This window comes from Diadema antillarum, unplaced genomic scaffold (genome assembly GCF_040938485.1).
Source record: "Diadema antillarum isolate AM-2024a unplaced genomic scaffold, OU_Dant_1.0 seq00000124_RagTag, whole genome shotgun sequence".
Classification (NCBI taxonomy): domain Eukaryota; kingdom Metazoa; phylum Echinodermata; class Echinoidea; order Diadematoida; family Diadematidae; genus Diadema; species Diadema antillarum.
In genome coordinates this window covers 2,639,210-2,927,567 of record NW_027271204.1, presented here as the reverse complement: position 1 = coordinate 2,927,567, position 288,358 = coordinate 2,639,210, and the positions used below count along the sequence as shown (strand labels likewise).

At 38.7% G+C, this 288,358-nt stretch overlaps 4 protein-coding genes and 1 pseudogene across 5 annotated transcripts; 2 read left to right on the top strand and 3 right to left on the bottom strand.

The window, feature by feature from the left end:
* The first annotated feature begins 76,352 nt into the window (after window positions 1-76,352).
* LOC139727299 (flavin-containing monooxygenase 5-like) lies at window positions 76,353-90,680 on the top strand. Its single transcript, XM_071638253.1, has 8 exons — window positions 76,353-76,467; window positions 80,683-80,946; window positions 81,574-81,774; window positions 84,130-84,185; window positions 84,934-85,164; window positions 86,549-86,714; window positions 87,763-88,007; window positions 90,357-90,680. The coding sequence occupies exons 1-8, from the start codon at window positions 76,353-76,355 to the stop codon at window positions 90,678-90,680; spliced, it is 1,602 nt and encodes a 533-aa protein (XP_071494354.1).
* A 5,170-nt stretch (window positions 90,681-95,850) lies between these two features.
* Window positions 95,851-96,471, bottom strand: LOC139727298 (uncharacterized). The gene has a single exon (XM_071638252.1). It carries the CDS (start codon window positions 96,469-96,471, stop codon window positions 95,851-95,853), a length of 621 nt encoding a protein of 206 aa, XP_071494353.1.
* Window positions 96,472-112,912: 16,441 nt separating this feature from the next.
* On the bottom strand, window positions 112,913-118,228 carry LOC139727261 (nephrocystin-4-like). Its single transcript, XM_071638218.1, is given in 8 exon segments — window positions 112,913-112,987; window positions 112,989-113,006; window positions 113,707-113,825; window positions 114,619-114,727; window positions 116,070-116,241; window positions 116,822-116,907; window positions 117,450-117,520; window positions 118,098-118,228. Coding segments are annotated over 8 exon segments (654 nt in total). The 5' UTR covers window positions 118,102-118,228.
* A 2,973-nt stretch (window positions 118,229-121,201) lies between these two features.
* LOC139727262 (nephrocystin-4-like) lies at window positions 121,202-200,184 on the bottom strand (annotated as a pseudogene).
* Window positions 200,185-201,303: 1,119 nt separating this feature from the next.
* Window positions 201,304-240,376, top strand: LOC139727260 (protein LZIC-like). Of its 2 annotated transcripts, none has more exons than XM_071638216.1 (7): window positions 201,304-201,703; window positions 214,679-214,864; window positions 217,304-217,439; window positions 221,404-221,502; window positions 227,754-227,849; window positions 229,392-229,473; window positions 240,142-240,376. In XM_071638216.1, exons 2-7 carry the CDS (start codon window positions 214,764-214,766, stop codon window positions 240,195-240,197), a joined length of 570 nt encoding a protein of 189 aa, XP_071494317.1. In that variant the 5' UTR covers window positions 201,304-201,703; window positions 214,679-214,763; the 3' UTR covers window positions 240,198-240,376. The 2 variants fall into 2 exon arrangements, with proteins under 2 accessions (XP_071494317.1, XP_071494318.1); XM_071638217.1 differs by lacking the exon at window positions 201,304-201,703 and adding an exon at window positions 213,006-213,042.
* Window positions 240,377-288,358: the final 47,982 nt, after the last annotated feature.

The following is a 288,358-nucleotide window of genomic DNA, read 5'->3' as shown; positions in this document are numbered from 1 at the left end:
AAAAGCACAAAGACAAAGAATAGCAAGTGCAGTGAAATAAATCGATAATAGTCCACAAATAGTTGAGCAGTTTACATACACAGAAAAATAAAATAAAATATACAGTATTTTTCAGTAAATAACAGAGATAATTGAATACAGGAGACCGCCATCGTAAGCGATTAAGCTTGAAAAGGATGGGGGCCTCATTTTCATACATAATACCATAAAGAGATATACTGTGTTGACGAAACTGTAGATGCACAATTTGTAAGACAAACATTCATCTATAGATAAAGAGCAGCAGTCTTTGGATTAAGTTCATGAAGTCGAGTAATGATATTTTGACATCAATCACACTCTCTCACGATCGTTCCCTGTAAGTGTAAACCTATGTGAGCAATACTGAAAACACTGATGTTTTCCCAGAATTTAGGGAATCTCCAAGGGAACTACACTGCATATAACTTGTTTCTATAAAGATAGTTTTGTATAGAACTAGAATTAGATGTAATATCTCATTACTGTCTCCTGGTAGAATAACGACATTTATTGGCATCCATTAAGTAATAAGATGTTTGTCTCTTATTTTTCATCACAGTCCTTCACACTAATAAAGACAGAAAACAAAATCATGCTGACATTAAATTGACTGATGATTACGTATCTCTTATGAAGTAGATGGAGAGTGAAGGAAAATCTGTGATACAGGGGCGGATCCAAGAATTCCGTAAATGGGAGGCGCCTTCACAAAATTAAAAAGGGGGGGGGGGGCGCACGTACCCCATTTTTCTCTTTATTTCTTTTGTTTTAACAAAATAAAGAGGGGCACCTCCTTTTGGATCCACCACTGTTTTGGATGTAATCAAACATTCTCTTTTATTATCTTTTTTTATTATAGTTTCTAAGTCAAGGACCGAAGTTTCCCAATGTCGTATTGATATTCATTTATTTATTTTTCTAATTTATTCATTCATGAATCTAATATCTATATATATGAATATGTTTGGATGTGCATATGCATGTAGATATTCATTCATTCTTTTCATTAATTTCATATTCTTTCAAACCCATGGCTTCATACTAACCAAACTTTGAATTATTTTGAAACCAATGTATACACACATAAGATATATAATTATGAGATGTCCTTATTGGTGCTGTCGAAAATTGTTTAAGATTGCGTAATTTCTATCACTGTGAAAGCTAGTGTAGAACCAGTTACACCGAAACTTTCGATAATTCGCGACTGTGAAAAACAAACAAACAAACCAAAAAAAACAAACAAAAAAAACCCGATGATAATACTACCTGGTCGTAAAAACAGGGATTTGCAACACATTGCTAGTCGATATAAATCACACACACACGCACACACACACACACACACACACACAACTTATTATGCGCATAAACACAAATTGCAAATTTTGTTAAGTCTTGTACCCAACAGACAGACAGAGACAGGCATACGGAACCAAATACATAGCTTCCTCCTATGGCAGTCGATTTCATGTGCTAATGGGTTTAAATAAATAGATATGATGTTGTCTTTTCAATTCTCTATGCTTGAACTATAAGATCATTAACCACATGTACCAAGTTAGAATTCATACTAAAACTCTGGATGGATAATTTTGGTTTTGTTTTGTTTGTCTATTTTCACATTATATTTGTAGCAAAAAAAAAAAGCTGCTGAAAACTGCTTTAATCCAGTAGAGACGAGCCAATGGAGTAAAATGGAGTCAAAAGGGGCCTCAGCTTTCGATCCTAGCAGAATCTTCGTCAAAAGCAAATGACCAAAGATGTCAATTTGCCTCTGACGAAGACTCTGCTAGGATCGAAATCTCAGGCAGCTTTTGACTCCATTAGTATATTTGTATGTGAAATGTTTGTTTTTGGTTACCCTGAAGTTACCTCAGCCATGGACCAAAGTTAGCCATTGTTCTATAAACGTCTTCTATTTCTAATTATTGATGTCGGTCCCCCAAATATCCGAAAAGGATATAACAGCATAAATTCAGATGAAACTTTCATAATTATGTTCTTTTATTTGGTGCCACTGCATTTTATTTCGGACCACAAAAATGTCAAATTATAACATTCAGGTGGTCTTCGAACGGGCCATCAGAGGAAAAAAAGTGTCGAGCACTGATGTAGGTGTCTATGTGCGTGTGTATGTACATGTCCATTCATTCATTCATTCATTCATTCATTCGTTCATTCATTCATTCATTCATTCATTCATTCATTCATTCATTGAATAATTCATTTATTCATTCATGTCATAATCTATTCGTTCACTTATCGATTTCTCTTTGCTGATTTTATTTGCATCTTTATCATTATCATTATTGCCATTAACATAATTTAACAACGCTCTACAGGATTCATTCTTTGACACCAGATGATAAAGTAGTTTGGTAGTTTGAATATTTCAGCTTCTTCCCATTGAGGCCCGGTTCCTGGGTCTAAAACCCAAATCATAGGTTTATTTCAAAGATAGATGGCTGTGGGTAGTGGTTTGTCCTAGGGATCAAATTCTTAATCAATGAAATCAGACAAAGGTCATATTTGACATATATTGAAATAAATTGAATTTATGTGGTTTATTAATTGAAAACAGCAGCCCATTGACTGAAATACATTCAGTTTTAAAAAACACGACACAATTACAATATCAAACAATTAATTAGCTGTTTACAATTCTCAAACTGTACATGAAATTATGCATACAAGTGAAAGTAACAATCAGTACATTTATTTACAAATCTCTTTTTTTTTATACAACACTGGATTATGGTTAGGACCAGTGCACACTTAGATATGAGCACACAGGAAGAGTTTGCACAGGGGAAAAAAGAGATGATATCCATAAAGAATACAAAGCAATTTCTTTCTTAAATTATCCAGTCAATGTATCAAAAATCTCAGAGGTATTCAGTGAAACTTTTGAGAACCATGAACACACGCAAGTATAAGATATTCCATCAAATTTTAAATTTTCCAGCTTCTGGGTCGTTATTTCACCTTTAAAAAGAAGAGCACACAGCACAATATGCACAATGCACGGATCAGCTGGAAAACACAACACTTTCTTAATCCTTTATCTCTAGCATTAAGCTAATTTTCTCCTGTATCAACTGCAAATGGAGCACTGTTCGAATGAAAGCACATTGTGTTTACACCGGTGTTTACCAGTACGAATACAACTGAAAAAGAAAAGAATAATACGAATGTTGGTTGAAGCCTTTTTTTTCTCGTCCACGAAAGTTCGAATAATATTGATTCTAGATCATCATAATAAAATTACATCATTCAAAATAAAACTGATATCTTTTGATATCAACCAAGAATGCATGTAAAAAAAGCACCATGCTTGTTTCAGATGGTGACGAAGACACTATCACACACAAAAAAAAAAATCAAAAATTTTCTCTTATCTGATCTTTATACTCTATGATATTCTTAACACTGAAAGTGGATGTTGCATTTGTGCTTCATTACATACGAAATATTACAAAATGTACTTTACAGAAAACTTAAGATATACAAATTTTAAATATAATACACTCAAAATTGCACTAATATGCGGACAAACATGTCAATACACTTCATAAATCATAAAGATTAGAAATAATTAAGGTTTAAAAGAATCAGTCAGAACAGAGAATGTAAGTAGTAGGGAGAAAGAAAGCGTAAGACGGCACGTAGACGAATAAGGGAAATACAAGAGAACCACACACACAAACACATACACACGCAAAGTACGGCAAGCTATGAGATGATGTATATAAAATTGAAATTTCAAGATCATAAAGATTTTTCTGTAAAACGGGAACTGCATGCTCTGGACGGACATATTTTATAAAGGCTCAAATCATCCACGTATTTCCAGTGATAACTGATGTTACATGCAGCGTTATTGACCAGCGTTGAGGACAGAACTGTAGCTCAACCGCACCACCTTGGTTCCTTGCGGCGCACCTCAGGTCAAAGTTTCCACGTCCGAGGTATCAGAGTCAGTTCTTACCGCCTGGGTGCGATTAGTCAGGGCACTATGAATAATAGGGAGAAGAGTTTCGTCCACACCATACTCAATAGGCTTGCTATATGTACGATGTGGTGGAAAAGCCATTGATTGCTTAAGAAAGTAATAAATCTCCTCATTCATAAGCAATTTGATGAAGATGAATGGATGATTACACAGCCTAGTCAAGAACTGAAAGAGGCAGATGCTTCTTGGTTCCGATTACATAAGAACTAGTCAATGTATATTGAAATAAACTGAAGTCCCTATTTTTCTTCAAGTGTAACTCGCATTTGACATTTTTTCTCAATCATTCATACAATATGAAAATAGTGAAATCTATCAAGTTGATTTCATGAGCGACTCTTTCAAATATTCAGGAACGTTGCACCTCTATCAACCTGAAAGTTGCCTCGAAACTTTGGCGAAATAAAGGTTCACATGTCAAGTCTCTCATACAGCAGTGGATTGCAGACAAACCTATTGGGAGTTTTATGTTTCCTTTTACATGCGTCTCTCAAACCTGAACATGGCAACTTATGATACTATGACTTTCAAAATGTCTCCCTACTTGACTTAGTAATGAGATTTTTATAGTTGTTCACTCAATCAGCCAAAAACTTTTTCGTCAAACGAGCGGCTTACTCAAATAATATGAACGATGAGAATAGTAATGACGTAGTGTCATGCCCTTGTAAACAAAGGTATCCTCTTCATTGGTAACTCTTCTCTCACAAGGGATCAGAGTATCATTAGCCTCACCCCACCACTGGTGAAGTGAAGATAATTCCTGAATCTTATTTCTGGTTTGAAGGTGAGTTGGGTCAGTCGGTAGCGCGTCTGCCTCACGATCCTAAGGACCCGGGTTCGAACCCGAGTTTGGACTGGGCAATGGTGTGTGTAAACATACCGTCCCCTCTAGCAAGAGGCAAAACACTCTGTCCCTCGGATAGGACATACAGTAGAATGGCGGTCCCGTGTATGAGAGAGTCACAGCTTATGCACGTGAAAGATCCTGCCAAATCATTCATCGCAAAGAGCAGGGTGTTTAACCCGGTGAAGTGGTCCCACCTCACATCCAACTGGACCCTATGGAAGACCAGCTCAGCATAGCTGAATATGGGTTATCCAGCCATCTTCTCCGATGGAAATGAACAAACAAACAAAGAAACAAACAAGCAGGTAATTCCTGAACGACTCTAAGGCCCTTATGTCACGGATACCACAGTGAGGTAGCTTGTGAAGTGAGATGTCATGATTGATTGTGTTCAACAAGGTCTTGGAGAACTCCAGGAAAATGAAGACAAAATGACAGTGATTATTAGAAAGCGTGTGCAACTTCATCAACGAATTTTAAAAGAACGCGTATTAAGCTGTGTTTCTGTGGAAGGCCAAATTGTGAATTAGTGAAGAAATTACTAAAATCAAAGAAATGAATTGTTCTTGTTAATATCAATTTTCATAGACTTTTGATAAGTATGAAATCACAGAAACTGGCCTGTAATTACATATATAAAACATATTGCATTTTTCAAACACGGAAAGTATCATAGCAATTTTCAGCTGATCAGGAAAAACACCACTCAACGTATAGAGCTATTCTATGTTGTGAAAAGATGATCAGCAATGGAAAAAATTATATCATTTAATATTAGTTCATTAATTAGGTGAAACTTCAGCTAACTTATTACACATTAAAGCGAAATTAATGCAGAATATATCTAGATGGCAACCTCCTCCCTCCCCCCCCCCCGTCCAAGGGTAGGGATTTCTTAGAATTTTCTGTTGCTTAAGGGTTATTAGTTGAGAGTGAACACAACTCTAACCCCGTCTTGTATTTTATCCACAGTGGCATAAGGACTTAAGCAGTTTATCATATTATTTGTAAGGCTTTTGAGTAATGGGAGGAGTTATTAGGCCTAGATTCTTTAGTACATTTCAATCGCTTTATGAATAATACAAACACAGACAGTATCAAGATAAAGAGAGGACATGATATTGATGGTACAATCCAAGTGTTCTTTGTTAAGGCTTCATGTGGTGTGGTGGTTGCACTGCTGCTTTCTTCTCTGAGTTTTAGGGAAACGTTTGTTTCATCAGTTGTTTCTGGTGCAGCTGCCATTGTTGCCGTGTGGCTGCTATAAGAGTTTGTAGAATCTTCTAAATTGGTAATGTCTGTTGGAGGGTAATACACAAATTGATAACAAGATTCAGATGTTATTGGAAATGCTGCTTCGTATGAACAGCAATTGATGGGCAGAAGGGCATCCATCCAGAAGATCAATGTCACATGATCATTTAGACGTACTGGTGGCCCTTTGTAGGGAATCTTTCTTGCATTTTGGAAGCAGTAGAGAGAACCTCCGCCATCGCTGCCAAGCAAAGATGTGCAGTTAATCTCCTTCAATGCAAGTGAATACTCAGTGCGATTTATGATGCACTGTGCAGGACTTGGTGGACGCAGAACTTCAATGTACGCGGCATGACTGAAAAAGTGGCTTTTCCCATTTTTGTCTTCCCTCATAGCGAATAGGTAAAACTGGCTGTCCTCGGCATTGATATTTTGTATACTGAGAACCACAGTTAAGTAAGTTGGTGTTCTCTCACCTCTGGCAGAGAAACGACTACTTTGCTGAGGTGTGAGGCAGCCAGGAACCATAATTCCATTTCTGCAGAAAAAGCATGAAGCGTCAATCAGGTGGACCTCATATTCAAATGTAGAATCATTGGCCAGAGGTTGGTAAAACTCCAGCGACGCGTTTCTCCCTTCGTAGAACTTGTAAACTTCCACTGCTAGACTGTTGCTACATAGGCACATCATCAGTAGTGCCCTCAGTGGTAGTACGAAATGTCTTATGGTGATTCCCATGTTGTGAATCAGATGCTTCAATATTCTGTTGGGAGACAGGAGAGATGAGCCCTGTTATCAGATATTCATTACTGTCATAAAAAAGTCTGTTAATGAGACACGTCACCAGTGCTGTCACCAGTTGAAGGAGAGTATGTCTTTAGCCAGACACTGTCCGGTTGGAAATAGGAGATGAACGTTATCACAATGAGTACTCTGAAATTCACACCAACTCTCCTCTAATCGGTACATGAATATACAAAGACGCATTGTGCTTAAGCTTAGGCTACCAATTTTGTTTGTCCGAGTGAATCTGTTGTCGTAAAAGTGTTTAATGCAGAGTCCTCATTATACCTGTCATTGTACTATATCGTTGGGTAAAAAACAAAACAAAACAAACAAAACAAAAACGTTGCCATGACACCCACGAGATTTAGTGGGTCTAAAAACATTCTTAAAAAAAAGTGGGTCTAAAAAAAAAATCATTTTTCCCAAATTCCGACCTAAAAAACTCTCCTCTAATCGGTACATGAATATACAAAGACGCATTGTGCTTAAGCTTAGGCTACCAATTCTGTTTGTCCGAGTGAATCTGTTGTCGTAAAAGTGTTTAATGCAGAGTCCTCATTATACCTGTCGTTGTACTATATCGTTGGATAAAAAACAAAACAAAACAAACAAAACAAAAAAGTTGCCATGACACCCACGAGATTTAGTGGGTCTAAAAACATTCTAAAAAAAAAGTGGGTCTAAAAAAAAAATCATTTTTCCCAAATTCCGACCTAAAAAACTCTCCTCTAATCGGTACATGAATATACAAAGACGCATTGTGCTTAAGCTTAGGCTACCAATTTTGTTTGTCCGAGTGAATCTGTTGTCGTAAAAGTGTTTAATGCAGAGTCCTCATTATACCTGTCATTGTACTATATCGTTGGGTAAAAAAACAAAACAAAACAAACAAAACAAAAACGTTGCCATGACACCCACGAGATTTAGTGGGTCTAAAAACATTCTAAAAAAAAAGTGGGTCTAAAAAAAAAAATCATTCTTCCCAAATTCCGACCTAAAAAAAAAAACTAAAAAACTGAGAGTAGCTCGATCCTCAATTGTATAATTTGTTTAAAAAGAGACTGTTGCTGTGACAATTCTTTGCTCACATCTTACATTGATCACACGTGCCGAATTTCAATTGAATTACTTTAAATCTGAGACAGTGGTACAGTACACAGTAGTTCGTATGATTTTATGAAAATTTGCCGTTACCATGGTAACGCATTACTCGATACTGAATAAAATGGCGTCTTCCACATCTACTTTTGATAGCGGCCATATATGCCAAAGCTTAGGTCGCTAAATATAACACCAACAACAAAACCCACAAACAAACAAACAAAAAGATGAGGGATCAGTAGTTCGACTCACTAAATTATGCAACGCTTTGACAGACTGACCGATCAACCGACAGATTATCTCGTGAAGCATCTATAATGGTATACCGGTGGAGAATGCATGGTACCCATTTGAACAAACTGAGATCCTATCGTCCTAATAGGGCTGGGTTAACCCTAACCGTAACCCAAGCGCCAAACTGATGTGAAAACTGTACTACAGTCTCAGTGCGCCTAAAAGCAAACTGTACCTGATCGCGGTTGCTATGGGCCTTTTTATAATCGATTATTGATAAGTGATAAATCAGGCTTCACAGCAGTAATCCATTGATATTTCGCGTTATCCCCACGATAGGGAATTGTATGCAGCTTATTACATTGTTACCTTTTTAGGGAATAACCTTGGTAGGGAACGATCGATCATCACGAAATGTTCTTTACAGTCCATGGGCCAGGCCAGATGTTGGTACCACCTGAGGTGGCAAAACCTTTTGGGTGTCATTTTGTTTGTCGGGCATAGATACGCTTATCAAGCTATGATAGCATTTCCAAATGAGCAGCTTAGTCATAATAAATGAATTTTGAACCAATGTGGTCTCGTTGTTATATCCCTATACTTCTGAATCGAAACTAACCGCTATACAAAGAAGAGCACTGTCTTCTATGTTCACAGGTGTTCTGTTGTAAACGCGGTGCACTTAGTCTTTATTCAAGGCAGCGAAGGGAATATCCAAAGGTTATGATGTCCACAGCGCTTAGTCTAATATTCAAGACGGCGAAGGGAATATCCAAAGCTTATAATACAGTGTATATCCCTTTCTCTAAAAACAACAACAACAACAAAAGCAATTCCTAGTGTATTTTACCGTATTTTTCAATTATTTGTCATTTTCCGGTGCAAATGCGACGGTGAAAACGCTAATACCACGCCAATGTCGCTTTATTTCCATAAAACAATGAAAGATAATGAAAAAAAAAACAAATTACCGGTACGTTACAATGCATTATATCAAACAATGTGTAAATGGAGAGAGGGATGTTTGTTTAAAACTGATGTATTTGTTGAGAGGGTAGTATAAAAACAGTATAGATAATCCCTTTTATCAGGAACTTTAGATATGATAACGGTACACTGTTCTGGATAAAGACTAAGCGCACCGCGTGACAGCTGTGGACATCATAACTCTTTGGATATTCCCTTCGCTGCCTTGAATAAAGACTAAGCGCACCGCGTTTACAACAGAACACCTGTGGACATACAGAAGACAGTGCTCTTCTTTGTATAGCGGTTAATTTCGATTCAGAAGTATAGGGATATAAAAACGAGACCAAATTGGTTAAAAATTCATTTATTATGACTAAGCTACTCATTTTGAAATGCTATCATAGCTTGATAAGCATATCTATGCCCGACAAACAAAATGACTCCAAAAAGGTTTTGCCACCTCAGGTGGTACCAATAACCCATTTTTTCGGGTCTTGGTCCATGGACTATTATCCTATTACTATGGAATCGAAGGATGCTTAGTTTTGAATAAAAGTCGCATACATTCGCCTACTGGCGAAATAAACTCAAACAATTCATTATCTTGACAAATCGCGTCAGCTCGAGTTGCATTGAGTGGTCTTTCATGCACTTACCTTTCCTGGGAGCACAGAATATTCGGTGATGATGAGTGAATGTTCCGAAATTACTATGAACTACATAGAGACATAATAATGGCAAAGAATCAGGAAACAGCAGTGAATGTATGCCAGCAGAAACGGTCACATTAAGCTCTCGATGGACACAATATGAATTCTGCGATAACCAGTTGGGTATGATTTCAGAGAAAATTTCGTTCGCAACAACTACACGCTTAATTAGCACACGCTTAATAAGCACACGCTGTATAATTATGAACCATAAATACGTTCATAGCGTCCTTAGCAACCTAAGAAACATGCATGCAGTGCGGCGTAGATGGCACAGTTGAAATAACAATGATATAGAGCGCCCTCATTTGAAACTGGTTGGGAGCATTTTTGCTACTTGTAGACGTGTTTTCAACTTTGTGCATGCGGCAATGTACACTATGATTTATCAATTGTATGTCGCGATGGTCCTTACCAAAAGTCTTCGCAGCTGGAGAAAATCACAAAAAGGGAAAAAATCATTATAAAAAAAATCACAAAATTTGGAAATTGTCGTGTTACTACTCATAAAGACTGATTTTTGTAATTATATCTCTCATTTTTAAAACTTAATTCATTGCCTATAGGTTTTAGTGGTCATTAAAAAAACTAAAGGATAACAAACACTCAGATTAGACATCATAAGACTGCGGTATTGGACAGTCCATGGAGGTAGCAAAGACTTTGCACCTCCATGGACAATCTATCTAGATTTTACCAGTAGGTACTTACTAGAAATGCCATTATGGACATCACTGCCCGTTGGCGATTGCTTATCGTTTGATATCGTAATCCTTCCCATCCTTTTCTGTTGATACGTGAGTGCAGCATATTGTGGATGGTCTTTGGCCAACTATGTCAGTCATTGCAGACAGGAAAGTGAGACGTAGTCGGCCGCATCTGCTCTTTAGCCACTGCAGTCAGGGCTAGATGCTGGCGTCTATACTTTTCCCCATGACGAGTTCCAAACACAGCACCTGTCTCTTCCATGATGGTCAAGAGCAGCCTGCTCACGTACCACTTCCAGCATGATATTGCCGTCATTCTTTGATGCTCATAATTAAATTCAAGATATCCTACTTATCATAGCTTTGCCAACCGTCCATGTCTCTATTCCATACGTCATACTGTAGTTGACCAGACGTACATCTGCCGATTCCTTGTGGCAATGATAGGGCCTGTACTTGCGATCCATACTCTGAAACGATGTCTCAGGAGTACCTTAATTGCGTCAGAGAAGCCGCTGATAATACTAATAGGCTACCAAGGTAGTTGAATGATAACACCTGCTGATTGTCCTTATCCATTACCGAATATAACGGTGGCTGTTATGAGCAAATTTGCTCGAAACTATACGGTTTCCGACTTAACGATGTTCATCGACAGCCCCTTGGCCCCGCTTGCTTTATGTAGGGCCGATATCAAACTCAATCACATGGAGCTTCCTCTCACTGGCAGCCAGGATCAAGTACGGTGTCAGCGACGTATCTTACGTTTCCCAGCAGGCTGCGCCAATTTTAAAGCCAGCCACTTCGTCCATCTGTCGCATTTAAGTCGTCTCGAGTCCCTGCACACATCGACTCTGCACAATTTTACTCATTTATGGCAAAAAAAAAAAAATTGACAACGTTCCGCAGCCTCTATAGTTGCATTATTTGTGAGTGCGTGACAAACCAAAGTCCCACACCTAACGCCACCAAATCATAGCAAACATGTGGTACAGTATTTGTTGCGCCCTTCACAATGTTTTACGCAAGAGAGGAGCAGACTTTGAAGGGGGGGGGGGGGGGAAGGGGGACTTAGATACATTTAATAGCTTGCCCCGTACCAGGTACAATGTCGGTCTCACACTCGTTGACAAATCATTTCCCTCATGTAACGGAGATCAATATTGATAATGCAGTTGATTATCCATTACTATTATGATGATTATCTATGCTACATTTTGTACTTTGTGCAACAGGTATAGAGGCCGCAAACAAGATTTTCACATATCGTTGACCTTTGATACCACATGGATATTTGAAGATTCTGTGTTCGTTTGTTATCATAGTTTTTTGTATGTATTGCTGATGGTAAACTATATTTGCTGCTCACTACATTGCCTTTGATTTCTTGTTCAACGACTTGGAAAGTCAGATCATCGCGCTACAGCTGATAGTCTGATCTTAAGTTGTAGAATTACGATTTGATAGTAATGCTGTTATGAGAATTGATGAATATTTAAAAGAACATAATTATTGATTTAGTTATGCGAAGAATAATTTGATCCCTGACAGGTTAAGATGTCACGCTGTTTGAAAGTTTTGGAACAGTCACCAAATTTGCTCATATATCATTCTCAGCAAAATAGATTGTCGCTTGTCTACTGTTGTTCATTCATTCATTCATTCATTCATTCATTCATTCATTCATTCATTCATTCATTCATTCATTTTATTTCCACACGGTCACTTGTTTCAGCCACACGTTGTTCTTCCACAATTACAAATCCGTCCGTGTTAGTATTTGAAAGTTGGTTCAGGACCTGCCATGATTTTGTGCAGAATAAGATAATTGACCTGGTATATTATGTTAACTTTTTTATTGTTTTATGTTATCAATAAAGGCATGATTACAACAACTCATATAAAAGCCTCAACCACTGTGTTGATATAGCACACTAGCAGCCGAAGAGCGCTAAGAGCGCCGAAGGAGTAACTCGAGTAAAAGTTCAAAGGCTAAAGTACTCGCATTCGCGCTATCAAAGTCCCCCACAAAGAAATTGCACTCCATTATAAAAGTACACGAGGCTGAACGCCAACATGACTACAATAGAATAAGTACCGACAAATTCTGAATCAGCCCCAGAGACCATTCATATTCAATGATAACGCATACCGAATTGAATGTAACTGCCTGTGATGGCAAATTCAGAATGTTTCAGTTCTTGCTATAGTGGAAAAAGAATTTCTGTCCCATGTGTTATGTCAAATAGTTATACGCATAAACCTTACCAAATGGAAAAAAAAAAGATGAGAGATACTTCTTGTTGACACAAAATTTATAATCGACATCAACTATTAGAGGTTAAGATATCACTGAACTTGCCCTTAAATTCCCTTCAAAAAACTGTTTAATAACTCTCTTCATACTTTCTTGCTTTGTCAAGAAGAATCAATATTCATACTTCCTTAATTTTTGTGTTTAAATTCACAAAAGTATGTAGGTGATTTATAATTATGCAAAAGCTGCACGAAATGGATTATACTTTTGTTTAAATGACTTAAATTGAAATTACGTATAAGAGTTTCATTTTTGAGAGAGAGAATGACTTTTTTTTATATCTACTTTCAACTACAATTGCCAAATCTCAAATTAAGGTATTGCGTTCGTTTCGTTTCATAAATTATTCGGTGTCCATTTGCCATTTTCTTCAGTGTTAGATGTTAACAAAAACTTGGGAAGAATCTTATTCAGGAATCTTAGGAAGAGGTGCGTCGTTAAAGGGGAATGAAACCCAAATAATTATATTACAGCTCGATTTTTGGGCAAATGCAGCATGAACTCGAAGACCAACACAATTTTATACAGTAAAATTTTGAGGGAAGAAGATGCGACAATCTGTTGAAAAGTAATGAATTCTTAATGTTTCGGTGCAGCCATAGCTGTAGTTGAGTGAGAAAACCACAACAAGTTGTGTCGTCACGTATGGAAAACCATGAAAACAAAATGTTTATAAGGATAATTCTACAACACTTCATTTTTTTTTCATGACAAGTACTATACGTATTCCATCGACTCGTAACAATGATATAGGCCTGTGTTAAGAAATAGTACATTTACTGAGTAGTATCATTTTCCCCCTTCTTTGTGAAAGAGGCAATTCAAGTGCTCTTTATTGTACTACAAAAGTAGTAAAATCTTGAATTGTCTTTATATTTGAATATTTATATAGTTTGCCTACATCGTATTTCATACGTGAAGTTACGAAGAGAAATGTATTATGTGTATATACAATGTGTAACAGTCTTTTCAGCGATGGAAGGGTCGAAACTTTATAATTTTGCAGAGGATTTTCCAATACTTCTCAAACTTTCTCTGACGTGTTCTACGTATTGTTGCATTTACTCAATCCACATAAATTTAGGTTCGTTTTCCTTTCAATGGCACAGGAAGCTCTAATGGAGTCAGCGGTGTTGTCCAATGGTCAAAACTGTAATGTGTTAAGCTTTGTCTTTCCTAGAGGTACAAGCAATACAGTCAAATCATATGAGATGTTAAGAAGTAACGAAAATGGCCGTTTATACAGAGGATGAGGTCAACAAATTTGTCAGCAAGTTTCAGGCTTTGGTACAGGATAAAATACTATCAGGTTGTCCTAGGAATTATTTCTTTAATCCATGAACAACAATTACCTCAGAGTATTTGCACGTATCTGTTGTACGTGTCATCGAAAGTAAGTGAAATTAAATCCTTAAGTCATACTGTTGTTATGCTGAAGCAATCTGGAGATCAGTAACTCCATTACTACATGATTGTACCATAACCCTTAACGAGTAAAGAAGTAAAGACCTAGACAACGATCAAGGATAGGCCCACAGTAGTAGGGCAGATAGGCCCTATGTAACAAAAATTGGTCGAGATGCTCACATCCGGCGGAAAGCATGACATTTTCCGTATAAGGGTATTTTGGGGCGCTGATTTCAAAAATTGCCGGATCCAAGAGATCTGACCACGGGGTCGGCCGCCATTTTGAATTCCAATATGGCCGCCATCACAGAACAAATCTAAAGATCCCTATCTTCAGTTATGAATGACGTGTGGTACCAACACTTGGTACACAAGAGCGTTTTGACATATTGAATTTGATGGCAGATTAATTTGAAATGTCTGACAAACATCGAATAGCCGCCATTTTGAATTCCACTATGGCCGCCTCGATGAAATGTTCAAAATCATTATCTCGAGTTCTAAGTGGTGAGTGGTGCTGAAATTAGGTGCAAACAAGTATATCAACATACTGGGTTTAAGAATTGACTAATGTGATGTGTCTGACAAACGCAATGCCCGCTATTTTGAATTCCAATATGGTTGCGAAGACAAACATCACGACTAACATTCACGGGCATGCCAAAAAGTGCAGCAAAAATGAAGCATAATGCACCTTTCGCTGACGTCACAATGTAAATACAGCAGCGCGCACTCAATCAGTTACAAACGCGCGCTCAATCAGGTAGCCTAATTACAAACCCAAGATAGAGATTTTCAGCATTCCAACATGGTAACTATGTAGGAAAATTCAAATTAGCTGCCGTGCAGATTGTCAGGCATGTCAAATAAGTCTCTTATTGAAGTTACCATATCACCATGCGTTTACGTATCAAATTCCAATGGCTTATGTCATTCAGAACTGAAGATAGGGATCTTTGACGGCGGCCATATTGGAATTCAAAATGGCGGCCGACCCCGAGGCCAGATCTCTTGGATCCGGCAATTTTTGAAATCAGCACCACAAAATACCCCTATGTGCAAAATTTCATACTCTCCGCCGGATGTGAGCATTTTTGTCACATATCTGCCCCACTACAGTAATCATACAGAATGCGGCATTACAAAAAATCAGTGTGAGATGTGCAATTCCGCAAGTCAGCAAAGCAATATACATGTACAAACATTTAAGAGGCGTGATATTCTATACTTGTAAGCACGATTGACATGAACAACATTTCCAGGGCTGCTAACACTGGAAACTAGTTGAGAGTGAGACTCCCATAGGCCAATGCTATAATTTAGGAGTCAAAATGAGTGAGATCAACAGAAATGCATGCAAATGAAATAAAGTTTTTGAGTGAGAAAGGACCAAAATGCGTGAGTCTCACGCTCAATGCGTGAGAGCTGGCAGCCCTGCGGATTTCAGAAAGATGGATCGTGCATGAAATGAATAGACTTGCCCAGATAAGTTTGTTTCATATTCCATCAAGGTTTAATCATTTCATGGTCATATGGTTTTTTACACACAGAGATCCTTATACTCTTGTTAACACAGTGAATAAAGAACTTAAATCTGTGCAATATTGGATATACGCCAACAAATTGTCACTTAATATTGATAAAACTCATTGTATGCTTTTTAGCAATAGTCTTAAAACCCTTCCTTTTCATATTAAGTTTAATGAAACTGAATTAAATCAAGTCAGTTGTATAAAATTTTTAGGGCTTTTTATTGATAGTGATTTATCTTGGAAATCCCACGTTAGTTATTTAAGTAATATTCTTTCTAAAAATACGGGTGTTATTAATAAACTTAAGAGTGTTTTTCCAAGTCAAATTCTGCTTAATCTTTATTCTACTTTGATTACTCCGTACCTTAATTATGGTATTCTTGTGTGGGGGAATGCAACTAGAAATTTTCTTGATATACTGTTCCGTATTCAAAAACGTGCCATCAGAAATATCAACCATGTCGGATATTTGTCCCACACGAATGATTTATTTTTGAAAAATAAAATACTGAAAATATCAGATCTGTTCAGTTACAACGTCGGCATATTTATGTACAAATTTTCTGCCAACGAGTTACCGGATGTTTTTACTAGCATGTTCAGAAAAAACTATTTGATTCATAATTATCCTACCCGCCAAAGTGACGCATTTCACCTTCCACGTACTCGAACAATTTTCGCTAAAAAAACGATAATGTATACGGGCCCTAGATACTGGAATGACCTCTCCCCCGAAATAACAAGCTGCTCGTCTTTATATTCCTTTAAACGTAAATTAAAAGAGTTTTTATTGAGTGCATATTTTGCAGACACTGAACAGTCGTAATGTCTTATGTAATACTGTGATATGTTATTGTCCAGTCAAACATTTTGTCAACACGTTGCAGATTCCATTTAGGGTCTTGCCATCGGGCTCTCTGAATTCATCATTAGCAATTCCACATTCTACTTCGTTTCCCTCTCTTCCTCTTTCCCTCTGCCCCTCTCTAACCTTCTATGCAGAGCTTGACGGCAGGCACCAAATGGCTTAATAGTTGTACATGTTACTTTTTGTGTCTTACTGATCATATCCTGGTGAAAGTTTTAATGCAACAATAGTTTATAGTATACATGTATATACCAATTTAGGCTGTATAATAATGATGGCTCGGTCACAGTAAGTTCATATTAATGTATAGTTTGTTTGTTTTTCTTCTTCTTCTTCTTCTTCTTCTTCTTCTTTTTTATTACATAAAATTTGGCAACCTTACATCATCATTCTGGTCTTATCTTCTATCCGTTCTCCGTTTCTTTTTCACAAACACTGATTACTGGGGGCTTACAGCCAAACAAGCTAGCTTTCATGTAGGTCCCGTCATACTTCTCTTTGATCAACCCCATTTCGATTTCGATTTTGACCAGTTATCATTACATGTAATTACTGTGTTATCACCATGTATATTGTTTGTTTTCTGCACATTGTTCACAAGGTAAAAGAACTTGTCTGGTTTCTGTTGTAATGTTCATAAATGAGAAGTATGAAAATAAAATGAATTGAATTGAATTGATATAACATAACATAACATTATACGGAATCTGATTTTTTTTTTCATACAAACAAAAAATATTTACAAAACAACGTAAAATACACACATGAATGACGTAAATTCTTTCTTGTGCGAACACGTGATTAAGGCAATATGAATGCAATAAAGAAATATTTATGTCCCAGTATCTTTTAACCAGTTGCTTTCAAAAAGAAAAATAAAGGAAGCACTTTGGCTCAGAAGGGTCAATCCAGCTCTCAAGAGAGACTCGGGCTGTACCCTTTCACCAATCTATAGCCCAGTGATTAACAAAGACAGGCAACGGCAGCAAGACAACACTCCACTGCATAAGGCTTGAGAAAGTTCTCAGGAGCAGGACGAAAGCTTGCCCTCTACAATTCAAGGTTGGTTGAAGCGCAGTCATTTAATTTACCAGTTGTTGTTAAGTGAGCAAGCCTCGGGCTAACTTTACACAGCCGAGTGACTTTGGAAGGGGTTTTCTCAAGCGACTGGGCTGTGTATAGTTAGCCTCAGGCAAGATTTGTAATTGTTAAGGATAACTATTGTGAACAAAGCATGCATAAAATCTGAAATGCATTGCAGAATCCGTCAATGATTTGCATCGCACACAAAATTGATGCAAAACTTTCAGACAGACGCATGAACACATTCACAAAATTGCGTCTTCTGTTTAAAACGAAACACGTGGAGACTCAAGTCATTCATAAACGTAATGTACGGCACCAGCCTTCAGTCTGTCCAACTACATTGTACATTATGGCCCGAATTCACGAAGGTGGTTCACTTATTGAAACCATGGTTTAAACCATGGACAAAGATCGTAGTTTTTTTTTTTATTATGGGGCGCCAAGTGTCGTGTGGCCTATTTTGTTACGAAATAGGTCATGGGACACTTGGCGCCCCATAAAAACAAGGATAAAACAAAACTACGGTTTTTGCCCATGGTTTAAACCATGGTTTCAATAAGTGCACCACCTTCGTGAATCCGGGCCAAAGCATCTCTCTTAGCAGTATCAGCAAAATAGTTGCATTGATTTGTTTTGTCAACAGGCGCATAGGTTCCTGCTGTATCAATACCCGATTGTTTATACATGATATGTGTGCAACAATACATGCACAGGGCACTCAGAGGGAGTGGAAATAATATCACTAGTGCAATCAGAGTGTTCTTGGCAAAGACTTTATGTGGTGTGATGGTCGCACTGTTGCTTTCTTCACTTAATTTTTGGTGAAAGTTCATTCGTTCACTTTTTGTCGGTTCAGCAGTTACTGTTTTCATGAGACTGGCTGTAGGATTTGTAGAATTTTCAGATTCACCAATGTCTGTTGGAAGGTAATACACAAACTGGGAACAAGACTCAGATGTTATTGGAAATGTTGATTCGTATGAACAGCAATTGATGGACAGACGGGCGTTCATCCAAAAAATACAGATAACGTGATCATTTAAAATCATAGGCGATCCCTTGAATGAAGCCTTCTCTTTGTCTTGAAAGCAGAAAAGAGAACCTTCTCCATCGCTAGCAAGCACAGACGTGCAGTTTACCTCATTCCAAGCAGCTGAATACTCCGATAGTTTCACAGTACATTCTACTGGTCCTGGTGGGCGATTGACATCAATAAAGACATCTTTACTGTAAAAGTAGCTTTCCCCGTTTCTGTCTTCTCTTAGGGCAAATAGGTAAAACTGACTGTCCTCGGAATTGATAGTGTCAATGCCGAGAGTCATCGTTAAATAAGTTGTTGATCTCTCGCTGCGAACAGAGAAACGTCTGAACTGCTGAGGTGTGAGGCAGCCGGGAACCATGGTTCCATTCCTGCAGAAGTAGCAACTACTATCAATGGAGTGAATCTCATACTCGAAGGCTGAGCCACTGAACAGAGGTTGATGGAACTCCAGCGACACATTTCTCCCTTCGTAGAAATTGTAAACTTCCAAAGTCAGACTGCTGCTGAGGCACATCATCAGCAATACTGTCATTGGTGAAATACACTTTCTGCTGTAATCCATCACGTATATAACCAATATCCCATCCTGTAAGATAGAGAGAGGAAACTATCAGCATGCATTTTTTTTTTGTCAGTGTCTTTCGGAAGAACAAGCTTAGTCTATTTACAGAAAATGCCTTTTTTTGTTAAGTACAAATTCAGAAAGGCATCACAACTATCCCATCTTGCTTTGAAGTGACTGTTTCATTGGTTGTATGCAAGGGAAGAAATATGCTCTGCCAAATGCGATAGTAGTATCTGAGTGATGACAAAAATAAACAAATGCTCATCGATCATATGGCGCTATGTGCCTTAATGTGGTGAGAGAAATTGTTCCACACGTGAGTACACAAGTCACGACTGCACAAAGAGGATAAAATTCCAATTTCTCAGTGTCTCGATCATTGTAAGACACACTCTCAGGAGAGTACCTCGTTAACCGGTGATCACTAAGGCCGCAGCGCAAGATAAGTCACATCCAGACTTTGATGACGACAAAAAAAATAAAAAATCTGAAGTTTTTTTGTTCTGATAAAAATTTCATTTCCTCTCTAGACCTATAGATATTACTGACAAATTCCGTTATTCTCCATCTTTCCAGGAGTTTGCTAACAACAATTTATGTTTGCTTTAGAAGTAAAGTTTTTGAATGCTATTTCTGTATGTAAGGACTCTATTAAATGTGAAGAATGACTGAGCATGTGTACACTCTATTCAATAGCCTAGTAATGGTGTGTCTTCATTCACACACACACTGTACTATTCAATAGCTGAATATTGGATGAGATATATTGTGTGTTGTGTGCAGGATTACATTTGCCGTAATGGCTATGCACACCAACTTCCAATCACGCCTTGCTGTCTTTTTTACACTTTTGTTGAATTGGTACCAGCGACAGTGATAAGTAGGTGATGAAAAAAATCACTTTACTGGAGAACATACCATTGTCTGTAAGATTGATTGATTCAGTGGTTGATATCGTGTTTGTTATTGGCAGATTGCATAGTCACATACACGATTATGTGTGTTGGTTGGGCAGGTGATTCTCTTAACTTGGAAGACAAGTTTGCCTGTGCTGGCATATATGCCTCACCCCGACTTTGCTGTTTTATTTTTGTGAAAAAATCGTGCAACCTTATCGCCGGAGCATACGTCAGTAACAGTTTTTAAACAAATGACTGAAGAAAAAAAATCCTACTTTTAAGGTGGCGGACCCGTAGGTCCTACCTCTTTTATAGATGTAAAGCTGCTAACACGTGTCTCTGTGAAATCATGACATAATCTGTAGTTGAATATTCGATGACAAAATTCAGCTCGGCTTTGACAAAGGCGATCATCAGTTACTTACCGGTAAACAGGAGCTCACTTGTTGACGATGAAATCGATTTGTAAAGAAATAGAGACCAAAGAAGGTAGGTTTCCTGCATAACAATGCTGAATATTACGATGGTCTTTCAGCATGTACGTGTATGCCATGGGCATCCTGTTCGCTTAGACTAAAGATCTTAGGATCTTTGCTTGCACTGAACTTGAAGCCACGTGGGTACCAAAGAGCGTCGAAGCGCACGTACACGTGGTGGGTATATAACCTAGCCGCTGAATTCTTATGGGGTCAAAAGTACAAACGGAAGTACCAAAGTATGGACTATGCACACACACACACACACACACACACACACACACACACACACGCACACACACACACGCACAAACGTACTTAACCCGTTCGATACTTAATTTTTTAATCCCTATTGACTTGATACACAGGCAACCAGGTTCCCGAAGGGAACCGGTTAAAAAGTTTAAACGTAGTTCCCAGAAATTTAATCCTCCACCATTTGGAATTTGCTAATACTATGCATCAAAGGGTCTATACGAAGAAACTTATCTGGCTGACACTATTTGCCTGGATAAATGAGTTGTTTCGAAATATTTTGAGAAAAGGAGTGTGAAATAATTTCGATCGCGTGCATATGACTCTAATTCCTGAAGCGCCGCATCCTCTCATTCAGTATTTATTGAGTATAAGTATTTTTTTTTGTTTCAAATAACATTTCATTTCGATTCCATCATCCATCCTTGATTACAATTGAACATTCAATCATTATTTGGTAGCTGCGTGGCATTTCAAACATATTCCAAAGTATTGCAAAATAATTCTTGGAACAGTCATTGTGTCGAATTCCTACAGTTATTATACACTAAAATAATAGGCCTACAGAGTGATTGCATTCATATACTCATCCCCGTAATGATCATTAAATGATAGAATCAATTCTTGATATTGTGGGTCAAAAAAACCCAAATATAATTATGTACACTATACAGTACAAAAGTATAATACCTATTAACTGCGTTCATATACTCCTCGAAGCGGTGATTAAACAATGGAATGGTGTGGAACACACACACATACATACACACACACACACACACACACAAGTACAGAGCCTCTTTGTCAAACGATACACCACGCAACAATCACACACACACACACACACACAAGCACAGAGCCTCTTCATCAAACAATAAACCACACAATAATCATACACACAAAGGATGAAATGAAACGAAGACGTAACGAAAGGATTGTGATATGGTTTACCTTTAGATTACACAGTCACTCATGATAATAAATGAAAATCTTTACAAATGTAAGTTCGAATAATTTGAGTGAATTGAGTCAGTCCTAGTATCTTTTGAAACTTCTGGTCCTTTTTTCCTGTTGGGTATAAGCCAGTATCATACGAATCTCACTAAAGGGATATATTGTGATCGTTTCATGTCCATCGTCGGTCGTGCATTGCTTGTAATGTAATGCGTTGCTCATTATCAGTCGCCCATCTCTCATTTTTGCTTTTTCAAAGGTGCATTTTGAGCTAAACTTTTACCCAAACAATCATAACCAGCAGCAGTAGATACATCGTTAAACGGTAGTTCCAACGGGGGTCAACGGTGTTGCCCAACAGTTGATGGCTATTCTTTTTAACACCCCCACGTACTTTGGTGATACAATATATTCATCTCACATGAGGTTTGGCATATTGACAATGACGTTGCACTTTACTATACCATCATGACGGTGATGGCTTACTCACCACAGTATTGATGAATCAGTGGTACAGTATTATCTTAACTAAAATTTGCCAGCATGAAGATTATTTCACACTGTGGTGTGTTTTTCACAGGGTAATCACATAGTATCGTTCGTTTGCACACTGTGATTTGATGACTCACAATGTGTTCACACTGTTAAAACGCTCGAATTTTATAATGTGAAGAGATTTCACACAGTTTCACAATGTTTACACTCTGTATTTAACTTTAAGTTACACATTGTTGGATACTGTGTTCTTTTTACCAGAGATGCTTAGTAGGCCTACGCTACACTGAACTCTTTTAGTTCATAAAATTATTATAATGTGTAAAACATTTCAAAATATCAACAATTTTAATGTTGTATTAAATTTGGATTTACAATGATTCTAGGGTATTCGAGATGCTAATAGAATGATTGACACATTGGATATGCACGAACTGTTTTATTTTGCAGTGAAAACTTCATCAAAATTGTAGGAAGACGAATGTGCACTTTTCCATAACCCTGCATTCTGAAATGCATGTACATCATTAACTTTCATTATTTTCAATTGATATAAAAAAAGGTCGGGAGCATATATATTTCCAGCCAAATTTGACCCAATATCAACCTAATACGTGTTTTAAAGGCAATCAATTCCATAGGAATAATAGATAATCTTCCTGTTTAGAATTATTTTGTCATTTCCTAGTTTCTTTCCATCATTCTTTTTAAATATGTCACTTGTGACATTTCGAGCAAACTTAATGTTAATTTTTTGTGGATTTGAAATTTAGAAGAAAAAATAATATTTCTTTTTTTTTTTAAATTTAGGTTGCAAGAACGTCAAAGTATTTCGGTAAACTAAGTATTTATGTTTAGTTTCTTTAGCGCGACAAGACGCATGTCTATAAAATAAATAATTTTTACGACTAACAGATCTTCATATTGATTTGGTGATGCGAGGACTTCTTGGTATTTTGTTTTATTAGTTGGATTTGGCCGGAGAAGAAAGTAGGTAATTAACATTGTGTAAACACAATACAATTTCATCAAATACAATGAAAGCTATACCAACATCATTCGTATAATCAACAACTGACCAGTTTGTATGATCAAGACTTTAAATTCGCTTTCGTTGTTTTGATATTACACAAAATCCATTTTTTATTACATGTTTGTAAAAATCATTTTCAAGATATTAGGCAACGTCTCAAATATGAGGAAGTGATCACTAAAATCAGATGTACGCCCGTGTGACAACAGTCTTTGTGCTGGAAAATATCTGCCCGTGTATCGAGGGGTTTTTGCAATGTATTTAAAAAGCCTTGGATCGTGAACAGGAGAGGTCTCTATCACTGCTGTAGATTTCCGTAATCATACATGTATGTGTGTAACAACACAAGCACAAGGCAGTCAGAAAGATTGGAAACAATATCAGTAGTGCAATCAAATTTTTCTTGGCGAAATCTTCATGTGATGTGGTGGATGCCCTGTTGCTTTCTTGTCCTATATTTTGGAAGTTGATTTGTTTGTTTGTTTCTTCTTCTACAGGTATTGTTGACATATTGCTCCTGGAAGGCTTTGCAGAATTTTCTGATTCACTAATGTCTGTCGGAAGATAATAGACAAATTGGGAGCAAGACTCAGATGTTATAGGAAATGTTGCTTCGTATGAACAGCAATTGATGGACAGACGGGCATTCATCCAGAAAATGGAGGTCACGTGATCGTTTAAAATCATTTGCGATCCCTTGAATGGAGCTTTCTCTTTGTCTTGAAAGCAGAAGAGAGAACCCTCTCCGTCGCCGCCAAGCGAAGACGTGCACCATACTTCCTTCCATGCAGGTGAATACTCAGAAGGTTTCATAGTGCATTCTGCTGGGCCTGGTGGACGAATGACTTCAATAAAGACATCTTGACTGTAAAAATAACTTTCTCCTTTCTTGTCTTCTCTTAGAGCGAATAGATCGATTTGACTGTCCTCGGAATTGATAGGGTCAATGCTGAGAGTCACTGTCAAGTCAGTTTGTGTTCTTTCACTATGAACGGAGAAACGTCTGAATTGCTGTGGTGTGAGGCAGCCAGGAATCATGGTTCCATTCCTACAGAAGTAGCAGGATGCCTCAATTGAGTAAATCTCATATTCAAAGATGGAATCACTAGACAGAGGTTGGCGGAAATTCAGTGACGCATCTCTCCCTTCGTAGAACTTGTAGACCTCCAAAGACAGACTGTTACTGAGGCACATCATCAGCACCGTCACCAGTAGTGTCTGATAACGACTTCCACTGTAATCCATCTCTGCAGCGTGACAAAGAGGGAGTGCATCAGCATGCATTTTGTTAGTGACATTATAAACAAAAGACTCATTCTCATAATCTGTCATAATATTCTGTTTTTATCAACACGAAATAGTCTTTGGGGGTAAAGTGTTACAACAATATCGTGTCTTGCTTCTTCTTCTTATTTATTTCTATTTTATTTCATTTCATTTTTTTTTTGACTGGCGAATGAGTGAGTAGTCAATGTCTGCTCTGACCATGATGACCATGCTGCATTTGCAGCTGAATGAGGGGAGCTGTTCCAAAGCTAAAAACTCCAAATCTCCCGTTTTGAGAAAACTTTCTCTAAAATTCCCCCTCTCATATATGTGTTAGTGTTTAAATTACTTCGGCTTTGGCTGTGTGTCTCCCAGTTTGATACATTTTTTCCAGCTAAAACTTAAGATAATTTTGTCATATATGTTCCAAGAAACAAACAAACAAACAAACAAAAAAGGATAAGATAGCACCACAATGAATCGAATTTATTTTCACTTCCACGATAACAGGTACAAATAACACTGACATACAAATAAAGATACAAATTATAGAAACGGTTGGAAAAAATATAGACAATATGAATGGCAAATGAATGGAACTTCAGAAAGTAGTGTCATAACATAACATGAGGATCCTAACGTAACCTAACGTGGACATCGCGTGATCAGAGTCTTCAGTTTAATATAAAATGGGTCAAGACGGGAGAATCACCAAGAGGTGCACGCTTGGGGTTGGAGTCTCTGTACATGAGATCATCCATGGACCCTTGGGTCCATGATCTGGGTATACAAGTCACAACAGCATAACTATAACAAACTCCACTCTCTTAGAGCCTCTTTAGAACAAACTTGCAGAGGTCTTTGTAAGAAATACCTTATAGGAAAGTAAAGAAAACAATAACACACACATACACACTCCACAAACACAAACACACACATACACACACACACACACACACATATATACATATATATATACATATATATATATATATATATGTATATATATATATATATATATATATATATGTATATATATATATATATATATATATATATATATATATCCATTTAGTAGAGTTTGCAGAGGATCAGGGAAAAGTAATCGTTGCCGTAAAGAAGAGCATTATAGGAATTCCTGTGGTTGAGTTCTTTGCCTGCTAAGCGGTTTCACGTTTGGACAATATTCAAGATATGGCTTTTGAAAAAGGACAAGGCTCTGTTCTGATCAATAAATTCCAGAAATACAGAAAAAAATAGGCAGACGTCTGCCTGAATATTGCCCCAGCGTGAAACCGCTGGAGGCAGGCAAGGAACTTAACCACAGATACTGTTATGGGTATAAGTATACTGTGTATAAAATTCAATATGTAAATCCTGTAGCCATGGGGGAAACGTCACCTTAGTTTCAATTGTAATCTAAAATTGATCCATACATTCATACTCTGCTATAAATCGAACGCGTTATTTTTCTTGAATATCAGTGATAAAATTTTACATGGTCTTGACCAAAGCTTTTAGACACTTAAGCTATACATACCGGTAAACAGGAGTCCACTTATAAGGATGAAGGTTTGAGACAGAGAAATAGACGGAAACTCAACGATGATATCCTGAAACGGTGCTGAATGTTCTGATGATGGTGGTCTGTCAGCTTACACATTAGGTAGAATGTTCACATGCCACTTTCAGTGGGAAATTTGATAAGATTGCCACATGGTATTATACATTAGCCGATTAAAACTTGCTAGATAACACAGTCATAATTAATTACTATGCACAATGTATACCATGGAGGTTTCATAGCTGGAGTTTAACTGGCTATAATTATTCAAACAGTTGTCAGTTTTGTATTGATGTACAAAAGAATTCAACACGTACATTTGTGCCTTTGATAATTAATGTTCGACGCCGCCGTCTTGCTGAGCAATCTGACGATTCAGTTTGAACGCTAACATAATGTTGGCCATTTTTTGCTTATATATCTATTAAATGAAATGAAATTTCACTTAATAATAAAGCATGTAAAACAAAAGTCAGTCCCGTCCAGAAATTTGTGCAAAAGTGTAAGTAACAGCGGTATCATGCGAAAATGTTTAAAACTGTACTATCCTGGAAAGCCGGTTTTATTTTTTTTTATATTCATTTTGAACGCTAACATAATGTTGGCTATTTCTTACTGAGGAGTTCTATATATTCATGAAATCAAATTAAATTTCACTTGATAATAAAGCATGGAAAACAAAAGTCAGTCCCGTCCAGTTTTATCATTTTCCCCTTAATTTCCCCAAATAAAACTAATATGGGATAATCTTCAAGTATAATCCTCTCTCTCTCTCTCTCTCTCTCTCTCTCTCTATATATATATATATATATATATATATATATATATAGACATATATATCTACATACAAGATTTGTGCCCGGGTATGCCAAGTCGAGTAATTTTTATCTTTATTTCAGCATTTTTGCGCAATTTTTATTCGCGCATCCTCGTGTCTGTACTACCTTCCTTTTATAAGAAGGGATAGCAAAAATTGAGTACCATCACAAAGACATATCTTCCTTAGAAAGTGGCTGGTGATTGTGCAATGAGACACGAGTCAATTGTCTTCCCATCTGCATGTCTGATCCTGTTTGGCTCATGCTTCAAATATTTTTGAGCGGCGACATAGGACATCTAGCAAAGGAAATAAGACGGCTGTGACTCCATTCTCTTGAACCTCCTTGGTTCTGTGTTCACGGTGTATATTCTTTGATTTTCATCTCAGTAAATTTTAACTCGTAAGGTCCAATCAGTAGTGCAATAAGAAAGGGATAAAAGTTCAGAGTACAATGTAGTTGTAGGCATAGTAATGTCCAGACACCGTACTTTGATGAACCATTTTCTGGAACTTCGCACCTTTTTCACCATTTACATTGTACATATATCTAGGCATATAAGAAGTATACTCAGAAAAAAAAGAAACGCTTTTTCTATTTCATATTTTTCATAGAAGATTTTGATGTAGATCAAAGTATTATATACCATAAAATTATCAGAATAATGTAATTCAACTGACTACCAACCTATCATAAGTCAATACAAAGGGAACTTTATAGCATGAGTTACCACATTTGTTTTTGTCATCCAAGGCACAAAAGTAACAATTGTAAAAATTTACGTATTACCTTTCATTTGAAAATGCCCTTCAAGATAACAATGATAAGAAAAGGAAATGGAAACAATGGAAGAGCAAAAATTTATTTTAATAAGGTTTTGTATTTGTAAATCTCTTTATAATCTCGCGCAAAAACAAAAGAGGAAAGAAGAGGGGAAACAATTTTTGTCAACTCAAACTTCAAATGACGTAGGGAGTAAAAACACCCTGATGATTAAATGAACATAATTTATTGATTTCATTCTTTTAATCTAGTTAGTTAAGAATCATGAGCGAAATTCAAAAAACCAATTGTCATTTACAACTTTTGTTATTAGAAAAATCTAATCAGATTTTTAAAATTTTTGTTAATATTACATGTACTGCTCTCATTTCATTCGTATTTGGATGTGACAAACATTTCTCATTTGTTCTCCATTATTTTGAGATTTTCAAAGATATCAAAGAGATCTTACGTTTACTTTTGCATCTTAACTCTTGTTTCTTATTGGGTTGAATTTGTCTTTGTCTTATTTTCTATCATGGAAGAGCACTTCTGCATGAATGACAACTTGGTTTCTTTTTGTCGTTGTTGTTGCAAGTTTTACTTTTGTGCTTTGGAAGAGAAAGATAAAGGTGCTTACTCCTACGTGAAGTTTCCCTTTTTATTAACCTACCAGGGTGATCGCCAATTAATTTCCCTTCAATATGGTTTATGATGCATTAACTTTTAGCAAAACAATATATGAGAAATATAGGCCTAATAAGCGTTTACTCTCTCCCTTTCTCTCTTTTGTGTGTTTATATACATTGTACATTTTAACTCTTTGATAGATAATTCGAACAGAGTTATTTTTACGGCTTCAGTGAACATGTGCCAGATTTAGCCCATGACAGCATTTCATTAATATATCTGTTTGAGACAGTCGGAATAATCATATGAAGAGACATAAAGAAAGGAAGGTGGTGGGGGAAATAGTCGGGCAGTGCCATATCGCAGAATTACGTACAGTCTCTACGCCTGGCATACAATTTGACAATGGCGCGAAGAATAATTACGTCATGACTCAACTCTTTATCAACTGAACTTGCAGCGTCAGTTTGGAATGAAATTGTTTAGTCTGTCAATGGAACACATAGTGATACACACTTTTGCATACGAATTTAGCACTTATGTATATTCAATGTGTGTGTGTGTGTGTGTGTGTGTGTGTGTGTGTGTGTGTGTGTGTGTGTTCGTGTTTTAAAGGCACTATTTGTCATGTCAGGGAGGTGCTGTCTCACCTCCCTGGTCATGTGGAGATGAAACAAATAACCCAGCTTTAGTGCTTCAAAATATACATGTAGTTCTAATGTGAGCTATAGGGATAGAAACAACCAATGTAAAATAGTTTATCATTATAATCAATGTTAAGTATTATACAAAATGTGAACAATATTGTCATGATAAACGGATCTAGACTAAACCGTCTACAGTTATGGTTTAGAGGAAAAATAGTGATATCTCCTTAAAATTTTTAGGCTTTATAGCGAAATACGTATATGTTAGGATGTTTCTTTTTTTTTTCAATACAAGTGACCTACACATGTGCATCAAATTAGATAACTTAAACATGTTTTAATAGCTGCTCCCAATGGTTCTTTAAGAGTTTATTATCGCAGTTACCAGTTATTGTTTATTCAGCAGCTGGTGTGAAATACAGATAGGACAGTTCACGGTCTGTGTAGACCTCTGACTGTGAGGATATTCGGAGAACATTTGCATTGTTATCTTAGCGATATACGTGTTCCTTGTTATGTGTGTTTCAGTGGGTTGAAATATTCATTGATCGTTCATTTAGTGTGTGTAGTAAAGTAGTCCATAGAAAGTCCACAGACTAGGCTCCATAGAAAGTGCATCTGACCATGTTTTTTGATATATACAATGTTTTTATGATGGTTTCTTATTAATTCGAGGGTGCTGATTCCAAATCCGATTGATGCCACTCGCATTACCTTGAACATTTTCGGCAAAATGGCCGCCAGATATGCTAATTTGGCCATGATTATTCAAGTTATGTCAATTTTATAACCGATTATTCCATCAAACTTTTTAAATTTTGGTTCCTTGAGTTATTCAGTTTGCACAAGCAAGAAAATTTTCATTTGAAGTAGGTACATTTATTATCTTAAACTTATTTTCAATTCAAAATGGCAGCCACTCCTATACTCATGTACTATATGAATGGCAAAAAAAAAATATGCATAGAAATAGAAGACGAATTTGCTGTATTTCCAGTCACATAACTACGCTGTTATCAAGTTTTGCATGTGCAATGCATAATCTGATGAGTGCCACTAGCAAATAAGTAAATAAGTAAACAAACAAACAACAAATGTATGTTTGTAGGCATTATGTTCTTCTTAATACAAAACTTCAAAATGGATGCCACTCGTAAACCCCTGTACAATATGAACGGCAAAATGTACGTGGAAATAAACACATTTGCTTTTTTTTTCTGTCATGCAGCTACACTGTTTATCAATTTGGGTGCTGATTAGAAATTAGAAGGTTGTTACTAACAAAAAGCTGTTTTATTTGTGATGCAAACATCAAAATTTGCTACCTCAATCTGGATTTCCCTAGGAATTGGGGAAAAAACACACAAAAACTTGAATTGACGACAACATCAAGATCGTTTATCAGGAAATATTAGAAATGATTTTATATTTTGTCGAGGAATGCAATGACTGTGTAGTGGAGTTGACGCATATATGCTGAAAGACTCATATTATAAGAGTGAGTCGTTGTCAGGAGTATTGCTACTTCCATCACGGGAAAAGTCAGTCTTGCCCCACACGACTGTGGGAAGCGCCTGGTTACTCCTACCAAAACAAATTTGACCTCATAAGTAGCCACCTATTATCACTCAACATGCTCAAAATGACATCAGGTGATCTTAATTTTGTGCTTGCTACTGTCAAATTGACACATTTTTATGTCTGGAGATGAGTACTTTGCTCACACCTTTCCTTCAGTGGTGAATTGTGGAATTATAGAATATTTACCAATGTTTGTACAATGCAGGTGATTCATGATGGATATACGTGTAGTGTAATGGCCCCCACGTTTGCTGCTGCCCAGCCCTCGGGACCGCGACCCCTGCAGTCCTGCAATTGCCTTACAAGGTAATTAGAGGACACTGGGTGATCTTGCCATAGATACAGGTTGAGGACTTGGGAACTTGCTTGAGCACTCCTTTACAGAAGATCAAAAGCCCAACCTTACCAGCAACCATTAGCAGAGCTATCTGACAATAGGCATGCTGACATTGTTGCCTAAATGCAGCCATAGTAGGTGAAAGGCTTCACTAGTCTGTTCTCGAGGTAGATGAATTTTACCACCAGTTTTCTCGGAGTTTGCGTATGATGTCAAGGGAACCTCTGAGATCTGTAAAGTGCAACCTCATTCTATGACACCTTCACACTGCTTGTCTTTAATCTTCAGCACTTGCAAATTCAGGATTGCGCAGACCAGCTGTGTTAGGACTCTGAATGATGGCCTCCTCCAGGGTGGCTGTAAACTAACTCCACTCCTTGTTAACATGGTGACATGACACTCACTTCATATAGGAAGTTTGCTCGTGCAGATGATCTTGCCCATACGTCTTATAGAAGGTCCTTGGATGACATCAACCGAGTACTGACCCACTAGAGGAGTACTTCACCTTCTGGAGACTTTGCCCCAACCTTTACAAGATTACCATCAGGGATATGCCTTCCATCTTAGCAACCATCTTGCCAACGCTATGTTTAAGGTAGTATTCTGTGGGAAGCCTTCCAAGCATAGGCTAAGGAAGTCCACCGTCCTTCACTGGCACTCGATCACTCTCCCTTCTTACGCTGGTAGGAAAGGATGACAAGTGTCACCAGTGCCGTCAACGCATACCCTGACTATCACGATAACCTGGGGGCATTTCATGAAGCGGTTTGTCTGACAAATTTGTCTGACAAATTTGCTCTCAGCCAATCAGATTCAAGAATTTTAATAGCTTATAATACTTTGTCCAAAAAGAAAAATCCAACAAAATGCGTCATGAAGTGCCCCCTGAACAACCTGCCTTCAATGCGTCTGAAATCTTACAAGCCAACCTAGATTTCCCTCCCAGCCCTCAGCTGCAGCCCCCCACACTTTTGGTTCGTGAAAAAAAAAAAGAAAGAAAGAGAGAGAAAAAAAAAGGGGGGAAATCGGGGTAAAGAACACAACACCCATGAATTTGAATTTCCAAAGATTCCGCCCTTACATAAAAATCCGTCTAAGTGCCGGCGTAGCAAAAAAAAAAAACAAAACAAAAAAAAAAAGAAAAAAAAAAAGGGGGGCGGTCGCCCCTTAAGAATCTAAATAATTCTGAGTGCCCAAGACTTATCACTTTCATTGCGAAAAATCAATAGCTCCCTCATGTACAAGGGGAATATCCTCTTTTTATCACCCTTTCCTTTCTCAGTTCCCCCGATCATTTCTTTTACAAAGTATTATTTCCCAAATATTCCATCAAAATAATATGCGCATACGACTCTATCTCAATTTCAACTTTAAAAAGGCAAAAGCTCCTTCGTACGGGAAAGGTGGGGATAGCACTCTCCCACGCTTTCTCCCTGATTGCCCCCTCCCCTCTGTGCATACAAGTAGACTGTAGTTACACTTTGAGTTTTCCAAATATATGCCAAAAAAATGTGTACACCAAAACGTTTAACTGCAATCAGAAAACACCGAATCTTCCTCATGTTCGAGGGAGAATAGGGGTTATCCCTTCCCACATCATCCTTCTATGTCTCCTTCCACAGACTTGCACTTCTCTGATTGAAAAATTTCTAGATATTCCAACAGAAGTGTGCGCAAGATTTTTGAATTTTAGTTCTAAAAATGATTGGTTCCCTCTATAGACTTAGTACATTTTGGGGGAATGACAATTTCCGAATTGCCCACAAAAAGTGTGCTTCAGATCACTTTATTTTAATTAAAAAAACGCAAAAGCTCCGTTGAGCGGGAGGGAGCATCCCCCTCCCACACCGTCCCCCTCTGCTTCATTAGAATTTGTACAAAATATACACACAGATAATGCACACGCGGAATAAGAGCTAAATGCCGTGATTTTGCTATTAGCACTTCCATGAAAGCCGTAATTATTTCCATTATATTTTCTTGGGGGGGGGGGGAGCTAGAAAAAATTCCAAGTATTGCATCAAAAGTTTGCACCATATCGCTGAATTTCAGGTCTGAAAATGTAAATCACCTTCGTGTGGGAGGAGATATCCCTTATGTACATCCTCGTGTGCATGCCTTTTCTGTTTGATTGCTTAACATGAAATTCATTGTAAGAATTAATACAAGAAGTTTATTTAAATGCTACCACTTAGAATTATAGGCAACTTATTGTTCAACAATAATCCACATCAAAATATCCTGCAAAAAAACATGCAAAAAAATGCATCAAATTGCACCATTTACAACATCAAAATGCAAAGACTTCCACACCCTCCCCGTCTCGCTCCGCTCGCTCGGGCCTGGCTACGCCAGTGGGTCTAAGCCCGGGGGGGGGGGGGGGGGGGGGGTTTGGGCCTTTACCTTGACATCCCCTGGTCCCGCAGCCCCCACAATGAAAAACATTCTGCGGCCCCTGGTTTTCAGGGGCTTATCCCTTACACTACAGATTATGTAATTTCCTATTTTTGAAGAGAATCGTTCATAACTATAATCATTGTTTCAAAATATATGCTTGTTGTGGCACAAATTGTCGCCCCCGCACAATTTGTCGCCTGTCGACAATTTGTGCAGAGGGCTGACGGCACAAATTGTCGCCTGTCCTCAAAGCACATTTAGGGGGTAGTATCATTCGTGATATAGGCATTGGAATACCAACACATAACTTAATGGCTACATCCATGCAAATAGGCCATGTAAAAAGTCACTCGAGGAAGTATAAATGTGCGCTCGCACATGATAGATTATAGACAGGTAACAGATTATAGACAGGCATTATGCTGTATGCATGGCTTGAGCTTAGTCAACTACTGGTATGCTGTTTTTTTATGTTGGGGACGGGGGGGGGACGGGGACGTTTATGGTTTGTTCGTGTGTAATCGTGTAATTAGTAGTTTTATGCAGTAAATGATTTGTAAATGTAAATGGACCCTCCTGAAAAACAGTAAGCCATGTTGCCAATATTTACTGAGTGAGGCTTATCCAGCCGCTCTTAACATTGTATAATTTTTTTATATTTGTATTATGCTTGATTGATTGTGACGGAAAATAAATAAACAACAAACAACAACATAGTTGAGTGTCCGTTTGTGTGTATGTGTGTATGTGTGGGGTGCGCGTGAAGAGGAGAGGAGTTGATTGATGGGGTGTTGGTTTTTGAGGGACGGTGAGAATGTGCATGTGTGTGCGTGTGTGTGCGTGTGTGTGCGTGTGTGTGGAGTGGGTGGATGATGGGTGATTGCAAGGGAAATGGGTGTGTGTGTGCGCGTGGGTGGGTGGTATCTTAGCTCTCGAATGGAGAGATATTTACTTGGGCTTTGAGGTAGGTCAAATCGAACTAAATGTGTGAATGCTCTGATAATTTTTGATGAAAGTTGTAATATTTCGGTCAAGAGAACAAAACAAGTTACCCAAGAGGGAAAAGATAAAGATTTTTATTTTTTATTTTATAGAGGAGGAAAAGAAAATTGCGGTGAAATTAGGTAAGCTTGGGTTTCATTTGCCAAAAAAAAAAAAGAAAAAAAAGGGAGCAGTTAAAGCTTTCGTAGAGATTGTTTTTTTTTTATTGATTTATCCACACTGTTGGCAGGGATAGGTGTCCATATTGATGGTATGAATTATATATGTCATTTTTTCTTCAATCTTTCTTCCCCCAAGTCAGATGTATGGTCAGTTTCGGCTAGTGGCGTATTAATGTTCAGGAATCGGTGTTTATCAGCATTCTGTTGGTCATACTTTTTTTTTTCTTTCCCACGTCAAACGTTTGGTAAGTTTTGTTTTTTGGTGTGTGTCTACTGTCTAGGAAACAGGTATACATATGATACCACATGTATGTAGTGTGATTTGGTGTGCCAGTGTTTGTGTTTGTGAGTGTGCGCTTGTGGGTATGTTTGTTGTTGTTGATGTTTTGTGCTTGTATGGGTGTGTGTTGAGGGTAAGTTTCGGGGGGGGGGGGTTATGTAAGTGTAAATAAGACAAGTGTGGATGGTCGGGTTAGGTATAGATGTAGTTAGGTAATAGTAGAGTAATGGTGTGTAAGTTAAGGGGGTTAAGCGGGAAAACGATTTGTTTTGATAATGTACACAACACATATGATTATTTTGTTTTGTAGGGGGGGGGGGGGGTAGGTTGATAGGTTAAATAGAAATGATAAGTTTTGTTGAGTTCATTTAAGCATTATTTCTTTTCAGTTTGTGGCAAATTTTGGGAGATATGCTGTATTCTCAAGGGACTGTAACATAGTTTATGTAATGAAGCGGATATTGATTAATTTGATCAAGTTGATCAAGATATATCCTTTTTTAATTCAAGAGCATACTTAATTTTGATCTACATGTTTTGTATATAGCGTGTGCTCTGCAAAAAAAAAGAAGAAAGCGATGTTTAAAAAAAAGAAAGCTACTTTAAAAAAGTGATTTAGCAGCACAATTTTGTGTGTGTGTGTGCGTACGCGCAATAACGCAGATATGGATTTGATTGATTAGGTTAATCGAGATAGATTTTCTGAGAGTTACGCAAAATTTCATGCCATTTGTCTGATATAAACAAGATATGATTTGTAAAAAAAAACAACAACCATAAATATATTGTACCGTATGTTGGAAAAAATGATTTAGCTGCACAAGAAAGAAGAATAAAGCTGCTTTTTTGTTGTTGTTCATATTAATTTCATTGTCAACATGGACCTGATATTGAATGACACTCATATAAAGAATATCATAAAACAAAATGTGCGTGCTGAGGGATGCCTGTATGCGTATGTGTGTGAGTCTGTGTGTGCATGGTGTTATGAGTAGTAATTAAAACGCACCATAAGAAAACAACAACTAATAGCATTTACCCCTGCCTGTGACCTTTGACCTTGAGGTGAGCTCCATGTTTGGTAAAATGTGAAGATTTGTATAACCGCCGTTCCTTCCAAGGTTAATTGAAATTGAAGCCCTAGGTACAGAGTTATTCAAGTTTTTGTAGCGTTACGGACAGACGACGGACGGAGGACGGACGGACGGACGGACGGACGGACGGACGGACGACGGACGGACAGGTAATTCCATAATACTCTCCCCTCACCTCCGGTGGGCGCGAAAAAAGAAGCACAAACAAAAAGACGCACACACATATATACACACAAACATACTTACACGATACTCATAACACACACACCATACACACTACACACACACACACCAAACACATACAAACACACACGCGTACAAACACGCAAACGCAAACACACACAGACACATTTACGCACACAGGCGCACGTATACACACAGACAAACAAACCACTACCACTATACAACCACCACACATGCACACAATGACAATGTTTGACAATGACAATGTTTTTTTTTTATTTCGCCATGTCACTCAAATATATTATTATAGTGCAAACACACACAGAGAACTATGCGCTCACATATACACACCTACACACCATACACCCCAACTTCACATTATCCAGTTATACCAACCCCACCCAAGCATAACACAGGAATACCCACCCCATGCACCGCACAATTCGTAGTGCATCTAAGCATTATGCAGCTGTCATTTGTATGACGCACCTCTTGACCCCCGGGATAGGTGCGTCAAAGTACCAATGTGCGTCATACCTTTTAGGTACCATGACGTACCCTCCGTCACAAAAAGTGACACACCTTTATGAGACATTGACGCATTAACCATGAAAAATGGTGACGCACCTCTTCGTGAAAATGACTGACCCTTGACGCACATGTTATTCGCGGTACGTACCAGACTGGAAAAGTGTGCGCTCACGAGATTCGCTGCCTGCGAACTGTGTGCACCGAACGGAAATTCGCGCGCGTGAATCCCTGTCGCCTACGGACCCTCGGATGTTTACATGGATCGCCGTGGTATCCCCATGTGTGGGCGGCTGGGGAGCGTGAGTATAGTAGCTTTAGCAGCTGCACACACTGTAGCCAGCTGCCACTACACTACAGTTCCCTATTTCGTTTTTAGTCGGGGTAGAAGCGTTCCGTTGTGCAATGTCTGCTTGTATTTCTCTTCTTCTCCATCCGCTTGTCCCTTTCCTCTCAAGTACGAAATGATTTTTAGAGTGTTGTGTGTGTTTTTTGTAACGTTATAGCATCATTTTCCTGCAAGGAAGAGGTGAGTTTCTGTTCGTGTATTGCGATGTGCACTGCAGTATGTGCAGATGAAAAGCGTTCGAACTTTCTTTCCCGAGGCCGAGTATCGTGGAAATTCGATGTAGGCCTATTTCTAGGCCTATCAAAAGAGATCTCATATAACAGAATACTTATAACAAACTATTTTCCGGTCAAAATGAATTGATTTCCTTTGTTTTGTATCGTTTATTGACTTGATCCTAAGAATCTCGTCGCAATACTGAGTTTCCAATGTCTATATTTATTTTCGCGTAGCTTTCGGTGCATGCTGCCAACTTTTGCTAGGGCCTAATTAAATTTACTACACTAAACTTACCGTTCTCCACTGTCGTTTCTCACACCTTGTTTGGTACGATTTCTTCCATTTTATATCACTTTATCCGTTCCCTTTGTACTTTGAAGTATTTTACGTAATTCTTTCAAGTGTCTCGCACTGCTATTTTCGTAACGGCGATTTTTCCGCTTGCTGCAATCACTTTTTCGAACCGAAGCGACGAAGTTTGATACCAGCCGCTTTAGTGTGCTGTGGGTTGTCTTTCTAAATACATGTACCGGTATTTGTGTTGTTGGGAGGTGTTGATACTTTGTATTTGTTATTTTATTTTCCTAGGTCTTTGTCTCGAGGGACTACATTGTATGCGTGTTTCTTAATGTTGATAGGAAAAGGCTAAAATTGTCTGGGTGATGTCTGATGGTGGTGATGATAACTATGCTGGTGGAAAAAGACGGCTTACTGATGTGAATGCTGAGCGTACGTGCCGTTTGTTTTATTTCACTTTCACTCTTATTCTTCTTTCCCTCTTATTCTTCTTTCCCCCTTACTCTTCTTTTCCCTCCCAAGAATGATAAAAAAAGAAATTACATACACCTCACAACAAAAAAGAACCACGTGCTACCAACCTTCGTAAGGTTAAATCTAAATGTTCAACATCAGCAAAGAATAAGGGGAAAGCACGAATGACAATAAATCAGAGCGAAGAGATTGTGTTACATGCAGTCTCTTCGGCTCGAAGAAACTTGACACCCCACCTCTCTCCCCTTGTGGAAATTTCCACAAAAGCAGGTGCCACACCCAGGTGCGTGCCAGACGAAAGAATGCGCGCACTGAAATAAACAGCGTGTAAATATCCTGGAAATATCGATCGAAGAATCAGCTCATTAGTTGAATTAAAGGAATCATTGCAAAGATATCGCGATTCTATAGCCTTTCCTTTGGCGCATAGTAGGAAACATCAAACAGTCGAATATAGTGTACTTGATCGAATATCTTATGTTCCCTGAACACTAAAAAAAAAAAAAAGATCGATTAATCAGTCAATTAAAAATGCTATCACAGAAATAAAAAGGTCTCGTATGCCCAGAGAAATTCACTACGAGTAAGTTCAATGAGATGCAGTCATCACCTGGTTAGACAGCAAAATCATGACAATTAATTTCAGTTCACGCTCATCATAACTGCTTATTACTTATCAAAGTTTTGGCTATCAACATTCGTTCGTACGTGTTTTTTGTTTGTTTGTTTTGTATGTTTTTCCTCAAGTGAAAGACATAATGATTTCTTTGTATCGAACGTAGACTGTATGTTTACCGTTTATCCAAACAGTAGGCGCCTAGGCGTACTTTCTGAATATACATTGTATTCAGAAATGTCTATCAACATTTTAAATATATTACAAGACTCCCAAATACCAGTTAAAAAAAATATGAAATCGAATTTTTGAGATATGAACAACAACAAAAAATAACTAGATCTGTCGTCTTTGGGACACGATACATACATGGTATAAGTATGAACTTGATAGGCATAGCACTTTCTGACCTGACCTCTGCACAACTTTTGGGGAGAAATAAATAAAGAAAGAAAGAAAGAAGAAGAAGAAGAAGAAGAAGAAAGAAAGAAAGAAAGAAAGAATCCGTACAGATACAGAAGGTGATTCGAGAGGACACTCGGATCACCTAAAAATGCATAGGAAAAGACCACTTCAACTTCGAATGACTTCGAATTTCTCAAAACCGTTCCCTAGTTCATGGACATCCCATAGAAACGCGTGTTTTGATATATAGGCCTACACGTTGCTATGGCATGTCCTCGAACTATATATCTAGTTTCGCGAAACTACGGCCTGGCATGGCCACAGTAATTTTTTTCCGTAACCTCCCGCCTCCCCTTCCCCGATTCGAAAACAGCTTGATTGAAGCCCCTGCCTATATTTAAACACGAACCTTATTAAACCCTAAGTTAGGTACATGGTTTATATGGCTAGTGTTTGAATAGAATGTACTATTTTAAGTTAATATAATAGACTGTCAGTATTGCAACTGATTGACAAATTGCCCTACATCGACGTAAATATTTTGTTCATAAATGTGAATAAGACTCTCAGTAGTTCCATAATCGTTTGTGTGTCGATCGGCAGGTTAGGGTTTAATACGGAAAAAATAATCGCGGCCTGGCCTCTGCTCTGCCATGCCTCGTCTTCTGTATACACGTGTATGTACGCCTGTACCGTATGTACAACCAGGGAGGTGAGTCCTCTCACCTCCCTGGTACAACGCGGTCCACATCACGCACGTGGTTTTGCAGCAGATTTCACGGTCGACGGTCGGTCGATGCTACACTACAGCAGTGAATGCGATTGAAGGATAGCGAGCTTCGCGATGCCGCGGGTTGTATGTGATGATTTTAATCACAAATCGTGTTTGGTAGTGTGGTTTTTTGAGCAAATTTGTGCTCAAACCTTCTGAAAAGACCTTCAGTCTGACATTAGATAGAAAAAGAAGACATACGAGAATGAAGTGAGTATCAGTATGTTATAATAAAACTGAATGAAAATTGTGTCATTTTCGCGTTTTCAGGAGCCGCTGAATTCGGCCGGCTCGCGATCGTGAGTTTGTTTTATTCTGTTACGGAGGGATACGATGCAAGAAGCCTCGCAAAATTACATGACGGTCCCATTAACGAACCTTTTGACACACTCTGGTTAAATGACCGACTATGACGCACATAATGGGTCAGTATTGTGACGGACATTTTGCTCCCATGACGGTACCACGCGTCATCAAATTGGTGGTACTTGACGCGACCATGACGCACTTTTCCCGGGGGTCAAGAGGTGCGTCATACAAATGACAGCTGCATTATCTTCTGCAGATTGAAGACGACCGACGACAATTTGTGCAGCTACGTTTTATTTCACCTGAACAAATTGTTGCCATTGAGGTCCAAAATTGGGAACTGCACCAGCAGCACAATTTGTCGCCATCAGGCGACAAATTGTGCAGAGGCGGCAATTCGTGCCGTCACTCCCTGCACAAATTGTCGCCCCCAGCACAGGGCGACAAATTGTGGGATGCACGACACCCACGAGTCATACAGTCCACAAGTCATACAGCTCACAAGTCATACAGTTATACAGCCCACGAGTTCGACACTGAGTAAATAATGCCAACGAGTTCGTCATCAAGTAAAATACAGCCTACGAGTTATACAGCCCATGAGTTCGACATTACGCTCATAAGGCTCACGAGACCAACGCTATTATGCAAAGAAAGCCCACGAGACTGACACTACGCTTAAAAGGCTCACGAGACCGACAATACGCAAACAAAGCTCACGAGACCGACACTATGCAAAAGATGCTTAATACGAGACCGACACTAGGCGAAGAAGGCCCACGAGAGTGACAGGATGAACAGCGCCACCTGTACACCAATTATTTGTATAGGGTGTCCAGATAATGGCAAAAGGAAAATATGAGAGATGGAAAAGGAGAGTTGGTGGGGTAATACCCCGTCAATTGTCCTTCCTCACCCCCTGAACGGTTCAAGATCTTTAATTGTGTTTGCGTGTGTGAGTGTTTATGAAAGAATTAAACCAAATTCAGTAAAAGTGCTTGAGATGTTTAACATTAATTTCGAAAATGCCAAAACACCCTCCTTTCCCTAGGCTTTCAGGAAAACACATACCTGTGTACACCTACTGAGAAAAAAATAAATAAAATGATGTGGACATTCAGATCAACCAACATAGGAAAATACCAGGCTGTGAAATGAAATTTACAAGAAAATATTTCACAAAATGGTCAATATTGCAGTTCACACCTGTTTTACATGATATAGAGGGGAAGTAGTCATTCGTTTGCACAGGTGTCGATTTAATTCTAAATTCAAAAAAAAAAACAGTAATCGCCTATCAAGGTAGCGTTTTAAGATTCGAAAAAGAAGATGCATTAATGAAAACAGCTATTCTATTTCATGAAAAATGTTCTGCTTTGAAGGGAATGACTTTGCAAACACAAGCCACAAATCGCGGTGAATCGCTGCGATATAAAACGTTTTCATCCTTTGAATGTCATACATTACAGTTACAGAGAATATTACAAATTGAGCTCTAAGCAGGCGGTTATAAGCAGACATATAGGATATCTAATAAGGCCCACTTACCTAGTGAAGCGAGAAAGAAAAGGGGAAAAACTTACATCTTGTCCACCAGCGCGATAGAACGATGGCATCTAAAATTAAACCATACATCGTTTTTGACCTGTATTATTTTTTTATACTTCCTTTTTTTTTGGGGGGGGGGGGGGGGCATGAAGAGGACAGTTTTATTAAAAAAAAAAAAAACATGGTAACAATGTCGCTCGCCCCCCCCCCCCTTAGCGTGACAGAACTTCCGCCTAAAAGTCACACGTGTAGAAATACATACTTGATGCCGTTGATATTGTAGATTTTGCTGTTCAATAAGTTACAATCTCTCATCGCCCATGAGTTCGATACTACGCGCGAAAGGCTCAACTCGCCGACACTACGCAAACAAAGCCTACGACACAGACACTATGCAAAGAAGGCCCACGAGACCGACAGACAGCCCCACCTTAATTATAGACCAATTAATTGTATATGGTGTCGAAATGATGGTATAAGGAAAATAAGAGAGATGGAAAATGAGAGTTATATTGCTAGGGTATTACCCCGTCACTTGCCCTCCCTCACCCCCTGAACTTTTCACGATCTTTAATTGTGTTTGCGTGTGTGAGTTTTTTATGAAAAATAAACAAAATTCAGTGAAACTTGTGCTTCACATCCTTCCATGTTAATTTAAAAAATGGCAAAATACCCTCGTTTGTACGTTACTCTTTGACCTGTTTTAGGTATTCTTACTCCCCTCCCCCCACCCCCTCAAAAAAAAAAATCTGCCTACGGTCATAGTTACTAAAGGAGACTCCGGATGATTTTCAGACTTTTACATTCGAACAGGTATAAATCATTTATAACTAAGTACAAAATTTCATAATTTATAGCGATAGGGATGAAGAAGAAGAATGTTTTCAAAATTTATAACAAATTGCAATGAAAAAGGTTGATGGTATGGCAGCCTTGCCATAAGAATGTATGAAGTGATAAGAGATAATTGCTTGAGAAGTATTATATGCTTGGTGAAAACCGAATTTTTAATCGGAAATCATATCATAACAACTAAGAAGCTTAACGAGTCTTGAATAAACAACTTTTTCTAATAGTTTAGAAAACGATGACAACAAAGAAATAAGTCTGTAATAATAAATATCTTCTTTATTACCTTTCTTGAATATTGGAATCGCTTTAGCAATTTCCATTTGCAACGGAACAACACCATTACTTAGTGACAAAGTAGAAATACATGTATAAGCATGATAAGTTAAAGGTTCAACAATATTCTTATCCGTTTTTTTCAAAATAACATTATCAATACAATCAGGTCCAGAACTTCTTTAACTTTCTAAACTTGTCTGATATCTTCATCTCATAACTAATAATTGGATAAAAAAAGAGTGAATTAGAATTGAGTGATTGAAGAAAGTTATAAATTTCTTTTGAGATGTAGGAATATTTTTGGCGAGATCATGTCCAATTTGAGAAAAATAAACGTCAAATGCATCAGCTTTCAACACATGGTCTGTTATTTCCTTATTTATAAATTCAACTCTTGTTATACAGAATTTATCATTATTTTTTATCAATAGCACTGTTTTTTATTTCCAAGTGTAACTCATATCATGCTTAAAAATAGATATGTGATCCGCGTAATACTTCTTTTTTCATGACGCAGTATTCTTGTAAGAAAATTTTGTTCATGTATTATATTTACGATGATTTATCTGAATATTTTTTTCGTAAAAGAGATTTTATCATCCATGGTAATCTAGAATAACTTTTATAATCCTGTATCACTCAAACCTAAGGAATATATTTATCTAAATGAGAATTCCAAATTTTATAAAAAATCAAACGATAAATCAGTATCGTGAGTGCAACTTACTTCTCTCCAAGTTTCTTCATTCAAACTGTTCTTTAAGTTCCGCAAATTATTTAGTATTAATTTTCTGAATGCTTCTCTAATGGGACTAATTGCTTTCGAGGTGACTGAGACGGAAGTAAAAATTTGGAAATGGCCTGATATATCAGACAAAATAATATTCGATTTAGGAGAAGGCATAACATTACAAATATATCATCAATAGAAGAGAAGCTGTATTATTTGTTACTCGGGTGGTTTAGTAATAAATGGCAGAATAGAGGCTGAAAACATTCTGTCAAGTCATTTCTGAGAGTTATTTGCATGTGTGACATTTAAGAATATCTATATTAAAAACGCGAATAAACATTCTTTATTAACAAAAATTGAGTTATGGATTAGATCCTGTAGAGCTTCTAAAAAAATGCACTATTGTAAATAGGAGGTCTACAAAGACTTTGGCACATTTATTTAAATAACAAGAGCTTCTAGGATTTTATTGATGGAATTAAATTCGGTGTGAACAAAATAATCGATATGTTCATCGTTTGATATAAAATGCGAATCCTCCTCCTTCCTTGTTAGTTCTATTGTTTATAATAAGGTCATAACCGCGAAGTACAAAAGAATCAGCAGAATTTTGAGTAAGCCATGTCTCAGTATTACAAAGCCCCGTAAGAGATGTAAATGATCAAAATTACCATTAAAACTTTTAACATTCAAGTGCATTACGAAAAGTAATCATTTATTTCTCTAAAGACTGAAACTGATTAATCTTTAAATAATCAGAAACCTGACAATGTATTTTCTTCATTAATATTCAAACTACTAAAGAAAGAATTGATAGTATCTGCTGCAAAGTATCGAAATGAGTTATTGTTGTTTTGTGGACCCTTCTGATTGATTCCAAAGAGGTCAATAAAATCATCATTTTCCAAAGAATGAAAAGCAAAACTGGCTGTCAGTGCCATAATGACAATTAGAATTTATATGGAGCGTCGGCTCCTAAGTGGGAAGTAACAAAAGTTTGCATATGCAGAGCGGGACCAAACAACGGAATGAAGATAGATTAATGGCTGACTGTAAACACGAGTAACAAGTATGACAAGCGACAACATAAACGAGAAAACATAAACAACAAAACAACAAAAGCACACCTATTGCTCAGAACATTACTAAACATCAGGCAACAAGCAAGACAGAGCTCACGGTGTGCTTGGAGTATAAGAATACCACTGAATTTATATAGCTTTTATATTTCAATTTTGAGTATAAACACAATCTTGCATAAAATCAAACAATGAGCAAATCAACATGAATGAGCCCTGCAATAGGCCGGGCTCGGCGCTCCCCTTTAGAAACATTGCGGAGGACCCTATCGACCCCAGCCGGGCATCCCACAGGGCCGCCCACGCTGTAGCCGCCGCGCCCCCATCCCACCAGACACACATTTGGGATTTGCACACACCCCAGCAGGGATTCCTTCAAAAATTAGGTCACATGATGTCGTGATGTCTATACACAAAATAGACGCGCGTGGCAAGACGGCGGGGGAGCAGCCCAATGCGACCGGTCCACAAGGCAGCCCTAGAGAGATCAGCGTGAGCACTCTGGAAGTCAACTTCTCAGCACACAATTTACGTTACATGGCACTGTCGATACACAGATGTACCATTTTGCTTGTCGTGATAATGAGTGGTTACTATGTAATAGCATGCATAACCAAAATGCCAGGCGGTGCCGAAAGATTATGCAATGAACTACAAAAGAGAATGTCAAATCTCTGAGGTACTTCTTTAAGATTGTACGGTTTATCAAAGCACACCATCTACACAATCCTTAATCAGTTTTTACACCCCTCAAAAACAATGCCATATATTCATTTATACAAAATGTACTGAAACAAAATTAAATATATTCATATACTTTCATATCCCTTTGTCTGACACGCCCTGTATCAAAACTGTATCAAACTGTATCAGCATGGATAACATTTGTACGGAAAGAATAATTCAACATGGATAAGGGATACTACCGAAAAAAAGTTATGTTTCAGCGCACACACATACACAAATTAAAAACATCAGCCTATGTTATACCCTTTCTTATCCTTTTTTTTTTTAAATGCCCCTGATTCTAGAAAAAAAAACAGTGGATACTCCAGCATAATATCTATGTTTGTTTTAAAACTACCCGAACTATTCAACAATATCACTGCTGGTTATTACTTGGAGTTGCTGGTATACAGAGAGTATACATTTATATACACTGAGTTGATTTCATAAGAGACTGAGTACAAAATGTTCTAGTAAAGGAAGAGGTGAAGGAAAAAAAAACTTTACTGCTGAAAAAAAAGAAGGGAAGTGAAGGGAAGGGAAGGATCCTGAAAACACCAATATCTAAATGACTATCCGGATTTTTGCCCCACGAATTGAGTCCCTGAAATATACCCTTTTTTCCTGAAAAATCGGAAACGCGCATAACTTACCATGATATTATTGGTGAATCAGTTGTAGACTGAGTAAGGCCTACTAGTATATAAAATGTATACACGTCGGAGTGTCCCGTGCGATACAGACCGGTAGTTTGGAGTATAAGCAGTGCATGTTCTACTAAATATGAACATGTAAACTTTTTATGGATCTCCGGTGCTTACATATATCTCTGTATAGGTCTACAGTGCACTCTCGTTATAGCGAACTCAGTTACGACGAAATTTCGGTTACAAAGAGTAAACATTCGGACCCCAATATTATCAGTTCTATTTTTCTTTTTAGGTGTTTATTTGTTCGGTTATAACAACATTTCGATAAAACGAAAGAAAAATGCCGGTCTTGAGGACTTCGTTACAACGGAAATCGACTGTTTTGCATTCTATTTTTATGAGGATCAATTGTCCACCAGTAAAATTGGACATATTATTTCCGTTAAAACATAGGCTATGCCAGTATATTACCGTCTCATTTCGGGAAACAGCATCTAAGAACCTACTGCTACTCTCCAAGAGGACACGCCATCATTTTTAAGGCATTGTAAGGTGTTCTTAACACGTTCAAATGGGATAATAGGATGAGCACGAGTACAACTGGGGGTGAATATTGGAAACAGGATTGGAACCCTGATTAGACCAAATCCACCTTACCTCAGTATTTCTACAATATTTCAGATAATGTAGATGCCAAATAAATACACACAAAAAAGAAAGAAAAAGAAAACCAACACATTGTTTGAAAAATCAGCGAAGAAATTTACCGTCATAGAGTAAATATCACACGATATTGAATTTACATTTTCAGACAGACATGAAGATATTTTTCCTTTTCCTCTTTTTCCTCAACTGTGTTCTTTTTTTCTCTCTCTATCTTTCTCTTTACAAGAGAGGTTACTTGTGTTTGTTTGTCCGTCTGTTCGTTTGTTTGTTTGTATAGGTCTGTATGTGTTGTGTACCTTTTATATTATATCTAGCAAATTGTTTCCTTGATATTATTTTGTCTTTTTTTCCACGAGGAGACTGCAAAATACAAGCTCAGCTTTTTAGCATGTCTCCTCCATTTCCTGCTACTTTAGCTTTGATTCAATTTTCATTAATTGCTTTTGTGATGGGTAGTATTGTTAATTTCAGTTATTTTTCTTTGTTATGACATTGTATTGATACTTTGGGTATGAAAATGTTTTGCATTGCTGGAAATGAAATACACGAAATGAAATGAAAAGAAATATTCACAAAATTGTATTACTGTTCATAACAATACAGGGAGATTCACATTATTCAGAACGTAATGCACCAGTCTTTCTGTCTAATACTATACTGCGCTTGTCTGTATATATAATGCCTATGCAATCTACGTTTGTATGACTTTAATTTGGAACAGGAGTAGCCGTTTTTCTTGTAATAATTATGTGTAACAATACAAGCACAAGGCAATCAGAGAAAGTGGAAGTAATATCACTAGTACAATCGAAGTGTTCTCGGTTAAGACTTCATGTGGTGTGATGGTTGCGCTGTTGCTTTCTTCTCCGAATTTTTGTTCAGTTATTTCCAGATCAGAAGGTAATGATGTCATGTGATTGTTGGAAGGGTCTGAATCACCAGTGTGTGTCGATGGGTGATACACAAATTGGAAACAGGACTCGGATGTTACTGAAAATGATGCTTCGTATATATGAACAGCAGTTGATGGGCAGACGGGCATTCATCCAGAAAATGCTGGTCACATGACTGTTTAACCGCACAGGGAGTCCCTTGAATGGAACTTTATCGTTGTCTTGAAAGCAGTAGAGAGAACCTTCCCCGTCGCTGGCAAGCAGAGACGTGCAATTTACCTCATTCAATGCAGGTGAATACTCAGAGGGTTTCACGGTACATTCTACTGGTCCCGGCGGAAGATTGACTTCAATAAAGACGGGTTGACTGTGGAAATAGATTTCCCCGTTTTTGTTTTCTCTCAGAGCAAACAGGTAGAATTGGCTGTCCTCGGAGCTGATAGTGTGTATGCTGAGAGTTATTGTCAAGTAACTTGATGATCTCTCGCTATGAACGGAGAAACGCTTGAATTGCAGAGGTGTGAGGCAGCCAGGAACCATGGTTCCATTCCTGCAGAAATAGCACGTGGCGTAATTTTTGTGTAACTTATATTCAAAGGTGGAGTTACTTGGGAGAGGCTGATGGAAGTCCAACGACACGTTTCTCCCTTCGTAGAACTTATAGACCTCCACAACCAGAGCCAGACTGTTGTTGAGCCACACAATCATAAATGCCGTCAGTAGTGGTGGGAAACGCCTGTCGCAATCCATCAATACCCCATTCTGTAACATGACAGAGGGAAAGTTATTCCGGTTTAGGTAACTCAAAGCATTTATACACATTTCTTAAACCATAATAAGATTTTTCAAAATACAAAATGTTTTAAAAATTCTCCCGTTATCATATCGTATGCAATCGTATACATCATATACAAAATTAACTAATAAGATTTTTCAAAATACAAACTGTTTTAAAAATTCTCCCGTTATCGTATCATATGCAATCGTATACATCATATACAAAATTTACTAATTTCTTCTATCAGAAAGATTATAATTTTCAAAATATATAACAAATCCTGACTGGGAAAACTCCATTCCTTCTTCAATACAAGAGTTCTATTTTGCAATTTCTGTAATCTATCCAGTCTTCCTTTTCCAGCATTTCCCCAAATTATGCTACAATAGTCAAATATACTCTGTATGAACGATTTGCAAAATGTAGATGCAGCTTGTTGAGTAACACAATATTTTATTCTCTTCAACATATAAATATCTTTGGCTATCTTTTCCCCCAAATACTCAATATTTGATTTGATTTGATTTGATTTGATTTGATTTGATTTATTGATTCCTGTATTATCATCGTACATGAACATACATGTACCCATTATATACATACTTGTTGGAGCCATATACATAATCATCAGTTGTTAATAAAATATTATTTTTCTGCATTGCCTCAACACACTGTACAGCAGAATCGTATCTGTAATACAAGCGTACAATGAAAAATAGTGTAGGGTCACAGCTTGATAAGCGTGGCTTTATTTGCATGCAGCCCTCGTACATAATACACATAGACAAAATATGAGGGAGGGATGACTTGCGTAGAGATAGGATAGCAGAAAGGAGAAAGGGAAAGGAGAGGTATGTCTGCTTTTACTAACGGCTTACACAAAGTTAGATCACCTGGATCACTGATTAATAAGGCACGACAAAGTATTTCTCACCTATAGGTACAGGTGAACAGTTGCAGTTCATAGTTGGATACATGATTACATAATAGATGTAATGCGGCGATACTTCTACTTACTAATCATATACTAAACAATGACAACGAAATTACTGATATCGAAAAAGTAACATTGTTTTTACAGCTTTCCTTACAGAATACAAGGACTTAAAACTTCGAATTTCAGAAGGAAGAGAGTTCCAAACATCGGGTCCGGTGTGTCTGATAGATTTTAGAGCCATCACTGTTTTAGGATTACATAAATGAAATTTATCAGATTGTCTTGTTGGAGAAGAATGTATGTCCTTGTTTAATTGAAATAGTGAGACGAAAAAAGATATCAACTGACCATGTTTATCCCAACCGAAATATTCATCTATGAAAACTCCCAGGTATTTATAGTGAGTGACCCGGGAAATTGGGATATCTTTGATAAATACATCTGGAACTTTGACAGACTTCAGTCGTTTTTTAGTTCCGATCAAAAGAAATTCACATTTGTTAACATTAAGAGCTAATTCATTCCTTCTTTAACAACCATTCATCAATCATCGACAAATCTGCATTCAACGTCTCAGTTACGGACTCAAGATCATTACTAGCATAATAGAGACAAGTATCATCAGCATATGATGAATAGTTCATGTATATTTGAAGGACAAGTTCACCTTCATAGACATGTGGGTTGAGTGAATGCAACAATATTAGTGGAACACATCAATGAGAGTTTGAGGAAAATCGGACAATCCGTTCAAAAGTTATGAATTTTTGAAGTTTCTGCTCAGTCATGGCTGGATGAGAAGACTACTATAGATTGTGATATCATATGAGTACAACTATATAAAGAAAGTGTAAAGAAAATTCAAGTTATTTTCACTTTTCTCACATAATAAAAGAGCACTCGACTTCTCTCTTTCAGAAGTCAGGGGGAATAATATTACCCCTAACATAAGTCAGTAACAAGTCGAGGAAATGTGCACTTTATTCCGACATGTTTGTTAATTCATAGATCAGCAGTTGCGATCTTAACAAATTTAATTTGTAGAGGGAGACAAAGTGAAAAAAAACTTGCATCTGAAAGAAGGCTTTTTTTATCACAAAATTTTCAGCCTGCCTCAGGCCTTCGTCAGTGTAGTGTAATAAAAAAACCTTCTTGTTGGATCCATGGCGTATTTGAGACTCGTTCTTCTTATAATGACAACATTTGAAGTCCAACACTTGGAAAGCATATTATATATATATATATATATATATATATATATATATATATATGTATATATATATATGAAGATCTTTCTTCCAAAAGGCGCTAAAATGCATTTAGCGCCTTTCGGTTGCAAGCTCTTCATATATATTCTACTTACCACTTTTCACACTTGGGGAAATCAGAACCCTATTTTAGCTGTAATGTAAAATTGATAACACATCTACATTATGCTATAAAGTAAAACATGTTTTGTTGAATACCAATGGCAACGTTTTGCTTGGCCTTGAAAAAAGCAGTAATACACTCACATATACCGGTATACAGGAGTCTACTGATGAGGGTGAAGGTTTGAGAGAGAGATGGAGACTCAACGTTGAAATCCCTGAAACGTTGCTGAATGTTCTGATGATGGTGGCCTGTCAGCCTGCACATTAGGTAGAATGTTCACATGCCACTGCCAGTGGGAAACTTTATTAAGATTGCCACATGGATACATTAGCGGATAAAAATTTACTTGATAACAGTGTGCACAAGTTAGACGATAGGTTAAAGTACTAAATTGGAAGGGCCTAGCCTAAGACAATTTTTTGATAATATTGATGATGATGGTGACAATGATGATGATGATGATGATGATGATAATAATGATAATAACAATAATGATAATAATGATAGTAGTAATGATGATATCATTATTATCATTATCATATGGAAGGACAAGGAGCAGTTTGCGAGTTTTACATTTTGATATAGAGATGCTCATGTATTTTTTTTTTTATTTTCCACTCTTTTCGTCAATAGTGGAAGTTGATGGATATGAGAGATTTCATAATTTTTTTTTTTTTTTTTTTTATGAGGAAGGGGGCTGATGCTGTTAATTTGTTCCGTCATATTTAAATAGGGTAGTCCACTCTATTTCTCAACTGCTTTCCAGGGGGGGGGGGGGGGGGCCCTGTATACATATACATGATAAAACATTGGATTACAATAGACTTCATAAAAAAAATCATAATACAAGTATAGCACATATACACAAAACAACACACGTTTAAAAAGATACTGGACCATGGAGACTGACATAAAATGTATCCTGAATTCGGCATAGACAAAGTGTATTATTGAAAAATAACAACTGTGTAATAAATATTACTGTAATGACACACGAAAAATAAAAATTGAGTTTAAAATACCATAAAAGGGGTTAATGGAAGCAAAAAGAAAAGTCATTAAAAAACCCAACATAAACAGTTTTAAAGAATTGCTAAAACAATCAATAAATAACCATTGTATCATGATAAGTATTTGTTTAAAACGTGTAACTCAACTGACGACATAATTTTCCAAATCTTTCAAAAGAGGGGCAAGTTTGTATACACCATAAGAATATTGGTAAGTTGTTGAATATTGCACTTCCCTGGTAAGAAAAAGATGTTCGCATATATTCTGTCCGTGGTGTAGGCACAAAGAGGGGGCTGTTGACTGCGAATCTGGCATTGTAGTATACTGGTCTAATGGTGATGAGTGGTTTTAAATAAGCTGGCACTCTGCCATTTAAAATCTTGTAAACCATTATACATTGCTGGTATTTAAGTCTTTGTTCGATTGATTGCCACCGACGCGTTTTCAACAGGGGAGAAGAAGAGGAGAATTTATACGGAGCAAACTTATTCTGGCATCTCTGCAGTCTTTGCGTACATGTTTTAGTCTCGTTGCCCCAGACCGTACAGCAGTAATCCAAATAAGGAACAATTACAGAAAAATACATATCAATTGATATTTTCTGGTTAACAATTTTAAGTTAAATTTGTTTTAGTTTGTTTTCAGTTTGTACTCTTTCTATACAAAGTGACATCCTCATGACAAATCAACAGTGGTCATGTCAAAATATTTAGAATAGTAGCTGAAGCGTACTTTAAAGAAGTATGCGTCATTTCATCGTATCTCAAGACACACATGTGCTGGGTGGCGGAGACCCTTATCAATAAGCAGTTTGCTTGACTTGGATAACAGCCTCTTGGAGATATGGTATAATACCCTCTTATTTTTAATCAAAGGGACAGAGCACATGCACACACACACAAAACAACAACAACTGGAACTTCAAGTATATTCAATATCATTTAAACAGAAAAGAGGAAAATACGTTGAAGGGGAACCTAAATGCGATTTTGTTGAGAGAAAAGAAGGGATTAGTCTTTTGTTAGTAGTGTTTGGAAGTTTGCAGCTGTAGATATCTAACAAAAATTGACTTTAAACAATTAACGGCAGACCACTGCTGTGCTTTGTGCGATGAAAGTAAATCGATGAGCATGATGGGCACGAGTTATTAATGAGTGATACATTGAGACAATAGTCTTTTAATGGATGATGATTCAAAACGTGGTAGAAAAGGACTGAGTCTAAGATTACCAGACAATGAGTTCCATTCGTCTTGTTCATCGGCCTATGGTGTCTTATATCACAACAGGCGTTTGAACTGTCATCAGTTTAGGACCTTCTAGATAATAGTCTGTTGCTACTGCATAACGGGTATAGTTTATGAATGGATACTAAAGTTTGAAATAAACACATCGATAAGCATTTCAGGGAGCTGTATGGCTCTAAGTGTATTTATACATGAATGCTTCTGTTTACCATGGATGCATGCATAACTATCAGTAATTCTTAGAGTCTTTAGAGCTCATGTGTACCTTTTGCAACCCTGAAATTAGTTCTTTTGTGGAAATCACATAGGCTCTATTGTATAGAAAGAGGATATCTTAAACAATTCTTCAGAACAAAACTGGAGACTCCTTTATGGTGGGGAACAAAACAATTCTATGGATTTTCAGTGCATTCATTCAGATCCCCCGAAATTCCAGTCCTATACAAAGGGAGCGTATTCTGAACTGACAAGTTGTTTTTTGGTTTTTTTTTTATTTTATAGGTGAATGACCGATATTTAGAGACACTACTCTTTAACAACCAAAAATCTAGTAATGTTTGCAAAAGGGGCATGCTTCCTTTAAGTCATGAAACAAAACAACTATTAAATGGGTGCTAAGAAATAAAGATCACTGATATAATCTTCCTTACTAAATATGAGGACTGCAGCAATGACCTTTCATAATTATGGAAATGTCAATTATTAATAATTTTTGCAAAATAAGTTTTCGTAATATAGGGGTACAGCAAGGATTGAAATGTCGTCTTCCTTCATTTTTATGAAAATTCCTTGCGTAAATTATGGATCCTTGCCTGGGACAATACATCATAAATATATTTTCTTTGTCGGTAAAAAAATCGAGAGATTACGTTCAGAATTGTTTTTAATTTTCGTATCCGAGTACATTCTGATGCCCTCTTTCCTGAACATAAAATTTCTAAAACAAAATATGTGTATTTATTATAACTTGGCCAAATTATGTCTAAAAATAATTCCAAATAGAATAAAGATTTCAAATACTTTCAACATTTCTTAATTCGAAATAGTTTCATGCACAACTATCCACACGACGATCCAATGAATTCCATCTCCCTTTTAAATGAGGACTGTGAATACCCAAAATGCACCCGCGTTTTTTAATTACTTAGATAACAGTTTGACGAAATCTTAGAGGTTCATTACATTTTATAACTATAGATAAATACTAAGAATATAATTACTTATACATAACGCTAGATGATGGAATTGCATATTATAAAAGCTTTCGTCCTTTACCTGTCCTGGCGATGGCATATGGCGAGTTCACCGACCTTTCTTCCTTTGTCTTCTGCCCCTTCTCCTTTCTCTTTGATTTGTTGTTATGTTATGTCATCGTGTTCTTTTATCCTCCAACAATACTGCGTCCTTTGGTCATGTGTGAATTCCTTCTTTTTGTCTTTCCTCTCTTTCTTTTGCTTTATCAACTATGTGTGTTGTATGCGTTGTTATTTTGTAACCATATTTTTCAAGTACTCACAGGTCAGTGAATAGTGTCTTTGCGGTAAAATTTATCGCATTTTGAGTTTGAATTTGAATATTTTAAAAAGATAATCAACATGATCTTCTACAATGTTTTATAACTCTTCCTGCATCATATGGATTAGTTAGAAAATGCTCCAACTGTAGGATATATATATATATATATATATATATATATATATATATATAGTGCGATCCACTGACACCACACACAGAAGGCATACCCCCAACGCGTTAAAAGCCCTTTAAAGAGACTTAAGCTAGGGATAATTAAAGGCTATTAGTGAACATATACTGCAACGTCTGCGAGCAGTCATTTCTCCGTCACACCTATACATAAAGATAATGCAGCACCCACAACGCACAAGGCCGAGCCCACATGTCCACCTTATATATATATATATGATTATATATATTTATATATCGATTGATACATTTTTTTGACTATATGAAAATGAACAGTTGTTTTTTTGAATGATCCACGTTTCACTAGTCCCACTTTTCAATGGATCAGTCTGTACCGTCACTAAATTAACTTTCTGTCACCATTGGAAAGCATACGTACAGTTTCTATCATAGGTACGGTCATTCTATAAGAAACTCTATAACAAAAAAAAAATAATTTTTCTTATTTGTATTTCTTACAATTGTTAACAATATGATTTACAAATATGTACAGTCTATATCTGTGTCACCTGTTGAATTGAATCGATATCATTGACATCTAACTGTCCAGTTTCAAAATAAGAAAATGAAAGTTTAGAGCACAGTGCACAATTACAATGAATTCTTTGCTGTATACGTATATATATATATATATATATATATATATATATACATACACACTTGGTGATTCTATCCTTCTATGAAGAGTGCTCGATATCCTCAAAGGAAGAGCTTTAGACAGAAGTATTGGAACAAGTTCACTCGGTTGACAGCAGGTTCATCCGTATTGTATTATCCGTATTATCCGTATATATATATATTATGTATATTTGTTAAAAAAATTAAGGAAAAAGTCACATGTACGTTTTCTGCGAAAATGTTATAATTTGTCATATTTAGCCCATTGTAGCTTTTAATCAGTCCATCTGTTCGGGACAGTTGTAATAATCATAGGTAGAAACATCAAGATAGGGAGATGATGGGGGAGATAGTTTTGCTGAGTCATATCGCAGATTGACGCAGTTACATCGGAGATATGATTTGACAATGTCGCAATTTTAGTGCACTTGTGTGTTGTAGATATGACATGCATATGTAGGATATGACATGCAGCGTCAGTCAAACTCACAGTCATGTGAAGGTACTTTTAGATACGAACTTAATATGGTTGTCTGTACAATGAGGGTGTGTGTATGTGTGTGTATGTACTGTGTGTGTGTTTTAAGCGTTTATCATCGGGTATATCACTTGTTTATTCCGAAGTTGGTGTAAAATGATAGCGTAATGCAAATACGGCTGTTCACATGAGCAGTTTGTTTATGACCTTTGAATGTGATGATATTTGCAGAACACTTGCATTGTTGTCTGAGTTTCCTACTATGAACGATGTACATGTAGGTGTTCGTTTTGTGTGTTTTCAGTGGCTTGAAACATGCATTGATTGTTCAATTAGGTTGTGTAGTATAGTGGCTGCATAACTTTACACAGTCTGCTCGTTTTTTTTTCACTGATGGTCAAAAGACGTACGTCATTTACACTATCATTACAGTATGAGATATCATGTTCCTTGATGTGTGTTGAGCGTGCTCTTGAATCAAAGAATTCTAAATTTCACCAGTTGCACATTAGATGAATTGTGCACAAGACCTGTTGAAAAGGTGCCATTGAGAGCTAAATGACATCACAATGGACCTCTAAATGTCTCTATGAAATATTGGCCAGTTGATTGAGCCATCAATACCATTAATTCATGTTACATTGCACTTTCATTGTCACATTCATTGAGATTAAAAGTATGCTTGCGTCATTCTGACAACTTACACTTCTGAAAATATGAGGTATTTATTCATCTTTTTATCACAAATGCAATTTTTCTAACGAAGTATTTACAGAAAAGCTGTAGTGGATTTATGGAATCTCTGAGTGTACCGGACGTCGTTAATTGTTGCTTTTAAGGGGCGTACCTGTTTACAAAACAGGAAAATGTACTTTTCTTTGAAGAGAATCGTACACAATCATTGCTAAAAGTGATATACTGATTCAAAATGTTGTGCATGCATCTACCAGAAGGTGAACTGAATGGATAAATTGGATATAAATAAAAGAGTTATACAGCCATATGGCCATGATGACATAACTTCTTCCAGTTTGTTTCTTTGATTTTATCTTTCTTCCAACACAATTTCATATCAAGATTCTTTTCAGTAATATCACATAGAATATCAGTAAGCAGATTACAATGTACATGATTAAAAGAAGAAAAATCAATGTGTTGATTAATATCATTAACAAAATATCACTCGTATTACCAAATTTCCAAATAATTACCTAAGAAATTATGCGGAAGAAGGACTGCCACTATAAGCAAAAGCTTGAACACGTGGCAGGCCAGGGACCTATCTACATGATACACATTAAATTATATTGTTTGCGGAATGGGGAAATACTACAGAATATAATGCACTGTAAATGCATTGTTTTTATATTCTTAATAAATCTAGAATATACTATTTTGAACAAGTTATTATGACTCATGATATTGTCCTTATATTAAATTTCATTTTTTTTTTTACATTTCCAAACACTATACATGACGTGGTTCACAAACGACGAAATTACAGCACATTCCACGTAATATAATACTACCAACTATACACTGTGCACAGAGAAATTGAAATAAAAACAGTTAAGGGGTGCAAGAAAGAACCCTACTAATGCAGCACTTTTTGCTATGATACACATTATATACAAGAAATAGAAAATAAGTACAAAACGGCAAATTTAACAATATAATAATACACTTATTATATCACTGTTAACATTACGCACACACAGAGACACATACAGAGAGACAGATACAGGGGGCAGAACAGAAGAAAAGAAGAAGGAAGAAGAAGAAGAAGAAGAAAAATACACAAGTGAGAAGTCACCCTGTAAAGAACAGTAATAGAGTGTGATGTAAAGGAAGTGAAGAGAGAAGGGAGAGGGAGAGAGAGAGAGAGAGGGACAGAGAAGGAGAGGGAGATGATAGGAAGTAGAATGAGTGAAAGGCAGATCAGCACATCCGCGATGCAGCGCGAATAGTCTATTCTTCTGTGATAGCTACCTGAGTCAAGTCTCAGTCATGTACAGTGTTGTGATATTTAATTATTTTCTTGTTCATCTACTTAGAATTTAACCAAAGGCAAGAATCATTCTCAGGAGTGGGAGATACGTGGTTGAATGGTACAGGTGGCTAGCATGGGACCTGCAGCGCTGCCTAACAGCCGAAGACTGTCACACTATGAAGTTGTTATCTTTTCTTTTTTTTTTTCATATAGCTCAAGCCTCATAGTCAAAATTATGATGGTAGGCGTGCACACTTTTAGAGGTACATAATGACTATTTTACATAATGATTATGTGACACTGGCGAACACTTTGGCAGCTAACGGGTTCATTGATTCAGCGGTCTACACGATGGTTAGATGGTACTCGGTGATTGATGACATTGGGGTTATTTTGAAAACATGACCACAAATGTAGACCTCTGTTGCACATGATTACGATAAAATATCAAGTGAAGTTACAAACACCTAAGCCATAACGCGCTAATGCAGAAATAAAGAAGGAAATATAGCAACTAAATGATTATTCCAGAACCTGGAAAGGAGTAAAAAAAAAAGAAAGGAGTAAATTTGGACGGCGACATCGATCATATTTAGAATACTGTGATCACCACGCGCTATGACGGAATGTGGGGATTATACTTTGTGAGATATACAATATTCTGGAAGTCAGCAAGGCAATATATTATGAACAATCGAATATCAATCATGGCGATGGCTTATGCCCCCCCCCCCCCCCCCCCCGTGGTCACCCATGTACATATTGCACAAATTGTACCATACCCCCTTTTAGGATGAAAAGACCCCTTATTACAGACTTTTGGAGGGGAAGCCCTCAATATTATCCCAAGTTTTTTTTTTCCTTTTTAAAGAGAAGCTTACACAATAAAACCATAATGAAAGAAGAGTGTAATGGTGAAGAGCGTCTTCGATTTCAGCACTTGCACAGAAATGAGTATTTTGGGGGACTTTCTCATGTTGAATGTACCACAAAACAGCCCGGCATATTTTGCAGCAAAATGTGCACAGTAAGCACATTCGAGAGAATCGGGGTAAACACCAAGAATCCGCACTGTTTACCCCTATTCCGGATATATATATATATATGTATATATATATATATATATATTTTTTTTTTTTTTTTTTTTTTGGGGGGGGGGAGGATGAGATGGGGTTCAAACTATGACCCTGGTTAGTATTGTTGGGGAAAGATTTGAACACTATTCCTTTAATTTAAAAAAGATTCAAGGAAAATCTTACAAGACGCCTTTATATTTCAGTGATTAATCGGATTTTTTTTCCACGAATTAAGTCAAAAAAATGTACCCCCTTTTTCTAAAAAAATTGGAAACGCGCGTAAGTTACAATGGGTACAGAATTAAGGGCCCTTTCCGTGCTCTAATAAGTTAGCAAACTATAACAGACTGGTACGTTGAGTAACTTTAAACAGTGCGTGGTCTAATAAACATGAACATGTCAACTTTTACGGATTTCTAGTGATTTATCTAAATTTTTGTATAGACCTACAGTGCACGCCCGTTATAACGAACACAGTTATAACGAAGTTCCTGTTCAACGATGTAAAAATTCAGGCCCCAATGATTATTATCCTTTCTCTTTTTTATCGTTTGTTCTGTTATAACTTAGTTTTGAAAGAGCGAAAGAAAGCTGCCGGTCCCGAGGACTTTGTTAGAACTGCAGACTGTATTTGCATTTTATCTTTATGAGTATAAGTTTTCCGTTAGTAAAATTGGGCACATTTCCATTAAAGCATAGGCCATGCCAGTACACTATATTATGATCTCATTTTGGCCTACTAAAGCTTAAAGGGATAGTACAGTATTGGTGGAGATGAGAAATGGGCCTTAAACTTTTTGCGAGATAACAAGAAAACACTTATGAAATAGTACAGAGCATACCACTTTAAGAGGCATTCAAAGCTTATTTGATGAAAATCGGGTTCGGAATGACTGAAACATCCAAAAACAAGGTAAAACAAAGCAATCGTAATAAAGTGTGGGTCCCACACCTATTAGAATCGCTCTGTTTTGGATATCTCAGCCATCCCAAAACCAACCCTCACCAAATAAACATTGAATTCCTCATGGAATTACATGCTCTTTCATGTTTCATTAGAGGTTTCTCATTACCTCACCAAAAATGTAAGAAACTTGAAATTATAACTCAACCAAAACTAAATGACCCCTTTAATCTAAGGACCTACTCCTGCTCTCCGAGAGGACCCATCCGCCATCATTTTCTCCTTTACGCATTGCAAGGTATTCGTATTTAATTAAAACATGTTCAAATGAGACAGTAGGATCACCATGGGTGCAACTGGGGGTGAATACAGGAAGCTCTGGGTAAGTTTATTCTTTGTTTGAACGTGAATTCCATACATTGTGGGCATGTTTGTGTGTAATCCTGCTTTAAAAACGTGTGAAGTGCCTATAACTAACTGAGAACTGAAAATGAAAGGTAATTTGTACCAATGTGCCCATGAGCTAACTGTGAGCTGGCTTATACAAGCACAATGTAATCAGAAAAGGTGAAAATATTATCACTAGGGCAAAAGTCTTCTTGGCATGCTTGGTAAAGCCTTTATGTTGTGTGACGGTCACACGGTTGCTTTCCTCTCCGACTTTTTGCGAGAAAGTAATTTGTTCAGTTATTCCTTGTTCAGAAGGTAATGATGTCATGTAATTGTGGGAAGGGTCTGAGTTACCAGTATGTGTCGAAGGGTATACAAATTGGGAACAAGACTTAGGTGTTATTGGAAATGTTGCTTCGTATGAACAGCAATTGATGGGCAGACGGGCATTCATCCAGAAGATACTGGTCACATAACCCTTAAGTCGCACGGGGGGTCCTTTGAATGCAGCTTTATCTTTGTCTTGAAAGCAGTAGAGAGAACCTTCTCCGTCGCTGCCAAGAGAAGATGTGCAGTTTACCTCATTCCATGCAGGTGAATACTCAGACGTTTTCATAGTGCATTCTGCTGGGCCTGGTGAGCGATGAACTTGAATAGAGACATCTTGACTGTAAAAATAACTTCCCCCGTTTCTGTCTTCTCTTAGGACAAACAGGTAAAACTGACTGTCCTCGGAATTGATAGTGTCAATGCTGAGAGTCACCAACAAGTCAGTTGGTGATCTTTCGCTATGAACGGAGAAACGTCTGAATTGCTGAGGTGTGAGGCAGCCAGGAACCATGGTTCCATTCTTGCAGAAGTAGCATGAGGCGTCAATCAAGTGAATCTTATACTCGAAGGTTGAGCCACTGGACAGAGGCTGATGGAACTTCAGCGACACATTTCTCCCTTGGTAGAACTTGTATACTTCCAAAGCCAGACTGTTACTGATGCACATCATCAGTACTGTCGCCAGGAAACGTATTCTCCTGTTATTCATCTTGCAAAAGAAGACCCCATCCTGTAGCACAACAGAATGGAACTTTATCAGTTAGCGTGATTCGAAGAACTTTAGTTCATTAAACAGTTTATCGTAAGTGCCATTCGTAGAAGAGACATAGTTACAGAAAACATCAAACTTTCTTGTTATCGACAGAAGAGTATTACTCCATCTCCTCCTATGTGTTACTCTGAATTGATTGTTTCTTTGGTTGTATCTAGATAGCGAATGAATTTGTAATCATTGGTCTGTCTAATTCAGCTATTTAACAAGAAGAGCACACTTTTGTACCCAAGTCACAATTGCATAAAAAATGGAATAAGTTCCACTTTCTCAGTGCCTTCCTGCATGGAAGAAACTATCAACCATCACTATTGGAACTTACCCTCGAAGGTTAATTGTACATTGAAACAGATGACAAAATACCCACCTCATTTTTACGCTCGAGGAAACATACCTTTTAGTAAGTTGTAACGTAAAGTTGATAACAGTCCTCTTTGCATTATATCAGGGCATGTTCATTCAAATACCAATGACAAAATCTAACGTATAGTCTTTCTTTACCATGGTTTAATACACTCACCGGTAAACAGTAGCTTATTTCTTGGAGGAGATTTCATCTTGAAAGAAGCAGACGCCAACAATAGTGTTTATTAGGCAGATACTCCTGACACAGTACTGACTATAAACGATACTGGTCTGTCAGCCTTCACATTTGGCAGCATGCTCACACGGAAAATATGGTTGACACGTTGTTTCAGATTACGGTAGGGGTTGAAACCTTTTGCTAAGAGACATTAATGATAATCAATGTAAATAGTACATGTACATCTATGTGTACAAAGTTTAGTCCTCAGTGTGTACTTTGCACACGCCCCATCATATCCTAGCCCTATAATCTGTATTTTCCCTCAGTAGGACGGGAGGGGGCAGTAGCAATGTATATGCAAGTATCTCGTTTTCATAATGGTCCATGAGCTGTGACTGTATCATGAGGACTGGCTTCGCTCGTGTTTCCGTGGGGGGGGGGGGGGGGGGAGGGAGAAGGGAAATATACTAGTAGTGATTTGTGTAGATTTGCTATATGATGTATGTAGGTCAATGGCATGAATTTGGCACCCACAGTAGGTCTACTCTGGCTGCAATGGCATATTGCAGCACACACGAAGTTGCAGGTATACCCTACATTTTAAACTGCATGAGTGTAATACATTCCACTTGATGAGAGTCTCCAGGGGCGGATCTAGCTTTTTTCCAAGGGGGGGGGGGGGGTATCCCCCTCCCACAGTAGGGAGATTTTTCATTTTTAGGGTTGCCAGCTTGCGATTTTAAGCATACTTACATGCTCTATTTTTTATCTTTTTTGCCGACCCTGGCTCCGCGGTCCCTGGGTTTGTGATGTCCCAATGGCGATGCAGAGCATCGTCCACAAGGCGATGTCTGTGAGCCGCGTGGAGCCGCGTGGCGTCGCGCCGATTTTTTTTTTTTTTTTTTAGCTATTTGAACCCCGTAAGTGATGTTTTCCTGGCATCTACTAACGTAATGGAGAACATAAAAAGCAGTCCATGATATTACGTCTTATTAGAATAAGATCAAATAACAGTTTAAAACAGGCGCGCCGGAAGCAGTTTTGAATTTGGGGGGGGGGGGGCAAACATTGGAGGGGGCTCAAGATTAGACCATGCATATGTTACACAATATACACATATATATACACACACACACACGCACACACATCTATTATATATATATATATATATATATATATATATATATATATGTAAAGTGGCGTACGGTGGGTCGAAACATGGCGGGAACCATAAAGTAATTTTGACGGTCTGTATGCTTGTGCGTGTGTGCGTGAGCAATAATGGGACTACAATATATTACGGAATGTGATACATTCAACAACGCAGTCATTGAGGAACATTGTAAGTTTTCCTTACATGGATTATGGAATGACGGTGTGAAATGATCGACAAATTATATACTGTCAGCAACATAAGGTGAATGGCATAACAATAAAATGCGAGCGAGCGAAGCGAGCGAGCTTGAAAATTTTGATATTCTGCAGTTCCAAAACTGGAGTTTTGTAGCTATATATTTCGTTTTGGAAATAAATGGGAGCGCATCGGGCGCAACTGCTGGCAATTATTGGCAGCAACATTAGGAGAATGACATAACGATTCAATGCGAGCGAGCGAAGCGAGCAAGCTTGAAAATTTTGACATTCTACAGTCCCCAAAAGGGGTTTGTAGCAACAGTATATCTTTCACTTTGGAAATTAATGGGGCGGCGCATCGGGCGCAACTGCTGGCAATTACTGGCAGCAACATTAGGAGAATGGCATAACGATTCAATGCGAGCGATCGAGCTTGAGAATTTTGACATTTTACAGTTCAAAAACTCCCGTTTGTAGCTACATCTTTCGCTTTGGAAATTAAGGGGGGGGGGGCATCGGGCGCAACTGCTGGCAATTACTGGCAGTAGCGTTAGGAGAGTGGCATAACGATTCAATGCGAGCGAGCGAAGCGAACGAGCTTGAAAATTTTGACATGTTACAGTCCAAAAACTCCCGTTTGTAACTATACCTTTCGCTTTGGAAATTAAGGGGGGCATCGGGCGCAACTGCTGGCAATTACTGGCAGCAACATTAGGAGAGTGGCATAACGATTCAATGCGAGCGAGCGAAGCGAGCGAGCTTGAAAATTTTGACATTTTACAATCCCAAAATTCCCGTTTGTAGCTATATTTTATCTTTCGCTTTGGAAATTAAGGGGTGGGGGCATCGGGCGCAACTACTGGCAATTACTGTCAGCAACATTAGGAGAATGGCATAACGATTTAATGCGAGCGAGCTTGAAAATTTTGACATTCTAGAGTCCAACAACTGCCGTCGTAGCTATGTTTTTCGCTTTAGAAATTAAGGGGGAGGCGCACCGGGCTCAACTGCTGGATGCGAGCGAGCGAAGCGAGCGAGCTTGAAAAATTTGACATTTTACAGTCCAAAAGCTGCCGTTTGTAGCCATATTTTTCCCCTTTTATTCATATATATACATATTTATTTTATTTTTCTTTGTTTATTCATGTATTTTTATTATTATTATTATTATTATTTTTTTTTTTTTTGGGGGGGGGGGGCTTTTTTTTGGGGGGGGGGGCAAAAATGCGTTTTGCCCCCACTTTTTGGATGGGGGGGGGGGCGGCCGCCCCCCTGCCCCCACACTTCCGGCGCCTATGGTTTAAAACACAGTTATATCCAGAGTTATCATGTGTTTGGTTATCAATTACCAGATGAGTTGAATATTATTATATCTTCCACACAGTATTTGCACTAGAATTGTTTTCTCTCTAGTGTGCGTTCTTTCTTTTTGGTCTAACTCTAACAACATGAGATACAAATGAAAAGTAACTGGGAAAGATACGTGATAAAAAGGTAGATTTAAGACAGTGTAACATATGTTGAATTGTATAGTACCACAACTCTTAAATTAAAGTAAACCCTGCGATGTTGATTATACTGGAGTTCAGGCCAATGAAGGAGAAATGAAAATTAAGTAGAACTAAATGTTGCTTATTCAGCCAATTGAAGGTTGTGCATAAAATTTGAGACTCAAATAAACAAACTTTTCACAGGTGCCACTTGTTATGCTACAATCATACAATTTATTTCGATCTTCGATCTTCACATAAAATCAAGTAAACTACATGCAAGGATTCTACTGTGAAAAAATTGTGGTCAGAATGATGTGAATACATTAGGTAAGAATTATCATCAGTATGCGACAGTTGTGTACGTTTTTATGGGATCTCTTTGTGTCATTGAATGACACTTACTCAATGTTGTTGGTACACTGTTGGTCATAAAGGTGGACTATTTTTGTTAGTTTCAATCCTTCCACTTAAATCATTGTAATTTGAATACTTTCAGAGCATTAAAGATGATATTTGGACACAATGTTATTTAATAGTTTTTTGGGGACGTGAATTTCCATGATTAATCACAAAGTTGATGAGCCGGTTGATGAGCAAGGGTCCCGGGAACATACGCTTGTCGATAGGCGATAGCGCTAGGCCGGCGTGTATGTAATGTGCAATACGTACACTGCATCAATACAATACGCGCGCGCACTGCATGCATCCGATGCAATACCGCGCACCGTCATCGGTGCTACATGCTTGCGCCGCGCACTGCATTCTAAATGGATCTAGATACGTGATGGCGTTTTTCTGTGCGCATCACAGTGATGTGCATAGAAAAATTAACACATGTTCACTTGGTAGTGGGGGGGGGGGGGGTTAAAACCTATTGCCCGAGGCTGAGCCTGAGACAGAGTGCTACAGGAACATTATTGTATGCGTCTGGACATTATGGTGGCGTTTTCCTATGCACATTATATTTTTTACTTGGCTGCCCAAGGGGGGGGGGGGGGGGGGGGGGGGTTAAACCCCCTAACCCCCCCCCCCCCCCCCCCGTAGATCCGCCACTGGTCTCTCGTCCAGAGCTAGCCTTTTGTCAGGGCCCTCTCGCTGTATGGTGAAGATAGCCCAGCTGATTGCGCTCGGCTGGGCTCGCTTCGCACGCCCGTTACAGCGAGAGGGCCTTGACAAAAGGGTACTCCAATGCAAACCTACAGACACGGTTATTACTGTAAGAAATACTTGAAGATGAGTAAACACACTATACAAAAGCATGTTTATTGACATGGATAATATACATTAATGTATACTTGTGCAAATTAATCTTTCGACTGATGCCAAGATAAGCTAAATTGAATTGAACGTTGGTGTACAAACACTAACTCTATCACACACACACACACACACACACACACACCTATATAGGCCTTATGTGTATGTATATATATATGTATATATATATATATATATATATATATATATATATATATATATAATTCAGGTCAATTCAGGTCCATTATTATTATCACTTTTTTTTAGGGGGGGGGGGATTTTCTGCGGGCGGACAAGAATGTTGCCGAGTTCCGTACTTGCGTCTTACTGCTAGACGCATGCTATTTACCTGCTACTTCCGTGTATTCCGTGTAACCTGTATGAGAGCTTTGAAACTGATCCATTTTCAGCTACGAGCAACATACGGGGACTGCGAAGTACCTGCGTGGGAGTTGCCTGCGAGGTGCTGCCGCCAAGGGCCTCCTACTGGTGCTCTGCGTGTACCTCTGCGGGCAACCCCCGCGACTCACCCGGCATGCTCAAGGCCTTGTTAGACCGTGTCTGGGGAAGCCTTGCGGGGAAAAATATTTGCTATCCGGACCTCCCAGCAGTTTATCCACATTTGACAGTGTCTACGGCGTATCTTGCCCATATAGTTGACCTGAGGTGCGCTGGCAAGTCCGATTTACCCGCAGCCAAGTTTTGAGCATGACCAAAACTTTTTTCCAGGTGAGTCGCAGGGATTGCCCGCAGAGATCCACGCAGAACGCCAGTAGGAGGCCCTTAGCGGCAGCACCTCGCAGGCAACTCCCAGGCAGGTACTTCGCAGGTGTAACGCAGGTACTTCGCAGTCCCCGTATGCGGCCAGGATAATGACATTCTGTGGGGCTGTAATCTGCCATTCCTTCAGAGGGATTCCTTCACCAAGTTGTCAGCCCTCACTCACCACCGATGCGACTGTCACGCAGGTCACACGGAATTAGTACGTAAGTAGCACACGTTGAGCAGGTAAGACGCATTCGAAACTTGCCCAAATCCTTGTCGGCCTGCAAAAATTGCGTGAGCAACTCCAGGTAACTACGGGTGAGATACGTGCTAGGTATTGTCATGTGCAGGTCATCTACGGGGACCTCCGGGTAGTAAAAATTGTTCTTCGCAGTTCGAAAACTGTTAACATGTAACAAACATTGCGCCGACAAGAAAGATAGGAGTTTTTGCACCTGGAACCTATATTTTTCGGGAAGATATTTATTGGGTAAAAATGATAACATATGTATATTCAGAAAAAAAAACTTTTTAATTGCAGCCTTTTAATTACAGTACATTGCTACAGCGAGAGGGCCTTGACAAAAGGCTACCCCACAACCTGAAAAAGAGTAAAAATGAGATAAAGGGAGGAGGTGACTGTAGAAGTGAGATGATTCATTGGGAGATCTTTGGGAGATGTGTTAGAGAGAGAGAGAGAGAGAGAGAGAGAGCATGAAACATAAACATGACGTCCGGAAGGGACAAAAGAAGAAAGAATTAGAAGTAGAAAGAAACCTTGTAGGATATAGAAATCACACCCGTGAAAGAATGCGGGATTTATCAAGATGTACAATTCTGCAAGTCAGCAAAGCAACATGTGATTTACAAACAATTAACTTCACGTAACTTCCTCTTTTTCTTTTCCTTGCTCTGCTCTCCCTACCCATCTCTGATTATTGTTGACTCTCACTGTACCAGTTCGGTAAATGATTTTCATTATTTTTTTTTCTTATGTTTTGTATATACAGTGTTTATTATTCTTGTTTTGTACTGTAAATTAGGGACCCTGTGGAAGAACAGACATATTTTGATAATATGACTGAACAGGCAATCCCCCGTTTCTTCTGTACGTATATGCAATGTATATGCAACTTGTAATGTGTGTATTTTTATATGAAGACGGAAATAAAAACAAACAAACAAACAAACAACGTATAGGTAGAATTGACGTCAAATAAGATTTCAAGAAGATGTATCCCGCATGAAATTCAATGAAGGGTGTTTGTTAATTGTAACATAGGGCCTACATAGATAGATGTGGAATGTACTAAAATGTGCTTGGACTAATGATGTAAAAATTCTTACAAAATCAACTGTTTGTGTCAATGACAGTGACAATGAAATTAAAATGCAGTAGCATTTACCAACGTATACAAGTATTCAATATGACGATGCCCCATCCAACACACTGGTGAATCTCCAATATTGTCCGCATTTGAAGTGCGCACTTCCCGTGAACTCATAAATAGGTCCGGCGGACAGACGGAGACCTACTGGCAATTTTGTGTTCACACAGTAGAATTCCAGGGAGTATAATTATATACATGCTTTGATAAAGATGAATACGTCAGGTTATCAATATTCGTGGGGTCTGAAATTAATATCCCAACAACTTGTACGTGCGTTCTACTCCGAGGGTCAGTTTTCCATTACTAACATCGGACACATTTTCGATTACTAACAGCAAGCATAAGTTAAAAGCAAAATGTTTCAAATGTCCTTACATTAATAGTAATCATGTGGTCTTGTTTTCGACTATATACCAAGGGAACTTATTTTTTTGCGCTACCATTATTATGCGAGTTCTCCTATGAATCTCAGATAGAGGCGAAATGTATACACTTATCCAAATAAAGGAAAGTAACGAATGGAATATAGCACATGGCAAATTGCGTAATGGACAAGAAGGAAACATCACAAAATAAGTTTTTGTGTTACATAGCATACAGAGACACGAGTACATTCACAGAATTATGTGTACTGTAAAAAAAAATCAATTCTATGGAGAAAAGGGGAAGAATGTAATGCAACGTTCTTTCTGTCGCTTTTGTTTGTGTGTATACCAGATGATACTTCGTGTAGTTAAAAGACTGAGGCAATAAAAGTTTCTGTACTGACTACGGCAAATAAACTGACCATTTGAAATAGGCACACAATCAATAAAATGACATCAATAATGCAAGTCAACTGATGAGGAAAGGCAATGACACTTGGAGGTATGATTTATATCATATAAATGTCCTAATGTGAGTAATCACACAATTTACAAGCTATATGCTTCTCTTGTGAATTCCTGTTTTTGCGTATAGAGTTACAAAATAAAATTATATTGCTTACTTGTTTATTTATCTAAAAACAAAGTTGATATTGTCATAATTATATCCATGATTTGTTGGAACTTATATGATTCAAAGTTCCTTAAAATATTATGCTATGTATATTGCTTTATATTACTTCATGTGGAAATAAAATCACTTAAATTGAATTGACTTGAATATGTAGTGTTAAAATGTTCTACGTGTCCGGTTATTTACAATGAATAATTCTTATCTATATATCCATAATCATCTTTTTATTTGTCCAAAAAAAATCCAAATTCATTTATTTCTTTATCTACTTATTCATTTATCTATTTCTTTATTTTTACAAACTATGAATCATATATTACATTTGAGTTAGTTATATTTGTTTTATCAACAATACAAATACAAAAAAGTCAGAGATAGGGAAAATAATATCACTGGTCCAATCACAGGGTTGTCGCGAAATCCTGCGTGTTGTGTGATACTTGAGCTGCTGCTTTCTACTCTGATTGTGTTCCGAATGTTCATTTGGTTAGTCATTTCTGATACTGTAGTTGTTGGTGCTGCATGACTGTTGGAAGAGTTTACAAAATTTTCTGTCATGCTAATGTTTATTGAAGGGTGATACACAAATTGCGAGCAGGCTTCGGATGTTATTGGAAATGTTGCTTCGTATGAACAGCAATTGAACGGAAGATGGACATTCAACCAGAAGGTCCATGTTATTTGGTCATTTAGTCGAAAAGGAGCCCCCTTGTATGGGATCTTCTTTCTATCTTGAAAGCAGAAAAGAGAACCTTCTTCGTCGCTGGCAAGGAAAGCCGTGCAGTTAACATCGTTCCACGCAGCTGAATACTCATCAGTGGGTTTCACGACACATTCTGTTAGGCTTGGTGGACGCAGAACTTCAATGTAGGCGTCTTGAGTGAAAAAGCGGCTTTCCCCATTTCTGTCTTCCCTCACAGAGAATAGGTAAAATTGACTATCCTCTGCGTTGACAGTGTCTATGCTGAGAGTCACTGTCAAGTAAGTTGGTAATATCTCGCTATGAACAGAGAAACGCCTGCTTTGCTGAGGTGTGAGGCAGCCAGGAATCATGTTTCCATTCCTGTAGAAGTAGCATGAGGCGTCGATCAAGTAAACCTCATATTCAAAGTTGGAGTCAATGGACAGAGGTTGATGGAACTCCAGTGACACATCTCTCCCTTCGTAAAACGTATAGACTTCCACAGCCAGATTATTTGTGAGACACATCACCAGTGCTGTCACCAGTTGAAGGAGAGTATGCCTTCCGGTGAAATCCATTTTGTGAGCCAGGCACTGTCTTGCTGAAAAAAAAAACAACAACAACAAACAACCCCAAAACAAATAATGGAGCGTGATTACAACAAATATTTTAAAAGGGAAATCCACTAGAAAAATAAATAAACTTCAAAAGAAAGAGAAAAATATAACCACCCATAGGAATGTAGTATAATTATCTTTCTTTAAAAAAAAAAGAAATTCAATTTCAATTCAATTTCAATTTTATTTCCATTTCCATTGAATAAACAGGGAAAATTATGTAAAATACATTTACAGAACATATTTGTAACAAATGTAAAATTCTCTCCATTATTGACCGTTATGTCTTGCAAACACATCCAATTGATGTCAATTTTGTCATGAATGATTAATGACGAGTTTTAAAAATATATATATAACCCAAATTAACATAGAAGCTGACAAAGTAAATATCAATATCCTAGTTGGCCTAAACATGAAACAATCGTTTTCCGTGGCATTTTTCTGCTATTCCGTTTCTGATGAGTAGGGCCTATGCAATACAGTGCCACAGGCACGGTTCCTGAATGTACAAAGTTTAATACTAGACCAGCCTCTCGTCAATGAATATGCAATAGAATATTTTCAATGAAATTGGAAAAATCCTCTTACTCATAGATTAATGAAATCTTAATGGTAGATACTTTCATTTGGAAATACATTGTACTGAATAGCGAACTTGGAATCTATACTCTCTCGATAGCAGGGTACATGGAGATAGTCCACTTGTATACATTTCAATTTTAATTCAATTTCAATTTCAATTTAATCCCAAATACGAAGTAAGTCCTATTTTCACAAGTTACTTTCTGTAGCAAACTTGCACCCATCATTCTATGAAATACCATCAGAAAGCTCAAATGATGACGCATAAAATATCCTGTCTTTTATGCTTGAAGAAAATGTATATCTCAGTTGTTGTTTAAATAAAGTCGCACTCACTCTTTTCTTTAAAGTACACGTTTACTATACAAGACAATAGTACAGTACGAAAGCTGGTCTAAAAGAAACAGCAGTAGATGATGTTTCATGCACTTACCTGTCACGATTTCATAGCACAGATGAGAGAAGGTTGCCAAAATAATCATGGATTACAAGAGACCCAATGCAAGTAAAGGGAAGTATAGGGCAAGCATGGAAAATGTAAGCTTATGTAGGTTGCTATACACGTCAACAAGATCGGAAACTCACGAGTTTTCCATTTGAATATCCGGATGTCACGTTGCTTCCAGCTTCCATATATGTAAAGTGAATTCAATGTCACGAGTTCAGTTTGAGATATATAATTATATAAACATACATACATACACATACGGGGGTGTTGAATTCATGAATTTGACTGAAACGTATATTTATTCGTGTTTGAACACCCTCCTTGGTCTGTGTAATATATAGAATAAATCTTCAGTGCTATCATTGTTTTATGACACTCTTTATTTGTGCATTTTCATTTATTTCTACGATAACAGTACATCGTGATACATGATTTGAATTCTTTAATCCCCCCCCCCCCCACGGCTGCACAGCATGCATCACATTGACGCCTCAAGCTTTCATGTCTGCAGGGAATGTTTTGCAGATTTCTGCATACTCGAAATTTGGGTTTGTATAATGTTATTACAGGTAATCTTTCAATGACTGCTGAGTATTACGATATCATAATATATATAATTATATATATATGTATATATATATATATATATTTGTATATATATATATATATATATATATATATATATATACAGTGCACTCCCGTTATAACGAAATGCTCGGGACCGGCAGTTTTCTTTCGTTATAACGAAATTTCGTTATAACCGAACAAATACATTATACAGCTGTATAACGAAAACAAGGAAACCACGTATATATATATATATATATATATATATATATATATATATCATATATATTCTGTTTGCTGAATACTCATCATACACCGGAAAGCTATGTGAAATGTGATGGGATAACTGTATTTCAATAACAAACGCAAGTTACCCTCGGAAACTGTGCGTGACACAAGGAGCGAACACACAGTGGTGAAAAGTGTTCACTCACGCAGAGACGCTAATTATAAGCTTGTTCCGCTACGTATTTTCGAAAGCAATTCGCATTTCGTTATAACGGAGCACATTTCTTTTGTTTTTCTTTGTCTGTGGCGCTCGGAAAAGACTTCGTTGTAACGGAAATTTCACTGTAACCGTGTTCGTTATAAGCTAATTTTGTACCATAGACTTTAATGGTGATAATTTTGGGACCAGAAGATTTACTTCGTTATAACACAATTTCGTTATAACCCTGTTCGTTGTAACGGGAGTGCACTCTATATACATTTTTTAAAATGAGATGATAAATAATTTTCAACGAAGTGATGTTAATGGCTTGACTATAAAGTGTTAGGTTGCCCACCTGTTTTGTTCAATGGCATTTCAGTCAATTTTTGACTACACATACCATCACCTTTCGTCACATCAGACAGATTGAATTGGACACTTTTTTAGTAGCGTAGAGGGCTCACTTTTACAAGTACATACTGACAGGATAATAAAACTCAAATCTGTGCGGATTGAGTGAAGCCAGCAGTATTTGTAGAACACATCAAATGAACTTTAGGAAAAGTCGGACGATACGTTCAAGAGCCACTCTACGCCTTCACGTTCGAGACTTTTGAAACCTTTTGTACGTATATGGAATACAGTAATTGGAAGTGTAAAGACCGTGCACACCTTTCCGGGCAAGCCTTGCGTGCTACTTGCGAAGAACAATTTTACTACCCGGAGGTCCCCGCAGATGACCCGCACATGACAGCACCTAGCACGTACCTCACCCGTAGTCGCTCAGAGGTGCGCACTCAGATCTTTTCTTCCCGCAACCATGTTTATGTCCTGTCACATCTTTCCCGGCAAGTTACTCGGGCTCGTTGTGTGTGGGGATTTTCCAGCATACCAGACAATTTCTGAGGGAGGACAAGGATTTTGGCGAGTTTTGCATGTGTCCTACTGCTGAACGCGTTCTACCTAAGGTCTACTTGCGGGTATTCTGTGTGACCTGTGTGCCATGCGCGTGGGGGCTGACAACTCAGTAAAGGAATTCCATTGAAGGAATGGCAGAAGTCCCAGTACAGAATGTCATTATCTTGGCCGCACTCGGGGACTGCAAAGTACCTGCGTCACAACTGCGAAGTACCTGCGTGGGAGTTGCCTGCAAGGTGCTTCCGCTAAGGGTGTCTTTACTGGCGTATGTAGCTCGTAGCTGAAAATGGATCGGTTTCGATGCTCTCACGCAGGTCTCATGGAATACACGCAAGTAGCAGGTAAATAGCACGCCTCTAGCAGTAAGAAGCAACTTCTCCTGCGTTCTATAAAATCCCAACTTGCAACAAGCCCGCGTAGCTTACTAGGAAAGGTGTGGACAGGACCTTAAAAACTTCAGTGTGATCTACGTGATGCATTTTTCTTTTGCATGTACTTTAAAACCGCGGATTTCCTGTTATGAATCTCCGAATGAAGTGAATACGAAAATGAATTAAATTGGAATAAATTAAATCATTTATCATTTATCTTTGGCAAAGGCAAATGTTTGTGTTTATGATGTAATTCCTGATTTATCTTGTGTTATTTTTTGTTGGAAAAAGAACAATGAAAATAAATGAATTGAATTGAACTACGTACACGTACGCATAAATCTATATCCTTGCGCACGTCGGTTATAGTCTTCTTTATACAGGTTATAGCAGGGAGGTAGGAACACCCACCTCCCTGGTTATAGCCTCTTCAGTGTTGTCAATGCTCTACCAGAGGGTCCCTCAATTTATCATTATTATTTCCTTAGCTTTGCCAAATTCCCATCTGTACACCTGTACATATATGGTGGATAAAAACATCTTGACCAATGACGTAGGCACAACACATCAAATTGTATCGACAATAAGATATTGAAAACAATATCCTGTATTTCAATGAAATTCATAATTGTGCTCTATTTCCATCCAACATTCGATAATACAATAACAAAATATAAACTTGATAAATCGTATTGTGACCTCATGAAAAGCAGAGCCTGTAAAAAAAACCCCAAAAAACAACCAAACAAAACGGGATTACTCGAATGCAATATAGCAATACATGTACCATATACAGTATATCGAAAACATATCTATTTCCAGTGCGGATATAAAAGGTTTGATGCTTGTTAAATACAAAGAACACAGTGACATTATAGCACAACGAAGGCCAGCCATGTCACAGAGAAAGGAGAAATTTCTGGTCTGTGAACACGTCACTCCATCGCCAGGATTGGTAAAAGTGTGATTGAATTAACATCAGAAATTTAAATATGTGTTAAAGGGCCCGTGTAGAAAGCAAACCTTTATTAATTTCCTTCTTTTAAGTGTAATGAATTTAGAATAGTGATTGAAACTGTTATCTAAGCTATTCCAAAATCTGGGTCTGTACAGCGGGCCTATCTGGGTAATCCAACTAGCATGAACCAACAACACAACACGAGATAGGTGGAGTTCCTCAGAAAACCACTACCAGCAATCTTTTTTAGAAAAAGAAAGTCTCAAACTAAAATGTTGTCCATGTCCGTTTTTAACTTAACGCATTTAGTGTGAATACCAAGAACAGAACGCCAAACGTACATTTACGTCCTTGTGCATGGCGGGTGTGATCAGTCTTCTTTTCATAAAACAGGTAGCCTCTTCAGTGTTGCCGCTGCTCTTCCAGAGGGCTCTGCCATAATCATTACCCGAACGTTGCCGGTTACTCGTTTATACACTTGGTCTGAGAGGGCCATGGTTGGTAAAAACATGTTAACCAAGCACGTATATAGGCACTGGAAAGGACTCGAACTAGATATCTCCGATTGAAAGTCAGGAGTCTTATCCACTATACCACAGTGCCTTAAACTCAGTGGTGACCCGCTCGGTGTGAATATCGCACATAACATGTTGGTGTGTTCGAAGGCATCCCAGTCACCCAGTCACGTGACCAACATGGCTGAAAGCTTGGAGAACCTGAAGGCACCTCAGCTTCGAAATGGAAATTCGCCATGGGGAGTTTCGAACCACTAAATGGGAACGGGAACTAGAGACTCGTGTGGTAACGGTGCAAGGCATGTTCAAATTCAAATTCAAATTCAAATTTATTTCCGTTTTTCGACAATAAGAATAATATAACATAAATCTCACTTTCTTCAGTGATAGAAATCGTATCAACAAAACAATGTGAATTTAACAGAGTAAACAATACTTGTATACCTACAGTAAATATACATTATAAAATAATGCCTGAAGTAAAATGAAATAAAGTGAAATATCAATGTTGCCATAAGGTGTCTTCAGTTCATCTTCATATTTCGTGCGAAACTATCACAACTCAAAGAAGAAAGAAATAAAACGAAAGAAAACTCAACACAACAAAATACAACAATGCAAACCAAATAAAAACCAAAAAGAAGCGACACTTTTTTCTTTTTGTTGGGTACACCGAAAAATTGTGATTGTTACTGATCATGCTAACATTGTAATGTGTTTGGTTTCCCTTCCTCTATTAATGTTATCTTTCTGATAAAAACGTGTTGAAGAATTCAAGTGCAATATCTGGCGAGGAGGGAGGGTCGAGTTTGTTCATTAGTTGGTGTGTGTTTGAAATAGAAAATGTGTGTTTATAAGGGTACAGTTTAACACTAAAGCTTGATGGAAACTTGAGGGTACTATCAGTACGGGAATGACGACCACGCGAACCGGCAAACGGATGGATATAAACCAGCAATTGTCTCTTTTTCGTGACAGCATAAATATGTGATGAGACCGGTGTATAACATGCCCGCAGATTCCTGTATCTTCACTTTGGCTGCCTGTCATCCAACTATACACTGTTTGCCTGTTCCAATTTCCTTGAGTGGGTTCTACGTATAAGAAGGTGACTTGTAATCGTTACATCATTTTTGTCATTATAGTAAGCTACAGAGCCACTCTCGCAACGCAGCTATGTCGGCCAAAAGAGTTGCAGTGGTTGGAGGGGGAATCAGTGGGCTCGTGTCTATCAAGACGTGTTTGGAGGAGGGATTCGAACCCGTGTGCTTCGAACAAACGGACCAGTATGGTAAGTCACCATAAACGGTCAACACACATGTATATAAAGAGTTAAGTTTGCTTGGTCTTATTTACCATGGGTAAAAATCAAGAACCGGTCCAATAAAAAACAACATTAATAACCCAACAAAATCAATTTACACCGTCGCCTCCCTCTACAATCTAACTACCCATCCATCTTTCAAAAGAACTTAGGCAACTATGAAGACGTAAACCTGGAAACTTAGCTGCGGAGGTCCGTTTATTCCGGAGAGAAAATGGGTCGTATAGGCATAAGAGGAAGTGGTTTCTTATGCTAGCTTTTTGCTTGAATCCGTACGCATAAAAACAAGCAATTGCTTGCAAGCAAAAGTTTTTGCTAGCAACCACAAGCAATAATTGCTCACCACAAGCAACTGCTTGCTGCCGCGTGCTTGTTGCCAGCGAGCGATAAAGACATTACATTATGACTTTCAACAACTATAAAACATTATACTGTGTACAGTGGGAAGTGATGGGAATCAGCCAGTAATAATGTGCCTGACAGTTTGTGTATCTGCTTGAGTGGATTTATGAGTTTCATTTTATAGTTCTGCTAAGTCAGGAAATATTTCCGCACACACTCTCACCTGCCTTTCCAAATACATCATATCTAATCCGCCTTTGTTCTTGTGTTAGCACAGGCGTGACGTACCTTTTGTTGAACCCGTAAGCAACTTGCAAGGCAGCAAAAAGATCAAAGTACAAGCAAAAGGTTATGCTTATGGATCCAAGCAATTGCTTGAGAGTGACCTTTTGCTTGAGAAGCTTGTGCTTGTGCTGAAGAAATTGAGTATATGAATATAAGAAAGACCCAAGTCCATGGAAGACCATTTCGAGTAAACTAAAAAAAAAACTTCATAATGTTTTTTATTTGTCCAATAATATTCTATTTAACTGTGATGGGAAGGCAACATTGTATATACAAATTAGAACATTATATTATTATAACAATTAGCATTTACATTAATTGTGGAGAGGCCATTTTGTGTGGTGGACTTGGGTCGTTCTTTGATTCATGTGGACTTGGGTCGTTCTTTGATTCATGTGGACTTGGGTCGTTCTTTGATTCATATACATGATATTCTGCTATAGAGATGAGAGATGGATGAGAGAGGGCGCTATTATATAAATGTAAGAATGACCCAAGTCCTTCATTCTTACATTAATATAAGAATTAACTCATTCATTTCAGGCACTTCCGGGGGTAACTAGGATTTATACACAAGATGAGTCCATGCATAAGCTACAATTTCCCATGTCAAACTAAATTTGGCCAAAAATTGGACTTGGGTCGTTTTTATATTCAGGTCTTCAATTGCTTGCAAGCAACTGCTATTATTTATACATACGGATTGGCTGTTTGTTGCAGAATTTAAAACTCGAATTCATCATCTCATAATTACTTGCACATAAGCAGAGTTAATTTGATTTGGCAATAATCTACTTTAAAATTCTAAACTTGAACTAATGATGTGCTGATAGAATTTAAGTTTGAGTAAATTTCTACTACATTCTGCACGAATACAGGGAAAATCCGAAAATTGTTACCGAAGCAATTTAATCATGGAGAGTGTAAACATAACATGGAAACTTCTGTGATTACTTTATCGGAAAATGCAATCAAAACTTTGAATCTACTAAAGCTTCATCGAATTGCATGCTTGCGCTTCCAGTGATGATCGCATCTGAGACAGTCCATTTGGATGTGACGTAGATTGCTGTGATACAAACTGTGTCTCATTTCATCATCTTTGTGCTACATTCTATGCTTTCAAAATTTCAAGTCATTACCTCCAGGACTATCCGACAATAAACGAGGGGCTTTCAGACTTTGCGCGGCTATTGTTCCATGCCAACCATATTTGCCTTTAAAGGGGAAGTCAAGACGAGAAAATGCAGCCTCCCGATTTTCAAGATCATGCACTCATATACAAAGTGAAAAATGTGAAAAAGTAAAGGACTGTAAGCATAACTATTGGTCTCTGGCACTAAGCACTTGATGATGAAATATCGGAGACGTACAGGTATCAGCCCTACATTCCATGCAGAGGTATTTTATTCGGTCCCATGCTGTTGTTCAAAAGTACCAGCAACTCTTGTGAAAAGCTTATGAACAACGGTTGTGATGAGCACTGTGAAATTGGGGATTTGACCGTCTGAGGCCACAGCGGAAGTGGATATGAAATATCTTGTCGAGAAATTTTGATGTCAAGAGGGACGCATTATGACGTGCGAGGACATTTTTGGTCTTCATGCACGACGCAAGTTGTCGGTGACTTTGTCTGTGTGCGTGTGTGTGTGTGACAGACACTGTAAATTTGAATAATATGAAAGAATCGATGTTTCTTGTACTATTTGATTGGAAGTGAATAAGTATTATTTGGAAAAAAAAAGAACACCTTCACATGCTTTTGAAAATTGTAGAATACTCCTTCAGTACTTCCGGATGTGAATTTCCCCTTAAAATGAAGCATATAAACGATTTTGCCCTTGATCAGTTAGAATACAAAGAGCAACGTGTTTACGAGAAGCACACTTAGAAAAGGTTAAAGAACCTTAATTGGGCAGTTCATTTCATTTCATATCAGTTTATTTCATTTTATTGTTTCTGTAAGGTACAATATAATCAACTCTGATCACTTTCAGAGATAAACAAATGGTTCATAATAATTAATGGCTGATTTTGCACAAGACAGGTAAGCAAATCATTGTGACAAAGAACGGAGACACTAACGATAATTAAAAAAAAAAGTCAAGATACCATGCAGGAGGATCCCCAGTAAGCCAAGCTTAATATTGGGGCCTCATGCACAAATAAATAAGTGAACAGTTTCAACTAACTATCGACTTACTTAACTACAACAAAAACAAAATAGTTTTACACGACAAAACAGTTACACATCAAAACAGGTACATTTAATGTAGATAGGAGTATCAGTGATGCCTGCCGTTAACATAAGCACTTTTACGAGATTATGTCATTTATGACAAAAGCATTTACCACGAAGTGTGAGCACAATGATAAGTATCGCTTCAGATTACAAAATATTGTCAATTAATAGATTATAAAGGAAATTTAGTCTCATCAGTCTTTTTGCTATTATTCCCTCCACATTTATTCTTTTTTCTTTTTACGACAGAGCTGCCTCGTATTAGTTATTGCTTATGAGGGGACTGCAAACTACAACAAGCCCTGCCTTGTAGCAGTCCCCTTCATTTCCAACAATTTTGATTCAGTAGGCCCTATTTGTCATATAGATGAAAGTCACAGCATCTTTTGTATTTTAGTTTTACAGTATTTTCTTTCATTACAACGTTGTACTGATTTTGTGTAATTATGTGTGTTCAAATGTTTGGTGATAACTGCATTGTTCTTGGAAATGAAATCAATGAAAAAAAAATAGATGGAATACCGTGAGCATTCCTCATTTGGAAAAATTCGATGATGAAAAAATAGATCTTTGCTTTAATGTCTTGTTTCTACTTCATTGAATTTAGTTTTTTGCTTTGGAGACCTCCACGTAAAGTTTACTGTTCGATTGCGCCGAATGCGGGTCGTAATGCAAATAGCCATCGTTAATCTCAGAAAAGGGATTTGATATAAGATACTCTATTTAGCATTCCTTACCAAGTATTGTCCCATGACTGGCTTATACTACACTGCTCTTTTGTTTGGGGGGGGGGGGGGTAGGGGCTGTAACATGGTTACAATAATATATATATATATATATATATATATATATATATATAAGCAAAATAACAAGGCATACCTGCCATTTTCTTTCTACTCTTTGGGTCAATCCATTCCGTTATACAGCTATAGCATTAAACTGTACATTATTATTATTATCACTATCATTATTTTTTTTTTTAATGGGGGGGGGGGGTGAAAAGCATATTTTGTATAATGTCTACTTTATTCGCAGTGTATTACCGTATATCCTAAGAAATAGTCATGTTCGAATGCTTAGTAAATGGTACGAAAATAAGATGACCTTGAATTCCATCCAATTTCATATCTTGGCAAGTAAGTAGATTCTGACAGGGGCCATGCTTATCTTACAAAATTATATCGTCCAAGGACGTAAGCACTTGGCGGGATTCGAACTCGGGACCTCCGTTTCAAAGTCAAGAGTCCCTTATCCACTGTACCACCGTGCCCCCACAATGTTGGGAGCGTGTTTCTTTCAACTCTCTTCTGCAGGTGGAATCTGGGTGATCCGGGACGAGAAACCCTCGGGCCCGTGCCCGGGGGCGAGGATGTACGACTGTCTTATCACCAATTCAAGCAAAGAGATGATGTGCTTCAGCGATTTCCCATTCGATGCCGACGCGCCTCCGTACCTTCGCGGGGACCAGCTGCTCTCATACTATCAGGCCTATGCAAAACGTTTTGGCTTGGAGCGATTTATAAGACTCAACACGACAGTTAAAACGGTGGAGCAGTCACATGACTTCGAACAATCAGGTGATGATCATTGATAAAGAGTTGTTGGCCCTTAAAATGCACGAAACGTAAATAATATATAATGTAGTGTAGATCATAACAATGGGATAGGTAATATTGCAGACAAACGAAGTAATGCATATCACAAGTTTTAGAATTTCACTGAACATCTGAACATCACGTTTTTTGTTTACAAAATGTGATTGTTCTTCCAGGATTGCCTATAATTTTACAATAACTTGCTGTGAAATAGCTAGTGTTTGTTACAGATGTATACGTAGGCCCTATAGTTTGTAGCAGTTTGTAGGGTCTCGTGCATTTCAAGATTACTGTATGCAAGCACTAAAAGACAAGTTTTTTTTTTTTTCTCACGAACCGTCAAGAATGAGAAGGAATACGTTGTGCACGTGAATGCGTAAGCCTTCTACCACTAAACGTTCCACTGCCATGGAACACCCTTCAATAGATTTCATTTTTGCTTTCATTTTTGAGAAAAGGAAGTTGTGTACCTGCACATTTAATCATACTACGCAACGAGGACACAGTGACGTAATATCTGTTTCTGAAAGTACGTGAGTTGTGAAGTATGTGTCTATGTGTGTAACAATCATTAATAAGAGCAATTTTCAATGTTTTTTTTTTTTTCAGGCCGGTGGAGAGTAAGAAGTCAGATGGTGGGACGCGAGGAGCAGGAAGAAACTTTCGACGCAGTTTTCATCTGCACAGGGCGATACTCCAGCCAACATATCCCAAACGTTTCAGGGATGGCTGACTTCAGCGGGAAAATCATGCACAGTGGCGGATTTAAGAACGGTCGGGAGTTTGCCAATAAGACTGTTGTTGTCGTTGGTAAGTTGAGTACTAAATATGCTGCAACAGGACAAAGAATTCCCCTCCTCAATAATAATGATAATAATAATAATAATAATAATGATAATAATAATAACAATAATAATAATAATAATAATAATAATAATAATAATAATAATGATAATGATAATAATGATAATAATAGTAGTAATGATAATAATGATAATAACAATAATGATAATGTCTTATTCATCCAGGGTAGCCTCTTCAGTGTTACCACTGCTCTGCCAGAGGGCTCTGCCATTATTATATGATACATTGTATTTCCGTTTAAAAAAGGCGAAACATAACACGCGTAATGCAGAGTATACAAGCAAAAAGTAAAGCAGAACAAGCTATATAAAATAAAGTAAAAATGTATTTACGAATTAATGTATGATATTGTGTAAGACAAACAATGCATGATTTGCAGAACTGACATTAAGAAGTAAATGGATTGATGGAACAGAGTAATACACTATTCAAAAGAGCCTGTAAACGTGGATCATTCTGTAAACTATACGCTAGTAACATATTCTATCCAAAATTTGTCTATAGTTGCCCAATTGGGCCACCAAAAGATGACTTTGATGGCCGCGGGTTACCACTAATGCCGAACCCTGACACACAAACACACACACACACACAAACACACACAAACACACACACACACACACATACATGTCTATATATATAATTATGATATATATATAATAATTATGATATATATACGTGTATATATATATATATATATACATGTATACATACATACGTATAGATATTGTACAAGCATAATATATTCTGTCGCCTAAAAATTCATAGCAAACCAAACAAATGTCTCAAAAAAGGTCACTGGCATCCGCAGTATTCAGGTAATTATGGAGTCTGTATACCTAAACCTTTATTCACTGTAAAATAAGTGAAAGTTTTGCTCGATTATGGCCATTATAATGGTAATATTAATAGTGATAATAGGCACAGTGTATAATTATATCAATAGTGATAATAATCCTAATAATAACCAGTTCTTAAGAATGCATACCACTATAGGCTCGTAAATGAAACAAACCTCGCAAAAACAATGACCCTGGCTATATAACTTTACACACATCCATGGTTTGTTTTTCTTTTGAGCATTAAGTGTTACGGCAGCAACGTGGCTCCACCCAAATCAACCCCAAATTGACCTTTGAAGTAATTTTACTTCCTTTATACGTAAACATAAAAGAAGTATATAGGAGTCACGACATGGCTATATGCCAATTACGTGACGATCGAGCCTTTATGTTTCGTTCTTTTTTAATTAATATGAATAATGAATAGCAAATACAGGGATCTCAAAGACCACTTTATGTGATTGTCTGTAAACACCTCTTTAAAATTGCTTCGATGTGCTTTAATTGAGAAAAAAAAAAAACCCGAAACGAAACGAAACGAAACGAAACGAAAAGAGAATGAGCATGCAGAAAAGAGTTTAAAGGAGATTTGAATGAAATATCTTCTGCACAATTATTCCTACTACCTGCTGTACGAAAGATCAAATCCAATGTATTACTTACACCTCAGCTGCTCGAGCTCTGAAGCACCTCAATTCCCTCTTTCGATCCCGATGTTCAGCGTGTTGGCTTTTCCTTTCATGTTTCTTTTTCTTTCTTTCCTTTCCTTCCATCATTCTATTGTGCTTTATTACTTTCAATGGTATACCCTTCTGTCAAGTCATGTAATGCCGTGTGTTTCTCCTGTCTTGTTCTGTCCTGTTTTGTTCTGTCTTGTCTTTGTGAACAAATATGTTCACATGAAGAATCCTTTGAGTGGTCCACAATTTACAAGCATGCTTTTCAGTGGACCTCTCAATTCTTTCTTTCTTTTCTCTCCAGACATAACTTTGTATTTTTTTTTTGCCGGTATGCATGTATAATTTTGTATTTGTTAACTATTATCTGCCATGTAAAGTCGAATACATGCCTCTATGTTATATCTTCTGATTCATTTCGTGTTATGTTTGCCGAAAAGAAAGAAAGAATGAAATGAATGAAATGAAAATTCTATTTCTACCGACATGTTAAGTTAAAGATTCTTAACAAATAACTTCAGTTGCCCAGGTGGTTATTCATGGCTTGGTATATCGTGCTTGTCTGTAAAGAGGGTAAGTAATACACCTGTCAAAAACTTATTAACTGCCTGTATAAAGGCGTGAGAGTGAAAAGTATATAGTTACAATTTTATCTAAAGTCAAATCCTATAATGTATTATCTTCTTATTGTATTATTTGAGTAAGTAGTTTTAAATCACGCAAAAACAGCAAGTGTAATTAGAGTCCTCAAAATACTCATAAGTCATGCTTTCTTCTGTCAGGGGGCTCCCATTCGGCTGGTGACGTGGCAGTTGACGTAAGCAGATATGCAAAGCAGGTAATATAATTGAGAATTGATGAATGACAACTTTGAGGGGAATCGTTATTACAATAACTCGTGCATGCGATCCAGATTGAAAGAATGAATGTATCAAGAAACTCATTGGCCATATAATCTTCAGAAATCAGCATGGGAGAAACTTCTTCATTGTTCCTGTCAATTACACACACACACACACACACACACACACACACACACACACACACACACACATTCCGCACATAACATATGTAATAACCACACTAACATCAATGCCCTGTTATATACTGAGGTGAGAGTTGGAAAAATAACACACTACAGTTTCGATCATAATATTTGAATGCTATACCTATAGCTATGTTTTTTAATGTATATGCGTATGATACAATTTCTTTAAAAACCCATTGCATTTGGGCTAAGTTGTTACCGATGGTCCAGTAATTAATAAATTCATTCATTCATTCATTCATGGGTTTGCTTTTAGACCTTTTCCTGGTATAGTCATTATGTGAATTCAAATCATATCAATGCAAATAGGATCACCAGGCATTGAAATGCATCCTGCAGCCACAGGGAAACTGAACAGCCAGTTTAAATACTCTGTCTCCCAGTTCAGACACACCGTAAAGATTATCATCGTCAACTTTTGAGCAGGCCCTGCATTTAAATCAGCCTATTATCACAGGCCCTATATGTAATGGATAAAGTCACATTATTTTCTCCCACATCTCTTCCCCTCCCCCCCCCCCCCCACCACCCCCACCAGACGTACCTTTCAATGAGGTCAGGAACATGGGTGCTACCACGTCAGGGCCCCGCATCGACGCCTCTGGATGCATTCATGAACCGCCGAGTTTTCGGCTACCTACCCGTCAATCTCACACGAAACCTCTTCAAAGCCCACGTGAGTCAACGGATGAACTTGGACGCTCTTGGTCTACAGTCTTCGAGGCCGCTGCTTCGGACGACGAGCGTTATGGTCAACGATGAAATCGGGGTAGGTGAAATAGTGTTGTTAGACAACAGACAAACGAGCGCTGCAACAACAAATCGAACTTGACACAGAGAAATACAATAATATTAGTCACTGAGATTTTTTTAGTAGCACTACTTCACTATATCAATAGATTCATGAAATGAATCGTCATTGTAAAAATCTCTTTTGCTAACTTTCCCTATTAAACAACGCTAAAAGATTAGATTCTTGTTTGAAAACTTCATAATAACATAATGAACAACAGCAGCAAAGAAACAAAACCGCAATTACCCTTGCATAAAATTACGTAGGAATTACTGTTACGAGGATATTCCAAATTATGATATCCATTTTAATTAATGGAGGATATTGAGGTTGCCAAGGCTTATTGCCTGAATAAGGAGAGCGGAAATGAAGTACGATTTCATTGCATTGGAATGCCATTTAAAATCATGATATTGTTTGATGGTGATACCCAGGGAGGAAATCGATGGTAACAAGCTCTTATTCAAGCATAAAAGGTCCCATAAACTTGTAGGATAGTTTGCAGATACACAATACAAACTATTTATATTAAAGTATTGAACGCGCTGACGCCACAAAATTTTATAAACATTACTCGCCATTACGTTCAGGGCAATGCACAAAAGCGCGAACAAACGCAATTCCATGGTTGTGACTTGTTGTTAGAAGTTTTCGACTACAAGTTGTGGTAGTCTTTTTCTTTTAGAACTTGTCCGAAGAATACAGTGATATCTCAAATCTTCGGGCATTGTTATGATAAAGTCAGTTATCACGGTTATGGTTGGACTATTATGATTGCGCTTCTTGATTTCAACTGAACAGACGTATTAATTGAATGACGAAAAAAAAAAAAACCGTCAATGAAAAGTTATTAAAGTAATGTTTCACCACTGCCTCCCCCCACAAAAAGTGTCCTTGACAACTCCATGTGTGGTGCGAAGACTCTTGCAACGTGTGTGTGTGTGAACTTGTATTGTTTATGTTCATGTTACACCCAGAATGGGTTGATTCACGAATGATTAGAATAAAATCAATAAACATCAAGGAAAAAAAAGTTTACATCTGATCCAAGCTATTTGCAGCTGTGTTAAACGCTTGTTAGTTACGAAACGGTTCTTACAAGCATTTCTCTTAAAAACTGAGTTTTCTAGATCGGATCCCCTCCCCCCCCCCCCCCCCACCCATAGTCCCGTAGAAATGGAGTCATAGTCAATAGTACTGAACAAGATTGGACGCTTAGAACACACACACACACAAAACAACTTTTCAACTCAGTGCGATTACAGACATAATTATGTAAACGCGATTGAAACTTTTAAAGTGAAAACAGTGAAACGTAAAAATAGTGTTATGTCAAACATATTTTTGCATTTGAACACAGATTCGCATTTGGTGCGGCGCGCTGAAGGCGAAACCCAACATCGCAAAGTTCACCGTGGATGGCGTCCTGTTCGACGATGGCTCCTCAATTGACCATGTCGACGCGGTTGTATTCGCCACGGGATTTCAGCACAAATTCCCATTTTTGGATGAATCAATCCTCAAACGTGAGTCTCTTGCCTCAAAGCCCTTTTAGTTACCCTCATTTTGAAAACTAAGCCTAATTAGAGTGCACACATTGTATCGTGGTTTTGGCAAATGTCGATTGGAGTGCATTTTCAAGTCCATGCACTTTGATAATGGATTTATTGTTTCTTTCTGATATCTTTCATGAAACTTTGTTTTTTAATTCAATTGTAACAGGGACTCTAAATGTTCTAAATACTAGTAATGATTTCTACAGCCATTACAACGTGACTGAGAGTTCAATAGGCTGTATGGTATTACAAGTGATCACCCCATTTCAAACAACGCACAAAAATTCCCGAAATTAATGGTATGATTGTATTCATGAGCTTTATCCTCTGTTTCTCATGAACTCTGTCTGCTAAAAGTGCTGTGCTTATTGAGCCGGGTTATTGAAGAATAATGTGGTATTTCATAGTAGCGTAAAGTTTTATATCTGTAATATGAGTACGAATTGAGGAAAAATGTGAGATTTTATAGCAACATTAAAGTTTTATATTGATATGATAAGTACGTTTGTCATTGACATCATCTCCTCTAAGCCCGTTCAACAAAATCAAGTATAACAACAGGACAAGCTTTGTAGGCCTATGATCCACTAGGTTTAATGCCGCCCTCTCTCGACACTCTGTCGACTCGACAGATGACAAAATGTTAACGTGGCGGCTCGTTTTCCAAAGTTCTCAACATGGCAAATGTAGCAATGAGCAATAAGTAGCTTTGTCAAAGTATAGAAGAACGTATATAGAAATACATGAATATACTTTTCGTGAAAAGGAACTTTTTCTTTTGCTTCTAAGAATCCTAAGAAAGTTCACGCACTCATTAAATCTAAACACAAAAATGATTTATTCCGAAGAGTAATTGGTATTTATTACGAAGAATCCTGTTTTCAAGTTCACCTCACTAAGGTTAGTTGTGATGACATGGAAGAATAGTGAAAAAAAAACTTTAACATGCTAATGCCTGCACGCTATTACACACTGCGATTTCTTCGCCTTTTGGTGACGTCACATATATCACACGCAGACGACCAGCCAGACCCGGAACTGTACTGGCACGTTTTCCCGCCGCGGCTAGCCCGCCACACAATGGCGATCATCGGTATAGTAGGCACAATCGGAGCTCAGGGACCAGTTTTCGAGCTACAGGCCCGGCTGGCCGCACGAGTCTTTAAGGGAAAAGTGACACTCCCCAGTGAGAAAGCGATGCTCATGGATGTACAGAAGAGAAAGGCTAGGTACCACCACGTCTATGGCAACCAGAAAGTTTTCGTAAGTCTCTGATTGTTCTTACCTATTTTATCTCATTTTCATTTTTTTTTTCATTGTCTAGGGAATGACTTGCCAATTACTGTTAAGAATTAAGGGGAAAAGCCGACACTATTGTTTACTAACAACAAAATGGTATAATTCTTGTAGTCTTATTTGATGAGGCTAATCTCAAGAGGGGATACCTCTATAGTAGTCTCTTCAGTTTTTCAGTATTTATCTTCCATACGGCTCTGCTGACATTGTTGTTATCTAAACATTGCGGGTCAAAGGGAATATCGTGGGGCAACCACGAGGCACGTGACGAAGTGGATAAGACTCTTTATTGACTGTCAATCGAAGGTCCTGCAAGTTCGAATCCCGCCAAGTGCTTTCGTCCTTGGACAAGACGTGTTATGCCACCATCATGTCCCTAGTTCTTGACCCAGGTGTAGAAATGGGTATCTGACAACGCTAGTGTAGGGACCTCTAGTTGATCAGAGGCAACACTAAGACTGAGGCTATAGGCCTACTGAAGATCATAATTATTATTCTCATCATCATCATGATTAGACACATCCCGTCATTGGATGTTATAAAAATGGGCTTTAGAATCTCTGCATTCTTATTGGTCAATGAATTGTCATGCATTGATTTTTACTGATCCACACTGGGCCATACGTCCGGTAAAATCCGAATGCATGGCTCAAGTCTTCTAGAGTGTAGTAGGTGTACCGGATGCATGATGGGGAAAATGGTTGTATTTCACGAATTTACGGGCCCATTTCATAACACAAATGATGCCAAGGCCTTTTTCGTGGATCAGTGAAAATTGGATGCTCTCGTTTAACTTTGGAACAGTCTAAAACCCACTCGCTCCGCTCGTGGGTTTAAACAGTTCCAAAGTTAAACTCGCGCATCCAATTCTCACCGATCCACTAGCTCTGTCCTGTGCATCATTTGTATACAAGCACGAGGTAAGAATCGAACTTGAGATCTCACATTTAAAGAGTCCAGGTTATAAACCATTGCACCACGCTGTTATTTCAAACTGCTTTATACGCAGGTCGTGTAGGTGCCTACAGCTTTCACGTGAATTTAAGCTCTGGCATTAAGATATCGAACACCACTTTCAGATGTTATTCTTGGGTAGAAGCGGTTAAAAGTAAAAAGATATCATGTTTATATCATTGATGGATCGATTATCACTCATTGATTGTGAAAACTACTAGGTTTTCTTCTTGATTCCGACTGAAAGGGAAATTCAGCGAATATTTCTTGTAATGCAATGACAACATTGCTTTATACGATGTGCACATTGTCCATATAAACCACTGTGTAGAGAGAACTTGTGGAACGTAAACATGTTACATGTACCCAAAATCTCTTGTTAATTTTCAGAGTTTGATGGAACTTTTTACTATTTGTTTGGCTTATATCACTTCTTTAATCTTTAAACTTTCTTTCCAAAGTGGAGCATGGGTTGATAGTGCACTTTGAGGCGTTAAAAATATCGGTCGCTTTTCACTGCAAGCACCGGCCCTTTTGATGAGCTCTTCGTGTTGCAAGGGCCTGTAAAGAGTGTGATGGCAAAACGGAAATAGCGCCATCTGTAGATATTTTGAAGTCCATCATCCAATAGAGCAAAACAGAACCTTTTCAGTGACACCTTACGTATAATATCACAAGACAATTATTGTAATTATGATTAGAAATATCCGTATTTTCTCTTCGGCATCTGTTTTTAGCAGTTTTACCCCCAAATATACCCTATTGCAATTACACTGTTCCCAAACATTTCCCCTACTACGCAAGATTATTACAAAAAGCCTGTGGTCACAAAATTATCTTAACAATTCTTGTTCAAATTTGATGGTTTTGCAATAAAGCCACCGCTTAAAAAGGGAGTGAGAGCCATTCAAAATACAAACACTTCAAGAAATGTGATTGTATACAACATGCACAGGACAGAGTGGATCGGTGAGAATCGAACATTGGATGCACAAGTTTAACTTTGGAACTGTTTAAACCCACTTGCTGCGCTCGTGGGTTTTAAGACTTTAAGACTGCATCCAATTCTCACTGATCCGCGAAATAGGCCTGTGCATCATTTGTGTTATAAAATGGGCCCGTAAATTCATAGTATGCAACCATTTCCCCCATCATGCGTCCGGTATACCTACTACACTATACAAGACTTGAGCCATATGCGTTCGGATTTTACCGGACGCATGGCTCAGTGTGGATCAGAAAGAAATCAATGCAAGACAGGTGACCAATCAGGTTGCAGAGATTCTAAAACCCATTTTATAAAATACATTAATGCATATTATAATGAATGCAAAATCTTGTTGCTTCTTTTTTTGTCACCAGTTCCCTCCGACGTCATACATGGACATGCTGGCCTCAAAGATGGGATGTCGGCCCGCCTTTTTAGACCTCCTGAAAACAGATCTGTCCCTGGCCTTCAAGTTTATCTTCGGATCCAACCACCCGATGTTCTATCGTCTGGTAGGTCCCCACGCCTGGGCTGGCGCCCGCGATGCCATTATGCGCGCCCCCGGGAACACCACGAACCCCACGAAGACGCGCACCTGCGTGGCACAGAGAGTGGAGAAGGAGAGCTTTTTCCACATCTTCCACAAGTTGATGGCCTTCGTTGCCATGATCGCCTTCGTTCTGGTGGCCATGTTGTAATGTCATAAAGCAGCATAATAGAAGCTGTAGATCTGCGACGTGAACGTTACGAGAGAAAAAAACTGTTTTTTTTTTTCGTATGCGCAAGACCTCTGATCACAATCGCGTCGTTTCAGTTTTCATGACAGGTCAGGGCCATTTTGGCGCCCGCTCATTTTCAAGACGCAGGTCGAGAGCTACTTGATACCATGGTGACAACGCTTTATTTCTTTGTGTAGGCTGCGTCTTCACGAAAACTAAAGCTTCTTTGCAAAATGACGCAGGAAGAGAGGGGAACGGTCAATGCAACCGTCGTCTTAACGTTCGCGTAGCAGATCTGAAGCACGCGAATGAGCGGAGGTGACGGAACTGAAATAAACCCTTCTTGTTTTGAGGTAACTATAGACACAACTTCTCCAGACTGATTTTGGACATCCCCCCCCCCCCCGAAAGCCATTTAGCGATATTCGCATGTAGTTATTGCTGATCCTGTGGATATAGTGTTCCGCAGGCAGTAGTGATGATGGTTACAGTGCATTGTTATGACCAAACCTTTAAAGAAACTTTCGGGAACACCAAGGCTGAATACATGATAAGGGTAAGGTATGAGAGAGATTGCTTAAAGGCGTTAAAGAATAATATAACTTGCATTGATCAGGGGGGCATTTCATGAAACATTTTGTCAGATGTTTCGTCTGACAAACTGTTAAAAGGTACAGAAATCCTTGCATCTGATTGGCTGACAACAAATTTGTCCGACAAAGTTGTCGGACAAAATGCTTCATGAAATGCTCCCAGATAGGGCCTAACCCAATATTGCTGAAATATCAAGCTGAACAAAAACATTGTGCAGACTTGGTTTACAGAGAAACACATGCACCCTTCCTCTGATGCAACCTACTGCAGGAAAATCGAAGGTATACGCTAAGGTATTTAGGATTCACAGAGGCCGATGAAACATTTTATGTTTACTACACGGTTTTCGATAGCACACTTTGGCAATGTTTAAGTATAATGTATGTAATGTGAGTGCAATCTTCAGTGGACAATGTGACGCAGAAGGATTTCTTTCTTTTTTTTAGCATTGTAATCATGACGATCGATATCCAATGCACAGGTCGACGGCTGTTTTTTTCTTTTTAAGAGGAGGATCAAAAACAGTCAAAGATTGTGGTGTTTATAAGGCTTTGTCACAATAAACACGGTAACGGCAACGGCCCAGTTTGTTTTTTATTTTTATATATGGTGCGCCAAATGGAACCATGTCTGGTTCTGTTAAAACATCAATAATTTTGATACCAAATAACCCAACATTTTACTCTTATGTCAAAATAAATAGAAACAAAATCCCAAGTTGAATATTTATTTTCTAACAAACATTTTGGTGGGAAGACATTTTTCACACCAAAGCAAAAAAAAAAAAAAAAAAAAAAAAAAAAAAGATTAACCAGACCGTTGCCGTTACCGTGCTCGGTGTGCCGAGGCCCTTAGACAACGTTACGTCTCCTTTAGCCTGCTAATGTTGGCTCTTGTCATGTAAAGAATCTCACGGAGACCAAGTTACAGCCATGAATGTTTATGTTAAAGAAAGCGGATAAGCAACAAAAGCAAACAAACAAACAAACAAACAAAAAACACCTTTGCACGGCAGTGGACACAAGGAAAGTGCCGCGATCACTCCAGCTGCACATGTGAAGTATTTCGTCAATAAATTAAAAAAATTGTATCGTGCCATCAAATCTCGAATGTTTAAAACGTATTCAGGGTGCCTCTATTTACACATTAGTCCAACCTAACCATCCAAGCTGAGAATAAGGTGAGATTGGTGGATTTGTATACCGGTACAGTTACGTACAGTACAAAATCAATTGGTGGACATTGTCTGCACACTGTAGGCAAACGTGCAATAAACGATACATAAACCGCACCCCTTATTTTGGACGTTATGGTATTCACTTTTACAAAAATGAAGATTTTTTCAGTATCTGATGCGCAAACAAACACTGAAAACTGGAGTTGTAAAAGGATGAAATTGTCTCTTTACAATTTTTTTTTTCTGTGTGATCGTGATCACCGTTATTGTTTTTCGAAAATATCTTATGTACCTTATCTTCAATCTGATCTTATTGAAATCTTATTGATACAATTGATTCTGCTATTTCAGCAGTTTTCTTCTACGCGAAATCAACATGAACAATGATTTTGGGTTTCCTTTGAAGTGCAATGTTGTACATGTTTCTTTATCATCTTACTTTTGTCGGTATACATATTAGAAGATAATTCATGTTTGTGATCACAACCAGCATATTATGTCGTAAAAATGGATATATAAACTTGATTATGTCAAGAGTAACCTTATACTTGTTTGAAAATGTCACAGAATTTGTATCTTCCTTTCCGAGATGAAACATAAACTCAAGTGTTTGTTATATCCATTCAACATGATATCATTATCTTTAGTCTCTCCATTTCAATGTCCAGTTTCTGCTGTTCTCTCACAGTTTTATTTTAGTCTTGTTTTTGTAGCTTGAAGGGGTCTAGTCGAGTGTCTGCCACGGCACACACCGTTCACCGCCGTGGTCTTGTTCGGATAGAGGGTGTCAGTCAATATTACTGAGTAAATCCCACCTGTCCCACCTGTCGCTGTCTTTATTATTTACATTTATACATATTTTAACACACACACACACACATACACACACACAAACACTTACTCTCTCTCCCTCTCTTCCTCTCTCATTGTTGTTGATATTACTAATATTGCCTCAAACTTGTCAAATGCATTTGATTTACCAAATTTTTTCTTTATTTTATTCGATGATACAATTTCATGCTGCACGCAACGGAAGAGCAAACAAAAATGCGTTAAGAGTTACATTCAGACTTCGCAATTATTGTTGACTTTGATTCCCAAAATTTGAAAAAGACAAATGTACAAGACACGTTATCAATGGAATACATGTCTATAGTTAACATCTGATTGACAGCAGTTAACATTGGTGAATATAATCATCCTTCTCAATCTCATCTTACTCGGTCAAGTGGAGGGAACCTCTACAATGATGTCAGAGCGTAACGTAAATGTGTTTGTTGGTGCATTATCGGTATAGTGCATATAGTTTCTGCTTGTGCGGTTGTGTGTAATAAGCCAGTTCGTAATTAGTTCATGTACACATCGGTACATATGACCATGGTGGTCCATGATATGACCTTTCTTTTTTCTCAGTTGGTTAGGCACTTCTCTCGTTTTCAAAGCGACATAATGCACAAGCTTTGCCCGACGTAACAATTTATGGAATTCATATTCAAACAAAGAATGAACTTGCGTTTAGACCAGGGCCCCATTGCTAGAAACTTTGCGTTTAAACGCAATTCAAAAAATTAAATGCAAGTCCTCCAAATCTCAGGCAACTTTGCGTTTAAACGCAAGTCTGTTGCTGAAAGGACTTGCGTTTAAGCGCAATTTGAGTTTCTAGCAACGGGGCCCTGGTGACCACAATGACCAATTGAAATTTTCAGGAGGCATCCATTTTATTGTTTTGTTTTGTATGCATTAACACAGTATTCTTTTGATATTGCCAAATACCAGGCTTGCTGCCAGGTGATTGTGCTGGCAAGCACCATCTATATCAATATAAGGATACGTTAATAATCATCACATCACAGATGCTTATCTCAGTGAATTAACAAACAAAAATGCCTGTTGGTACAAGTGACCTTTTTTCTGCTCAACTGGTGTATTGTGTGCGTTTATTATTATGTCCACCTGATAGAGCATGGGTACGCTTCTGTCAGGGCACTGTGGCATAGTGAATACGACTCTTGACTTTCAATTGGAGGTTTAGGATTCGAATCCTGTCAGGTGCCTGCTTCATCGGACATTAGTCAACATGTTTGGTCTCGACCAAGGTGTATAAAGTAGGGTAACTGCCAACGCTAGGGGTAATGATAATTACAGGGCCCTCTCTGGTACAGCAGTTCATGGCAAAACTAAAGAGGCTACCCTGCCAGATAAAGAAGATTTCATTATTTTTTTTTCTTCTTCTTCTGCTTCTTTTTCATGTGCTTTTTTCTTCGTCGTGATATTATTGGCCTTACTATTGTCATTTACTAGTATCATTGTTATAACGATTACTTTCAGCATCATTGATATTATTATTATTATTATTATTATTATTATCATCATCATTATTATCATTATCATCATTACTATTGTTATTATCATTATTATTGTTCATACTACCGGGCGGGGACACCCATAATGATAATGATAATGACAATGATAATGATAATGATAGCACTACATTATAATAATAATACACTGTACTAATAACAATACCTGGCAAAGTGGTTGGAGCATTATGATGTGGCGAAACTCACAGAACATTATTCATTCTACAATGAGTATTGATTGTTTGCATTTACACGTAGTTTGTTTAACAAGCGTTAGAACAATTCTCCTTTCAGTGTATATTCAGCTGATGTCTCATTCAGTGCATTCACAGGAAATGTATTAAAAAAGATTGACACAATAAATACCACAGTAACAGACTGACGATTCTCATCATCAGACGATAACTCTAAAGGAAATCTCAGTGTATTATGTCAACATTGTTTACGTTTATCTACAATTTTTGCAGATCATTTCAAATAGCGTCTGGTTTCTCGTTGGCACATTTGAGGATGAAATTTTATTGTGAGAATACAACGTCGTCTACATTCGCATAATATCACGAAGCTTTCATTATTTGCACGATTGAAGTCGCACACAAATCCAAAACAAAAAGTACATACGCAAATCTAGTTCAAGAGTCAATGAGCAAACTATAAAACGTAGTGATATTCCAAGCCGACGAAATGTGCACAAATCACATTGATGTCATGTATTTTTTGTTCTTAAAATTATTATTATGTTCGGCCTGCACAGCGCCCTCCCGCCCCTCTCTCTCTCCTCCTCTCTCTCTCTCTCTCTCTCTGCCTCTCTCATTCGCCCACTCTATCTCGCATTGTAACTACGTATGACTGCTTTAACAATCCGAGTACCAATCAATGATTATTTAGACAAAACATAGGCTAGAAACATATCTCTTTGAAAGCCTATATTAACTGGTCTATAAACATGCAAGAACGACTTTCCTTTGAACGTTAAGCGGTTTTTGTCTTTGTTTCTTGATCAAGCTGCGTTCCCTTATCATCGGTAAAATGGAGATTCTGAGAGGCATCTCTCGGGCAAGACAATGGTCATTCTTTTGTTGATTGCTGTCATTTTGGCAAGCTTTTTCCAGAAATATGCTCTCTTTCCAGCTCCTTGCGGCCACTCGAGGTACGGCAATCGCTGATCCACGTAATAGGCTACATAAAATGGCATGTCCAACTCGCTGACGTGGTCGAGAAAGATGAGCAATACTTTCTGCAGACGAGACATGTTCAAGTGTCGAAGAGACGCACGCACCATGGCCATAAAGTTTGCGTCTGCCAGCGCCGATCGGCTGACGACGAACACCGTCTTGAAGCTCACTTCGAGGTCGTCCTTGAAGCGGTCGAAGACGAAAGCATCGTCGCGCCGCAGCAGTTTATCGCCGAACGAGACCTCGGAGAATGACGGCAGGTGCTCGGACACAAATGGCCTGAGTTGCTGGTCCACCCACGCCCGGTCCGAGTCGTGGCAGCGAATGTTGAGCGTCCTGTTTGCAGGGATCTCTTCCTCAAGTTCTCGGTAACCGCCGATGCGCAGGCTGAGTACGCTGAGCGCGTAGTCCAGCCAATCAGGGAAGAGAGCGCAGCAAGACGCTTGGTCACGTGATTCTCCCATTGACGAAGTAGATTTTGACTGAGCTCGTGCTTTCGAAGATGTGGTCTTCAGCTCTTGTGAAAACTGTGCCTCTGTTTTGACGTTATATATCGTAGCAAGCTTCGGATGACGAACATTGCCGAAAAGTCTGTATAAAGATGAACAAAATCGTACTTTTAGTTTTGACCAAAACAACATAAACAAACAAACAAACAAACAAACAAACAAACACACACACACAAACACACAAACATAATTATACACGATCAAAAGGCACCAGCAAATACTTCAGTTGTTTTAACATGTTCAATTTCAATAAAGTAGAAATATTCTTAAGAGCATGAGATATTGAAATAGACAATTGATCCAAAAACTGATCTGAAGAAGTATTTTTCTTGAAACAGATATTCAGTCTTCAACACGACAAGGTATATCCATTAATATGCAGTTATCATTAGATGACAGCGACCAAAAAAAGAAAAGAAGAACAAAAACAGGTAAGTTCCATATTCAACGACTAACGCAAATAGGAATAGCATGGACATCCCCTTAATTATCTTGCTGTCGGCAAACAATCACCACACGTCAGCACGTGACGGATTTTGACAGAGGATCTATGCCCATGTGTACAAAGCAATTACAGCAAAAATTAAACAACACGGCAAAACAGCAAAACGCAAAGCAAGAATTCAAAGTCGTAACAATGCAGTAGAACGACATCCACACACATGTTTTTGATATAGCTCAAACATATTCCCTCCACCAACGTCCACAAATTTCAATCATTTCTGAAATCTTCAGATATCGCGCCTAGCCCGGACAATGTCATTAAATTTTGATGACGCTGAACGCGGAAAGCTTCAGGATCTTTTCTGACCTTCACGCATGGCGCATTTGCACTTTTCAAATGCCCGTTTTGTCCCTTTGTCATTTCGACATGAATACGTCAGCAACTTTTTTCCTGCTGCCGTGGAAATTATGACTAAATCATGATATATTCTTTATTCACTGGGATATGTAATTTTCAGTTCTTCCGTCAAATCCAGTCATTTAATCAATGCCCGACTCGCGTTGGGAATGAGAGCGGCTTATCAGATTCAAAATTGAATAAGTTCGTGCTTAACCCACCCATTTGAAATATTTGTTGTGTACTTGATTATGATAGCGTGACTGTCAAAGAGCTTTCGACGAGGATCATGCATCCAAAAATAACCTGCGAGATCTAGAAAACGCGCGACTAATATTTTGCCTATATATACGAGGTAAAATAGATTAAAAACCCTATCAAACTCTCATGAGTAATTACTAATAAAATAATTGAAATATAGGATAAAAAGGGAATGAATATAATAGGATGAAATGTTTCTTTGTTGTCTGACGGCGTGCTGTAAGACAACGTTTATTAACGCAGATTATTTTCAGACATGCATCCAAAAATAACTGTAAAGATCCGACAAAACGCACGCTTTGCCTTGTGTCCGTCTGACAGAAGGAATTAAGCCCAATTCATAAAACGTTTATGACAGCGATGATAATATGACTCACGCTAAGGAACTGGAAACGGAGAGCAAATGACAGTGGAAAGCTGTAATTCATTAAAAATTTGTAAGTTGTTTTCACCCAAATTATTACCTGGCATTTTCCATTAAGTCTAGGAATTATGAGCAATGCTGCTTGTTATGCTTCACGTATCCATACACATGAGGGCACACACATACACGCATACACACATAATTGTATAGTTTATAAATGAATGAAATGAAATATTATATGCACATGTAAGTGTATGTGAGACTGTGAGTGTGTCTATTCGATGGTTGTGAGCTTCTGCAGTCATGTTTTGTGAGATTTGTGTTCCATTTTTGAAATTTGAATTATATCTTTCGCCACTTCTTGGATCTTGTCTTGCCTGGGTGATACAGACTTTTTAGATACGTAATAGCCTTAAAATAGTGAAAATGTGCTTATTTTTTAATCTATGGAGGGACATTGCAGAACACGTGCTTGAAATATCAGTGACATAAATGTGCTTTCGCCTTACTGTTAAATCATATGATTGCTTTGATATCATTCATAGTAACAAGTTCAAATTATGGAAACGCACATTCTCAAACACTGTGAAACGTGGTTAATCTTTGCAACAGGCATGCCCTGAATACTATGGAGACCTTAATTCATCGATGGCGGATTGATTAAAAAAGGGAGAAAATTCAGGTTCTTCAGTTCCACTGATGAAAAAAAAGAGAAAAGTATCACTGTCTATAATGCCTGAATATTCCATAGTAATCCTGAAAAACAAAAAACCAACGCGCATTTTACACATATTACTTCGATTAAATTAGATTAATTATTCATTGCTGCTTCACTGCTACTACACGCACATAGAACATGGTTATGACTTCGCGTTACCAATAATAATGAGTCGTGTCGATCTTCATTTATCACTTTGCGTTATATCCAATAAACTGACAAATATTGAGGGAAAACAGAGACACTATTAACAAACTATGGATAGTTCTCTTTCCAAAGAGAAAGAGAGAGACAGGGGGATCGAGAGATGCTAATAATATCAATGACAAAGTTAGATTCTGAAAACATCGAAGTTGAAATGGTAAACAAAATTAATGATAGTATTGTGTAATAGACACAGCGTTAAAAGAGAACCAAGTTGTATAGTTAGAGAAATGTGTAGATAAATACAATAGCACATTTACAGAAAGTTAGACTGCTTCATGAATTAAGAAAAAATGAAAGGAAAAGATGAAGATAAAGATTAAGAGAGAGACACAGACAGACAGATAGACATAGGGATAGGGACAGAGAGAAGGAGAGGAAGAGAGAGAGAGAGGGAGGTAGACATAAAGTGAGAGAGGGGGAGGATAATGCTTAGTGAACAAAAGAGATGAAAACATGAACAATGACGGAAGTGAGTGAGAGTGGAAAACAACATGCAGCGACAGCGACCTGCCTTTAATAATACTTTGATTATAGACGAAAACATTATATCGACCCTGCATACAGCTTACAGATTGCCTGATGTTATTATCTTTTGCAGTTGCTGCATAGAGAATTCATAATTTCATTTCAGCAATTTTCCCAGCGAAGAGTTTATTTTGGGCACATTAATATGACTGTAGAATAACGTATGTTTAGGGTCTCTGTACTAAAACATTATTAAAGCTTACATTTGAAGTCCAGAACGGGTGGTTATGTCCAATAACCTCTCATCCCAGAATAACATCAATGTTCACAATTAAGAGATGTTCAACTTGTTTGATATTCTCAAGCAGTTAAGTGCTTCGTATATATATTGTGTAAATAACGTTATACAAACCTATACATTCATAGGTAAACTAATGACAAGTATACAACTCACTTTAAGACACATTTAAATCTAAGACACGTAAGACGAGGGAAGTTATTCAAGTTATGTTATCGAAGACAGGTGAAGAAGTTGCGGGTACCCTCTTTTTTCTTATTAATGTTGCCTCTTCGCGTTATGCTTTATGAAGAATGTATTAATGCTCAGTACATTAAACGTCAGCTGCAGAGGATGCTGAGGATAAAAACTTGATTTGGGAGACTGGTGTCATAATGTGAAAAAGATGATCAGTAAACAACCCGTATACTGTCAAGAGATCTGATCACAGCTCTATTAACTCTCTACAATTAACCCTCCCACAGCCACATGTCAGATGACTATGTGCAGTGGCAGTGAGATTTTACGGACAATTATTATTATTCTTATTCTTATTATCACCGTTCTTATATAGCGCATAATACCTTTGGCAAGGTCTCTATGCGCTTTGGAGGGAGACAAAGAAACATACAAAAATATAAAATTTTACAGAAACAGTAGAATGCTGCATAAATCATCATCGACAATCACTATGTTACTTTCTGAACAGATACGTTTTTAAAAACGTATCTTGATAGGGTTAATGGCGTGGTATGTGTATTGGGTGTTTACTTATGTTATGTGTCTTGTGTGTCCATGCAGACGATAGACAATGGCAAGCGGGGGTGGGGGAAGGGGAGGGAGGGCTGTTATGGAATATCAAACGAGGAAGTTACCTTGTTATAAATGCTGACAATGTGATACATTGTCATGAGTTTTTGCATGGTTGAATTCAATGACAAATTTGCTTCCTTTGCTGACTTTACTTCTGTATGGACTTGCAAAGCGTAACTGCCTTTGAAGTCCATCATTCCTATAATGTTTTCATCTTTTAAAGTGCTTCTCCACAAAATTGAATCTACAGTTGGTTTGAACACATGAGGGCACTAAGAGAACATAATGGCGGAACTTTGTCAAATCCGACTAAGGATAAGAGAGTTTTGAAATGTCAAATTTTCAAATGTTTTCACAGAAGAGTAGATGATATCTACTATTATCAGCAATGGCAAAAAAAAAATAAAAAAATACTGCTCTTTATATCTCTACCACGCCCTTAAAAACTTAATTCCATCCTGTGTTCGACTGGCAGAATGCCAGAAGTTAACAGCGGAATGTAGAAAATATAAACTAAAAATAGAACTAAAGAGTTCATTTAGGAGCCATCACATACACACATGAATTGTCATAGACTGACAAGTCTCCTATTAACCTTCAAACAATTTGCTATTCACTAAATGTATCCCCTTTTGGCATGAAATTAAAAAGAAAAGAAAAGCTTGTGTTTTTAGCAACAATTTAAGTTTGAGTCACAATAATATAGTAATGTCACCTCTTTGGGGGAAAAAATGGTTTTCATTTATGGTATTTCTTTGTACAAGCTGATTGGAGTTTTTATAGGAGCTGCTAGCATAATCACCTCAGATTATGACCGCTCGATGAAAAGGAGTCAAACTGTAAAGTTTCATATAACCTTCATGTATCTTAGGTCCTATTGTTTGAAATCGTATCTTAGTGTTTATATTCTCTCTATTAAACTGAACTTGAACATGGTGTTGACTTGTATTTTAAAGCGTTATTCTTTCCTTGATTAGCAGTAACACATTTTCATGTGATAACCTACAAACTACAAGGACACGTCAGTTGTAACGCTGCAGCTTTTAATCCAAGATATAAGGTTGACTATATAGTCAAAATGACTAATCATAACAAATTTACAAGATCTCACAAGGTAGTAAAACCCTAATTTTCTTAACCGCAAATATCAATGATTAACCCGCTACCTCAGTGTTTTATGCCTTGGATTATGCAACGTTCAGTCCAGTCATGACTTTTAATCAAAGCTGAGTAGAGCTAAAAAGTCTTAAGTGTTTTTGTCTCATAGAACGACAATGAATATCTCCAATAGGCGGACAACAGTTTAATTCTAACTCTTTTAGGAAGGTTTACATGAAAGCGAATCCCCCCCCCCAAAAAAAAAACCAACCCCAAAACAAAACAAAACACAACTCTACAAGGCATTATTAATAACCTAGGATCGTTACGAAGAGCTAACACCATTGGCCAAGTTATTTTGTCCACAATATCTCTTTCGACCAAGGTGTAAAAATGGATACCTTTCAATGGTATGGCGATAGCAGGGTCGCCGGATGAATAAGACCACTGGGTTATTATTGTTATTGTCATTACTGCTATTTTCATCACCATTCCATTATGACTGTAAATTCACTGAGCGTTGAGCAAACACGCCACTGTTAAAAAAAAAATGTCTGTTTGATATCAAAGCAAGGCTGAATTCCTCATTCATAGCCATGAAATTTTCGCGATTATTGTAAAACGCATTATCGTAGGATGTCATGATCGCACTATCCATTATATCATTATTCCCCACTCATTATGCGGATGATCAAAACACTAAAATTGCTATTTTCCCTGTGCTTGTGTCTCCCGTATAGTAAATGGATCTCACTGTGATGCATATTGCTTTGGTTCGTGTACAGGGACAACCATGTTATTAAGATTGAAGCTATAACAATATTCACATCTCACTATCTCAACTCAACGACAACAGCAACTAAAACAACAACAACAACAACAACAACAACAACAACAACAACAACAACAACAGCAACAACAACAGCAACAACAGCAGAAGACATGGTATCATCACAGAAGCCACAACAAAAACGAAGCATTTGTGACGTCAAATCTAAATTTCGCAAATTATGCAAATTTGTGCCATCAGATAACATGTTAACCATGAGCCATGTAAAATTCAAACGTAACTTCGTTAAATTAAGTATCACGATATCAGATTGTTTCTTTTTGTACTATGTTCTACGTTCATCTGTGAGAGAGACGACCCGTTTGAATGACTTAAGTCATGTTAGTTGGCAAATATATATATGCTACCCTAGCACTGGTCAAAAGAGCAGGGAGGGACACTAAACACCTACTTACGACGCATCCCTATAATCCAGTAATACAGAAGAAACAGGATATACGATTCATCTAACAGCAAACAAACAAACAAACATGGTATCATATTCTAAAGACGAAAAAAAAACATTTAAATTCACAAGCATTTGGTGAGGGTGTCGAACAACACGAATCTGTGTATGCGCATAACAATGGATCATCTGGTATGCGAAACGGGATCTGTCGGCCACATGCAGCGGACTTAAATTATTTCGCACTCTGCTTTGGAAGAGTAATAGGCCTATTCTTTCAGCAAGGTTTCACATTTTCTTAAATAATAAAACATCAGTTGGGATGGTGTTTGGTGTCAGGATAGTGCGTGACAAGGCAAACCTTGATTTACATAATGGCTTTACATTATAATGGCTTTACATTATGATGGCCTCCACATTACAATTACAATTTACTCAGATTACAATTACTAAGCATCAGCAGGGAAACCATAAACCGGTTGCAAGAATCTTGTACATCGTTGCCTTGGTAACTTCAATCATTTCTAAAACCTTTTCACGAAGCGAATCCGCGAAACGACCTAGCACACCATTTGATTTGTATGAATAATTGAGTTTTCCATTGACAGTCTTCTTTTGAAAGAGAGAGAGAGAGAGAGAGAGAGAGAGAGAGGGTAGGTTTAAGTCATGTACGTTAGACCATGAAATAAATGATGCGATACATTTTGCCTGGCGAGTTGTTTTACATCTTGTGCTGAATAATAACGAACCAATTTCTGCTCGAGACCTCGCACTAGTTTAATTACTCTCTGGGAACTACATGTACATTAATTCCCCGTCCATCGTTATGTGTGTGAAATTTAAGTTGGCACATTTTACTCTTTGGCATAGAAAATGTTATAAAAGATGAAACGATGAAAAAAGAAACCATGGAACTTTAAAGGAAGAAAGATTTTCAAAATACATGGAAGTGCAGACTCTAAAATAATAATTGTCGTCGTATTAATTCGCACCTACAATATCGTATGAGAGTGAATGAAAAATCTATACGCCTCTCAAAAATCTAACGGCATTTTATACCGAAAGTTGACATCTACAAAGAGGCTCCAGAAATACAGAATAATATACCATTCGTGATGAACATTGTGAAAAATCGACAGTTACGACGAACATATGATTATACAATTATATAGATTATATAAACATATTTTTCAATATCAGTGGCGTTTGAATAGTAGACTTGCCAAACTTTATTAGAATTAGGCTACTTCCAAGTAAGGCGCTCAGATACGTTTGACAGACCGATTTTTACTTCATGTAACAAATATATATATATATATATATATATATATATATATATATATAGCTATATGTATATATATCATGTACATACATATAAAACAGTATATCCTTAAACATGACGTGAAATATATAAGCGCGACGAATATCAACCTCAGTTATAAACATGAGAAATAACAACCAAGATTTCCAAACAGTTCTCACAAAAGCACCAAGCTTTTAGATAGTGAGCACATTAATATGGAAACAATGATGACAGAAAGAATATTATGATGATTCACTTGTGATTCCAGATCATATAGTAATCAATTACTTTTAAGGAATCCTTGAAGTGGTAAGCTGCTCAAATGATGGCAATGCATGAAGAGAACTTACAAAAATTAATCAGCTTCGGCGTCATGGGCCTATTTTATGAAGAGAAGTCGATATTCGCCGAAACTTTGTCGCAAAAAGATAGAGAAAGAGGGAGGGAGATACTAACCTGTTTGACGGTGACATTAGAAAAGGAACAGTCCCAAAACTGCCTCTGTAAAGGGACCAATGCCAAGACTGATCCCAGCAAAGCCCGAGTCCCGCCAAGGACCTCCAGGTCTGTACGCGAAGAGACGACGTCTGCTGAACTACAATGATGTGCGCGAAACTTGTATAGGCAAGATGTGTGCCGACGCAGTAGACTGCAGCGCTCCGGTGAACTAAGCGCAGCAAAATACAGGAAGTGGATGCAAGCAAAAAATGTTCGTCTTGCAGAAGCAGCCGACATACAATCGTTGTGGGCCAACCAAACATCAGAATAATAAACAGCGTCTTAACGGTGCCAGTCTGTTCTCAGAACAACGCCCGAGGTGAAATAGGCAGCCGACAGGTTTTAAAGTGTCATTTTGTATGAATAGGTTCGGTGTCGAGACACATCTGACAGTGCCAACACTATGCCCGATATAACGGGGAACGAACGGCGCGCATATAATATTGTTATTATTATTCGGTGCATCGGAGGGCGAAATACGGGTGAGCGCTTTATTGTCCCGGCAAATCGCTCTTGAAATAGGACATGGCCAAGCGTTCTGCCTCATCGAACGTGCTCATGTGCAGCCTATTATTAAAAGTCCGCTTCATCCAGGCTATAGCACAAACAAATCAAATTATTATGGTTCGCGACTTCGCGCGCTGCACGAATTTTGACAAGATGCGACGAAAACGCGAGGCCATACAAAAACAATCATTGAAAGCGAGTTTTTCAAAACACGCCAAGCGAGGAACCCCAAATCTTTTAATTTCGATGCTTTGTTGTTGTTTAATTATGATCTTGCGCCAATGACACACTGACGATAGATTTGTATTTGCCTGGAGTGGGCTTACTGATATTCAGCTTAATGGAGTGCAATATGTTCCATTATGGCATTTTCTTAATCAATGGGGGCAAACCACACCCCCTTCCACCCTCTACACAATGGGTCACCTGTGTTGTCCTGGATGACTCATAGACCGCACCATAGTGGAGGCTCATTTTTATTACCTTCTACACGATACTCGGTTTTCCTTCTCAGTGTAATGTAAATCTATCATTCGAACTGTTCAGCTTTTTCTATGAAGTTTCACTTCCATAATTATATCGAAGTGAGCCATTGAAAAATAATCATGATAGAAAAAGACAGGTGAACAAACGCTGAATTTCTTTGCCTACAAACAGTCAGAGAAATACATGACATTTTAGTTACATTGATATTACTCGCAAAAGTCGAGTAGGCCTACTTTCGTAAGAGACAATCATATTAAAGTAAACATTACCAATTAACGCAGACCGAACTCCAATTGTGATGTGGATTATATGCACTGTATATATATATATATATATATATACGTTGATAAGGTAGTCCGCGTGTTGGCAAGATAAAAAGATAAGTAACAAAACTGCAACAAAGTTCATGCTGTATTCACCAACGGTTTATTTCTTCACACAAATTTTCGAGCGTCTCGCCGCCCTTTCTCAACATATATATATATATATATATATATATATATATATATATATATATATGTATATTTGTACATGTATATATGTATATATATATATATGTATATATGTATATTTGTACATGTATATACATACATACATACATACATACATATAGATACATGCATATCATATATTTATTATGTACATAAATTATTTTCTTACTTTTTAAAGCTCGGTCAGATGTCACGAGTACAAAATGACGCTCAACCCTATGGCTGGGAACAGTGCAATGTTATCAATCAACTATCTGTCCCCATTTAACTGACATGCCAAGAGTCATTTTCATTTGAAGTTTATGAAATTGTAGCTCGTATATAATGTATAATAATTATCCATATTCATTTGAGTGGTGATATGTACTTTGTCATTTGTGAAACAATAAACCACAGTTCAGGGCTGCCATCATTATTTCAGTGTTCCAAAAACGAGATGAAATTATATGAGATGTTATGCAAGATGAAAGTTTTCCAAAATTGAGAATACCCGAAGAAATTTGATATAATCGTAGTAAAGCTTCTGATATCAACACTCATCAAAACGTTATGTATTTCTTCTTTTATAGATAGGGAGTATTTTGTCAACATGCCCCAAACCATGATCATCACTTTTGCATTTATTGACGAACATAAACATTTTTAATTATCCTGTGACCTTTTACAAACGCAGCCAATTTGGAATATTTCGGTTAAAATATGAACAATCATGATTATCACGAGTCTACTGATGCATTATGGATTATATCATGACGCGATGAATAATCAGAGGGTAAACTTAGAAGCGTTTGGGAAAGTACGCATATAGCAAGAAACACCCAGACACCCAAACACACAAACATCCACACGACACCCATATTAATCTGACACGTGTACGGATAACCTATAAAGAAGCTCTGTGCTGTGAAACCCTTTGATAATTCCATTAACACTAAACGGAAAAGTGTTCCAACATCGTGATGGTCCATGCTGCCACACATTTCTCTTCTTTGACTATTTCTTCATCTCGTTTTACCCAAGAGAACCAAAATGGATTCGTAAATTCGACCAAACAGGATGTTTGTCTCGTCGAGTTTTCATCTCACTGGCTCGACGGAGTTCTCCTAACCCCTTCGGTATGTTAATCAACACGCTCTAAACTTCGGCAATTCTGTCCATTTCCCGTTTTGTACACTGTACTTAGGCACCTAGAAAGAACGCGCGTTGGTTGAAATCTGCGGAAATCATCACATCTTGTGGGTATAACATACTCTATTTCCATTGCAAATTAAAGCATGTGATAAATAATCTTAGGATACTACCTGCCCACAGGCAGGTAAGTACAAGGAAAGAAATACAGTGGACCCGGTCCATCACACCACAATTGACAGTTACACAAATATATGATACATGTATACAAGTACATTTACACACGACATTGAATGATTCAAAAACATCACAAAAATAACGCAGCAAATTTGGGATGGAAATAATCACATACGATGCACTCTGGATCAACATGGCTAAAAGTAATCAAGTGACACGCTAAAATGAGAGATGATATTTGAAGGGACATCTTGTTGATGACACGAATACGCATAAAATCCCCCCCCCAAAAAAAAAAAACCAAAAACTAGATGATTGCAGGTATATTTCGCCGCGTCCACAGCACGGACAAATGTGTATATCTCTAGTTGTTAAGTAGATGTAAATACAGTGTACTGAGAAAAAAAAAAATGAACTCGAGAACATCTTCATGTATAAAAAAAAAAGAAAAAAAAATCCACATACAATCTTAGCCTTTTGTCAGGCTTCCGGGTTTTTCACGCAAGGATTATAATCAACACAGAGCGAATTTAACATTTGACCCTGCTTCATCAAGGTGTAGGACTCACGGCGGAGCAAGGGGTGAACCACAGTAATCACACCACACGTTATGGTTTCTTTGGGGTAAACGCGCAAGTGAGTGGCACAAGTCACACAGCTCGGTTCAACGGGATCAAGGAAAAAAAAAACCCAAACCAATGAACTCTGCAATGATAACTATGCAGCACCACAGATGCCAATAGCCTCTTGATCTTAGGGAATTCCCCTGTTTAAGGCACCCTATTCAATTCACTGCTTGCATGGAGGTATGGCAGACAATCATTTGAATAACAACACCGCACACATGCTTCACGCTTGCGACTTTTCGCTAGTGAAGTGTGACTTGTAAAACTTTTTTTCTCCCCCCACTTCTTTCTTTGTGTGAACTTTGTGGTGACAATCGACCGTTCTTCGTCGTGTCGTCTTATTTTGTGAATGCTTTGGTATACCATGTAAATGTGATTTGTGTATGTTATACAGTGTACTCCAGCCTACTCAGTCCAAAATTCCATTTTGATAACCCAGCAAGATCAAGAAATACATTTCTGTACTGCTGCACTTACAAAGTTTCAAAAGGGGAATTTAGGAGTTCATCTGAAAAGAAAGAGTAAACTACATGTATGACATTCAAGCACAACGGAGGAAATCTCAAACTGGGATTAAGATTAGGAAAGTTATGAAATTTTGTAAGTTTTGGAAATGTTACAGAAGAGTTCTTAAAGGGCTCGTATAGTTTTGGTTGAGGCCTAACTCCAGGTTTTTAACATTTTTGGGTGAGATAATGAGAAACCTCTCATGAAATATGAAAGAGCATGTAAGTCCAAGAGGAATTCAACGTTTATTTGATGAAAATTGGTTATAAAATGGCTGAGATACCCAAAACAGAGCAATACATCTACTGATAAAATGTGGGACCCACATTTTATTATGATTGCTTTGTTTTACTTTGTTTTTGGATGTCTCAGCAATTCCAAAACCGATTTTCATCGAATAAACTTTAAATTCCTCTTAGAATGGCATGCTTTGTACCATTTCAGAAGTGGTTTCTTGGTATCTCGCAAAAAGTTAAAAGCCAAATCCTCAGCTCCACCAATACTGTACCATCCCTTTAAACAGTCAATATGCAGAAAGTGAGTTGATGATGGCATTGCCCCACAACTTGCAATATAGTTTGGGCATAAAATCTTGAAATTTCCTGTTTTTGCTCTTTTTTTTTGGTTCAAATGCAATCATGTCCCAGTCTCAAATCCCAATATATCTGACTGTTCTTTATCTTGAAGTTATTCTGCTTTAACATCTCACACTTTCAGAGCAAAAGAACTGATTCCCATCAGTTTTTCCTTTTTTTTTTAACATGATAAAATGGAAAATTGTGAGGTGATGACAGCTAACTCATTTACACATTCATATATGAACTGTTTGAGAACTGTTTGCAACATTAGCAGATCTGTAAAATTTCATAATTTCCTCAATCATAATTCGATTTTACAGAATTGTCATAATTGCGCTTGTAAATTGTTTGTTTGTTTGTTTGTTTATGAGTGTGTGTGTTTTTTAATCATTTTATTTCTGATCTAGACTTGTCTTTTAATTGGGTGGGGGGGGGGGGGGGTTCAAGAAAATGTACCTGACTTTACTGGATAAGTGTCATCTAAACATTCACATGAAGTCTTATGCAATTAAAGGAAGAGGAAAGACATCCATTACTTTTGCTGTCTTTATTGACATATCATACATATATATAATTATACATCATACATAGCATGGCAAAAATGACAACATATATTTTCAACTTCATGTGTAGCATTGGCAATGAAAGATTTCACAGTGGCTCGATTTCTTTTTTTTTTTTGGTCTGTCTATATCAAATGCTCATAAGAGATGAGAGATGATAAAAACACTGTATTCTTTCATATCCTGAAACTTGGTCATTCACACTGTTTGTCACTATGTATAAGTAAACAGGAAATGCAACTGATTTTGAAATCACTGGCAGTCAAATTCACCCACTTGATGTTAGGTAATATCAAAATCATGCTGAGTCAAGTAAATAGAAGACAACAGGGTGGAGAGTTTATGGTCCAAAAGTTGTGATTTTAAAAGTCAAAACCATTTCCATTGTTGATACGCAGGTGCCTCAAAATACTAGTTTGATTATATTTCTCCCATTAATGAATATGGGACAGAATAAAGTAACATTGATTTGAAAACTCTTTGAGTATATTTAGATATAGACAACGTGATTTCCTGTATTCTAACTATATTACTTCTCATAGACAGTTGAGGTGCAATATCAGAGAGGGGAAGAAAAAAAAATAATGATTCATGCACACTTGTATATTTTGTTTAAACGAATTCTAGTCATATCTTTTTCCTGCTTGACAAGCAGTTTTCTTAAATGAGAGAGAAATAGGAACAAAATACCCTTGTTATCAAATACCAATTCAATATTTCATTCTCCCCAATATAAAGTAAAATCAAATTTGGGGTTAAATTGTCGAGAGAATGCATCAGTTTGTCCAATGCTGACTTGAAGGTGGCAATGATCTTTTGATGAAATCACAATAAAATATAATGAAAATCATCTCAAAAAAAGTCATTTACTGCATAGGTGAAAACATCTTTCTTAATACAGATAGATATGACTGGTGATAGGTTGACTTAATCATTGTTGTACTGCCTCAATTATATCTTAGACAATAAGATATAATTCTTAAGCATTTCCTTGCTCCGCAATGCAGCATTGTATGGTGCGACAGTAGGTCTACATGTATTAGCATATAGCACACACATAAACTGCATGGACAGTGGCAGAAAATGTTGCAGTATGTTCTCAAAACTTGTTGAATTCAAAGACAACCTTTTGAATCTCAACTCTGCACATGCCATTTTGCTGCCTCAAAAGCAGTATTCCTATATATTGTGAAAGAAGCAAACAAACATGAGGGTCTTTACCCACTGAGGACGACCTGCTTTTGCTGTAACACACGTTTCCTATTGACATCTGCCTGAGTAAACTCAGGACTTGTCTTCAACAGATTTAGATATTGCAGAAATCTTGATACCTTTGACCACATATAATGTGCTGTTACAGATATCTTTAAATGCATACATTGTAGTAACCAACTTGATAGTTCTCGCCAAACTCAAAAATGATAAAAGGAGAATACGATTTCCGAAGTACAGCTTATCAACAATGTTGAATATCAAGGTGTGAATACAAAATAACTTTGTCTCCCAAGGTGCATATATTGTAGTTACTGATCTCACAGGCAGCTGAAAAGACTGCTACAAGCATCAAGGCAGCATGTAAGAGTTCATACATGTATATTCATTTTGGCAATGCTGATTTACATTTGAGTTCCCCTCTCATCAAGCTTCTTGCAAAGTAGATCACTAAAATGCTTCCTCCAACAACATGCTGGCAGTTCTCACTGAGGTTTTCAAGGTGATTGATTGCAATAGAAGGTTTCAATATGTGAGTTATATAAAACATATAAGGGCCATTCTCATTGGACTTGAAAACCCATGAAGTTAGGGCAAATGTCACCTAGCAACTGTACCAAATTCCACTGGAATTTTTGCACCAAAAAAAAAAAGTTTCGAGTTACAAAAATTCGGAGGGCGATTCGTGATGAGAATGTACGTAGGAGAAAAATCACAAATCTACTCATGTGACTTCTGCATCTGCTCTTCCTTTAGCACACGTCAAACGGATAAACTGGGCATACACAGTTCTTCCCAAAACATTTTTCGGTTGAGCTAACATCGCATTTTTTTTTTTTTTTTGAGCAATGAGGATATGCAGTGCAGAACATTGTGAGCTTTTACATCATGATTTTCTTGAAATAAGAATGGCCCTTTTGTGTTTTTGATGATGGGGATGGGGGTGGATTCAAAGGTCGCACATCTTAGGACTGTCATGAGTAGATGGCCGTCACTTGGAAAGTCTCCTCATTCTTGTCATCCTCGTTGTTGATGAAGATGAGGATCTCAGCGTTGCCAGCCTGGTGGTTGGGGGCGAAGCGGAGACCAAGGGGGTGTGTCTCACCCCCTCCAATCTGGAAGAAAGGATGGTGGTGTGTGCGGGTGTAGGAAAGAGAGAACAGCCATGAAGATTCAAAGTGAGACTGATAAGTAAGTTATGGGTCTAAATATGTCACCCATTTTTAAACAACTATGATATGTTTTGAGAAGAGCTGAAAGAAAAAAGATCCACAAGCATTCATTGGCCCAGATCTTTCAAAAACATTTCTCTTTGCTATTGAAATCATGTTTCCAATACCCATGTCATACAATGCAAATACATTATGCCAATGATCATGCTTTGCGGCATGTTTACAAAATACTTCCTATTAAGGGTTTGTAACGTTTTGATGAGTTGATATTAGAAGTTTTACCACAATTATATCCAGTTTCTCCAGGTGTTCTCACGTTTGGAAAGCTTTCATCTCGCTAAATCTCATATTATTTCACCTTATTTTTAGAACACTTAATGATGGCAGCCCTGAACTGTGGTATATTGTTACACACACGACAAAGTGACCTTGGTAATAATTGAAGAAGCATACATTAAAACAAGGAATGTTCGCGTGCATTCTAATTTTGCGTGAGCCAAGATTCGCGAAATTATAAGGCACGCAAAGGCTCTTGTCTACACTATATGTATTGAATGCAAGAGGCACATTTCATGCAGTGAAAAAGGCTGTCTGCTCTAATTCGCGAAAATTTCATGCCGCTAAAATATCACGTTTTACAGTAATCATGCCCTGAAACCTGAATATTCAAGAGGAAGTTTTTGAGCAGAGATAGCAAACAAATCTACATATGATTCAGAAAACACATTTTGAGAAGTTGAACAAGAGAACTGAAAATAAATGACATTGTTTTATGATTCTGCAATCTTATACTTAATAGTTTAGCTCATTTATGAACCTTAGCATTTGTCCCCCCCCCCCCCATCAAATCACAGCTCCTCCACCCACCTCTATTCTCGTCTCTTTGAACTGAAGCAGGTCGTCACGGTTACATCTGATGAAGAACACTTTCTTCTGGGGATACCGATTGGTGTAGCTGATCCTCTGCAAAATGTCAGTCACAAAAATTAGAAAGAAAATGTATTGCAGATTTGAAAATAAATTCAATTGCAGCATACTACTCAACAAATAAAAACACAAACACCTACATGATTATAAAACCTATGTCTTTTTTTCTTTCTCTTTAATAAGGTACAATCACTCCATATATCAAATTGAATAATCAAAGAAAATTACCACTAGGCACAACTTTATATGCTGTGTATATGCTACAATCTTGGAAAGGACAAAATGTAAAACTTTTGCTCATTCCACAATAGGGAATGCAACAAGAGCAAACAGAAAATTCATTCAATGTCTGCGATAATGCAAGCACTTCGGATGAATTCAGAAAAAAAATTTGCCAAGGTTTTACAGATGTCATAAAATGGACCAATCTAACAGCAGCAAATGACATGTCACAGCTAAAACAAAAATCATAAGTGCCTTCATTGCTACTGAAGAAGAGGTTAAATTCCTTTGAATTATGCTAATTATGGCATTCTTTAAAAGAAAGGGTGGCACAGAATGCTACTTTACCAGTGCCCAGCTATAGAAACCATCACCTGAAAGGCATATTTAAGAATATAGAATGCAAGGGCCATCACATTCTCAAGTCTGAAAAGTCTGTCTAACAATGGTGAAAGTAAATGAACAGCAAACCACCTGTTGCAGCTGAATGAATGATTCAAATGATAAAGTTTACCTTATTTGACCCCTTGCCTCCACCAACGGGCAGCTGAAGCTCAAAGGACTTGGTGATGTAGGGAGCTCTACAGATGACCGATACTAGCCATGACCGCACCAGGACGTGGTACTCAATGTCTAATTGGACAAAGCCTACAGGTCAAGGAAGGACCTTTCATACTATGAATCAACATTACTTGAATGCTGTATTCTTACCATATAACTATATCAGAGAGTCTGTCAGTATGTAGGACATTGCAGGAGAGACTTTTCATTTTTTAAACTAGAAATAGTGAAAAACAGCACTTTTAACTATCTCATCAGCATGATTCTATTTTAATTATCATTATAGTGTAGCTGTTTTAGATATTGCTCTTAGTACATGTCTAGTGTATGGATGGCTGCTCTGAATGAGATAAGAATAGATGACCACCTGCTACACATTGGACTTGGTCAACACATCCCAGAAATTCCTGGGTACTGTACATTCCTGGGCCATCATAAGTTACAAGTACCTTGACACCTTTACACATTGTGTGTCAAAAAGGAGTGTTATGCCGAAAGACATAACATTGTAAGCTGAAGCTTACGCCCACTAACTTAGTCTCATATCCACCTCTTCACTACTATACCAGGATAAATATAAAAAGATAAGTCTCGATCGAGCATTACCTTCAACAGGCAATAGAAATAATTTTGCATTCCAAATTTGTTGGAATATTTCCCTTTCCCCTGAAAAAGAGAACAGAAAAAAAAATCTTGTAACAGAATTTTGTGTAATTTTTTTTTTCAAATCTTGTAATGGCTTTGAAACCTAAAACATTAAGAACATCAAAAATACAGACAACTATTTGAATCTGCACACCATTACCAATATTGTAAAAAAAAAAAGAGAAAAAAACTTATGAATCTTATGTAAAGGTAAGGATACCAACAACATTGATGAACATGAACTTGTTTCCTTTCAAGCGAGGGCGCACTCCCAGATTGAGTTCGTGGACAGAGTTTGCAAGGAGCATGAACGGTTCACCAGGAGCAACCTAGCAATACAAGGAAAAAATACAAAACTTCATCAAGAATTATGACATTAATGTATAACTTATTTATCAGTTTGAAAATTGTACATACACTTACATGACAGAATTGACAGCAGATGGTGATTACTTGATGGTGACTTCTGACAAGAGGATAGATATTGCTAAGAACTAAGAGGCAAGATTGCTTGATAACTTAGCACATTATACAGGGATACCAGTTAGAATGAAGGAGAGGGCCTCAAATACAATGTACAGCGTACATCTACACAAAAGTACTTTGTACACAATAGGACCTAAACTTTGATATTATTAGGGCATGAATTCAGGACTTTTGCCTGAAATGGCACAACTCAAGGGTCCTGGTTTTTACAGAAAGGTTACTTTAGCAGCTGCAGTTTGGTGAAAAGCAGTCAGCTGTGAGCACTCATACCCCATTTGCTATGGAAAACTGGTGGATCCTGTACAAAGTCTATAAAGCTTTAAGAGAGTCTGGCAGACAGGTTAAGTCTTTGTTGTGGTATGTGCAACGACTCTAATGAACCACTGTTGGTAAGCTTTCGTATGAAATATGGCCCGTGGGAGTGTCTACCAGCATGGGAGTGTCTACCAGCATGGTACCTACATGTACAACGTACACGCATTAACATTACTGACTGCAAGTTGACGCAAACTTATTTTTGGCTCAAGACTTGGGTGGGAAAGGGCTGGTGTGGTGGGGTGGGAGGTGAAGCCCTGGGCCTCGTAAGTTTTGCATATGGTGGTGTTGGTGGTTGTGGTGGGGGCCGAAGAGCAGGGAAGAGAGAGGGGTTGGGTCTGATATTTACATGTATTTTAGCAGGATGCAAAGTGCAATACTACACCATGAAAATAGGCAAAGAAGGGGGTGGGGGTGGGTGGGCAGGCTTTGACCTCAATGACATCAGAGAAAAACATCATAACAGAAAATCAAACCTGGTGGGTGGAGTTAGGGGGATTGGGAAGGGGTGTGGGGGGGGGGGGGGGAGAGGGTAGAGGCCCAGGGGTGTGGTCACAGTCTAATGTTTATCTCCCCAGGTTAGATGTACAACATTAAACCAGGTGTGTGGGGTTAAGGGATTGGGAATATGTGGAGGGCACAAAGGTGTGATTAGGGTTTAATTTTGATCTCCCTCAGTTTGGAGGTATACCATCAAACCAAGTGGGTGGGGTTTAAGGGTTGGGGAATGTGGAAAAGGGAGAAAGGTGTGGCCTGCATCTTAACCTTGATTTCCCTGGGTTTGGAGGTTCAATATCAAACCAAACGGGTAGGGTTTAGGGTTTGGGGAATACAGGGATAATGGAGAGGGGTGCGGTTTTGGCTCTTAACCTTGATCTCGCCGGGATGGGAGGTGAAGCACTGGACATGACGGGTGGAGCTGGACCCCTTCAGCACCAGGGTGATGTGGGCCGTCTGACCCTCCACGCACGTCACATCAACCCGCTGGAGGGTGTGGATGTAGAACTCCCAGGTTTGGAGGGGACGGGACAAGTACTGGCTCCTGTAAGTGGAAGACAACACAGGACGATGGAGATGCAGGTCATGCAATTTGCATTGATGTAACTCAGTCAACACTGGTGACAATGAGTACTACATTCAGAAGCACTACCAACTGTAATATGTTGTGAACCATAATATTGCAAACCAACTACAGGACAAATCACAGCAACTATAAGGCACTAGACCTTGATCTTTGTTGAACAATTTAAACAGCACTTCATCATAATTCCTAGACTTCAATTTTCAAAGACTGGTATCAGTGAATTGAGACACTAGTATTCAATGCCTGGTAGCATCAATGGCGCTCAGATATGAGTTGAGGATGAACAAGTTGTTGTGGGTTGCAGTTGAAGTGTGTTGAAGATTGTACAGTTCACGTTACACACTCATATAAGCAGAAAGGATAAATTTAATGGACAAATATGAAGAGTAAGTCTATATCTTGGCAAGATCTTTATTGTACAACCAAATAAGCCTGCTGTTTGACATGGCTCACATATGTACATTAGTGTAGTTCTGTCAAGTGGCATAACCTTGCAATATTTCTAACACTGTAGCATCACAACACAAGGCATGCTTACGAGTAAATGAGGATGAAAAACTTCTTAACAGAGGGCGAGGCTCCACAGGCAGCTTTCAGGAAGATTTCATTAGGCTCTCCTGGTATCTGAAGAAAAAAAAAAGTATCAAACATGTTCAACCATGTTTTTTTTCTTTTTTCAGGATGCTTCAACAGCTTCAGTGTGTGATTTATTGATCTTTAAAGTAGGCTGAAAGTCTGGAATGAAATCATAAATCTTTCTGCCCCTCAATCATCTGGCAAACTTGTTGAGAAACCTAATCCTTTTGCAACATTTCACTTTATACAAATGAATAAAAACATAACCCTAGTCTTGTATTTTCTAATCAGACATAACACCACAGAAGATCTTACACTAAGAGAGAGAGAGAGAAAAAGAACTTTATTTTATTCCTCAGCTTAATCTATGTGTTCAAGTGCTATATACTTCTTTTATGGGCTGCTAAATTTAGCTCTGATGGCAGAGCAAATCATTTATCACTTATTCTTGGAATGACCATGAATTCACATGGAATGATGGATTATTAGCCTTAACTTTCAATTTGCATTATCTGTCATCGCCCATACAATACATGATTGATTGCACAGCATGGTATTATTAAACATCATCAGGTATATCAAGTACTTACAGTATTTTTTGTCTCACAGATAACATTGTCGTCACTGCACTTCACAAATATTCTGTCAATGGCCATGGGACCTGGGTTGAATTATGCACAAATGAATGGATAATACATTAAATATGATCACAAAATATCAATCAAATTTTTATTAATTGGTGTGTTTGCTGACAGGATATTGACTAATTGAGCATCAGAGTTGAGTCATGGCAATTCTAATGCATGTATGAAGCAGGGCCGGCAGAGTGTTTTCAAAAGTGGGGGGTGGGGGCCCACTTCCAGGTTTCATGAGCTAACAAGCAAAAAAAAAAAGAAAAGAAAGTCTTCAGCGCAAAAACATAACCTTACCGTGCTCACACTTCAAGATCTATATCTATTCCGGGTTAAAAAAAAAATGGGGGGGGGGGCCCAAAGTGATGACACCTTATATATTCCTTTGTACGGTGCACAAAAAAGTGTTTTAGGTCCACTAAACTGTATTATCATGCATCTTATTTGTACCAGTACAAGAACGTGTGCATGTTGCGTACATGTCAGGATGGAATTTAATATTTTTTACGTTGTAATTTGCAAATAGCACATGATTTGCTAAATTCACAAAAACAAAACCCTTACAAAATACAGTATTTGCGTATGAAGTAAATAGCAAATGTGTACCCATGATTGAGCTGAAGGCAGGGAGGCGAATGGACTTTCGACAGAAGGAGTGCTCTGGCTGCTGGAGGCGGAAAGTCTGGTCAATGATGTGGGGCTGAGGGTCAACATTGAGGGACAGCACAGCTATAGCCTTGTTGTCTTGGGTCTTGAAGTACACCTAGACAGAGAACAGAGAAGACAAATAAACATACATACAAGGTAGAATTGAAAGAATAAGAAATTACACTATTCATTTTTATCCATGTATTGGCACTTTGGTTCATTTTGTTTAATACAGTAACATATCAACTCTTAACGTGCCATGGTCGCCAAACGGCGACCTTAGTCCTGACGTGCCATAGTCGCCGAACGGTGACTAAGAAGAGCGCAAAAAACATTGGTCATTTAAGTTATTGTTGTACCATAATGTGTTACACCAGGAAACTGCCACTGATATGTACTGGTAGTTGATTAGCATAGCCATTGTTTCCACTAGAAATATGAGTATACTTACATAGGAAAATTTTGAGTAAATACATGATTTTTCGGCTAGATGTATTTTTTTCGCGTTGGGAAAATCCGCAGAGAGCGAACCCTCTGCAAGCTGTGTATAGATCAAAATTCTTATTGATAAACCACGCATGTGTATGCTACTGAATTTGCGTGTGTTGTCTATGCGTTTCCACTTGTATTGTTCTGCTTGGGTGCTCTCCTGTGGGAGTGGCTTTCATTTTGTCCCTCAAAGAGGGTCAAGCTTTTGTTCGTCAGTCAAGTTTTTCATCCTTTTGTCTTGGTGAACTTCACTAATCATCCCCATGCTAGCATATACAAAAGAAGAACACGCTTTTGTTCTTGTCTATGCACACGTACAATGGACGGAAAGTAGACCTGTAAACCAAGGAACTGCGCGAGCACAAACCCCTCGTGGACAAAGGCCTGCCGATTTCAATAGAGTACGCCCGCCCGTAGTATATAGAGACAAAAGAAGGATTAGTAGGTGCTTGCTTCTCAAGTGGAAAAAGACACTCTTCCAGGACCCGGGATTTACTTTAGTTTCAAATACAGGATCTGGGATTAAAGGACTCAGATTTGGGAATGAATTACCAAGGAAGAAAAAGAAATTGAAAAGACAAATTGAACTGCCAATATCTTTGGAATTATACAACTCTAGAAGACAAATTTGTCATCATTTGAAAGAGGAAACGTAGCTCTAAAACTTTCTCACAGAGTCAAGGGAGCATTCTATTGAAGAAAAGTCACGACTGACTCTTTCTTTCCATACTACACAAAAATGTATGATAATTTTTTACTGATATCGATTTTTTTCTGCAATATTTCAGGTTCAGATAGATATTACAGCAAACTGACTACATGACACCAAAGAACAATCATTTCTTGATATTTGTTGTGTAGAACTCAATTCAAAACAGTCAATAGTTTCAAAGATATGGCAGTTTTAAATTACATTGTCAATCCAGTTTGTAAACTTTCTGGCGTTGGGTAAAAACGTCTGGCACGTTAGGGGTTTTGGGTCTGGCACATTAAGAGTTAAGTTACATAACGTGAAATCAAGAATCTTTCACATACATACAATATCTGTATGGACAGACAAACAGATATGCATATAGATAGATAAGATCAATGTAGGAGCCATAGTGGTTTAGTGGATAAGACCACAGGCTCTCAGTAATGAGGTCCCTGGTTCAAGTCCCCTGGCAGCAGTGCATATGCCCTTTCAGAGGCAAGGTATTTTATATTCCTTGTCTAGTTCATCTGAGGGTGCCTACATATGTCAGTCCCATGAAAATTTTAACTCATAAGCATTTATTCCTTACTGGCAAAGTGAAAAATGTTCACACATTATTTTTACACAAAAGTCTGTCATTTTGAACTCAAAATGTACTTTCACTAAACTCTGATTTCACTGGTATTAAAGTTAGCATACTGTACATATTGCAGTCCATCTCCCAATTACTTTAAACACACAAGGATTTTTATATTGTGGTTTCAGCTGACTTTGTCCTAGGCCTACAGAGAAAGTGCCCATCTGGTTGTAAGCACTTGAATAAATTGTGTAAGATGCTATGGGATAGAATAAGACAGAACACAAGGCCACAGGACCCCCATGAAAGAGGATAATACACAGCAAGTCTCTGGCTTCTGATGGTTAACTCCTTGGTGCTATTTATTTCATTTCTTTCCTTGCCTAGAGAGGCATAGGCCGATGTGGGACTTACCTTGACAAGTTGTGACTCCAGAGCTGAATCAACCTTGTTGTCTCTACCACGAAGATGGAATTGCGATCGAGGACCAACATATGGTGTCTAATGAGATGATAAAGGTGAAGTATCAGTATTGGTCAGTAATTTAAAATCAATAAAAATAAGATAAATGTGAATGATTGCAAATATCTAATTGATGGCAACTATGTTACGAGCATAGAAGCTGTCATCTCTCCATTCAATTGTTTTGTTCAATTTCGTTCTTCATGTCTTCAAAACTACCATCACCATCGTCATCATCATCAACAAAGACAAAAAAAAAAATCCAACAAAAACACACAACTATCATTAAAAATACTCCACTCTGACTGGTAATGCAAACAATTTCTTACTATCTCTTATACCTAAATCAGAATCATTGAGTTTAACTTATTACATCCAACTTATAATATTCATCTTTGTAATCATTTGTTTTTTCATTACAGTGTAAGCAGGAACTGCTCTAATGAATATAGCTGATATTATATCCTTCTGTTATCATTATCACTATCACTGTCAGCTTTATCATCATTATCATCATTATTATCATTAATGTTATCACCATCAGCAGCAGCAGCATCATTATCAGCATCATCACTGTCATGAGCATCACTGGCATCTTAATCATCAACATCATAATTGCCATCATCATCATTATCAACAGCATCAATATCAGCATCATCATCATCATCAGCAGCAGCAGCAGCAGCATCAATATCATCATCATCGTCATCATCATCGTCATCAGCAGCAGCAGCATCAATATCATCATCATCGTCATCATCATCGTCATCATCATCATCATCATCATCATCAATGGCACAAGTATTTTTCTGCTGAATAACCATGGCAACTCACATTGGACGTCACAGTGTGGTCTGCCTTGAAGCTCTGAAACTTAAATGGGATGTTGACCTCCTCCTTGGGTCTGAGGAAGACCTTCAACCCTGGCACCTCCCCCTTGGTTGGGGCTCCTCCCTCCTGCCTTTGACTGCCATCAAACAGACCCTCCTCAATGGGTGTGTTGAAAGTCTCAAAGACAGCCTTGAAATGCCTCCACTCTTTGGTGTCAGTGATCACGCTACACAAAATAAATCATTAACACTTTGAGTGCTGAGTGGCACAAAAACCCATAGCATTGTACACACTGTCCAAAGTCCCTGACACAGTACTTAGTGGTAAAAGAAATATACCTCTATCCAACAATGCATAAATCAATGAACATCATAGTCACCCAAAGGGGTATATAAAACACTCATATCACATACTGTATACACTGTATCACAGTTATAATGATCAAAATACACTTTCACAAACTGCCATCAAAATATAAATTTGAAAAGTACACATTCAACGTCAACATTTATAAACTGCCTGATTAAGAATAAAAAATATCAGATTCTGTGATTAACTCACTACCTCTATGACTTGGCAATTCTCAAGGAATCAGTGGATACATGGCACATCCACTTTTTGTATGTAATAGGTCAAATATAAAGCTCAAGGTGGATAGTGCATTTTGACCCCTGCTGGTCAGTGCAACACAGGGACAATCTTACCTTGATTTTGGAAAAGCACAGAACATTGAACTACCCCCACCCCCTCCCCAGAAAAACAAAACAAAACAAAACAACACAACACAAAAGAAAAGAAAAGAAAAGAAAAGAAAAGAAAAGAAAAGAAAAGAAAAGAAAAGAAAAGAAAAGAAAAGAAAAGAAAAGAAAAGAAAAGAAAAGAAAAGAAAAGAAAAGAAAAGAAAAGAAAAGAAAATTAACCAACCAACCAACCAATCAAATATCAACCAATCAACCCCCAAAATACCTCCAAACAACAACAACAACAAAGAATCATATAAAATCACCCACATTACTATATAGATGGGGAGACTCAGGGTGAAAGTATCATTAATTGTCTTACCTCAGATCTGGGTGTTCCCACTGGATTGAGATGGTGTGTGAGGCATTGTACGGATTCTTGAGGACGAACTCAAAGAACTCGGCTCTTCCAAAGGATGGATTGATGGTGTGCTCCGTGGTAATGACTGACTGCAGCATGTTGAGAATCCCCTCCTTTTTGGATCTCTCTCTGCGTAGGAATGAAATATCAACATTAACTAGAACCGGAATTTGTCAACACTGACAAATTAGGTGATCCGATCTGTTCGGAAATCAACTGTTTGAGTCTCCTGATCCAAATAGGCATGACCATACCGGTTTCATCAGTGTTTAGTGGACATTGGCCGTGTGATGTTTGGATTCTCATTTACAAAAGGAAGTCAGATCTGCCATCTATGGTACAGAATTACGTGTACACTAACGAAGATACAGAATGAAGTATATTTGACCTTTGACCCCACTTTCCACGGACAAGATGACATCTGAGCAAAAAGTGGTTATTTTGTGAAATGATCCTTGAAACATGGTCTTTACGTGTACAAAATATGGGAAAGAAAGAACATGTACTCACCAAGATACAGGATGATACATTTATGACCTTTGACCCTAATTTACATACCCAAGATGGCGTCCGATCAAGTAGTTGTTATTTTATGAAATAATGTACGTGACATGACCTAAACATGTGCAAAATATGGTGGTGATAGGGTATGTTTTTCGTGAGTTATTGCAAAGAAAATTGCAAAAAGAAAGGAATATGAAAATACATCGAAGATAAGCTTTAATTTTAACCAAGTTTTTGGACGTGATCCCGACAACGTATGAAAAATTGAAGGGCACATTAACGATAGCCCAAAGTCTCAGCTACAACATATCAAAATCTTGGAGAAATTCACCGAAGCATAAGTGCTCGATAAGAATAGTAATGTCAATTTTCATTTCCATAAAAACTGCACTCCCATAGAGATTACACGTAAACTGGTCAAATTTGACAAGGTTACTTTCAATCCATTTTTACGAGGTGATGCCGTCATCCAATTAACTTTATGTTTATATATTTATGAAAGAACATTTCATAAGCTACGACATATTGAAATTTGGGTGAAAATTGGCAAAGGATAAGTGAGATACGCTTGAGTGAACTTGAAATTTGATGACGTCATTTTGAAAATTTACTTTTTTTACTTTATTAAGAAATTTGATATCTTTTAATCATTTTGTCAGCATAGCCAACCCATGAAATAACATGTACAACTCATCAGCTTTCAGAATATGTCAAGAAAATTGGGGGTCATTGTCCATCCTGACGAGTAAAATCCGATTTAAAATTGGCGGTTTTTTGGCATACTTGCACTGTGTATCCCCATTGACGCACGCGCGGAATTTTGAATTTGACGGGCCCGTATGACGTCATATTGAGTCGGATCGACTTGAAACTTGGTAGAAATATTCCTTGACATTTTGGACATCCGATCCGTGTAAAAAAACGGGAAATTTCTATTGCATATGAGCTGTGTGTGCGAATATGTGCGCGCGCGTACGCGTCCGTCCAATTTTTTCAATTTTTCAAAAAATGCTCCAAATGGTCTGAAACGTGTGCAAAAAAATTTTGAGCTCGATTTGAGCATACAAATATTTCAACGCGTGCGTACGCGCGCGTTTTTAGATAAATATGAATTTTGACAATATGAGTAGGATTCGCTTGACTTAAAATATATGTGACGTAAATTTCATTGAAGAATTCTATTCTGTTAATGAGATATGGATGAAAATGTGTTTTCATATAATGACGTCATAGTGACGTCACGGTCGACTGATCACTATGATTTTATAAAATTTTTCGTCTTTGGGACATGATACATATATGGTATGAGTTTGAAATTGATACTGTGATAACTTTCTGAGTACGTAGATACACAACTTTTGTCCAGAAATAAAGAAAGAAGAAGAAGAAGAAGAAGAACAAAGAATCCGTACAGATACAGAAGGTGATCCGAGAGGATACTCGGATCACCTAATGATCACAATGACAGTAATCATGATGAAACTAATATTTACCATCAATTAATAATTGTTACATTAATAACGAGGTTATTTTAAATTGACTTCAAATTAAACAATGCAATATTAGCAGAGTTTGAGCTGCAAATTGTGCCTTTGCATCAACAAATATACAAATATTTGCAATGCAGCCATGTGAGAAACTAAATGTAATAATGAATACAAAAATGCATTTGACCATCTGAAGCCATTTTTCACATTCTGGCAATTTTCACTGCAGAAGTAAGAACATGTTTGTTTGGTTTGTTTGTTTTTAATTTTGCTTTTCTTCTCAGAATAAGTTACAAAATGTGCTAGCAGCTGTTGGATGCCAAGTAAGTATTTTCATGACCCATGATAAAAGCTTATAACTAGCACAGGTATTGGGTTTTTACATATAAACTGCCAATCTGAATTATCAGCTTGATCACAGGACAGGCAAGATTAAAGTTTTTGTCTCTAAAATCAATTATCAATTGATCAAATGGATTATACATAAATATTGATTACATCATCATCATCATCATCATCACCATCACCATCACCAACACCACCACCACCACCATCATCACCACCACCACTATCATCATCATCATCATCGTCATCATCACCATCATCAACGTCATCGTCATCATCATCGTCATCATCGTCATCATCATCATCATCATCAGCCTTTCAAGCATTATTCTCAGCTGGCATCCTCTTCATCATCACACTCATGGCCTGACACAATGGAGTACAGCCCACTCATAATCAAACACTACTGAAGCTCACCTGTAAAGCTCTATGGTTTTCAGGTCTCTCATTCTTTGAACCTTCTCTTCTTTCTTCACCTTTGTTTAAAGCAGAAGAGAGAAAAAAAAAAACAGGATTGGAAAAACAAACATCAATGTATTATTGCTCTGTATGCATAAGGGAAGGAGAGGCCTAACTTTGGCAATCTTACAGCCAGATATTAAATAACAACTGTATTACGGTGCATTTTTTTTTTCTTATTAAACACAAACAAAATGTGATTCCTTTCACAGAATACACTAACGAATATAATCCATCATGACAGAAATTACCACACTTTCAAAAATAAAATAACAGTGAATTTAGAAAATAATCCTCCCTTTCTCCCAGCAATTTTTAGGGATGCATTTTAAACACACAAACACATACAAACATCTGTTCAAGAACTGAAGTATGCCAATCTTATGTTGATTCCCACACATTACTGAATCAACATTGTATGCTGATTTTCATGTGCCTACTTAATAATCCAACTCATTGAATCACAAGTTCTAACATCATTACTACATCACAAACTGAAGGAAAACAGCTCTGAGAGAAATTCTTCTTTACAGATATTCTTGTGCATAGGGAATTGCAGCTACTTCATCCAGTGTATTCAAACAAGTATAGTACGCATAATTATAGGTAATTGTGTGTCAACCGAAAATACGACACACACAAAACTGAAAAGAAGCAGGGTGAAGGTAGACCCCCCATCACTCACAAGGAGGGTGTTGGCGAGTCCGTTCTCACGCCCCTCCTGCTGGCGCACTGCCTCCATACGGGCCAGCTTGCGCTGCTTGACGTGGTCGCCTTCCCGGTTGGACTCCTTGAGGACTGCCGTGGTCTTGTCACGCCGCGAGAAGAGTACCGTGGCCAGCTCCTGGTCCGCCTCTGCCATGTGGGAGGCCAGGAAGCTACGCTTCTGCTTCAGGTTGGCAAGACTGGCACCTGACATCAAAATAGAGAGGATTTAAATGGAGTATGACTAATCTACTTAATGAAAAGAAATTTACATTGAGACATATCTGTGGATAGATATAAAAGGTAGATTGAGTGGTGGAAAGGATTACGAGAACTGACTGATTATAAAACCGTTGAGGACGAGTCCTGAGTATACTTGGACACGTGTCTATGGGAAATGCATGTTGTAGCATAATCAGTCTGTCCTCAACAGGTTAAGTAAGCCACTGAAGATGGTTAGCTGGAGAAAAATAAAATAAAGAATGGTAGCTTGGTACACAGATAAAAATTGGTTTTATAATACAAGATTGCATACACAAGTATATTAACATATGGTTGAAATAGGTAAGAATACATTTTCCATTTCATTATATTTTGCTGAAAATATACACACATACAAATGGTACAGTCAACCTCGCATACATCTTGTAAGTCAAAAAATAGGGTAGGTCGAAGAAACATTTACCAGGACAGCTATGAATATATGCATGTGTTTATTCTATTACGTGAAGTCAGAATTCAAAGATAGATTTTCTCTTGTCCCTTTGGATTCAATTCATGGCAGGTTGACTGTACTGTAATTAGAAATCATATCCATAGTTTACAGAAAGTAACTGTATCGTACTTGGTTACATGACATTAGCTCCTGCGACAATTGCTCTAGTCTTATTTTCTCCAAGGACTTGAGGTTAGGGTTAGAGTTGTGATTGGGTTTTAGGATTGGTTTGAGTGAGGATCAGGATTAGGGTAAGAGTTTTGTGTGGGAGTAGGTTTTATGTTTGGCTTTTTATGCAGATCTAATGGGAGCAATTGCCACGAGCTCAAATATCATGGAACCATACATATACAATTTATATAAATATATTGTTGTAGGAGCATATGTCATGGAACTGTCCGACTTACTTGTCTGTTTGGTCCCAGCGTGAAGGCTGCCCCCAAGGAAGGCTCCACTGCCATCCTCCTGCACGATGATCTTGGTGTCCTGGAGGGGCAGGGTGGCTGCTTTCACCAGCTTCGCGTCCACCTGGTGGCCCACGTTGGCCAGTCGCAGGTGCAGGCGCCCTCGCGTGACGTTCTTGGAGCCCACAGGGCGGATGCTTCCACCTCGTTGCTGTGTGAGGCAGAATCAAGAGTGTGATTGGACATCAATGGCTTGCTTAGAAGTGAACAAGTGTAATATTTTATGGTATCTTCTACTGTACATACATGTAGATGACTGTACAACACAATTGATTCTAGAGCATCTGTATGAGTTAGTGAAATTTATGAATGGGAAAGTGCTGCTTTCTTTATCCCTTCCATGAACAATGAATTTTGCTTCACAGCATAAAATTCCTCTCAAGCATTGTCCTTTACATTATGCTATCAAGTCTAACTTAGGCTATGAATGAATATGCCTTGTGCCTATTTACACACTCTAAACCTATGAAATATACACTATGCTTTCAGGATGAAGTGAAGAAATAATTATGGCCTGTGTTCTTTAATCACATACTCTACAGCATGAACCATGTACAGTGGAAACTTCATTAGAAAGAGGAGTGACATAAAAGCAAAACCATCTTCTAACAAGGTTTGTTTGCAGGTCCCAATTCTTTATGGTTCTCTCTTTTCGTACCATAATGTACTGTGAAAAAAGGAAATTTCACGGTGTTGAAGTTTTCATGCATTTCACGCAACCAGAAGCTAGTGTGGAAATAAAAGCAAGCAAATATTTTTACATGTCTTATGTTCCAGTAGTTAGCGTCCCGATTCCGCAGAATAAAAAACACATGAAATTCATCTTACCAAGCCTAGCACGAAAAATTACTCACGCCAAAATATCCACTTTTACAGAAGTGAGAAGCCTCTGATACAACAATGGAATTGTCATGATCTTTAGGTCCTCTTTATAAGAAATTCCCCTACGCTATGCTTTTTGGGGAGGTGAAAGAATGGACTTCTCTCTCTCTCTATCCATCCACTACCACTGAGCAGTTGACACTGAATACTCACCAGGTCTCCAGTCAGAACGTAATCCTCGTCACTGTGTTCTGTTGTCATGATATCCACCTCATGGGTCACCTGCACGGCCTCTCGCCCCGCCCGTAGCAGTTGCTGTAACATTAAATAATAAAAAGTAAATCAATTTCCTGTTGTGCACTTTATTGTATTCATTGAGTCCTTGTTCTCTGCAACTAGTGGAGCCAATCCTACTGAGACTGTTCAGGCAGAGCATTTCTAAGATATTAATGATTCAAGACTGAATTTAGTCTGTACTTATACCCAATCACTCAAAAACAATATTACTCACTTTATGACATAAGCAATATCATTGAAATCCCATACTACTTCCTGCACTTAGATTTTATGTTTGCTGTATTGATTACAACTCTACGATCAATCACAACAACACGGTACTTGAACAAGCAATACAGGCCATAGCTTTACTTCAAGCCATATTAAAGAATTCACAGACAGGGAAGATCACATTTAAGATCCAGTTTGCTTGTATCTTTAGATTAGCTTGCTTTTCATTCTGTTTTTCGTTGCTGCTGCTCCTTTTTTTTTTCTACACAACAATATTCTGGAGTCAGATTTCATGCGAATACATGTACCAATGGTGTCACAATCGGAGAACTGCATAATAAGTTTTAGCAATGCCTACCTTGAGGTCGACAGCAGTTGAGCCAAGGAGCAGGAGAGAATCTCCGTCCCAGGTGTCTATGTGGAATGTCTGCTTCTCAAGGTAATGCAGGAATAGCCCTGCCTCTCCCGGTTTGAGGAATGACGGGTCTACATTGTAGCGCACCTAGGGAGCATGAGAATGACAGAAAATGAGGAAACATGAGGATCAGGCGTGATCCTCTTATCTACGAGGTACATCGACCACCTATCTGTTATAGTATGCTATTATCCCGATAATTGCCCTAACATCGAACAAAGAAACTTTTACACAGTAAGCCTACCTTACACCGCCCGTGTCCCCCAGGCCGCACGCACGTCCGCCCGTACGCACGTAACCAGTCACCCGCCATGACTCTTCCTCCAGTTCCACACAACCAGGTCACCCGCAAACGGGACACACAGTCAAGTCGCGCCGCGAGGCGAGGGGAAGGAGGGGGGGACACAGATAGGTGGTCGATGTACCTCGTAGATAAGAGGATCACGCCTGATCCTCATGATCTACATCAGTACATCTGACCACCTATCTGTTATAGTATGCTAGACCGACACGGACTAACAAGGGAGGCTTGGCTGTAAGGCGGTGTAATCAACGGGACTTCGCCGCTGACAAAAGGGCAGCCCTAGAGAAGGAGGGCACAGCAGCGGGAACGTCCCGCAGATAGAAAGAAATGAAAGAATTGGGAGAACGCCAATAGGCTGCTCTTTGGATCTCCTCAACCGACACTCCTGCGAATAAGGCCCAGGAGGCGCTGATCCCGCGAGTGTCATGAGCGCGAGGCGCTACCCCCGGGGAGAGAGCCTCTGAGCCAGCCGCTTTGATAGCGGCAACAATCCACTTCGATATGGTGTCTTTAGAGGCAGCAGAGAAGGGCTCCTTAGTCACTACAAAGAGTTGATCCCCGGAGCGTCGGTCCTTGGTACGGGCGCAGTAATATTTCAGGGCCCGTACCGGACACCAGACTTTGTCCTCTGCGACAGAGGAATGAGCGGCCAGAGGTTGGATGAAGATCTCAACCGGACTGGAGGCTGCTGTCTGATTTTTGGCCACATACGAAGGGCTAGGGATTAGCCTCACACCAGCCCGTTCCCACCGTATGTGGCCCTGCAGGGTAGACAAAGCATGCAGCGCACTACGGCGCTGCCCAGATGCGATAGCCAAGAGAAAAACCGTTTTGATGGTTAAATCCCTAAGGGAGGCTTCGGCCAAGGGTTCGAAAGGCGACCTGGCAAGCGCCTCTAGCACACGGGGAAGGCTCCAGGAAGGGAGCAATCTCCTCGTCGGGGGGCGTTCCAAGAAAAAGGCGCGAAGTAAGCCTGAGAGGGCGGGGGCAGTGGATATAGTGGACCCATCCTCGAAGCCAGTATGCACTGCCGCGATGGCGGAGCGATACCCCCTAATGGTAGAGATGGTTAAGCCTCTGTCAAAGAGGGAAACCAAAAAGTCCGCCACATCTCTTAGAGGGGCTGAACGGGGATCCACCCCGTGAGATTGGCACCAGGAATAGTATCCAGCCAAACGGGAATTGTAAGCCTCCCGGGTGGATTCTCTCCGGCTGCGGGCAACGAGTGAAGCAACTCGTTCTGACAAGCCCGCCTGAGTACCGGATTCCCTGATAAGGGCCAGGCAATCAGGTGGAGAGAGGTCGGTCGGGGATGTAGAGCTCCCGACACCGGCTGCGCTATTAGATCTGGGCGAGCTGGAAGGAGCCTTGGGCTCCCCACCAGTAGGTTTGTGAGCTCTAGGAACCAAGACCTCCTTGGCCACCAGGGGGCTATAAGGAGGATGGTAGCCTGGTCCCGCCTGATCTTGCGCAGGACGCGGGGAATGAGGGGGAAGGGTGGGAACGCATAGCCTCTGAATCCCTTCCACTGGAAGGAGAAGGCGTCCAGCCGCCAGGCTGCGGGGTCCTGCACTCTCGTGCAGTACCTGGGTAGCTGAGCATTCAGCTCCGAGGCGAAGAGATCCACCTCCAGTGGTGGCATCTGATTCACCAGTCGGCTCATGATATGCGGGTCGAGTCTCCACTCGGAGGGGAGGACCCGGCCTCGGGACAGGAAGTCCGCAATGAGGTTGTCCCTGCCCGGTATATACGAGGCCATGGGAAAAATCCCCCTGCGCCTGCACCATCTCCACAGTGTGGCAGCGAGGGCATTCAAGCGTGGGGAATGCGTGCCGCCCTGCTTGTTGATGTATGCCGCCACTGTGACATTGTCTGTGCGGATCAACACAGTCTGGTTTTGGAGTAGAGGTAAGAAGTGGTGGAGGCTCAGGATAACCGCTTGAAACTCCAGCACATTGATGTGGGGGAGGGTAGCCGAAAGGCACCAGTCCCCATAGGCATGGAGCCCCTGACAGTGACCGCCCCAACCCTTGTGGGATGCATCGGTAGTCACTGTGAGCGAGGGATGGGGGGGCTGCAGAGGGCTGCCCCTGCTCAGAAACTCCGGGCAACACCATCGCCTGAATAACAGGCGGGTGGCCGGGGGCAGGGGAACCATTTTCGTCAAGGGGTCCCGAGACGGATGGAAATGACTGAGCAGATGGATCTGCAGGGGGCGCATGTGCAGTCGACAGTCCGGCAGCACATCGACCAGGCTCGCCAGATATCCTAGGAACTGAAGGAAGGATCTGGCAGGGACTCGTCGCTGCCGTCTGAAACGGCGGGCGGCGGATATGATCGTAGACACCCGAGCTGGGCTGGGGCGCGCCAGCTGACGGGGGATGTCTATCACTGCACCCAGGAAGGTTGGGCGTTGTGTGGGCACGAGCTCCGACTTCTCCCAATTTATGAGAAACCCGAGAGACTGTACTGTTCTCAGCAGAAATGACAACTGGTGAGAGAGCAGGGTCTGGGAGCTGGCTGCTAACAGCCAATCGTCGAGGTAGCAAAATATCCTCAGACCCTGTTGCCTGAGGAAGGCTGCTACACACGCGACGAGCCTGGTGAATAGGCGTGGTGCGGGTTTCAGGCCGAAAGGCAGGGCGCGGAAGCGGAACACGTTCCCCTCGAAGGAGAAACCCAGCAGGTCCCTGGATGCTGGTGCTATCGGGACGTGGAGGTAAGCATCCTTGAGATCTATGGACACTGTCCAATCTCCCGGTCTGAGGCAAGGGAGTATGGACGCCAATGTCTCCATTCGAAAATGTTCCGTACGGATGTGCCTGTTTATTCTCTTGAGGTTGAGAATGAGGCGAAAGCTCCCCGAGCGCTTGGGAACCAGAAAGGTAGGGGAAAGGGATAACCGCAGGTGGTCGCGGATCCGTTCCACTGCCCCCTTCGCTAAGAGGGCGGCGATCTCGGCCGCCATGCCTCTGTGTCTGAGGGGAGGCAAGCGAGGGGGGGAAAGACGGATGACGCCTCCGGGTAAGGGAGTGGCGAGCTCGATGGAGAAGCCACCGCCTACAACGGAGAGCACGAAGGCGTCGTCCGTAATGGCCGCCCAGGCCGGCTGGAAGGCCTGAAGGCGGCCGCCCACCCCGGCTGGGGGGGCCTGAAGCGCTCGGGGCAAGGAGTCAAAAGCCGCCGCGGCCCCTGGCGGCCGGGCGGGTTGATCCTCGCTGTCTGTCTCTACCCCTGTGACTGCGGCGCCCGCGGCCGGAGCGGCGGGGCGGCTTAGGGGGAGGCAAGGTGACCGTTACGCGGGGGGGTCCCGCCGAGGGGCGAGCGGCCCCGCGGGGTCGGGGGGCTCGTGGTTGGACGGATCTGAGCTGCGTGGCCAATTCACGGGCCTGTTGGCACCTAGCTAACTCATCCCTGATCCAAGGGGCAAACTGACCTGAGAACAGAAAGGGGCCCTCGCAGGGCATGTCAGCGGTCAGCTGAACCCGCTGTCTAGCTGAAAAACCCAGTGCTTCTAGAGCCAGGTTCCTGCGATGACGAGTCGTGTACAAGGCTGCACGGGTAGACTGTTTCCACAGTTGTTCCGAGATAGACATAAGCAGTGCGTCGAGCAACTGCCTGTCTTCTGGAGAGACCCGCAGGTCGTCTGCTTGTACGGCCAAATTGGTCAGAGCACCCGCGTACGCTGCCAGACGCATCGTGGATCTGGCCAAGATGGACATATGCGTCCACCTCTTGTCTTCCTCAAGAAAGGAGCGTCTGCGTAGGGGGTTGACCTTCCCCACGTAATCGCCTAGAGCAAGCAGCTCGGGGGATAGCGTCTCTGGGGACAGAAAACGGGCCATGTCGCCCGGTTGAAAAGTGAACGCTCTTCTCAAACCAGGAGGGCCACCCCTGGGGGACGGTTCACGAGCGATGCGCCCGTACTCATCCTTGAAGTCGGCTGTGAGTGGAATGCCGGGATGAGTACCCGATCCCCCCCGGAAGAGTCGGGACGCCTGGGGCTGTTGCTCCGCAGGGTCCGGGCGGACCGTATAAAACTCTTCCAGGTAGCGGAGGAGCAAGGCTTCCGCCTCCTCACTGAGGTGTTTCAAACCAGGCGGGGCCTCGGTCCCAATCAGGGAGGGCGCCGCCGATGAGGTGGACATAGACTCCCACTCTAAAGAGGGGTCAGACTCTGAGGCAGGTACCCCGAGTTGATCAGAGAGGGGTGGGAAAGGGGGAGGCGCTAGTGCTGGGGAGAAAGTCTCCGCTGGCAGTGCGCTATCGTCCAACAAGGAACGGGCCGTCAGGCCCGAGGCAGGGCGTGGGATAGGGGGCGGTAAGAGCAGACCACCAGTAGAGGTAGCTACCGCAGCCTGACTGACAGCGGCCGGGGCCGGGCGATGCAGTCGAAGGCTCTCTGCCTGAGAGGGGAAAGTTTCCTCCCCGGGCGGAGCCCCTAGTGCCGCGGGAGCACGGCTCGTGCCGGCTATGAGCTCCCCGCGTGGCGGCAGTGGGGCCATGGGCACTGAAGAAGCAGCGGTCGATTCGGCCGGAAGGCCGGGGAGCGACCAGCCTCGGCTCTCTGCGAAGCGGCTGAACACCTCAAAGAGTTCAGCTTCACTAGGCTGAGCCTTAGGAGCCTTCTTCTTCTTTTTGCCCGAGGTTTTGGACTTCTTGGAAGAGGGAGAGGCAGAAGGGGCCGTGGAAGGCCTTTTCTTAGCCTTCTTCTTCCTCTTCAGAGTCCCAAGGGACGAGCTTAAGGGCTGTCCGGCCGGTGGGGTGCCGGTCAAGGACGCCGCCGAAAGCTGCCAGTCCCGAGCGGGAGGCTCAACCGGCGCCGCCCGAGCGGGCGGGCCGGGGAGGGTCCCAGTGGTGGTAGGTGCCGGCTTGCTAGGAGCGCGGGCAGTTACCAACCTAGGGCCATGCACCCTGGGGTGCTGGCCGAGTCGGAGGGAGGAGGGGGCCCGCGTGGTGGGCAGCCGGGGCGGACCCGCAGCTGGCGCACCACCGCTCCCGAACCCCGCCGCCGCCGGCCTGAGAGAGCCGGGTGGTGGGGAACGGGCGGGGCCGAGGCTGGACGCCGCTGCAGCCGCAGGGCTGCGAGCAGGCGGGGTGGGGGCGGCTCGCATGAGCGAAGGCGCTCGTGGCGGCACCCCACCGCTCTCTGTCACCATGGGCCGGCTAGGGCCGGGGGACGAGAGGCCAGCCAAACTCCGGTCAGGTCGCCAAGGACGACCACCCTCCTCCCCCGAATCACTTCCCTCAGAAGCGAGAATCTCAAGGGGCGGATCGGCGGAGCCGGATCCGAGCCCCTCCGGTTCAGGGACCGGCAAAGAGACTCCCTCCGCGAGGGGGTTCCGAGCAGAAAGCTCTGAGTCCGTCGGCCGTGCGGCCCCGGACGGAACCAGGGCCGGAGCCCTAAGTATGGGGGGGTGGGAGGATAGCCAAGCCTCCAACGTGGCCCACAAGGGGTCTGACCAAGTGGAGCACGTGGGACAGGGACTAGATCGGGTGCACGTGCGATGCAAAGCGCAAACTGGATGTGCGTCCCAATCTGGAATGGCCCGGCGACAAGAAGTGCATCTAAGAGTCATCCTGTATAAAAGAGAAGAGGACTCAGTTAGCAACAACATAAAGAAAATGTAGACATGAATAAACATACAAGTATCTTTACAAGAAAGTGTATGTTAAAACAAGGGACTCAAAAACCAAGTCAAAGTAGGCTTAAAAGCGTACAAGACAAGGGGCGGGAATTGGGCCGAGCTGGGCCGACAAAATTATCGTTGAAGGCTCAGCATAAAATACCCAAGAGACAGTAAACAAACATGAAACATGTGCGAAAAGGGTGAGAAAAACACCCAATCGAAATATAAAAGAAGCCCCAGAGGCGCGCCATAGGCGTGGGCCACCTCAATAAAGGCCTAAGGGGGGCACGACACACATGAAACATGCACGGAACCGAGTCTGGGGACGAAAACCCAAAGACAAGGTGCAATTAAGTCCCAAAGGGCTAGCCATAAGGTCTACAAACCATAATAAGGACCCTAATGGCGTGCCATACGACTACAAGTTGAGTAAATATGGCCAAAGGGCTTGCCATAGGTCAACGATCGGTAATAATGACGCTAATGGCGTGCCATAGCCCAAGCATGGCGAAGACGGCCACCCACGGCCAGCCATAGGCTAACTACGGTAACGAGATACTAACTCACGGCGTAGAGCCTACGAAGAAACCTCGATGTTTCTAACACCTTCAAAAAGGTCAAAAAACACCAAAAAACTCCCGAGAAGGTATAAAAGCATGAACGGGAGGAGGAAAAAACATAAAAGGAACGACAAAAAGCCGAACCGAGGTAGGCTAAGACGAGAAAGGGGGAAAAAACCCGCCAGTGCGTGGCGAGAAGCGAGGCACGGTGCACACACCATACAAACGTATGGGGCAGCGCGAAACAAAACCGCGGAGGTTTGGATCGAAATAAAATTCACGATTTCGCCCCTTTCTCGGTAACAAATGATGACAAAAACGATCTACAAATGTGATACAACAATCAAGGAGCAAAAATAAGGAAAGATATTGCCTGATTGCTGGGGGATCCCGCTGATGCAGTCGGGTTATCACGAGAGATCGAAAACACGTCTAAACGCGATGGTGGGCGAACAGGGAAGAGGAAGAGTCATGGCGGGTGACTGGTTACGTGCGTACGGGCGGACGTGCGTGCGGCCTGGGGGACACGGGCGGTGTAAGGTAGGCTTACTGTGTAAAAGTTTCTTTGTTCGATGTTAGGGCAATTATCGGGATAATAGCATACTATAACAGATAGGTGGTCAGATGTACTGATGTAGATTATACATTTCTAGTCATGTTTGTATCCCTTACATCAAATGTGTACATATTGTGTAAACACCACATTTTCCTATTTAATTCCACTCGTGTCAAAATGTGCTTTTTGAAAAATATTGTATATAATATACAATGACGCCTGATTATCACATGTAATGAATTCCTCATGGTTTTAAAGAGGGACCAAACGTAATTACTAAAATATTCTGATGATTATTAAATTTTCTGTCAATTCAAATCATGTGTTGCATTAAACTAAATTTTGATATCTAATCCACTCTATCAATCACTCATTCCTGTTACAATAACAACAGCATCTCCAATAGCAGACATGTTCCTTCCTTCTTCCCTTCTTTTGTTCTTCCTTGTCCCTCCTCCATTTCATCTTCCCCTTCCTCTTTTCTTTCCTCCTCCTCCTCATCTCCTGTTCTCTTTTCCTCCTCTTCCTCTTCTTCAAAATTCTCCCTCTGTCCTCTTTCCTTCCTCTTCATCCTCTTCTGCCTCCTGATCAACATTTTCCTCCCTTCCTCTCCTCCTGTTCTTCAACATTATCTTTCCTCCACACTTTATCACTCCTCCTCCTCCTCTTCTTCAACATTCTCCCTCCATCATCTTCCCTTTTCTTCATCCTCTTCCTCCGCCTGTTCACCATCTTTTCCCTCCACACTTTCTCACTCCTCCTCCTCCTGTTCTTTAACATTTTTCCTCACTCCATGCTCTTTTCCTCCTCTTCCTCCTCAACCTTCTCCTCCCTCTATCCTATTTCCTTCTTCTTCATCCTCCTCCTTCTCCTCCTACTGTTTCTTCAACATTCTCTTTCCTCCACCCTCTTTCTCTCCTCTTCCTCCTGTTCTTCAACATTTTCCTCGCTCCACTCTCTTTCCTTTTTCTTCCTCCTCCTCCTCTTCCTCCTTACCATCCATCCTGGAGGACCACCTTCTGGTTCGTCGCTCTCTTTTTTCAGTCTCTTCAGGATGAATGGAAGACTTTGGGGGTCGGCTGAAAGCTGTCCCTCCACCTCTCCAAGTAATAACCTGCAACAAAAGAGTATGCCAGCAATTATTATGTCATCCATCTTCCTGCTTATTTCCTATAACACTGTCATCTGAAACCTGCCAAAATATCAAAATGTCATATTGGCCATTACATTGGGGATTATCTATAAAGACCTGGAATTGTGGGGATTATCGGTGGCCCAATTTATTTGCTGCCCACCGAGGTACATTCACAAACCATGAACAGCACTGATCAGCTAATATGTGCATCGAAGTGTACACTCATGGGTAATGGTCTTTTCCAGTTGAGATTCTTGGGCTCTGAGTAATACTTACATAGAGATGAGTGATAAAAATCCGGAATATATCAGAGCTGGGCCAGCTCTCCCATTCCATGGTAACTCCATGTTACTGGGTTTTTAATCAAAAGTTTAGTTGCTATTATACAGTACGCGCACATACGCTGAAATGAAAATTTATCCTAGACCAACAATTTGTTGGTCGATAAACAGCAAAACAAAAATTAGATGCACATTTGTTGCATCACTTTCCACAGTCTGATCCTGTGTCTCTATGACATTTCCTTCTCTCTCTATCTCTCTCTGTTTCTACTTAATTCCATATTCTCTTGACACTCATCAATAATATACAAACTACGTATTTGTATTTATACCTTTCTGTGGTTACAGGTGGATATCTGTAGAACTGGAACGTGAAGAACACTGTTTTTGGCAAGTCCTTCCTGTTCACATCGAACGAGAGAAGCCTGGAGGGAGTGTAATTTCACAATAAAAAAGGGATATTATTTCTTAACAATTTCTGTGATTACTATTTTGAAATGAATGAAGACATTTTTTTTTTCTCTCACATACATATAGTTTGTGAAAAATCTTATCAATTAAAAACTAGCAGATATGCACAATTTCTTTTTGTCCAATCACATTTGTCATTCTTTCTTGCAAGTATAATTGAATACATGCTTGGTAACACAAAATTACAAAAGAATGCATGTTATTTCACAATACAGAATGTCAATTCAAATACACTGTAGATATATAATTGATAAGCATTCATGAATGACAAAACAATGTATTAGCTCTATGTAAACAACATATGCACAGAAGAGCATATCTGATTTATAGTTAAAACCCTATTCACTCTCTTTACCATCTTCAATCTGACCAACCACACTGTTTGACCAAGTACTCTTTTTGATCACCCATACTTAAATGAAATCACTCTTATTGACCAACCAAATTGTTTATTGAAAACACACCTTTGATCAATCACACTGGTTATAAAGTCATTCTTTTTTGACCAACCACACTGTTTATAAAATCACTCTTTTAGACCAACCACACTGTTTTCATATCTAATCACTCTTTTTCAACAACCACATTGTTTAACCAATCACTCTTTTGACTAATGAGACTGTTTAACCTGGCACAGTTTTTGACTAACTACACTATCAAAAAGTACAGGCTGACAGCTTACCTTGATATTGCCAGAAACTGAATCACAATTTCATTGCACTGGAGCTGGTCAGCATATTCCAGCTGTGGGTTGAGCCTGACATGGTCATTGGGGTCAACGACCTCTGGTGCCTCCCCAGTCCTGTCCGTGATCTCCGGGAACCCAGCCTGGAAGAGTCTGGCGTAGGCAGCTCGGCTAAGACCTCCACCACTGAGTGAGAGAAAGAAAGAGTGATGAAATGACACTGAATCATGTGGTGGTAATCACTGAATCAGAGTCTGGAAGAACATACAGTGGAGTATTGTAACCCTTTGAATGAAACATAACCATTCAACCTGTTGATGAGTCCCTAGTATACTCAAGCTAATGTCTATGGGAAAAGCAAGTTGTAGCAAAATCAGTCTGTCCTCGACGTATTAATAGCCTGATTTATTTGCGTTTGCGTTCTTTACATCTGAGTGAATAAGACAACCTCAGCATATTACTGAATAAATGGTAGGTAATGCCATTTTCGGGTGTATTTGGGGTAGTATCACACCAAGAAAAGATGTTTTCTTTTAGTTGCTACACAGCAGGGAAACAGAACCTTCAATTTCAATTTTGCCTAAATGTCCATCATGCGCATCTAAGAATAAGATGCCCTGATGCTCAGAAGAAGTCTTGCTGACAGGGACTGACAAAACTAAACCATTTTTAACAGTCAAATTAAGAAGAGATGAGTCTTAGAGAGTTTATTGGTGATAGCGAGAGTGGTCCTTACGTCTGCTGACCCGGTCCTGTTGTGATGATGGGGGCGTGGACGGGGGTAAACGGGATCTCATCCACTGGCTCACCAACACCTAAAGGTGCCTGAGGAGGGGGATGGAGATGGAGAGGAGGGTGAAATCTGTGAGTATGAAGACACTCTGGCAAAACTGTTATGCGGGGAAGGAACTACCTTCATCAAAGCCATTTCTATTAAAATCACCTTACAGGCATAATTTCCCATTTGCAGATGAAACAAAAACCCAGCATTAGTGCTTTAAAATAGTTCTAAAATGCAAGTTATGGATAGAAACAACCACTGTAAAAATTTGAATTGGTAAAATTTGTGTTAAATACTGTTGAATATATAAAATGTGAACAATAGTTATTATAAAAATGTTTCTAGACTAAACCGTCTACAGTTACGGTTTATTGAGAAAAATACAGATATCTCCTTATATTATAGGCTTTATAACGAAAATTTTATATGATAGGATGTTTTGTAGTACAACAGACCTACACATATGCACTAATGTCATATCTTGAAATTTTTTTAAATCACTGTTCCCAAAGGTAAACAGGACCTTTGATCATAGCTATTTCTGCAAAATCATCTTCATCATTTTCATCACCATCATTGCGACCAAATCACTGGGACCATATGTACTTGTCACTGTTTTCACAATCCGTATAAACCTCAATCACGTAAACACCATCATCGACAAAATCCATCTTCCAACACCGGCATCCTTCCAACATCTCTCTCACCTCCATGTGGGTTATCTCGTACGGCAGCCTCCCTGACATGGGTTGTGGCTGGATTGGAGGATAGTTGGGGGGCATGCCTCCCGTGTTGTACATCCCTGCCCCAGGGGGGCCCATGTACTGCTGGGCGGGGCCCGTGCCGTACATCTGGGGCATCATGTATTGGTGGTTAGGACCCCGTTCTGGAGCGGTGAAGTGCTGCTGGAGGGTGTTGGGTGCCATATTGCTGTGGCTGGCTCCAAGAGGTAGTCTGGGTGAAGACATACAAACGAGCAAATAAAAACATAGAAACAAAAATATAAACAAAGTGGTGTGAAAAAAGGATGTCCTTTGGTGCATTAATACTGAATATTTTCTTAAGTTAAAGGGTTCTGACACACATTAAAGACATGTCTGCAATGCATCCTTATATGAAACAATCAGCAAAAGAACTGATTTACCTCCATCAATGTAGTAAGTACATCGTTAAATACTAAAGATCTCTCCTTCTCTGTGCAATTATATTTAGCGTCTAATATAGATAGAATAACAACTAATACAAGTTTTTTTTTTAATGTTTTTATTGAAGAAAAAGCAAAACATACAAACAAGAACAAAACAATACATGCAATATAATTTGATCAACTAATAGAAATTGATTGTACTGGGGTGGACTAGGCTTACTTGTACTAAAATGACTGCATAACTAGCAAATTCCTCATGAGCTCACTAAAATCCAATGTTACAGCAGTGGTATTAATACTTCTGATGTGCATTTTGTTAACACTGGTATGATCCTCTTTCTTGGCTGAAAATAGTATGACAGCATTTGTTGAGAATTGCCTCTAGATACTGAAATATAATTATTTCCACCAGATGTGAGATAACAAGCATATGAAGAAAAAAAAGTGCATTCATACCCCTCCGAAGCTATTTAAATAGAAATGCCTGGGCCACATCATTATGTCACTGGCTTACTAAATCATATGCATATTCTTTTTTTTTCACTTTGTTACTTTGATATTATCCTTTTTTTTTTCCTTCCCTCGCCTCTACATTGCCTCGCCTGCATGATTTTTGATACTTTATTGGTATGCTTTGAACAGTTGACTTAAAAAGATAAATCTCAATTTTAATGTCAACAACACAATTACTGCAAATTAATGTCAGGGTCAGGAAGAGGTAACAGAGCTGGCATACTTTGGTGTTCGTGGGCTGCGAGGGAGTGGTGGCTTTCCCATCATGCCCGGGTGCGGCTGGATCTCATTCAGCACCGATGCCTCTGTCCCACTCGTCTGGGATGGCAGGGACTGCATGGACGGATACTGCCCTCTAGAGTCCGGTCTTATATCCTGCAGAAAGACCAAACATTGATTAATCCTCACAGTGCTGTATTTGCAGATTGTTAAGCCATGTGAAGTGCTATCTTCACTGATTGGTGCAGATGTTCAGAAACTAATTGTAAAAAAGCGAACATCCAAAATCAAAAGGAAACAGGCTCCATGAAGACAGAACTTGCCAACATAAATATTACATATTCAAACTATTGTACTTTACCCACATCGTTTCATTATTGTTAACATTTTTGCTAACTATGACTTTTATTTTTACTTTTTTTGCACAAGGTTGAATATACCCATTCAAACAATTGTCAGACAAAGCTTCCATCTTACGTTAAACACAGAGGAATACATCAACTGTTTGTATTGTTTTATTTTCTTAAACAAACAAACAAACAAACAAACAAACAAACAAAAACACATACCAAAATATACTGCTAGAATATACCTCCCATGGATTGCAGGGAGGGATTTGAACCCTGGAAATGACTTACTGATGGAGCAAGGTGCCTTGGGGCCTCCGATGGCAGTGAAGTGGACTGAGGACTGACAGGGCGCTGTGCTTCTTCTCTCTGCAGTAATGATATTCATAATGATACACTGTAGTAATGATATTCATAAAAACAAGAGACCTGGGGTCTAGTATTCACCTGAGTATCGCAAGTCCACACATTCTGACAGACTATTACCTTAGGACACAACAAAGTATGGGAGCTTTGGGGGACCTTCAAGGGGGCATGGTGTCCATTTCTATAATTCATCAAACTGGCAGTAATACCTGCCAAGTTTGTAAACAGAATTGACCATGCATTTTCAGAAAGAAGATTAAATCTGTGAAAACAGAACCCCAATATGGTCCCCAATTGGAGGGGGGAAGGCATGGTGCCCACGAGTACAAATTCTATCACCTTAGCGATAATGCCTGCCAAATTTGGTGATAAATTTGACCATGTGATATCAAGAAGATGCTGAAAATGATAACATTTGTCCTTACTTTGGCCCTCTGCAGGCCCCCACAGGAACTCATCTTGGTCTGACATGAACAAACATGAAAATACAGTCACAAACATATGCATACATACTAATAGCATTTAGCTCTCTCATTTCTGGTTCTGTAGAAAAAAACTTTTGGGGTTCATTAAAGATTTCTTTAATTTGTAGGCTTTTGTTGGGGTCCCGCTGGGAGGGAGCATGATCACATTTGAACAAATTTAGATCCTATTACCCTAGGGAAGCTACCTGCAAAATTTGGTGAATATCCATCATGGGGTTTTCAAAAAGAAGGTGAAATATTGTAAACAGTTTACGTATGACGCACAGTAGCTGATGGATGCCGGACAATTCATGACTGCAATAGCTCACTTGAGCCCTTGGCTACAGCAGGGCTTGACACTAACGGTGGCCCGGGGCCACCAAAAATGAAAGTCGGGCCACCAAATTTCAAAAAAGGGCAAATTTGGTGGCCCGCCTCGGGCCACCAAAATTTTTTGAAAAGTATGTCAATAAATTTGTAACTTTTTGCGCCGGAAATTAGCAGTAAAATTTGTCTAAAGGATGGATGAAAAGGACTGAATGAGTGCCTGAGAGTGAGTTGAGTATTGCGAGTTTCTTGAAGTCTGTTTACGAGTAGATATGTCCAACTTCCAATTCTTACTATGATAAAACTTAAATATTTGACTCATTAAAAAAAACAGGACTTTCAATGTTTTTTTTTTTTTTCGGGCCACCAAAACTTTGAAATTGAGGATTTTGGTGGCCCCATCGGGCCACCAAACAAAATAGTTAGTATGGAACCCTGGCTACAGTGATCTCGCAACAAAGGGATTAAATGACAGATAATCATTTACTTCACCCTGTGAAACACATACAATGAATAGTATCTACATTGTAATAAAAAGATGTAGTACTAAATAATAGCAGTACTGTTTATGGAACTTGCTGGGTTGAGGCTGGGAGACATTGTATGATAGGTCAACAAACTTATTTTGGGAGATTTGTGTTCGTAATGTATGTAAGATTTATTGTAGGTCAAGAAACTAATTAAGAGTGATATGTGTCAGGTCCCTGATTTCACAGATGACCAACAGTAATCCCAGTGCTTGACTTTCTGAGGCATGTGAAATATACACAGTTGTTTACTGAAGTTAAGCCTTTATACAGCCACATCAACACCTGCTTAATATTTAACATCCACCTGTTTCACATTCCTCCTTCCGTTGTTTTACTATTAAAAATAGTCAGAATAAACAGTGCTGACACATCAAATGAAACAAAAGAACATCACTTCTCCCTTTGTTTGACTGCATAAACTTGTCTGAACATGGTAAAAAGTTGTTTACACACTAAAAACTATTGGGGTGGGGGTCTAATACTCAAGTGAGTATTGCAAGTATGCTTTCCACACATTCTCCCAGACTATTACCTAAAAACAGTTCCATGATATTTGCTCCTGTGACAATTGCTCCCATGAAATATCTGCACTCAAGGGCCAAACATAACATTTTACTTCTACTTCCAAATATAAACCTTACTCTAATCCTAATCCTCACATCAAATTGAAAATAAGACCCAATCACAACCCTAACCCTATCCCTATGTCCTTGGAGAAAATACGACCGGAGGAAGTGTTGCAGGAGCAAATGTTGTGTCACCCCTAAAAACATTGCAAACCTGTGGGGGGGCAGGGGGGAACCGAGGACCTCCAGGGGAGTATGGTGTCCATTTGTATATTCAATCAGACAGGCTATATGATTCCTGCCAAGTTTTGTACAACATTTGACCATGCATTTAAAAAGAGAAGGTGAAAGTGTGAACATCTTCGTAGGGATGCTACACTGTACCTGCCAAGTTTGGTGAAAATCCATCATTTAGGTTTTAAAGAAGAAGCTGAAATTGAAAACAAGTTACGATGCACCATGAACGATGGATGATTGCAATAGCTCACTTTAGCCTTTCGTTCATGGAAGCTAACAATAAAGGGCACGAATGTAAGGTAGTTAACTCCACACTATGAAACACATACAATGAAAAGTAACCAATATAACACAAAAATATAGTGTTACATAACAGAAGTATTGCTTTAATATGAAACTTGATGGGTTGATGCTGTCAGGTTTATGATAGGTCGACAAACTAATTATTAGTGATTATGTCAGGTCCCTGCCTTCACAGATGACCAACAGTACACCCAGTTCTTGACTTCCTCAGGCATGTGAAATGTACACAGCTGCTTAATACTGAAGTTAAGTCTGACAGCAACATCAACACCTGTTTGATATTTAACATTCACCTGGTTCACATTCCTTCTTTCATTGTTTAACTACTAAAAATAGCAGAATGAAACAGGGTGTTTACATCAAATGAAACAAAAGAACACCACTTCTCTCTTTGTTTGACTGCATTAATTTGTCTAAACATGACAGGGTTGTTTACACACTAAAAACTATGGGGATGGAGGTTTAATACTCAAGTGAGTATTGCAAGTTCCCCTTCCACACATTCATCCAGGCTATTACTTATCAACATTGCAAACCTGTTGGGGGGGGGGGGGGGGCATTGAGGGACTCCAGGGAAGCATGGTGTCCATTTGTATATTCAATCACACTGGCTGTATGATTCCTGCCAAGTTTGTACAACATTTGACCACGCATTTCCAAAAAGAAGGTGAAAGTGTGAACATCTTCCTAGGGATGCTACACTGTACCTGCCAAGTTTGGTGAAAATCCATCATTTAGGTTTTAAAGAAGAAGCTGAAATTGGGGAAAGTTATGATGCACGTTACATGCTGGATGATGAATGATTGCAATAGCTCACTTGAGCCTTTGGGTCACAAAAGCTAACAATAAAGGGCACGAATGAAAGGTAATTATTAACTCCCCACTATGAAACATATACAAAGAAAAGTAACTAATATAACACAAAGATATAGCGCTACATAATAGAAGTGTTGTTTCTGGGACTTGATGGTTCAATGCTGTCAGACTTATGATACATCTGTAGGTCAACAAACTTAGTTATGATGATTCGTGTTAGATTCTTCTTTGTATGCAAGATTTATCATCATTCAACAAACTAATAAAGAGTGATGTGTGTCAGGTTCCTATGATTTCACAGATGACCTACATTTGTACAGCAAGCCAAGTACTCAATTTCCTGAGGCATGTGAAATGTACACAGGTGTTTACTGAAGTTAAGCCTTTATACAGCAACATCAACACCTGTTCGATATTTACATTGTAATATTCACCTGCTTCACATTCCTTCTTTCATTGTTTATCTACTAAAAATAGCAGAATGAAAGAGGGTGTTTACATCAAATTAAACAAAAGAACATCACTTATCCCTTTGTTTAACTGCATAAATCTGTTTGAACATGACAAGGTTATCTAGATGGCAAAAACTTTAGCAAGAGCTGGGGGTTGGGGTGTAGCACAATGAGTAATTCAAGTTCATTTTCCAATCATTCTTGCAGTTTTTTTAAAAAGTAAGAACATTGAAGCATGATGTCCTTTTGAATATTCTATTTCACTAAAGATGATACAATGTACCAGTACTGCCCCACCGCTAAGGCGGGCATATTGGGATCCTCGATGAACAAATTTGAAACAATAACCACCAATGTACTTATTTACAACTTGGCTCTATCATTTCTGGCTCTAGAGAAAGACATTATTTATTCATCTATTGAGAGATTGACTGATTCATTCATTCATTCATTCACTCATTCATTTATTTATTTACATATTTATTCATTACTGATTATTTCTATGGGGGGGGGGGGGTTGGGGTTGGGACTCCCATGGTTGTGGGGCAGGGGGGGGGGGGGAGGAGGCATGGTGTCAATTTGATTAGAGTGACATGCTATTACCAAGGGATGCTACTTGCCAAATTTAGTGAAAATCCCAAATGGGGTTTTCAAGAAGAATGTATTAAGTTCACACATGACGCATGGCAGATGGGGCATGCCAGACAATGAATGATCACCACAGTTCACACGAACATTTGGACCAGATTAGCTAAAGAATGATACAATTCAGATATATATCTTTATACAAATATCATGATGGCGCTGTGATCACTTTCACACAGGCCTCTGCGTTGTGAATGGTTGACTGTGCATGGCTGTGCACTGCAGGCATTTTTTTAAATCCCAAAGTGAATCCAGTGGTCAATGCAAAATAGTCAATATACATGTAATATACAGTACCATACCCTTGCTTTACTGTGACAAATAATGCATGCTCTGTCATGTGTGGGATGGATTATATGCATTCTAAATGCATGTTTCTTATTCAAAATAGCCTTAATGCAATTCCATATCATCTAAGCTTTCAGCATATATAAAACAAACCTGCATCTGGGCTCATATAGCACTTTTTGTATGCATACACTTTGGCAATTCTGTGTAGTGTATTTAAAATCAGGTACTAATCTAGTGACGAGAAACATGAACAGCCACTACCCTGGCTTCTAAATGTGTCAAACAAAAGGAATGGTTCTAGGACAATTACCCCTGGAAATTACCCCAGACCCTCTGGCCCTAATCCTAATCCTGAATCTAAACCTAACCAAACTATAACCCAACACGTAACTCTAACCCTAACCAAAATGTAACCCTAACCATAACCTCATCATCAAACAGTATTTAGCTGGGGGGGGGGGGGGGGGGGGGGGTTATTGTTCTCAGGGGGTAATGAGGAACATATTCCTGCCCAGCAAAACAGGGATCAAAAGGGACTATCAACGTAATAGGGACAAACCTTATGCTTGAAGATGAACTTGATCTTGCCGGCGGCCATCTTGGTCATCTCGTCATTGTCCAGATCTCGTTGCTTGTAGAAGAGGATGCCCTCGGGGTTGGGTGTGGCACCGCCCTGGAAGGTCAGGGTGACCTCGGATGAAGGGTCGCGGAGATTCGGTGACCAGGCCACCCATCGCACGGCCACGTTGCGCGACTGGGAGCGGGCCATACTTGCCGTCAGCTGCAATGTCATAAGAACAAGTGAATAGGACCATTCATGTGTAAAGCTCCAATCAGTTTCAACACAAATGTCATAAAAACAAAGATGTACATACAATTTAATCAATCTTGCTGCTGAAATATGTACACATGTACATTACAAGTAGCAATGATTCATCCATTTTCTCTGTAATGTGACAAAAGTAGGACTAATGATTAATCTTTCATTCCTGTAGCTAAAACTTGATAGCAGATCATTAGAAAAGTAACATCAATACACCCAATTTGACTTATCCCACCGGGTTTTTTGAGGGACTTGAAACCATCGGGGGGGGGGGGGGCGGCATTTTGGCCCCCCGTTCAGATCTCGGCCGTGGATCGCGCGATCCTCGCGAAAATTTGCAGTAAGGTAGAGGCCAATGTAATCTACAAGACTGTATAGTTAGATTTTTCAAAGTTTAATTTATGTATTTTGTACTAATTAATTTATGCTAATTTATGCAAAAATAATTTTTTGCCTATAAATCAAAAAATAAAGCTCCAAGACTTCTAATTTTTGGTGAATATATTCTTTTCAATATCCTCAACAATAATATTGAAGCAAAAATTCAGATTCATAATTATTTCTTATGTATTTTATTGTTTATTGAATTTGTTATGTATTTCGTTGTTTTTTTAAATTTTTGTTTTTCTTGTTTTTTTCGTCAAAATTTGTCGCAGAATATTTTTAAAGCATAATCACGCTGAAATAAATCATTATCAGTCATTTAAAGTAATTTATTATTATATGAATTAATTGCAAAAGCACAATTTACATTGGATTTGGACACAAAATCATGTTTTTGAGCAACTTTTGGGTCGACGAATTTTTTTTCAAAGGGGCGTGGCTTCAAAACTGTATGCCCGGGAGCAACAAATTTGGTCTCAAAAGTTGTGCGATACTTGAAAAGTCATAAAATGTTGCGGCGAGAGCATTAAGCATTGTGGAATAATCACGCGAAACGTCGAGGGGGGGGGGGCCCAAAATGCCCCCCCCCCCCCTCCGGTGGGAATAGGGTTAATTAGTTATGTACCTGTAGTATACTATATATATATATATATATATATATATATATATACATATACAAATGTTTCCCCTACACATATATTACACAAACAATGTACAAGGTACATTTGTACATTTTATTTGCTTAAGGTAGAAGTATTACTTGTTGATAATCAACGAAAGAATCAATCAAAATTGATCCAGCAAAAGATACAAAGATATCAATATCATGCTACAATCACCCAAAAAGATATCTGACTTTGGATATATACCCAAACTGTTTATGAAACATAGCTTTATCTACAGAAGATGTGAATATACTATATCATCATAACTCATTCTATATCTTTAATATTGCACCTTTTCCATCGATTCATCTCTCTGTATGTTTGTCAGTGAAGAACAGCAACCACATTGCCTCACATCCCTGTCATGAGCAACTTTAATAAGATCCTTGCAAAACCGGCTAAATCTAATCTGTGACTGCCTACAACTTCATCCATCTGCACGTATTTTGCATGTACAACATAAAGAAATAACTATAACACTCTAGCCACGCATAATGGTTCTAAGACAAGTTCAATCAATAAAGTTATCTTTGTCAATTAATTCAATTAATGACTACATGCACTTCAGTTTCCTCCTAGACTTCCCTTCCTGTAACCCTTGGTTAACCCTTTCTGAGCCAGGGATATTGGACAGTGTCTATGGGGTATACTGTGTCAGTGGCCACTCCAAAGGTCAAAAAGAGTTTGATGGAATCAATATACAGTGTGTATCTTTCAACAACAAAACAACAACAGCAACAACAACAACAACAACAACAACAACAACAACAACAACAACAACAACAACAACAAGAAACACAAACAAAATAGCTCTAGCCGTGTGAGTGGGATGTTCATTGGCACTAATAATAGTTTTGGTCAAGGCATGTTGTGACATTATATCGACGATGACACTGTCATTCCATTACAATGCAAGTTCTTGGGACATATACAGTAGTTTTCTTTTTTTTCCCCTTTTGATCATTATTCATTCATTCTTTTACACATATTGAAAAAGAGATGAATGTTGTGTACAGCAGTTTTGTTTTTTTTAAACAGTAAGGAAGCTACATAACATTGTTCAGCATGAAATGATCATTCCAATGCATCCTAAAATCAAGCAGATGATACAGCTGGACATATCAACAGATGATAATTGTTTTGTTTTTTTCAGTACCTTTTTCTCGCTGGATGAGGTTGGCACGGTAACAATGTACTCCATCACAAAGACGATAGCAAAGAGAGGATCCTTAACGATCTCTGTCAGGTTGATGCTCCCCTTCACGTGGAGGACGGATGTTCCTCCCTGAAGACTTTCTCTGGAAATCAAGAGGGTTACCATACATATATCTATGTTCAATTGATTTTTCCTTATTTTTATTTTATAGAACCTGGGTGCGGAATATGACACAACTAACTCTATGTGTGCCATGGTGCAAACCCCCTGTATGCCACATATCATGGCTGCAGCATATTTTGAGTGCTTTTGGAAAACACTCTGTCTTTGAAAGCCATGTAACCTTTGACAGAAATGTTTTTTAATGCTCTAAAAAAAGACATGCTGTAAAAGTTGTACAGAAAATTCTAAGCTTTGTTGTGATGTAAACCTTATGACATAGCTATGGCTATTTTTCTTGCGAATGGCCCAGTAGCTACGCTATTGTTCAGGTCTGAGAGTCATGATTTCTGCAGACACAACCATGACAGAAAATTAGAATTTACTTGAAAACCCTTAGGGAAAAAAGTACCAATGAATGATTCGACAGCAACAGTGATTATTATATCAAATTTAATCAAAATTGGTGATATGCTCTCCAGCGTATCTCTTAAAGGTATTTCTACATATCATTTTGCCCTTTCAACTGAAGTTTTACACATACAGATGTAATTGGAAATACTGTTTTCATTTGTATTACAGTTATTTTCAACAAATATGTAATGTATTTGATGATATGTGACCGTGCACCTCAAAACGAACATGAAGTCGCACACATTGATTTTGCGTGAGGACTGAAAATAAGTGAAATGGGTCAACCTAGCCGAACTTGACTTTTTTATATTTTCTGAAAGAGCGAGTCTTCTTTTACATTATGCTAATATTTGGTATCATAAAACGGGCAGGAAAGTGTTTTTTTTTTCAGCAGTTTATCTCGAAATTTTTTTTTGGTAGAATAGTGTGATTAGGTGTGTCTTTAGAATCTCTTTTTTCATTTCTGAACTAGATATATCGCTACGGCTACTGATATGCCTCCGCCATAATGCATGGTTCTCCTAATAGGTCTATAGTACAATGTCTTGACAATGTGTGATGACAGTTTCACACAATTGGCAAAATATTAAAATGACAGGTTTGACACAAATGTGCTGAATGTTCACTTTTTCTAGAACTAGGTTCAATTGGATGAATGATTAAAATGTCAGAGTGCAGGTATTTGGGGAACTGATGATTTTTACTTGACTTTTGACCCTTTTATAAGTCTATGCATTGAGTAATTTTCAAGGTATTGAGAAAAAGCATAATTTCAGTATCAAATGGGAAAATAGCATTATCTAAACCTGGCCTTTGACCTTTGACCTCACAGTTCCAAAGAGAATCACTGTTAGGTTGAACATGCATAAATATGTAAATTTCATGACGATACCTTGAGTTACTTTCGAGATATGGAGGAAAAAGTGCAATTTAGCACTTTCACTTGACCTTTTACCTTTTGACCTTTGACCTTTTGGCAAGAAACTTCCCCAAAAATATATATTGGGTAATACATGCCATACATCAAGTTTGAAAAAAAAACCCTTCAGGCATATTGCATTTTAAGGAAAGTAGTGATATTTTGAGGAGTTGACCTTGACCTTTGACCCCCTGACCTTTGACCCATGACCCCAACTTCCCTAGATAATCACTGCCCATCGGTACAAGCATATATACTAAGTTCCATGAAGATACCTTGAACCATTTGCGAGATATGGAGAAAAACATGAAATTTCAATTTTTTTTTCACAAAATAACCAGTGACCTTTGACCTTTGACCCTGTGACCTTAAAATCCACACAAAGTATCATCCCCCAAGGATATACCCTCATACCAAGTTTGATGTAAAACCACCACACGGTTCTTGAGATATCGACAAAAACAAAACGGGACGGACGGACGTACGGACGGACGGACGGACGACCCGAAAACATAATGCCTCCGGCCACTTCGTTGCGGAGGCATAAAAACCTTGTCCACACTCATCACTTTCAACTCTAATAACTTTTGAAAGGATAGTGCTACTGCTTTGAAAGTTGGCATTAATTATGGACAGAATGTGTTAATGAGGCATGCTTAATTTCACTTTAATCTGATAATCCCTTCATTGTTGTTACTCTGGTGGTTTACTTCCTGTTTTTTGTCCCATTCATCGCACTGCCAGCACGGTTTGGTAAATATTAAGCGCTTGAATAGACACTGTACTTCAGAGCATCTTTTCTCAGTTCACACTTTTCCTGAGTTTGTGCTTTCTTTCCAATATTTAGATACAGTTAGGAGAGTCCATTTAATTTGAGTTATACACCATTTTAAAGCTTAAAGTCTGCTCTTTCAGAATATGGTCTTAACTAAAAATTCATGTCTGGCGACTTTTTGTTTGTTTTGAGGTGCAGGGTCACATATACACTTAAAATCGCAACAGAGGGATAAATGCTCAACACAGATACAGACTGATACAGAAACCATTTTCATTTGTATTCCAGTTATCCATACGTAATCTATTTGTTAGCATGTACACTTATGATTATGACAGAGATGAATAGACAACAAACCTGGAACCTGACATGGACCCCCTCCTGCCCCTCCTGCTGCTCCTGGCCCCGCCCCTGCTCAGGGAGTCAGCGTCCAGCATGACTATCTGAGGCTTGTCCACGTAGCCCCATCCATTGTGCACCCCGACCTGTAGCCTCCTTTCAGTCACCTGGATGGTGCCCTTTTCAGAAGCCACTTCCTCCTGTAGAGCAGAGGTTGTGGAAGCACGGCAGGACATTGCATTGATAAAGGAAAGTATACACAGACCTCCCAACCTATAATTTTTGTTCCTCCCTAGTTAGGTCTGTTGACAATATTGTTTGTTTAATATCATTCTGGAGAGAGCAGCAAGTGCTCCCAGTAGTTTGTAACTAGTTACATGTACATGTACAGCGCTATAAAATGGCAATTACTTATAACCTTTCTGACTGAAAACTAGGGATGATTTGGCTCAAAAGTAGGAAAGAAAGAGCAGTTTCCATAGAAGTGTGTAGAAAAATCATGAAGAAAAATAGGAAACTCCTATTGAAACATGAACTGGGAGTGGTCAAAATTCAGAGTACTTCCTCAAAATTCACAATGGTTGGAAGATCTGCATATAACATGCCAATCTCATCATCCCCCATCATTGCTATTATCATTGTCATAATTATCTTTATTGTCTCAGCCATTCAAACTGCCAGCATTTTTTTTTTTTTGATATTGGGGAAAAAACCCCCAAAATGTTCAACATGAATACGAGATTGTACCACTGATGAACAGAAGGGTATCACAATCCACACAATTCTATTATGTTACTGACTGCCCCCCATTACGTGTAGGTACACATACACTGCTTGGCAATTTGGTCCACCCCGGCTTCAGTAAGAGTCGACTCTTAAGAATTAGAAAAGACTCACCCTGACTGATCTGTCTGCATTGATAAGTCTGCAGAGTTCCTCCTCAAACTTCTCCACACTGGGATTGAGAGTGACCTCCATCTTGTCGACGATGGCGGAGATCTTCTTCAGCGGCTTGGGCTTCCTCAGACTGTCTCCTCCTACAGGAGGATGGCGAGGGATGGAGAGTGAGATAGAGAGAGAGAGCATTCACATGCATCAGGGGCATGGAATATTAAACAGATATTGACTGGTGGGAGGGAAATATCATAGATCAGGAGATTAGATTGAATCCAAATACATCAGGTGCATTAAATAGAATATTGACTTGCGGAAAAGGGAATATCACAGATTGGGATATTGAATCCAAATCCATCAAGGCCACTGAAAATGAGACATCGCATATTGACTGGTAGGAGAAAGAATATAACAGACTGGGAGATCGCATCCAATGCATCTAGAGCATTAAAAATTTCAGAGATATTGACCAGTGAGTTGAACATTACTGCAAATTGAGAAAAATGCATTCACATGCATGTACGTATAAAGGAATTGAACATTCAATACATATATCGACAGGTAGAGGAGGAGATGTCTTAGACATTTTTATGGGTATCATCATGATTACTGTACTGTAATGTCAGTCAGATTTTCACTGCCATCACTTACATCACGAAAAATGCAACATCAGGTCTGAAGGAAAAGGAATACAAACAAAAAGAAAAAGCTAGACACCAACTGAAGAGGGATAAAGGAAAATGACTTTAGAGACAGATGCAAAGCAAATGAATGAAAATATGTGGAAGTTTGTCAAACCTGAACTTGGATCTACCACAGCGATCCCAGGGATGACATCGCTGCCAAGAGCAAGGATGTTTTCTGGCAACAGGTGGTAGACTTTCTCCAGATACCGGTGGGTCTTTATGGTGAAGCAGATTTGGCAGTCTGTAACAAATGTGATGTTCTCGTTTCCTGATGGGAAGAATCAAAGAGAGAAAAATGGTATTTAGGCATCAGCAATATGGACAAATTCATAATGATCACGACACTTCGAAACTCTTCACAAAACATATCATCTCACATATTCTTTGAACCCCAAGCACGAAAACATTTGCCCAAATATTGCCTTTTGTCACTTGCTTGCAGCCACACTCTCATAAATACTGGCATGTCACACTTCCATTAAATATTTGTCAGGAATCAAAATTATTTGTCAAGTGTCACACGGCACAAAGAAATCCCACAGAATCAAAATGCCAAGTTCCTCAAGTTGCAGTCACTGTTTTTCTGAACCTTAAAGAGCTGTGTATGATGAGAGATAATTATCAATCATAGATGCAGTAGTTGCAAGCAAGGTGCTATAGTATTAATCTCTACTGAAACTTGCATTTTGAAGCAAACCCATGGCCATGTACTACTCAATTACCAGCAGTAAGACATTCCTTACAAATAATCTACCAATGGGAAAAGAGCTGCATACCCTAATAGAAGAAACAACAACCCCTAGTCCCCCTCCCCTCAAAAAAAAAAAAAAAAAAAAAAAAAAACAGACACCAAAAACCAAATAAAAATGGATACATTGATGTGCATACAAAATGTACAATGTGTTGTCCAGTTTATGCAGCTACAAACGGAGGGTTAGAAAGCTAAATCTGAACATGTAACCCATTGTACCTTCAATGTCATCATTCTCCAGGTAGAGCAGGGCCCTTGGGGAGCCATGGTAGACGTCTGCCCTCCGGACTGGGGCTGGTGTGGACTGGGAGGTGTCGGGAATATCATCTGGGAAGAGAAACAAAGCCAAGAATTAAGGGTGATGTTGTGATTTCTGTCTGATGTGGCTATTTCTTGACTGGCATTCATTCACTCATTTATCTTTAACCCGTTGAGGATGAGTCCCAAGTTTCTTTGGGCAAGCGTCTACAACTGTGTATGGGAAATGCGCGTTGTAGCAAAATCAAACCGTCCTCCATGGGTTAAGTGCTATCACGTGAGGCTGAGATGAAGAGGTCTGTTTCCTGTACATGTTGTACCTTTGGGGATAATGGAAGAATAATAGTGACCCCCTTGTGGTGCACCTTGGGTGAGTGGTAACAGTCAGCACTAATAATGGGATATCACCTACTTCTACGCACATTCATGTCTTACGTGAAAGGAAGAGATGATGAACTTGAGTGAGGTCCACAAGCAGTAGACGAGTTTAAAGTGATTATTAATGGTTGTGTACACAGACACGATACAAACTTCAGGATAGGAAATTTTTCTTTGGTGCTCTCTATTGAGCATCAAGGAAGAACTGGTGGAATTTGCAGAAATCTATTGCAATAGACTCTGACGGAGGAGTGCATTCTGCTATCAAAGCGTTATAAAAAGTGGAAGTACAATGTACCTTGAAAGGGTTAAAAAGTGTAGCAGCATCCTTGCACTTTATGCTGTTGAAGAAAGGAGATGAAGACAGAGAGAGAGAGAGAGAGAGAGAGAGAGAGATATGGAGGGATAGAATATTTCTTTGAGAGAAACTTTGAAGAAGATCTGTTGGTAGAAAGAGGGAGCTTGTTATTAAAGAAGCAGAATTCTACCTAATAGTGTGGTGAAGGGTGATAAAAAATGATACCGGTAGATGCTATTGAGGGGAGGAGGCAGAGGTTATGGAAGTTATGTAAATAAAATGGTAGTGAGCATCTGCTTGAAAGACAGATTCTGTAAAAACAGATAATGCTTTGATGTAAAAACAGGGGTCTGAGAGCAAACTACATTGCAAATTTAAGGCCCAGTTTGAAGACTAATCTATTTCATGATATTTGGACTTTTCCCATTTCTCTATCTTACGTTCATGCTTTCATCTTCGAGTGCGCCTTGCGCATTTCATTTTCAATTGCAATTATTATTATCATCTTCATGATTTGATATCAATTACATTTACGGTGGACTGTGCCTCCCACTTGAGGAAGTCTTTTAACCTACCTACCATTGTTTTCTGATTCCCATATCAATTCAATGACTTCATTCAAATATGAACAAACCATACGAGTTGTTACAGATAACATAAATTTTAGGTAACATGCAAAGGTATTTTTTACTCTATGAGGCCCTATATGGTTATTCCACTTTCCTTCAAAACACGTAAACAAAATGACTGCAATTGACATTTAAAATCCAGTTTGTTTATAGAAAATACTCAGACAGCATTCAAAAAACTTTAAAAAACATCACTCTTCTTTTGTGTATCAGTCTGCATAAAATGGCAGCCAAAAGCTTTCCTTTAAAAATATTTAACAGGTTTATGATTGACACCGAGTCTTCAATAACCCTTTCATGAAGTCACTTTTTCCATTTGCAATAATTTCGTGCCAAACTGCGGCGAATTTATCGATCCTCCATCCCATGACAAGCCATTAAGAAATCAACACAATGGGACGGAGAAAGGCGTCACATAAATGACGAAGAGCAGAACAGTGCGCCTTGAGGTTAATGAAAGGCTGAAATCAGGCCACGGGAAGCGCAAATACAGTGCATTAGTACCACACTAATGCGTACATCGTGGCAAAAAAGATATAGGAAAAAAAAGAACAAAAATAGAAAAATCTCAGCAGCTACAATGCATAACAAAAACCAAAGAATGCATTCAAAATCTCTCTCTCTCTCTTTTCTTTCTTGGAGAAACTCTTGAAGAGTTATGGGAACACAAGGTCTAGAGATTGCACGTAGATGTGAATCTGAATGGATACCGGTAAATACTGCTTCGTTGTAATTCAGCCAATTTTGCTCTTGCCGACAGTCCGTCCAATAATACCTCTCCCTATAAAGATGCCCTTGCTTATTCTTCTTCTGGTCTCGCTCCTGCATGCAATACTCATATCACCATTGGCCCTTCTCTTCTGCATGAGTCGTCCTTGCCTTCATCATTTTCTAAGGTCCAATAATTTCACCAGACATCATTACTAAATATCAAGACATCACTGTTCTATTTGAAGTGATGACATCACAAGGCAACTGATGAGACAAGAAATCCTTAACCTTTGACATTACCGATGTAACTTACTGATCAGCATACGGCGCTAAATCTGCTCAGCTCCCCACAAAAAGAGACTCAAGCACTCAGTGTCACACTGAAACATGGAAGCGTCCACACAGGAGAATGAGGTGCACGGAGGGTTCCTGCATAAAAATTGGGTTGTAGTGGCGACCTCCTTGATATGCATCGCGGTGGTTGGTCTCGTTGGCAACATCTTGGTGATCGTGTCAGTCTTCCTCTCTAGGAAACTTCAGACCATTACCAACATCCTTGTGGTGAACTTGGCCTGTGCCGACTGCCTGGCCTGCCTTGGGTTCCTGCTGGAAGGTGCCGAGCTGGAAGGAGCTCATCTTCCTACCATGCTCTGCTTTGTGGTGGCCGGAATCAGCATCGTCTCCCTGGTATGCAGTGTCCTCACTCTCGTCTCCATCTCGTTCGTCCGCTGGTACACCATCACCCGATCAATCCGTGGCCACCGCGGCTGTCATACACCATGCAGGGTTGTCCTTCTGGCTCTCCTGTCCTGGGTGCTGCCCATCACATACCTGGCTGCGGTGCTTCTACTGGGTTTTGCTCAGCTCGGCTACAACAGTTTCTATGGTCTGTGCACCCTCAGCTCACCAAGCCTCGTTGTCACGGCTCTCAACATCTCCATCATCATTTTCCTCCTCCTATCTCTTCTGATTTTCTATGGCCTCATCCTCAAGTTTGTGCTGCACCACAACAGGCGATTTCAGGCCAGGTATTCGGTGGACGTGGTTGCCACAATCTCCGGCAAGAGGGAGCCTCGTACCAACCGGATGCACTTCAAGAGGAACACTTTACTGAAGAGGAAAGAGCTTGCAATTACCAAGAACCTCTTCATCGTGGTCTGCATCTTTATTGTCTGCTTTCTGCCGTCCCTGATTATCCTGGTTCCCTCCTTGCATAAGCTCTCAATCTACGCAGTCCTGTTCCTGTCTGCAAACAGCGTGATGAACCCAATCATCTACAGCTTCAAGCACCCGCATTTCAAGGAGGTCTTTCAAAGGATTTTGTTCTGTCGGCTCAAGGACATGCCCACACAACAGCAAAGTTTTAACTTCAGTGTGAGAAACTGACCATAGGAAAAATCTTGTACAGACACAGCAGAATCAAAACAGACAGAAGTTGAGGATTTTGTTGGTATTCCTGCTAGAAAGAAAATTGTACAGCCAATCTTGGATACCTTTTGGAAAGATCTCTTCATACATACAGTAAGTTATCTTACATGTATCTAAATTTTGACTACAATTGTAATTCTATGATAGAAATATTGCATGAATATTCTGTTAGATCATCATTCTGCAGCAAACATCTGACTTTAAATACATACAGTGTAATCTGTCCTTGATGGGTCATTATGAAAATCCTTTTTTTGGTGATTACTTTTCACCAAGACGGAAAATTTTTTTTTTCGAGTGGCACATCTGCTGAGAGTTTTCCAAAATACACTGAGGAGGGAATGACATCGCGAAGTACCAAACTTTTCCCACTATATCATTCTTGAGACTTAACAATTTTTAAAGGACAGTCAAACCCATTTTTTTAAATTTTTTTTAAAGCAATAGTTCTGGAATTAAACAATGACATTTAAGTATCTATTAAGAGATTCTCTTCTCTCATGCTCCAAAAGACTAATGACAATCTTGTTACACATAGATGGAAAGTCCTGTTACTGCAAAAACTACCTCAACGTACCAAACTTTATTATATACACGGTATGTGTGTTAATTTGATGTTTGCTTTCTCTCGTCTGATTCTATGAATGTATTAGTGACTGACTTTGGCAAGCACTTTACCTTTTAGATGTAGAAATATGTATGTATATATATCAGAATGCCAAGCTACAAGTGTAGATGGCTGCTTTTAATCATTAATGTCTGCAGCGTAAAACAGTATTCAAAGCCTACTACCACCTGCCCTCCTTGATCTTGCTTTTTAAATTCTTGCACTCTGAAACTATGGCAAGTACGCCATACCTATGATGATCACTTTCAACAATGGAATTGACACCATCACCTTGTAATGGTCTGACACATCCTCATTGTGGGGAAAGTTTAAAAAAGGATATCTTGGTGTTATTTCAAAGGTATGCCTGATCCAGAAGAAGGCCTAAAATCAGTGAGAATGAGCAACTCAACTGGAAATCTCTGTTACATTTGTTTGTAGTCAGTTTGCTGTAATATCTATCTGAACCTGAAATATCACAGAAATAATCGATATCATTAAAAAATAATCATAAATTTTTGTGTAGTATGGAAAGAAAGAGTCAGTCGTGATTTTTCTTCAATAGAAGGCTCCCTTGACTCTGTGAGAAAGTTTTAGAGCTACATTTCCTCTTTCAAATGATAACAAATTTGTCTTCTAGAGTTGTATAATTCCAAAGATATTGGCAGTTCATTTTGTCTTTTCAATTTCTTTTTCTGCCTCGGCAATTCATTTCCAAATCTGAGTCCTTTAGTCCCAGATCCTGTACTTGAAACTACAGTAAATCCCAGGTCCTGGAAGAGTGTCTTTTGTCCACTTGAGAAGGAATTACCTACTAATCCTTCTTTTGTCTCTACCACGGGCGGGCGTACTCTATTGAAATCGGCAGGACTTTGTCTGCAAGGGGTTTGTGATCGCGCAATTCCTTGGTTTACTGGTCTACTTTCCGACCACTGTACATGAGCATAGACAAGGACAAAAGCGTGTTCTTCTTTTGTGCCAGCTTGGGGACGATGTGAAGCTCACCAAGACAAAAGGATGAAAGACTTGACCGACGAACGAAAGCTTGACCCTTTTTGAGGGACAAAATGAAAGCCGCTTCCGCAGGAGAGCACCCAAGCAGAACAATGCGAGTGGAAATGCATAGACAACAAATGCAGATTCAGTAGCATACACACGCTTGGTTTATCAATGAGACTTTTGATCTATACACAGCTCGCAGTGGGTGTGCTCTCTACGGATTTTCCCCGACGCGAAAAAAATACATCTAGCCGAAAAATCAAGTATTTGCTCAAAATTTTCCAATGTAAGCATACTCATATTTTTAGTGGAAACGATGGCTAGGCTACGCTAATAACTACCAGTACATTTCAGTGGCAATTTCTTGGTATAACGCATTATGGTACCACAAGAACTTAAATGCCAAATGTTTTTCGCGCTCTTCTTAGTCGCCGTTCGGCGACCATGGTACATGTACGTTAAGAGTTAAATGTCACCTTACTTTTGTAAATAAAATTGGATGATTATATGAAATGGAATACATACTGAAAGTGAAGCATGACATTTGCTGGAAGATGGCTGTAGCTTTTCTTTGATTTGTTTGTGTGTGTGTGAAATAGGTAAACATACTGTAAAAGCCAAATTTTCATGTGAGTAATTATTCATGCTCAACTAGGCATTAAAAAAAGATGAATTTTGTGTTTTTAATAAGACAAAACCAAAACACAGAAGGGCAATTCCGCGGTTAGTAACGTTACATTTTAAGGACATTCTCATGATTTAGATTAGACTCATTTCTCTATCTGTGGATGTGAAGTCTCATTAATGTCACCAGAGATCATTCTAGTGTAGACCTAGAACAGAGCAAAGAATGAAATCATTTCATGAATTATTTTAGAAGAAAGGTCTGCTTTTAATGCCGGTTAGTAACGTTACAAAAAAAGGACATAAAAAATTGATGAGCAACTTTGAACAAAAAGTTTGCTTAAACTGGTATAGTTTGAAATATATCAACACTTATTTTTCATTTCTAGCTTTTAGGGCAATGTCTACCCCAAATATCCCTTCTCATAATAACTTTGTTTGAAAATTAAGTACAAAAATCATGGTTAGTAACGTTACGGTTTGTCCAGTGATTACAGAATTGTGTGTTAACTCAAATCATTACATGTTTCCCCATGAGAATGCAAAGTTAAAGCTAAAAAACATCAGATAAGACATGAAACTCTTATTTCAATCATCAAACTCATGCAGTATAGTACCATTGTACTTGTACATGTTAAAAAAGACTAGAAAAAAAGTTTGCATAAATTACAAATTAAAAAAAAGTACCACTTTTAAAGGCTAGGTCAAGTGATATCCACAGTTTCATAACTTCGCCAATCACTGTTTATCATGACTCACAGTAATTCACAAAAGCAGCCTGTTTTATTGAGCAAAACAGTTAATGTGTTCCTTGAAATCAAGAGTACCTTTAATAAAGGGGAAAGAAATCAAAGAGCAAAAACTAATGTACTGGTATGTAGTATGTACAGTGTATGGCCAATTGTGGTGTGCGTAGTCATTGCACAATAGGAATCCAGCATATTGCAATGTTTTATATTATTGTGAAAGTAGTTTAAGTCATACAACATTAACTCAAATAATACAGTGTATTAGTTGAATTCATGTTTATTCAAGTCTAGAGACATGTATTTTTTTTCTTTTAGAAAAGTTTGAATGTCTAATCTCTGCACTGTTCTGAAAACAAAAGTCTGTTCGCTGTACCTGAAGCGTAATTAACCCCGACAAACCATTGTATGATAATTTCAAACTGGGACAGAAAATTTGAAGCGATGGCCTCAATTGTTTTTAACACTACTTTCCACACAAAATGCTCTGCTGGCCTACAGATTCCGTCAATTGCCCCTTCCCATGGGAAGTGGTTAAAAAAACAGAAAATCGCTCAATGTGCACCTTGTGAGCCTTCTGTAGTGATGCAAATGCTGTAGACCCCCCCCCCCAACATTTCCCGCCACGATTCCGCAACGCGCAAAGATTTTGCCGCATCGTCTCATGAATTTTTTCATTGAAGTCTCCCGCATATTTTGAGACCAAATTTGCGACGTCCAGGTACACCGTTCTGCAGTTATGTAATGTTTTGCATAAATGCATGTCGACCTGAAAACAGCTCAAATTCATAATATCATGTGCAAATCCAATGCAAATTGTGTTTTTTCGTTAATTTGATATTAATTAGATTGTTTCAACCTTTGACCAGTGAAATCAATCAATTGTAATGTAGATAAGCTTTGAAAAGTGCCTGCAACACATTTTGGCAAAAAAAAACCAATAGAAAACAAAAGGTTAAAAAAACATTAAAATACATAAGAAATTAACAAAACAATAAAAAACAAAAGAAACTGATTTTGATTTTGCTATTTTCTTTGCAAGAAAATTGTTTGATGTGTCTTGAGGAACTCTTACACAAAAATTTTGCAATCCTTCAGTCTTTTTTATGGAGTTATAGGTGAAAATATGATTTCATACGTAAATTTGCATAATTAATTTACTAAAAAAAGAAGCCAATATCTTTTTACTGTATGACCACGTAATCTCGTAGTTGACATCTGACTCTATCATTGATAGGCAAAATTTTGCCAGACCAGGACCTGTCCATTGGAGTCTTATTCACTTATTTCATGGTTAGTAACGTTACAATACACACAGGCTGTGGTTAGTAACGTTACGTGGTTAGTAACGTTACACATTTTGACTGCTGTTATTTCTAACTTCTATAATGATTAGTAATACTTATTTTTATATTTCAGTTAGTCATTAGACACAGCAGGAAAAATTGAAATATTATCATTCATAGACACTTTATACTCTCTGGAGGTAAATAATTTCACTTTTTGGTTAGTAACGTTACATGACTGTCCAATGGTTGGGGAAATGCAATGTTTGCATTTCGAAGACATGTAAGTTGATTTTACTTAATCTATCCATGAAAGCACTGCATTGCCTCTGTGAATTCAATATTTGTGGCTAGAAAATGGCATTTAACTTGACTAGCTATCTTCTTTGCTATTATGGAGATTTTGCTGATGAAATTCAATCCGAAAGATTACTTGTTCAAAATTGGTGAATTCAATACCTAAAACTATCAAGATACCCTGAAAAATAGTTTTTCCTGAATTATCAATGTGTTCTTTCTGAAGTCAAACACAAAAATCAAGGAAAAAACCAAATTGAAATTTTATGGTCATGTCCCTCTAACTGCGGAATTGCCCAGAAGAGTGTTTATCTAATAAACGTATTAAGTGTACATGACACAGCAAGCACCAAGTCACCTCCTGTAATTGTTGTGCTAATGTCTTGTTGCACAAAATGTGCAAATATTTCCACACCTTGAAAATGTCCACTTTTGCAGCAGTAGGTTAAGTATCTAAGTACAGTGGTATAGAAACAGTTCCCCTTTGCTCAATATGCCAAAGGACATGCAGAAGACTGTGTTAAGAACTCTGCATAGAAGTAGGCCTACAAACTACATGTACTTTCAGCTTGCTTTCAAATTTACAGTTGGGAGGGGAGAATGCTGTAATTACCACTTATACCTTTAAAAAAAAATCAACCAGGTTTGGCATTCTGTTACCTTGTCATGCTGCTTGCAATCAAAATTCTTAATACTGACTTGTCCAAGGTACATGTACTATCACAGTTCTTCTGCTCTATTTCTGAGTATTTGCTCTTTTAAAATTCTAAACGTCCATTCACCTGATACACTGAATAGCTGGCATTACTTCATTTTTTATCCTTGTTCTTCGTGGTTAATTTAATACAAATTTCATGTGATGTGAAAGGAATGTGGAACATTTCTTTTTTTTCCGTAGACCTCATACATCCTCACACACTGAACATTGGTTTTCTTATCACAATGGCCTGTGACTAGTGGGTGATTAAAAACATTACATGATATGGAAAAAAAAAACATAGAACTATTAAGTTTTTGTTGCTCCTAAAATAAGACCTGTTATTTTTAATAAATTAATCAAGGCACTTGTAAATTACATATTTTGTATTGAATTCAGATAGTAGAGTTAATGAAGTACAGTTAGATATCTTTTTTTTGGAAAAGATGGAAAATTTCCATTAAAAAAAAATTCTGGTTAATATTGGTTGCAGTCTCTTGCTCCCCCCCCCCCCCCCCCCCCCCCATCACAGAGGAACTGAAATCACCGACAGTACAATGTACATTGTACTTCTGGTCATTCATTCCAATACTAAAGAATAAAAATACAAAATAGTGCAAAATAGTCACAAGTCACTGAATGCAATCAATAAGGTGTCAACATTTCATGTTTTTAGACAGGACTCCACACTTTTTTTTCCCCCCACTCACCCTTTGGGCAAGCAGATTTCTCGCTTTTCATATTTATGCTTGCCCACAAGGAAAATCTACTTGCCTGATAATCAAACATAAAAACAAAAAACTTAAAACAAAAACAATTAGACATTCACTTCTTATTAACCTCAACTACTACATGTCAAGTCAACACTGTATTTTATGACATTTGAAGTTGTTTGTCCTTAATTTTGAATATTATTTTGCAAGAGCTGGAATTCAATCAAATCTAATTATTTTTGCAACAAAATGGAACAGAGGAGAGAAATTCCTTGCTGTCTCATTGGTTGACTGCTCATCACGTGACATGCAGTATAAAGTCTGATTGCATGTTATTGCTATCAAGCACACAATTTTTGTTAGGTAGAATATATTATAGTGGATGGCAATGACTTGCACTTGTGTAGCAAAATGTTTGCACTCGTTAATAGCAAATGTTAACGCTCTCAGCAAGCACAGGCGCAACAGATTGACAGTTTTTTATGTGTTATTGCATGGTCACTATTAAATGGTAGCCTACACATGTATGGGAATTAATACCATGGCACACAGGCCTATAAATGCATTTTACTGAACAAGCTCTCATGATGAATTGCACACTGAAAATCAAGCGGACAAGAATACGCATAACTATTGTAATGCGCCACTAAAATGTCCTTTAGATACAGATAACAATATTGAATATTATACTTTGATGTCATCCCTCTACATTTTGATACTCGCATTATACTATAGGCTGTACCATAGTTGTGCATTATATCACTCCTCTGATGCCATACTTTTGCAGCATGCACTCAATCAGTTACAAGCTCAAGGTAAATCACTTACAGGTATTTAAAATCAACAATCTTTACAACCTACTGAGGACGAGCTAATTTTGCTACAACTGTATCATGCATTTCCCATAGACACCTGTCCGAGTATACTCTGGACTAGTCTTCAATACATAGGTTAAGTGGATCGCTTCTATGGACATGTACACTTTGTATGACTGTACCACTGTATTAACATTTGCCTAGATGCTCAGAAACTTCCTATAGATGTGTACAGATCAGTAGCTGTGACACAGCGCCCTCTTGAGTTCAGAGCTGGAAAGGGCATTTCTCTATCTCTCTCTCTCCACCTCATCCTAACAAGCAGCTGAAAATGTCAGGGCCTTTGCGCTTCCATGGTAGCAAATTAAGATTGAACGGGCAAATGGTGTAATCAAATGCCCTGTAAATATTGATGGCATTGGATGATGCATTTCTGTCATACACGTACACGTAGATCTTGACTGACGCAGCCCGATAGTATTGGCCTTGTCATCTCGTGTGCGGCAGAGCACTGAATTTGACCAGCATTCACAAAATTAAGCCTATCCAATCAATTTTGAGGAAAAGAAGGGATGCAAATTTGTAAAAAAACCAAAACAAGGCAAAACAAAAAATCAGTCATGAAAATATTTTGTAAACTGTACCACAAAGATGTATCAAGTAATTTTAGTGAAAACAATACAGCTCTGAGAAAGAGAATTGAACAAATTTGATTGCAAACTGTCAGGACTTGTCGAAAGTACATATTTTTGTGTGTACAAATGTATGTGTTTTCCTGAGATATACTGGTAATTATACTTTTAGGCTCAAGTGAAGTGTTTTGGAAACAGTAAGATTAAAATTGAAAACACATGAGTACAAGTTAAGACATCTGCAAAGAAGGGGGATATTTGTATTTCAATATTTTAATTTACCTACATGCTGTGCATTCACAAACTATTCTTGCCTAATAACAGCACATAAATATCGAACAGTGTGTCTCAAGGCATTTTAATCCTTCGCAGATAAAACTAGAAATGTCGCTACAGCGACTGGTTATACCCCGCCAAACAACATTTCATAAGCTTTGGTCAAAAAACTGAGGAAGTAGTTAACTCCGCAAGATCTTTCCTTGATCTTCTGCCATTAATATGCCGTTACTATGGCAACGTACTTTCGGGTACTGTCGAAAAATGCGTCTTGCACATCTACAACCAAAGGCCCACATCTGTACCAAGTTTCATGGAAATTGGGCAAAAACTGAGGAAGTAGTTTGCAACACAAAATTTTCCATCATTTTGGCTCATAATATGTGAGCTGTTACCATGGCAACATACTTTTTGTCACTGTCAAGAAATGTGTCATGCTGACCTATATCCTAAGACAAACATTCAATATGAATTCCATGAGAATTGGAAGAACACTGATGAAGCAGTTTTGCCATGAAGCATTTTGCCCTATATTTTACCAATAACATGCCGTTACCATGGCAACGCACTTTTTGCCACTGCGGAAATATGTGTCTTGCACATTAACATATTCAGATGAACATCTGTACCTAATTTCATAAAAATTGATCAAAAACTGTGGGAGGAGTTCGCGACGCAAGATTTGTACCCATTTTTGCCCATAATATGCCGTTACCATGGCAACGTACTTTTGGGTACTGTCAAAAAATATGTCTTGCACATCTACAACCCAAGGCACACATCTGTGCCAAGTTTTATGGGAATCGGTTGAAAACTGAGGAAGTAGTTCGCGACGCAAGATTTGCAACGGACCGACCGCCCGACCGCCCGACCGCCCGACCGCCCGACCGCCCGACCGACCGTCCGCTGATTCCTATATACCCCCTTCAAACTTCGTTTGGCGGGGGTATAACAATAAAATAAAGGAAAAACTGAAAATAATGTGAAAATCATAGAAGCAGTTTCCTTTTGATAGATATTATTACAGGGTGCTGAAAGAGATTCATCTAATTTGGATTTTAACAGAATTCACTATCTTCTCTAGATGTGATTTTTGTTTCTTTTGTGTCTTTCTTTTTTTGTCTCTCACACATATATGGGTACTCATAGCTTCACAAAACTCCAACAAACAAACTATCAAAGTATAATGTTTATCAAAACAGATATGTACAATGTAGTCTGATGGAAAGTGCCTGAGGATGCAGTGCTTTACATACTGATTTCATGCACCCTAAGCATGAAATCCCCAACATTCCATCTCCTATTGCTCTTGCATGCATGACTTGCCCCCATTTTTGAGGACCGTGCATCTGTAATGTGCAAAGTAAACCAACAAGAGAAAGGAACACAAAAGTAAAACACAAGCACTGCACACAGTATACAAAAAGAACATGATACTGAAAGAAAAATATGCTCATAAATCATGCAGTGTTGTAGAAAGGAGATTTCCTATCCATGCCTTTGGATAAAAGTCCTTAGAGGACTAGTTCACCTTCATATACATGTGGATTGAGTTAAGGCAACAATATCTAGTAGAACACATCAGTGAAAATTTGGGGGAAATCCGACAATCCATTCAAAAGTTATGAATTTTTAATGTATCTGTGCAATCACTGCTGGAGGAGAAGATTACTACAGTGTATGATGTCACATGCGTACAACAATGTAAGGAAAATAAAACGAGAATTTCACAAAACTTGACTTTTTAAATAAAGTGCACATTTCTTCGACATGTTACTGACTTTTGTCAGGGGTAATATTATTTCCCCTGACTTCTGAAAGAGAAAAGTCGAGTGTTCTTTTATTATGTGAGACAAGTGAGAATATCTTGAATTTTCTTTATACTTTCTTCATATAGTTGTACTCATATGACATCACAAGCTATAGTAGTCTTCTCATCCAGCTGTGACTGAGCAGAAACTTCAAAAATTCATAACTTTTGAACGGATTGTCCAATTTTCCTCAAACTCTCATTGATGTGTTCTACTATTACTGCTGCATTCACTCAACCCACATGTCTATGAAGGTGAACTTGTCCTTTAAAGAGTTTCACAAGGATGATTGAAATGCTACAGCTGTAACTTAAAGATGCTGAACTCTTTTTGTGCCACAGACTTTGGACAGTGTATACAACACTATGAGTGTCGTGATGACTCTAGAAAGATACTTGTATGAAAATTCTCTTTTGTCCAGCATGGGGATATAACTTTGCTTTTGCAAAGTCTTAAGAATAGCATATAAATTTCATAAAGTTTTTGATTTAAAATCAAGAGGAAAAGAACTTCTATGTTCACTCTTGTGATTGATTCTGGCAAATTTCAGCTACCAGTATATTTCACTGTTTTGTGATTGTGTAATGCCAATCAGCATTAGGTCAATAATGCTTGACTACAAAATTAATTGGCTATTTAAAAGTAATGATAGCCAAGCAGTCCCTGGAGGAAGCAGTATTTTTCTCCCAATATGGTCTGCTTCCACATTAGACTCTGAATTCACTGTACAAAAGCTGCCCACATATCTTCTCACTAAACTTTAATATCAATGATACAAATCTAAAAGGAAAAATATTTGAAGAGAAACAAACTATTGCTAATGCCCTCTTTGTTATACAAGATTAGGGGTGAATGTTAACACTCTTTGATCGTTTTTTTTTGAAAGGACAGGTTCACCTTCATAAACATAAGGATTGAGAAAATGCAGCAATATAAGTAGAACACATTAGTGAAAGTTTGAGGAAAATTGGACAATCGATGCAAAAGTTATGAATTTTTAACATTTTTGTGTTGGAACCGCTGGATGAGGAGACTACTGCAGTTTGTGAGTCATATGCGTACAACAGTATAAAGAAAATGTAAAGAAAATTCAACATATTTTTACTTTTTTTGCATAATAAAAGACCACTTGACTTGTCTCTTTCTAAAGGCAGGGGGAATAATATTACCCATAACATATGTCGGTAACGAGTCAAGGGAATGTGTACTTTTTTTCAAAAGATGAAATTTTGTGAAATTCTCTTTATATTTTCCTTATATTGTTGTACGCATGTGACATCTGAGTTATTCATACACTGCAGTAGTCTTCTCATCCAGCGGTTACTGCACAAAAACTTCAAAAATTCATAACTTTTGAACGGATTGTCCGATTTTCCTCAAACTTTCAATGATGTGTTCTACTAATATTGCTACAATCGCTCAATCCTTATGTTTATGAAGGTGAACTTGTCCTTTGAATATTTTTTTATACCTGTTCGATATACCTGTTCAGTATAACAATAATGATGATAATGATAATAATAATAATAATAATAATAATAATAATAATAATAATGATAATAATAATAATGATAATGATGATGATGGTGATATGATAGTAATAATAATAATAATAATAATAATAATAATAATAATAATACACTTATATTGCACCAAATCCACTCTGTAGAATGCTCAAGGTGCATGCATGTTATTATTGCCCTTGTTATCATCATCATTATTATTTTTGTTAGAAGTAGTAGTAGTGGTATGTGTGAGCTGCCTGATTATACGACTGTACATTTGTTACCTTGCTGAAACAGTCTGAGGATGCCCCAGCCGCATGAGAACTGCCGCTGCCCAGTCTTTGGGTCTGACAGGTTGCCAACGATCTCGACCACGAGCACGATGTTTGGGTCCGCCAGTGAGGTGTGAAAGTAAACGGGCTGTTGAGTGAGGGAACCGGGAAAGACATGGAGTCTCTCTTTATAATCAAGACAGAATGTGACCCAGTTGAACACACATAAGACAGAGATCTTTGTACCACTTACATATTGTATGGCTTGGCATGTCAAGCTGGCAGCTTGCATCTCACTTAAGAAAGCATCGAGTAAACTGGATGCTAAATGCACCTACTTTTGTAATTTGATGGTAGCCATATTCACTTTGAAGCACAAATGACACCTGATTGCCAAATTTCCCTCCATTGATTTAAAGAAATATCTTTCCACAGCGTTTGAGTAACAGCCACGATAGAAATATAACGGGCCATTTCACAACAATAATGTGCCCATGATTCTTACCACTGCTGTTAATCAAACACTGTACAATCGGTGGTACAAGTGAAGGGCAGTTTGTCAAATAGGTGAAATACAAATAATTCAACGCGAGAATTACAGTATGAATCAAAGAGATAAAAAATACTATATAGTATAGTATAATACATATGAATCATTGAAAGTACTTGTTAAAGGAATGGTTCCAACAGTTCTTCAAATTTATTTACCATTGACAGATCAATCTGACAACCCTTAAAGTTATAAAGATATACACATCATATACATTGTACATTGTAATATATCTTTTAATGGTTATGAGATTGATATAATTGGTGAAAAAAAATTAAAAAGAGTTCCATCTGTTTTACACAAACTTTCAATGATTTTCTCTTTTTTAAAAGATAAATCATCGGATTCACTGTATATATGCTTTATTTCAATTCAAATATTTGTTAAAATTGTATATCTCACTGACAGCTATGAAAAAATAGCATCACACCACAATGTACTGTGCTAGGCAGCTAACTTGATATCACTTTAAACATGGACAAGAAGAAGACATTCAGGAATCTTTATTTTTCAAAACAGTATACAGTGGACCATAAATATTTACATTACATGCATGAAAAATAGGCAGTGATACATGTACATGGGGGTATACTTGTTTTATCATATCACAGTTTGGAAAAGCAAATATTGCTTCTTGTCAGTGTAAAAGTACAGGGTAACATATTATCAAAAAGGCTCTTTGATGATGCACTTAGACCCATAATACAGAGTGGACTCATTTAGGACTGCAGATTCTACTCTATATTTTTGGTGATGTCCAATACCCCATTTACAAATTTGATGTATTCCCAAAGTTGGGTAAATGTTGGTGATTGTTTCGTAAAGAGTTAAGACAATAAAAGCACTATTACAAGGAGTGCTCAGTGGAGTACCCTAAATGTCCTACTGGTATAAATGGGATGCAAGATGATTTTAGGCACGACTTTGTCCACATCTAATGTAGTCAAAGTATGAATATCAATGACCACCAAATCTCATTAGTAACTTGGCTTCTGTGAACACAACAATACCAAGTCTGGAAAGCCCTAAATGTTGGTGACTGTTTTAAAGAGAGTTAAGACAACAACAGCTCGTGGAGTATCCTATTAAAATGTCCTAATGGGGTGCAAGATGATTTTAGGCAGGACTTTGTCCACATCTAATGCAGTCAAGGTGTGTAAATGTATGACCACCAAATCTCATTAGTAACTCACTCACTTTGAACACTAAGGTCTATCAACGCTTGCCAGAAAGTGATTCATTCTATTAAATAGTTCATTATCAAAGTGAACCTGTCACTGCAGCACACTTGAACTTTAAACCGAGATCCTTTATAGTCAGGAGTTGCCGTCGTTACCATCGTACACAAATCATAAACACTGCCATACACAACATTCCCGGCTCTGTTTAGATTCACAGTGATGCCCTGGCATTTCAGTCCACTGTGGGAAGAAGCTGCTTCAAATCTGAGAATTTGTTGGTGTATGGCGTACAGTACACATGGCAAATCCAGACTTCGCAACCTTTTTTGGCTGAAAAGTAGATATGATTTGGCCAAAAAGAAGGAAAAAAATAGCAGTTCCCAAAGGAGTGTGAAGTAGAATTATCAAGAAAAATAGGAAACTCCTCTTGAAACAAGAGCTGGGAATGGTCGAAATTCAGAATAGCTGGGAGGTCTGCAAATCTCTATGTTCCACCAATCAAACATGACTACATCCTCAATCACTACAGATTGAAGCATTTTACATTTTTGTGAATTTCTGGCATAAGAGTGGCAAGAAAAACACACAAATTGTGGCCCAGAGTAAGAGCTAGAATCTAAAGTGTACTTAAAATGTTTCCAACTATTATCATTTGTTCCACTCTTTAGACTGTTTTTTCCTACATGTACATCAGCAATGAATGTACCTCAAATGTCAAAAAAAAGAAAGAAGGAAATTTGACTTTTTTTTTGATGCTACAAACAACGTATGTAGATACTGATTTTAAACTAACTTAAAAAGTGCTCTCTTTGACAGTATTATATAAACTTCTTGAGAAATTGTAAGCATAAACAGATTTATGATCCACTATGTCAACTGGTGTTTTTTTTTTTGTGCAATTTCATTGACAAGGTCTACCACAGCTTCTGATGAGTCCTGAAACTGTTTCCATCCTCTGCCCTCATTGGGAATAACACAAAGTAGGTTTTTTTTTTGTACTCTTCTTCATCTAAAAAAGACTGGTTGATTTTATGGAAATTTGTTTTATTCCCCATTTTACTGAACAGAGTAAACACAAGGCAACACTAAAAACAGAAAAAAATAAGGTAATGACCTTTGTCCAATCAAAAAAAGAGAGAAAAATAGGTATTAAAGCAACATCACAAGGATCAAATGAATTTGCACCTTGACCACCTGCTGAAATTTTGAAATAATCAGGTCACTCTTTAGAATCATAAACTGATTTCTTCCAATCTTTTGACACGAGCAGGTGCTGAATATTGATTGCTGTCATAACACTTTTAACAGTGACTTGGCAATCTATCCATGAGGTATGACTGATCTTTTCTCGCTACAAAATCAACCATCATTCCCTATGCACACGCAATAGCAGGTGAGATTTGAACACATACCTCTCACTTGTAAATGTCATAAACTGGTTTAAAATGTCAAATCTTGACAGAATTTGCTTATTGTATCTGGTGCCATCATCTTTATGAGTTCAACAATTATTGTATGAATGGCCATCACAAGCAATCTTTACATTTACAGTTTGAAATGATAGTAATGTGTGTTACTTTTGTAATTTTGTTGTTGTTGTTGTTGTTGTTTGCATGAAAAAAATAAAGAAAATATTTGGAAATGACACATGAACTTTATTCAAGATTTTTTTTTTTTTTTTTTTTTTTTTTTTGGGGGGGGGGGGGGAATTTCCATGCCAATATTTAAGCATGTGTGAATCTGTTTATGGCAAGTGTTTCATTGAGTGTGTGGGTGTTAATTGTTTACTCCTCATAACAAAGCTACTTCAAAATGATTTCTACACAGACTATTGCACTGAACCTATCTGTACAATGTATGTCACATACTGTTGCTATCTGAGTTGACATGAAACATCAAGAATCTCTTAAACTCTGTCAATATACTAACTCCTATAAACCTATCTGCCATGAAGCGTGTGAAATATCTGCCTGCACATATCACCATGGATACAACCACAAAGCCATCACCACTTGTGTACTCTGATCTTCAACCAAGGAAAATATTAATGGGTTCACAAACCAAGGTGAATGCAAGATCAGTCAGTATAGATAAAAACATTTCTTTTCTACCCCTGCACTCCTCTTTGGTAGGTGTGAAAGCATGACTAATTTCTTCTGTTTATTAAACCTGTCTGTATTTAGGTGAAGGTGAGATATTTCAAATACGATAGATATATATGCAGATGTATACCTTTCAGCTTTAAGCAATTCATGACAAATTCCAAATTTGCTATTAAATGAAGCACACATCTCACTGCTATTCATGCACATAAGATGAGCTCACAAATCAAAGACTTTCAGAGTGCATTATAGATTTCAATGGAACATGGTTTCAGCCATTGGCAAGCATGTGTCCTAAATTTTATAGAAAATATCAACAAACGAATGAACAGTCTGCATCACATGTAAGTCTCAGACTTATGCCATAGATCTGCTTTGTATACATTATGTACCTACCACATTGTACTGGAGTCGAGGGCCATGGTTTGAGCTCTGTTTGCAGGGTTTCTTGGGGCCAATGAGGGTCCTACCAAAGAATCTCTTGAAGGTGATGTCATAGAGGCTGAAACGGAGTTGGTACTGGGTCTGGCGCTTGGACTTGTCCTGGAAGAGAATCAAAGAGGAAAATATGGGAGATAAAGACGGACAGAGAAGCGAAGAGAGAGAAAGAGAAAAAGAGAGAGACAGAAAGGGGAGGGGGAATAGACAAGGACATTTAATATTAATTACTTCAATTGTGATGTGGGGAGATGAGCAACTCATTTCAAACATTGTATCTCAACTCATATAGAAACCCTTGATGTAATACACTGTAATCCTGACTGCAGAGCTACAATGCACGAAATAAGCACAAGGTATACATATTAACTTATACTTCCATTTACATGAGGGGTGAAGGAAGATGAATAATTTGGAGGAACCATAGTGGTTCAGTGGATAACACCACAGGATCTCGGTCATGAGGTCCCTGGTTCAAGTCCCCTGGCATTAGTGGTAGCAGTGGTTGTGCTCCAAGGCAAGATACTTTATCCTTATTGCCTGACAGTTCTTTAGAAGGGACTCACAGACCTGCAAGCCCCCATGGCAACTTTACTCACAAGCTTTGAAAGCGTTTCTTATTGGCCATGTCAAACAATTACAAACAACAAAAACAATAGGGAAAAAATAAATGAGTACAATAGACACCATCATTGCACAATTGCCAAAAATTATGATGCATGTACAGCATAAAGTAAATCAGCAAACCAGCATACTCCTCTCTCAAGAATACCAACAAAAGAACAGAGACAGATAAAATAAGAAAGGTTCGCTGTGATACAATACTCATCAAAGGAATGTCAACATTTCATTAACAGAGCTATTAAAGATCAAACACCCAACTGCTGTACATCGAAACTGAACCTTCATGATAAAAAGTAGTTTGCACTTACTTTTTAACAACAAAATTAGCATTCCCAAAGCACCCACGATGTGTCAGACCATTTCGTTTTTAAACACATATTCACAATATGATTTGAATTTAAGGAGTACATATATCTTAAACAATTAAAGGAAAATTGTAATGAACAAGGGCAGAACAGACAAAATAAAAGACTGGCGTATTAATTCTCAAACTGAAAGAGTCACCAATCAAACCATACAAATCTGAACAAGAACAATTCATTAATGTGGGCTTTCAAGCACCCCTGGAAAAAAATAAACAATGAAAAGCTACAATAAAAAGTAACTTCTGCAGCTACAATTGTATGGAAAATATGCCTGCCCCCTTGTCCTTTTTAAAGTTATGGCTCAAATTTGATACTGAAAAAAAAAAAACAACACAAAAAACATCTTTGTACTAATCCTGGGAGTGGAAGCAAATGTTTCAACATGTGAATATTCTCAGAACAAAGCATCACATAAAGTGACAATATGCAGATGAGTAATGGTCCATTACCTGGCCATCATCTGGCTGACCTAGATTCTCCACCGAGTGAAACATGAGGAAGAATGGAACCCAGTTCTTAGATTCCACTTTCTCATCACCATAATATCTGGCTATCGTTCGGCGATAGTCCGCCGGGATCACACGCTTCTCCTTCAAATCTTGCTTGATTGCTCTGATTTCATTTGGAGATTGCACGAGACAGGTTGACCTTGGCCGATATGACAATGAAAGGTAAGGATCGACTGCAAGTCGGCTACCCCCTGTGCCATCAGGAGGGGCCGAAGATCGGGCAAGGCGTGTTGCAACATTGGGCATGCTTTTGGAGAGATTCGAGATTGGTGAGACAAGAAACCTTGGAGAGTTTGGCGACGACAACTGGCGAATGTACGAATGGGAAGCTGCCAATTTGCTGACGCGTTGAGAGCGAAGCGATTCTTCATCGTCATCATCCATAATGCTGAAATGTTTTTTCCTTACTCAGTATTTTCAGTCCAGGGTGTCTGCTCATTAACTGCCATAAATACAAGAAGTACTCTTGTCAAGAGATGAACTTTATTGAGCACTAAAAGATCAATAATTCATTCTAACACAACAATTAAAAAAACAGGACATGGTTGATGAAGAAAGTACAGAAAAGAAAATTCCCTCAGTCGCTTCTGCACCATTCAAATCATACACCCTTGCTCTCCTCTTATTTCATATCGCAAAGAAATTATTTGATCTCCTCATAGCAACTTTTTTTTTCAACCCACAATCACAATGAAAAGGGTGTATCAATCTTATTGCTGTTTGCTCACAGGAGAGCTGTGGACTGTCATGGATAGAATCAAACATTGATTTCAGCTCTGGTGAATTGTCTACAGAATTCCCCATGTGTCTGTGTTCAATACTTGTCACCTTCAAATAGATGTTGATATCAAGCACATTACCTACAGTTTCAACAAGCTTTCATAATGATAACATGTCACAGACACAAACTGATTTAATTCACACATGATTTTCACAAAACACACACATGCAAATTATACACACCCACACATACACACACGAACACCTGTACACATACACCTGTTATACAATTATCATGTAAAGAAACTTGTACAAATGTAAGAGCAGAAAGATACACAATCACCATCTGCTACAGCTGTTGTTAACCAACCATCAACCTTGGCAACAATCAATGAGCCAACGCAGCACATGTGTAATCCCCTCCATAAATGGAAGCTGCACTGTACAGTTAAAAAGTCTCCTAATGATCGAAAGAAGTGTAATTATCTCCTTTCCTTGTTGACATCTACTTGTACAGCAATTTCATTCTATGGACACAAGTGCATTGAGTATTTTGCATGCTGTGTGTGTGTGTGTGTGTGTGTGTGTGTGTTTGATGTGTGCTGTGTGTGTTTGATTTTCTTCACTCCAGTCACAAACTTGCAATCAATCATGGATGAAAACAGGCCCTTATTGTCATTTGGTTTCCATGGAAATATTGATCTCCGTGTAAGGGTATGCTGTGTGTGTGCATACAAGTGTAGTGTCTGTTTGTGTCTTGACAAGGAAAATCCATGCACAGTAACAAGCTTGTTCACCATTGACGTGTAGAAAAATTTCTGCCCATTTTTCATTAAGCATAATGTCGAAACTTATAAATCTTGTATGGTACAAACAATTTCTGCGAGTCTGCTGACAGTTAGAAATGAAATCTACCCGCATTCTGTGTGCAACAATGCCAAAGAATTCAGATCCTAAAAAGAATTCAAAATACATGTACATCAAAACATAAAAAAAACAAGAAATGTCAGCCAGTTGACATCCAGACAACAGAGAGATCGACAGTTGTGCAATTGAGGTTGGATTGTATTAATAGATTTCTACACAGTAGTCGATATTTAAATACATGTAATGGCACTGCAATGTAAATGGAAATCATACTAATTGTAGAACCTGTTTAAAAGTTCATTGAGTGTCAATCTGTTTGACGGTGGGATGGGTACATTCATGTACTGTGGTTCTGATTTCTATGGGATAATATCAAAATATGCGACCGTGCATCACAAAACGAACAAAAAGTCGCAAACAGTGATTTTGTGTGAGGACTGAAAATAGGTGAAATGGGTCAACCTAACCAATCTTGAGTTTTCATATTTTCTGAAAGAGCAAGTATTTTTCTATATTATATCAAAGTTTGGGATCCTTAAACAAACAGGAACTTGTGTTTTGAGCAGTTTTTCTTGACACTTTTTGGTGGAATAGTGTGATTAGTAGTTTCTCATAGAACCATCTTCCCATTTCTAAAAAAAAAAACCCTGTCCATACACTTCACTTTCAATTCCAATAACTTTGGAGAGAATGGTGCTACTGCATTGAAAGTTGGTATTAATCATGTACAGAATGTGCTAATGAAGCATGCTTTATTTCAGCTTAATCTGACAATCCCTTCATTGTTGTTGCTCCAGTGGTTAACATCCTGTTTTTTGTTCAATTCATCCCACAGCTAGCATAGCTTGGTATTAATCTTTAAAAGATTAAGGGCTTGAGTACACCCTGTACTTCAGAGCCTGTTTTCTCAGTTCACACTTTCCAGAGTGTGTCCTTTCTTTCCAATATTTAGATAGGTTAGGAGAGTCCATCTAAATTGAGTTATACATCATTTTAAAGCCTAGAGTCTGCTCTTTTAGAATCTACTCTTAACTAAAAATCCATGTCTGGCGACTTTCTGTTTGTTTTGTGATGCAGGGTCACATATACCGTAGGAATGAATGATAATGCCCGTGATTGAGATTCTCTGTTGCAATTTGCAGAATGAAGGAGAGCAAATCACTGCTCTTTCAACAAAATATCAGGTGGACAGATTTTTCACAATGGCAAAAAGTAGAACCTGTCAGGTTTTCTCTAAAATTTTAAATAGGATTGCTGATAACCATACAGTTTGGTTGTTGTTGTTGTTGTTGTTTATAACAATATTTCCTACATGCATCTGACCCAAACTTATGGAAAAATTCCAGACATTTCTATTAAAAAGTATAATTTCGTGACTGGTCTGTACTCTCCACCATCTACATGTACGTGGAATGATTTTTGAGCAATATGTTTGTCATGTTCTGTGTCATAGAAAAACAGAGGTACTATTGTAAAATTACATCATAAATGGTGTAAACTGGTTTAAACTTACTCGTACAGCCATTAGAATGAAGACAAGTTGTATCAAAAGTCAGATCTAGATTACTTTGGAAAAAAATGCAATTGACATAAAACAAGCAAGAAACTGTACAGAACTATTTAACAATGAGCACCCTGTATGAAGCAAACATGACACTCCTTGGAAAACCTGTCAAAAGTTTCATCTTCAATATAAATTGTAAATCTGATCTATTGAAAAAGAAGGATAAAAAGCCCTAATACATATTGCTGTATACAGAATTTGTATGTGACGAATCAAAAAATTAATTATGCTTTCATTTTGATTCGCTGATGCAGCTGAGAATTGGTGGAAAAAAGAGATTTTTGTTTATACCAGTCTCAACAGCAATCCTTTCACAATTGACATTCCACACATAATGTACATTGTACATATAACGCACACAGTTGTACACACATACAAATCCACCCACACACACACGAATGTCACTATGTAAAGCACCAATCAGCATGAACAAACATAGCCAACAATCATGAAGGCTCCATCAGTTCTGAAAATATCCAGATTGTAAAGCAATGGAACTTGGCGTGGCCATGATATTACTTCCAGAGCTCGCAGTGATGATGCATTCATATGTAGTGAGAGTAACCCACCACCTCCTCTTTGCCTCAGGCTGCAGGGTGAGCACTATCGATTCCACAAACAACAACCGGTGGGACAATCAGATCGCGGCGCTCAGCGTTGTCCATCCTGAGTGATGGTCAAGTTGAAACACACGCAGCGCTATTCAAATGGCATACTCATCAACCAAACACAGGGAGTCCACAACTGAAATAATCCCCTAAAACAACAACAAAAGGACTAAGTTCTGATTGGATATACAGCATCAGCAAGGTATTCCTCCAATGTTGAGCCATTAATATCGATAGCAACAGCTCTCTATGCGTGTGTGCACTGAAGGAGTAAAACTGTTCCCCACCATAAGCAAACAATGCAAATCAAATATTTGTTTGCCCTTAAGAATCACTCCATAGATGAAGAAAGCATACATGCGGAAAGCCGAACATCCCTTGAAGTGTAATATCCAATAAATCCATAAGGAAGAAATGAAGCATATCATTCATGCGAAGGCACGCTGTACAATGCAACTGCACACGTTCAAGATTTGCAGACATCATCCACGCGTGAAGTGCTACAAAAAGCAACTAGCAAAGACCCCTCGAATAATCTTCGAAATGCACTGTGTCTAATTAAACCTAATTGTCCATCTGAGCACTTGTAACACGGGTGTGAAGTGCTCTGCCCTGAACAGTTGTAAACTCTGCACCATAAAACAGTTTATGGTCAGGGTTCAGTTGGTAAGCAATTCAGAGTCTGCGTTCACACAAGTAAATATCTTTGCAAGACTTTTTTGTCCTCCTTTTGTTTCTCCCACTTTCTCTCTCACTCTTTCCCTTTGTCCTTCATCTATTTATCATTGTGAAAATCATATCTCTTTTCACCGCTAAGCCTGTTTACTTCCCAAAACACGATTTATACTGTTAAATATGTTTGGACATCAATTACAATCTATTTGAACCTCCTGGAATTCCGACAGTTTTTCTTTCCCTATCCTTTCATCTTTCTCATCTCCTTATCTCACTCTTATACTGTTTTTACAGATTAAAACTTGGTACATGTAAATCCAGTAGCAACCATGGCATGTAGCTTGCAGCAATGAGAATGGAAAGAGAGCTAAATGCAAGTGGTTTGGTTCCGTATTTTGAAGTCTAGATTATGAGCACCTTTTTTCCCCCAGTGATTTCTCTTTTTATTTCATCAAATTTACATACAATCCCACACAATGAAACAAAACTGAATAAGCCTTTCTTCAAATGCATTTTGTAAACTGACTGTTGAACACATACAGATTCTCACTTTAATACCCAAGAAGCACTTTGTTCGAAGGTAGTTTGTTTGGTGCAGATTAAATCTCACCACTATTACAAACTGCAAATTGGGGAACAAATCGTTGGGAAAATATTTCCCTGTGTGAACAGCATCGAGCATTTCTATGGGCTGGAGTCTGCTACCTTTCTCTCTCGGTCTCCCTCACTCTGCTTCTTTCTATATCTAAGATAGCTTTTAGGGCCTCTTCGCAGTTTATGCTAACATCTTCTGACATTAAACAAACAAAAGCACAGAGGCACTGCAACACAATAGACCAATCAGGGAGTCAAGGAGACTGGAAACAGGAGCCCCAACATCAGGACTTGGGGTGGGTTTCTTTCCCAGCCCCATCTTTGGTCCAGTGATTTTCTGGGATTGATGTCTCAAGGAACTTACAGTACCAGAAGCAAGGATGGAAACCAAGGAGCAATTTACCTTGGACGAAAGAGGCTAAATCAAACCTGATGGAGCTGAAGTTTGAGAGCTCTATAGACTGCATTTGAATAATCAAGTGAAAGGGAGATTTAAACTGCTGTTTGAAAATATGATTATGGATAAGTAAAACTCCGCCTTCTACAAAGTTACAAAGGAAATCAAACAGTCTTTCAGCCTTTTACATTGTAGGTAAGTGCCGGGGGGGGGGGGGGGGGTCTTGGTAAAAGAAGCTGACTTGATGACTCATTGCAAAGTTGTCATTTATCTGCTTTCATTCACTAAAATGGGCAAGAATGTTTCGTATGATTATCTTGATGTTCTTTTTCTGCAAATACAATGTAGATGAACTTGAGCAGCTTTCTTGTTGTATTACAGGTACACAAGCAATGTCTGAGATATCTTGAGTACATTGCAGAGCCACAGAAACGATGGATCATAATAACTGTGTTTCCATGGAAACATCATAAAACAAACCTACTCTGCTGCTTTGCAAAGGAAACCTAGTTTGATGGATTGCCCTAAATTTGTCCTCTGATTAAAAGCTGTCATTAAATTCAGTCTGATAGTGCGATCATGCTTTCTGTCTTTCCCAGTTGTTGCTTAGTTGCTATGACAACGACAAAATGTTTATGACCAAGGTTGTCAATAGCAACACCTACAAACGATCAAGCATGGCAGTATATTGTTGATTTTTTTTCTTAATTGTAAGGAGTACTGAGGACTATTTTGACATATATATGCTTATAACGAAAGTTGGAAAAACGCTGATTTTGAACTCAGCAGTATTCACTGACGCAACAGAAATAGCAGGATTATGGTGTACTACAATGTATGATATCAAAGTTATGTCTTGTATTGATTCTTAACATATTCACTATAAATGTATGGTTATCTCACATGCAAACCACGTGTTCATACAGCTGTAATTACCTCAAAATTTGTATCACCTCTACTATTCAAATACTTGACCTGGTAAAGGGCAAGGCTTCAAAAGGAAGAGAACATTATCGCATTCTTATCTCCTTCAAGATAAGATTTGGTTTGGATTACAGTTCTCCTATGTATATTTGCATATCTTTTTCTTGTTGTTGTTGTTCCTGGGTCAGCTTGACATTTTCACTCCAATAGCAAACACAGCCACAAAACACAAAAATGCACAGAAAAACTCAAACAAACACATTTCGAAGGCAATTTGACATTCGTGAGTCAAAATTTAGGAATACTGCACATGATACCAGTAGGAGTATCAAATCAAACCCAAGAAAAACATTATATTAAATCTCCCCCCTCTCATTTCTATGACTTATACGGCACTTTCCTCATATAATGTACATTGTAAAGCTCCTCACAAATCCAGCAACACACTCAACAGACAATTCAGACAGTGGGGTGATCTCTAGGAAAATATTTTGATCAGATATCATTAGACCAGCAGCCACTGCTACTCTCGCCTCACTTAAGGGAAGAGGCCAAATGCAGCACATATCATCCTTGGGACGTCATACGTGAACACTTCTCTTCATTTAGCCAGGATTCCTCCTAACTTTCCCCCTCCCTCTGTTCAATACAAGAAGTGTGTGTGTTTTTGTGTATGGGCACACACAATGCAATGAAGGAATGTAGGGGCCTCATCACATGCTCTTATTCTAGGAATGTGTACAGGAAATATACATGATACAGGTGCAGTGTGCTAGACAGTAAAGGTTATTTACAACAAATATAAGTCTCAAAGAATTTTATGCAAGAGCCATGAATAGCCATCAAAATAGACTCTATTATATTTTGGATCAAAAATTTGTCTTCCATTGATTGGTTGAAAGAGCTTCGAGTGATTGTAGGTATTTTGAACTATTTTTAGAGTGTTGGTGTGTTTGACACTCCATGAAGTACTATTTGCAAAATGATGTCACAATCACCCTTCTTTACAATCAAGTGTACCCGTCCGCGTCCGGTCCCGAATTCTAGTGTTCAGGTTTGCAGCGGCCATAAGAGCGCTTGGATACTTGCGACGGGCAACTCTGGCGGTGCCACGGCTACTACGTTTTTCAATTTCCGATCTCTCGCACTGTTGCGTATTGCAGGCGCTACGCTGCCGCCGCAGTGCGGCTAAGCCTAGGGCCTATATAAAATGATTTTCACTTTTTATTCAAATTTTTGATCCAAAATATAAAACAAATATACTTTGCCTAGTTTCGAGTTTCTTGTTAAAACTATGGGCCTCGGTGACTCCAAACTAGTACTATTCACTTCGGGGCTGCGCCCCTCAGTGAATAGTACTAGTTTGTAGTCACCTCTGCCCATAGTTTTAACAAGAAATTCTCAAGGCCAAGTATAAATGTATATTAATAGCCTCTGTGTATGCAGAAAGATGGGCACCAAATGATTGGCCTATGTCGGATCAATTGTTTGTTTGTTTGTTTTTTTTAATCTAGACTGTCAGTAGCACAATCAGGGTATGCAAATTATGTGCGTAACAGGGGAAAAATGAGAAAACTTAGTGAAAATGTGTTTTTTGCTGTTTGTTGTAGTTGAGTGCACAAGATTTCATTTCATGTAAAGATAGAGTCAAATTTTGCATTAAAATGTGCATAAATTAGCATTTTAATTAGGGTGTCAAATTACATTAAAATGACTAATATATTGGAAAAATTCATTGAAAAAAAGGAGAAATGTTTTTTTTCATCTCAAATTGCTTTTAGAATATTTCTGTCGACTGATAAATACCCCTCTCATTCACCACTAGCACATAACCACGACATATCACAAAATATGAATTAATGTCATATTTTTACCACTCAAAATGGATGATCAATTTCGTAGGCATTACTTTGAATTCACATAAAACCAATATATATTTTAGAATATTTCACTTTTGCCAAAAAGTGAAGAGGTGAAACTTTCAGGAATAGGTAACAGACACATGCTGGCCATTATTACAAAGTTTTATGAAATTAGGGCTGGTATATTGGAAGATATGATATTTTTCATCCAAAAGTTATCTTTACAGTTTGACCTTGAATATTCATATACCAGGTACTTATGTCAATGTGTCAGTATACAAATGATGCACAGGTCTGAGTGCATCAGTCGGAATTGTGTGCATACATTCTTGTAAGGTAAACTACATGTACATGGAATGCTTAACCCACGAGGCGAAGCCGAGTGGGTTTAGGCTTAATTCCATAGTTGCCACATGCACACTACACGTATATTCCGCCTGACGCACGAAAAGACACGTGCGTCATCTGTGTTATAGAATGGGTAATTTTCTTGCCAAAAACCCATTTTTCTATCGTGTTACCCGATGACAAATTTACTGGATGCCTTTCCTTTTGGCTTGCCATAGACAAGAGTCCGAAAATCATGCATCAGTTTTTACTGGATGCATGGTTTTACTTCAGAGCCATGCATCCAGTAAAAACTGATGCATGGCTATTTTAGCCAATAGGCGTCTCATAATGAGTGCGCGAACGCTTGCTTAGTGCGCGAACCTTTGTTACAAGTGTGCGTACTCTTGCAAGTGCGCGATAACATGTTTACCACTGTGACTCAGCATGCGGCCAGTAAAAAAATCAACACATAGCTCTCGACCAATGTGATCGCAGGATTCTCACTACCCATTCTATAACACCCTCGGTAGCTATACATGTAGTTTGGTGGATTTAAGTGGTAACCCTTTGAGTGCTTTGAGCGCCTATTGGTAAAGAAAAGCGAAAAACCCTGTATATAGATAGTAAATTGCACATAGTGTCTATAAAAAGTCACTGGCACACACAAGGTTAAACATGATGCTACAGTATGTTACAATCTACTACTGATCAAATTCATAAAATCCGTTGTACTTGCTTCTCGAGCATACAATTACTGTATACAATATTCAGATAACATTTGATTTGCTGTTGCATGTAATGATTTCACCTTGGATCACAACCATGACGCAACAGAGGATAAATCTGAGGGGCTCTCAATGGGGAGTGTTCACAGACATGACTGCCAAAACAAATCAAAGCTTGAAACACACCTATGAAGAGCATACAAATTTGAATAAAGATTGTCTAATAACCAAAATGGGACAAATGAAACTCTGATTTAGACAACTCTCAAATATGACAATTTGTTCTGAGTTGTTAAACTGCTGTTAATCTGATTAATAAATCTTGTGCTTTACCTACTGTTCACAAATTGTGAAAAAAAGTTAACATCAGTTGATGTTTTGCAATTTGAAGTAAATAATGATGCCGATAATAACCAATGCATTTGCAAATTTTGAACCATCTAAATGTGTATCTAGTAAGAAATATTGTAAGCCACTTTAGATGTTCAATGCAGAATAGGTATAAGGCTAGATAAATGTCTACATCTGTACATAATTGTATTTATTTTATTATTTTATTATTTCATTTTCCAGCACTTACATGTGTACTGTGTACTAGCCCTTTGGCAAATAAACTGTCTTTAGCTTAGTTTCATCGAGTAATTTTCAAAAGCAATTTCATATCGTTATTCATGGCAAAACTGTAACAATTACCAATTCCGAAAAGATGGTGGCAGGCCTTTGTTTATTTCATATCCTAAATCAATCTTTTTCATTAGGACCAAATGCTTTAGGGCTTCAAAATGAAGATGATATTCCTTGGTCAAAATGTCAGCTGAAATTATGTGTGGGTTATTAAAGCAATATCAATATATCAAAGAATAATTACAATGTATCTTGAACATTTTGTCCTCCTTTCACTTTTACCAAGATCAATGAGACAGCTGATCACTGTTGTTACAAATGGACATCTACTGTAAAAGTGGATATTTTCGTGCGACTAATTTTTCGCGCTTGGCCAGGTGAGAAGAGTTTCGCGTGTTTTTAATTCCGCGGAATCAAGACATCACACACAGGAACACATGGCAAGCGAAAATATAAGCGTGCTTTTATTTTCGCGCTAGTTTCTGGTTGCGCGAAATGCGCAAAAATTTTAACACCGCGAAAATTTCCACTTTTACAGTTCATTATCATTTGTAATCACTTGAGCACTTTTAAAGCTAAAAACTATAATCAAAACTTTAATAACAAATTCTATTCTGCTTTTAAGAACACTAAAACTGAGATGTGGAAGGGAGGCCTACAACTGTGACTTTACAGCAATAAGGAGAAGCCTTTAACAAAGAGGGGAAAAAGGAAACTCAAGGAATATAGAGGATACCATAGTTTAACATCACAGTGCCAGTTCTTTGTAAAGGCAATAAAATGCATGCTGCAGTAGCCAGGCTTATTTTCTAAATATGAAGGTAAGCATGCAATTTCAGAGTGCCGTGGCGAAACAATAGAGTCTTGTGAGATACACAAAAGCATGAAATGATTTAAATACTTGTAAGCTTTCAGGGATGCATATATACAGACTGCAATAGTACTGCATGTCTTGACCACAAACAAACATCAGTACAACCCATCAAGGCATATTTTGAGTATTCAAATTGGTGTGAACAGTTGACCCAAACTACAATGCAGAGCTGTAATATGCTGAAGACTTGTATCTTCAACCCGCTGAGGATGGGCTGACGTTGCTATAACACGCATTTCCCATCATAGACACTTGCCCGAGTACATGTATACTTGGGACTCGTCTTCAACGGGTTACTGTAAAAGTGGTTTCTTTCGCGTACAGATACTTTCACGGTTTCCATCGGTGCCGACTTTTTCGCGTGTGTTTAAATGCGCGGTCGGCAAAATCTGTAAAATTCACAGTCAGCAAAAACTGTTTTATACTGTATTTTGCACATGAAAACACAAACTATAATCCAATTATTCTTCTATTTATTAAATAGAAATTGAAATTAAATGCAGGCTTCAACTGTACCTGAAATCCCGTCTCTTGAGTACTTTATAACATGCTTGTACCTACAATGCGCGGTATCGCTGTGTGTGTATTGACCATCAATACACTCAATGCGCGGAATCTTCGTGTGTGCATGTGCGCAATTTTATAGCGTCGTAACAAGCGGCAAGTTCAAAACATTTCCTTGCGTGGTTAATTTCGGGCGACTTTTCAAAACATTTTCGCGTGATGTCGAATTCCCGGTTCAACCTTAAAGCGCAAAAAGCGCGAAAATAAAACCACCACGAAAGAAACCACTTTTACAGTAACACTCAAGTCTGGTATCTGGTTTCCTCCATGGAAGACACAATTGCTCACAACACTGCTCACTCTGTGTAAAATTCACAACCATGATAACACCATGGAAACTGGAACGGATCGAAGCAGCGAAGACAGAAACCCACGTCTTCTACTCCTTACAAATCACAAGAGATGAGCTCAATCCTGCTTGGCTTGTTGAGACTGAATGCACCTCTGAACAGAAAGCATCATCTGCACTCTAGAAATTGTAAAAAGGTACGAAGAACGCGGCATAATGGGCCAATGCCACAACTCCACAAAATAATACACAAAGGTGAAGATGGCTTTGTAATCCTGATGTCAAGAGAGGAAGGAGTATCATGCACATCACATCACAGAAAAGTAGAGCTGGGAAGATGCAAGCACCTGCACACTTGCTGCCGACAAAAACAATAATGTGTCATTAGAGAGCTGTGCACAAATCCTATCGTAGCCCAAACATCTCTCCTCAATGGTAGAGATATTATCCTCAAACCGATATCCTCACTATTGAATTACACTAATTACTCATGCAGTAAAATCTTATCACAGTGATGCACAACTTCCTTTTTTTTGTTGTTTCTATTTTCTTTCTGTCCACTGACAAAAATTGTGCATTTACACTGTGTCTCCATGAATACGAGGTCGTCATCCATCTATTCAACCAAGCATGTCTCCCAATGAAAGGAAAAACAGAATGTAAATCAGTTCTGTCTTAGAGCCCAGCGTCTGAGAGAGAAGAGAGAATATTGCGTGTGTGATTACCTTTGTATGAGAAATGGGTTGAGCGTGGTACATTCATTCAGGGGCCAAGGATAATGGAATGCCAACTGGCCGGGGGCTAGTATTCCATTTCCAATGACAGCGTGAAATGGATATTAACAGAAAGCATTGTATCTGCCCAGTCACCCACACACAGGCACTGTATGCACACACAAGAAACACATAGCGACCGAGGGAAACTTGACATTTGTGAACAGCCATATTGTATTAAAGGAGGACTTTTTTGTTCTCGAGCTTAGAATGCATTGTACAACAGAAATACAACAAACATATTATATACTTGGCCTGACAGAGTTGTATTCCAGATTTTATTAGGACCACTTTGTTCTTTTTGTTTTTTTTGACATCTCAGCCATTTTAGAAACAATTGTAATCAAATAAGCTTTTAATTCCTCTTACAAACTGTACAATTGCTCTGTAATATTTCAAATAAATGGTTTCATGTGTAAGATACGTATCCCCTTCCAAAAAGTTTAAAATCTGAATCCCCATCTGTACAGTACACCATCTCTTTCTTCTCACTAGGAAAACAGATCTATAGAATGAAGAAAAGACAATTTTGACTTGCACACACTTCCATGTACAGCATACAATATATGTATACTATGACTAAAAAACATCAATGGTGTAGAAATCACAACAATCTCTTTCAATGGGTTCTTTTCATCAATACTGGCTAGCAACAAACGATACAAGGCTGATAAACATGATACAAGGTGTAACACATACACAATCTTATGATTCTAGGAGTATGATTCTTTTTGCCCCAGAGAGTAATGAAAAGACTTTTTGGATATCTCATGAAAGTTTTTTTTTTTTTTTTTTTTTTTTTTTTTTTTAATAAATAATAATAATTTTTCTCTCTTTCAGTACAATACAGCACTGGTTATTGTCAAAACTTTCTATAAAATAACCCATTAGCAACATTCTGTATTACACTTATTTACTTAATGTGTTACCTACAGTCTGTATTTTTAATGTATTTTGTATACCACATGTATACATTCATGTGCATACAGATCAACAAGTTTCACTGCAAGAGCTCAACACAGCATTACATGTACAAATGTACATAGCCCTTTTTACACTTGTGTTTCTTAACCCCGTACTTTCTCTGACCCAGGACTATCATTAGTCCCGTACCAATTTTTTCAGCTTTTTACACTCACCAATTACTCCCGTACTAAGCTCTTGTCCAGGGCTGAGGAGAAAATTGACCTTTTTACACTCGTATTTCTTAGTCCAGTACTTTCCAAACCACATGAATATTCATGATTACGTTGTGCACTGTACACGTACACGCACGCACCGGCAGCACTTGATTATCTCGTTTCTGATTGGTCAGTGGGGGTCGGACTTTATCTCCGTCGCTTAGCCCCGGATTATTTTTTCGTTCTGTTTACACTCGCTTGCTTGGCACCGCAATTGCATGGTTAGCACTGCAATTGCGGTGCTAACCCTGCTATTTTGCAGGACCAGATAGTACGGGACTATCGGTGGGGCTAGCCCACTTTGGCAAAAACAAGTGTTTAAACAGAAAGTGGGCTAAGGAAAGTCCGGTACCAACAGTGGGGCAAAGCGAAAAAATAACATGATCTAGAAAGTTTTGTGGTATAACAGACCTACATATGTGCATTAAATGTCATATCTTGATATTTTCTAAATCACTTTTCCCGAAGGTAAACAGGACCTTTGAAGGAGACCTCCGGATGATTTTCAGATTTTTGCATTTGAACAACTATGAATTAGTTATACTGAGGACAGAGTTTCAGAATTTATGATAACTGGGATGAAGAATAAGAATATTTTCAAAATTTAGAACAAATTGCAGTGAACAAGGATGATGACACGGCAGAGTCACCTTGAGAATGCATGAGTTGGGGCTCAAGGAAGCAGAACAAAAGAAGAAGGCATGCATAGATTATACACAGGTGAACTCGCAAGCAAACGGTATTGTAATGGAATTACACTGCTGCATTTCTGAAATATGTGAACCTCCTACACCATGTATGTCATCATCCTTGTTCAGTGTAATTTGTTTCAGGTTTTTCAAAGTATCGTTTCTCTGATCAAGAACCACAATAAATTCCACAAATCTATGGAGTTGTCGATTTATGTACTACAATGTACATGATGTGAAATTATGAAAATCATCTGGAATGTCCCTTTAATCGCCAAACGGTTCTAGCTTTGCGTTGAATAGAACAAACAACCGGATGTAAACCACCAGAGCAACAACAATGAAGAGATTATCAGATTAAGCTGAAATTGATCATGCTGTAATTATTACATTCTATTCATGATTAATGCCAACTTTCAATGCAGTCCCTTAGCATTATTTCGTCAAAAGTTATTAGAGTTGAAACTTGCGAGTGTGCAAAGGATTTTCAACAACTTATGAAAAGGGGCCTCTAAGACATGTACACTTGTTCTATTGTCACAACTCTACAAAACAGGTTGTAGAAAAAACTGCTGAAAACACACTTTACCATTCATTTTACGATCCCAAACTCAGGAAAAATGTAGAATAACTCAATCTTTCAGAAAATATGAAAAACTCCAGGTTAACTTGGTTGACCTGTTTCACCTTTTTTGAGCTCTCAGGTCATATCAAGGAGTGTGATTTTTGGTTGGTTTTGTGATGCATGGTCACATTGCTTTTAAAGTTGTGTTTTCACTCCTCTTTCTCTCTTTTTCTTCTTCTTCTTCTTCTTCTTCTCTCTCTCTGTCTTGCGTGCTCTGTAGTAATTACCCAACACTGCAAGATGTGTGAGTGTCAGAGTGTGTGTGTGCATAACCCTCCCCCCCCCCCACACACACACACATTTGATATTGGCCTTAGTACTACAGTAGTGATAGGACCAGTAGGATCAGCCAGAGAGCACATTAAGTGTACAATTGTACATGTAGTAGACAGCCCTGGTGGTCTGAATGATACCTGATCACAAGAGGGCAGCATTCATCAACACATCTCATCCTCATTAAAGGACAAGTTCACCTTCATAAACATAAGGATTGAGAAAATGCAACAGTATTAGTAGAACACATCAGTGAAAGTTTGAGGAAAATTGGACAATCGATGCAAAAGTTATGAATTTTTTAAATGTTTGTGTTGGAACCGCTGGATGAGGAGACTACTACAGCTTGTGAGTCATTGATATGCGTACAACAGTATAAAGAAAATATAAAAGAAAATTCAACATATTTTCACTTTTTTCGCATAATAAAAGAGCAATTGACTTGCCTCTTTCTAAAGGCAGGGGGAATAATATTACCCATAACATTCATCGGTAACGAGTCAGGGGAATGTGTACTTTTTTCAAAAGATGGAATTTTGTGAAATTCTCTTTATATTTTCCTTATATTGTTGTACGCATGTGACATCTAAGTTATTCATACACTGCAGTAGTCTTCTCATCCAGCGGGTACTGCACAAAAACTTCAAAAATTCATAACTTTTGAACGGATTGTCTGATTTTCCTCAAACTTTCAATGATGTGTTCTACTAATATTGCTACATTCTCTCAATCCTTATGTTTATGAAGGTGAACTTGTCCTTTAAGGCCTCTGTTCATGGAATGGGGGTTTGCATAAATTTACACTGTATACAGCTTGTATGAGCCATTGGAACCTTGTCATACCAAAGATACTGACATACAAATGTAATGTATAACATTGTACATAATTCAAGGGAAATTCATAACAATACAAAATAGGGATGACAGCTTAAAAAAACAAGCTGATAGTAGTTGTTGATGAAGGTGATCTAGAGCTCTTTACAGGATCACATGCATCTAAAGGCTGAAAAAAAAACTCCCCTCTTTTGAGTAGAGCTTCATGAGCAAAATCGAATTACTACAGACTATATAAAAGTGACAATCACTGGTTTAGACTTACAGTACATGAGGAAACACAATAAATTTTTGTTTCATTTGAAATACAATCTGGAGATGGGTTGTGCATGCTGTAGTAATATCTTAAATGCACATCTTTCTCTCTCTCTCCTTTTCTCTCTTTCAAAATTAATCATACATGCACATGTACAGTAGGCCCTACACACAGTGCATGTGAGACTGCATATAATGCTCTATTTGTACACAAGAGGGCAGCATACAACTTTATCTCAATTTGATACATTAACACACAGGCCCTGACAAACTTCGTGCAAGTGCCCAGGGTCATTTTGTAGACCTGCCTGTCAAATTTTTACAATGTATCAAGCTCTAACATTTGTAAATAAAGTTTCGCTAGGAAAGTTAGCACTCACTACATTGTTGTAGGTTTTGGAGTAATATCTTCAGAAGATTTCTCTGCTTTACCTTTTGATTCTATCTTAATAATTTTCAGGCATGATTTTGAGTTTAACTATCAGGGACAGTAATCAATGGAATCAGCTAATGACAAGACATTAAAAACTTAATACAGACATATACACTTGTAGGAAAACACTTTTACAGTTCAGTGAATATATAACATGGAATATTTTCAATTCATAAAGAGTGTGCTGGCATACAGGTACATATTGAGTCCGTCTGCTAGTGTTTAATACTTGTATCACTCATCATGATTACTGTTAAGTACAGTTGTACAGTAGTATGTATAAAGTGTGCATGCATGGTTTTAAAACCTACAATGTAGGCCCTACAAAGTAATAGTAACCCAAAATCGGTGCAGTTTTGATCATACAGTGTATTTGAACAAAGGGCACGGAAAAAATTCAAACAAGCTACAAAATGTAATCATAATACATTTTCAATGTTGTTGTGCACAACTACAAAAGCACTAAAATTGTCCAATTGATGCAAACACTTTTATACAATGTACATACAGGTCTGTACAGTTCAACCTTGATTATCCGGCCTCCTTTTATCCGGAAATCTCTATTATCCGGACACGTTCACGCGGCGAAGGACTTTTTTTTTCATCCCAAAATTGAGAAAAAAAAGTGACTTTCAACATCTTTTCATGGATCTATTTCACTAAATTTCATAAGATGTGCATGATAGGTTTCTCAATATCTAATGAGGTATTAACATGTATGATTTTCACATAAAGAGACTTTATTTTTGTGAAGAAGGGACTACAATTTTGCGCAGGCTAGCATTGATTACACCACCGTTGCAGGGTACGCTACCTGTCTAGCTGCCAGTGCACTGGGACGGCAGCTTGGACGGCAGCTATACGTTAACATTGTGTCTCCCATATCCAGATGAGCGCTGATCCCGACATGCCCGGATAATCGAGGTCGAACTGTACTGCCAAGTTGCACTCTGCAAGAGCTCTACAAATACAGAACTGGAAGTGATGTTTGTTTGCTTTTTTTCCCCTAACTAAACATCCAGTATTTGCTTGTATACTGTAGCATTCAGTAGAACTTTAAAAAGGACTACGCCATACAACTGTAGGCTACACGTACGTATATATGAATACGCACAACGTAGCCAAAATATATTTCAATCAGAAGTGCGGTTGACAATACAATGTACCGTATATTGTAAAATGCATCTTATCTGATAAAGTATTTGTTCATTCACTAGTGTATCTCTGGCTTTCCCTCACAAACTTCCTACAGGAGGAACTTGTACCATTTCTGCACCCATGCTCAGTCCCAGGGTGTACAAATTGGTGGCATGCAGCTCAATTTGCACTGAGATGATAATTATTTCAGGTGATGTGTTCAAACCTGAGAGGCCAGGACTTAATTTGGTCCCTGCAGCCTGTGTGAAATTAACCCGTTCCTTACGGGAACCCAGGTTCCCAAAATGTAGACAGGAGTGCCTGCATTCGTCGCCTAAATTCATGTTAATTTGAGTTATACAGCCCACAAAAATGGCTGTCATAGAAATATTAGAGTTTATAAAATGGGTTCAAGAATGTAGCCAATTGGAAGCGCTGAAATGAGTCACGTGTGCGTGCATTATTTTCTTCAGGTAAGCACTAAGAAGAGTCTCTCTTCCACCTCCCTGGCCTGACGTACGTCACAATGTTTTACACTAGCAGTGCGCACTCAATCAGTTGTTACAAGTGCGTCACGCGCTACTATACGCGCTGTCAATCCTGTAAACAACTTCTAGTTCGGGCCGCGGGCTGCCACAACAGCCGGCGGCCTTTCTTGTGCATAACAGTACGTGGCGTACGTATACTCTTATACGTACGTACAGTACTAGGTGAGTGTGCGGGATTTCCGAGTGCGACGTGCGTAAATGTTTGGGACGAACATCTTCGGACATCTTGACTTTTGAGCGAGTGCTACATGTAGCTGACTGGTATTGACCCACAAAGGTACGTGAATAATGCTGTTAGTTTTCGACCCATTTTATAAAACTAATGATGCACAGGATTATTTCGTGGCGTTAGTGAAGGTGCGGCTCACTCTCGAGTATTGACAACGGTTGCAAACATGCACTCGGCTGCGCCTCGTGCATGTCGCACCATTGTCAATACTCTTGAGCGCGCCGCACCTTCACTAACACACTCTATCCTGTGCATCATTAGTATAATCTTCTACAACTGTATCAATATTTGTTTTCTTTCTGCGTGCATTGTAGTATTACATTGGATTTCCCTTTTCTCCACTGTAGTGTGTTCTTGTTTTGCTGTAAAACTTGTATAAAGATGTACAAAGCAATCAAGGATGAGCCCAATAGATATTTGACTTCGCTGACTCGTTGTGCAAGAATCTTATTTTGGGACATTGAAGGCACTTGGAGAATTGCTGGAGGAACGGTTTAATGAAAAATGTCATGTCTCATGCTAAACAGTAAAGGGCAAGTCCAAGATAAGGTCCCCTCAGAAGGCAAAATTTCATCTTTGCTCAATATTGACATGTTTGGTATCATTTTGAAGCTTATGAGTTGAAGTTTTGATTTCTGTGGAGGAAAAAATGATATTATGTAAATTTATGCAAATTTCAAGGGCTTCATTTGCATATATGTGAAACACAGCGTTACGTATGGGACATTTATAAAAATTCATATTAATTCAAAGGAAAGCATATAATATTTGATTAATATGTGGACATAAGAAGTTCATCACATAGTTTAACTTGGTATGAAAATTTAGGGATTATGCAAATGATTATGCAAATTAGCTCGTGTCCTATCATGAGATGTCCCATACGTAACAAAATGAAGTCATTTTTTTAGGTTTTTTCTGAAATTGCTAAGGTTATTTTAATGCCCTTTTGGAAAGTTCTAATTTATTGTTTAGAGAAATTAAATACCACAGAAAAAAGAAAAAAAAGTAAAAGAAATATTTTTTATTAGGCATTGAAATAATGTTATGTATGGGACAAATGCGTTATGTATGGGACAGCCTCACACATATTGCATGTGAATGCATGTAGCTAGCTGAGAAGGGCTCTCAGTACACAAATGGTCAATCATCCTGAAGAAAGCATCCCAACATTGTAGCTACTTTTTGAGTTATAGACACTTGAAACAATACATGAACTTGACTGAACAATTTTCAGAAAGGGGGAGGGGGAAATGGCAAAATACACAATGAAAAATCAGCATTAAAGGGATGGTATAGTTTTTTGTAGAAATGGGGATTCAGTTTTCAACATTTAAAGAGATGATTGGAAACCAATTATATGAATTACTTAAGAGCATAAAATCCTAAGACTAGAGGAATTCAAAGTTTATGTCATGGAGATCCAATTTGAAATGGTTGTGATTATATAGAAAAAAAATAAAAAGTAAAATAATTTTTTGTAATTGCAAGTGATACACAAATTGTCCTTATTCAGTTTTCAGTAGTAGCCACAACAAAATTCATGGGTATACATACTGAGGTGTGACTCGAATCAATGACCTGACTACTAGACAGACATCATATATCTACTTGATCACTGGGGTTCCACGCAGCAGGTATTGCTTACTTATTAAACTTAATATTTCTTGTGTCAAGTTGTTTTTTATTGAAACTAAATGGCAAACTGCCCTTCATCAATGGAAGTAAACACTTTAAACTACCAGGTATGCAATTTTTCAGTAGTAACTATCCTGATAAAAAAAGGGCATACATACTCAGGTTGGTCATAAAAAAATATAGAATATGATTGAATGTGATTATGATGGTAAATATCTGGGGAATATTGTTCCCTTGTCAATCTGGATCAGTATTTGAGTAATTTCAACTGATTCCACCTCAATTATTATGCAAAAATTTGTTTCTGTGTACTTTGCAAAATTATTTTGCGAAATACCCATAAACATGCTTCTCCACACACTAAACGAATGGGGGACAAAGGGCATGCATACCCAGGTTGGTCATAAAAATATAAAAATATGATTGAATATGATTATGATGGTGAATATTTGGGGAATATTGTTTCCTTGACAATCTGGATCAGTATTTGAGTAGTTTTAACTGACTCTACTTCAATAATTATGCAAAATACCCATAAACATGGTTCTTCACACACTAAATGAATGGGGGACAAACTGTCCCATACGTAACTGTCCCATACGTAACATGTCATGTCTGTCTTTAATTAGAACCTGTAATTAGAGCTTTTTGCCTAATGACATGAAACTTACCTGTGATAATCTTGAGTGTTGTGACTTTCATCACAGTGAGTTACAAGTTGTAGAATGATATACTTTCAGAGAGTTTTGAGGTTGAAAAAAATGTTCAAAAAAACAAAATTTTTCTGGTCCCATACGTAACAGCACATATTTTCTCTTCTAGAATATAATTGTCAAGGTCATTTTTCTCAATTTTTTACATGATTATACTTCTCCTAGATATCAATCACCATAATGAAGTTCAATATGATCAAAGGCCATTAACACTATTTTTCAGGTCATAAAAGTCTCTGAATGTCCCATACGTAACGTGCGCGTTATCTTGGACTTGCCCTACAATGTACAATGAAATACTCAACAGTTACTGTTCGCAAACCCTTGTACATGTATGTTCAAGGATAGATAAGAAATAGTATTTATAGTAATATGAAAAAAAAAATGACATGTCTTTTCAAGAAATTTACATGTAAATTGTAAATTTCAGCACAAAACTCTAAATTCTAAATTTTACTTCAGAAGCTTGTTTACTGTCTGTAGTGGTGCACGTGTCCAGGTCAAATGGTATCATGACGTACACGTAAATATTCACATCTACAAGTATCTAGTCAAGAATGACATACAAGTACACTGTAAACTGCTACAATTCTATCAAAGGTGATAGACACTACAGTTGTATGTTATACAATGTAAATGTATACATTGTTGATTTCTTTTGGTGTATGTGGATTCAAATGCATATTTTCATGCTTTAGTTTTTAATGGAGTTTTTTTTTAAATAAATTCAAAACTACTTCACAGAAAGATTTGAGTGAACTATGTCAAATGATGTTTACCCTATCCCAAAACAGGGATTGCAATCTACAGTGTACATTTTGAATATCATTTTAATGGAACTTTGTGAATGGTTACTAGGCCTAAACTTGCCAAAACTACATGTACTGTTGTAACAAAAGTCAGATTGAAAAAAAAAGGCAGGCCTTAACATTGTAGGCCAAGTTTGACCTTGATTATCCAGCCACATTGGGACCAGCGGCCATAGCTAGTGGGCATCCAGATGATCGATTTGGCTGGATAAGAGAGATCTGTATACTCTAGATTCTGTAAAAGTAGACATTGTCGCGGTGTCGAAATTTTTGCCGACATGATTAATGAATATGATTAAATGAACAAATACAACGTAATACATACACAACCCTGTTGCTGTACACAAGTGCCGTGCTTCGCAAGGTGTCTGGTCGGGCTAAAACAAAGGTTGGGATGTACAACTGTACACCGTCCATGAACGACATAGCACGTACATATCGACGTTAACCCCAGGCCCAGGACGCTCCATTCGATTGGGCTGGTCGCAGTTTCATGTTACCGTGACTATAACTAATCAAGTACAAGTATGGTTGGGTGTTCATAATACCGGACACCTAACGTTTTTCTATCAATAGAAACGTGAAAAATCTCACAATTTGCCTGAAATTTTACTCACGTGTGGAGAAAATACTCCGGATTCACAAGCGCGCACTGAAAATGCAATCTGAGGTACGCGCTTTTAGATGGCGGCTTCGAACGCGTGGGGTGTCATTTTTTCCGCACTCATATGCAGTTGCCCTGCTCATTTCTACCGACCACCCTGACAATATGTATAAAGGGCACTTAAATGCGTTTTTTCGACAGGCCGCTGTTTTTTTCTAGCCGTTATTTTTTTCCCCAATAATTTTTGAATATATTTTGACTTCTTCGATATTACTTTTGAAGGACTGTTTGATGAATTTGACTTGATTTTTATTAGGAAACTTTTCATCGTAATTGAAATAAATTAGATGAGTCGGTTTGTTTTTTTCACATTCATTTCTCGTTTCTGCATCAACTCGTACGGTCGTAGCGGGCAACAAAATGTTTGTCATGTGTATGTGTAACGTGTGTGCATGATCGTACAAGCGGCCGTGACAATTTTGCGGTCAAAATCGTCAAATTTATTACGGAAGGATACTCTACATCTAACAACGAGTCAGCAAAGGTAGGCCTAGTTATATGTAGTTACACGATAAATCTTATTCGATTTTGCTAAAGTTCGGTAATTTAGAGGGAATACTTGTTTTCGCCACATTTTACTCGGTAGCGTAGCCCAGTGAAGAATCGAACACCGTTGCGCGTAGTCCCATGCGTACATTTTCTGTCTGTACGCGCAATGCCATTATAATGCGCGGTCGGTCGTTATGGACCCGGTCGGTGGGTTGGACACCTACCATACTAGTAGACCCTAGACAAACCTTGACCGAAAGATCGGTCTGTATCTGGTCGTCGGGGAAATGTACCGTGGAGACTGTGTCTGGCTTCACGGATCCCCTCCCATACAACGGAGGAGAGCATTAACATAAAAAATAAATAAATAAATAGATAAAAGACTCCTCCGGACAGACAGATTTTTCTGTCTAAGACAAACCAAGCTCTATCTCTAACGTTAGATCTTTCTACTAGACTTAGTGAGAGTCTAACAAGTAACATGTTCAAAACTTTATCAATTAAATCAGTCCGGGAAACCCGCTCATGAGGACCGCCCCCGCGTACGAGGATGGTCCCTCCTCATGAGGACCTCCCCCCTCCTCATGAGGCCCCCCGGGGAACGCCTCATGAGGCCCCCCCTTCACTTCTTATTCATCTCACATCTGACGTATAAATTGTCGCAACTTTGCACGGTGATTTTTTGTTACACACACATGTCCACTATCCATGATGAAAAGAAGAAAAAATCCTGTCTGTTTTTTTTTTTTTTAATCGAGTTTTAATCACCCGATGCAGAGCGCCCATCAAAACACGGGCGCCAACGCGTTCGCACAATGCAAGACTGCCGCACCTAGCGGCCTGATCCGACTAAATATTTTCGATGCTTTTTTCTGCGGCTCTCACCTCTCCGCGCACGAATTAGCCTCGTGAAGCTGAAGTCTGACATCTTTTTACACAAATTCGTAACGAGAAAAATTAAATCAGTACTAACCTGATCTTGTCCATATATTCCAAATTACTATTCCACACTGATAGAGTAGGTGGGTAGATGACATACTCCAGTTTGTTAGCAAAATAATCACTTTGTAGGTATGACGAGTTCACTTTCTTCGTCAATTCCGCTCACGATTCCGCCGCCCGCTTACCGTTTGGGCGCTTTCTCTGGAATCATCCCGCGACGCGACGTACGTCGCATCACATCACGCATCCAGCACATACCAGTCTGGTACTTAGTATGTGCTGGATGCGTGATGTATGCGACGTACGTCGCGTCGCGGGATGATTCCAGAAAAAGCGCCCAAACGGCGGAATCGTGGGCGGAATTGACGAAGAAAGTGAACTCGTCATACCTACAAAGTGATTATTTTGCTAACAAACTGGAGTATGTCATCTACCCACCTACTCTATCAGTGTGGAATAGTAATTTGGAATATATGGACAAGATCAGGTTAGTACTGATTTAATTTTTCTCGTTACGAATTTGTGTAAAAAGATGTCAGACTTCAGCTTCACGAGGCTGATTCGTGCGCGGAGAGGTGAGAGCCGCAGAAAAAAGCATCGAAAATATTTAGTCGGATCAGGCCGCTAGGTGCGGCAGTCTTGCATTGTGCGAACGCGTTGGCGCCCGTGTTTTGATGGGCGCTCTGCATCGGGTGATTAAAACTCGATTTTAAAAAAAAAAAACAGACAGGATTTTTTCTTCTTTTCATCATGGATAGTGGACATGTGTGTGTAACAAAAAATCACCGTGCAAAGTTGCGACAATTTATACGTCAGATGTGAGATGAATAAGAAGTGAAGGGGGGGCCTCATGAGGCGTTCCCCGGGGGGCCTCATGAGGAGGGGGGAGGTCCTCATGAGGAGGGACCATCCTCGTACGCGGGGGCGGTCCTCATGAGCGGGTTTCCCGGACTGAAATTAGATCTACAAAACAGATACATGTAAATTTACAATATAAACTTAACAAAAGTTTCTTACCACATGCATGCCTTCGACCGCCTGAAGCTGAAGACAGTACGGATTGGTTGGATTGGATTCTATCTCCTCTCGTCTCTCTCCAGCAGTGGGAAGGAAGTTGGCATTCCTCCTGAATAACTCATTCCACTTCATTTTCAATGTCATGTTTGACTTTGTACAGTAGCGACAGTGTGGCTGATGTCCGTAATGACAACGTATCTAATTCATTGACTGGCATTGGTGGGTGGCAACATCAACAACTATGCAAAGCATACTGTTCAGTGCTGTGTCTGACTCTGTAGTAAAACCTAAATATCCATTTAATTTTAAATTTACTAACGTTAGGCCCCTTTTGATGACGTTGGCTTGTTATATTTTAAGGTGAGCGCTACCGATACGATAGGAGAACCTGTTAAAGCGTGCTATATATAGTAATATTACAACGCCAAACATGTCTCAAGTGACGCGAAAGTGAAGCTCTCCACAACGTCGCCACAGGTCACTTTCAGCCGCTCCGAGCGGGTTGGTAGAACTTTACGACACGATGATGAGATGGGAGAGATTGCTCCTGCCTCGTCTCGCTAGGGATCGGTCAAGAGAGGAGAGCGTCCCTTGCAACGGAAATGTGAACACGTATCTTAACCATTCTTAGGGAATGTCACACGGAATTCAGCGTTCCCAAGTCCTTCCGTAACGCTGATGTACAAGAGTCAACGTCAACTTTATTCAATTTTATACACCATAAATTTAGTCAACAGAGTTCGGTGTGCAGAATAACTTCATGAATTTCCTACCTCTCGGTCCGTAACTTGAACACGTCCGCCCCGATCCCATCATCAATAAAACCAATGCATTTTAACTCTCATGAACTTTGTACGTGATATCCATACACCATGAGTTCGAAGGACTGCTGTACATAGCCGTTCTATCCAGCCAAAATTACAATTCAGACAACATCAATAGATATTTTTTTTGAATACCATAATAGTATGATAAGTCATAAAATAAACATAATGAAGAATATCTTGAATTATTGTGTTTTTTTCTTAATAAATTCAAATAAACAAGATTATTATCAAATGAATGATATAATTTCTAATTGAATCCTAGTAAGAGAATAACAAATGTGCACAAAATATCATCCTAGTACCAGTGATGAGATTAAATGTTTGTGTTAAGATAAATATTTACTTCATGTTTTTTATATTCTCAATAAGTATAAAATTATCTAAACAAAAAAAAATATTTCAATTTTTATAAGTATAGATTTTAATTGATGAATATATTTTTGATATTCTTAAAAATAGCATTTGTTAGCTGGAGGCTGTAGCTAGTTTGTGAGCAGCTGAGCGATAGTCCAGTAGAGGAAAAGGACAGTCGATCACTAACCATGAGTTATTTCCTTTAATTTTATGCGAGATAAATTGCATCGTGCAAATCCATCCTCGCTCGACCTCTCCTTCCGGCTGCCATCCGTGTCTTTCCAGCCCCTCATCGATGCTTTGCGCCTGGCCTCTGCGAACACGCCAAGTTTATAGACGTCTTTACCAGTAGCCACGAGTACGAGTAGCAGCTGACCTCCCCCCGCGACCGCAGGCGCAGCTCACAGGCCAGCGAATCGTCACACGGTCACTACACGGCACGGTGAAGTTTGTTGACTCAGTCAGATCAGCCAGACGGGCCGGGCAGAGTCAGCCAGATACAGAGCAGAGTAGAGAGGGCAACAACAGTGCAACACGTCTACTCGACAGAGCTAACTACTAGCGTTAATACGCAGCTACGGTGATTTTTCACATTCCAGTGAGCTCGGGCTTTTCTTCCTCCTAGCGCATACATAAATAATAAATTTTATTTAAAGTAAAGTGGGCGCTGATCAATTTAATGTTACACGGTCGGTTTAGTAATTTTAAGTAAGGACTAACCGCTAGACTAGCTAGAATCCTGGGGTGGTATTCTGATCACCGTTTTATCTCTGTAACTCTGTAACTTGTGTTGTAACTTGTGTTGTAAGTCTGTGAGTTACAACACCGCTAAAACAGTTGTAAATCGGTATTCTGAAAACTGTTTTAACGGTGTTGTAAGTCATAACCACGCCCATCACAATAATCATATCCAATAGGAAATATTGTTAGAAGTATCATCCAAGACATTTCAACCAATAAGATTGCTCCCTTGGGCAAATGCGCCTTGCTTAACTCTGCGCGTTTTAACAAGCGCTCATTCTCTGGCGTGCGCACAAATAGGACAATGGCATGCGCAGGTAAAGAGACTGCCAGAGATAAAATAAAGTTACAACAGAAGCTTGATTATTATGCCTTCTTACCGGTTTTGACGTATAGTTGGTGCGGGAGGGGATTCGCAAAGCTATCTCAGATTAAGTCTTTTTATTTGAAATTTTGTTTAAAAAATAAGATATCTGGCGTTCATAAGAGGAACCCAAATGTCATGGTTTGTGGGGAACTTGACGCTTCTAAATTAAGTTAAGCCCTTGCAATGCCATATTATTATTATTATTATTGTTGTTGTTGTTGTTGTCACTATCTTCACAAGATATCTCTTGGAGATCAATATCACGTCAAGTTCCATCATGGAACCTTAGACTTCTAATACTTTTCTCAGGATTCACGCCATCCCCAGCGATAAATATTTTTGAAACACCCAAAGGTACTGATAATGAATTCTTATTGGTGAAGATAGTGAAAGCATATAAAAAACTGTTTGATATTTTTAAAGATATTTTTTGAAATGAATAGTGCTTAAAACAAACTGCCGATAACCTTTCTGTTCATGTGTTTGTGTTTTCATCTATGTGCATAATTATGCTACGCGTATGTACTTGCAATGTTACTGTTACCAAATTTTGTATCGCGGAATGAGTTTACATTTTGTCAAACTGCTATCTTTTGCCTTTCTGTACATAAATTGTTTTTATTTTTCTTTTTTTTCTTTATATTTCTTTTTTATTTTGAACTCGTATACCACAATAGTGAGTTAATGAATTAATCTCACTATCTAACATAAGTTAAAGCGAAAGTTACAACGGAGTTAAAACACCTTCCACCCTGTTTTATCTCAGAAGCATAAATTTGCACGGGCATGACTTACAACAGAAGATATTAAACAGTTTTCAGAATACCGTGTAATCTAATGGGTGTTCAGGTTTGCGCCCACTGTTACGCGCGTGCGCATACCCTAAGACAATGGTATGCGCAGGCAAAGAGTGCGCAAGATAAAACACAAGTTACAACAGAAGTTATAACAGAAGTTACAACAGAGATAAAACGGTGTTCAGAATACCGATTTGTTACAACAGACTTACAACAGAGATAAAACAGTCTCAGAATACCACCCCAGGTCTCATAGAATACTGTAAAGTGGAAATTTTCGCGGTGTTGAAATTTCGCGAAAATAAAAGCACGCGAATATTTTTGCTTGCTATATGATGCAATATTTGGTACCCTGGGGTACCGAATGAAAATTCGCCATTTTGTTGAATTAATTATTTTTTTTATTCAGCGCTGTACCCTGGCTTACCAAAAAATGTGTCAAAATATTTTTTAGTATTATTTTAGTATTATTATGCACAAAAATGTTTTCTTATTTGTGATTATGCAACAATTAATGTCTGCAACTGATAATTATTTTCTGCTCTGAACCTTTTTCTTTCACATTTCATCTCTTATTATCGACCATTCGCGCACGCGTAGAAGATTATAAAGATGGCAGCCCCCATGATCAAATTTTGAAGAAATACAGTTGATTTTGGGGTGAATTTTCTGGGCTTTCGGTGATTTTTTTTTTCTTCTGAAAATAAAAGTTACGGTAGATGATGTTTACAAAACGGTGTGGTGCTAGAAATTACTTCGAAAAACACCTATGGTGCTAGTTCATTGCGACGACTTTGCCGTATCCGAAATCGGAATCGGCGTATCTGAATTTGGATTAGCACACATGATAAATAATGGGCATGAGATGGCGCTATACAATGCGTTACCCCGGGTTACAACGGTACCCCGGTGTACGGCGTGCTGAATCATATACATGTGTAGGCATAGCCTAGCTATATAAGTTCCCGTACTTACTGTCTTGATTCCGTGGAATGAAAAACACGCGAAACTCCTCTTATTGGGCTGAGGGCGAAAAATTAGTCATGCGAAAATATCCACTTTTACAGTAGTCAACAGCGTGGTCAACCATCTAAATTAGATCTAGAGTGGCGGACCCAGTTTGCGGCAGGTTAAGGCCTTTTCAAGGGTATTTAGTAGTATTCTGGTAAAACAGGCCACAGAAATTAAATAATTTTTTTTTTTTTTTTTTAGATTGGAAGAGGTACCAAAGGCCTCTTGACACTGCATCACAATTTTGTATGGTGGACAATTACCCTCCCTAGATAGTCATAATAATAAATTTTATGCAGAAAATTTGCAACCACCAAGAGGACCCAGTTTGCCGCAGGGGTCTAGTTTGCAGCACCCAACACAAAAATATCCCCTGATTTCTTCAAACATTAAAATTTTGCAAAAACCAAATATTTTGTGATGGTCCAACTACATGTAGTTTTCAGCTTGTTAGAAGACTTTATTTGGATTCGTTATCTTGATCCTTCACGATTTCATAGTTTTTCAAGATCGCATGTATTTCATCAATCTCCACCCATTTTGACATGTAAAATAGCGCTTAGTATGTGTGTAAATCCCATAGGGGTGCCGCAAACCGGACCCATCCCCGACATTTTGGTCTTTGTTGCAATCCTCAAAACTTACAAAGGAAATGAATTTTAGAATATTTGGCACAGTTACACGAGGAAGGATCCTTACCATGCCAGGCCTCTTTTCGTAGTAAGATTTTGTATAAAGATACAAACAAGGGATTATGGTTGTTGCCTGGCAACAGAACAAAATCTTAACGTTTTGTTAAGAAAGTCATATTTTTGAAAAACAGCGTGACACAGACGGTTTAAATTAGAATGATGAAGCCCATCATCCGAGTTATCATGATTCTGGTATCAAAAGAAAGCTCTTCAGTTGCTCTTCAAATAAAACAATTTAGAAAAAAAAAATACCCTTCTACTTTTGAAGATATGGTTAGATATTCCTAGGGGTGCCGCAAACTGGACCCCTGCAGCAAACTGGTGCCCCGATTTTCTAGGCCTAAGTAAATGGCTTATTTATGCCAGGCAGAAGTTCAGCCCGATCAGACGCTGTAAAATTCTATTTCTACTTGTGTATAGCGACAAGGCTGTGTATGTAGACAGAAGTTGACCGAAAGAACCCCAATGGTCTGTATCTTGTCGGGGATATGCCGCGGAGACTGCGTCACGTCTGGCTTCGCGATCATGGAATCCCCTTGAAAAAGTAAAGTAAAAAACTTCTCCAAACAGATGGATTTTTCTGTCTCTCGACATTTCTATGGCAGAAGTATCTTGTTAATGGTCAATTCCAGCGTAACGGACATGACATTCAGACCACTTTTTTGTGATTCAAACCATCACACAGTGAAATTGGGAGTCTCCAAAAGATTCTAATTGAGTTTATCAGACACGTAAATGTACACAGAAAATTTAATGGAAATTTATCAACTGGTTGCTGAGAAATTGCATTTTTAGCGAGCGTAACGGACATGACACAAAATGGACAAGGCATTTTGATCTACTTACCATTATGGAAATTCCTGTGAATTTTTGGATAAGATGCAGCTGGTTTTGGTCTTGATTAAACCTTTAGGTCATGCTTTACTCATAAAGTCCTAATTTAGAGTAGTTTTACTGTTCATTCTTTTTTAATAGTTTAAAGTATTGCGTAACGGACATGACACTTCGAGTGTAACGGACATGACAGTTTTGTCCACTTTTTGTAAGCTAAGAGAATTTTTTTATGACAAGGTATAGCAGATATTCAATTGTTGGCATAGTAAGGTTAGAACATAGGGACACACATCATAACTGCAATCATGTAATATTTCTTATATTTATATCATTTTAGGGGGGTTAGTCTTTGTATATATTTACAAAACAAAGAAATATAAAACAAATTCGCTCCTGCACCAGCTAGCTACAATTAGTGACAAATTTCCAGTTACTACCACCCACCATAGCAAAATAGGACATATTACTATCTTATACTATGATTATTTTTTTCTTAGTGGCCTAATATTTGATACTAAGTATTATACACTAGCGTAACGGACATGACACCCTTGTAAGGTGATCCATATTTTCACTTCTTTGTTTCAAAATAAAAAGATTAAAATAACTGCACACTGCTAACTACATTATGTTCTTGAACAAAACATCAAAAAGTCCTTTTATTGCAGGTTTCAGTGATCTAACAGCTACTCTAAAGCACATGGAGTACAATGCCCAGAGTACCACAATGGCATACATGTACAATACAGAAGACCATGTCTCCATATCTGCGGATAGGCAAAGAAAATAGAACGAACCAGATCTGTATGAAATAAAAAGTTTGAATACAACATCATTAAAATGCACTCAGGATTGCATCAACTTTTATGCAATGAAACAGGACCATAAAACTATTTGGTCCATTATCAAATTAGTGTTATCATCTGAAATAAATAAGGTTTGTAAATTTCATTTCTGCAAAGTTCTTTCATTTGTCATTAATGTCATCCTTGGAGTAGAATCATCCTCTGCTATCCAATCTTGGATACACTATTGTAAAAACTTCCACTGCCAGCACCAGTACTTTATCATTGTCAACAAATGCTTTCTTTTCTTGGCTAGAAGTGAATGATCAAGCCCCTTTTTTTTTCTGAGAATTTTCACAACATATAATCCATTTCCATGTAGAGTGGTCACCTTGGCAACAAAGTATTTCTTGTTTTCTTCACGGCAAATTCAACTCGTTCAAACTGTATAATCAACTTAGTGCTTGCTTAGGCACTTCTTAAGGCTTGCCAGACTGGTTACATTATTCTCACCAGCTTGTGAGATCTACTAGGACTTTTTGAAATACTGGATGCTTTCCGTACCAACTGGTTGTAAATGATTATTACAGTGTGCCTTTCAGTGGATAAACATCTTCTCATAGCATCTCAAAATTGTGCTTTTTGTACAATGCTGTGCGCTGTCATACTGTATATACCGGTATATCCCTTGGCATAGAGGTATCTAGTTTAGTTGTATTGATGAAATGGATAGGAAGCATTCAGACCGACTTTCTCTGACGATAGAGCTACATGTACTGTCAACACGCTTTAAAGCAAACAATTCCATTCTCATCCCTCTTGGCAATTGATATCTCATTAACGTGCCACTGAAGGTGTGGATTTATAGAGTCATAGAGATGAGTCTATGTATGGATGCAGCACAAACTTTAACAAAAAAAATTATGAGGCAACACCATCATTGAAGACATTGATGCTGGTGACATTTGGATTCTTTGTTGTTGTATCATCAGTGATCATGTTCATTGGATGCACGAGGATCCATTTGTGCAGGAGTTCCTGGCTGTTGTGTTGACTCCATGGTGGATATGTGTTGAATGTGGTCTACAATGTACTTATATGTAGAAAGTGCTCATTTTAAGTACTGAAGGGAAGGCCAACAGTGAAAACTCCATCGTCTAAATATTCCTTGGAATGACAGCTGCTGTTTATCTGTCAGGATTACAAGAGGTGGGAATGGATCAAACCGGTGTAACAGGGTAGCAAGATCATCTAAAATCAACAGTCTTCCAGTGGCAGAAAGCAAAGTCTGCTTGTTTTTGTTTTATTGAGTGATGTGCAGACTTAATTATTTACTCAAGTATAGAAATGTCCTACTATCCTCAAGCAAAAAACTAATCACCACCCTGTTTCACTGGGCCACAGTGTTATTTCTGCCACTTGGCTAATATGAGGTGTCATGTCCGTTACGCAAAGTGTCATGCCCGTTACGCCATTTACAGGAAAACTAGAATTGGTATAGAAAAGTGGTTTTCACACATGCACGGGGATTCAATCCTAACATAGAAAATGAATTTGCAGCAACTTTACACTAATTTCCTCTTGGCTATGAAAACTTATAGTAAAAACCGTAACGGACATGACGCTTCAAATGTTATAGAAATCACACAACTTTGAGGATCAATGGGTCAAAAACTGATTAATGCTAAGGAAGTTGGTTGTGATTTTCCATTGATATATACACTGGACTATAATTTAAAAGCTGAACAAGGCCTCTAGGACATATCTGGCCTTCTTTAGAGACAGGAACACTAAACTCTTTAAAATTAGCCAAATTTTTGCATCATTGCAACACATCATACAGTATTTTCATTGACTGAGAAAAATACAAAATTTTGTAATGACAAAGATGCGACTAGTGAAAAATGAAAATATATATGTTACTTTCTTAGAATATTTGAGATCTTAAGTGAAACTCAAAACTTCATTTTCTCACCAAAGTGAACATTTTTCATGGAATTGCCCTAATGTTATTGTTGGTTCACAAACTGTCAAGCTATTGGACATAAAATTCAAATTTACCCTATTATTTATAAGAATTAAAAATTGCTTTAGGGTCTAACTGTTATACATGATGAACCTGATGTTTTCTGAAGAAGTAGACTGGCTATTCATAATTGTTAAGATTTCTGCTGGTGTGAATGGCATGATGTGCATTTCTGCATGAATAATGGATTTTAAAAAATCGACCTATTTTTATCCTTTTGAGGAAGGATCGTCAACTTCTGTAATTCAGTATTTACATTGAAAATTTAAATTCCTTGAAACTGTGCGATGTGGTCCATCTTTATAAACTGTACTTGGCGTTCAAACTGATACCCACAGAACTTCACAAGTCATTTTTATCTACATGTATGATTCATCACAGCAAGGAATGGTAGGTTTGCATGAGTTGGCTGTGGTGAAAGATCGGTCACATGTATTTTGTCTTCTGGCATTGTACAAATTGTATGTTCCACTTCCATGGAGAGATACTGTACATCTGGTTTCAGAGAATCCCCTCCTACTATGTACAGACCAAAGGCTGTCCTCCTAGCTCCTGTAGGGCTGCTCTGCCCACTGGCATTGCACGCTGACCAGACGTTACCATAACCCCAATTGACAGCTTTCTTACATTCAAACAAGTTTGATGTGACATGACATATCATGCTGCAATATTTGGGGTACACTGTACATGTAAGTTTCCCACATTGTGCAATCGAAATACTCACAGTTACTAGGTTAGATCGCAGAAATTTGTATCCATATCGGTGATATTGCAACATCGCCATTCGCTAGCTGTATGCAAAGTCACCATTTAACCCTTTGTGTGCCACGTTTGCATGCCCGACTCAGTTGACGGTATGCTAACTTCGCATACTCAGCTCAAATACACAAGCCCGCCCAAACCAATCAATAAATCGCCAAATGCCACAGTACAATGGAAGTGTTTCTCGTGCTTTCGTTTCTCTCACATATAGCTTGCGTTTTATGTCGTGATTGACTAACAAGCAGTGCTCCCTACTGGATTTCCATGTACAGTGTAGGTGTAAATTCTAAGTTTCTGTCACTGTTTGGTGTGTCAGTAGTCATGCCTTTACAGTAATTTAGCTATACAAGTTATTTGAAAGAAAAACAATGATAGATTTGTCATACATGTTACATCAAAACAAAACTTGGCATTTTCTCTACAACTTTACTCACTATAAGTCCAGCTCAACAAAAGTCTACAGATAGAAGTAACATAGATTTGACAAGCAGAATGTATTCTCCAACTATGACATTGTTGGTTTCAAGGAATAATGTGGCACACAGGAGGTTTCCACCGTGACACATAAAGAGTTGTACGTACACGTACATTTAAGCCATGCTCTTTTTGGCCAAAGGGACCATTCCCATTGCACCTGCAAATGTACATCACATGTGATTGGCTAATCATGGATTCATGAATATAGTGACGAGCTGTTGCAATGGTACTGATGGGCTGGTAGTTGTTTGTTTTTCCTTTAAAATTTCACCCAAATCTTGGATATTTCCATTTCAAACATCTGGTGAGCGCATTGTTACTTGCATAATTTAGGAGTTGTTGATTTTACTGCTATACATGTAAGTTCAAATTTGCTGATCTAGGACTGAATTTATATAGACACTGTTGAGAATGGTGAGGTACCTCACCCAATTCTCCATAGGGACAGTGGTTAAGAGTCCCCCTACAGTGACATGTATGACATGCTTCCGTCTGTCTATGTAGGAGAAAGGTAAATGTTAAAAAAAAAAAAAGATTATAATAAAAAACTCCGGACAGACAGATTTTTCTGTCTTTTTAGATTACAAGTACTACTTTTGTATATACCGGTAATAATAGTTGTAGTAAAGTGCTACACTAGCTAATTTCTGTAGGCAAGATTCCCGTAATATGTACCCTGTGCTGAAACTGAAAAAAAAAAGTGATAGAGCACTGTTTGTAGTCTATTTAGTATTACATGTGTGATTAAATTTTAGGTGGCTGCATTAAGATTAGGGTTAGAGGTTAGGGTTGGGATAGGGTTAAAGTTAGGATAATGGTGAGCTCGAGGTCATCTAAGGGTAATCCGGACCCCGGAGTCCTACGTGTACATAGGTTTGTGGGGGTACGTATGGAGTTCTTTCTTTCTGTAGATTACGCTGATTATGATAATAGATGATCATGATATATAGAGCTAAAGAATTTCTAGATGGGGGTTGTATACACTTACATGAAGTTGTGTTTAATAAGTCACTACTCAATAGGTCTAATATTGCTGGCAAGTTTAACAGTAATAATCAAACTGTATGTCCTCCACGTTTCTTCCCCTTGCAGTTGCATAACACTATGTCAATTTATGTATAATCTGAAGCCTGCCTATTAGTATTGCATAGATGCCAAGTTCAAAAAATTTTTATGAGTGAGATTTTCATGACTCGACATCTCTGCGCGCACGCATGTGCATGAGCAACGGAGCGAAGCGACTGAGCGAGAGGAGGGGGGTGTCCGCCCTCCCACGGTAGGGAGCTTTTTCAATTTTTAGCTCTTGGTGATGCAAGCTATTGCATGCTTAAAGTGACTATTTTTTTACTTATTTTGAAAGACAAAAGGGAAATATGCCTTCAATTGCAACTCTCACTTTAATCCTAAAGCTATGCTCCCAATGCGTGAGAAAAATGGGTGTCATGCGTGAGATCGTGAGACAGACCCTAAATGCTTGAGTCTCACTCACAATGGGTGAGACTTGGTACATGTAGCTCTGGTATTGTGACTTATCATCTACATCAATGTACTTACATGTACCTATAGATGGTGTATATTCATGATTGGCTCTGTAACCTCTACACCAGTGTTTTACTGATGGTGTCTGTTTTTACTGTGCAGAAATGAAAATTAATTATCGAAGAATTAGTAAGTTGCAAGTGTCGTTTTAAAAGCAGTTGGTGAGAGGAGAGGGAGTTTTACTCCCAATGAGGGTAAAGCTGATATCACTGTAACATGCATTCTTCAAGGTACAGTACCTGCCCTAATATACTGGGGACTAGTCTTAAACAGGTTAAGGATTGAATAGCTTCCTGTCAGTTATACAGCTTGCTTCCTCTCGGATAGTTTTCAGCTGTGAAGTCAATCTGTGAAATGTGATTGTATTACAGGATTAGGGCACTGATGTTCCTCAGTCGGAAGCGCATGATGTGCCAAGTTACCTTTCAGTCAGATGGCTTGGGTTCAACGCCCATTGTAGCTGAGCAATTCATGCATTCATAAGTGATCATGGGAAAACAGGCAATTACCCTGCTAATGCACGATTCACAAAGGTATTTTCTGTTTTCAAAATATTACCCCCACCCGTGTTCAGGCTGACAAAGAAAAAGGGAAAACATTTGAAACAGACTTTTAAAATTGTCTTCCTTTTGTTTTTGCTTTTAAGGGAGGGAATGTTTTGAATGAAACTGTCACAAAAAGCAGGATACAATGGAAGAACTTGGGATTGTAGTTCGACCATTGTAAAAATGTTGAGAGTTACCGGTAGTTAAAAAGAGCTGCAATCAACATTAAATCAGTAACATGTCGTGTAATAACAGCAAAAAGTTGTTGTTGTTGTTGTTTTTTTCTTTTTTTTTTTATAGTTCAACTATTTGATAGTACAGTATGTGTGTATTACAACATTTGTGACACTTTGATTGAGTTCACTCTTCAAGTGGCCTCACATGCACAATTTTTTTTTTTTTTTTTTTTTTTTTTTTTAGCATTGCCACACACATTATGCAAAAAGAGATATGGGTGACATGTGTTATTTTAACAATGCTAGGAAATATTTATGACAGTCCATATGGCCGGATGATACTCTTGCAGGAACCACAGAATCATAATATTTCAAGTAGGTTCGTGGCTAGTGCATGCTCCTGGTCGGATCAGTGACATAATAATTGTGTGCAAAAGTGTTTTTTTTTTATTAAACCTTTCACGAGGAAATGTTTATAAATGGTTTTGATAATTATCTAAACATTATTTTATACCATTTGCAGATGAAACAGTAACTCCGGTGTTTAGTGCATCAAAATAGTTCTAAAATGTGAGTTAGGGATAGAAACAACCATATGATGTAAGAAATGTTGATCAGTATAAAATCAGTGTTTTTAGTATAATACAAAATGTGAACAATAAATGATAAATAAATGAATAAGAAAATAAATAAATAATGAATAATAAAATTGTTTCCAGAATAAACAGTCTACAGTTATGGTTTATAATAGGGAAATAGTGATAAACCCTATATTTCAGGCTATATTGCAAAATGTATTGATTATAGGGTGTTTTGTGATACAACTGACCTACACATTGGCATAATGACATATTATGCATCAAATGTTAGAACTTGAACATTTACTAAATCACAGCTCTCAGTAGTAAACAGTACACTGTACCTTTAATCAGGGAAACATCACCATGAACAAGTACACATGCATATATTTACAAAGAAATGTGTATTTAGTATTAGAGAATAATGGAACAGTTCTGGGCTTGTCAAAGATGAGTCAATGAGAAAACAATTTTATTGACTCACAGGTTAAGCTCACAGGCAAACAAAGGATGTTAGCCCTACACATTTAGAATGCACCACTCACAGCATTATCTTGCTTCAATCTCAAACAGGAAACACACAGTGTCAGCTGGTCTTGCATTCAAGGTAAAATGGTTTTAGAAGACAAGTACCTGGTATTGTAGACATTTGACATTGGACACTTCATTAAACCATTGCTGTCTTTATAGTGATCTATTTGTAGAATTAATGTAAAACTATCAGAGGATTATTTGTAAAGTATCATTCATTGTTTCATTAAGATATGTACACCTGTACATGTAATTGTGAGCAGTTCTACTCTTTGAGGCATGCATTTGACCATTTAATACAATATGTATTTGATGTCTCATTACATGTCATGCACGTAACTAGTCATTGATCTATGTGATGCTATTGACGGTACTAGAACTTTGTAGTACAATGTTTGTAGATGAGTGTACAGTGTACTGCTATCAATTACGACAAGGTGTTCAATACCACTGACTCCGACAGACCAAGAAGCTGCGTAGGGTATGATGACGTACAGTGTACGCAGACGTCCTGATTGGGTATTATGTCGTGCATACTATCACAGACTACAATGTACATGTACGCTGTACTTGATAAGTTGCAGTATACCTTGAACCTTGAATACTTGAAAAATTAAATAATTCAAGTGCAGCATTTCCCCTTTGATACTCTATTAACCCGTTGAGGACGAGTTGCGAGTATGCTTGGGCAGGTGTCTGTGGGATAATGCATATTGTAGCAAAATCAGTCCGTCCTCAATGGGTTAAATCTGGAATGGTCAGTGCAGTGTGTTGGCAAGGGTGATGGTGTAGAAAGATAAGCTGACTTTCATACAGTGTTTGTGATGGAAATACATGGTTTTGAGCTATGAAAACTGAGATTGGGTTAAAATTATAAAGGTTTATTTGTTTATTTGTTTCATTTTTCCACTTGAGAAGATGGCTGGATAGCCCATATGATCAGTCGCACTAGCTGGTCTTCCATGGGGACCAGTTGAGCGCGAGGCGGTGACTGTGGAATGTCTTCCAAAGGATAGATACACTATGTAGTAATTAAAACAGAATTTGGAATGTACAAAGTAAAAGTGCAAGATTTTACAATGACACAATTTGTTAATAACAACGCTGAGAAAAATCTGACAAATTGTATGAAAGCTGGGGCTACCTAAATTTCAACAATTTAGCTGGTACCGCATCTAATGGGCAGCAAAAAAGAGCTGTAATTACAGCTGTACAATAATCATCTGATGCTGTGACTGAGACACCAATGGTATACATGTAGACCCCTTGGGTGCTACTAATGAGGACATGTCATTCACTGTAGATAACTGTAAAGATGCATGGATGCTTCCTCCAAGACATTACATGTACAGTGTTGCTGGGCGCATTATCTGTCATCGACATTATCAGTGCATTTGGAACCTATCCGTAACAGTGGGATTTTATCATCCATTTTTGCATGGATGGAGTGAGTGATTACAGCTTTGCCAATCCTTATGAGTTCATGTGATGTAGAAGGCTGTTTTGATATTTCCTCCCATACTGTGCTGAATTCCTTCCTGCAATTGAAACAATTGTAACTTTCATTTTATTTGCAGAACCGAAGTATTGTTTTAAAAACTTTCATTGAAGATAAATATTTTGAAGGTATATGACAATTAATACAAACACTGAAACATACAATGTAGCTGCTTTTTGACTGATTTGTACCCAACCCATTTTTTAATGTGTAGACACTAGATCCAACAAGACCTTCAAGCAGGCAGTCATCATCTGCAAGCATCTAGACGGATTCTTCTCAAAGTTGACTGGACAAAGATGGCCTCCAGAGGGCGCAGTGAGACCGAGGCGCTGAAGCAGAATCTTGAGGAGCAGCTAGAGAGACTTGTGGCTCAGCTAGCTGATCTGGAGGAGGCCAGGTGAGGTCGAAAGAATACTTTGCCAACCCTGCAGCAAATTTATCTGTTCATGCTGGTGACAGAGTTTCCTAAGCTGTTTTGAACCCTTTCATATACATAGTATATGAGTAGTTGGCGACTCCAAAGACACAGTCAGGTATTGAAACAAGTGTCATTATCATTAACTGTGGATTCTCATTTGGAAAAAAAAAAATTGTTTGTTTTTTACAGGGAACTTCAATATATATTTTATTTCTTTTTAAAGTGCAACAATGTTTAACAATAAACACCTGAGTATGGCTGCTGTTTGGAAACATGAAAGAAGCAATGGAGTCTTGATGTGGGATGAGTGATATGTGTCAGTATGTAGGCCAAAGGATCGGAGTACATGTATACCGGTATTGCATTAACCTGCTGAAGACTAGTAGGGTTGGACCTACTACTCATCGACCGCCTAATGTTTATTTGCTTGATAAGAATATTTAACACTGAAATTCACGTAAAAAACTTGACCTACGTGATTGATAAAATCCAGCTCTGTCAAATGCCGTTGTTCCCTTTTCGATTCGAAGTTTCAGTGCAAAAATATCGCCGACGAACTTGCGTGGCCTCGTTTCAGCTCCCCGCGGTAAATCGCGTTATTAGGATCGACCGCTGTTTTTGCATTGACAATGCACGCAAACCGAGTTGTATTGAACAGCGTGTTGTACGAAGCTTTTTAGAAGCCTTTTAGAAACTTCCATAGACATTACATTGTGCTGTCATTACGATGCGGTGAAAATATTCATTCGAAATTTGGTCCTTGATTAAAACCATTAATGAACCGTGAATTATCGCATTTTCCCACACCATCCTCATCTACATTCAAAGCCAATCCATTTTTATGTGCTTTGCGTGCAGAGAAGTGCGTACTAAGTGTTCAGTGCGCGAATTATACGCGGTCGGTTTAAAAGAAGGTGGTCGATATGTAGTAGGGCTACCATACCAAGTGCACACAGGCAGACATCTATAAAAAAAAAAAAAACTTCTTCTGATTAAGTCTGCCTCCTTCAATAGACTGAAGATTCTTGCAGACTGGTGTTATTTACATTATAATACAATTTATTTACAGATATTTACAAGCACATAGAAAATTTGACGAAAATACTAGCCACTGTGATCAACCGTTAGGCGGTTTCGAAATGATCCCACAGATGGCGCTGAAACAATTTCTGACGACAGGGAATTCCAGTTCCTTACAGTTCTTGGGAAGAACGAATGGCGATGCGATTCAGTTCTCGAATATGGTACCTGATAGGAGTGTGTCAGTTAGGCCCCTGACTGGGAGGCTTATTGTGCCTACAGTTGTAACTATTGTTATGCCTGATATAAGTTAACCCATTTTAAGACCAGACCCGAAAATTTTCTGTCTTGGGTATTAAATGGGAAATGGGTGTTACACAAGAAATCAGGCAGTCTTCAGCGGGTTAAAGGGCTTTCCATAGTGACACTTTAGCACTTCCTCTGCTGGACATGTAACATAGACATACATGTACAGTTGAACCTCTATTATCCGGCCTCCCTTTATCCGGATCTCTCTATTATACAGACGCAATCTCGCCGTGATTTTTTTTTTTTTTAATATAATTACGGGAGGAAAGGGGGATTCCCAACTCCTTGAGAACTCCTACACAAACACACATGAATTACATATTACTTCCAACATGATTAACATACCTGGTACAAATTAACATACATTACACAGGGCTCGACACTAACGGTGGCCCGGTGGCCCGGGGCCACCAAAAATGAAAGTCGGGCCACCAAATTTCAAAAAAGGGCAAATTTGGTGGCCCGCCTCGGGCCACCAAAATATTTTGAAAGGTATGTCAATGAATTCTTAACTGTTTGCGCCGGAAATTAGCAGTTAAATTTGTTCAAAGGATGGATGAAAAGGACTGAATGAATGCCTGAGAGTGAGTGTTGCAAGTTTGTTGAAGTTTATTTATGAGTAGATATGTCCTACTTCTAATTCTTACTATCATAAATTTTAAATATTTGACTCATTAAAAAAAGGACTTTTAATGTTTTTTATTGTTGTTTTTTCGGGACACCAAATTTTTCTCTCGGGCCACCAAAAATTTGAAATTTAGGATTTTGGTGGCCCGAAACAAAACACACCAAACAAAAAAGTTAGTGTCGAACCATGCATTACATCAAATTTCCTTCCATATTGCTTTCCCTCAGACATTTTAACATCCCCAAACATCCCCAAATGTAACAATGAAAAGGTTGCAGTATAGACATTACTACATGTGGTACTACAATGGGCTACATCAGTACATGTGTATGTATATGTACATGTATAAAGCATTGAGTCTCCCGTATCCGGCCAAATCCCTTATCCGGATGAGCCCCGGTCCCGACTTGTCCGGATACGAGAGGTTCAACTGTATATCTTTTTCATCATTCTCATCACAGAGAGGATCTAGATGATGATGAGTATGAGGAGACAAAACAAGATACAATTGAACAGCTGGAAGACTTCAGAAAGACACTGGAAAAACTCATGAAGGGGAACATGAGCCTTGTGGATGAACTCAATGGAATGCAACTGGTAAGCACTCAACTTTAAAAAAGAACAAGAAGGGCATGTGATGGGCTTACCGCTTACTAAAAACTCTATAAAGCTTTGTATAACAAGCAATTATTAGGAAACTTTAGATTTCTGTGACGCCAATGTTCAGAGGAAAAAAACAATTGTTCTGCGCATGTGCAAAATCGCCATCAAAATCGATCTAGATCTATTTATATCTTGTGTCGTGTGAGTTCAATTCACTGTGCAATCTAGGCTATTTTTGTGTGCGCTTAATTCATGACGCAGAGAGCTATTGAGCTATTTGATGCACTGATCATATGGGGGTGTGTTGAACCCACAAATGTAAAAACGCCCACAAATGTAAAAACACCCACAAATGTAAAAATACATCGCCCACAAATGTAAAAATCGCCCACAAATGTAAAAAACACCGCCCACAAATATAAAAAATTTCAACCACAAATGTAAAAACGACAGCGCCCACAAATGTAAAAAACGCCCACTAATGTAGTAAAAAATTCAAACATCAACCACAAATGTAAAAAATTTTTACATTTGTGGTTGACGTATTTCTACTAAGTGGGCGTTTATGTAGACCTTTATTTCGTGCGTCTTACCTGCTACTAGACGCGCGCTAGTTAATTGCATGTATTCCGTGTACTGTGACCTGTCGAAGACGATCCGTTTTCAGTTACGAGCAACATACGGGGACGGAGCTCTAAAACTAAGGCCTTGTCACACCGTGTCTGGGGAAGCCTGAGGGTTGACTTGCGGGGAGGAGGTTTTTTTTTTTTCCTCCGGAGCTCCCCGCAGTGGTGTTGGCCTGCACTAGTACCCGGAAATGCGCACGCAAGTCTGATTTGCCAGTGTCGCTGGTCGTCTGCGTGCATGTTGAGGGTCAGTTACTGCCTCTCTGCTGGGTAGTTGAGAGTATATAGACATTCTGTATGACTTTCTGCCATTTCAAATTACTTCAGAGGGATTCCCTTGCAGATAAGTCAGTCCTCATCCGCAGCCCAATAACAGAAACTTGCAGGAAAACAACATACACACACACACACACACGCACGCACACACATACACACACACACACACACACATGAAGACAAGCATGTTATCACAGTAGTACATGCAACGATACTCCATGGCAGGTCGGCATGCAAATAGCAGGTAAGTGGCACGCGTCTAGCAAGTAAAACGCAAGTACGGAACTCTTTTAACATCTTTCATGTCCACCCGCAGAAATTGTACTGCTCGTACTCGCAATAATCCCGCGTAACTTGCCTGGAGGCGCAGCTGCCCGCTGGAAAGGTGTGACACGCAGCACACCGTAACACCAGGGAGGCTCCCACCTCCCTGGTAACACACAGACAGACACACGCACACACATCTCCCCCGCCAAACTCTCCACTACTATACCCACACACACGCACACACATCTCCCCCGCCGAACTCTCCACTACTATACCCACACACACGCACTTGTCTCCGTACACGTGCGCATTATTTTACAAGAAGTGCACTGCTATCCTAGAGAAGTGAGTCTATTTATATCAACGTACTATAGTACTTGTCGTTTTTACATTTGTGGGCGACGTTTGAAATCATTTCTACATTAGTGGGCGTTTTCTACATTTGTGGGCGATGTTAAATTTTTACATTTGTGGTCGATTTTCTACATTTGTGGGCGATGTATTTTTACATTTTTGGGCGTTTTTACATTTGTGGGCGTTTTTACATTTGTGGGTTTAACAGGGTGCCATTTCACTTTTTATAGGTTGCATCCTCACGTAATCTAAAGCTACTATGCAACATGACGCAGGGAGAGAGGAGAACGACCAATGCAATTGTTGTCTTAACGTCCAGGTAGAAAATCTAGAGCTCCCTATTGTTGAAAAAAAGCAGACTGGAGACTCCAACCCCAAGCACCTTCTGATCTGGAGATTCTCCTGCCTGAAACCCCTAGCAAATGGGAGACTCCAACTTGATGTGCGCTTTTGCGCACATCACGAGCGCAAAGTTCCTTGCAGCTAGGGTCCAGGGCCCGCTTAAGGGTCCTGGAAGCTCTAGGGTTGTAGATGCTCTCTCGTGCTATCTAAGGCTTTTTTTTTAACATACGGTGACACTAAAAAAGTAAGAAATCATTTCAAGCGGGAGACACAGAGCCAGGGCAGGAGAAATTGAATCTCAAACAGGAGAATGGGAGATTTTGCCAAAATGGGCTTTCTGCGGGAGATCTCCCGTCGAAAGCGGGAGAGTTGGAGTCTCTGGAAAAGGGCGACCTGTAATTTTTGATGGTGGTGCCCTCGCTTATTCTTTGAGGGTTGATTTTTGATAATCTGCTTCTTGTACTCTTTAATGGCCACATTTCTTGATAGATTATGTTCAAGTTATACAGAGATATCTGAACCCTTATATTTTTTTTTTGACACTGCCTTCGGTGTTCCGTAAAGAAATACCACATCATGGCAAGTTGACTTTAGACAAATAAACTAAATTCATATGGAATAGTAGTGCCAGTTTCATGAAAATTAGACAATACCTAAAGGAAGTTACAGCCAGTATGATGCATCACTGGTATGAATAAGATACAGTATATCTTCAATGCTATGGGTCATTTTAATATATTAGCCATGTCGACCAAACTTTGTGGAGTCATATGAAGGGAGGGGTTCATAGTTTGCACAAATGATACTAGCGCTCATAGGGGGCCCCTAGATTAGGATACATATCAAACTTTGTTTAATAGCTTATTTTCCATATAGGGCTATTTATATATATTTGTTTATTATTATTATCATTTTCTTCTTTGAAACATTTGGCTGGATATTTACCAAACTTGGTAGGGAAACCACGCGTGTGTATGCTAATCAATCTGTGTGTATTGTCTATGCGGTTCCACTTGCATTGTTCCGCTTGGATACTGTCCTGCGGGAAGCTGCTTTCATTTTGTCCCTCAAAGAGGGTCAGCTTTCATTCGTCAGTCAAGTCTTTCATCCTTTTGTTTTGGTGAACGTCACTAATCGTCCCTATGCTAGCATAGGAATTGCGCGTGGACAAAGGCCTGCCGATTTCAATAGAGTACGCCCGCCCGCAGTCCGCTTAGACAAAAGGAGGATTAGCAGGTTCTTCCTTCTCAGGTGGACAAAAGACACTATTCCAGGGCCCGGGACAATTACAAATTAGTTTCAAATACAGGATCTGGGACTAAAGGACTCAGATTTGGGAATGAATTACTGAGGCAGAAAGAGAAATTGCCAAGACAGAATAAACTGCTAGTATCGTTGGAATCATGCAATTCTAGAAGGCAATTTTGTTATCATTTGAAAGAGGAGATGTTGCTCTAAAACTTCCTCACAGAGTCAAGGGAGCGTTCCATTGAAGAAAAAACATGACTGACTCTTTTTTTCCAACTACACAAAAATTTCTAATAATTTTTTTTTGATGTATCAATTATTTCTGCAATATTTCAGGTTCAGATAGATATTGTGGCAAACTGACTGCATGACATGAAAGAACAAACATTTCTTGATATACAATGTATGTTGTGTAGAACTCAATTCAAAACAGTCAATAGTTTCAGAGATATGGCGGTTTTAAATTTCACTGTCAGTCCAGTTTCGAAACGTTCTGGCAGTAGGTAAAAACCTCTGGCACGTTAGGGGTTTTGGGCCTGGCACATTAAGAGTTAATACTAAAAAAAAATGACATTTTCAGCTTCTTTTGGAGATATGATGACTGGATTTTCACTAAAAATTGGCAGGAATCATAAGCTGGGGAGGGGATGTTTTTATTTTATTTATTCATTTTTTGGGTTGTGCATGTGGTTATGGTACCCTAGTGGGTCCTCAGCGGAAGGGTGTTACCCAAAAGGCCTGCAGCTGTCCATAAATCTCAAAATGTTTGAAATAGTTTGCCACAGGTGGAATGTCACGAAGGCAAAGTTTCCCCTTACCTTATTCCGTTCATATCCACATTCCAGGCAATTCAAGCAGCTATCAGTGAAGCCTTTAAAACACCAGAAGTCATCAAGCTCTTTGCAAAGAAACAACCCGGTCAGCTGAGGCAGAGGCTAGCAGAAGTAAGTGGCAATTGGGAGCCTCTCTTTCCCCCTCCTTCTTCTGTGTCTCTTGCTTCTTCTTCTTTTTCTTCTCCTTCTACCCACTCTAGAGCTAGTGTTTGGTATCTTTTTACAATGTACAATGTTTTCTTCTTCTTTAATAACAAGAGAGAAAACTTTTTTTTTCTTTAAGGACGTTCCTCAGTTAAAGTGAAATCCATGTCATTTTCTTGAAATGATAGCGTTACATGATCAAGACCATGATTGGCAACAAAATCTGCAATGACAAACGTAAATCCCTATAATTCTTTCAAAATCCACGTTATTTTCTCCAAATTTGCAAGAATTGCAGAAAAGGGTACCCAAAATGAGGAAAAGGTTTTAAAGTTAGGGTTTACACTCTCATTCTTCAGCAAGCAGCGCCCTCACGCGGCAGAAAACACCGAAATCTCTCATATCCTTCTCATCGACGTTTTCTGTTAGGGGTGAGCAAAAGGACAACGTTCATAAAACTTATGCTGTACATTCAAAACCCATGTAAATTTCACGAAACTTTACCAAATTGTAGACAGAGGCTTACTTATTCCAGAAAAACAATCAAAAGTGGGGGTTCATGTGCTCGTTTTTGTGCTAGCAGCGCCCTCATGCGACATGTACATCGTAAGTCCCCAAAATCTGGTCAGGAACCTATGCAGGGATGCCCTGACAGGATGAGTTCATTAGGCTTATGCTGTTCATTCAAAACCCTTGTCAATTTCACCAAACTTGACCAAATTGTAGACGAAGGCTTACTAATTCCAGAAAAATAATTGAAAGTTGGGGTTCATGTGCTCGTTTTTGAGCTAGCAGCGCCCCCATGCAGGTTTATATCATCGTAAGTCCCCAAAATCTGGTCAGGAACCTATGCAGGGATGCCCTGACAGGGTGGGTTCATAAAACTTATATACTGTACATGCAAAACCCATGTCAAATTCATGAAAATTGACCAAATTGTAGAAAAAGGCTCACTAATACCAGAAAAACAATCAAAAGTGGGGGTTCATGTGCTCGTTTTTATGCTAGCAGCACCCCCATGCGACATATACTATAGTACGACCCCAAAATCTGGTCAGGAGCCTACGAATGGACGCCCTGACAGGGTGGGTTCATAAATCTCATGCTGTACATTCCAAACCCATGTCATTTTCACGAAACTTGGCCAAATCATAGAAGAAGGCTTACTTATTCCAGAAAAATAATTAAAAGTGGGGGTTCATGTGCTCGTTTTTGTGCTAGCAGCGCCCTCATGCGACATGTACATCGTAAGTCCCCAAAATCTGGTCAGGAACCTATGCAGGGATGCCCTGACAAGATGAGTTCATTAGGCTTATGCTGTTCATTCAAAACCCATGTCAATTTCACCAAACTTGACCAAATTGTAGACGAAGGCTTACTAATTCCAGAAAAATAATTGAAAGTTGGGGTTCATGTGCTCGTTTTTGAGCTAGCAGCGCCCCCATGCAGGTTTATATCATCTTAAGTCCCAAAAATCTGGTCAAGAACCTATGCAGGGATACCCTGACAAGTGGGTTCATAAAACTTATGCTAGCTGTTCATTCAAAACCCATGTCATTTTAACGAAACTTTGCCAAATTATAGAAGAAGGCTTACTAATTCCAGAAAAACAATAAAAAGTGGGGGTTCATGTCCTAATTTTTGTGCTGGCAGCATCCCCAGATGATAGAAATCACCTCACCGGACCCCAAAATCTGGTTATAAACCTCTCGTGGGTGTCCTGATTATAGGTGGGGTTCGTGAATGTCATGCTGTACATTCAAAACCCATGTCATTTTTACGAAACTTTATCAAATTGTAGAAGAAGGGTTACTTAATGCAGAAGAATTGTAAAAATGGGGGGGGGGGGGGGGGGGTTCTGAGCTCGTTTTAGTGCTAGCAGAGCCTCCTTGCGACAGAAATCATCGTAAGACCCCCAAATCTGGTCAGGAACCAATGCAGGGATATATACCCTGCTAGGATGCATGAATCTCATGCGGTTCACTCGAAACCCCATTTTCTTAAAAAAAAAAACACACAAACAAACAAAAAAAAACATGTCACAATTGCAGTGATATGGTGACAAATATTCAGAAAGAAAGGTCCATGTGCGTTTTTGTTATCATTTCCCTTCCACAGCCATAATGATATTATGTGGATGCAAGCGTGGAAAACTCCATATTATTGATATGCACGCTTATTTGTTTGTTTTACCCACTTGCTGTAACCATGTACAAAAAGTGATAATGGAGGAAGAAGAATAAATATAAGGAAATGGGAGTTTTGGCATTAGTCTGACGGTCCTCCAAATGAAAAACAAATCTTAATACAATGACGTTGATTGTAGATTGCATGTGTTGGTTGTTGCAGTGGTTGGTAAAGTGCGTGTTGTAAGCTATGGAGATGTACCTTGCCCCCCCCCCCCCTCCCCCCCCGGAAAAAAAAAAATTGATTCTCCTTTTGTTACACCAGATTTGGTGATAAAAAAATGATATATGAATGGTGAAAGTGATGAATAGTCTTGTTTAATAACACTTTCGTGACCTTGTATTTTGTAACCAAAAATTAAAAAAAACTAATATTTTGTATTACTATTTATAGTAATGACAAGTTTAGATCTAATTTAGATTTTAACAGAGACACTCAGATTGTTTTAGCTGCTAGACCTAAAGATGAAATGTGTGTCATATGCTCGTTTTGTTGTTGTTGTTGTTGTTATTGTTGTTGTTGTTGTTGTTGTTGTTTTAACACCTAGTCCAATAGACTAGTGAGCCTTAGACCCCGAATAGGGCCTATAGGCCCTTGGTACCTTAGCACTCGACTTTACCATGTTGATGACCGGATATAATGAACTTCATGTCACAAAACAGATCTATGGATTGAAAATGGAAACAGCTCTCTTCCACTTCCAAGCTTCGCGATTCCGTCAATCAGTGTTGTGCTACAATGACAATGTATATGCGACTCGGACCGCTGAACTTTGCGTGGTATGTACAGATTGTAACGCGTACAGTCGGCACGCGAGCCGAGCGAGGCCGCCCAGCGCGGCTGCCCGGCGCGGCCGCGGTGGGGAGCTGTCGGGTATCCGTACGTACACATACCACACTCTAGCTCGATCTACTAGCAGCTGCTCAGCTCAGCTATCTCAGCTCATCACTCGTGCGTGCGCTTCTACGCTCTTTGTTACGTCACTGACACCTGCGCAGCTAGGATGCGCACAATTTCAACTGAGGAACGTCCTTAAATGAAAGTGTTTTTTTTTTTCTGGAAATTGATGTAATGTGCTGTGTTTTCCAATTTTCAACACAAAATATGATTTTTGCCTTCAAAATATGTGTGTGCGTTTGTTTTTAGTGATCACCAGTATGTGTTTTTGGTATACAGAGATTGATACCCTTGCCTCTGCATATAAGAATCAGCAAACTGTTGTTTCGTGCTGAGGTACAGCATGTCATCACTCATGAATAAGAGTTGAAAAATGATATTATTTAGATGCTTGTTTAGCTCCACTCCTGCAAGAACGTACCAAATCCAGAACAGGTGCCAATTAAATCTCATCCTGATTCAACTACCTTCTTGCATAACCCTCTCTCCTGGGATGTTACACCTGAATATTTAAAGCCAGTTCGTAGTTCCACTTTGCGCATGAGCAGAAAAAGGTCATTTGTACCTAGAGGCTCGTTGGTTTTTAAATTCATTGAGATAAGCATCTGTCATAATTAATGATTATTCATGTCATCCTTGTAAATGTTGCTTGCCAGTACATCCACCTGACAGCAAACCTGGTATTTGGCAATATGAATAAAACAATTTTTTAATGCATTCAAAGCAAAACAATGAAATGGATGCTTCTCCGATGGCTGATTGACGGACCATTCTGGTCACCTGGTCTATGCAAGTTCATTTTTATTTGAACACAAATTCCATGAATTGTTATGTTTGGTAAGCTTCTTGGTACGAATAATATCTCTTTGAAAACGATTAAAGTGCCTAACCAATTGAGAAAAAAGAAAGGTCATTTGTACCAACGTGCCCATGAGCTAAGTACAAACTGGCTTATTGTTCAAGAATAGGAGATATTGTTTAATGCATTGACTGATAGTTCATACTCTGTCTATAGGAGACTGGATGAAAAAGTCCTCTTTCTGTATTAAGATTGTGATCCATTTTCTCATTGTCTGTTGTGCTGCAAGGTCGTACATTCTACAGTTTGTATGGGTGTTGGTGTGAATGGGCTTATTTGTTCAGCACATGACAGCTCATTGGCCCAAATTCACAGAAGGTACCGCAAATTTAGTCGATGATCATGCAAATTTTTAGTCTTTGTAAATGTATGTCACAGATCATGTATGCCAACAGACATCCAATATTGAATGTATGCTGATATACACAGCTGAAAGATATGTGTATTTCATGATTGTAATAGTCCATGGACTTAATTCAAACTATGTGGACTTTTGTAAATTCAGGCCATTAAGAATACAATTTAGGAAGCTGGAAGATCCTACCGTCCTTTGATTTTTTTTTTTTTTTCGTAGACCTGGATGTTGCATGGTGAAAAAAAAAAAGTTGCTAAGAGATAGCTAATGGTTTTGTACTGTCATCTGGATAGTGGTAGTTGAAGTTAGACCATGGAATCTCTACTGAAACCTTGTCCTCTCTGTCCTGTTTGGTTGGTTTGTGTGTGTGTGTGTGTGTGTGTGTGTGTGTGTGTTTTGTTCCTGTTTTTTGGTGTGTTTTTTTTTTCCAGGGTCGAAATTGCTGCATAACCACACACAGGTGTGTGTTTTGTTCTTTTGTTCTTTTTTTTTTCAGGGTCGGAGTTGCTGCATAAGCCATGATTATATTCTGGAATGATGAAGACTTAAGATGATATTGCATTGCAGGAGGCATACCTTTCGCCTTGTTTTTATGCCTCCGCCACGAAGTGGTGCCGGAGGCATTATGTTTTCGGGTTGTCCGTCCGTCCGTCCGTCCTTCCGTCCGTCTGTCCGTCCGTCCGTCCTTCCGTCCGTCCGTCCTTCCGTCCATCCGTAATGAATTTTGTGGACAGGGTAACTACCAAAACCTTATGAGGTATCCTAATGAAACTTGGCATGTATGTGTATTAGGGGGTGAAGTTGTGCCTATCAACTTTTGGGTGCACATGCTCAAGGTCAAAGGTCAAAAGGTCAAGGTCAAATGCTTAAAATTTTACTATTTCCCCCATATCTATGCAATGCCTGAAGATATTTTCTTGAAACTTAGTGTATACATGTACTACCCAAATAAGATTCTCTGGTGAAAGTTTGGGGTCATGAGGTCAAAAGGTCAGGGGTCAAAAGGTCAAGTAAAATGTTAAAATTTCACTTTTTTCTCTGTATCTTGGAAATTGTTCAAGGTATATTCATGGAACATAGTGTATATGCATCTACTGACTGACAGTGGTTATCTAGGGAACTTAGGGTTCATGGGGTCAAAGGTCAGGGGTCAAAGGTCAAGGGCAATACTTCAAAATCTTACTATTTTCCTTATATTTATGCAATGCCAGCAGGATATTTTTTTTTTAAAACTTGATGTATCATGTCTAACCCAATAGAGATTCTCTGGGATTTTTTTTTTTTTTTGCCAAGAAGGTCAAAGGTCAAAAGGTCAAAGATCAAGTGAAAGTGCTGAACTTACTTTTTTCTCCATATCTCGGAAGTGGCTCAAGTTATCTTGAAACTTAGTACATGCTGAATTTATGCATGTTCTGCCTGACAGTGCTTCTCTTATGAATCAAAGGCCAGATGAAAATGATAACAATTTACTGTTCAATACAGAAATTGCGCTTTTTCTCCATACCTTGAAAATTACTCAGTGCATAAACTTATGAAATGGTCAAAGTCAAGTTAAAGTTCTTAAATCCCCAAATACATGCTCTCCTATTCATCCAATTAAACATAGGTCAAGGAAGGTAAACATTCAATACATTTGTGACAAACATGTCATTTTAATATTTTGCCAATTTTGTGAAAATGTTATCACACATTGTCCACATGTGCTATAGACCTATTAGGAGAATCATGCATTATGGCGGAGGCATACCAGTCGCCATAGCGACATTTCTAGTTTAATAATACATTGTAATCTTCAAACAAATATTTGTTCACTTTAAGAACTGACCAAAGATATAACCATCATGAACGTATTATGTTGCATACTTACATGTACTTCACTCACTCTCTCTCTCCTCCTATTTTACTCCTGGTTATGTTCAGATTCAGAGAGATCACAAAGTGGGGAAACTCTCGGAGTCACTTTACAAGCAGCAGATGGTTGAAATTCTCACTGCCCTAAAAAAATTAGGGGACACGGTAAGTAACTCTGTCCTGAAATATTCTTTGACATTTGCTTTAAGTTGGTTGAAAGAAGAACGCTGCTTATTTTAAGCAACAGAAGCTGAGTAAATCTAATCGTATTTGTACAGGAAATTTCTGTAGGGAAACTCTCCGAGTCACTTTACAATCAACAGATGGTTGAAATTCTCACAGCCCTCAAGAAATTAGGGAACATAGTATTAAAGTCACTTTGTCTTGAGGTGATCTTTAACATTCAGTTAAATTCAGTTAAAGGGATGGTACAGTATTGGTGGAGATGAGAATTGGACATTTAACTCTTTGCGAGATACCAAGAAAACACTTATGAAATAGTACAGAGGGTACCATTTTCAGAGGAATTCAAAGTTTATTTGATGAAAATCAGGTTTGGAGTGACTGAAATATCCAAAAACAAAGTATCAAAATACCAAAGCGATCATAATAAAGTGTGGGTCCCACACTCATTAGAATTGCTCTGTTTTGGATATCTCAGCCATTTAAAAACCAATTTTCATCAAATAAACGTTGAATTCATCATGGAATTACATGCTCTTTCATATTTCATATGTGACCCTGCACCTCAAAAAAAAAAACCAAAAAGTCGCCAGACATGAATTTTTAGTTAAGACCATATTCTGAAAGAGCAGACTTTAAGCTTTAAAATGATGTATAACTCAAATCAAATGGACACTCCTAACCTATCTAAATATTGGAAAGAAAGCCAAAACTCAGGAAAAGTGTGAACTGAGAAAAGAGGCTCTGAAGTACAGTGTCTATTCAAGAGCTTAATCTTTACCAAACCGTGCTGGCTGTGCAATGAATGGGACAAAAAAGAGGAAGTAAACCACCAGAGTAACAACAATAAAGGGATTATCAGATTAAACTGATATTAAGCATGCCTCATTAACACATTCTGTCCATAATTAATGCCAACTTTCAAAGCAGTAGCACTATCCTTTCAAAAGTTATTAGAGTTGAAAGTGAAGAGTGTGGACAAGGTTTTTCAGAAATGAAAAAGGGATTCTAAAGACACATCTAATCACACTATTCTACCAAAAATGTTCGAGATAAACTGCTAAAAAACACACTTTCCTGCCCGTTTTATGATACCAAATTTTAGCATAATGTAAAAGAAGACCCTCTCTTTCAGAAAATATGAAAAAGTCAAGTTCTGCTAGGTTGACCCACTTCACTTATTTTCAGTCCTCACGCAAAATCAGTGTGTGCAACTTTATGTTCGTTTTGAGGTGCACGGTCACATATGAGGTTTCTCATTGTCTCACCCAAAAATGTTAGAAAGCTGAAATTAGGTCTCAACCAAAACTATACGATCCCTTATAAAGTTAGTTGAAGTAATGCTGCTTATTTCAAGCAACAGAAGTTGAGTAAATCTGGCAGTATTTGTACAGAAAGTTTCTGTATTTGATGTGGATAGTTGACACCAAAGCCATGTACTACCATACTTTTTATTTTGTAATTCATAAAACATATGAAACTCTATCCTCTCAGTGTCTCTCCCCTTGCTCATTTCATTTGTAGCTCTCACCATCAGAAGCGGCAGCCCTGGCCAGTAACTCCAACCAGGCTCTCAGTGAATTTGAGAAAGTGACGGGAGATATAGGTGAGTACAGCTGTAAGGGGGTGAGGGGATGACAAGATTATGATTAAACTGTAAAACCAGAAACATTTTGACATGAAACTTTTGTGAATTGCCACTGACATTCAGTGCTTTAGTGCATTGTGTAGAAAAACAAAACAAAATTTTCACATGAATTTTACTTACGCGAATCATGGATGCGTCGCAAATTCCCTAAAGTTGCATATGCACAAAAACTTACAGTGTGTTTACAATAGGATAGCAATGAACAAATTCATAAGGCTGAGAAACTTTACAGATGTATTTTACACCACTGTAAGAGCTCTATCTAATTCTCGCTATCGCCAATGACGTAAAAAGTACCCGGATGTGGCTTTTCCTTCAAGATTTAGTGCACTTGGTAGCAAGGGCACTTCCGGCGCGGGTCATAATTTGCACAACGCTAGCGTGCGCGTACGTGTACCTTACCTATAGCGCAGCGCCGACCACGGATACTAGTACAGTAGGCCGCTGTGTACGTATACCGCCCGAGCCAGCGAGTGGCCAGGCCTGTCATACTCGTACACTGTAGTCCCCGCCGCCGGCGGCCGGCCTTGCATCGCATTAGCATGCACCACTGCACGCAGGCGCATAAGCTAACACATACCGGTACGGCGTACTGTTACTGCTTGATCATGCGATCGATGTGCACGCATCACAGATCAGTCATCTCTGCATACGCTGAAAATATGCTGGAAAATATTCACCCACCTGGATATACAGTATATCGTCATGGAATGCCCATCTTTTTTTTTATTTGTTCTCTGTCGAAATGTCGCGAATACAATCGGGAACGAACAGTGTTCTCGAACTTATCCTGTCTCCGAAGCAACTTCTTCCAAGTAAGTACGTACAATGTACGTAGGCCTACTGTACTGCCTAGTGCTACTACCACTACTAGTAAGTCGCGCGTACACGTACTGCACTGTGGAGTCACCCGCAAACTTCACCCACGCGGCCACGTCACGTCTCGCATGCCAGTAAGGGTCCTATTTCTGCAGATTTTTTTCATTTATTATCGTGCGAACAACACATGGCAGCTTCGCAGCAACAACCAATAGTCGTATTAACAGCAATTTCTTAAGAATGGAGAAATTTCAAATCATATTAAAGCTGTAATTCAAGTCGAGAAAACCGGAAGTACACGTAGAATACAGTCAGTTGTGTGTGTAAATACCATTAGTCACGTATCACGCGCGTACGAACGGAAGTGACTTTTTCAATTCAATTCAATTCAATTCAATTCATTTATTTTCATTCCTCTTCTTTTTTCTTTTTCAACAAAAACATAACACAAGATAAATCAGGTTTTACATCATAAACAAAGAACATTTGTCTTAATTAATAAATGGTATCAATAAACATAGGAGCGCATACTGGCAAAAAAAAAAATAATACAAAGTCATGCTTCAGTTGAAAAAAAAGGAAGAAAGAATAGAGAGGTCCACTAAAAAGCAAAGCTTGTAGATTGTGAACCACTCATAAAACCTATAAATTACTTATTTACAAACACTTGTGACAAATATAATATACGACAGGACGGGACAAAACAGAAGAAACGCAACAACATGACACAACTTGCCAGAATAGATGAAAAATATGGAAGGAAAGAAAGAAGAAAAGAGAGAATGAGAGAATACCTACACGCTGAATAAGGGAAATGGAACAGAGGATGGTAGAGAATGTGCTTCATAGAGTTGGTGCTGCATGCAGCTGAGCAAGGATTGTAATGGCTACTTCTTTACGTAATAATAAATTCAGTGTTTGAATGATTGGTGGGTGGATGATGAACTCTGAGGTTAACAAAAACTATAGCTGTTAATGAAAAAAAAACATGTCAGGGAGGATTTAATAAAAAAAGTTTCAACTTGCGCTTAAAAGAATACAAAGATGGGGAATTTTTTATTTCACAGCTCAGTGAGTTCCAAAATCTAGGACCAGTGTATATAAATGTATTCTGAGCCAATAAAGTTCTCAGGAGGGGTAAATGAAACTCATTAGATTGTCTAGTGGGATAATCATGAAAAGACTGGTTCCGTGGGAACATTGAATTGAAAATACTGGGAAGTGCATTTACATTGTAGTTAAACATAAACTGACCAAGTTGAAAAAAATACAAATCTTTAATTTTCAAAATCTCATGTTTAATAAATAATGGCTCTGTATGGGAACGTGGCGAGACGCCACAAATAATACGAATAACCTTTTTTTGTAACAAAAGTAATTTATCTAGTAAGTTTTGATGGGCACTACCCCACGCTAGGAGTCCGTAATTAAGATAAGGTAAAATTAGAGAAAAATACAACGTCAACAAAGAGGACAATGGAATATGAAACTTGAGTCTATTAATAATACCAATATTGCGTGAAATTATTGTACTAATATTAGTAATATGCGGCCTCCACGAAAGTTTATCATCCACTGTGATACCAAGGAATTTTATATGAGGAACTCGTTCTAACAAAGTGTTATCAAGAACAATACCTGTGTCTAAATCTTCTAAAGAATTACTAAAAAACATATACTTAGTTTTCTGAAGATTAAGAGATAATTTATTAGCTCTTATCCACTGAGTTACTTTTTTCAATTCGGAATTAACTATGCGTACAAGAGTATCTGGATTTTGGTGAGAAAAGAAAATATTTGAATCGTCAGCAAAAAGTATAAATGAGAGTATGTCAGATGATCTACAAAAATCATTAATATAAATGATAAAAAGTAAAGGTCCTAATAAACTACCCTGTGGGACGCCACATTTAATGAATTCTAAACTCGAGCTGTACTCGTTCAGAGATACATATTGTTTTCGGTTTTGTAGGTAACTCCTGAACCACTCCAAGGCCTTCCCGCGTATTCCATAATGAAACAGTTTATAAAGTAATATTTCATGATTAATTGTATCGAAGGCCTTGGAGAAGTCCAGGAAGATACCAATAAGATGAGAATGATTATCAATAGTGTGCGCAGCGTGGTCAATAAACTTTAAAAGAGCATGAATGGTGCTATGTTTCTGACGGAACCCAAATTGAGAATTTGTAAAAACATTATGCAAATTCAAAAAATTAATTGTTCTCGTAAATATCAATTTTTCCAATATTTTAGATAAAGATGAAAGCAAAGAAATAGGTCTATAATTACATATATCAGAATCATCTCCTTTTTTAAATAAAGGGAAAACCTTGGCTATTTTCATAAAATCAGGAAAAACACCACTTGATAAGGATTTATTGAAAATATATGAAAGTGGGTCAGCAATTGAAGATATAATCCCCTTTAAAATAAAATTACTGATGTCGTCATAACCGGCACTTCGCTTGTTATTCATTGCGGTAACAATATCTATTATTTCATATTTTGTTGTTGGAACAAAAAAAATAGAACTGGAATTGGATTGACCTAAAAATTCAGAAAAATGTATATTTGACTGCGGTATTTTTTCTGCCAAAGTCTCTCCAATCATTGAAAAATAAGAGTTAAAAATATTGACTATATCATTAGGATCTTCAAAAACTTTATTATCATGTCTTATTTTTATAATTTCTGATTTCTTTTTTGATACATTCATAGCCTGCTTCAACACCTTCCATGTATTTTTCATATCATGTTTATATTTTTCTAACTGAATCATATAATATTTTCTCTTTTCCAACCGTATAATCTTCGTTAAAATATTTTTATACGAAGTGTATTTATATTTTAACTTCTCAGTTTTTTTCATTTTGAATTTATAATATAACCTATTTTTCCTATTTATTGAACGAAGAAGAGATTTTGTAATCCATGGTAATTTGGGGGACGTTTTATAATTAACTGACTTTTCTTTTAATCTGGGAATATATTCATCTAAATGTCTATTAATTATCCCTGAAAAATTCTCAAACGATACATTTATATCATCATTATCATAAACACTAGACCAATCAGCCCTGTCTAGGTTAGCACCAAGACTAGCCAAATTTTCTGGTGTAGCTCTACGTCTGGATGAAAAAGAATGAAACTTATCAACACAATGTTTAAGGTCAAAACATGCTATAATGGGGAAATGATCAGTAATATCAGATAAAATTATGGAAGAATTTAAAATCTGCACGGAATTAGTAAAAATATTATCAAGGAGGGTGGCGGAATGATTTGTAACACGAGTTGGCTTCGAAATTAATGGCAAAAAAGAAGCTGACAAAAACATTTCAAGAAATTCTTGAGATGTATTATCATCATTCTTAACCAAATCAATGTTAAAATCACCCATTATGAAAATATTTTTATTAATAAAATGGGGCTTTTTTAATAAGTTTGATATACAATCCAAAAAATCTTTAGGACTTGAACTTGGGGGTCTATAAACAATACCAATCATAATATTTTTACTTTGCGGAATGATTATTTCCACAAACAGGGACTCTAAAGTATCATTCATGATATTGAATTCATCACAAACACCATATTCAAATTTTTGAGATAAATATAACGCAACTCCACCACCCGTCCTGTTCCCTCTGTTATTAACAATAAAATCATAACCATTTAATGCATACGGCAAATTATCATCAGATGATAACCATGTTTCAGATAAGCCTATCACTGAAATTTGATGTTTATTTTGGTTATCTAATAATATCTGTAATTCATCAAAATGTTTATTAATACTCCTTATATTCAGATGTAACATAGAAAAAGTGCATTGTGAAAAACTCTTTGTAAAATCTTTGAATTGATCAACAGTGACATACTTAGAAGGAGTTGGAGTTAAGTCATGTTCAAAATCAAAAGCATTATATAAATCTTTTGAAGATGCGTTAACATTGTTGGCAATAAAATTATCAAAAAAAGCAGACGAATGTAACTGAGTACGACTTAATTCCGAAGGGAAGCGTCTAAACAAATCAAAGAGTTCATCATCATCAAGGGAATCAAATGCTGCATTGAGTCGATTAGCCATAAGGAGAGTCATAAAGTATATGAAGGCATGTCAACTGATGAGTTTGTAAAGGAATGAAATATAATGGCACAAGGGAAGCACTAACAGCCCCGGGTTCACGGATAGTACAGCGAGTAGGCAAATTCACATGGAGATAGATTTCTGGCAACATATACAAAAACATAAAATACATAAACAGCATAGGAAAAGAACATAAATTACATAAACAGCATAGGAAAAGAACATAAATTACATAAACAATATAGGTAGAAAGCGTACACACAATCAGTCAAAGTCTGTAGGAGAACTTTGACTGGACCAGTACAAAGCATGTAAACGGACATAGAAATAGCTCCCGAATTTGAACAGATTTGCTGTTTGTAGGAAATAGTTATGAATATTGTCTAAAAAAATTATTGATTTGTAGGATGAAAAAAAAAAACATCTGTAAATTCATTCTGTATATCTCACCCTCGCTCCCGATTCCACCCCCTCCCGGTGTTCAACGCACTGATTGCATGTGTACAAAAACTACAGTTTAATTTGTAATGATTGACAAGATGGGAAAAATAGTGGAATTAAACGCACTCGCGTGTAAAAGGAGCAAAAAATAATCAAACAAACAGAGTGTTTTGATGAGGAGGGTGAAGAAGGCGAAGGTGGGACAGACAAGTATTTCATAGGCATGTGTTGAAAAAATCAGCAAGAAAAATGCTAAGGCTGTTTAAGCACATACAATTCAGTTTTTACTGGGTGGTTGAATTTTCGTGCAACCAAGGCAGGCTAACGACCGTCAAGTTACACCCGGCATTGACTTACAGAATAAGAGAGAAAACAAATGCGTCATGTTACATGACAGGCAGAAAAATGAGGAAAAAAAAATGTGAAAACAGTCCACGTGCACTGTCACAAAACAAGGAGGAGTATAATATACACAGGGATATACACGGGGGTATACAGGACTGGTCGGATCAGAATGTAGATTGAAATTGTAGCTAATCTGAAGTACTGGTAAGTAGCTGAGGTGACTGCCCTCGATTGGACATTGGACATTGTGAAAAAGAATACCACTGAAAACATTATGAGTATAACGACAAGTTGAATTCAAATTGGGATACACATGTACCTATATATCATTAAATGTGTCTTATATTATGTGAATACCAATACGTGAGTGGAACAGGTTCACGTTAATTTGCTGACATTACGCATGTCGGACAATACTGCTGAAATGAGTAAACATGAACGTGCTATAATGATAATAATGATAACCCTCGCAGGGGCAGACGGGGTAACAGCTGTATGCGAACTGAATGCCAGACTTACAAAAGGTGATGAGAAACAACAACAACAGATCATTCCATAGTCTCAGGAAAAGCGTTATTCGTACATTACTGGATGCATAAATAAATAAACCGGTCTATTGTTCGGAAAAAGATGTACTGTATGTCCCACCTCCGCTCCCGATTCAACCGTCCTGGGGTTAAACGTACCGATTGCATATATAACTTGTATTATTTGACAAAGTGGGGAAAAACAATCGAATACTAGGCGCTCACTTATGAAAAAAGAGCAAAAAAACAAGAGCAAAAAACAATCAAACAAACAAAAACCAAAGTGTTTGATGAGGAGCGTGAAGAGGGCGGAGGTGGGACAGACAATTATTTCATAGGCATGAGTTGTTCAGTCAACATGTGAAACGCTGAGACTGTTTAAACACACATACAATTCAGCTCTTAAAAGACAGGGAAAATGAACTTGCGAACAACCAGAACAGACAAACGACATTCTCGGCCAAGTTTTACAAGGCAATGTCTTACAAAAGAATAGAAAAAACGTGAAAACAGTTCACGCGTCATGTTATATAACAAGTAGAAAAATGTGAATACAGTTCATGCGCAGAGCGCAATGTTACATAACAGGGAGGGGTATACAGGACGGATCAAAATGAAGATTGAACTTAGTTGATCTGGTTATAAAGGTAAGTGGCTGAGGTGACTGCCCTCAATTGGTGGGGGGGGGGGGGGTGTACGGAATGAGTAAAAAGAGGATACACATAATGACCCTCTGGTTTTATCATAGCTCTGGTTGAAACTGGGTTATACACATGATTAAAAAATCCATGGGCATTTTGAAAACGAATACCTCTGAAAACATTGTAAGTATTGGGATGACGACAAGTTGAATCCAAATTGGGGTACATTATAATCCAATGTACATAGAATATTAATAGCAAAGTCTTGCAACGTGTGAATACCAGTGCACGAATGAAACAGATTTAAGTTAATTTGCTGACATAACGCATGTCGGACAACTGCTGAAATGAGTGAACATGTCCGTACTATACTGATAACCCTCGCAGGGGCAGACAGGGCAACAGCTGTATGCGAGCTGAATATAATACTTACAAAAGGTGACACGGAACAAAAACAACAACAGATCATTCGAAAGTCTCAGGGGAAGCGTCAAATACCTTTGGATGCATGAATAAACCGGCCTATTGTTCGGAAAAGGATGTACTGTATATCCTGCACCTCCGCTCCCGATTCAATCGTCCCGGAGTTAAACGCACTGATTGTATGTGTAACTTATATTGTTTGGCAAGGTGTGGAAAAACAGTGGACTTCTAAGCACTCACGTATATAAAAAAAAAGGGAGAGAAGAAGAATAAAAGTGTTTGATGAGGAGGGGGAAAAGGGCGGAGGTGGGATAGACAAATATTTCTTAGGCATGTGATGAAAAATCAGCATGTAAAACGCCAAGGCTGTTTAAACACTCATACAATTCAGCTTTTAAAAGAGAGGGTAAGTGAACTTGCGAACAACCAGAGCAGACAAACGACCTTCTCGGCCAAGTTTTACCGGGCTTTGTCTAGCAAAGGAAGGGAAAAAATGTGCATGAAAACAGTTCACGCGTCATGTTACACAACAAGTAGAAAAAATGTGAAAACAATTCATACGCAAAGCACAATGTTACATAACAGGGAGGGGTATACACGATGGATCAAAATGGAGATTGAAGTTCGTTGATCTGGCTATAAGGTAAGTGGTTGAGATGACTGCCCTCATATAATGTGGGGGTGTAAGGGATGAACAAAGAGAGCGTACACGTAATGACCCTCTGGTCTTATTCTAGTTTGGGTTGAAATAAGTACTATATGATAAAAAAAATTAATGGCATTGTGGAAACAAATACAACTGAAAACATTATGAGTATTTGGAAAATTAAAAGTTGAATCAAATTGGGGGTACACATATACATCCATAAAATAGACGAGTCTTATAGTGTGTGAATACCCGTGGGGGAGTGGAATGGGTTTCAAAAAAACACCTTGACCTTCAATGGAAGGGTACAGACCCTGAAAAGCTGTACAAAGAATGAGTGTTATTTGGATTCCATAACGTCTTGACAAGAGTATGTTTAACACATTATGAGTAATAGGGCAAACGAAACGATCTAGACTAAGGAATACACACAGGTGGATATCGGTGAAGAGTGTATAATAATAATGGACGAGTTCTATGCACTCTGTAAGCAATTTGGGACAAGAAAAAGAAATGCTGTACATCAAATACATGACTTTAGTTTCCGTTTTGGGGGAAAATTCACAACAGGAGTAATCATACTAGCCCGAAATTCAACTAGCATGAAATTGAACCTTTCAAGGACAGTTGATAAACAGTACATACATTTCTATTTAATCATTTGCTAAACACGTTGGGTAAGAAGCCAGTTGGCAGTTGATTCGAAATGAGTATAAAATGATAATGGGTCATTAGAGCAAAATTCAGGGGTTTTTTTTTTTTTTTTGAATACTTCAGATTTAAAAAAAGCAAACATACACTACTCGGTATTTGTTTGCATGGGGTAATTATAACTCTGAGCATAAGGATTTCAGACAAAATACGAAATTGGAGGAGTGTGACGGACATGCTACGTATCACATCAGTGACTTTAGTGACAGTTTTGGAGTGAAACTTTGAACAACAATTTATTGAATTCTTAATACAGTCGATTTTGTAACTGACAGCAATAGCATTTAATGCTAATACGAGATGATTCAGTGTAAACAAAAGGTGGCTTTTCATTGTACCTTGCTATGTAATTTAAGGGTAATTGGTATATAATTTAGGGGTAATTTAAGGGTAAGCCACATGGCAACTGATTAGAAGTGAAAGAATGGGTCATTGAAACAAACATTCAAAATCACCAACTACTTCGGCGGGAAACCAAAAGCAACAAGCATACAGATACATGTAGCACTTATTGTACTGTTTGAAGTAATTATCAATTTCAACATGAGATAGGAAAAATGTGAATGGAGCGGAAATATCATCAATTCATATTAAAGAGTAAAACAAATCCGAATAATACTAATCTTACATGTTATTCCTTCCAGTCAGTCCAACGGTCGGCGTTCCCTCCATTTCGTGCACTTTTCCTGGTTTGGAGGATGACTTTGGTTCCAGCTACCTTTATCCTGGTCGATAGGTCATTGTTTTTCCTGATGTTGTATGCCATTGCTGCCAGTCTCCCTCTCTCGCGCTTCATCTTCGGGGGAAGATCAGTACGGATGGAGACTCGACTGAAGGGATTCGGGGCTGGAGACGCGTCACTTCCAGGAGGAGGGGGTTGCTGGCCTTGGTCACGGCGTTGGCGGGGGCGATGCTCGTAGGCGTTCAAGAGCCGGTCTCTATCCGTCATGCGTGCGAATCTTATGATGAGTGCCGGTGGCTGGCGTCCAGTCCGGGTACTTTTTACGTCATTGGCGATAGCGAGAATTGAACGAATCTGTTTTCAGTGTTTATTTGAAGGTCTAGGAATGCTGAATTCCTATTCGTTGAGGAGGCAATTCATTCTTCAGTATGGGCACTGCCTTTCGCAAACATGATCCCCCCCCCCCCCCCCCCCCCCCCGAGATCTCAGCCATCAGTGGTGTGATCGCGACAAAATTTGACATGTGTGACACCCACACCGTAATTTACTCGATTGTGTCTAAAAAATTTTGAAATTATCAGTTTCTAATTTTAATGAATTAATTACAGTGTATGCAAATTAAGCACAACATCTTATTTCATCCTGTTAAACACTAATCAAAAGCATTGACAGCTACTTCTATTTTTTGGTATGTATATATATCCGTTTTAACATATTCAACAAATGTATATCATATAAACTATCTAATGTTATTTAAATTCTTATGTAGTTTATTGTTGTTAGAATTTCTTATGTTTTTCCTTGTTTTTGTTTTCAATGGGAATTGTCATGAACCATTTATCTACCATAATTAATGAGTGATGAATGGTAAAAAATAGTGAGGTTTTTATGAGTTTCAGAACAGAGCACTGTTTTTCACAGGAAATGTACGCAAAATTACCTAATTGTGCATGTTTTGGGGTGACATACTTTTATAAAAAAGAATTGGCATTACTTCATAACGGTTTGCGTGGACATTGACAATTTGGTGTCAAAATTTGCGCGAGACTTGAAAGAAAGAAGCCAAGAAGCCTCCTGTCAGTGCTTGGTAGTAAGGTGTCTGGCATATTCAGTATGACTCCAACTGCTCGGTGATTTCTTTGTAACTAGGCAAAACGTTTTGCATTAACAGTCATACGTGGTATAACTGTGAGATTTGTTTCCAAGTGTATAGACTTGTACAGATTTATGCATTGATGAACTATGAATAACCCCCAAACTATGCTTGTTTGTTGTTGTTGTTTTTTTCTTATTTGCAGGCGGTGACAAAGTACTAAAGGTTGCTGGATCACAGGTTCAAGAAGCAGCTAAATGAAATTGCGCTGTACCTGCAACAATTAATGTCATTGGCAGTTGAGTGGTGTTGCATGCGACACGTTGTGATCAGTCGCTATATTGCACATAAACTCTGAACACTCAAGGGTGTCTGTCACTGGATCATACTGCAATGAAAGTTGGAGATCGACGTGGGGTTCAGGGTAGCATTGATGCGCGTCAAATTCTAATTGCACCGTGTGAATGACAGTGTACAGTCCCTTTGTTACACAGTGGATCTGAGGTGATTTGGAGTTACTGGATTGTGGATTGTTCTTTTTTGTTCTCTCTCTCTCTTGTCTTTTTGGGAAAGTGTATAGAAATCTGTCCAAAGGATACAGTAAAACTCGCTGCAATTGAGAAGTAGTAAGAAGAGTATGTTGGATTTAGATGCAAGGAGAATGAAGAAATCTGGCATTTACACCATGGGAGGTGGTTTGATTGTTACCAAAAAGATGCATCATTACATATTTTCTCTTACATGGCAACACTCACACCCTAAAAAGAAAAAGCAAGGGAGAAAAGTGTTGGTGTTCCTCAACCTCCTATACTCAAAGAAAAAGAATGTAGGATAATATAATCATGACATGAGTATATAATGGTATAACATAACTTCTGATTCTGATTATGACAAAAACTTTATGGCAAATAAGGACGGCTGGTCCTTATTTCAGCTATTTAAATTATGCTGAATGCTACACCAGCATTAAGAGTAAAATAGAGTAACTTAAAGCACACAATACTGTGTCCATTTTCATTTCAATCTAATTTGTATTTGAGAATTTAGTCACACAAAGCAAAATGATAATCAGGTGATGTGATGCACATGAAATCTACCAGTGTACATCCCATATTTCTTTTAAATGTGGTTGGGGTTGAATATTTTGTGGGCAAAGAGACTTTTTTTAAAGAAAACTAGAGAAATAGGCATTTATGATCAGATAACTGATCTGAGAGAGAAGTTGCTTGTTTTTAAACCAAATAAAAACAAAAGAAAAAGGTTTGAAGTCAAGTACAGGTCAGGTCAAAAAGTGAAACATTGGGCTGTTGATTGGTGATAAGTGAACACTACAAGATAGAGTGTAAATCTGATTATGAAAGGAATCTACATGTATATCATGAATTATTCTAGCTGGGAAAAACATTTCATGCTCATTGTTTTGCGTGAACTCTAGGTCTGAAATCCAGTCGTGAGAGTTTGGGTGTGGCATAGTTATAACAACAAAAAGTTATGAAGTTTCTAATATTTAACAAGTGTCAAATGGATGCACCATGTATCACTTATATGATGGCTTTTCTAGAGACTATAAGGTTACTTGATTAATAGTATACAGTCAAACCTGTCTATAGCGGCCACCCAAGGGAAACGAAAAAAGTGACCGTTATAGACAGGTGGCCGCTATAGACAGGTTATCCAACTTATGTGTGAATTGCCTATACATGTACACTTCCATGTATCACAGGACTGCCAACATTGGAAACTACTCAAGTAGTTGAGAGTGAGACTCCCATAGGCCAATGCTATAATTTAGGAGTCAAAATGAGTGAGATCAATAGAAATGCATGCAAATGCAATAAAGTTTTAGAGTGAGAAAGGACCAAAATGAGTGAGTCTCACTCTCAATGAGTGAGAGTTGGCAGCCCTGATGTATCATCGTTGTATACATCTATAAGTACATAGTGTACATGTACATGCGTACGTATGCACACGTGTGTTTCATCATGTATTGAACAATGCCCGTGTTTATGAAATTGTTGCACAGTAGCATGTTGTACAGTCGTGACAAAAGCTTAACACTAGTGCATTATTATGACTGAATGAGTGATGAATACAGCGGTGGCGATCACTTAACGTTGCCCGTGAATGACTGGCACGGCCACAAATCAGGAAAAACACGCTGAATTACCAGCTCTATAGACAGGTTAAAATCTACCGCGGGAAACAAAATTTATGGCCGCCGGCCGCGTAAGACAGGTGGCCGCTATACACAGGGTCTTTAACAGGGCTTTTCTCTCGGGGGGATTTTTCAGTGGCCGCTATAGACAGGTGGCCGCTAAGGCAGGTTTGACTGTAATTCATAAAATATAATTGCCTTATGTTTCTTCTTTAAAATGTAGGTCAGTATTCCATTCATGAGTGCTTTGATGAAGTAAAAGGTAATCCAACTATAAAATGCTATCCAGTTTCTGTCATTTTACAAATGTCTGATGAATTTCAGGAATGACATAGTATTGGTTAAGGTGAGGATTGAGCTTTTAACGTTTTGCGAGATTTTCAGAAACCACTCTACGAAATGTTAAAGAGCATACAATTCTAAGGGGAATTAAAAGTGTATTTGATGAAGATCGGTTTTGAAATAACTGATATATCCATAAACAAGGTATAACAAAAGTGTTCTTGATAAAAGTCATGGCCTGTCCCATTTTATTAGGATTGCTTTGAAAACAAGAGAATATTAAGCAGAGGGGTGAAGGTTGAGGTGTGAATTTTTGTTCAATTTGTCTCCCTCTTTAAATGAAATTTGTTGGGACAATGTCAAAATTTTGGAGCTTGGGTAATTGTTCAAAGTTTGTTGTGTCACTACTGGCAACCGGGGATAGCTTGAAGGTAGTGTCGCTGCTGGGAAAGCAGTAGATAACAGGTTTGTGTCCTGTGGTTCCTTTCTTCCGATATGTTCGTTAAATTATAGATTAGCAGTGGGAGTCTTACAAATTTCATTTGTTGAGGGAGACGGAATAGGAATGCTTTGTTTGGACATCTCAGTCATTTCAAAACCACTTTACATCAAATAAGCTTTGAATTCCTCTAAGAATCACATATTTTTTTTCATATTTCATGAGAGGTTTCTCATTCTCTCACAAACACACACATGAGCAAAGTTGGAAACCTGCAACTCCATCTAAACCAAAACTGAGCCCTCCCATTAACCATGTGACACTTACGTGAAGGCATTTTTAGAGATTAGACTTATTAGTTTACAATGGGAAAAAGTATAAATCATACCTGGTTTATTTTCGTTGTTTACAGTACATGAGGAACATACATTTTTCTGTTTGTTACTTTCCCCACTTCTACATGTACCTAAGATATACCTGGTCTATTTGAGTTGTCATTGTAATCTGTTTTGTTTTTGTCTGTTTTATACTTACACACTGTATGCTACATAGTCTTGTTAATTATATTCCTTGCTCTGTGGGATAGCTATCTGCTTCATGAACAGTCACTAGAGAGATTTTCCATTCGAGTTCTTGAGACATCTTGTACAGAGACTTTTGTGAGAATGTAAATATGAGGAGTCTGTAATTGAATGGAAAGTTGACTCCTGGAGTGGTTGAATCTGCAGGAATAATTAATTTTCAAATACAGTGTATCAAAAGACATGGCAAGCAAAGGTAGTTTTTGCAGTAGAAAAATAGTGAAAGACCAATGTATAACTGCTGATATCATGAATAGGAAGGGGAGAGTATTAGGAATTATGAGACAAAAAATAGTAAAAGTAATTACCATGAAACATGTGAACATAGAAATGGGTACATGTATGTATTAAAAAGATGCAATGAATGTACAGTGGTATGTATAGAATCTGAAGTAGTACTTCAAGCTACAAATAAACAGAAAATGAGTGAATAGCACTAGATACATGTGCTGTCAAATTGTTGTGCTCATGGTCTTATGCTAATTTGCAGTGGTAGGAAAAATCAAAATGGAAGATTACATTTTTTTCTTTTTTGTTCTCCTAGTGAAACAGATTGAAGTTTGTCCTAGCTACAAGAGTGTGTAGGTATTGGAGTGAATGTAGCAGAGAACATAATTTCTTATCTGACTTATTAATGTACAAAGGAACACTTTGTATCAATGCTCTGTTAGATCAGGTATTTTCTTCATCTGGGCTTCTTGTTTTTCAAATATTTGTCCTTCATATTTGACTTTCATTTAGTTGTAATAATTCCGTTTTGATAAGCTAGATGCATATTTGTGCCTTTACCTTTCAAAATTTTCAGAATTTGTGGCCTGAATGTATATCTTCTTCTTTTTTTTTTTTGTGCTGGTTTCCGTCAGTGTTTCATGCTTTTGATGTCATTTCTTTTACATGTATGACTTTTCTTTCTCCTCCTTTTCATACTCTTGTAGACCCTAATTACTGAAATACAGTGCCCTTTTCAACTCACCCCAAGTAGTATCCCTAGGGGGGGGGGGGGGGGATAAAATCTTGATTTGTTCGAATGGACACCATGCTCAACCTGGGAGACTGCCTACCCCCCCCCCCCAAAAAAAAAACAAACAAACAAACAAACAAACAAAAAACAAACAACAACCAAAAAACAAAAACAAAAACAAAAACAAAGACAAAAAAAAAAAAATCAGGGAATCCTTACAAATCTTTTTTTTTTTCTAGAACCAGAAGTGATTGAGCTGAGTTAATACTCTGAGTTAGTTCATCGATCACTGTAGTTTCAAGATTGTTCATGGTGGATCCGATTTGGGAGTCCGAATTGGCACTTAATTATTCATTTTTGTCGTCTTGAGAACTTGTTGAGAACATATGGTCAAATTTCCACCTAACTTGGAAAGATATCATGGCATATAGTATAGTATAGTTTAGAGATTGCTTGGGGCAGATCGGTGGATGAGCTGGAGGGGGGGGGGGGGACCAAGTTGAGGCTAATATTCACATTTTCATCTTTTTGTTGAAAATGTTTGGTCAATTTTTTTACAAAATTTGGCAGGGATTACCAAAAGGGTTATAGAAAATGTATCTATGCCAGTGGGCTCTAGTCTCCACCGTGGGGCTCCAAGGAGCACAATTTTCCAGAGGAGAGAGGGTAGGGGAGGGAATGCCCCCAAACTTTAGAAATCTTATCGAATCCTCTATTTCTTGAACCAGAGGAGATAAGCAAAACTACATGTATTGCTTTGAGTAAGTACTTATATGCCCGAATTCACAAAGGTGGTACAATCTTGTCCATGGTTTAAACCATGGACAAAGACCATGGGGCGCCAAGTGTTGCATGGCCTATTTCGTTACGAAATGCACTCATTTCGTCGACGAAATGACCATTTCAAACATCATTTCGTTACAAAATAATCATTTCGTCGACGAAATGTCTGATTTCGTAATGAAATATTTCATACGACACTTCACCCCCCATGGTCTTTGTTCATGGTTTAAACCATGGACAAAATTGTACTGTAACACCTTCGTGAATTCGGGCCATAGTGACTGTACTTCATGACAAATCCAGGAGTGGGCAATACATTTTCTTCCTCTTGAAAATACATGTTCAAATTTGTTACCAAACCCAGCATTTTATCACAAGGGTGACAACATGTACACTTAGTAGAAAGGCCCCAAAACCTCCTATAAAAACAGAACAAAAAACAAAAAGAAACAAAAACAAAACAAAACACACACACACACAAAGTTGTACAACTGGAAATTCTCTTGAGTAAATTTGAGTGCTCTTTCAAGGCTATCATGGTAGATTCAGAGGTTGTGTGGGGATCGAATGGAGGGGGAAGTTTGTACATTTTAAGTCTTTCTTTTTTTTTTTAAACCGCATAGTCAGATTCTCTAAATACAGTGTATTTTGCAGGCATTGTTAACACATGCAAATGGCGCCATGCCCCCACAAAAGCCCTAAAATAAAGCTGCCCCTGCCCCCAACTTTGCAATGTTCTCCGGGAATGGATGCGAGAATGCGTGTAAGGTGAACTTGCGATACTCTGTTGAGTGCGAGACCCTCGAGTCTGTTGTTTTGATACAGAGTCTTGTGTTTCATTGTTTGTATACAAGTATACAGGATCGTTTCTTATGCCTAGCCCTCAACTTTACCACGTCAGCATAACTTGTTCCTGCAGTTAACATTGTATCCAGGGAATCAGTATTTCTGCTGTCTGACGAAACATACGTTATAATTGAATCAACTACATTTACTTTTTAGTTTTCTTTTTTTTTTCATCAGTAATACAACTTACAGGAGGGGATTATGGCTGTTTGTCTGTTAGGTTGTCTGTTTTCCCAGGCGATAGGCAATGTATCTTCTTACCATCGTTTATTGGTCTTGATATAAATTTAGATAAGATAACTTCTGACCCTGTTTAGAAGAAAATGATGTTCAGACACAGTACGTGCATGCAAGACGAAATGATTGGCTACCTATTTCAGTTCGTGTGAAATTAGCATGTAGGCCTATCATTATTTAAACAATGTATGCGACAGTCATTCTAATTCAGTTTATGGATCAAAACGTGACCTACAAGTTAAGTCTTCCAGATTCACATAAATAATATTCCCCATGTGGCTGAGAGGTATTTGGATCAAAATTATTTGTCGAATTATAGATTGTATTGACAAGTTGTGGGGTCAATTATGTTCATACATGATGTATGAATATATTTGTGCAGATACAGTTTAATGAAAAACGTATATTTATGTTTGTGATGTGAGTGGTCCTGTCTATTTATGACTAATTCAATGTTCTCAGAGCGTTATGGTAATAGGATGTGTTAAGATTTCGGCTCCATGGGGCCTACCCTAGTGTGAGATTCTCATCTGCCTTTGAAACAGAGGCTATGTTATCAATGAGAAAGGACATTTTTATTCAAAATGAGAGAATTTAACCAGTCATAGTATGAGTTGACTATGGTCAGGACGAAGAGAAAGTTTGTAGCATTCTAATTACATGAGACTATGATAATATTGTGCTACGGTTTGTAACAATAAGTTGTGTTATTACTATTAAATAAGTCTTAATATTGAACATCCTGACTTGATACATTATACAACCTTTGATGTATTTTGGTAACACGTGTATTAAGAAGTTGAAAGGTTTAAGAACATGACAATATTGCACAGGTAAATAGTGTACTGTATATGTATGTATGTATCATATACACTCAGCAAAAAAAAAAGTAAACACTTCTTCAAGTTGATCTTTCTCATAGACTGTCTGGCTAAAAGTGGTGTTTTATATACCATGTTAAAGGTAATTTCATTAGCTATCAACCTAGTAGGTCATTGAAAATGTTAACTTTACGCATGAGTGAACATATTCGTTTTTCTCTCCCAAGGCACAAAAGTAAAAATTGCCAAATGGACAAGTTGTTATTCAAGCGTATTTCCTCTTCAATATGATAATGGGAACAAAAGACAAATTTAACAAAATAGAAATGCAAATAAATTTGCAAAAATCAACCTATGATCTCAATAATGTCTCTGTAACACTCTAAAGATAAAGAAAGGCAAAAAATAATGGAGGGAAATGAAGAATCTTTTATCAAATCTGCAGTCAGAAGACATTAGAGAAAAATTATGGTATAAAGAAAGTTAAATTTGAAACGTTACTCCAAATAAAGAAAATTTTGAATAATATTTGGATCTTGAATTTGTCTCATGCATTCTTAAATTCCTTAATTAAAAAGTAAAATGAAGAAATTCTGTCGATTTTATGACCTTTCCGGCTCATTCCCTATGTCATTTAAAGTTTGAAATGATGGAAAATGCTTATGTTCCACCTTCAGTTTCCCCACTATGTTTTTGTTTTGAATATAAAGGGAAACAAGGGAACGGAAACTTATTTCTGCTGTTTTATTCATGTCTCTTATTGCGTTAAATTGATCTTTTGTTATCATTGCTATCTTGGAACGCATTTACAAATGATTTTCAATATGTCCAATTCTGCAATTTTTACTTTTCTGCCTTGGAGGACAAAAACGAATGTGTTCACTAATGCGTAAAATTTCCCTTTGTATAAACCTACCAGGTTGATAGCCAATTCAATAATCTTTGATATGGTATATGACACAATGATTTTTATCTAAAGCTTCTATGAAAAATATTAAAGGGAAAAAGTGTTTACTTTCTTTTTTTTTTGCTGTATATATATATATATATATATATATTTAAATATATATATATATATATATAAGATATGAGAAAGGAAGGAGAAATGGGTGCGTAGCTTTGACATCATCATTCCTCTTACTGTTACTCATTTTCGGAGGATATACTACGTATATATATATATATATATATATATATACATATATAAACATAGATTGATATAGATAGAGATACAATCAATTGATCGCATCACTGTGTTCTTCGATGGATTATAATTTAACCGCGCATGCACAAGTTTCTGAACGTCACCTCACATTCAGTCAGTTTTAAAAGTTTGCATAGTAATGGTTCAGAGTCCACTACAATGTACTTGTGAAATTTGTTTTCTTTTGAATTCAACACAATGCATACATACAAAAGTGTATCTCAATCACTCGTGATACATCGTGCAGACAGTTTACAACCATTTAACTCTGTCGGTCTCGCTCTGATTCCGAACTTTATACTTGTTCCCGTCTGTCATCCATTTTGTATACTTCTAGTTGTGTGTTATAGGCCTGCTATGTGTTCAAGAGCAGGCCAATGCACATTTCCGGGACATACACGTGTGCATTGACTGCCGATCGAAATCGATCCGTTAAACATAAACTTTCTATAGAGACAGTATACATTTCTATGTATGTGGCTGATATGATACTTCAAGTTTTGTTTTGTTTTGCTTTGATCTAAGAATCAAGTTCAAAATCTTGACACAAACAGCTTATAATTTGTAGGTATAAGTATGTTTGATCAAATCGGTGCAGTTCACTATTCGGTAAAAAAACCCAAAACAAAACAAAAAACAGCACCACAATACCCCACGAACCGACTATAATGAGACATGTAATGAGTGCAAAATAAGTAAGAATAATGCTGTAAAAATGAGAGCACAGCCCATTATTACAATCATACTGATTATTTAATGACATCTGTCTGGTAATCAAAATGTCGGTGAACCCGACATTTCTACGAGAGAAAACTATTCGTATGACGTGAATGACACAAATTATTGAATGAGTTTAATCTTCTAACAATGAGTCGTGCGATATTTAATTCATTCGATTTTTTTTTTTTTTTGGGGGGGTGTTTGTTTGTTTTTTGAGGGGAAAAAGTGCGCGTATGCAAACCTCTACGCCCAGCTTGACCCTATCTTGACCCTGTCTGCCACAAGATTGAAAATCCTTCAAAGTTTCTAACAAAATTCTCAGATCACTACCAAAATTTAATCATCTGTTGCATGCGCCATTATCAACTTTTCCTGCAAGTTTCATCCAAATCCGTTCACAACTGTTTGAGTGTTTTGCACACAGGCAAACAAACGGCGATGAAAGCATAACCTCTCTGGCGGAGGTAATAAAGAGTTTTTAAACATATACGTGTAGATATAAAAGAGTGTGTGTATGTGTTAGCTTAATGGGAGTAAGGAGAGAGAGAGACAGAGAGAGAGAGAGAGAAAGGGAGAGAGAGAGAGAAACATAGAGAGAGGAGATATATTTACGCGTGCCAGCAAACATTATAATGCTATGCTTTGTACTTGGCTTCTTCATGATAAATTTCATATTACATGTACCTTGCATAAGTAAATCGTTCAGAGAACTGATTTAGAAACAAATGATCCAGCATAACGCGTTCTATGTGCTGATTTGATGCACTTTGATACCGAGAGTAAGTATGATATTCATTTTCAAAGAGAAGATGTTGAGAAAATAATCATGTTTTTTTATTACACTGATTATTTTTTTGTTAAAATCTTTGATTTGAGAAGAGTTTATCACCTTTGTCTCTGATCGATATGTCATTATGATCATAGATTATAGCTCCACTATGCTGCCAAATAATAGAGTATAAAGGGTATGAAGTAATAATGATAAAACGTTTTGTAAAATTTGGTAATTTGATTATGAGGAGATTTAGTTTTAATCTGCGCATTTTAGTTGTTGTTGTTGTTGTTGTTGTTTGATATAATGAACTAAAAAAGTAAATAAACACCCAGAAGGAGAAACTTATGTACGCACAACTGAGCACCACCCGCATCAAGAAGTACGAGTGCCCGGGATACGTATCCCACATAGAGAATAATATCATGGTCTATGTTCATATCTATTCTATCTGGTGATTTTGATTTTTTTTTTTTTTTAGAATCTTTGTTGCGAACGATAAGCTACAGGTTCTTCTCATACACAGTGAGTATTGCATACCCCACCACCCCCCCCCAAAAAAAAAAAAAAAATCAGTAAAAACAAAAAATTTTGTTGAGAAACAAAAGAAATCAAGAAGAATTTTTTCACAATCACTTCTACATTAGAATGTCCCAGAAAGTCTTTGCTTTATATAAGAAATAATGAACCCATAATTATATTACTATGTTTACTAAAGAAACCGAACTTGTCGTTTTTTTCTCATCCGTCACAGAGTGGCTGTTCCTGTCTTTCCTGTTCCCCATGTTGCTTATCTATAGCCAAGTCCTCTTCTGCATGGGCTACTTCTGACAGTGTCAGATAGAAGCTGCAGCTAACTGTTCCTTCTTTTAGGAGAAGGTGGTGGGGCTGCCTTGCTCTGTCCCTCCCTCTGTCTTTTCCAGATAGCCCTGGCTCCTCTTCCCTTTATAGTCTCTTAGTTTACTTCAATGCTTTTATTTCATTTATTTTATTTCATTTATTTTATTACTTTATATTTATGTTCCCTAAGTCGCTCGACGACCACCGCTCTTATTATACAACGTACATGGGTATATAGGTCGGTACCAAAGTATAGTTGCCTCCCGTACGCGTACACACACACACACACACGTGCGCATCATGTATCATACACAATTCCATAATTCGTTGCAGGGGCTTTGCGTCCTGTGTAATATAAAATATCTATATAATATTGGATGGCCTTGAGGTTAATACAAGGAAATATTGGAAGAGCTATGCACAAATATTGGACGAGTCGAAGACGAGTCCAATATTTTGCCAATAGCGAGTCCAATATTTCCTTGCATTGGCCGAAAATAGGACACCCAATATTATCATTATTATCCTGCAGAGGATTTTAGCAGAGAATATTTCCACTTACCCTTTCTGTCTCTGAGTGCTGTATGGTCTCCTACTGTACTTGATCCTGACATGGGGTATGGTACACTCTTCGGTGCAAGTTATCCACTTCATTCCCAGATAAAACAGTGATCTATGTATTTTGATGTACATTCCAAAGGAAACTTAGATCAACGTCGAACTAGGCCAAAACAAATCTTCTGTTCTTGAAACAAGTCTAGTAACACAATATAAACACAGAATTTTAGAAAAAAACGATATTTTAGTTAATTCGAGACTGACTAATCATAGACGTTTTACTTCATATTTCGGGTCATCTCATATATTTCAACCAATCACGGTGCAGTTTATAAAAACTTTGGGGAATCCCCTTCTTGCCGTCCAATATTTTAAGTATTGGTCGCCTCGGCAAAAAATATTGGTCGAGTTCAACAAACTTTCTAAGTGAGTCGGAGGTTATGAAGTGCGTCGACAAAATAACACTTGTATTTGGGCTCTAAAAATCCTCTGTATGGATAATAATCATAACTAGCTCACACCAAGCGCGCCGGAACACTTCTGTTTTGTTTTTGTTTGGTTTAGTTTTGTTTTGATTTTTTTTTTTTTTGGGGGGGGGGGGGGGGGTTAGGGCTAAATCTCGACGGGGGCACATTAATGTGACGGTGTGAGATCCTCGGCGAGGGTGTGAAGCGACAGAGCGGGTGATGGGGAATACCCCCCTCCCACGGCAGGGACTTTCTGTAAAAACAGAATACAAAAATCGTGTTTACAGAGCATTTTAAATAACATTTCTAGGAAATTAAACATAATGAAAAAATCACTGCGAAGGACTATGATTGTAACATACGGGGCACATTAATGTGACGGTGTGGGCCTCGGCGAGGGAGCGAAGCGACCGAGCGGGAGAGGGGGATACACCCCTCCCAGGGTAAGGATTTTTTGTAAAAACGGAGTATAAAAGTCGCATTTGTAGAGCATTTTAAATCAAATTTCTAGGGAATTCTAAGGACTATGATAATAACTTAAGAAAACTATACATTTTATTATACGTACGGGCAGAGCGAGCTAGCCACTTTCACTTTGCCATTCGTCTGAAATATATCCATTAAAAGTTTAAACGTGATCGCATTGTTCGAGCAATGAAATTTATTCTTCAAGAAGAAAAGGAAAAATGAAATGTTTACTTAAGGTATGTTTCAGGGGGCACAATGGAAGACGCGAGGCTACCATCTTTACGCTAAATTTATTCATAAGTCAATATTAGTGTATGGATATAATAATGCATATCATTAGTGTATTATAATTTTTGCCCCGTTAGGGGCGGAAATTTCGCATTTCTAGATATGAAATTGAAAATTTTTAGACAATAAAAGTGCCTTTATTGTTCATTTTGCTCTTTATTGATTAATTATTTGATACAGGGGGCACTCTTTTTTTTTTTTTTTTTTTTGGGGGGGGGGGGGGGGCAAAAACTCGTTTTGCCCCCCCCCCCCAAAAAAAAACAACAACACACACAACTATTCGAGGGGAGGGGGCAAGCGTCCCTCCCCCCCCCCCCCCCCCCCTCGCTTCCGGCGCCTTTGGCTCCCTCTCTTGCCGAGGAGAATGGCACATTTGCGGCTGCGCGTAATGAATAATCATGAGAAAATCTCTCGCTTGGTTACGGAAAAAAAGGCGCCGCCCGGCCGCCTAACAGGCTGACTTTGGAGGTGGTGATCGTAGCCTAAAATACTCACATAAGTACATGTGCAAGTATATCAATGATGACATCTATTTTATGCTGTTATGTAAAAGACTCAACATTGTTCCTATATGCGTCATGAATTAATGCACGACCTTCGACAATATCAAATTTTATCAGTAATAATAAAAAATAAATATATTTCCGCAAAGCACATGATTAACATGTGATAACTATCAGAGATTTAGGATTTTCTTAACTTAAGATAATTATGTATAGACAGCGCCTTCATGGGCCATATCTGATATAATAATTTCATTAATGATTAACAGGCTTCACCCGTCATCTTGGTCGTATGTAAATGTTGATCAATTGATGTAATGCTGTATCTCATGAAACTCAGTCCCGTGAACATGAGAGCCAACTAGGAGTGTGTGTGTGTGTGTGTGTGTGTGTTTGTATTTTGAACAGTGTCGTACACGATGAATCCTTTGAAATGCAAAAAAAAGCTACACTTTGGACTTAGATACACATTATATATATATATATATATATATATATATATATATATATATATATGGTGACTCAGTGAAGAGGTGAGGACATGATATGGCGGATTCTTTACCTCTCGTGCTTTATTTTTACTCTTTTGAGCGTAAAGACATACTGCAGTGTCATGACAAAAATGTTCGTGATTAATTTTAATCGTCAAACTCTCCAGCTCGATAGCCGATGGTGAGGAACCACACGTTCAGACACGAACAGGCCATCCAGCAGACATTGATATTGCAGACAGGCACGCCAATACTGTATCGTGTGTCCCTCAAAAAAATTAGAACGGGAGCTCCGCAATGATATCTTTAAACAGTATGTTAAAAAAAGTGAACCAATCTAAAAACAAATTCAGGGTATGAAACTATAACTCATTGCCCACATCTTACAGAAAACCCCGTTCGATTTGCTTCAGTGGTCAAAGAGAAATGAGGAATTTTATAGAGGATATCGGGAATCTCCCCCTCCAAGTTTTGTCTATTGTATTCACAAACAAGAGTATCGAAGTGCTAAATTTGTGAGAATCAGACTAATGACATGCTTTATAACAATCCACATTTCTCTGTGACCGCTTAACCAAATTGAATGGGGTTTTGTGCAAAATAGAGCTAAAATGTTCTATTTGAAGACCTTGAAGTAGCATTTAAGCAGTTTAATCACATGAGTGTTATCAATGCGAAAATCTGATCGTTTTTTTTTTTTTTGATGGGGACATACTGTAGTTATATTTTAAAATCCATGTATTCATTAACAATATACTCTGTATATCATACATCCGAAACATCACTGGGTATAATTTTGTATGTAAAATTCGTTGAAAGTAATTCACAACTGTAATGCACTCACAAATCGCAGACCTGCGCAAAGAAGCTCACTTTCTATTCATCTTTTTTTTTTTAATTTCTATACCGTCAACATAAATCAATAACTAAATGAATAAGATTAAAAAAATAACTCGATCTGCAGGATGATCCGGATCACTGCAAAAATCTTATCATCTGCTCCTTATGTCATTATTAACGTTTATTTATCTTTTTTTTTTGAAAATATCATTCTAGTCCGTTTGATTTTTTTTCAGTTCTTTTGCAAACAGGGAGACGGACAGACAGACAGACAGACAAACAAACCAACCAAAACCGACGAAACATAACTTCCTTGGCGGTTATGATAAATATAACTGCTTGTTCTTAAATCCAATGACATGTCTTCTGTACGAATGGTAAAAATCTGCTTTTACTCAAAATTTTCGAAATATCCCACCAGGGAGTGCGGCATATCGTTCTAATGCAATTCTAAAAACAAAAAGCTACCTCGTGTGGGAGAATAAATAATGAATAATCACTGTTAATAGTGAGAAGCTAGCGGAACAATATGTATATATATATATATTTTTTTTTTAGAATACTGGGACTTTTAAACCTTTCAATTCAAACTTAATAAAAAAACAACGTTTCGTCTAGCTTATTGAATAATTTCAAATTATTTCACTTCCTCAGAAAGGTCCACTTTTTACCACATCTTCCCGTTCTAAATTCCTATGTAAGGTAAGTTATGGGCCTGATATGGTATCTCCTATATGACCATATACTAGTTGTGTTTTAACAGACCTGAACCAACACTGTCGGGGCGACCTCCGGAAAACTGAATTCAGGCAATAAAACAACGGGAGAGAGCGAGGGGTATACTGTGTTAACAGACACATTCAGCTCATCTGCAGTGTCACATTTAGCAACTCATCAGCGCAGACTCGCGCAGCACTTGTATTTTTTAATATATTTATCATGCGTTACAGGAAATTCTAATCGAATTGATTGAATAAAAATCATGATACATGTATCTAAATGTATTGACGTCTTTGTCAGGAAATTTGAAAAGTGTTCATGTTGTGCACATTCAGGTACATGTACATTGTAAGCAACCATGTGTAATAAAAAAGTGGTTAAAAGCCATCCACCTGTTCGGCGGGCACACCGCTTTGTTGTCTGGACTATTCCGCATGCGTCTCAAGGGTATCAGACAAACCTTATCGCAAGATCGTTTTTAAAGGAAAGGTTATCCGAACGTCATCGCGGTAATACCAGGGTAATGTCGAAGAAAATGACCCTAAGCTGCCTGGGATAGAATTTGGCAAAAGTTCCCGCGGCAAAGTTCGAGCAACATTCTTTGTGGAGCGTCTTCACCGGCACGATAAAAAATATTATCTGGAAGGTTTCGCGGTATGATTCTGATTCGAAGGGCTCTAAAGACAAGGTATCATACATAAGCAGATTTCCTCAATATAGTAATAATGCTATTTTGAAGATTACATTCCTTACAAAATAAAAACTGCTGGTGTCATATACTTCTCCGTTATATAAAACTTTTGAAAAGATTAAATGTTACCGGGGTTTTCATGCTTCTTGTATTTCCTGTTGGTTGTTACCACTTTTTACGCTATACTTAGCTGTACTAAACAATACCTGTCGAAAATAAGAATCAACAACAACATCGCCACCACCACAACAACGACAACAGCAATTAGAAACCCTTGTACTTAACAACTTATCAGTGCAGCTCATGTGCGTGGTATATCATCTTTTGGACTTTACGTATGCAATAGCATCTTGAGCCTGTTATGATATCTATTCTTTGAAAATAAGAACTGGTGTCATAAACAAATTCCTCCTCAGAGAAAAAACAGAAAAGATTATGTTATCTTCGAATTATTGTTCCTGCGTTAAGTCCTAGCAGCAACGTTACTCTTAGCAAGCAAAGTGTTACATAATTTGTGTGTTTAAGAACATCAAGCGTTTGGTTTAGCAAGTAAAGTGTTAGGTAATTTGTAAGCTTGAAGAAGGGCAAGGCATCGGGCCGGATGCATAAAAGCTAGCAGTTGCTTGTGCTAGCCTTTTACTTAAATCCATATGCACAAAAACAAGCAATTGCTTGCTGTCCGCAAGCAATATATTGCTCAGATACCAAGCATTTGCTTAAAGACGTATGCATAAAACAAACCTTTTGGTTGTTCTTGCTAGCAATTGCTTGCAATTTTCCAAGTTCTGTAAAATGAGCTTGAGCTTTTGGAAATGTTTCCGCACTCAAACGCCCTTTCAAATGCATGCTTTCATTCACACCCGCCTTTGTTCTTGTGCAGCTGTTGAAATTCAAAGTAACGAGATAATAGCAACCTTCTAAAGATTCACAGCAAAGCCAACCAACCAACCAACCAACCAATCAAACAAACCATCTTTCCAAGACATTAAGATCCTACTCAAATCATTAAACTATACTGTTTTAACGGGATGTTCAACTGTACAGTATCTGCTATGTTGCTTGCGTCCTGTTCCTAGATCTGATTTTAATTTCATCTTTGGGCTCGATTTCTGCTTGACCTGACAAGTTCATATCAAAATTACCCAACTCGTCCCCTTTCAAATGCTTGTAGTGCTTGAACTTTGCCCTCAGGACGTCGTTATTCCATTTCCCGCTGCAGTCGTTAACGATCCGAAGGGCGCCCTTCTCGTCCAATTTGAGGAGGACCCTGAACTCATCCGGCATCTTGTGTCGATTGGTCGTGTAGTTCAGCTTGACGTCTTCGTAGTAATGCGTAAACAGAGTACGATTCGTCGGGTCTTTGTAGAACGGAAAAAATCCGAAAAGCTGAATTCGAGAACAGAAGTGCGTGGCTGCTGCGTAAACCGCCACGCCGGTACTTGGAGAGCTCAATTTCAGAACTCTGCACATGATAAGAGAAAATATCACTTTTCAGGATATGGATATGGTCATTGATAAGTAACATTACACCGGTGTGATATCTGATAAGTTTATTGCTGAATCTATTGCATGTAGGTGAGAGGGTCGTAGTGTCCTTCCCTTCTGACACGTTGACAAATATGTATCAATACTTCATCTCAAATTTTATTTAATCATACTTCGATGAACTTTCGCAGTTCTATTACTATGTATGAATTTGTCCTGTTATACAAGGTCAACTCGAATAAATCTTCAGCTTTCCTTCAAACAAAATTATCTATATCAGCTTCTCTTTCTCATCCCTTAGTTTCATCTAAACTCTGCAGGAATTTCGAAAATGGAAATCAGTGCAAAAGGGAATGCAAAGGCAGATTAGGATTAAGTTATAGTTACGTTCAGACGGTGATCCTTAACCTCCAGGACAGCTATCTTGGAGAATAAGCACGCAAGCACTCGAAGATAGCTTACTATAGCTATCCACGAATTATCTCAGGGCTAGCGATCTCTCAGCGACGAGTGGGGAATCCCCAGTCGTAGTTAAAGGAAACCCAAACCCTAAAGAGCAATGTGGATTGAGTGAAATCATCAACATTAGTAGAACACATCAGTGAAAGTCCGAGGAAAATCAGGCAATCGATGCAAAAGTTATGAATTCTTAAAGTTTTGGTGTTGGAAATCGCATAATCGATGCAAAAGTTATGAAATTTTAAAGTTTCGGTGCTTGAAAAGCTGGATGTGGAGACTACTACAGGTTATGACGTATATGTGAACAATACAAAGAAAATATCAATCGAAAATTCCACAAAAGTTAACTTTTCCAGCATAATGAAAGAGCACTTGACTAACCGCTTTCAAAAAGCAGGGGGAATTTATACAGTTATTGCTACCCGTATATATGTCAGTATCAAGTTGATGGAATGTGTAATTTTCATGAAAAATCCATTTTTGTGGAATTCCCATTATATTTTCTTTATATTGTTGTCTACATATGACGCCATAACCTCTAGTAGTCTCCACATCTAGCTTTCCAAGCACCGAAACTTTAAAATATCATAACTTTTGCATCGATTATGCGATTTCCTCAATCTTTCACTGATATGTTCTATTATATAATGTTGCTGCTTTCACAGAATTCACATTTCTCTTTGGGTTTGGGTTTCTTTTAAGCATCGTATGGACGTGAATTTGTACAGATTGTTAATAAGAACTTGTAAATAAGCGTATCCTCTCCATGAACTCCCCCCCCCCCCCAATTTCAGCCGCGTTTTCCTCTGCTTCCGGGGTCAACGTAAATACACATTAACATGTGCGTGTGTGGACGGAGTCGAAACGTGCTACATAGAAATGGAAAGAACAGAATGCTCGGGACACAAGGTCAAGCATAAATACGATGAAGATGAAAATAATATAGTGGCTCCACGGGACCGGTACGCTCCGCCCTGTCGCCAAAATGCGAGCCCATCTCCCGCTTTGAACAGTCCACAAACCGTCATTTTGGCACACCACATAGAGAATTGTGGGAAATTCAAATTCATGAAATTCTTCCGTCGAGATGTTTTCATTGCAACTGATTGACAAATTGCCCTACATCGACGTAAAGACGTCGATGTAGGGTAATTTGTCAATCAGTTGCAATGAATTGTGGGATAATTGCCAGATAGTAGTCTAACTGATCTTAGTAACCAAAATTTGGCAATTTGGTTATTTCATGAAACTCTTCGTAATAGTGCCGACAACTTTGTCAGTGTAAACTGTAAAGTCACTAAACAATATTTGGAGATTTTCTAGTTTTTTTTTTTGGTGATATCAAAATCAACAAATGAAGAGTTTGTTTGCAAAAACCGATAAGTCCATTTTTGAAAATTTTGAAGTACGGTCTCTGTCATAAAGTATAAAATAATACCTTTTAAATGATATATTCGGTCACTACATATAAAGGTATATTTTTGAAGTTATGGTCAAAAGAAGGAAAAATTTTCTTATTATTCTCTTTATTTTTGTTGACCTTTAATCGCAAATATCTCCATTTGACAAATATGGACTTATCGGTTTTTGCAAACAAACTCTTCAAATATACAATTAAGATGAAAAAGTGCTCTGTCTATACTCAGCATTGACAGATGGTGATCTGACTGTTCTCACAGCAACCAAATGGTGAAATTTGGTAATTTTGTGAAAGCCTTTGGGAATGCAATTTTAGTCTGGTCATTGAATCAGTATTTTGTGATTTTGAGGATTTCTCTCTCTCTCTCTCTCTCTCTCTCTCTCTCTCTGTGTGTGTGCGCGCGCGCACGTGTGTGTGTGTCAATTCAAAAACAAGACATCGTACACCTGTGTGACCGATGACTGTTCAGCAGCGCAGCTGCAATGAATCGTATCCGTGAGGTGAATTGTATGTATCGCCATTTTGATACTGTTGCCAGATGGTGATCTTGCTGATCTCAGTAACAAAATTGTGACATTTGGTATTTTGTAAACCCTTAGTTATGAAATATTAGACTGGTCACGAAATAAATATTTGTGATTAAGTCGTAATTTCAGAACCAACAAAATTAATCACGAATGAAAACAAATATGCATTATCCCGAAGTTTTGCTCCTCTCCTCACTGTAATCTACTGATTGTGGCAAAGTTCCATCTGACTGGAAAGATGCTAATCTGACGCCAGTTTTCAAGAAGGGAGAGCAGTATGACCCCGCCAACTACAGACCCATATCTCTCACCAGTTTCTGCTGCATGGTGCTGGAGCACATCCTGACCAGCACTATTATGGGCCAACTGGAACGCCATAATATCCTTAATCCTGAACAGCACGGATTCAGATGAAAGAGGTCATGTGAGACTGAGCTCCTCGAATTTACCCATGAGGTATTCTCTAACATGGCTGGGGGAAAGCAGACAGACATCCTGATACTGGATTTCACAAAGACTTTTGATCGCGTCAACCACTCTCTCCTCATCCACAAGCTCAACTTCTATGGAATCCAGGGTGTTCTGAATCAATGGATCTCAGATTTCCTGGGTGGCTGACGGCAGGCTGTAGTGATCAATGGAGTAAGATCCGAGTTCATTTCTGTCCAATCATGAGTGCCGCAGGGGAGTGTTCTTGGCCTTGTCTGTTTTTTATTTACATCAATGACATGCCTGATCTACTCAGCTCTCCAGTCAGATTGTCCGCGGACGATACAGCTGTCTATAACGTTGTTGCTTCAGTTGATGATCAGAAGCACCTACAACGTAATCTGGGGGCGTTTCATCAACGAGTTCGTCGGAGGTTTTCACCGACAAATTTGCTATCAGCCAATCAGACGCAAGGATTTACACTGACAACTGTTAAAAGCTAATGAAATCCTTGCATCTGATTGGCTGATAGCAAATTTGTCGGTGAAAACTCCGACGAACTCGTTGATGAAATGCCCCCCCCCCCCCCCGGACCAACTTGTTGAGTGGGAGAAAAGATGGGATATGCTCTTCCATCCCTCAAAATTTGTTGTCCTTCCAGTTACCAGAAGGAAGAAAAATCTCCAGCCTGAATATTACTTACATGGACATACACTGGAGGTTGCCAAGAGTGTGAAATATCTAGGAGTAACGCTATGCCCAGACCTCAACTGGATAGAGCACATCACCGGCATCTGTTCCAAAGCCAACAAGACCCTGGGCTTTGTGAGACACAACCTCAAGATCTCTTCCAGGAAGATAAAAGAGACAGCATACAAGACTTAATGTCAGACCAGTGATGAAGTATGCCACCACCATCTGGGATCCCCACACCCAGCAGGCCATCAACATGTTGGAGCTCAGGTTGTCCAACGACGTGCAGCTCGCTTCGTCATGAGACGACTGATACCGTAACAACACCTCGAGTGTATCGGCCATGATTGACGAACTGCAGTGGCCATCACTCGAGGAGCGACGCTGTACTTCCCGCCTCACCATGCTGTACAAGAACCATCACGGCCTTGCCTGCGTGAGGAATATCCAAGAACACCTCCATCCCGCTTCCATCAAGACAAAGAAGGGGCCACAATCAACAATTTGTCATCACACAATGCTGCATAGTACATTACCATCTGAATTCATTCCTGCCACGTACCATCAAGCAGTGGAAATGACTCTCTCAGGAAGTCGATGAGGCCAATTCATTAACACTTTTGTGTCAAGGGCCACAAGACGAGAATAGCTGATCATCTGCTAGCTCTTTATTAATTAATTAATTTATTTCTACTTTTTTCTGTTTATTTCTGCTTATTGATTACAGTTTTTTTTTCAAATTCATTGAAATTGAGTCATTTATTTGCAATTATCATTATCATCAAAGTTAACTATTAAAAATTTCTGCAAAGTGCATAGCCAACCTCTCTACAAAAGTGACAGAATAATCATCTAGTTGATTGTGGTCGCTAACCTGGAAGAAGAACCTGGATGAAGAAGTTCCCCCATAATACATTGCATTACAATTATGTGTGGATGCGTACCATGTGTGCCTGTTGTTGGACACACACACACACACACACACACACACATACTGAGTATGCAAAAAAAAGCATCAGTAACGTGAATGCTCGTATAGCCATTGCTCGTCGCGCACATTGGCACTGGTGACACTTGCACGCCTAGATTAGTCCAGATACTGGACGATTTTTATCATCCGCAGTCCCCACACACTCGGCACCCACCCAATGCGCCCAACCGCTGATTGCGACACTCCGCCAATTGGTACTCCCGAAAAAAATGTATTCAGGAGGGGTGAATTGTGTAATACAGTGTACATACAGACACCATCAACGTACGTCCGTACGTACGCGGGCACACTACGAATACAGTCCAGGAAGTGGACTACGCCTAGATAAGCTCATGTTCCCCTTCATTTTTACTTCAGTGATTACACCCTGGTTAGTTCTGGGGTCGTCGCGAAACTTCCGGTTCTGTGGTTTTATCATCGAATGGGACTCGCTCGTAGTTTACGGGGCAGGGGGAACACTTTTATAGAGCTTATTGTCGAGGATAGCTATGATAGACACCTTCGAGGATGAGCTCCATTTAAATGTGAACGCGTATAAATGGGGCCAGAGCTTATCCTCGAAGATAGCTATCCTCGAGGTTAAGGATCATCGTCTGAACGTAGATACGGTGTTTCGGAGTAAGGGAGTCCAGATTAGGCCCTGTTACCATGTACATGCGAATCAATCTTGTTAGTGAATGACTGCCTTCAGAAGGTATATTGATTCGTCTTCATGATGAATTTCCCCCATTACCATGTACATGTAAAATATAATACGCAGTATCAGGTCTACATTATGACAAACAAACATTTCTTTTTCTGAAAAGAAAAAAAACTAACCCCAAACAAAGCCTACAGAACATTTGGTTTTTCACTGTCAACATTTCCGAATAATTCTCCATCAGCTCACTTTTTCACTTGACCCTTGAGCTCTGCAGGGCTGTAGGCGAAACCAAAGTGGAGATTGTAGAAATTGCTCAGCACCGCCAGCGCCGTTTTCAGATGATCGTTGTGGGCCATACTCCCGGAATACCAGAGGGTACTGCCGTTCATGCGGGTTAAGCTTGTCAGAAGTTCCCAACACACGCGTGGCAGCCCATCGATAGTGATGTTGCCGTAGTTGTCGGTACAGTACGTCAGGTGCCTGTATTGTTCGGAATTCAATGACATCAGACTGACTTTCGAACCGACGTCCGAAGCGAACTCGCCTCCAAACAGCGCCAGATTCATTCGGATTACAAGATCGGAGCTGTCGATGAGATAACCGCAACTGCTATTTAACAGCACACCAGAGTTGCCAATGATAGCACAGGTCCGTTTTTCAGTCATATTGGTAGTCTGGTTGAGTCGTGGTATCTTCGTGACGTTAATGGAGAATCGCATATCCATCGGTGGAATACCGGTTTTGAATAACTGAATGGTTTTTTGCAACGTCCGATGCTTGGAAAACGCTTTTCTGGATAAACATCAACGAATATTAACATTCATGGTGACTTACAAGGGGAAATTTGAAGCTCCTAAAGTGTAAGGAAGATAAAATGCGATGATTTAAGGTAATTAATTTATTGTTCAGTCAAAACGAAATATATAATTAATCAATCAAACAATGACATTATACCCATGTTCAGATTTAGGTTTCAAATTTTACCTTTACTACGGTTAAAGTAACCTTGCAGCAATAAGGGATGGGTGATATATCCACATTCATTGTCTTGTAGATATCGTAATGTCGTACATTATCATTTATTGCAACTCCTTTATGGTATAAATTCGTCCTGCCCATGAGATAATGCTTTTAACATTATTACTTGTGTGTGTGTGTGTGTGTTTTACACTTGAGAAAAACCGAAAATTTTCAACGAGAACACAGTTTGAGGTATGTAGAGACCCACACTTGTGGAATCATCGACCTAAATATACGCTCTCCGGGTGATATTATGTTTAGTCAACTTCCCTCTCAGATATATAGGATTGTGTCCCGGTCAATTTCAAACCCTTCCTAATCAAATTCTTAAAATCGTCATTCAAATTCGACAACACCATACGTTTTGTGTCTATCAGTCATTCAATTCAACACAAACAGCAATCAGTCTATTTCGTATTTGATGGAGCATGTTTTTTTTTTTACGATTAAAGTATTAGTGGGAAGCCAATTTTGCTTTAGAGCACTCAATTTCATTTTTCGAGAGATCAAAAGTGTTGATTGGAACACACTTTCGTTAATCTGCTGTGGAATACGTTGTATGACATTTCGTCAATTAGAAGAAGACAGGGCTGGTCAGCTTGTTTCGAGTATTAAATTTGTTTTTAGGAAGTTGGTTTTCTACTTTATTCATCTAAATCATGTAAATTAGAATTACTACGCATGATGTATCCGCATGGACACAACGGGAATTTTGATCTCGCATGCATACATAATTATTATGCAAAATTTAATTCACATTTCGTGTATTCTTTTTTATTGTTATCTTGTTTATTCTTTACTTCTTTTCATTTTAATTTCTTCTCATTTTGAGTAATTGACTAATTGTTGTGCCTTTTTTAGTCTTTTGTTTTTCATGTTTTTTTCCTTATTCTTTTATGCATGTCTTCCATAAATAGTTTTCTTATACATTTCATTTCATTTGAAGAATCTTTATCATCGCAGCTATAAGCAGGAAGGTGGGACTAAATCTCTCAAGTCCCTGCTAAAAGTCTGGCGCTTAACTATGCTTGACACCAAGCAGGGAGGTTCTCACCTCTCTGCGCTAAGTCTGTCCGCAATTACAAAATAGTCCCGTGTTGTTGTCTAAAAGCTTCAATTATTCTATGTCAGTCCTCATTGGTAGTGCGTCGATAGCGTACTATAGATAATGGTCAGCCATGTTGTTGTTGTTTTTTCCTTCTATAGATTGTCAGTTAGTCACTTAATTACACTATCATGCTTTCAAGTTTGTGGAATCATACGAAATGAATACAGATGAGATGAAGGCGTATAAAGCGTTTATCCGATACACTGTACTAATTTTATAAAAAAATTCAATACGTAAATGAATCTAGCAAGAAATATAGGCTATTTCCTGATGACAACCAGTATTATACAGAACAATTATACGCGATCAGTTTTAAGAATATTTCATGGTTAATAAGGGAGGAAGAAGGGTATAACCCCCTTCCCCCCCCCCCCCGAAATCAAAACAGGACTTCCAGAACAGATCTCAGAATTCCCACATTTTCCTAATTTTTACAGCAGAAGAAGGTAAACGTTTCATGCTATATACTTTATCAATTGAGCATAACATCGCCAAGGCCAAGTATTGATTTAAACTGATTAGACTAATAGTGAACTCAACTGAATGAAAAGACTAATGAAATAAACTAATTCGTTCTTGCCCTTCTCGTTTTGACTTCGTATCTTGTATACGACCCTCACATTAGTATAAGTTGAGTGCAGCTACTTCAAATATGCTTACTCACTATACCGAATTTGAACGACCGAAGGAACATAACTGTTAGGCATTATGAGTAATCTAAATGACTATGGACTATCAATAATGATTTAGTTGACTTTGAGCGCCCAAAGACGAATTTGAAAGCTGACTTCTTATTGCGATCGCTTTTCGGATGAAATCGATTGCTTGTAACCTTCAATTCACTAGAGTAAGTTTGAAAATGACAGGGGAGCATAAAAACTTTGTGATAGAAAACTCTCATTTGCTTGCATGTTCCTTGGGACAAGTGAAACAAAAAACTTATGCATTTATTTGATGTAGCACACTGGAAGTTTTTTTTTGTCTTCCTTCAGAATTGATTGAAAGCCATTTTGACTCTTTGACCAATTATTTTATGAAAATGACCACCCCCAGAAAAAACAACTAAAAACTTATTTTTCTAGAATATAACATTAATGACCCAAGAAATAAAACTGATATTCTATCTTCTTTAACAAGCTCATAAGATTTTTTTTTTCAAAGTATTGAGGAAATCATTATGAGGAATAGAAAATAAAAGTATACACAATAATGCAAAGCTTTTGTGCCTGTCTAAGTATCTAACAGTTCTCTATCCAGAAGCCAGCCAAGTCATTCTGCATGATACTCATGGGGATAAAGTGTGTAAGCTGTTTGTGGCCGTAATGTGACGGAGTCAGTACTTAGTGACCCCGATTAATAGGCCGGGGGAGGGGGAGGAGGTTACAAGGTTGTTGGTGCCCTATTTCTGGGGAGAGCATTTTCTGTTTTTTCTTTCAAAATGCATTTCACCATTCTTGGTGGGAACTATATAGGCCTATATTCAAATTAATATACAGTGGACTCCGTTACAACAAAGTCTTCCGGACCGACAATTTTCTTCCGTTAGATTGAAATTTCGTTATAACCGAACAAATACACAATTACAAAAAGACAGAGAGGATAATGCTGCGACCTGAAATTTTACTACCTTGCAACCGGAATTTCGTTTAAACCATGTTCCTTATAACGGGAGTGCACTGTAATCTACAAAGTTGTTCAAAGTCAGGGTTCTATTGGCTCTAGAGTCCTAAAGCCCCCTTCCCCACCGAAAAACCCCAAACAAACAGAGAACAAACAAACAAACACACACACGCACACACATACACAAAGAAACGAAGCAAATCAAAAAACCCAGAGTCACTATAGACTGCAAACATTTGTCTTCTTGACCCAGCCGTATATAGTCCATGAGCCAGGCCAGATATTGGTACCACCCGAGGTGGCAAAACCTTTTTGGTGTCAGTTTGTTTGTCGGGCATAGATATGCTTGTCAAGCTATGATAGCATTTCCAAATGAGTAGCTAAGTCATAATAAATTGATTTTTAACAAATTTGGTCTCGTTGTTATATCCCTATACTTCTGAATCGAGACCAACCGCTATACAAAGAAGAGCACTGTCTTCTCTATGTTCACAGGTGTTCTGTTGTAAACACAGTGCGCTTAGTCTTTATTCAAGGCAGCGAAGGGAATATCCAAGGTTATGATGTCCACAGCGCTTAGTCTTTATTCAAGACGGCGAGGGGAATATCCAAAGCTTATGATACAGTGATCCCTTTATCTAAAAACAACAACAACAACAAAAAGCAATTCCTAGTTACTTTTACCATATTTTTCAATTATTTATCATATTCCGGTGAAAACGATACGGTGAAAACGCCAGTACCAAGCCAATGTCGCTTTATTTCCATCCAACAATGAAAGATAATGCAAAAACAATGTACCGGTACACTACAATGCATTATTATAAATAATATTGTGCACGAACAGAGTGATTTTTGTTTAAAACATATTTGTTGTTAGGGTAGTATAAAAACAGTATATTCCTTTTATTAGGAACTTTAGATATCATAACGGTACATCGTTCTAGATAAAGACTAAAGGGGGTTTCACACCAAGCTTTACGTAGAGTTACGTATAGTGTTACGTAGTGTTGCGTAGTGACTACGCAACACTACGCCACTATACGCTGTGAGAACGCAACTCTACGTAAGAGGACGCCGAGGGACGCAAAATAGGTACGCAAGATGTACGCAAAAAATTAAACATGTTTAATTTTTTCGCGTACCCTCCGCGTAGAGCTCTGATACGCAGGTTTTACGCAAGTCTACGCAACACTACGCAACTGTGCGCCATCTATACGCAACAGTACGCCACCGAACCCCTTTCACACCAAAGCACTTTTTGTGCTCGCGTATGACATGGCGTAGTGTTGCGTACTGTTACGTAGACATTTGCGTAGACTTGCGTTGACTTGGCGTACATTTTCGTAGACTTGCGTAGGCCTGGCATACATTTGCGTAGTGTTGCTTACAGTTGCGTATATATAGCCTATTATTATAGGTGCAGATTTGGCATTCAAATGCCTGACCCATGTTAGAAAACTGCTTGATATCATTCATTCCATTGGACTCTGAATTGCTGGTGAATGTATAGCCTACTTACCTGTGCTCTTCGAGACTTGTACTTAACTATTTCTCTTCTGTAGGCGTAATAATTGTAAAATGCCGAAAAGGAAGAACAAAAGGTGTGGTAGGAACAAGAATTCTCCTGCTCATTATACATGCCTCTAGTGATCAAAATGCAGACAATTCGCCAGCACTAGTAGACCCAAACGCATTTTCTTCAACCCGTCTGGTTCGTGAAAGCCTCGCAGACTCGCTGCTGGCGAGTCATGCCACAAAATGACAGAGGCTTCATCAGCCAAGTCCTCAGCGCAAGAGCATCATCTCCCACAAGGAAGTAGTCAAATGGCTGCATGGTCATCATGGGGCAGAGGGTCTGCTGCAGGGAGGTTCAGTTTGATGGCTTAATGGCTGTCTTGAAAGGGCTCTGGTTGAACACGGTGCGATCGTTAACGGCCCGTTAACGATCGCCCCGTTACTGTCCATGCAGGCATGCTAACCTGGAAATATCAAACTGCACATTACTTGAATATGAGACTATTCTGAAGCAAATAATTTTCACACAACAACAGATATAATGTTCCATTAAACGAATCCCACAAGGATTTGAGCAATCATCCCCCAGCATTCCCACTGATCAGTTACTAGCCATCCCTTTTAATCGAGAAGAAACCTTTGAAATTATAAAACAAATTTCAGGTCTTTGCAGGTTTCTTGATGACAACATGTTTATAAGCAAATCGAAATCCATATTGTAGGGTCTTGTAGGTATTGTAAACCTTAAAGTTACGGCAGGTTCTAGGTTCCAAAGATTTCAGAAGTTGGCATCTTGTTTTGTAATTCTCAGTGCAATTCGTGTCAGGAGTTAATTGAATACCTGTGGCACCATCCGCATAAAATTGATTATCTTAATGAAGAAATATCTTCGGCATGCAGTTCTTTCATCAGTTGTTCATATTGCCGATGTATGGATCAACGCCGGATCCAAGGTTTGATCCACACTCTCCTTCTCATTGTTGCAACAGCTCGTTTTCTTCTCTTTTTCCGTTCTTGAAAACTTTCGCATTCTGCGATGCGAATCTGTAGGGCGTCCAAAATGCTGAGGAATTTAAGATATAACCTCCCCCATGATATTTTGCTACGTATTCGAACAGCATGCAAGAGTGAATTAAAAAGCAGAAGGCTAATGTGCTGAAGTAGCTCCGTAGTATCATTAATTTGTTAATAAATCGATTCTTAATTACAATTGTTATAATCGCTTCTTAATTAGAATTGTTATTGTAATCCCTGCAGCATAGACATGCTACTGTATATTATTTCATTAATTTCCTATCATATCGTTGTTAGTGCAAGTCAAACGACTGTGTTTTAAATCTACTTATGTATGTTGATTTGCAGAAAATAAAGTATCTATCAAACAAAATCAAACAAGTAAATCGGCGGTACGCAACTCTACGCAACTGCAAGCAACTCTACGCGGTCTGTACGCCCGGCCTACGTATATATACGCAACTGTACGCCCGCTATACGCAAAATACGCTACGCGGATACGTGCTTCCTACGCAACCATACGTAACTCTACGCCTGGACTACGCCGGGACTACGCCAGTCCTACGCGTAGCATCATGATTATTTTTCGTGAGTACGCAGGTAATTTCGGCGTAGACGCTACGCAACTCTACGCAACTGTACGCAAAGCCCGGTGTGAAACCCCCTTAAGCGCACCTCGTGACAGCTGTGGACATCATAACCCTTTGGATATCCCCTTCGCTGCCTTGAACAAAGACTAAGCGCACCGCGTTTACAACAGAACACCTGTGGACATACAGAAGACAGGCTCTTCTTTGTATAGCGGTTAGTTTCGATTCAGAAGTATAGGGATATAAAAACGAGACCAAATTGGTTTAAAATTCATTTATTATGACTAAGCTACTCATTTGGAAATGCTATCATAGCTTCAGACGAAATGACACCAAAAAGGTTTTGCCACCTCAGATGGTACCAATAACCTATTTTTCGGGTCTTGGCCCATGGACTAATAGTCTTCTACAAATGCAGCTCGCTATAATTTCAGCACGCGCACGCAAAGAGCAATGGACTCGCACACACAGCGCGCGATCGGCGAGCTCGCCCCCATCCGATCGCTGTGTGCACGCGAGTCCACCTACCCGCCGTATTATGCGAATTCATTGCGAGCCGCCTTTGCAAAAAGGCTAAGGTATAACATGTCAACAATAACAACAACAAAGCCCTGCAGTCTGATGTTTGCCCTGGGGCCAGAGTCCGTAACTCGGGTCTGCTCTAGGCTGGCTCCTTGTTAGTCTGGGCTCCATCCCCTTTTCCTTGGTGCGATGGCGCCAATTTTCTGATTGCGATAATCGTGAGACTGCGCGCCCAACGAAAGCCTATATACTCACCTTATTTTTGCCATCTCTTTTTCATTCCCCCAATTGTCGTGACGAAGAGAAGGCTCCAGTTGCCTTGTCAACGCTTGGAAACCTGGTAACACTGACACACAGGACAACAGAAAAATAAACACTCAAATATGAAAATTAACATGGAATTAAACGACAATGATCTTCTTTTTTTTAAATCTGAAGCGAGACAATAAAAAATGCGATTCCATTGTATGTCCATTGCGCAATGTGTTCTTAGCGAATGAAGACAAATAGAAGTGGTCAGTATATTATTTGGTCAAGGTACCTATTGAGAACTAGCATACACACATATTTTGAGACGTATAAGCAAGAGGATGAGATCAGGCTCAGCGTCTGCTACCTATTCAGTTTAGCTTGGAAGGCGAAGCTGAGGGCAAGGAGCGGTGTGTGCGACCCCGCTGCCCTGCAGCTTCAACCGGAGACATACATGTTTTATATTATATCCCTCACAAATTGCTTCTCGTCCTCTGATTGGTCGAGAGCACTGTAAACAACAAAACATAATTCTACCATACAAATCCGCGAAAGACTATACTCCCTAGGGAAAATGGTAAAAACTATACCACGCTGGTGATTTTCGCGCCTTTTTTGCTTCGCGTCGCGACGCGAAATATTTCACGTGTAAATGAATGGGTATCGCAGCACCTTTGCTTCGCGAGAGATTTCATGTACAAATGAATGGGTATCGCGGCGCCTTAGATCACTGCACTTCGCGAGAACCACAAGGCACGCATACACTCAATGCGACACGGGTTACGTTAGAGAGACTCAGAGAGACTCTTATAAAGCCCTCATTCTACCTAAAAAGAAAAAAATTGTATTACGTTACAACAGAGTAGGCGATATCGTAGATCTATAATTAGACAACAATAAGCAAGCTAGGGTTCTTCGACGTACCGTAGGCCTTTGGGGAGTTCATTCTTCGCCGTTTGAAAGTTGGTCTCGCAGTTCACTAACTCGAGCGACCCACCCAAAAGATGTTGACAAACGAAACTGCAGTAGATAGTAGGCCTGCTTTAACGTTAGCGCTAGTTAAGCCTAACGTTAGTTCTACCTGTCTAACAGTAGGCCCTATTTCCCGTAATCTCATTCCTAATAATTATTTTTTAGAGTGTCTAACGAGTAAGTTAGTCTAACTTGTTCACTGTTTACGTTAGAACACCGTACGAATCACACGAATTTGCAGTGGCACTCGGTGCTTTAATTGCTAGAATTGTTACTGAATGCTACCCAAATTTACAATGTATACTTGCATTTTAACAGGAAATGATAGTCCATATTCATGTGCAGACAGCTAGGTAGAAAGACGACAGAAAACACAATCAACTGCAGCTCACAGTCACATCGTTGATCAGCTCGAGCACGCACATCACCGCACTGGCAACCGAACGTACAGTAAGGGTATGGTTGGGTGTTCATAATACCGGCCACTTAACGTTTTTCTATCAATAGAAACGTGAAAAATCTCACAATTTGCCTGAAATTTTACTCACGTGTGGAGAAAATACTCCGGATTCACAAGCGCGCACTGAAAATGCGATCTGAGGTACGCGCTCTAGATGGCGGCTTCGAACGCGTGGGGTGTCATTTTTTCCGCACTCAGTTGCCCTGTTCATTTCAACCGACCACCCTAACAATACGTATAAAGGGCACTTAAATGCGTTTTTTCGACAGGCCGCTGTGTTTTTCTAACCGTCATTTTTTCCCCAATAATATCTGAATATGTTTTGAATCCTTCGATATTACTTTTGAAGGACTGTTTGATGAATTTGAATTGATTTTCATTAGGAAACTTTTCATCGTAATTAAAATAAATTAGATGAGTCGGTCTGTTTTTTCACTTTCATTTCTCGTTTCTGCTTCAACTCGTACGGTCGTAGCGGGCGACAAAATAATTATGTCAATGTGTATGTGTAACGTGTGTGCACGATCGTACAAGCGGCGGTGACAATTTTGCGGTCAAAATCGTCAAATTTATTACGGAAGGATACTCTACATCTAACGAGTCAGCAAAGGTTGGCCACTGCCGGCCTAGTTATATATAGTTACACGATAAATCTTATTCGATTTTGCTAAATTTCGTTAATTTAGAGGGAATACTTATTTGTTTTCGCCTCATTTTACTCGGTAGCGTAGCCCAGTGAAGAATCGAACACCGTTGCGCGTAGTCCCATGCGTACATTTTCTTTCTGTACGCGCAATGCCATTATAATGCGCGGTCGGTCGTTATGCACCCGGTCAGTGGGTTGCACACCTACCATACTGGTTTTCGACACTTCTTCTTCTTCTTCTGATTAAGTCTGCCTCCTTCAATAGACTGAAGATTCTTGCAGACTGGTGCTATTTACATTATAATACAATTTATTTACAGATATTTACAAGCACATAGAAAATTTGACGAAAATACTAGCCACTGTGATCAACCGTTAGACGGTTTCGAAATGATCCCACAGATGGCGCTGAAACAATTTCTGACGACAGGGAATTCCAGTTCCTTACAGTTCTTGGGAAGAACACTTTATCACATTTCCTTGTTTACCATCAATACTGCACCGCTTTACCTCGGAATTTCGATATGAAGTGAGCTACAAAGGCCAATAATAATATGCCTTGAACGAATTCCAATTTGAATGCACTCGTGTTCAATTTTAGCGATTTCTGTCACGCCGTCGCTGGCATCAGATTTCGATACCCAGCATCATTTTTCGACACAATCACAGCGCGCATCACGCATAAATCACATGGCGCGTACAGTATGCGTACACTGCATTGTGGACGCAAACCAGCAAAGTACCGGCGCAAGAACTTGTTGTTTCCTCTATAACGTGTCTTATAATGGGAATGTCGAAATCTGGTGCCACATTCTCAAAGCCAACTCTTTAAGTTTGCTCATTAGTTATCACGAATTCAGCCATGAAATAACTAAAGTCGATTATGAAATCAAACATCAGGATTTGGCAAACAAACTGATACTAAAGTATCAAGATAACCGGCATGGGTGAATTTCATTTTACGGCGATGTTTACAAAATGCGTCATATTGTTTGAACACCTAAAAATGGCCGACATCAAAATTTCTGCTGACACTGTGTTGCTTTTCTTTTAAATATTCTACCGTTGGATTATGATCACAAGTGATAAACGGTGTTTATATAAGACTAGAAATGTGATTGATAACTTGGTTGATTGTTGAAGTCAGACGTTTGTATTGAGTACAAAATTTAATAAGAATTATCTGCTGGGTGTCGAAATCTGGGTCCTGTCGAAAACTGGTGCACTAACGGTACTTGTTGACAGATCGGATATGCGTATTGCATGTATGAAGCGCGTAGTGAGTTTGCAGTTTGCGCATGTTTGCCAGTACGTTGTACAGCAATGCACCGAGTACACTTCAGCGGTTGAGCGCGCAGAACGTCTCTTCATAGTACGCGTACGCGCTGCCTTCCTGCTGAGCTGCTTTCCCGAGCGTGAATGACTAGTCAATCTTCTTGAAAAGTAAAGCAAGATGCCCTTAAAAAAGAGGTAAATTACAGAATACCAGTAGTCGAATACTCTTAAATTCATTGGGAGGGATGTAAAACAAATATACCAGGCCAATTTTTCGAGGCACCGGTTGAAACTATGTGCCTTCGGTGACTTCAGTAGCAGTATTTTCTTCGGGGCTGCGCCCCTCAGAAAATAGTGCTACTGAAGTCACGTCATGCGCATAGTTTCAACCAGAGCCTCTCAGGCCTGGTATATTTGTATACTGTACCATCTGCTGCATGTGCTCCAGAGATTGTCTATCAAAAAATGTTCTATGACATACAAATGCATATTGATTTGTGTTGATTCATGATAACCTGAACATCACTTTTGTGGTGATTTCTTGGATAAGCCCACAAAAAAAAATCTTTCCAAATCAATATTCCTGCTGTGACCTCATCTTTCAATCATGGCATAAGTATCTATATGATTAAGAAAACATCTTAAATGCACCCTCCCCGAGACAGAGAATAACTTTCATGTTCCCTTGCCATGTCTTTTGTTAGTCACATTAATATCATAAAAACATGCAAGTTATGCTTTAGGGAGGGGGGGGGGGGAAGGTGCTTTTCTAATGTCTTTTGTTAAACATATCAGTACTTTAGCAATGATTGACAGATGGGGTAACAACAGGAATATTGGTTTGAAAGGATTTTTTTTGTAGGCATATCCAAGTAATCTGAAGAAAAATTGAGGAAAAATTAGTTAAAATGTCCTGAACGTTTCTATAGATATTCGTTTCACCGCAAAAGTGATGTTGAGGGTATCATAAATCAACACGGTTCAACGTGCATTTATATTTTAGGGAACCTTTAAATAATACTCTTGCCAATGCAGGCCAACACACCGTGGCTCCTTTGCGTTTCAAACATGTCAGTATAGTTCTCACCAATCTCACCACTGTGGTTTCGTATATCTGCGTATAAAATCAAACAATACAATTACAAATTAAAAGACAAACAAACACATACAGTACACTTGCTGTGTCTGCTGCCAAACCGTTGGTGCCGCTTGGAGTGTGCACGATATATTTCATAGCAACAAACAGTGGCGTAACTACGGGGCATGGGGGGGGGGGGGCACGTGCCCCCCCCCCCCATCCACTGGTTAATAAAAATGAATAAAAAATAAAAAAAACCTTACCAGAATGGTAATTCAAGGGTTAGCAAACTGCTTTTGAAATCGACATGAAAGGGTGATCAAGAAATAAGATGTTTTTCTAAGTTTTCTTTTAACCATGATTAGAGAGGTTTATAGTGTGAAACATTGTTCAAAAGGCCTGGAGCCGACAGAAGATTGTGATTCAGCGTGATTCCTGGTTGGCATTCTGAATATAAGCAGGATAGCGATGTGCGCAGTGTACTCAGAACATCCGAACGGCAAAAAAGAGTCGCTGCAATGTTGCGCAATGTGATGTAGAATGTACACCTTCGTTGTATCAAAGCTATAGATCATTGATTTTGCAGTGTTGCTTTACATACTAGTCGATATTAAAATGCCTTGTATTGCCCATAATAAGACTTGACCTGGGTTATTTCCTAACTTTTCCATGTATATAACACACACACACACACACACGCACACACACAAACAATTGGGGATGCTCTAAAGTGCAGATTTAGGACATCCTTCCCCCGCATGGTCACTTCGACGCCTCCTCGCTGGTCATACCTCCCCCAATCATGAACATAAACCGAAACCCTTGACTACCAGTAGCGGATCAGGGGGGGGGGGGGGGGGGCACCGGGCGCCCCCCTAAATTTCCAAAGCGAATAAATGCAGCTACAAACGGCAGTTTGGGATCGTAAAATGTAAACAATTTTCAATCTCGCTCGCTCCGCTCGCTCGCATCTAATCGCTATGCAATTCTCCTGATGTTGCTGCCATGCAGTAATTGCCAGCGGTTGCGCCCGGTGCACCCCCCCCCCCCTTAATTTCCAAAGCGAAAAAATATCTACAAACGGCAGTTTTTAGACTGTAAAATGTCAGAATTTTTAAGCTCGCTCGCATTTAATTGTTATGCCATTCTCCTGATGCCAGTAATTGCCAGCAGCTTTGCCCGGTTCGCTCCCCCCCCCCCCCCCCATAATTTCCAAAGCGAAAAAATATAGGTACAAACGGCAGTTTTGGGACTGTAAAATGTCACAATTTTCAAGCTCGCTCACGTCACTCGTTCGCATTTAATCGTTATGCTATTCTCCTGATGTTATTGCCAGTAATTGCCAGCAGTTGCGCCCGGTGCCCCCCCCCCCCCCTTAATTTCCAAGGTGAAAAAATATAAGTACAACCGCAGTTTGGGGACTGTAAAATGTCAAAAATTTCAAGCTCGCTCGCTTCGCTCACTCGCATTTAATCGGTATGCCATTCTCCTGATGTTGCTGCCAGTATAATTGCCAGCAGTTGCGCCCCCGTGAGCTCCATTAATTTCCAAAGCGAAAAAATACAGCTACAAATGGCAATTTTTGGACTGTAAAATGTCAAAATTGTCAAGCTCGCTCGCTCGCATTTAATTGCTATGTATTCTCCTGATGTTGCTACAAGTAATTTTTTCTTTCACACCGTCATTCCATAATCAATGTAAATGAAAATTCCACGAGGTGCCCCCCCCCCCCCCCAATGTCGTGACCCACGGTACGCCACTGGCAACAAAGATCTAAAATATGCCTTAATAATTCATGATAGGACATAAGACTAATAACTTATTAAATCCAAAGCAACATGGCCAATGAATTATATGTTGTACTTTCATCTTCATTAACGTTTGAAGCTGCATTCATTGTACGAATTACAGAGGTGAGATCTGACCAGTCCCGCATGTAAGGAGACAACCTTATCGGCCTATGGTAAAGGGGCGATCACTCATCGCCGGCTTAGATGGCGGTTCATGGCGGTTCTCAAGCCGCCGTGAGCCGTGTCCCAACGATGGTGAAAAGCAATTATTAAACGCGATGTGAATACGTTCTCTTCACGTTTTGAACACGACGTCTCTAACACGGTAGTAACACGGATCTCCCCAAAAGGTTGAGGAGTCCATACCAAGCCAATGTAGTTGGATGCAATCAGAGCCCTTTCACTCGTCTTCAATGGGTTACAACAAAGAGCGTATTGCTTTGTTTAAATAAAAAATTGTTATTGTTCTGTCAGTGTCAACACGTGAGAAAGAGTGAATCACTTGATTTTCTTATAGAACTTAAATTCATTGCCAAATTTCGACAATGGAATATTTGTGTGCCGAAATAAACGGTTGGTGAATACAGCATGAACTTTGCTTCAGTTTTGTTTTTGTTGATATATATAAACAAAATTTGTATAGGCCCTATAAATATTTAATTCTTAGTACAGAACAGGAAAACTTCCCCTTTTCATCTTTTTGTGGAATATCCTCCTTGAATGTTTCCGATACCTGATTGCCAAACACCACATTCATCAGCTTTAAATGCAGTGACATTTTTGAGATTACCATCGTGTCATGGCCTCCTATAAATATTATGGAGGAATTCTGGTGCATGCAAAGCACCATAAAACTGAGCTATTGTAGTTGCTCCTTCGTAGTTTTAGAATCATTGGTTGTACAGCAGTAAATATCTTGGAAGTCTTGATACTAGTAATTGACGATGACCCAAACAAGTGCAATCAGGAAAAAGCCTATGTGCTCATTCCTTATTCACTTGTATTATTGCAGAAATATATCCAGCAAACCTTGTTTCACTTTGTGGCCAACAAACAAGCTTGTGAATGGGATGCCTGGTAGGGTGACCATGGCATTTCTAGGCATTGCGAGACTTTTCCTTGTTTGTCTTCATTCTCTCGAGGCAGCATCAAGTTTTTGAAGATCACCTTCAATTGTATCAATGCTTGCTTTTGTACAAATAATGACTGGGATGAAATGTAATCATTAATGAGGTTCCACGACGCAAAAATAATGTACGTCTTGCCTGAGAGGCAGAAACAAATCACGTGTGTATTTTAAGCTCATTTTTATAGCTAGCTTCCACGCATGCACGTGTTATACTCGCCTTGCTATATATGGGATGTGAGTGTAACGCTTACACGCTTGACCACACATATTATGGGACAGTGGTATGGGACCCTTCCTCGCATCCCCCCCCCCCCCCCATACGCAGTTTTTGCCCCTCAGCATGGCTTGATGGCGTCATTGGAACCTCGTCCTTACATTTTGAATTTTATGTCGGCAATTTTGAATTGAGAGATGGCTGTGACCTGGAAAAGAATCTGGTCTAACTAGGATAATTTTGGCAAATTTATCTAAGGCGCTTAAAACAGTATTATAATTCTATGGCGGCCATCTTACATTTCAACATGATGGCCTACCTAAATTGAACCAGCATTACGAAACAGCTGTACTGGAACGTTGGACACCACAAGCATGTGTATTCTTGAAAATTTGATGCTTCTACAGTTACTGCAACCTGAGATATGGGTAAAAACGCTATGGCGGCCATTTTGAATTTCAAGATGACAGCCTACAAACTGTATCAAAGCAATCCACAATATCAGAAAAAGATATGTCAGATTGTCTTACATCACAACCGTGCATTTTGCACTAAATTTGAAGCTTCTACGATGCTCACTTTATGAGATATGTGCCAAAATATAGTTTGCTATGGCGGCCATTTTGAAATTCAAGATGGCAGCCTACAAATTGTATCAAAACAATCCACTATTACAAAAAAAAATATATCAGAGTGTCTGACATCACAACCATGCATTTTGCACCAAATATGAAGCTTCTACAATACTCATTTTATGAGATATGGGTCAAATACAGTTTGCTATGGCAGCCATTTTGAAATTCAAAATGGTGGCTGAAGACGTGAAAAACGGAACCAAAGTTTTTTGATTCAGCACCCCAAATTGACAATGTTAGCAAAAAAAAAAAAAAAGCAATTTTGGCACAAAAATCTCGCGGGATTACGTAATAGCCTCTACTATGTGGATCAGCATCCCAAATGATATAAAACATGCAAGTTCCATCAATAAGCCCAAAACGTTTTCTAACGCAGAACCCAATATATTTACGTAGTCTTCTGTGTATAACTTACTGTACAGGTTCATGTAGCTGGCCATCTTTTAAGCCGTTAAGCTTTAACAAAAATATGAACACACCTTCTAATGTAACTGATGTACTATTCAACATACCTATCAATTTTTTGAACGTAAAACTTTCTTTGTTACTCTATGTGTTAAAAAAAGTAAGGACATTTTAGCATTCAATTTAATGTACCAGCGGGGCCTCGTTTTATCAAGATGAAGTTAGCGTTGCTTGTGAAATCAACTCTAACTTTAATCAACTTAAAGTCGGCTATAACTTTAAATCAACTTTAAATTTCCATTTTACGAAGAGACTTAATAGTCGATTATAGTTATAGCTGATCACCATGACTTAATTATTGATTAAGTCAAAACAAAAAACACAGGACGAGACTGCTCAAAAACATTACAATACAAAAAGCAAAACAAACAACAAAGAGACGAATTGTTTTCATGATTGTTTGCCACAGCCGCAGAAGCGTAGTCTGTGCGCCGCAGTATGCTTAGCGCTACAGCCGCTGAATTCGGTGGATTCCATATACGGTGCGCCACCTATCGGTTGTAGCGGACAGGCCGAAATCCGCAATGCCTTATGGGAAAAAGTCGACATCAAAATTACTCGCATTATATGCACATGCAGCAGCGCAGCTCAGCTCAGCCGGCCGCACCGGGCGGGCGGGCGCCCGGGCTGGGCCGGTCGGATGAGTCGATTGCGAGATCGAGAGATAGATCGATACGGTATGGTATTAGCAGCAAACTGGCTTTTCCGTGTTGCATGTTCGACGCGACGTATGTACACTGCAAAATGCAGGCTTGACTTTTCACTTATTTCTTTGGCAAAAGACACCAACGCTGGTTGGAAAAAAAGGAATCTCACATGCCAAATTGTTACTTACCTGCTGTTCTAAACAGACACAACCAGGGCTGCCAAAGCCTCCTTGTGCTTCTTGGCCTTCTGGTCTGGCTTGGCCCGCCTCTCCTGACTGCACGGGAGGTATGCCACGATCATTCAGGTATTTCTTCAGTTCGTCGACTCGCATTCGCCGGAAGACAGCTTGGTCTTGGGGGTCTGCCATTTTCTCCGTGGGCCTTGGGTTTGGGGAGGGGGGGGGGGGTCTGCCATTTTTTAAAGTCCGCTGTGCTTTGTGGCGACCGTAACGCGTACCTCTAGTTACCGCGTATACCGATCGCCAGGCGCTAGGCCAGTACAGTTATTGTACATTATAAAATGGGTTCAAGAATGTAGCCAATTGGAAGCGCTGAAATGAGTCACGTGTGCGTGCAGTAATTTCTCATTAACATGCTCAGCCTGACGTCACAATGTTTACACTCGCAGTGCGCACTCAATCAGTTGTTACAAGTGCGTCGCGCGCTACTATTATATACGCGCTGTCAATCCTGTAAACAACTTCTAGTTCGGGCTACACCGGCTCAGCCTGCATGCCGGCCGGCTTTTCTTGTGCATAACATGTGTGGCGTACGTACACTCTTATACGTACAGTACTTATATGTGCGGGATTTCCGAGTGCGACGTGCGTAAATGTTTGGGACGAACATCTTCGGACATCTTGATTCTTCAGCGAGTGCTACGCTGACTGGTATTGACCCACAAAGGTAGGTGAAAAATGCTGTTAGTTTTCGACCCATTTTATAAAACAAATTATGCACAGGTATCCTGTGCATCATTTGAGTAGTAAACAGTGCACTGCGCATGCAGCTTTTCTCTGCTGCGCTGCAGCGCATGCTCTTATACAAATGATGCACATAGTGCAGGCGTATAGTCCACTCGAGGGTATTTACAATTGTTGCACTACATTGTAAACACCCGAGAGTGAGCTACGCCTCCACTAACGCCACGAAATAATCCTGTGCATCATTTGTTTTATAAAATGGGTCAAAAATTCGAAAACTAACAGCATTTTTCAGCGTTTTTCACGTACTTTTGTGGGTCAAGACGTCCGAAGATGTTCGTCCCAAACATTTACGCACGTCGCGCTCGGAAATCCCGCACATACAGTATAAGTATAATGGGGGGTTGGGTTTCCGGACACTTAAGTTCCCGCATGAAAACTTACATATTTTACATAGAATATGCACCCTTTACCTTAAAGACTTGATATAGACTCCTCATATAGGCCTACTAGACAACATACTCTGAAAACGGCGTGAGAATTAACCTGCTAAATCGTTGGATTTGCCCTTCAAAGTGACTCCATGTACGCGTCCGGTCCCACAACGCTTGGTCTACTGTACTGTACAAAGTGTACGTATAGTAGAGTATACGTACGCCACACAGTCATGTTAATATGCTCAAGGGAAGAAAGGCCGGCCGGCCGGCAGCCCGAACTAGAAGTTTTTTACAGGATTGACAGCGCGTATGCATGCAATTCAAAGGAGCCGCCGCGCGCACAGACGATCGACAATAGGATTTAACACGCAGTGCAATGGGACTAGAATAAAGGAAGCACACGTCATTCATTTCAGCGCTTCCTATTGGCTACATTCTTGAACCCATTTTATAAAGCTGCATAGCGCGATGTCGACCCCAAAGTTGAAAATCGGCCTGTCCGCTACAACCGATAGGTGGCGCACGGTATTTGGAATCCACCGAATTAGAAGTACAGTGTATGTTGCAACCATAGAGATATGGTTGCAACAGAACCGCAAAATATGCCGTTGTTTTGCGTTGTATTGACGAAAGTACGTCGATAGATCTAGCACATCGCGAGCTGAACGAAAATCTGCGTACGCGCGCGTACCGAGAAGATCCGGCACACTTATATACTACGTAGGATACTTAGAGGACGAGTATCAGATCTAACATTAGTATTCATTGACATGGATAATCTGACACAGACAATGACAGTGGATTTTCTGCAGTGCCAGTGGGACTGTCCAAGGCGCGCGAAGGTCGTGTTTTGTATGCATTTTTTCAAGTCTTGTATGTTAGTGTAGGATCGGATTTGTAAAGAATAGATCGCGAGTCTTCATGTCGAAATTCTAGACCTAGTAGTAATCTACAGGACAGTGTACAGTAAGTACAAACGACCAGCTGTAACGTCACTTAACTGTTGGGCCTATTGGTTAGAAAGGTCTTACTGTCGTTCTCGGCGCGATAGAATTAAACTCTTTATTTTCTGTATAGGCCTACTAAACTATTAATTAGACACTAGTAGCTATTGACGAACTAGCTCTACACGTACGTAGGCCTACGCACGTCAGAAATCGCTGGTTTCCTCGCATATTCTTTGGCAAGAATACTATGATTTGCACACAGACGCGGTTCCAGCGCTCGGTTACTTGCCCTTGTGATTGGCACGCTGGCGGGCGGGCGGGCCGAGGCGCCGGGCGCGCATGGTGGGATTGAGACTGCTGTCTAGGTGTTTGCGTGCAGCAGTCGCGTAAGCAATGCGTGCCGATCATGAATTTCATGCAAGGAAAAGACCATAACTAGATGAAAGAAACGTAACTAAATGTTAGAGAAAGTGAGCAGTTAACAGACAAACATTTGTGACAAGGCCCCAGCTAGACTAGGAAAGTGTGACAGTCATCTTTCTTCTGTAAATTGCCCTACAATTGAGTCTACCTAGACTGTCTCTACTTAAAGTTGATATTTTATCAATTATAAAGTTATGGATTTGGAGCGGTTGAGAAAACTTAAAGTTGATTGGGGACGAAGTTAAAGTTGATTTCAACTCTGGGTCTCTTGATAAAACGGACTTGAAGTTGATTTGGAAGTTAATTATTGATTAAAAGACTTAAGAGTTGATTTGAGAGGTTAATCATAGATTATCTTGACTTAAAGTTAATTTTATCTTTTGATAAAACGGGGCCGGGTATCTTGTATTATGGGTTCATCTTTGCTTTTTTTTTCTCTTTTCTTTATTGCTCGCATGAAGATTATGGTGGTGTTAACACAATATCACGGATCTTGCGGAGCAAACACGGAGGATGCCGTTCTTTACACGATGAACGGCGTTTTGAACACGGTCCATTTGAAACCGCCAAGACCGTCTCGAATTTTTTGTTTTGTTCTGTTTTTGTTTTTCTGGCGGTTCCCCGCGGTTCTTGGAGCTTATGGCGGATGAGTGACGGATGACCAAGGTTTGAGTACGGTGTAAACACGGTCTTTGGCAGAGCACCGCCATGAACCGCCATCTTAACCGGCAATGTGTGATCGCCCCTTAAGTTGTTTACGTCATCAGCTTCCAGCTACTACACACGTGTAGTACGTGGCGGCTCGCCCGAGCAGAGCACGTGCTTTATAGTCCATGGGCCAGGCCAGATATTGGTACCATCTGAGGTGGCAAAACCTTTTTGGTGTCATTTTGTTTGTCGGGCATAGATATGCTTATCAAGCTATGATAGCATTTCCAAATGAGTAGCTTAGTCATAGTAAATGAATTTTTAACCAATTTGGTCTCGTTGTTATATCCCTATACTTCTGAATCGAAACTAACCGCTATACAAAGAAGAGCACTGTCTTCTGTATGTTCCATAGAGCTGTAAAATGCAGCTCTATGGTATGTTCACAGGTGTTCTGTTGTAAACGCGGTGCGCTTAGTCTTTATTCAAGGCAGCGAAGGGAATATCCAAAGATTATGATGTCCACAGCGCTTAGTCTTTATTCTAGACGGCGAAGGGAATATCCAAAGCGTATGATACAGTGTATATCCTTTTATCTAAAAACAACAACAACAAAAACAATTCCTCGTGAATTTTACCGTATCTTTCAATTATTTATCATTTTCCGGGCGAAAACGCTACGGTGAAAATGCTGATACCACGCCAATGTCGCTTTATTTCCCTCCAACAATATATTCATTTCCCTCCAACTACGATACATTATAATGAATGATATTGTAAATGAACAGAGTGATTTTTGTTTAAAACTGATGTATTTGTTGATAGGGTAGTATAAAAACAGTATAGATAATCCCTTTTAAGAGGAACTTTAGATATGATAACGGTACATTGGTCTAGATAAAGACTAAGCGCACCGTGTGACAGCTGTGGACATCATAACCCTTTGGATATTCCCTTCGCTGCCTTGAATAAAGACTAAGCGCACCGCGTTTACAACAGAACACCTGTGGACATACAGAAGGCAGTGCTCTTCTTTGTATAGCGGTTTAGTTTCGATTCAGAAGTATAGGGATATAAAAACGAGACCAAATTGGTTAAAAATTCATTTATTATGACTAAGCTACTCATTTGGAAATGCTATCATAGCTCGATAAGCATATATATGCCCGACAAACAAACTGACACCAAAAAGGTTGTGCCACCTCAGATGGTACCAACAACCCATTTTTCGGGTCTTGGCCCACGGACTATTAGAGTGCGTCTGCAAACCTCAAATATACGCTCAACTTGAAGTCCCATGCTCATTGACCTTATCTGTAAATAAAAAAAAAATCCTTCCAAAGTCCATAAAAATCCCCGGTTCAATACAAAAATTAAACCACCTGTTCCTTGTGTCATTATAAACGTTTCAGGCAAGTTTCAATCCGTGCACAATTTTTGAGTTATTTTGCACACAGACAGACAGACAAACAAACAAATGAACGCGGATGTAGATATAACCTCCTTATCTGGAGGAGATAACATAGAGCGAGATGTGACATCGAGGGAACTCTGACGCGCTGTCTATCGGGGGCTAGACGAGTCGAAATCATATGACGGGCCTGAAGTGACGGAATTCAACACAACCGTACAACTATACAGCCATGGAATGGATGTCAGGTTTTAACCAAACAGAACGCAAGAAACCGTACAACCATGCAACTGTGCAAATGCAACTATGCAACTGTGCAGCCCTAGAATGTCTGTATGGTCGTCTCTCGTACGGGCCGAAGTGCCATTAATCGAACAACGGTACGTCCCTGCATACATTACGGAACGCCTGTCGGGTTTTATCCAATCACGACGCAAAAAAACTCGACAGACATGGATAAATACATGAGTGAAGGAACAGCTGTATGGTTTCAGCCTATCAGGACGCGAAAAACTCGACAGACATGGATAAATACATGAGTGAAGGAACGGCTGTAGGGTTTCAGCCAATCAGGACGCGAAAAACTCGACAGACATGGATAAATACATGACTGAAGGAACGGCTGTAGGGTTTCAGCCGATCAGGACGCGAAAAACTCGACAGACATACATACATCGGTGTGGGAACGGCTGTAGGGTTTTAGCACACCAGGGGCCCCGTTTCATAAAACTTGTCATCAGTGACAAGATGTCATAGATGTGACAAGCTACTGAAATCCTTGCATCTTATTGGCTGAGAGAAAATTTGTCATAAAAATGTGGCAGTTGTCACTGATGACAAGTTTTATGAGACAGGCCCCAGAATGCAATAAACTTGACAGACACGATATACACACATGCATTTAAAAGTGAGGGAACGGCTGTTGGGTTTTAACCATTCAGGATGCGATTAGCTAGACAGCCATTCATTCCTGCAGCATGAATGAATGGTTGTTGGGTTTATAATATGACGGGCCTTAGGTGACGGAATTCAACACAACCATACAACTATACAGCCATGGAATAGATGTCAGGTTTTAAAAGCAATGAGAACGCAAGAAACCGTACAACTATGCAACCGTGCAACTCTGCAACTATGCAACTGTGCAGCCCTATAGAATGCCTGCCTGCATACGTTACGGAACGCCAGTCGGGTTATAGCCAATCAGAACGTAAAAAACTCGACAGACATTCATAAATACATGAGTGAAGGAACGGCTGTGGGGTTTTAGCCAATCAGGACCCGAAAAACTCGACAGACATACATAAATACATGAGTGTAGGAACGGCTGTAGGGTTTTAACCAATCAGGACCCGAAAAACTTGACAGACATACATAAATACATGAGTGTAGGAACGGCTGTAGTATTTTAGCCATTTTTAGGAGGCGAAAAACTCGATAGACATACATGCATGAGTGTGGGAACGGCTGTACGGTTTATACCAGAATGCTTTTGATTTTTTTTTTCATTTTATCATTGGACGTCGGGATCACGCCGAAAAACTTGGTTGAAATTGGCACTTGGCTTCGCTCTAGCGTCATTTTGCTTAATAAACAGAGCCAATTTTTTTTTCAATTTTTTCATTGGACGTCGGGATCACGCCGAAAAACTTGGTTGAAATTGGCACTTGGCTTCGCTCTAGCGTCATTTTGCTTAATAAACAGAGCCTATGGGGGATGAAATAGGTCAGTGGATAGTGCATCGGACTTTTAAACTAAAGGTCCCATGTTCGATACTCACCCCGGCCAATTCTTTTGCTTTTTTTAAGACCCTTATTTTTTTGCTTTTTCTTCAGTAAGTCTTATTCTCCCTTCCTAACTTTTATCATTTTCTGATCCTTTTATTCTTCTCCTCCAAATTTTTATACAATACCTTAACTTTTTTTTCTTTCTTCCACTTCCTGTGCAACAGATCAAGAACAACAAGTTCTATCAACCCCATTTTGCACGTGTTTAGTTCATGTCACGAACATCATTTCATAAAATAAGACCTTCTTCCTCCGACACCATCTTGGGTAGGAAAATTAAGGTCAAAAGTGAAAAGCATTTAATCCTGTATCTTGGCAAATATACGTCCTATCTTTCCCACATTTTGCACACGTAAGGACTATGTTGCAAGAATCATTTCACAAAATAACAACTTTTTGCTCAGATGCCATCTTGGCTGTGTAAAGTGGAGTCAAAGGTAAAAAATATACTTCATTCTGTATCCTCATTAGTGTATATAGAATCACCGCCATATTTTTGCACACACATGGACGTCGATAGATGGATCATTTTGTAAAATAACGACGCTTTGGTCGGACGCCATTTTGGCTGTGCAAATGAGGTTCAAAGGTCAAATATTCTTTATTTTGTATCTTGCTTACTAAATGCTCAATTGAGGCCAGATTTTGTACATGTATCAACCATGTTACATAGATCATTTCATAAAACAACGACTTTTGACTCAGACGCCATCTTGGCCGTGCGAGATAGGGTCAAGAGTCATGACTACTTTGTCCTGTATCGTGGTAATTACATGCCCTATCACTCCCATGTTTTGCACACAATTAGCCCACGTCATATGGATTGTTTAATGACATAACAACTTTCTTATCAGACGCCATCTTGGTTCTAAAGTAGGGACAAGGATCAAACCAATTTCGTCCTGTATCTTGATAAATACATGGCATATTGCCCCCATATTTTGCACAGATATAGACCTTGTCAAGAGGATCATTTCATAAGATAATGGCTTTTTCCTCAGACGCCAACTTGTATGTAAAAATTAGGTTCAAAGATACCAAATTTTCATTTTGTCACTTTGTTAGCATAATATGCCCTTTCCATTTTTAATCTGTAGGCATGACAGGTTTGAGAGGTTCCTTTTCTGGATGAGAATCTCAACATCACATGACCAATCGCCCCTAATAACAGGAGAAACAGATCGGGTCATCTGTATTGATATCAGGACTCAAAACATTTATTTCCGAATATATCGGATCACCTAATTTGTCAGTGTTGACGAATTCCGATTCTAGTTGTAATTAGCGTTATATTTCCCGATTATTGAAAGGGTTAGCTCTTTGCATTTCGTTTTCTGATTTCAATAGCCATATTTGTGGTCATTGCCAGGCTTTGGTTGTGGTCCCTTCATTTCGTAGTTGAGGAAGCCTCTCTGATCATTTAGCCCCCGGGATTTCCGTGGCTTTGGTGCGTAGCACTTAATGGCAGAAATATTATTAATTCCTCGAAGGAATGTTCTGAGGAATGAATGTCTAACGAAAATGGATCTGTTTAGGGGTAACTTGATAACATGTGTGTTTCACCTCGGTATCTTGATACATGACTATAATGTCTTTCTCCACAATAGATACAAAGTGTATATGTACACATACATGACGTTCTGATAATCATATTTCAGATGTAAAAATACAACATACCTACAACAGTATTTGACTTGGGCATGGACGTATAAAGCAGTGACTCATTTCACTCCATATACCATGCAGTGTTTGAGATGACCATTACAATTCCGTACAATTAAATTTGAAACGAAAGTGATTGGAATTTGATGAGAAAGATTTTCATGCAGGGTTAAACCACATTATATTGACGACATGTGCACTTCAGCTTAAGCGATGACGTCATAAATTCACTGGTAAAGCATAAATGATTGCACATATGTGTAAAAAAAATTAATTTGTTTGAAGCAATTACCATTGCTTTCATTTATAAGTTACCATTCCCATTTTGTTGACAAATTTGAAGCGAGATATACAACATTTTCTTACATTTTTTTTTTCATATAAACAGAAGGAAATTAAATAAAGATTTGTGATTAAATTTATGCAGAGAGTACTCTGGAATATGTGATATAGTAGAACGCAACAATTTAAAAACGGCCACCATTAAAAAAAAAAAAAGAAGCTCAATGAGTTTTTCTAGTCCAATCGACCATCAAATCATTTTATTATTCAATGATTTCCTTTCTCACTTCTTATAGTTACAGGACTTTTTATTTGAAGCACTTTATTGATCATGTAAAATTTCACGTAATTATCTTGTTTTTCTTAAATTATGTTAAATTTGCATTAAAGTTACTTTGTGTTATGTTTTATTTTGTCTAAACAGGTGGGAAGGACATTTTAGTGGCTTCACTAATCAATCTCGCTAGAAAAAAAAAAACACACACACCGTAATTCTAGTATAAATAATCCTTATAAAGGGGAATCTATTATGTTATGTTAGGAAGTTCACGCAATATTCTCAAACTGTAAAAAACGTAAAACATTTTTTTTTTAAATCACGGATGTATCTATAATACTGGTATAAAGATTTTCAAT

What these genes read in the sequence shown, in the direction of transcription:
- LOC139727298 (XM_071638252.1), bottom strand. Translation starts at nt 96,471, where the DNA reads ATGGGAGAATCACGTGACCAAGCGTCTTGCTGCGCTCTCTTCCCTGAT.
- LOC139727260 (XM_071638216.1), top strand. Translation starts at nt 214,764, where the DNA reads ATGGCCTCCAGAGGGCGCAGTGAGACCGAGGCGCTGAAGCAGAATCTT. An exon ending in GCTGATCTGGAGGAGGCCAG is followed by an intron (nt 214,865 to 217,303) that starts GTGAGGTCGAAA and finishes TTCTCATCACAG; the next exon opens with AGAGGATCTAGATGATGATG. An exon ending in AACTCAATGGAATGCAACTG is followed by an intron (nt 217,440 to 221,403) that starts GTAAGCACTCAA and finishes TCCACATTCCAG; the next exon opens with GCAATTCAAGCAGCTATCAG.
- LOC139727299 (XM_071638253.1), top strand. Translation starts at nt 76,353, where the DNA reads ATGTCGGCCAAAAGAGTTGCAGTGGTTGGAGGGGGAATCAGTGGGCTC. An exon ending in TAAGACTGTTGTTGTCGTTG is followed by an intron (nt 81,775 to 84,129) that starts GTAAGTTGAGTA and finishes TTCTTCTGTCAG; the next exon opens with GGGGCTCCCATTCGGCTGGT. An exon ending in GGATGAATCAATCCTCAAAC is followed by an intron (nt 86,715 to 87,762) that starts GTGAGTCTCTTG and finishes TATCACACGCAG; the next exon opens with ACGACCAGCCAGACCCGGAA.